General features: G+C 41.4%; 12 protein-coding genes and 3 long non-coding RNA genes across 29 annotated transcripts; 10 read left to right on the forward strand and 5 right to left on the reverse strand.

Moving 5' to 3' along the window:
* Positions 1-7,501: 7,501 nt before the first annotated feature.
* On the reverse strand, positions 7,502-22,580 carry LOC119019243. Its single transcript, XR_005074964.1, has 4 exons — positions 22,486-22,580; positions 9,787-9,896; positions 8,104-8,200; positions 7,502-7,676 (listed from the first exon to the last, which is right to left on the reverse strand). It is a non-coding gene; the product is annotated as an uncharacterized LOC119019243 (long non-coding RNA).
* Positions 22,581-22,783: 203 nt separating this feature from the next.
* nos1 (nitric oxide synthase 1 (neuronal)) lies at positions 22,784-63,768 on the forward strand. 9 transcript variants are annotated; one of them, XM_037097650.1, is made up of 29 exons: positions 22,784-22,972; positions 26,323-27,109; positions 29,608-29,710; positions 34,032-34,169; positions 38,228-38,373; positions 40,013-40,175; positions 40,433-40,524; positions 42,285-42,426; positions 42,522-42,661; positions 43,543-43,717; positions 44,147-44,248; positions 45,038-45,232; positions 45,451-45,536; positions 46,111-46,255; positions 47,200-47,304; positions 47,387-47,445; positions 48,626-48,820; positions 50,272-50,446; positions 51,279-51,417; positions 51,925-52,003; positions 52,216-52,409; positions 53,198-53,367; positions 54,682-54,892; positions 55,851-55,938; positions 57,171-57,292; positions 57,552-57,700; positions 58,060-58,254; positions 58,933-59,051; positions 60,582-63,768. In XM_037097650.1, exons 2-29 carry the CDS (start codon positions 26,385-26,387, stop codon positions 60,595-60,597), a joined length of 4,368 nt encoding a protein of 1,455 aa, XP_036953545.1. In that variant the 5' UTR covers positions 22,784-22,972; positions 26,323-26,384; the 3' UTR covers positions 60,598-63,768. The 9 variants fall into 9 exon arrangements, with proteins under 9 accessions (XP_036953545.1, XP_036953547.1, XP_036953546.1 ...); XM_037097652.1 differs by lacking the exon at positions 22,784-22,972 and adding an exon at positions 23,476-23,725; XM_037097651.1 differs by lacking the exon at positions 22,784-22,972 and adding an exon at positions 23,476-23,675.
* Positions 63,769-64,250: 482 nt separating this feature from the next.
* On the forward strand, positions 64,251-76,426 carry lrrc74b (leucine rich repeat containing 74B). Of its 3 annotated transcripts, none has more exons than XM_037097656.1 (11): positions 64,251-64,688; positions 65,414-65,633; positions 66,273-66,415; positions 68,402-68,534; positions 69,496-69,702; positions 71,821-71,930; positions 73,064-73,179; positions 73,596-73,674; positions 74,768-74,863; positions 74,955-75,045; positions 75,178-76,426. In XM_037097656.1, the coding sequence occupies exons 2-11, from the start codon at positions 65,441-65,443 to the stop codon at positions 75,207-75,209; spliced, it is 1,200 nt and encodes a 399-aa protein (XP_036953551.1). In that variant the 5' UTR covers positions 64,251-64,688; positions 65,414-65,440; the 3' UTR covers positions 75,210-76,426. The 3 variants fall into 3 exon arrangements, with proteins under 3 accessions (XP_036953551.1, XP_036953550.1, XP_036953552.1); XM_037097655.1 differs by having other exon boundaries at positions 64,251-64,626; XM_037097657.1 differs by lacking the exons at positions 73,064-73,179; positions 73,596-73,674 and having other exon boundaries at positions 64,251-64,626.
* A 158-nt stretch (positions 76,427-76,584) lies between these two features.
* Positions 76,585-84,273, forward strand: nipsnap1 (nipsnap homolog 1 (C. elegans)). The gene is made up of 10 exons (XM_037097659.1): positions 76,585-76,800; positions 79,072-79,199; positions 79,901-79,946; positions 80,630-80,724; positions 81,103-81,173; positions 81,354-81,494; positions 81,988-82,019; positions 82,149-82,243; positions 82,958-83,041; positions 83,541-84,273. Exons 1-10 carry the CDS (start codon positions 76,724-76,726, stop codon positions 83,603-83,605), a joined length of 834 nt encoding a protein of 277 aa, XP_036953554.1. The 5' UTR covers positions 76,585-76,723; the 3' UTR covers positions 83,606-84,273.
* A 1,925-nt stretch (positions 84,274-86,198) lies between these two features.
* On the forward strand, positions 86,199-105,431 carry castor1 (cytosolic arginine sensor for mTORC1 subunit 1). The gene is made up of 9 exons (XM_037099330.1): positions 86,199-86,558; positions 92,589-92,659; positions 96,170-96,363; positions 96,919-97,054; positions 98,940-99,063; positions 99,558-99,674; positions 100,042-100,124; positions 101,815-101,909; positions 104,401-105,431. Exons 1-9 carry the CDS (start codon positions 86,446-86,448, stop codon positions 104,470-104,472), a joined length of 1,005 nt encoding a protein of 334 aa, XP_036955225.1. The 5' UTR covers positions 86,199-86,445; the 3' UTR covers positions 104,473-105,431.
* Positions 105,432-106,276: 845 nt separating this feature from the next.
* LOC119019819 lies at positions 106,277-113,171 on the forward strand. 3 transcript variants are annotated; one of them, XM_037098713.1, is made up of 4 exons: positions 106,277-107,010; positions 108,323-108,454; positions 110,925-111,079; positions 111,749-113,171. In XM_037098713.1, the coding sequence occupies exons 3-4, from the start codon at positions 110,951-110,953 to the stop codon at positions 112,220-112,222; spliced, it is 603 nt and encodes a 200-aa protein (XP_036954608.1). In that variant the 5' UTR covers positions 106,277-107,010; positions 108,323-108,454; positions 110,925-110,950; the 3' UTR covers positions 112,223-113,171. The 3 variants fall into 3 exon arrangements, with proteins under 3 accessions (XP_036954608.1, XP_036954609.1, XP_036954607.1); XM_037098714.1 differs by lacking the exon at positions 106,277-107,010 and having other exon boundaries at positions 107,032-108,454; XM_037098712.1 differs by lacking the exons at positions 106,277-107,010; positions 108,323-108,454 and adding an exon at positions 110,771-110,822.
* Positions 113,172-114,078: 907 nt separating this feature from the next.
* Positions 114,079-118,261, reverse strand: spring1 (SREBF pathway regulator in golgi 1). Its single transcript, XM_037098715.1, has 6 exons — positions 117,855-118,261; positions 117,545-117,713; positions 115,944-116,100; positions 115,665-115,816; positions 115,273-115,386; positions 114,079-114,614 (listed from the first exon to the last, which is right to left on the reverse strand). The coding sequence occupies exons 2-6, from the start codon at positions 117,638-117,640 to the stop codon at positions 114,531-114,533; spliced, it is 603 nt and encodes a 200-aa protein (XP_036954610.1). The 5' UTR covers positions 117,641-117,713; positions 117,855-118,261; the 3' UTR covers positions 114,079-114,530.
* Positions 118,262-118,306: 45 nt separating this feature from the next.
* Positions 118,307-129,130, forward strand: rnft2 (ring finger protein, transmembrane 2). The gene is made up of 10 exons (XM_037098711.1): positions 118,307-118,455; positions 118,594-118,671; positions 119,127-119,644; positions 119,749-119,825; positions 120,121-120,221; positions 120,604-120,757; positions 124,318-124,467; positions 126,916-126,981; positions 127,079-127,180; positions 128,022-129,130. The coding sequence occupies exons 2-10, from the start codon at positions 118,625-118,627 to the stop codon at positions 128,154-128,156; spliced, it is 1,350 nt and encodes a 449-aa protein (XP_036954606.1). The 5' UTR covers positions 118,307-118,455; positions 118,594-118,624; the 3' UTR covers positions 128,157-129,130.
* Positions 129,131-129,173: 43 nt separating this feature from the next.
* On the reverse strand, positions 129,174-131,118 carry LOC119018981. The gene is made up of 2 exons (XR_005074914.1): positions 130,982-131,118; positions 129,174-130,070 (listed from the first exon to the last, which is right to left on the reverse strand). It is a non-coding gene; the product is annotated as an uncharacterized LOC119018981 (long non-coding RNA).
* On the forward strand, positions 131,110-152,853 carry fbxw8 (F-box and WD repeat domain containing 8). 2 transcript variants are annotated; one of them, XM_037097095.1, is made up of 12 exons: positions 131,110-131,243; positions 132,251-132,422; positions 132,516-132,620; positions 134,550-134,714; positions 135,083-135,171; positions 139,182-139,339; positions 139,489-139,685; positions 140,320-140,538; positions 147,223-147,350; positions 151,201-151,374; positions 151,829-151,945; positions 152,337-152,853. In XM_037097095.1, exons 2-12 carry the CDS (start codon positions 132,330-132,332, stop codon positions 152,500-152,502), a joined length of 1,611 nt encoding a protein of 536 aa, XP_036952990.1. In that variant the 5' UTR covers positions 131,110-131,243; positions 132,251-132,329; the 3' UTR covers positions 152,503-152,853. The 2 variants fall into 2 exon arrangements, with proteins under 2 accessions (XP_036952990.1, XP_036952989.1); XM_037097094.1 differs by lacking the exon at positions 131,110-131,243 and having other exon boundaries at positions 131,917-132,422.
* A 585-nt stretch (positions 152,854-153,438) lies between these two features.
* tesca (tescalcin a) lies at positions 153,439-161,242 on the reverse strand. Its single transcript, XM_037097099.1, has 8 exons — positions 161,084-161,242; positions 159,553-159,622; positions 158,958-159,038; positions 157,716-157,855; positions 155,313-155,374; positions 154,012-154,119; positions 153,872-153,919; positions 153,439-153,762 (listed from the first exon to the last, which is right to left on the reverse strand). Exons 1-8 carry the CDS (start codon positions 161,142-161,144, stop codon positions 153,670-153,672), a joined length of 663 nt encoding a protein of 220 aa, XP_036952994.1. The 5' UTR covers positions 161,145-161,242; the 3' UTR covers positions 153,439-153,669.
* A 212-nt stretch (positions 161,243-161,454) lies between these two features.
* fbxo21 (F-box protein 21) lies at positions 161,455-169,185 on the reverse strand. The gene is made up of 12 exons (XM_037097096.1): positions 168,900-169,185; positions 168,160-168,295; positions 167,942-168,051; positions 167,631-167,752; positions 166,390-166,536; positions 165,960-166,096; positions 165,718-165,854; positions 164,738-164,917; positions 164,463-164,595; positions 164,160-164,350; positions 163,898-164,055; positions 161,455-162,556 (listed from the first exon to the last, which is right to left on the reverse strand). The coding sequence occupies exons 1-12, from the start codon at positions 169,121-169,123 to the stop codon at positions 162,315-162,317; spliced, it is 1,917 nt and encodes a 638-aa protein (XP_036952991.1). The 5' UTR covers positions 169,124-169,185; the 3' UTR covers positions 161,455-162,314.
* On the forward strand, positions 168,302-168,766 carry LOC119018985. The gene is made up of 2 exons (XR_005074915.1): positions 168,302-168,548; positions 168,643-168,766. It is a non-coding gene; the product is annotated as an uncharacterized LOC119018985 (long non-coding RNA).
* A 782-nt stretch (positions 169,186-169,967) lies between the features above and the next one.
* On the forward strand, positions 169,968-197,997 carry nf2a (neurofibromin 2a (merlin)). Its single transcript, XM_037097098.1, has 16 exons — positions 169,968-170,710; positions 171,996-172,121; positions 172,245-172,367; positions 175,467-175,550; positions 181,956-182,024; positions 182,199-182,281; positions 184,447-184,522; positions 185,121-185,255; positions 185,958-186,032; positions 186,189-186,302; positions 186,556-186,678; positions 186,986-187,203; positions 188,624-188,729; positions 190,142-190,260; positions 191,315-191,474; positions 196,476-197,997. Exons 1-16 carry the CDS (start codon positions 170,597-170,599, stop codon positions 196,524-196,526), a joined length of 1,776 nt encoding a protein of 591 aa, XP_036952993.1. The 5' UTR covers positions 169,968-170,596; the 3' UTR covers positions 196,527-197,997.
* Positions 197,998-240,654: 42,657 nt separating this feature from the next.
* LOC119018913 (calcium-binding protein 7) lies at positions 240,655-266,469 on the forward strand. 2 transcript variants are annotated; one of them, XM_037096939.1, is made up of 5 exons: positions 240,655-241,597; positions 259,007-259,150; positions 259,303-259,415; positions 261,155-261,305; positions 263,611-266,469. In XM_037096939.1, the coding sequence occupies exons 1-5, from the start codon at positions 241,489-241,491 to the stop codon at positions 263,739-263,741; spliced, it is 648 nt and encodes a 215-aa protein (XP_036952834.1). In that variant the 5' UTR covers positions 240,655-241,488; the 3' UTR covers positions 263,742-266,469. The 2 variants fall into 2 exon arrangements, with proteins under 2 accessions (XP_036952834.1, XP_036952835.1); XM_037096940.1 differs by having other exon boundaries at positions 261,167-261,305.
* Positions 266,470-276,866: the final 10,397 nt, after the last annotated feature.

The raw sequence follows: 276,866 nt of genomic DNA on the forward strand, positions 1-276,866 counted from the left end.
GACGAATGTTAAAACACCTCCACTGATATGCGCATCCAGTGGAATGATTGTGGGTGTCCTTTTTCCATTGTGGATCACAGTGCGAATCCTGTTTGAGAAATCTGCACAAGCACTAAAACACAGACAATTGGACATATACATATTTATATGTATTTATGAGAGAGCTAAACTGTTACCCCACATATGCAGGTGACTAATGACCTGAAGGCTATGCAATTAAAACTTAAGACAAATATACAGTTCAATATTTTAAAAAGGTCAATATTTTGCTAAAGTGCAGATTTATTAGACTTCACTACTCGTTGTTGACAGTTTTGAGGGTGCATTTGACATTTTTCTAGTGGTAATCAAAGAAAAACGTTTTGTCTTTCAACACACCTGTAACTTTTACACGCAGTCTTTTTTTTTGTTAAGCAAACACATCTTCCAATAAGGTCTGATTCTGATACACTGATCAAGATGAGGCACTTCATATCAAAACTCCCTGTACAGTGTTGAGGCCTCGCTCCTGTAAATCTGACGACGTTCTACAGAGGCAGCCTGAAAATAACGCGTTTGTAATTCGGGGTCAGTCTGCACAGCTCATTTGACAGTCATAGTTGCTACATAATGCTGTGCGCTGCACCTGCGCCATGCTAGAAGTGCTCGTGCTTGGACAGAGTGAGTTGGAAAAGCTCTTACAATTACATGCACATGATTATGCAGCTCTCCCCAAAAGTTTTCCACTCAAAGTGAACATTACTCAGTCACCACCTGGAGTGGCAGGTCAGGTTTTCTGGTATGTTTAATGCTCCAGGCAGAGCAGAGATGTTTGCGGTCTGCCTGCAGCCTTAAAGGTGCACTGTATAGTTTTCAAAAAGAGATTCAGAAACTCAGAAAAATAAAATTTACAATATTGATCAGGTTATTATACAAACTGATGACTAATCCATAACTGAACATGCCTTCCTCAAAGGAAAATAAGGTCCCCAGAATTCAGTTTGAGGCGAGGAAGGTGGCAGGGTCCGGCAAATATAAACAGCTGCTTCCCCATACAAGAGAACTGATTGTCATTAACTTCAGGTAACACACTAGTGATAAGTACCTCATCCAACCCCACATCACTGTCACTTAAGTCAGTTTGTGTGCTCACATTATTCGATCATGAAAACAAAGACGGTAAGTTTGTTTTAGCACGAAAATCAGTGATGATCCTTCTCTTCTGATTTAAAATTTCTTCCCAAAAACTTCACAGTGCACCTTTAAAGACTTCTGCTGTGTATTGCCTTGGTTTTAAACCCACAACTTAAGGAAACTACAATTATATTTCTCATGGTTGCTGGTGATAGTCTTTTCCATGAAAAGGCTGAAAACTATAATGAGTCAATCTGTCCCCTCAGTATTTTTTTCACTTCCCTGTCTGTGGCACTCGGCCATATGTTCAAAGATTTCCTGCGGAGTCTTTGACAACTATTAGCACAAAAAGGGTAACTCCACTAATTTTACATATAAAAGGATTTATCCTACTTTTTTTGCATATGCTGTAGTACTCCCCTAACACCTGTAAATACACTTTAATTTGGCAAATTGACGGAACTACCCTTTAAGCTTTTCGTTGTTTTGTCTCTATCATGCACGCGCACAAGCACATGGACGACACAATAAATATTCCAGCCCCCAGTTTCACAGTTTTCCACTGATCGAAAGTTTGCGGTGATAACATGCAAAGAAACATAGCAGTGCACCAGTGCATAATATTTTATTTTTCAAATGCAATCAACAGGCTTGTTAGACCTCACGGATACACTCAAGGTGGATCCATGATTTTGTCTGGTTTAAGAAAAATTCACAGGGCATTTTTAAAAACAGGTTATGAAAGTGCACTTTCAAAAAGGTTTCCTGAAACAGCTGGACACTGATGATTTTAGCAAAAGTAGTTGTCCATTTGCAGGACTATTTTCAGCTGAGGATTTGGTGCTTGGTATCAACAGCAGGAAGGGGACATGTGGGATTGACTAAAAATTAACTAATCTGCTCATGGTCATATAATGAAGGATCTCAGTAGCTCACCAAGATTTTAATACATTTTAAGACAACAATGGATGTCTGTGGCACAGAGGAATCAGATATATTAATACTCGTTAAAAGACTAAAGTCATTGATAGTTTTGGGTCCTTTCACTTGATTTGGATTTCATGGTGTTGGGTTACAATATGTGGTATTTCCATGAACCTAGCCCTGCTAACGTAAGTGTCCGATTCATATTTTTAATGTGCACATAAAAGTGTCCACTATGCTTGTGGTGGAGCGGAAAAAAAGGAAAACTAACTTTGTCCAAGCGGATTGATAGTTTTGATCGCAAGACAAATATGAATTGAAATTGGCGCCAGCTCCGGTTAACACTTTGAAAGTCCATTCTGAGTGCCATTCCTGCTGGTTTTCAACAGTTGTCGTTGGACAATGAAGCTCTGCATCCTGTTTGAGTGCACACAATGTGGGCAGAGGACGAACCCGTCAGACCTATTTCTCTGCAACTCCTCTTAACCTTCCTACATGCACTTGGCTAATAGGGCCCTGTTGAGATCAAACACCATGGCAGGACATCAAAAAGTGGAATGCGAAAAAAACAAACAAAAAAAACCAACAACACATAATTCGCAGAAGAAGAAAGGCAGCCTGCAAGACTGCAAATTGAGCTGTCCTCAGGTTCCTCGCTCACATCATGTGAGTGTCATGCCACACGGTCGTTCGTGGGAAATCGGCTTTCCATGACAAATGCAGATGAGTCCATGCAGACGACTTAATGCAAAGATGTTTATTTTCCTACTTAGAATTGCTTACAGTTCAATGACGTCAAGCGTGACAGGCTGCAGGAACTCTACAGATTCATACGTTTATGTGAATTATCCCAAAGTCTGTCATTTTATTTTTAAAGAATCACCACTTTTTCTTATGTAACTTACTTCAAACAAGTTCATTATAAAACAACAAGATGTGTTAAATGATATAAGTTAAGAATAATGCATTTTTTTCTAGCTTTAATGGTCTGACATTTTGGGAAATACTGTTAAGAGCTTTTCTGCTATGGGTAAGGTGAGAAGAAAGATACCACTCACACCTGTACGGTAAATGCATAAATATGGAAACAGGAGAAACAGCTGGCCTGGTCCTGTTGACAGACTGTAAGATGCATATACACGAGGATACAAGTGCGGTCATCTTGTATTGGTGGTATTTGCTGTCAGAGTCTTTGCAGTGGTGTTGGTCCCATCCATACACACACTGTCCACTCAACCCTGAGCCGGGTTCAGCTGTCAATCATGATGTTACAGAGATACAGACACCTGAACATACATGAGCGTGATAACAACTTAGAAAGAAGTGTGCAAAGGCCTACGTCATATCACATCCTAGTCTGCCGAGCCAGTGACAGCAGTTAGAGACTGCGTTTCAACATTTATGAGCATAACGCTACTGGATATTTTTAAGGAGTCCTCTGGACAAATTCCAGCAGAATTTGTGCTGACAGAAGCTGGTGTTTTTGAGGAGATCTTCAATAATCTCCAGCCGGGTTATTGCCGAACAGATGTTTTAAACCAAAACACAATCTTTTCCTATGATAAACACGTGGTATATAACATATACCACGTATTTGTTTGTGCCCAAACCTAAAACCAGACATGGTTTGCAGAAATGCTCATTGCCAACAGATATTCTGGCAGCTAATTTGAAAGAAATACCTTTACCTTTTAGGGTTTTGACAGTGGCCTGCTAATAAGCTGTTTCCTAGCTAACTGCTGTCTCCATACTTAACTGCACAGACACGAGTGGTATCAATCTTCCAATCTCACGCTTGACGAGAAAAAGAATTAGCACATATTCCAAAAGGTGGATACCTTTAAAGCCAGACCTTAAATCCAGAGATTCAGCAAGAAGGACAGTGACGTCTGTTGTGCCTTTTGGCATCAAAAAATAGGAAATTGTTCTCAGTGTGACTGTTATAAGCTAAAAGGGAACTCACTGAAAGGGCTGCTCACAAGAAGTCTGTCCGTGTCCTTTTTTTTTTTTTTCCTGCTTTCGTTTGGAAAGTTTAAAAGGTCGACTGTAATGTCGTCATTTAATCACAGTTATGAAAACTTGAGAATGTACAGGATGATGTCAATCACAAACAGCTTTTCCAAGAGAGGAAAAGTTGATACAACGTGAACAGATTAGCCTAAATATACATTACATCCTCCTTATTGAGGACAACCGCTCACAACTGGTCTATATTTTGACTCACAGTTATATTGCTGATTCAAATGTGCTCTGAATCTGCTGTCATCCTTTGAATAGATACTGTGTGCTGTAAAAGAGAAGTATTTTTGTTCGGGGCTCATCCCCCTGTAAACCGTGTCAGATTTCCCCCCTTTGTTGTCATTTTGTAGCCACAGTGCTTTGCTGCAACACGGTCACAATGATGCTTCTTCCCCTCCAGGCTCCTGACTTTGATTCCCCCCCCCCACATCATCGAACTCATGACCATCAGCATCGTCATCCTCATGATTGCATCAACAACAACACACATAGTGCTGTCCTTACTCGAAAAGAGCATATCTATCATTCAAGCTTGTAATGGCTCATTTGTATAATTTGTACAGTAAAGTTTATAAAAGTTTTCTACCCTTCCAGAAATTATTTAGTTTCTGCTGGTCAACTGAATGTCAATGAATTACAATTTGCAGGCCTTGTTATAAAATTTGTGTTTTTTTTGTGCAACATTTGGGTTTGTTCTACTGTCCAGAGGAGAAGAAGAATTGTCAATAAAAAAAACTTTAACTGATAATCTCATGTTGTCGGAGGCTGTTATTTTGTTTGCACACTCCAAACGGTCACACCGAGCGGTGAAACTTAAGAGGTAAAAGAAGACACGTCGTCTCCAGAAAGCATCAGACTGAAGACAAATCCTTCATGTGCTACGACTCCGTCTCTGTTCCGTGAGACAAGATTGATGTTGTTTTTGTTTTTTTTAAATGCAAACAGTCTGACTCATATTTTGCCCGGAGACATCATTAATGTTGCTATTAATGCAGTTCATATTGCCCTGACATTAAATTTAGAAAGCTAATTTATTATTCTCTTGATATTGACCAAGGAAGGCCGACCAAACTCATTTGATGCTTTTCTATTATAGCTCATGGCAGTAATTTGAAGGATAGCACACACACACAGACACACACAGACACACATTCGGGCACACTGCATCACAAATCTGAAAACAGGGCATCCTGCAGTTGAACCATTTGTAGATGGGCTTGGTAATTATGTTTATCACTCGTTAAACTTTTCCAGTTTTAAAGGTTCATTTCCAAATGCCCATCCACTAATCCAGTGCAGGGTCAGTTTACAGTGGGAGAAAGGTAATATACATCCTGCACAGGTTGCCGGGCCATCACACAGGCTTGCAAACTGTATGTCAACAAGACAACAATTACAGGATACATGCAGGTCATTGAAAGTCTCTACTTAACCTACTGTAACCGGTCTTTCAAACTACAAAAGCAGGCAGCGGTAGCAGTAGTGAACCCACAATCTCACTCGCTGTGCCCAAAACAAACAGACCCAGCCACTGAAGGCAACCAATCAGAGGATGAGTAGGACGGGTCTTGCCAAGAAAATCTGGGGCATGAAGGAGAACCTACAGTGGTCACCAAAAACACACACACACAAAATCATTATGAGGTCACAAAAAAAATCTTAGTTAGAGGTGATTGAACACTTGTGAAAACATATTTCTGAATATTATATTCCATTTCTTCCTGTGGAGCCCAAGAAATCCTACACACTCAGCCTTTAAAAAAACATCTTGTGTGGATCCGAAACAAACTGGAAACAGGTAATATTTAACAGGTTTAGCTAAGTTTTGTGAGCATGCTAATGTTGGTGTTGTTCATCAGTATTAGAAGTGGAGAAAAAAAATATTTTAAACTTCATTTTGGGGTAAAAGGGACAATTCACCACCTTTTTTTGCCCCTTAGATTCGACTGGTGATTCTATACATGCCGTTTTTACATCCATGTGACCATTGAAAGTGAATTTATGGCTCTCTCCCCATTCAATTTAATTGAAACCTGGTCTTCTTCTGATTCCTACTCACTTACACAGACCACTGAACAGACATAATTTAGTGCTGAGAGGAAAACAATAACCACCTCTGCAGGGGAACGGATATCAGCCTCCTCGTTTGGACTCTGATTCCCTGAGGTCTGGTGCAAAAGACCCTGCAGGAATCAGCTGGACTATGGCTTGCGTAATGTGATATGGTGAATTTCACCTTGGTCATAAACTGGAGCCCCGGTAAATCACGTATGCAATCATACTCGACTCGAACTATGTCAGCTGGAGATGTGCATGGCTGATGGACCTCCTTCTTGGATACAATCAGTGTCATTTCAGATGTCAGATGGCGGATGTAAATCATTGGACTTAAAAGAAAGAAAAAAAGATCTACTTCCTGGCCTCCATGCACTCCTATCTCAATCTACCATAAATACACATCAATTTGCCTGCGACCACCAACAACTGATGGTTCAGCTTGCTTTCATGTGCAGACAAGTACATTGTTCCTGTAATAAGAACCTTTCATCTGGTTTGTACTTGAGTAGAAAAGAAGCAGACAGTACTACATAGAATATATATCATGTAAGTGCACTTAACTGATCATTGCTTTTCTTTTTAAGAGACGATGAGTGCTCAGTGTAAAACGTAAGATTAGCAGACAATGATATCAGTCAGGCATATGATCTTAAGACATGTGGCCACTTTCCATTTGGCAAAAGTTGTCCCTTCATTTCCTTTACTTGTGTCTCTTCTTTGAATCTCAGTGCCTCCCAGTGGAGACATGAGATGGCGATGCGAGGATGAGAGGCAATGATGGAGGAATTTAATTCCCCAACCGGGACATCCTCGCTCCCCCCAGCAGAATTTTGAGGAGCCTGCAATTACTCGTGATGAACAGCATCCCAAGTATCCAATATTTAGAGATAATGAAGCAACAGTTTAAAAGAAACACTCCTGGGACCTGCTTACGGCTGCCTCAGGACTGATTGTAGATAGCTGTGACAGGTCATCGTAGAGTGTGACTGATGGAAACAACACAGTAAAATGTGTTGGTTTTTTTTTTGTTTTTTTTACTGAGAAAACAGACAGACGAGAGTAGTCCGACCTCCACTTCAGGCGTCAGGCTGATATTATAAGTGTGACTGTGCTGTTCTCATAGATTGCCTTTGAGTAATGAAAGAATAATGCAATAATATCGATTTCACAATTATGGTGTTCCTTTCACTGTCTTGTCCAATCAGCAGATTGATCAATTGACAGACTCCAATTAAAGGGGTGTTGCCCTCTGAAAAAGAAAAACAAAAAAACAAAACAAAGCTTACAAATCTGACATGTTTTCATGTCAGATGCATTCGCTGTTGAGTTGTAGTCACATTCAGACAGTGAATTCTTATAGAAACAAAAATGAGGCACAACATTTATTTTTGCTCTACTTTTCTTTCTTATCATTTGTTTGCAGCAAATGTGTTTATAATACATAGCGTTTGGTGTCTTGCAACCCAAAAGACATGTCAACAAAAAGCAAGTACAAGAACATGTTGGTGGTTGGTTTCAGCTCAGGTGTGTCCAGTGCAATGCTCGATGCTTCCTTCAGGTCCCTGCAGACAGAGAAGAATGAGTCATTAGTTACTCCACTCCTCCGCATGCTGTTAATTACCGGTTGAGCCCAAATCTTGTATTTTGCTGTCTGTATTACCACCAGGACTTCTGAACTAAAATGTTTCTGTTTCATTATGCAAACAATGAAGGAATCAATATTGATATAGTCCCATCCCACACGTCTCATGATTGAAACAGGAGCGCAGCAAAGTCGGATGAAAAATCAATCTGGGGGAGTTGAGGTGGATCTGCTTTGATCAAAATACACAGAAATGTTGGATAAACTGTGCTATTGTTATTAAAATTCAAGGAGGAGAAACCAGCAGCTCGTAGTCCTGCCCGTGATGACTGCTGTTTTTCTATCCTACCACTTAATTACAGCTAATTACCGTTAATTACAGTTATTCGGGATCACCTTGCATTCACCTTGTGTACATTACTCCCTGATGAGATGGCTCGTGTGAAAACCAGCAGGTCTCCTGAGTCGGATCAGACTTTCAACCCACTTCTTTGACAACTGATGCTGAAAAAAAACAGACATTATATTCTACAGTGCATGGACAAAATGCATGAATTCAAACATTGTTGAACTTAGATTCATATATAAATATGTGTATTTTTGGTATGTGAAGTATTAGTATTAGTAAATATATCATGTTTGATTATATATGTATTGCAGAAAGAGAGCTATGATTTACATTGTTTAATGAAAGGTCAAATCTTCTTGCAACATGTTTAAAACACAAAATGCATAGAAGACATTGTGCTCCATGACACTACATAGCTCACAGAGTCTGAGGTGAACTCCTACAGCAATTATGTCGCAGAGGGCCTCTGAATTATGTGAGAAGAAGCAGTGAGGAGCCACATGGCTAATGACTGGATTGACCTTTCAGGGGGACCAGAGTCGTCGTTCTTCCTGGCAGATATTCAGAAGCAAGGCAGCGGCAGATGGGAACATACTAAATAACAAAGGCACAAAAAAGCCTGTATATAACTTTAATTATCATTAAGATTAAAAGGACGGGGCCGCTGCTGGGAGCTGTCTGTTTTTTGTGAGGTTGTTGGCAGGATGAAAATGGCCACACACACCATCAAGAGGTTAAGCATTTAAAATATGATGATAATGTGAAGCAGTCACTGGATAATAGTATTACCCAGCTCACACTGTCAAGATAATTTGGATTGCTGGTGTTTCCCACAGAGATTCAGACATATCTATAGATGTTTGCAGAAGCTGTTATGGTTGTTTGCCATGACCACATCAATTGTTTAAGACCACTGCAGCACAAAACGGAAATCAGGCCCACACTCGTTTGGTGGAAGTTTTTGCAAAACTAATTTAAAGTTCTATAGACCAATAGCACCTTTGGGCCCATCCTGACTTATAGTTCATGAATTTGAAATTGTTTGCCCCTCCCATTGAGCCCATTATTGTGCTTCATTGGAATTTGGGGAAAGTCATTGCAACGCCTAATGCCGTTAAGTTTGAAACCTCTAATGGGTCAAAGTGACCTCGCATGGACTGTAAAATATCTGGTCATATTGTGGTCATAGTCTCAGAGCGATGATTTGAGGGAACATTTAGAACCAGGCGAGCGCTTCGATCTCGGCGGTCGTCAGGGACAACGGTGAGAAACGGTTTCCTGCCGCAATTTTCATCATGTCCAGTGATTTCAAATGCAAGAGGATTTCACGGTCTTTGCTCAGACTATTGCTTTTGCATTTGTAAAGAAACACTTTGAAGGGCTCAGGAGACCAATGAGCCGCACAAAGGCTCCTTCACTTTTCTTTTAATACAACATAGTTCTTTGAAAGGTCACACAAGATGCTGTTGATTCTTGCTGTGCAGATATTAAATCAAAAGTTTTTTACCAAGCTTTTTTTTTTTCTTTTTTTTTTTTATTAGATGTGGTTGTCACAACCAAGAAAACATTATGCACAATAGACAAGAGCCTGACTGATGTGTATACATGGTTGTGTTTAAGTTTGAGGACCTTGTTTCCAATGTCACATATTTTTTGTTACACCATCTGGACAATACAGTATCTGTGTGAAACATGCCATCATAACTCTCAAGAAGGAAAACCTGCTTAGGCCAGTGATTACCAAAGGGTGTGCCTGTGTGCCTTTTGATGCACACTGAAGACTTCAGCTGAGGTGTGGTGAACCGTCAGAGTCAGGCTGCTAGACCATGGCTGCCTCATGCCCAGACACACCTGAGGATGCAAGGACCCATTAATTACTGCTCGGAACAAGTGATCAAAACATTTAAGGTGATGAATTAAATAACTATTTATGAGAGTCATCTGAATGAGCACAAGTGTCAATAAAGAACAGAAAGCTAATGCCGAGAAACTTGGAAGGAACACGATAAACAAACCCTGGGCAATAATCGGAGATGCTTTAATTTTTTGAAATGTATTTACAACAAGCAAGTTAGTATAATGCAAAGTGGTGGGTATGCCGAATATGTATAGCATCGATGTGTGGAGTGGATAGCCATTTAAAACACTCAAATACTCATGAAACATTCCACAACAGTCAGTCAGGGGTGAAATGTACCAGTTCTAAGCGAGGTGATAGGCTTTTTTAGTGCTGCCATCCACTAGCACAGACTAGTGATTCATTTAGCAATCAAAAGGTGAATCACACTAACTGCCTCCCCCTCCCCCTCCCCCCACCCCACCATTTATCTGCCATCTCCACAGCATACATTGTCACATGTCAAATTTAAAAACAGGGAAAGGTGTTAATAATAAAAATAATGAAGACTAAAATTCACTAGCTGTTTCACGTTCAGGGTGCTGGTCGTGCACGTCGGCTCACTGTCACACTTGAATTTCGTAGTACCATACTTCACTACCAAGGAGCCATTGTTAATGGTAGTAGTGACGCGTATGCTTCCATAACAAAATGTCTGCCGTAAAAAAGACAGACAAGTGTGTCAAGGCTGATACGCCTGTTGATTGCTGACTGAGTCCCACCTGTGCCGGGGGATTCGGAAATGTGTCACTTGCTCAAAGTGAAGTCTGAGGGAGGTTAATGGGAATAAACTGGTGCTGTGAATAAAAGACGCTCCAAAAATAAGCAAGCCTCTTCCAGTCCATTGCACTGTGCTATGTGCAAGTGCAATGCAAGTTTATGGGATTCCTTGCTGGGTGTAGCACCATAAAACAAAGCAAAACCTCCTGCAAAGAGATTTAGAGTCAAAGTGAATATAAGGAAATATTCAAAACAGTCAAGAGGCGTACAGTAGATATTATATGGTTTGGATAAAAGACTTCCCACATCTAAAACACTGCAAGCTCTTGCATACCACCCACGGGTATTTGGGGGCTGACACCACACAAGCTACTGTTATCGTCTTCAACAGTCTGCTGTGAAGCTAAGAGCCAAGAAACGAGGACTCATCTGTGTCGATAATGATTTTGCCCGATGACCTTGACAAAGTGCAAACAGCACATTTCCATGTGCAGCGTTGCTCTGAGCTCTTTTAAGTCCTCTGTCTCTGTCTCTGCAGCGTTGACCCTTTTAGCTTTGCTCAATTTGTAGGCTACAAGACAATCTCAATGCCAACAAAGAGTGGGTGTTCTCTTTTCAAGTGAGAGATTTTGCATCAAAATGCCCCGGCAGTGTTCCCGCCTCGCGCTGGCCCACTGGTCTTTACAGATTTTCAGTCTCACCCAGGAGCAACAGGGAAGCAACACCAATGTTATGTTTTGGATCACATCAAAAGAAATGATTTCTGCGCAGCATAGCTGGTGTGAAACTGCTGGCCCCATCTTGTATACATTCAGACCTTCTGTTTTTTATCATCATTTTGCCAGCACTGCCCACTTCATTTTGAATTCTACTAATTCTACTGTTTCATTACAGATCATTTATTTGATAAACAACCATGAATAATGATGTGACCGGTGATGTCAAACGTTTTCATTGATGTTTCTTTGCTAAAATTGGTCTGTGGGGTATTCTTGCGAACAACTAAAATGTATGTTTGTTCTCTGTTGGAGATTAAAACTTTTTGGGTGACGACCGATGCTAATCTTAGAACACGCTCAAATAATTGTGAAACTTTCCGCAAATGTCAATCATGGTGGAAATGTTCTTATTTCAAACAAGGAATTTACAGTGAAAATCTGAAACTGCTTTTAAGGCAGAGCCCCACTGCTCAGTGGTGCATGAAGCCAAAAAAATATCCGGATCTTCCGCGCTTTAGAGCCCATACAGCAGGTGCACTGAGGAGTTCTGCTGAGGTCTGGTCAAAACACTTAAGGAAACAAATTCAAGGAACATTTACGGGAGGCGTCTGAATGACTACAATGGTTAAATAAGAACAGGTAGTTAACACAGTGAACTTGGAATAATCATGATAAACAATCCAGGACGAGTTTGAGAGGAGCAGCAGTCACTGGCTGGGTGTGACTGATGATTAATTCATTTTTCTATGATGCTGCCTTCAGGTGCAGACAGAAGAAATATATCAGCAAACAGGGAAAACAAAGCAGAGAGACTAATGCAGTGGTCACGTTAAAATGTTTCTTGACAAATTATTTATTTGATAAACAACTATGAATAATTATGTGACCAGTCATGTTAAAAGTTTTCAACAATGTTTCTTTGTTAAAGTTGGTCTGTGGAGTATTCTTGCTAACAAATTAAATGTACGTTTGTTCTCTGCTGGGGATTGAAACCTCATGCTTCAGGAACTAGTTTTAGGAAACCTGGTAGACACGAGACGACACAGGCGCCTTTTTTTGAGGATGCTGAATGACAACTGTTGCTAATCATTGATCATGCTCAAATAGTCATGAAACTTTCCGAAAATGTCAATCATGGTGGAAATGTTCTTATTTCAAACAAGGAATTTACAGTGAAAGTATGAAACAGCTTTTAAGGCAGAGCCCCATTGCTTGTATGAAAATAACCATTAATTACTGCTTGGAACAAGTGATCCAAAGCTTTATGTTGACGAATTCAAGGAATATTTATGAAAGTCACCTGAGTGACGACAAGCGTCAAATAAAGAACAGAAAGCTAACACAGTGAAACTTGGAATGAACATGATAAATATGTGGCAAGAACCTGAGACACTTTCATTTGCTGAAATGTATTTACAACGAGCATGTCAGTATAATGCAAAGCAGTGGGTCTGCTGGATATGTATTGAAGTTTAATTAGCGCCAACTTCCGCATTTCTATAAATAACCACCTGACCCTCTGCTCTGCTTCGCTCTTGTATTCTGCACCCCTCCCCCCCACGCCATTTCTCTCTCCCTGTTTCTTCTTTCGCTCCTCTGCTTTGTAGGTCCATGAGGGGAGCGGCGGCGGATTCTCTACAAGAATCCCCACAACGCACTCAAAGAACTCAAAAGAACCAAGCTCTTCGACGCTTTCTTTTCCTTTGTCAATAATAAATCCTTCAACGCATCTCGTTGACGGTGTGGTCCTTGCTAGCGAATCAACGTGTGGAGTGGATAACCATTTAAACATGCTCAAATACTCATGAAACTCAATCAGGGTGGACGTTTACTTACTCTAAACAACAAATTTGCAGTTAAAATCTGAACACAGCATTACTCAGTGGTGCATGAGGCCAAAAGAGCTTAAGTTACACAGAAATACCCAGATCTTCTGCGCTGTGGGTCCCATACGGACAGTCATGCTGGGTCGAACATGTTTTACAGATATTCTAGAGTTGGAAGCACCAAAACAAATGTTATACCTGTTTCTCAGGTTTATCAGGAGGTGAGACACAACCAAATGGAATTATTTGTTCATCAAGCCAGGCAAGAGTTTTTTAAATGTTCTACATACGTGGAGCCTCAGGGAACATTTCCTCAGGGGCTCAGCCTTGACAAATTACTTTTTAGAACTCAACAAAGTGTTCACTCTTTGATTTGTCTGCACATTAGCCTTTGTCAGAAGAATCTATGTATCACAGCTGAGACTCAATCAAACACCAAATTGGCTATGGAACACTACCTGGACTTCAGTAATGTAACCGACAAACAAAGCCTAGTTCAAAAAGTCAAAAAGGGCAGTTTCACACAATGATCTTTTTGGGATTTAAGATTGATGCACAGCATTAGGAAACACACTAGTTTTACACTATTCCTGGTCACATTCTGCAGTTGAATCGCAGCTTGAGGCGAGTCATGGAACTGGTTAAAAAAGCAGATATACAATAAAGGGGCCATCTGTTGTTCCGGTCTCTTTGATTTGTAATACCATTTAACATTGATAAGCAAAGACAACGTAAAGCACATGGGAGAGTGAGGTACATCTGCCTCAAGCAATACACCTGGCAAGTCCGGAAAAAATGTAATTGATTCAGGAGCTCTGCTACATTTACAAGAGGATGGGTAGACTTATATCACAAATTGACAGATGCAAAACTGTCTTCAGTAGCAATCCGTGTCCAATCTGTTGTCATATAAACTTGTCGTAAGAAAACTACTGGAATAAATGTCTGAACATTTTGTAAATAAACTAAACTAAACTGACTTTTTGTCACTGGAAGGACACCAGGTGCACACCCGCCAACATGTTCACGATCCAACTGTCATCACTATATTACTATATAAGTACACTGCACCCATCTTCAAACTCTGACTTTCTATCTCCACCACACACTTGTTACGGGTGGGGGGGGCAGCACCCCTACTTCAAGCCCCCTCGCTCAGACCACAACCATCTTTGAACTCGGCCTGCATTTTGTTCACAACGAAAATAATTTGCAGATTTTGGTGACTGCCATTTGCACGGATGTGACAGTATCGCGATGACAAAATCCGACCACACACAGACACATATGCATAAACAACAACACAAAACTGTGTCTGTGCTAGTTCCCGCTACAAATGGTGGACGACAGGAACACATGTTGCCCCGATAAAGCGCACACAACACACACAGACTCACAAGGTGAAAACACTTGTAGCTGGTTCTGTCGTGATTGTTAACAAGACATCAAAATAATGAGATGAGAGGGAGGAGAAGAAACACAAATAGAATAGGAGAGGCACAAGTGTAGAGAAGATAATGAGTTGAAGAAGAAGATGAGCAAAACTAGAAGATGGAAGAAGCACGAGAAGGCAAAGAAGCATGGTATTGTCTTTTCAGATCTGTGGCTCCGAACTGTTGTTAGGAAAAACCTCTGGGCCCTTGCTGGCTCACCGGTCACTGGCACATTATCATTTCGGGTACTGTAGCTACTGGCTCAAGACCTTCATGCATCTGGCTGCGTAAGCTGCATGCATGCTCAGGCAGCCATGACTGTTGCAAACTCTGGCTTGCACTCCATAAGTAGGCTTCACAGGCTGTAGCATACGAGGTGTTAAAAAGTGGACATGGCTTACTGAGGGAATGTTACTTGGGCTGCAGCAAAGACTCATATGGAGTGACATGGTCAAGTAGCTAACAGAGAACAGAAGTTTGAGTTAGGTTTCTTTATGTAGCAGTCACACTTTGGTTGATGAGAAACTATGAACTCACCATCTGGTGCTTTTTCACTGTTTTGCCGGTGTCACAAGGGAATCGACAGGCGCTGAGGGCGGTGGGGTGAGCAGCGCCAGTGTTGATTTTGTGGCTGTTGTTTCACATGGGGCTAATGTTGGAAGAAGTGAGAAAAGGGGCTGCCAACTTTTCAATACTTTTTGAACAAAACTGGGTGGTGCTAACATTTGGGGTTAGTACCTTGACATGATCCTTAGTTCCAGCATTAGTGCTGTCCCATAACATGAAGATTTTCTCACTTTTTCCACTGCAAAGTTTTTGTTTTTTTTTCTCTTGTTGTTCACCATCTCTAACAGTATTTTGCATGCTAACGATAGCTCATCTCAGCACAAAGAGGAGCTGAGGCTGGTTGAAATGTAATGACAATGCCGAAGTATTTCATCATAAACCGACGACACCAAAGTTAGTCAATAGTTGTTGAAGTATTACAGTCAGGAACAAAGTGGTGGTACCTTTAAGGATGCGACCAACATGGCTAAAATAGGGAGGAAAGGAGCAGTTCTTGTGGTACGTTAAAAGACACTGTGTATTTACAGCCTGGACACAGCGGATCCATATACACACATAATGAAATGTAATAATTGTTTTATTTAATAAGCTCATGAGGAGCCTATGCAATCAGTCATAATCCACCCAGGCCTTCATGAAATCGCTTCACACAACTATCTCAACCAAGTGTTGTTGAGCGTGTTTTTAACCATACATCCTCCACCTGTTCACGTTGGCAAATTGATTCTCCAAGTGACATCATCAAGTGTACAGTGTACAATTAGACTATGCAAAAATTGGCTGTAAACACAATTATTTTTAATTTGTAACACATTCATTGAGCAGACAGTTTTTAACAATGCTTATCAAATGGTGTCAATTGATTCACCAAGGAGCGGGAACATGATGGAAAAATACTTAATTAAAAGTTGCCATAGAAACAGAAGACAGAAAACCCCCCAAACATGACTAATTAGATGTCTTTAAAATGCTGGGGAAAGGTGTAGTGCCCGGATCAGTCGTACCACCTGTACCGATAGCGTGTCCCGATGTGCATGCATATCCAAAAGTGAGTCACCTTACTACATATTGACCATGCAGTCACAGGTATGCCTGCACCACTGCTGCAACAATTCTACTCATTTCTCCAAATATACAGGAAACACAAATCTTGTGGACTAGCTGAGGTCAACATATGGGAATGACTGAATTGAAATCCAAGAGATGTAAATTATGGCCTTTCTGGATGACTTGTGTCGAGGGAATCACTGACACAAGTACTCATGCAGGTCTGTAGTCATGCAAAGAGAACGTCTCCTATAGCTTCAGATGGACACACGCATACAAGATGACACTGGCTCTGTCCCTAAATGCAACTAAAAATGGAGAAAGGGGAAGATATTTTAAAAGATTTTATAAAAGGAAACTGTAATTTTAACCCGGGAGTCTTAACTCTGGGCAATGTGCGATGTAACTGGGCTAAGCAGGGGCTTTGCACAGTGTTCCACATGGTGTGTGGCTTTATGAGAGGGCAGATGGTACCACTCAAGCAGGAAGTGATTGACATAATGACATGGCTGACCGTGGAATGCGAGTGTATGCGTGTGTTGAATGTGTGCGTGTGCGCCTGCATGTGTCAAAAGATACATCTTTGAAGTGGATTCGGGGAAATCGCATTCCATTAAAAATGTCCACGAATTGCACTCTGTTTTGACTGCATGTCGGCACATCAAGTGATAGATGAGGCAAGGCAGAGGACAGTCTCATCTCACTGTTCACGCATGGATGACTGCGCACACTTTGAACTCTCCCAGGTTACATCTCGCCGTACAGCTTAATAACTCCAGCGCTTCCGTTCGAGCTGTGCTTCATCTGTAAGATAATAGAGGAAACACAAGGGGGGGGGACTCCACTTACATCCGGTTATGACGACTGGAGGTATTGTCTCCTATTCTGGGGAGAATCTAAAGACATGCTGGGGGGGGGGGGGGGGGGGCACAAACATTCATAACGTAAAGAGGGAGGGTTACAAGGACGTAGGTTTGGTTTTGATATTGGTGGGGACAGAGGACATCACAGATATTGAAATGCAATGATTTGCAAAGAGCACCCTGTCGAGAGGTTTCTAGTAGCCTGCTGGCACCAGAGGGGCAGAGAGAGAGAGAAGCGAGAGAGGAGGGTTAGGGTTTTTAAAAAAAATTTTATCAAGCTTCCCGGACCTTTGTTGTATGCTCGCACTTTGGTTAGGTTTGGGCAGGAAAACTACTTGGAACAGTATGGGCCCCTATTTTAACGCTCTGTAGCATTTACCCTAAAGAGAAATGGTGCAAATGCATCAAGGGCTTGTCCAAAGAGGTTGTGTTTCGATGATATTTGTATATTTGTTACAGTGACATTACTGCACATGGAAATGTTTGAAATAACTAAAAGCAGCAAGTTCAACAATCAACAATCACCATCGACATTTTGTTTCACACCAAACAATGGCAGCAGTCAGCAATTTTCCTCGTAAGTAGAGCTGATAAATGTGTTATGACTACATGACTTGGGAATGGGTGCCTGTCCCATCTCTCAGTGAAGAGAAAAGCCAGATGTTAGCAGGTTTTGTCCAGCGTGAAATGGGTACAAGTGCCCTTAAGCACACCACACAATCCCTTGGTAAGTGTAGTTCCAACCGTGAAATTTCATAAACAAAGAAAAGATATTACAGAAAAAAAAAATGTGACACTTGGCTGAGATGAAAATGTTGGTGTATGTATAAAAATGGAAGTGAAATAGAAGCATTTTTCCCCAAATAAACCATGCAACTTGAACATGAAACCAATATACATGTTTATTTTCATTTTGTTTTCTGACTGGCACCCTCTTCTTACTGTGTTACTGCATCTCCACGAGCCGCTAATGTCAATGTGTCCAACTCCAAACAGTCACATAACAGTAGTGTATGGAAAACACACAATGTAATGCACGTTTTTCTCAAGATGCAGTCAAAATTTGCACCACATTTTGAGGGAAACTTGACTATGGTGGGCCATTCCGGATGACAGCTTTCTTTAGTTACTTAAAATAAAAGATTGAAAGCGCAATAGTTGCTTTGCATTTTGCAAAAGAATCATAATCATGTGTCTGTTGGATATACCATGATTATATCCGAGTTAAAGGTCATGACTAATCAAACAGAGATCAGTATTTTCCAATTAGGAGGGTGAAAATGTTTTACTGTAAACCATCAGTGTCTTGTGTTTATCATTTTCGTTTTATATTTTTATTTTAAGCTTTAACCAATTAATTTGAATATAATTCAGTTACTTCTCTGGTTAGGGTAAAGATTTCAAAGATTGATAAGAGCTTGGGTTGTAATTATATACAATTGACGGAGCACTGTAACGAATTGCCGTATATTTACAGTGGATTTAAAACAGTATCATAATGTATTTAATAATAATTGTCAAATACTGTTAAATATTCATCCCTCACATGTAAATTAACAGTCAAATCAGTCATTTAACAATTACAGTAGATAACTGTAACAGCATAAAACAGTATTTGTAATGCATTGCTGTAAATTTAAGGTGGCTTACAACAGTATCTTAGTATATTTTAAAATAATTGTAAAATACTGTTAAATATTCATCCCTCACATGTAAATTAACAGTTAAATCAGACATTTAACAATTACATTAGATAACTGTAATTTAACAGCATAAAACAGCATTTGTAATGCATTGCTGTAAATTTAAGATGGCTTACAACAGTATCTTACTATATTTTAAAATAATTGTAAAATACTGTTAAATATTCATCCCTCACATGTAAATTAACAGTTAAATCAGTCATTTAACGATTACAGTAGATAACTGTAATTTAACAGCATAAAACAGCATTTGTAATGCATTTCTGTAAATTTACGTTGGATTACAACAGTATCTTACTGTATTTTAAAATAGTTGTAAAATACTGTTAAATATTCATGCTTGCATGTAAATTAGCAGTTAATGCTCAGTTAACAATAAGAAACTGTAATTTAACAGCATAAAACAGTATTTTTTGTCAAGCAGTGGAGACATGTGCTAACTCTGTAGTCTGGTGGTACAGCAGTGGATACATCTGTATCTCTTGGCGGGTGTCAGCAGAGTGACCAGACTATAGCTGAAGTGGTTATATATCAACCTACTGTAAGAGATGACAAAAACACGTATTATTCTTTAATCCCTTCTCAAGTCCAGTCATCATCCATCAGCATCTTACTGATGATTGCAGGCTAATGTTTCTGTTTTGATGATAACACTTTTTTACTGATCAAACTCCTCAAACTACTAATTTTTGAGTGACAACATGTAACCTAACTGGCTATTCCTGAACATGACTTTGGAGAGCACAGCTCCGTCATATCATTCCAGCCAGAGAAGTGCATGTGGAGTTCAACAGAGCAGGTAAAGTTATGCTTATCTCCCGAAATTGTGTCTAGTGTTGTTTTGTCAGTGTTATTATGGAACTGTTGACATTTCAGATGTTTCATTAGTTCAGGCTGCTGAATAGGGCTAAGTGAAGCAAACTCCGTAGCTAGCTTGAGATCAGTTAGCCATAGGTGTTGCTGACCTTAAAGTTTTTTCTTTATTGTAAAATGTATGTGTCAGTATCTTATCAGTTATTAATTTAATGTCATTAACTCCATTGTGCATTAGTTTTCCAGAGGTAACTCTCCCTAAACTATAACTAACCACCCTCTCTCCTTTCTGTCTCTTGCTTTTCTCTTCTTTGCACTTTTTGTCCTGTCTTTAACCATTTCCTTTTTATGTTTCTTTTTTCTTCTTTCTCCATGTCCACTTTCTATTGTTCACATGCACAAAACTTGTTTTCAAGCTAGACTGTTACACTGTTTTTGATGGTATTTTAAATCAATGTTACACTGTTCTTGATGCTTTTTTTAAATCAGTGTTACACTGTTCTTGATGCTATTTTAATTCAGTGTCTGAGGTTATGCTCATGAGTTCAGTAAAGCCTGTCACTAATGATTTTACTGGACACAGTTTCTTCCAAATGTGGTAATGCAATACCTTGTCATTTTTGTAATACAAATGTTCTCAATGTTACTAATCTTACAAAGTCTGCTGTACAAATGAGCACTTTGTAATAAACTACAGCAATGTTATGGAATGTATGTTCACTTGTGTTCTATACTAGGGTTCTTGCACTTATTACTCTATTACTAAGGTTTGCATCTGATTTTTATTCAAGGTCAGAGGTTAGGAATGATTGGCAATAGCAACAAAATTTAATCAATTCAGTTATGATTATGTCTCTTCATTGAGCCAGCATGCATAGAAACCCTATGTTGATGATAGCAACTGAGGCAGACACAGCTCAGACAGTTTGGTAGACGTTATTAACTTAAATAAGTGAAATTAGCTAATAAGTTTAACGGTGTTAGAGCGCTCTGCTCTTGACTTCTGGTTCTTGGTTCTTGAAAACAGCGTCAGAGTGAAAGCTCGTTGTACTGTCCACTCTTTGCTACTCTCCTGCTCCGTGTCCTCTGCTAGATTATCCTGCTACTTTTCTTTAGCTGAGCACAGATAGATAAACAGTGATGAATGCATGTTGTTGCTGAATGTGTTTCTGGTCTGCTCTGAGCACTAGAAGGCAAGACATTAGTAAAAATACAAGTAAAGCTGTGTGTTTATTGTAGGACTTTTGGATGTTGACTGGCTGTTGGGATGAATGTGGTAGGCTAGGGCTGTTTTGAAATTGGTGAGGATTTATACGAAAATAACTATAACCCATTTATCCTACCGTCATATACTGTAATCCAAAAAAACACAAAAAAACAAAAAAAACGTAATATACTGTTAAAATAAATAACAGTAGTTGCATTGTAAAATAACAGCAAAATACTGGCTTCCCTGCTGCCAGTATTTTACTGTTTTTTTGTTTTTTTTTTACAGTGAAATTCTTTACAGTGCATTTATATAATGTGCCATGATGGTAAAATAATAATGAAATATTCCTGCACACAATGGCAGCTGGAGGCTTCATGCTCACTCATTGGGGAAATGTTGGGCCTCGGTAAATAAATTAATTAGTATGTCCCAGGCCTGCTGCAGTTGTCTCTATGAGATTTTGTCGCGAGTTGGCACTGTACAAATAAAGATACTCATCACAACGGGCCAAAATTTGGCTGGTCCTCTCTCCCTGTAAGTTCTTGTTATTTTCCAACCTTTCTCCCATCTTTTTTATTGTGATTACATTTGACTTGTTTGTGTGACTTGTGCACACAGAATAATATACATGAGTTAAGCAGCTATTTACTACCTCCTTCACTCTTTTCTTGTAGCTCACTGCATAATGATTCGGAAACGGGATCACCTGAAGTCCGGTAAAGACACGTTTAAGAGGAAAGGAAACTGTTAATGAATAATTTGCTCTTTTCAGGCAGTTAGTTTTCTCTGGTGGGCTTTTTGATGAAGGATTTTAATCCCTTTTATAGATGAAGGCTAAATAAAAACATTGAATGCAAACCAAAAAAGAAAAGCCCGGCAGTTTGATTACATTTGTGGTTTGTCTCTGTGCATTCTTGGTTCAAGGTCTTCGGTTGCTCATATCTACGGGCTGTCTGCTTGCTGAGCAACAGGGGTTTTGGACCAGTAATGGATTCTTCACATGAAAAGGATGCAAAACCATGATTGAAAGAAAAAAATTTTTTGGTATGCATTACAATACATGTGAAATACATAAAGGTCTGTTCTTCAGCTTGTCTTCGTTTAATGAAAACCAGTGGTGAAATCAGTGACAGTAATATAGTGTAATTTTACAACATTAACGGTGAAATTACACAATGCCTCTTTGGGGAGTTATGACGCTGAAATATAAATATTTTTTTTCATCACCTCTAAAGTCCCAACTGAATGAAATAGGACATGCAGAATGTGTACAGAGGGGCCTTGGTTAGTCCTACTGCATATGTGAAAAAAAGGTAATACAAAGAATTTTGTGGCTCTAGAGGAGGATGCATGTAATCTGATGAATTACCTCCAGTGATGTCACTCAGTGGTTACGTTGCATTATGGGTAATGTAAAGGTTCTGAAAAGGGGGGGAAATAAAGCGTGGAACAAAAAAGGGCGATATCTTCTGGTTCTGCTGGATCCATTTTGTTTTGAAAAGTATCCATAACGAGACCAACAAGTGAAACCACCAGGCTGCTGAGAGACAGAGAGCAGAACTACACCACAAATAACCAGGGCCAGGTTACTTAGTTTAATAGCGACTTCGGTGCTTGATCCTCACAATGTCCAGGGCCTTACCTCGGCTACAGTGACAGGTGTCAGTCACACTCGGTACACTGGCTGATCCGACTTTCCTGCAGGTTGAACAGGATCCAAAGTGTCGCGGCACTGACACACCTTTCCCCTTGCCTCCATCTGGGGCCCCACCGTAGGCTCTAGTAGGAGTGAGGAGAGTCGGCAGTTGCATGCTGAGTGATGACGATAGCCGACATAACTAAACCCACCCACAGTTCATTTAAATGCCCGCGCACGGCTCCCTCGAAACTCGTCACCGTGTCTCCCGCTGCTCAGTATTTATAAAGCGCCCCGGTGCGCGGAACGGCACAAGCGTGCCTCGTCTCTAGAGAGGCAGAGCGCGGCGCTGCGACTTGGAGACGCTTTTTTTTTAAGTCTATGTGTGTGTTGTATGTTGTGGATGAGAGAGCTGTGCAGCCGCCGCTGAGGAAGAGACGCGGGGACGCAGGAGTTTTATCCCAAGTTCGCCGCAGCTCAATCTGAAACGGGGGTGAGTTGTTCTCCGTTGTTTCCGACGCGCCGTTGCTTGTCTTCATTTCCTCTTTTGTTTAGGCTGCGCATTTCCCCGCTGGATGACGGAGCTGACGGAGCGCTCCTGAACTAATTGTGCAAACCTGTGGCCAACGGCAGGATGTGTATCATTTGAAAATTCTCTCTGTCTCCGTTTTTTCCCCCCTTCTGTCTGTCTTTCTTTTTCTTTTTTTAACCAAAAAAAAGTGTCGCCAAAACTTGTTGCGTTGGGAAATAGCAATTCAATTCAAGCTCGGTGGGAACATGTTGTGCATTTCTGCCGTCCGCGTTAAAGAGAGCAGTGGAAATGAAGCCAAATTGCAGACATCATAGTCACTTGTCTTGGCATTCAATCATAAAAAAAAAGGTTTATGTTCTTCCTTCTTTTCTTTGTTTTCTTTTTTTTTTTTTTTATTCAAAAAATGCATTCATATGAGGTTTTGCATTTTGTGGCAGCTTTGTTTTTAAGTGGTCACTGATTTGTCTCTTAGTAACACGCAATTCTGCAGCTGCGTACTTACTGTGTTTGGTCTTCTCTGGACAAACAGAAAGGCAGCTATTGCCGAAATGTGTCACCATCTGGCTGATCTGTGTGGCGTGTGTGTTTGCCATTGTGGTGGTGGATGTGATTCCTGTACTCCAAGTTTGTTTTTAAAGCCGTTCCCTGGCCTGAGGTGAGTGAGGTGAGGACGGCAGCCGAGACCTCCATGGCCGCGTTAACATTCTAACACAGGTCAGACCCATACTGAAGGCGGCCGTGCGGTCCAGCCGGTTGGAAGAATAAGTCGTTGATAAGCCATCAGTGGTTGTATGGCAGAATAAGAATGTCACTGTTGTGTCCAGGTCACCAGTGCTTAAAATCACAAAGGTGCGGGAGATATTTGCCCCCAAGGCTCATTTCAAATTCCAAGTTTCGAGCACAAACAGGAGAAAACTGAAAAAACTCGTTTTTGCACGTAGAGGCAGTCCCGAGGGCGGGGAGGGAGCGGAGAAACAAAACCCCGAATCTCCATCTCAACGAAAGCACGGATTCACTCCTGATTCAAGGTGCGAAGTGACTAATCGCCATGTGAGAGAATCGTCCTATACCGGAGCCAGACTGCAGCACTGTCCGGCGTGATTCGGTTGTTTCGCATTCAGAGCGACACTTCCGTCAGCGTTCACTTCTGTCGTTGGACGTTTTCTCATTTTAGTCGGGGTGCAGCTAAAGTGACTGGGGATTAAAGGGCCGCCTATATAAGTTATTCCTGTGCCCCCCGGGAGAGTTCGGTCTATATTCATGACAGCGCGACGATGCCTGACTCCTTCGATGTGCCATTTCCCCATTACGCAGCGCGTCAGAGTGGATGTAGGATCGAATCGGCTGAAGTGTGAGTGTGAGTTTGATACTTGTTGGCCGGTGCTAACAATAAGTCAAGAGAAGTTGTTGTTTTTTTGTGTGTGTGTGTGTTTTTTTTTTTTTTGTTTTTTTTTACATCACCATTCATCCAAGGGCATTCCCTCTTTATGTCTTGCTTTTCAGAAAAAAACAAATCTATCTATCTATCTATCTATCTATCTATCTATCTATCTATCTATCTATCTATCTATCTATCTATCTATCTATCTATCTCATACATACATCTAAACAACTTACTGAGCTGTTATAGAGGGGCGGAGATATAAGAAGTGCAATGTGAGAGCGGGCGGCATGCAGAGCGCTGACCTTGGTGCTGATATTCCAGCTGAACGCCAGACGCACAGAACAGCTTCACCTCTCTCTCTCTCTCTCTCTCTCTCTCTCTCTCTCTCTCTCTCTCTCTCTCTCTCTCTCTCTCTGTATGTGTTGTGCGTGCGCACACGCGTGCATGTTTTGTTTTTTGCATTAAACGGAGGTGAAAAGCGTCCGGTGAACGTGTGCGTGTTTCCACTCGTGAAGTTCAGTCCGAGCGCAGAAACCACGCAGTGGCTGGGTTTTGCGTGCCTCACTCTCGCAAAACTCGTAAAACGGGTCCAAGCTGCTCGAGAGCTGCGCAAAAGACTCACGATTTGCATATGGCGCTCCAAAAAGCTAACTGTTGACTGTAATAACGGTTCATGGTCATTCTTTGCAGACATTCCTGTGTTTACACACATAATTTACACTTGGGGCCCCTCAAATGCCAATGTTCAGACTCTGAGGTAGCAGCTGTGCTCAAAATGCCAAGCAGTCCTTTCTTTCTACACACCACAAATTAAGTTAAGTGATTTAAGAGGCCTTGCGACCTAAAGTAGCGGACGATTGTGGAAAGATTCCCGTTCTCCTGGAGAAAACCAGAGGTGGAACAGATGCCCAGGAGTAAAAGTAGCAATCTTACATACCCCTGTGATGTTAGGCTGTGCTAATGGCTCAGTGTGTTTCTTTTTTCTCTGTTTAAAGGGGCATTATGTCGTTTTAGGGAAAGACATTTTAGTCAGAGGAATGACTGTTTTTTTTTATTTTTATTTTCTTTGCCTAAACAAACTTGATAAATAAACTGTTTGTTTTTATGACTGAATACAACTGACCTTAACGAACAACACATACTGTTTCATATTGTTTTACTTTCTATATATTTGGTCTTTTCAGCTTCCAGCACTGTTCTGGGGACCTTATTTTCCTCTTAGACCTTCTTGTTTATCAGTTATAGAGAAAAATAAATGTTTCTGTTTTTGTACCCTACCTCATGAAAACTTACCTCAGTCGGTAGAGTGGGCGTCTCATCCTCTTTCCCGTCATCTCTTCAGCTGTTCTGTCAATAAAGGCCAAAAAATATATAATTTGAAAAAAAATAACTCAGAGTTTGAACTTCTTCTCCAAAACTTCATGGCACCCCTTTAAAATGATTATCTGCTGTAACTTACCACAGTACAGTCTAAAGTACAATATTACTCTTTGAAATATACTGTAACTCAACAAAAGGATTAAAATAGCTTGATTAGTGAAACCACTAAATTATCCTGGAGAAACCAGGAAACGTTTTCCATGTTGGTCTTCTTGTCTCATGTACTGTAGCCAAGGTAGTATTTGCCCTCGAGGCGTTAAAGTTTGATACAGTGTTTAGTCAGTCATGATGCTCATATTGAGGATCACAGAGGTACGAGCAAGTCTGATTAGCTGGATAATGGATTTTTCATGTCCGTGACAACATTATGCATAATTTAATTATCTGTGCAATATTACATTTCTGAAAACACTTAATGACTCATATACCCTCTTTGACTTATGTTGAATCAACACACTGTAAACACGTTGTGCAGTCAAGGTAATTTCCTCCAAAGCTAATAGAACTGCTGTTTTCCCCTCCTCCCTCTTCTTCTGTTGCTTTTCAGACACATCCCTGGGGACACATATTCTCACAAGCAAGCACACGCACGACCACACAACAGGCACCATGCAGGAGTCAGAGCCCACAGTGTGCCAGCTGCAGCCCAACATCATCTCAGTGCGCCTTTTCAAGAGGAAGGTCGGTGGTCTGGGCTTCCTGGTGAAGCAGAGGGTGTCCAAGCCCCCCGTCATCGTGTCGGACCTCATCCGTGGGGGCGCCGCAGAGGAGTGCGGCCTGGTGCAGGTCGGCGACATCGTCTTGGCTGTCAACAACAAGCCTCTGGTGGACCTGTCGTACGAACGGGCCTTGGAGACGCTGAAGAATGTGTCGCCTGAGAGCCACGCCGTGCTGATCCTCCGTGGGCCCGAGGGCTTCACCACCCACCTGGAGACCACCCTGTCTGGCGATGGCCGCCAACGCACAGTGAGGGTCACGCGCCCCGCCTTCCCACCCTCAAAGTCCTACGAGCACTGCTCCCCTCTCAGCCCATTTGGCCCTGGGCAGCCCCAGCAGCAGGTCAACAAAGAGCCTCAACTCAGGGCCATCGAGAACCTGTCCTCTCCGTCCATCACCCAGTCCCTCCTGCAGAGGGGAGGCGTGCAGGCCCAGGACCCCCTGCTGATAAGGGACGGGGGCCGCGGGGCTCTCCTGTGCAACGGACTGGAGGAGAACAACGAGCTGCTGAAGGAGATCGAACCAGTGCTGCGCCTCATCAAAAACAGCAAAAAGGAGATCAATGGAGAAGGCCAGAGGAATGTGGGGAGAAGGGACGCCGAGATTCAAGTGGCCTGGTAATTTGCCCCGTGATACTACCTCATTGATCCCTCAGTGGAAGTGTCTTTGTGCTTGTTCGTCTCCACAGCGCATGGCTGGTGAGTTAGAGCCCAGTAAAATTAGAATCAGGATTTAGGTCAAGAACTCCTCAACACGGTGGCTATTAGCTGGCACAAGAGCCTACACCTGGTCCGCTGGTTGAAACAAAGTCTCCCCGCTCACTCTGTCACCCTACAGTCCCCAAACTACCTGAACCAGCTGCGTTGCATTAGCCACCACTGCTCTCATTCATCTATTATGAGTCAGTGTACAGAGCCAAGTAATTACTGTCTGCACACTCTTCTCCAGCACACCCCAATTAAAATGACATTGCTCACAACATTACTGAGACAAAATGCTGTCTGCATGTTCTTGTTAACTTTGTAACTATACTTAACCTAAAAATAACAGCTACAAAATCATGTTGACGGCACAGTGTCTTGTAACGGGGTGAATGGTGTCTCTTTCTCACCCACGCCGCCCCCGTCACTTGTTTCTGCACTATGTAACTACAGTGTAATTGATTTGTGGAGGTTTTGCAGCAGTTCACCTTTAAATACTTTAGGATAGACCATTCCGTCATCAGATTTGATGTCAGTTGCCATAATAATGAGACATAGTCGGCCCCAATTACCATATTGCAATACAACGTCTGTCACAAACTGTCACTAGAAAGGTTCTCATTAGCTTGCGAAAGAATGAAACTTCTTCCGAACTCCATGGAGGTAGGGTGCAGTAGTGCAAGCTGAATTTTTGACCCATCGGTATAATTAACATGTTTCCTTTTTAATAATACGACTTGAATGTAGGGCTTAGATTGCTTGTTTTGCTTGCTCGTTCTGGACCGGCTTTTCATGGCACTTCACAGTTCCAGCCAATATTCCATCCACGACTTTTCGTCTAAATAGTCTGCCATCCATGTGTTCTGTTGATATTGGCGTCTCAGTTATCTGCTATTATACTCCCACAACCAATTGAAATCAAATTGAGGCTGCAGTCTCCATGAATCAATATCTCATTCTTGACCAATCCATGCACATCCTCCTCACTTTAATAAATACACTTTGAGTCATTCACTGCACTCCGGAGAGATGTGTTTAGAAGGGGGAAGAAAAAAATTCAATGCATGAACGGTGAAATCTTGCTGAAAATGGCTTTTCTTAAAGGGACCATCTTAAAATCATGCACCAGCTAGTTTTCATTCATTTAGCTCTAGAAGGAGCGAAATGGCAATAAAGAGATACAGTGTGACAGGGAGTGCGAAGGAGGATTTCAGTGAGGATTTACAATTAGCATGGACGCGTGCACATGAGGAAGACGGGAGGGGGGGTGTTGAGTGTGAAAAACAGTGAGGGGCGACATGCGCGTGGGCGTTTTATATTGGAGGAATGCAAACTTGAAATCACACGCTTATGAGTTTTCCGTATTTATTCATGGCTCATGTGGTTTGCCATGAGGATGTCCCCTCCCCCCCTGCTCTTTTGGTCTCTTAGGATCGTAGGGATACAGCTCAGAGTGAGATCCCTCACTGTTAATATCGTGTTTTTTTTCTAGCCCTGGGCAGTGTATGGCAGCTGTTGGTCTTGAAATGAAAGACAAAAATCCAATCAGTCAGTCTTTATTCGTCATCTGCCTGTGCCATATATTTGCTTTAATAACGGGGCAAACCTGGATCAGTCAGTCCAGGAGCATGTATGTGTGCTCAGAATTGACTTTCAAGTGTCTTTCTCCTCCTTCACACTCGTAACAGGTGTTTTGAGTTTCTGTGGTTTACACCCACATGCTGTCAGAATAAAGTTAGAGCAAAGCTGTGGCGACAAATTGCAGAGGACACACAGGAACAAGTTGTCCCATTGCAGCTCTGCAACAGGTGCACGTAAGGACCACAGGGGAGCCTGAGAGACGGCAGCCAAGCTCCGTCTAAACCCTGAGCAGAGAAAACACCTATGTGGGTGTGCAGAGCCTTTAGAATCTGTGCAGGGATTTCTGCGCAAACCTGTGTTGTTTATGTACTTGTGCAAGATGGAAGAGAGGTTTGCGCTTGCAGGGCTGCAATAAATTGTCCGAATACTCTGGGTAGACTTTCTTTAGGGGATCCACACACGAACATCTTGATATTTAGTAAAAAAAATTAAAAAAAAAAAAAAACAAAAAACTACCTCAATGCCACAGGATTGTTATTGTGATTAACGTATCAGTTACACATTTTGGTTTTCATATGAAATTGGTAAGTCATAAACGAAGAGTACAGCAAATGTTGTGTTATGTCTAAAAATAATAACATTAATATAACATAAACTTCAGGATAAAGTTTCAGACCAGAAGATTTTTTAAAATATTTTAATTTTGAATATGTATTTTAAATAAGTGTGTTAAACATTATTACAGCCCCGGGCATGTGCCTGGAGTGTCTACGACTTGATCCTGCTGATTGTGTGGCGCGCACACCTGATAGAAATGTGTGTATGATTTCTAGGGACCATGGCGTGGGAAATGGCACGGCTCCCCAGCTGGCGTCAGATAACAACAGAATGCTGGAAAACACACCGGTGGTGCTCAACAATGCTGACACTGACAAGGTAAAGTGAAAGAGACGCACAACTTTTTGCTTGTCTTTAACTTGAAACTAACTCTGCTCTACTTCAACCAAAAACCTGGAGGTCTTTTGACCTTTAATCTGCATGAGCATGCGTTCGTAACATGAGCAAAGTGAAACCCTGCAGCTGTATAATGCGTGTGCATGCATGGCTCCCGTTGCCCGTCTAGCTCTTTAGCCTTGTACAATAATCCACAATATTGGCACTTTCCATGCTTTCAGAAACGGAGCACGCACATCTGTATTGCGTCTTTGCACATAGTAGTAAAGCCTTTGCTTAAGATCCCATCACCTCCGCATTAGATCTTTCCGGGGGGAAAGCTGGTGCGGCATTAAATCCAGCTTATGCCTTCCACACAGAAGGGTCTGGTCACAGGTCTGAGTGTCTGTGATAGGGATAGTGTCGTAATCTGCACATGGTTACACCATGTTATACACCCACTTGTGACGTCGCTCGAGCCCCATCAATGGGACCGGATGGGGCGAAATGATTCTAGGAGGCATAATGAATGCGTGCAGCTGCTGATCCATCTCTCTCCATAAAATGTGGCCCCTGTTGAAATGATCCAGCCCCTCAGACCTGCAGAGACGAGAATGCTAATGTGCATGGCTGTGAGAAAAATTCATGTGAGGGTATTGGAAAGAGGAGAGGCAGGGTGGGGGGGTAGGTTGTGCGGATGATGCATGCTTTGACGGCAGTTAGAGAGGATATATATGTATGGAGTGATAAGTGGCCATATGTCTTTCCTGGTTGTGCGTGCTCAGACGGAGGAAACCTATGCGACTGGGAGAGGGTGGGTCGCAAGCAGCAAGCAGTGCCACTGCAGGTGGTTTATCTAGACACTGGCGCTAACTTTGACAACTCATTGCCGTGTGTTTTATTAGGTAGACTCAAGTCAGTAAAGCATGAGTGAAATGGTCTGGGAAAATTTGAGTCAAACTTTCGTGTGATTAAATACGAGGATTTCGGGCGACACGTCGATGCCCTGCAAATTACTTTCTCTCATTTTGGTGAAGGATTGCCCATGCGCCTCCAGCTTGAGCTTCTGCTTCTGCATAGTTTAATGTTTAATAAGCCTGCTGCAAGCGAAAGGTGGCAGAAATTCCACCAGCTAGTGACGTCTTGAGACACCACCTCTGATGATCCACTGAAAGCAGAGATTATGCCTCCGTGCCTCCTTTTTTTAACGGCTGAATCATCACTGAATAAGACACCAATTGTCGTACCATAAATGTACTTGGCTAAACCGTATAAATATTTAACGAGTATCGTGTGCCTTTTTTCATTTCTCGCAGTGTCAGCCTCAGTTTCTTCTTTTTTCTCTTTTCCCATCCACCCCCTGTCTCGCGCTTGTCATCTTCATTTCCCATCAGATGTTTTAACTGATGAGTGAATGGGGAACTTTCACTGCGTAACTGCATTTACCAGAAAGACTTTGGTCATTAGGCCCCATTATGAAATTATCTTCATCAGATTAGTTTTAATTAGGCTCCATTGATGCTCCCTTCTGTTGCATCCACACCTTATTCTTGACATTGAGGCCTGCTGATTTTGAGGCGTGATGGGATCTACACGATACGTAAGTGTATATACTCAGGCAATGTGCTGAATAAAATGGAATGCATGGGGAAGAACTGTGTCATTAAGGCTGGAAAAAGACTCTAGCCTTTAAGCGTTAGCTTTTTGACTCTTTTAATTGACTGTTTACTAAGCCACATAACTGCTACCAAGCTTTCTGTTGCACATCATATATGTAGTCAACAATACCAACTGTGGCAGATTTACACTTAAAATTCTTACAAATTCTTCAAACCATGGTTTCTTGATTTCAGTCAGAGATAGACAAAAGTCAGCAAGGATTTTCTAGCCACTGACCACGAGTTGCTAAGTGAAATACCATCTGTTGCTGGCAGATTTTATAAGCCAACGCGCTAATTAAGCTGATGGTAGCAATTCTATGAGTTGGTTGGATAAGCAGTTTCCAGCTAACTTTCTTCTAGCAAAGAGCAAAAGGCTCTAACATCAGCCTGAACTCTTAATGTCAGCATGCAGGACTGACTTTGACTGACTTTTAAATAATACTGGCATTAAAAGTCTTTAAATGCTAGGCACTTACAGCAGCCTTGCCCCTTTAGAGTGTGGAGAGTTCCAAAACTTGACTGTGATCAAAATGACTCCCTAGTGACTACGGTATATAGTGCGTAACACTGAGCGTGTGTTAATCTAATCTACAGTCAAAATGGAGTGGAAAAAGTACTCTTTACACTTAATGACACATGTGACAATTACCAAGGAGTGCCTACAGCTTGGCAATCATGCAAAACGATGCTGATAAGTAGGTGTTCAAAATCTCAATTTAAGGCTCATTTCTAAGCAAACCATTGATGCCTCATTTCCACCTTTCATTCTGTATTTTCATTATAGTGCCCTTAATATCCTGCTCATATCCTGCTATAGTACTGGTAGTAACTTTGTCTAAACCATACATCTGTTTTGAGTTTCCACTGAAGAGACCTTACTGTAAACTAGAGCAAGCAATGACACACAACAATGGTGTGTGTACCTGTGTGGTTAAATTCAAGATGACTCTTGATGAATTCAGTAGTCTACTTACCAGATACTGTGATGTTTTTCATGAAGTCAGCATTCATGATACTCAGCATTAAAGTACATTAACACCTGAAAATGATGGTCAGCTCCGTGGACCGTTGCTGTAGTCAGGTTAATAAACAGGAGTGAAGATAAATCAAATTTTTTATCTGAAAGAATAAGGTAATCTTTGAGGTTTCCTCTTGTCAGTTAACGGTCTCTAGCTGGCAGCTGACCAGCGGCTCTTGGCTCTTTGTTCGTAAACACCTTTTTTTTTGTATTGATAGAGACTTCCCTCGCGACAGAAGTTACATATTGTGTCTATTACATGAGGAGTAGTGAATACGTAAACCAGGGAGTGATTTTGTACACAGCCCTTGGTCAGGCCTGCCATGCCTGGATTGATTGGACAATAACTGGGGGAGGGGTTTTAGCAATAATTCAATTTGAGAACAATCATATTTGAAGGAGTATAATTCTCCCTTTTCTCGCTCTTGATCTTGTCTGTCCTGCCCAAATATTTCATTGGTGACCATTTAATAACTGACCTCGCTTCCTCCCACAGTGACATTTATAATTGACGTCAATACACATGTATAAATAAAGAAAAAAATTACCTGACATTTAAAAGTTGTTCATATGAGCGGGCTTCTCTGAAACCTGCACGTGGCATTCACAGAAAAGTATTTTTCTTGAATTTAAATGCCAAAGCTCTAGCTTCTGGACAGTGAGTGACAAGCCCAATGTTCATATTCAAATACACGACCGCTCAGATTTTCTTTTATGTTCACTGTTGACAGAGTTTTAAAGCTTGTTGACAGTCAACAAGCCTTGAAACCCTGCATCTGATTTTCTCTGCCCGCTCGACTGAGAGTCTCTTTATGGTACAGTGATCTCGCTTCCTGTCCGCAACCTTGGTGATAACAATGAGTCGTATCAGAGCTGCACAGCGGGGGTTACTGCTGTTGGAGCATGAGCGCACAGAAACTGAGCTCTTTACTCTCCGTGTGCGCAAAATCAAATTCAATTCAATACCCCTCATGCCTCTCTGCTGTTTGAGAAGACACAAAGTGACAATGAGACTCAGACTGGCATGACTCTGTTGGTATTCATCTTCCCAGCGAGCATGATGATTGTGTCACTGTTGTTCAGAAGCCGCTCCACTGTGCGATTGACAATGCTCGGGGAGATGACAAGAGAGCTTCCAAGGTGTGGGATTGATTACCCTGATCTTAGGCAATCACTCGGTGCCTTTCTCTCGGAACGCTTACCGTTGGCTTTGGGGTTAAATTGCAGGCATTCATCAGTCAATAGCTGCAGTACTGGAAAACCCAGTGAGACAGGAGTTATCTTGCCATCAACCTGCTGTTAACTGCTGATTGCCCTCATCCTGGAGTGAGAAATAAAACAGAAATGAAAGAAGGAGAGAATTTAAGTGGATAAGTGCGTAGGTTTGAGTGAGAGAGACTTAAGCACAATGACAAACTGATTTTCCTTGAGAGTAAAGAGCAGGAAGTCAACAGAGAAAGCTCTTTGCCATACAGCGGTTGTAAAAGTTCCATTTGCAACGCTTGCAGATATTACTCATCTTATTCCAGTCTGAAATGTTGCCAGTCAATGTCCAACTTGCACCAATGGTGTCTTAGAGGCGACAACCTTTTAGCCTAACACAGTACAAAGGCATAAAGTAATGACTCATGTGTGCTCTTTCCAGCCTCCGGCCCAGGACAGGCACTCGCCCACCAAGTCACTGCAGAACGGCAGCCCCTCCAAATGCCCTCGCTTCCTAAAGATCAAAAACTGGGAGACTGGCACAGTCTACAGCGACACGCTCCACCACAGCTCCAGCAAGGTAAGGCATATGGAAATTAGTTACACTAATGGCTGGATAAAGCGGCCTTACAACACAATTGATGTTTTGAAGCCATGAGTCATCCTACTAGAGCTGGGGGTTCAATGCCAGTTGTGAATTTGAATAAAGGCTGTGAGGTGCTATTGTATCCTCATACCCTGTCACCCTTCAATATATTAGATTGGTTTAAAGTTACCGAAAAAAAGAAAAACCTGCATAAATCAGTTGTTATTCAATGAAATATAATACAACACTTAGTTGTTCGAGTATTGACTGTAGGGCTGCTGCTAATGATTTCTTTAAGTCAAACAACAGTGAAACATCACAATTGCCTTAATCAACTTAATTAACTTTCTGACATTCTAACAGTGAAATCTTTCCATTATTTGTTTGTTGTTGGCCAACATTCCACAAATCTAAGATTTATCAGTTTGTTATCCATCCATTTGTAACCGCTTTATCCCTTTTATGGGGTCACAGGGGGTTTTGCTGGAGCCAATCCCAGGTGTCTCTGGGCGAGGGCAGGGTACTCCCTGGATAAGTCGCCAGCTCATCGCATAAAGTAGATAATGATGAGTTACTAGATATCAGAGTCAGAGATACTATATTTAGTTTATTAATTAATCATTAGGCAATGATTAGTTTCCAAGTAGACACATTAATTACCAATTATTTAACCATTAGTTACTTTTTTGTACACCTTCAAGTAAAGTGTACCTGGTATACAATACTCAGTATTATATATCACTTTACTTGGAGATGTCCAAAAAAAGTGTATTGATTAAGTTATTATTAATGAATGAGTATGTTGCAGTCTGTTCTCCAGTAACTCATCATGTCATGTCATGTCATTGTCCGAACCGCTCATCCCTTTCCATGGGGTTGCGGGGTGTTGCTGCTGGAGCCAATCCCAGCCTTGTCTCAGGGCTGGATAAGTCGCCAGCTCATCGCAGGGCCCTCACTAGTGAGCAACGTGGGGTTCAGTATCTCGCTCAAGAACACTTCGACATGCAGCTCAGCACTGCCCGGAGCTGGGATTTGAACCAGTGACCTTCCGATCAGTAGGCGACCTGCTCTACCCGCTGAGCTACAGCCGCCCTCCAGTAACTCCTCATTAGCTATTATGAAGCTCCAATAACGGTACTCCAGAAGTACTTATTAATGGTTAATTATCAAGTCGTTCAACATTCATTCCTTAGTCCCTCCCTGGTAACTAATCACATGTTTGTATACTTTACTGTAAGGTGTTAGCAATGTCACAGCTCTCGGCCTCATTTGAATTATTATATGTGATAATCATTATGGTGATAAAATGTAATTCAATCAAACAAGTTCAAAAACGACAGCCTCCAAAATGACCTCAGAGTTTCACCAGTGGGTTAAATACACTGCTGAACAGCAAACACGGTGAACTGGTGTACTGGAAAAAAAACATTTAGCCTGCAGATTTACTAAAACATAATTTGCAAGTCAAGTAGATTGAAGAATAATAGCACAGCGTGGTGTGCCTTTAGATGCTTCTCACTAAGTATTCATACATTAGAGAGCTCTTGCCTGAAATGTTGATGATTTAGCTTCTATTTAGCCAGAAAGCAGAACACAGAGGGGGTGTGTAAATCTAGGTGAAGCTTATGAAACAATAAATCCTTCAGAAAGAAAAAAAACAAAAACGTGATTGATATCGGCAGAGGTGGGAAGAGTAGCCAAAAAAATTGTACTCAAGTGAAAGTGCTGTTACATTTTAAAAGCGTAAACTTAAGAGGTGAACACGTACCTGTATTTGTCATCACTTCGTGACTTCGACAAGCAAGTAAGGTCATTTGCAAAAACTTTGTTTGAGGGTAAAGCTCCAAAATGCAAGGACTTTGGTGAAAAAAATTGATTTCTCGTTCCCATTCATCTATCAACCGCTCTGTCCATAAATTGTTTTCCCTATTTTATCATGCAGCCAAAGTTTCCTCCTCTAGTTAGTAAGCCAGTCTAGCAGGCACAAGGTGAACCCCACTGTTTAAGCATTCACCCCCCAAAACACTGCAGCCATTTGTAAACAACAAACAACAGCCTAATTACTTTGGTGACTTATTGAACAGGCTGCACATCCTAATGAATAGCCTGTAGTGTGAGATATATATATATATATATATATATATATATCTATATATATATATATATATATATATATATATATATATATATCACATACTCTGCTGTATTCAAGGATGATCCGTCTTTTTCGAAAAGGACAGCTGGCTGGCATGAATGCCCAGAGCGGTACGATGAGCGGACGTGCTGGAGCACAAGTGATTCCTTTGTTTTATTTTTAACACTCCCAGCTCTACTCATCCATTTCCCCTTTTTACTCTGTCACCTCTCACTGTTCATGTTTTTCCGCCTCAGCCTTGCTGTTGTCTGTTATGTTTTCTTAGCTCCCTCTTATATATTTAAAAGTCCCTTTATTTTTGTCCATGTTTTCTTGAGCACTTCAGATTGTCAACTCAATTTCCTTTCCATTGTCTTTTGTTTTGACTGGCCGGGATGGCGTGTATGTTGTCTTGTTCAAAAGATTTTCTTTTTTTTCTGGATTTGCCGAGCGATGGGTTGGACTAGTTGGAGGTGATGTGGGGGAGGGGAGTTTATTTTGGACGGACTGGACGCTTCTGAGTGTTTGGACAGTGCAAGTGTGTGGTTCAGCGTAACAGGCCAATTTTAGCAGCAGGGTCATTGTCAAATTTCCTCTTTGACTGCACGCCTGCGCTATCGTTCCTGTCATGCGCTCCTCTTGCTCACTCATTCGATCGCTCCCTGAACTGGTGAAGGCATTTAGGCAAACCAAAGTGACAGCTGACTTCAGCTCTAATCATATTAAAACTGACCACACAGGGTTGCTCTCAGCTATGAGCAATTTTGTCTCTGCATCTGTCTGTTTTCTTATTTTCTGTCTTTCCTCCCCGCTCTCTCTGTCTTCCTGTCTCTGCCTAATGGAAGGATACCAACCCATGACTCACTGACTTACTCATTCATTAACGTGCGTGCCAGCCATGTGTGAGCGATATGATGAAAGAAACTGTAAAAACGTTATGATCTCTTGTATGCATTCAGAGTCCGGAACTCACAATAAAAACTGACCTTACTTAGGATGAAAATTGACCTTTTATTGAACCAAGCGTAGCATAATGATAAATAGTAAGCATATTAAGTAATGCATTGGTAAATCTGGACATTTTTCAGTGCTGCAGTGCTGTGATCTACCAATCCTCTGCTGGCTTTGAATAATGAAACACAGGTGCCACCTAGTTTATTTCACATTGACAACTTTTTGCCTTTTATCCTTGGAAAAAGTTGAAATGGAGTTTTTCCCATCGAGAAATGTCTCAGTCAGGGGTTGAGAGCAGCCCTTAACTTGATGTTTAATTGGGTTTTCTAGCAAGAACATATGAGATAAATATGTTTTACTCAGCACTGATAAGTGAGCACCTTCTTCCATAGGTCAAAATTTGTGCTGTGATTATGTTTTCACATAGCCATTGAAGTTAAAATGTTTGAGAAACTGTTTCCTTTTCTTTTGAATGGTTCCATCTGCTTGAATTAAAACATTTCCTGTCTCTGTTTCACATTAGGCAGAACTGAGATTTAGCCGGTAAATCTTAAATGAATAGAGCAGGAAGATAATCTGAAAGCTCTGTCTTTTGTAAATTAAGAGGATGCCATGCTCGTCTCAAGATGCGTTCAATCACAATCCAAAGATGGAGGCAGAAACAGTCTCTTGCGAGTGGACAGGAATCCTGAATGCCCCAGGAGTATTGTTTGTCCAGTAAACCAATTAGCACAGCTGGTTCGTGCGCCATGGAGTACGAACATCGCATCTTCTGTCAGGATTGTGCTTTGCTGGAAGGAACATTTAAAATGCATGTACATTTAAAATGCCACGGAATTCTGCCATATGATCATGATCACACAGTTCTTCAGCTATTTTTTTATTTTCATGTTTTTGCACTGAAAAAGTAACCAGAATTCATCCCTGAAAGAGCCTACATCTGTCACGTTGTTTGTATTTTCAGATGCCGGTCTGCACAGAAAACGTGTGCATCGGGTCTGTAATGATGCCGAATCAGCAAGTCCACAAACCAGATGAGGTCAGGAGCAAAGAGGAGCTTCTCCGACTGGCCACTGACTTCATAGACCAGTACTACACCTCCATCAAAAGGTGAGTACAGCCCGTAGCAGCTGCAGAGTTAAAGGGTAACTCCACCAATTGTACACATCAAAGTGTGTTCACAGGTCTTGGGGAGTACTTCTGCATATGTAAAAAAAAAAAATTAAAAAATTAATATAAAGCCTTTTGTGGCTACAGAAGAAACAGTGTAATCTGATAAAGTCTTGTCGTTCAGTGGCACGTTGCATTGTGGGTAATGTAGGCACCAGGTTTTGAAAAGGAAGAAGAATACCTGGAATAAAAAAGGCGAGCTACTGAAGTCATATAACTTGATTACTTTTCATTGCTTTTGAATTACTTAAGCTCCAAACACATGAAGACTAGAGGCGATAGATATCAATAAGATGACATTTACTTAATCTTAATAAGAAGTTGGGATTTTTTTAAGAATGCACACTTTTGTATTTGATTTTCACTAAGGACAAGACTTACGTTGCGTGAGAGTCATCAAATGTTTTCATGCGAGTGCATATGCGACGTTACAGACTAGCATCGTTATCTACCATAAAAGTGTTACAAATCCTGCAAGTAATCCCCTTTTTTACAGAATGTATCTAATGCATCCTTCTAATCTAAAATGACATCTTTTTGTTTTTGATTACATAACCCTGTTACATGTATTCATTTACAAGTGTGATAAAGTGTATTAACATGTCAACATACTGTACATCACAGTGACAAGTCAGTCAAGGAGCCTGAAGGGTAAGATACATCAAACAGCACAGCCTGGGGTAAACTTGGGCTGGAGGCTGTAAACAACAACCCCTTTTGGTGGCGGGGAAGGTGAAGTGAACTAACTGATGTGAAGAATACAATCTGGCAGTGACAAAGTGATGGGCTAAATATTTTTGGAGCACATCTATGTTCTAAGGGTCCTTTGGTTCCCCAGATCGGTATTCTGTTCACACAAATTAACCCTCTTGTTGTGTTTGGATCAAACAACACTAACCACCTAAACTTAAACCTCCTGTTTGTTAGGTGAGTGGATTTTTGAGTCTTGCCCTCAACGGATGCTTTGGGATTGGCAGCTGAACCAGCACACAATCCCAAAGCATCAGTATTTGATAAGTTGGGAGAATCAACGGGTCAGTAATACTTTCTTAACACTCAAATCTTTAACCTAACCCTAACTTTATATGGTAACACAGGAGTAACTGCTATTATTTGCAGGGATCTTGCTTATGGAACAAGGCGCAGGTGGTGGAGCACACACACACACACACATACACACATTTGGGAGACCATCATAAATATTCACTCGCCTACAAGATTGCAGCTTCACTAGAAATAACCAAACTCAGACCATTAAACAAAATTAGCCAGTGGTAAATAAAAAGTGACACCGCGGCAGGTGCAACAAGCTATTAGGAGACTACATGAATTAAGTAGCCTGACATATGAATAAATTTCCAAGGCAGACAGCACGAACAAGTATAATCCAACAACACAGTAGCTGCAGTCACTGAAACACTTATTAAAGCAAAAAGACAGAGTTTATGCACAAGTCGTAGTTCATACACACAAAGTTAAGTACTCTGGAGGAACAGCACATCACTTGTGCTGTGCCATAGGTGTGTATGCACATGTTTTCCTGTCGTATGGTGCCATTGGACCTGTCCTGTCCTTAAAGGTTTGGCTCAAAGGCTCACGTGGACAGGCTGGAGGAGGTGACCAAGGAGATCGAAGCTTCAGGAACTTACCAGCTGAAAGACACGGAACTGATTTATGGAGCCAAGCACGCCTGGAGGAACGCTGCCCGATGTGTAGGGAGGATCCAGTGGTCAAAACTACAGGTGATATACAGTTTAGCTGAAATGATGGCGTGGAGCTGGTGCTGCTTTAACTCTTCCCATGTTGTTTTTGACAGTGCAACAAGTAATGCGATTTGTTTTCAAGATGCTCTTACAGACATTTGGTTCTGTCACTTATTTGGCTTTAGAACAAAAAATATCCATACTTTATTTATTTAAATGGTATATTTACTTGACCGTAACAACTGTGTAATGACTGTGCATAAATCTGGCTCAGAGTGTTTATTTCCACTCTCCAGGTTTTTGATGCCAGAGACTGCACAACAGCCCATGGAATGTACAACTACATCTGTAACCACATCAAGTACGCCACCAACAAAGGCAACCTGAGGTAAACAACACACACACGCGCGCACAGAACACTGCTCAACTATTTAGTCTTGTTTCCTTTGTTCAATTCTGCATGCCTTTCTCCAACTACACCCGTTCCTCTACCCATCTGTCACTCCGTGTTTCTGATCACCCTCTCTGTCTGTCTGACTACTCTGACTTGACCCACTGTCCCATCTGTCAGTGTGTGCTCTGTCTCTTAATGCTGTCCATGACACTCTCTGCCGCCCGTCTATCCATCAGTGTCTCGGCACAGATCATTGCCCGGTCGGTTAGGCGGCAGACCTTGCTAACAAGCAGTCATTTGTCAGACCTGTGCAGCGCTCGCTCACTTTTTCTGCCAAGTCCTAATCACATGTGACACCTCATATTTACTTGTTGGATGATGGATAGCTCCTGACTCATTACTACGCTTAGCCCAGCCCCTCAGAAGGACAGCCTGGATACACATGTTGATAAGAGCCAGCGCAACGTCCTGGCTGCGGCTCCCTCAGCCTGGCTCTCTTTAACCTAAATAAACGCAGACACATAGATAAACAAAGTGCACAATGAGCGCTATTGCAACACGTTGCAGTAGTTTGGGAAATATTCTGTCAATGTTACAAAAACAGAAATGATTCTGAGAGATGGTCTTAAAATGATGCAACAAACAAGATTGTGAGACTGTTTTTTGGGGTTTTTTTTTCGATCAGTGGATATCATGGTAAATATGATAATGTGCCTGCAGTGCAGTAAATATTTCTGAAAAAGATACATCATGAGCAAAAAGCTGTGAAAATATTAGGTACTTCTTTTAAATGGGTTGTCAATTAATTAAAAGACAATAATAACCACAAAGAATCCTTTTATAATGGGTTTATTATTCAGAATAAATGGCTTCAGCCATTATTAGTACTTATTAAGAACAGATGTCGGGATGCCAAGTTGCAAAGAAATCTATTGGCTGGTGTTTATCCTTTCTATTTAGTAATAATGCTGTTATTAATAATTTTGTGTGTGCACATTAGTTTCTCATCTGAATATAAGCCATCAGATCTGAAGTTGAACTCCTTTATAAAATCAATATCAAACTGTTGCTGTACATGAATATGATTATTGCTGTTATACCCATTGGATCAATCTGGAACTCATGATTCAGTATAAATATTAGCCTATCAATATTCAGTTAGGTAATAAAAGACATTATTTATTCTTCATTCTGACATTATTTTGTTTACAAGAGGACAAAGAATGCTGAGGTGTGACTGACTATTGGTTTCACCATTAACGCCAGTTTCCAGAGCCAAGCTGAGAGACTGTCTCCTGCAGATGTGGACTGCTAGCACCACTGGCCCAGATTCACACCAGCTGCTCTCCCTCTTCAGCGACTTACAACGGGCTTAGCAGCATTAACACTTTTAGCCGGTCATGGCATTAAAACGCAACAGGGATGTAGAACAGAACAAAGGTAGTTAAGCTGCGAGCCCTTTGACATAACCTAATCAAAAATGCTGTCGGGCATGGATTACATGCACAATGCCAACCATCTGTAAGCAATGACCATTAATCTGCTTTTTGTTCATCTTGACCATTTAAGGCTTTGTTGAGCTGTGATCAACATGCTACTGCTCTAAGATATTACTGTGGCATAGTTCAGGAATCGGATTGTTTTGTTATACATGTTTCTCAAGCTAGTAATAAGATAGTTTATGTTAATATTTCAAATGTATATACATATTACTGACATACTTTTTTTTATCTTTTCATATTTTTTTTGTACAGGTCAGCAATCACCATATTTCCTCAGAGGACAGATGGCAAACATGACTACAGAGTGTGGAACAGCCAGCTCATTCGTTACGCAGGCTACAAACAGCCCGATGGACGGATCGTGGGAGACCCTGCTAACGTTGAATTTACCGAGGTACACAAGAGGAGGTGTGCATTTTAGAGGTCGACGAGGTGGCGCTGCAAAAATTCCCTTTTGAGGTTAGCTCACATGTTGCTTTTGGTCGCTAGATCTGCATGCAGCTGGGATGGAAAGCGCCAAAGGGGCGTTTCGATGTCCTCCCGCTCCTGCTGCAAGCCAACGGAAACGACCCTGAGCTGTTCGAGATCCCAGAGGACCTCATCCTGGAGGTGCCAATCACACACCCAAAGTGAGTGGTGCCTTCCCGCTTGATAGTGCATGAAGAACAGAGGGAACTGCACAAAAAGACATCCACCCCCACACGCATCTCTTAACAACACTTCTTAAACAATGGCGTACTTTTTTGCCAAGAAGTCTGATTGGGTTATTGTCACAATCCAACTGTGCTGAATATTCCCAGAAAGCGCAGCTACCCATACTTTATCTGTTGCTATGCCGGTTTTTGTGGTAACCAAGGGGCTTGTTAGTGAGGTTTCAAGCTTCCTCCGTTTTCATTCTTCTAATGTGTTTACTTTTGGTTCATGAAAACATCTCTGACATTGGTAGGTATTGCTCAAACGCCACAATGCCTTTGAGATCTCAAGCGTTAGGCTGCTGTATCTAAAACCCACGATCACGGTCAAGAAATTGCTATTACCACTACACTGGTTTTCACACATGCAGACACAAATGCAGACAGAGCTATCATTACATCGCTTCACGCCACAGAGAGCATTTCAGAATCCCTTGACACACTGATCTCCCTGCCAGACTCCCCCCAAAATTGGCATCTCCCCCTCGATGCCCTGCATCAACTGGCCCTCAGCTCTGGCAGCAGCTTGGCACAGGCTTGCGACCACCAACAGCGTCTCATCATTATACGAGATTAGAAACCCAGCACTGCAAATAACACACTGAAAGCAATGTTATCAATCCCCCTAGAGGGTGCTAGGAGTGAGTGGGTGGGAGGTAGATTGAGGTCCTGCCTGCTCAGTCCAGCACTGAAAAGCTGTCAAAAATGGTTCCATTGTGTTAATGTTGATTTTGGCCGCTATCCTTTTGTTCAATGACACATGTCTCAAAAAGACAAGAGCTGCAGCTAACAGTCCTTCTCTGGTTTGCTCCGGCTAGGTACGAGTGGTTCAAGGACCTGGACCTGAAGTGGTACGGCCTCCCGGCGGTCTCCAACATGCTGATGGAGATCGGCGGCCTGGAGTTCACTTGCTGCCCCTTCAGTGGCTGGTACATGGGCACGGAGATCGGCGTGAGGGACTTCTGCGACAGCTCACGTTACAACATTCTGGAGGTAGTGCTTTGTGCCAAAAACGCACACAGAGCCATGCTCCGATGAAGGAATCAGAGGCACAGACTGACTGAAGCCTCGTGCAGAGAGGAGCATGTGTTGTGTCACCAAATGGCCCAATCAGAACGCCATCCTTCTTCTAATTGGGCACACTGAGGAGAAAGCTCAGTGACAGGATTGTCATGAAGTCTTTGTGCTTGTTACAAACTCTCTTGACATAAATTATCCAGTTTTCATTTCAATATTCTGCAATATGTGTATTCATTCATTTATATATCTATTTATGTATTCATGCATTTACATAGTGTATGTTTATGCGTATTTGGACAGGTAGTAAATCTCCAAATTATAGTTGAACATAACACTTTGTCAGAACATTTAATAAGAAAAGGACGTGACAAATGTTGACTTTGTAATTGTTGTCATATTTAGGAGGTTGCTACCAAGATGGCCTTAGACACCAGGAAGACGTCCTCCCTCTGGAAAGACCAGGCACTGGTGGAGATCAACATTGCTGTTCTTTACAGCTTCCAGGTAGATACAGTCATCTCGAACTGACAGCACTTACAAGTGACCGTGTTTCGTGGAGAAAAACATAAAAACATTCATTTAACACCTCAAATGACTCCTGCAGCCTAATATACTACTCCTCTGTACATTTTTAAACTCGTTTAAACATGTTCTGCCAAGCTCTGACTAAATGTGTCTGTCTCTAGTTCAGATTGCTATTTATGTTTGTCACTCATGAGTCGCATTCAACGTAAGCAGGCCTGAAACATTTTCACAGGAGTAAGCTGGAAATCACACATCAAGCACAGTTTGATCAGGAAAATTCAACTTTTGTGATACAACTGCTGTAATAACTGAAGAATCAGAGAAGATGCCATCAACACACGTGCTATAGAAAGGTCTCCTGATATGTGACATCAGTGCCAAACTGATTTAAACCTGCATTTTGCCATTTTGACTCCACTGGTTTCAAAAAGAGGTCAGATTCTATGTAAGCGTATGAGAAAATTACAGTGCTTCTCACTTCATTTATTACTTCTGTAAGCACTTTCCTCCTGAGTTTATGGTTTTGAACACTAGTTCAGGTCTTTTTCAATACAGCATGATGATTACTTCGCAGGTTATGGTCCCATTTAGAGTAAAATTGACAATAAATCAGGGTACATTTGAGGGCATGGCTATGGGATTGAAAAGCCGCTACCATGGCGTTTCCTTGGGTTCTCAGTCAGCCATATGGCCAAACTCAAGACTGACAATGGGTTTACACTGGAAAAATACATAAATGAGTTCATTGTGTGTGTCCCTTATTTTTAGACATGCAAAGTGACCATAGTGGACCATCACTCAGCCACAGAGTCCTTCATGAAGCACATGGAGAACGAGTACCGGGTGCGAGGTGGCTGTCCTGGAGACTGGGTGTGGATTGTGCCTCCCATGTCAGGAAGTATCACACCGGTGTTCCACCAAGAAATGCTCAACTACCGCCTCACCCCTTCCTTCGAGTACCAGGTGACCACCGCCGCAATCATAGTCATGCACTCATGTTTACAAACTGGGAGTCATGTAGAGTACCACTTCATCTGGCACATTAGAGAAAAATAGTGCACAGCAAATTGTGAATTGCTTCTTTTTTATAACGAAAACCCTGAATATCGCAGAAGATGTCTGAGCATCTTGGAACCTTAAACAAAGACTGAACTCTAATTTTTTTTTTCCATATGCGAAAGCCTGATCCCTGGAATACCCACGTGTGGAAAGGAGTCAATGGGACGCCCACAAAGAAAAGAGCCATCGGATTCAAGAAGCTTGCCAAGTGAGTGTGCGGTCGTACAGAAATATTAGAAGAAAGCCATGCTTGGTTTTATTGAGTGAGTGTTTTCTTTCTTTTCTCCCTCCAGCATTTATATACTCAAGGTTGAATTGCAGCCCTAAATGTCAAACATAATGTACTTTAAGATGTGTGTTATGATAATCTAGAGCCAAACAAGTAATCATGACAAAAGTTAGACACATGGGAAGGAAGCTGGAGTACTCAGCGGTGAAATTCATCCAATCAACCCCTCGGGGAGTAATCAAAGCTTTGTCAGTGGTTTGTTGGTGTACGCATGCACTGCTGCACGCATATGTTCTGCTATTAATATAATTGCCTCGAGGATATGATAAGCTAGGTAATCACAATTGTCATCCATCCGCTACCCCGGCATAATGTCTGCTGCCTGCTGAAGTGAACCACATTACCCTCAATAACACATGTTTTACCAGATGTGAGGGAAATCTTCTGGTTATGACAGAGGATTAAAGGTTGCAAACTGTGTCACCGGTCCTTGATTGAATGATTTGATTCCATTGTCTGCTGTTTTTAACCCCCCCCCCCCTCATCTCCGCAGGGCTGTGAAGTTTTCGGCCAAGCTCATGGGCCAGGCCATGGCCAAGAGGGTGAAGGCCACCATACTGTTTGCCACAGAGACGGGCAAGTCGCAAGATTATGCCAAAACCCTCTGTCAAATCTTCAAGCACGCTTTCGACGCAAAGGTAAGCTTGCTCCCACCTTGCATCATCTTATCTGAGAGCTCCCAACATGACCTGACCGGTAAATGTGCGGACACCTAATAGAAAAAAAAAAAAAATTCAAAGAGATCATTCCTACATCCCTCGCCCCACACTGCTCTCGCTCTCTGGCTGACGAAGTCGAGCAGATGCCAGCTGAGCACAGGCGACGAGAGGGTTGAGGAAGAAAGTGTGCCTTTTGTCACATTCTCTTCTTCTCTCATGCAGCAGAGTGCCGCGGGTCGGAAGCGAGATTTAACCAGCGAAGCGTTGAGCGGAGCGGTAGTTTAAGACGAGATGCTGAAGCACCCCTGGCGGTGCAAATCTGTTTAGAAAAAAAAAAGGGGGGGGGGGGCTACAAATGCTCAACGTGCTGCTTTCAATCACACACTGTGTGCTTTTCCTTCAGGTCATATCTTATTTTCCCTTCCTGTTTTCCCCGTGTGATCAATCATATAAGAAGAGATCTGTGCATGCAAGTGTGCGAATGTGTGTGTCACTGAGAGTGGGTGTCAGGGCAGATGTGAGCGCCCCGGGGCAAATCCTCGTTGTTGTGGGGCCAAAGCCTGTTTCCTCTTCACGCCTTGATGTTCCGTGTGTCCTTATGTGTATGTGAAAATGCCAGCGCGTTCCGTGGCTGACAAACCGTCCCGATGAGTGGTGTGCATCATGGATGCTCGTCGTGCGGCAGCAGCATATTATCATCTCGTTAGAGGCGAGGACAGAGTGGTCATTACAACCTCCTCCTCTGCCAGTGGCTGTGTGTTCAGCCTTAATTTACACGCTCAAGTCATCCGTCGTGTGGAGTGCGTGTGTGTGTGTGTGTGTGTGTGTGTGCGTGCGTGTGTGTGTGTGTGTGTATGTGTGTAGGAGATGAAAGCAAGACAAACACCATGTGAGCGGAGGCTGAAGCTGTTTTCTTTCCCCAGGTCATGTCCATGGATGAATATGATGTGGTGGACCTGGAGCACGAGACGCTGGTGTTAGTGGTCACCAGCACCTTCGGCAACGGTGATCCACCTGAAAATGGAGAGGTACGCACATTACATAACAACTCTGAGCTAATGAAAGCCAAGATGTACGGGTGGCTCACTGCCTTTTGTTTGGTCACTATAGAAATTTGGAGCTGCCTTAATGGAGATGCGCCACCCAACATCCAACACAGAAGACAGAAAGTGAGTGAAGTCCCTCAGCCTGCATATGGTTGTAGTCATGCTTCCCTCGCAATATACTGTACGTCTGTGTGTCTCATCAAACGTGACAAAAAATTTGGGAGGACAGAAGGAAAACCCACCGACAGCACCGTGTTGTTGTACAGTAGTTGGCTATTTACTGCTGCTTTTTTTATTCTCAACGAAATACTACAAAGTAAAACAGTGTCTTTAAGGATTCCTCAAAAACCTAAAGCACAAGATAGTGTGTTTATAAATCGTCCTGTAGCGTCTTTTCTTTCTAAAGTGTTTCCACTCTAGTTTCTGGATCCCGGATCAGTGCCCCAGGCGAGACTGAAGATAAACCCTTTTTTACTCCCAAACAAACTCTGTACTCTCCTCATCTCACGGTGTTTTCCTCCAGATTCTGTAGGAACTTCTGGATACTGACATTCCAGACTCCGGACTGCCCGTGGCTGTCTCGTCGCGAGCGCCAGCAGCTGTCTGCCGTTTAGCGCTAACAGATCCAAAACACAGTCCCTCCGTTCTGCCTGTAGTCCAATTAACCAGACATTAACTGCACATCACGTGTCCAGTATCTGAATCAAAATTCTCCAAAAGGCATCGACACCGTAAACACAGCTGAGAGATCAAATTCAGTGACCGCAATTAGCTGAGGTGAAGCCGAGCTGCCAGCTTATGGGTACCTGTCACTCAAAGTGGTCACGCACCTCATTATGTGTGACTTAATATAATTTAAATGAGTGACTCATGTAATGAAGGAATAAATGAGGTATAGAAACCAAAAGGTTTTTTTTGTACCAGGCTGAAAGCAAGTTTATTTCTGCTCTAAAGTTCAGCGTTTTTAAAACAGGCTCTTATGGGAATTGAGTCACTTTTGGAGCAAGCCTTGAGTGGCCATTAGAGGAACTGCAGTTTTTGGTGCGTCAGCATAGGACTTACTTGTAACAGCCAGAGGCTGCCGCTTGGTCCCACCCCATGGACGACAGAGGGAGCCCGTCCTCCTCTGCCCGTCCTGGTCTGCAGGCGTCGCTGTTCAGGTCTTTTTTATTAGAATTTTGATAATGGATTTTTTAAAAGAAAGAGAAACTCATTTGATAAATATTTCAGAGTTTTAGTAATGCTTTGTTCTAACCAATTCCTCTTTTATACTTTTACGCTTTTCCCCCTTGCCTCTCAAAAGTAGAGGAGGAGAAACCTCCTCTGCTTCTATGAGCCAGCCTCCACTGGTCTCACATCTTTCTCTTCACCACCTGTACAGGAGCTACAAGGTCCGTTTCAACAGCGTGTCCTCCTACTCTGACACTCGCAAGTCATCCAGCGACGAGCCAGAAGCCAAGATTAACTTTGAGAGCACCGGACCTCTCGCCAACGTTAGGTAAACAAAACCAAACCAGGTCAAAAACAGTCTGCAATGGCACACAGTACAGCTAACACCTCTGCTGAGGCCCCACAGTGTCCTTTTTGTACTCATATTCATTGACCACAACCACCTAAACACACCAGATTAAATCAATTCCATGTTTTATTCCCTGAAAAATTAGCGAAAAATCGTGCAAAAATCTTGCAATGTTAAAGACAGTGAGAAACATATTTCTAGGACGGTCCCTTTAACTGGATTCACACCAAAGGTTAATGGGGTCTGTTCTTGGCGGAGACTTATCTTCCCCAGTAAGTAATGATGTGGTGATTTGCAGGTTAAAAGACGTCTAGACGTCGGGCTAAGAGTGGCGATATTGAAATTAGATTTGTTATGCTCTTTGACATGTTGCAGTTCGTGGTCACATACTGCACATTAAGTCTCCATTAAACCCAGTTTAAAACTGAGAGTTGTGTTGATCTTTTAACCTGCAAATCACAAAATCAATGATTACTGTGACAAAATTAGTCACGGTCTCATTTCAGTAATGTTGAACGGGATAATGACTAAGGGTTATTCATTTTACATGGCACAGAAAAAAATGATTCAAGTGTCAGGTATCCTATTCTGTATCCTCTAAGTATCCTAAGGATGCTCTCAGATTACATTTTTGTGCTAACCAGCAGCTATAAGACCGTTATTTGCATGTTTCTTCCGTCTTGTTACTTGCAAAGAGAAAAATAAGTCTGATGGATAAAAATGAAATTGTTTTGGAGAAACAGAGCCACAGCCTCGCCTTGAATTTGGAAACAGATATCGACAAAACACTTGGCAGCACAGGCCATATTTCAACAGTTTTGTACGTGGGTAACACAAGTAAGTGAAGTGAAGCTGTTGGTTTGGCTAGCTTTGTGAAGTTAGGCAACAAATCCGGAAGTTATTTTGGCGACAGTATTTATCATAGCAATGATATAGAAACACAGGATAAAAGGACTATAAACACTCAAACACAATAAACACAATACAAAAGTTAAAGGTGTTTTCATAACATAATGATTAACTACAGAAAGACTCTATCCTACTCGGTTCATATAGATTCCTTTGCTTGTAAAACATATTCGGGATGACACGTCTTATACCAGTGGACAGTTTGCTGATCTGTTAGAGGAGAGAAGACATGTTGCTCAAACTTGAACCTGATGTGGGTTGACTGCTTCACAGTGAGGCAGCGGAAGGATAACTTGTCCGTTTGCAGAGAAGTGATCTATTTCATGTTTACATCTATCCCAAGCCAGACAGCGCAAGTGTTTGTAAATATACGTCAGCTGTTTCGGCGCCTTTCTAGAGGGGAAGAAAGTTTTCTAACGTGGGCTCCGTGTATTCGAGTGTCTTATGATTGTGTTTTTGACGCTACAGTACCTGCCTCGCTGTCTCTTTTTTCATGTGTGTGTATGTGTGTTTCTGTTTAGGTTCTCAGTGTTTGGCCTTGGCTCCAGGGCCTACCCACACTTCTGCGCCTTTGCCCACGCTGTGGACACGCTGTTTGAAGAGCTGGGGGGGGAGCGCATCCTACGCATGGGAGAAGGAGATGAGCTGTGTGGCCAGGAGGAGTCATTCAGAACCTGGGCCAAGAAGGTTTTTAAGGTTGGTTTCATGGGCTGAAACCCTTTGGGCTCAGTTTAGTTCAAAGGTTTTTCAAAGTGGGAGGTAAGCCTCGCCGGGGGGAGTTCTGAGGAGGCTCGGTGAATGTAATATTACATTAGTTTTTACATTACTTATCAAAAACACATCATATAGATTAGCCTTGTGTGATTTTGTTAAAGAGAGTTCAGAGATACTGTCGTCTGGGGGAATGTTGATGTTTTTCCCACAGTTAGGGAGTCACAACTCACCTTTTGTTATGTATTTAGTCTTGTCCAAAGTTATGGCAAACAGCAATATTTATATAGAGAAAAAGCAATCAAAATCAAAAGCAGGATGGTAGATTCTGACAATGTTTTTTGTTTCCAGTCATGCAAAAGTGTGTGCATCCGCTTCAAAACTTCAGAAACGATATGCTTACCGGTAGCCTTCATTTACATTAAACTTCCAGGTATTTATCCTGTGTGCACAAAGACAGTCAACTGAGGTAACTCCGACAGCGGCCGAGATGTTGGGTCTGGTTTGGTTTGACCTTAAGATAAAAAGTCGAATACTGTCATGCATTTGGAAATCTTTGGCACCACTTAATATGGTTCCCTGTTTCTGTGCAACCACAACAACATAAATAAAATAAGAAAACCTTCTCACTCTCCAGACAACCTTCAGTGGTAAAGGTATAATTTTCAAGGTGTTTGTCCAAACATCACCTTGAGCTGCTGACGGCGGTCCTGCTTAGAGTGCAAGAGATCATATTCCAAATCCTTTGCAATTCCTGTGGAGGTGTGATGGGAATCTGTAAACAATGGCTGTTCTCTCCCGTTGTTTGCACGTCAAGGCTGCCTGTGACGTGTTCTGTGTTGGCGATGATGTGAACATCGAGAAGGCCAACGACTCGTTGATCAGCAACGACCGCAGCTGGAAGAAGAGCAAGTTCCGCCTGACGTACACAGCCGAGGCCCCGGCGCTCACAGAAGGTACATAATAATCCCGCGGGACGCAAGTGATGAACTGTCGGTGGCGTCTTGATATTAGAGGGGCGATAAGTGCTCATAAGCACTGAAGCACAAAATTACCATAATACATCTATAGAGGGACGGTGATGTTATTGATTAGGACCAGCGACTCCATTATACTGCCTGGAGGTGAGATCTGTGGCTCTGTCATGGATTGAAAAATGATAATGCAGTGGGATTTCACGCCCTTTGTAGCTGAGAGGTCTTAGTGTCCAGCATTTTGGACCAAGTCTGAAATAGATCAGTGGCTCTGCTGCCTAATGAACACAGATTAATTAGCAAATTGCTGCATTTTAAATGGGATAAAGACTGTGAAGTAGGCCCAACTACTATGACAATAACATTAAATTTACACTGCTTACAAGAGATTCAACTTTATTATCAATTTAGCGTCTGCTGTTTGGAAAAGGTATATCATATAAAATGGTAAATGAAATGTTTGCGGTGTGGTTTTGTTTCTGCCAACAGCACTGTACAACATTCACAAGAAGAAGGTTTATGGAGCAAAGATGCTGGAATCTCAAAACTTACAAAGTCCCAAATCCAAGTATGTACCAACACATGAGCACACACTGACAGGAAATGAATTAGCCTCGTATTTGTCTGTTTTGGTTAACATGTGAAGCAGTGTGTAATTGATCTAAGGCACTCATCTGCTGTCCTACTCCCTCATTTGGTCCACTGTGGCGTTTAAGCTAAACGGAACAGACCGGAAATGGTGCCAGGTTATTCCCCAAATCTCTGATCTTCTTTTTGCAGTCGCTCCACCATATTCGTGCGGCTCCACACAAACAACCACGTCAGCCTGAAATACCAGCCCGGCGACCATCTGGGCATCTTCCCTGGCAACCACGAGGACCTGGTGACGGCTCTCATAGATAAACTGGAGGATGCTCCGCCTGTCAATCAAATAGTCAAAGTGGAGTTCCTGGAGGAGAGGAACACTGCCCTGGGTGGGTGATGCTGCAGCAGCGTCACGCTACTTTTTTACGCACACAGTGGGCGAGCAATCAGGAGGGTCGCGGCCTGAAATCTGGGCAGAATGTCAAAAACAAAACATGAATAAGAAAGAGTCTCTCAGTCACACTTTGGTGAGGTATCTATGCCCAGAAAGCTTTTCAGTGAAGCTGCATGCTGGCAGGCAGTTGTGTGGAAAACTGGGTGACTTAAGTGCGATTTTCACTGTGACTGTGAAGCAAGGTGTTTCTTATACACAGTGTGCATGTCTGTGTGTGTGTGTGTGTGTGTGTGTGTGTGTGTGTGTGTGTGTGTGTGTGTGTGTGTGTGTGTGTGTGACCTATTAGAACTTCCACTTTTAAACACTTTCTATTAGCTTACTAGACAGCATCTTCTGTTTGGATCATTTGTGATGTCAAGTCTTTGAACGTGGCTCAAGCACCATCATTTTAAAAACAACTCTTTGTTTTAACCTCTTTTAACACTGAAAAAAACAGTTTATTTAAAGTCCCAAAGATAAAGCACCTACATATGCTAACAGAGAAAGTTTAAAGATGTTTGAAAATGCCACCAAAAGTCATGAAGATATAGCATTAGATAACAGATTCTTTATATAAGAAATTTAGAAATGTCTAATATCTGTTTACAACTAAGTTATACAGTGTTATAGCACAATATATACCATTCATTGTGTTACATGATGATTCTCATTCATGTTACACATTATCATATGATCCACTGCTGATATTAATAAACGCGACTGTAACATTTGTCTTTTCTGCAGGTGTAATCAGTAACTGGACAAATGAGACTCGTATCCCTCCCTGCACCATCTACCAAGCCTTCCAGTACTTCCTGGACATCACCACCCCGCCGAGTCCTGTGCTGTTGCAGCAGTTTGCCGCTCTGGCGACCAATGACAAGCAGAAAAAGAAACTAGAGATCCTCAGTAAGGTAAATTCACTTAGTCTCTGGTGTTACCATTAACACTGACCTTTTGAATTATTGAGCTGCTGCTGTGCTGAGTGCTCAGCCTGGTTCGTGCCCAGACACATAAGGGATTTGCGATGTATGTGCGTGGGCTACATCCAAAAATACGCTCTCTCGCTTTTTTTCCCATGTCAGAGGCAAATGTATGCAGACATTTGCTCATTTTTTTATTAGAGCGTGGTTGTACGGAAAAGTCACAGCGTGTTCAAGGCACAATGGTAACCAACACATTTATCATGTTGGCTATCAAAATATGGGAGACAGTTTTCTGTGTCGGAAAGCCGATTTGATGCACTTTGCACCGATGGAAATACGTACAGTAGGAGTGAGCTGGCGCCAAATTAAAGCGGCTGATCGTTCTAACCCAGAGCCATCCCCCCCCCTTGCAGTGCCTCCCACAATTCACTCTCCATTTTTGTCAATGTGTGGAAAAGGCTGGCTGAGGCCAAGCAGTGACTCATATGCTCATACATCGAATCATTGTCACCAAAGCAAGAGGGAGAGATGGAAGGCTTTCTGAATTCAGAAAAAGAAACAGTACAGTAGAATCAGCACTGCGGATATTTTTATTTTCATTTTTGCATGTGCTAAATCTCAAGATCATTTCAGGACTAATGCAGGGTTTGGACACATCTGATCCTCTAGTTTTATATAGATTCTAATAACAAACGCTAGAGAGCAGTCAAGTTGTCACTGAAGCTTTATTGTTGCATTGCATGAAAGGATGATATATCAACAATAAATAAGTGAGACTAACTGTATCCATCTCTAAGATGTCCCACAGCCCCGTCTGTGGATCAAGGTTGAAGAGCCCCAGGCCCAAACGTACTTTAGCTGTTGAAATTTTGCTAATTGTACATACGGTGCTTCAAACAGGGCTTCAGGCTCAGAATGGAGTCCACACTAGGATCCTTAATGGGCACTGCGTCGCTCATTAGCAGCTCAAGAACAAAGCAAAAGATGGGAAGATATCAAAGTTTTTTTTTCCAGCCTGGTGGTAGTGATCTATATTCATCACAGCCAAATGTCAGCAATGACACACAAACACAGGCGGGCAAGTGAATGTTGAGCGGCTCTGCTGGTGGCTGCCTCCGTCTCTCTAATCAAAAACGTTTACAGATCTAAAAGAGGAATCCATCCTTTATTTTTTGCTGTTGTTGTTGTAGTTATAAGTAATTGGAGCAGCAGCAATTCAAAGACTGAAGTGGACAGAAACAATTTAATGAATACCCACCTGTACCTTTTATACCACCTTGTCTTTTCCCATCAACATCCCAGGGCTTGCAGGAGTACGAAGAGTGGAAGTGGTACAATAATCCGACGCTGGTGGAGGTGCTGGAGGAGTTCCCATCCATCCAGATGCCCTCCACCCTGCTGCTCACCCAGCTGCCTCTGCTGCAGCCGCGCTACTACTCTATCAGCTCCTCTCCAGACCTGCACCCAGGAGAGATCCACCTCACCGTCGCCGTGGTCTCTTACCGTGCCCGAGGTAAGGACATACAACCTTGTAAACGCTCCTTTCACCAAGCTGAGCGTCTGCGAACATCCCTCCGAGGATTTCTGTGTGGGTGTAAAGGCAGGTGCTGTGGTCTTTTCTGCTGACTAGGAAGATGAACTTTAATGCTCCCATCAGGGCTTTTGAGGTTCTAAAATTGGTGTCTTGTTTCTTTTCTGGCCTTTTATACGGCCAATTGCTTGACATTTCTGTAAAAAAGTGCAAAGCGAACTCAATCATACCCTGTGATTTTTTAGTAAAAATGTATTTACCATGAAATTATTGCTTGAAAAAGTGCACACCCTGTATATATATTTTGCATCAGTTCGGTTTATGTCATGGATAAAAGGCAGAGTGCTGTGGTGCTTTCAAGGTTGCTGCAAAGACTTGAAAAGTCGAATGACTCAGCCTCCCCGAAAAACCCTCGGATGGCTCAAAGAGCATTGATTGCAAGTTATCTTGGAAAGCCAGTCTGCTTCATAGGGCAGCCGGACCACCACTGTAATTACAAGAAATGTTGTGGAAACACCTCAGGAAGATTTTCTATCTGCAAACTGATTATATTTAAAGATTTGGACGCAAATGCAAACCAGATGAAACACAGCAGGTGTACCAGCCTGTGTGATGGTATATACAACTCGAGTGCGCAGCATATCAGAAAGCTTTTACAGCTTCACCTTTTGCAATTAGCGTCTGCAAACACAACCATATTCCATCAGCTGTTTTGCCTCACATGTGTAATGTGCACTTGTGCATGCATGTTACTGTGATTGTATAGGTAGCGGTTGAATTACAGCAACCCCCCCTCAGAGAGAGGGAGAGAAGAATCGCCCTAGCCTTGGGAAATGTGTTAGAGCCACTCTCTTCCCATTGTGTGTGTCCGCTCACAGAGAGTGGGAGGTGGAGGGAAGAGAAACAGGTAAAGTGCTTGTTTGGTTATCATCCCTTTCAGATGGAGAGGGACCTATCCACCATGGAGTGTGTTCGTCGTGGCTCAACAGGATAGAGAAGGGGGAGATGGTGCCATGTTTTGTCCGAGGGTAAATATCACAATGCATTTCAAATGACCCAATATTGTGGCATGTTAAAGGGAACATTTGACATTCTGGGAAATCAGTTGATTGTCTTTCTTGCTGAGCTAGCCTGAAGCAGCTATAATGAGCTGACATTTGTCGATTCTGGCAGCTCCTGTGGACAAGAAGCGGTCAAATAAAGCCAGTGAAAGAAAGATGCAACAAACCTTGTAACCTTACCTTTCTGTTCATATACCAAATCCTGTAATCCTACAGCTAACATATTTGCTTGGTTACCGTTGTTCTGCTGCCCTCTGGAAATACAGCTGCCCTACCACCAGACTACAGAGCAGCTTCTCTCCTCAGACAGTCACATCTGCAGCGCTCTGCCTTAAAAAAATGGGCTTTAATTTTCAGACTCACTTTTGCTGGAAAGCCGACCTGGTATTTCTAACAGGCACTAAGAATAGCTACATAAAAACTGCTAATCTCCTTGCTGATCTTGTTTTCTTATGTAGAGGAAGGAGACACAGTATCAAGCTAAGTCATATTTAGCACACAAACATCAGAGTTAGTTAGAAAGAACCAAGCTAAGTTAGCCAAATAAATTAGCACGATATAGCTACTTCCTCTTGTTTCGATGGCCCATTATTTTGAAACCCTGTTTGTCCCAAAAATGTTCCATGGGACTGCAAGTCCATTTGCCTGACAGCGTGTTGTAACAAAAAAAAAAAAAAAAAGAAAAGGCCACTACTCAAATGCACGTTGCTTCGAAAATACAAGCTCTCACTGAGTTTTTGGCTCTTATTATTATACTATTTGGTCAGGGAAAGGGTAGCGTTTGTTAGGGCCATTAAAGGCAAGACCCCTTCCAAGTCAGCCAAAGGATGGGGCTCGCAGTCACCGCTTTAACAACTGCTATGTGAGTGTCTATTTCAGTAGCAAGAAACAGGACATTTGTAGGATTTTGGGGGATTCGGAATAGTAGGGCATGGTGAACCCTAATATTAAGCACACAGACACGAGTGATCTCAAGCTTACTATCGGCAAGAAAGGAAAGCTGAGAGAGATTTTCCAATATTTAAGTTTAATTTAAGTTACCATTTGAGAGACGTGACAGTGCCATTAATATTTTCATGTAGCTCTTTGCAAAGAAAGCAATCAAGTATAGCTCCCAGCAACTTTTATTTGAATGTCAGAAGCTTGCAATATTTTTGAATATATTTCTTAATTTTTACATTTTTATTTTATTGCTGTAGTGCACCATCCTTCCAACTACCCAAGGACAACCAAGCACCTTGTATCCTGGTGGGCCCAGGAACAGGCATCGCCCCGTTCAGAAGCTTCTGGCAACAGAGACTATATGACCTCGAACACAAAGGTTGGTTCTTCTCCCATTCCTTCGTATGTGTAACCTCTTTTTACAGTGGATTTTCACTGCTGAACATGAAACTGTAGTCTGCAGTTTGACGGTTGATTATAAGAATATCCAGGACAGGCTTATAATCTTCCAGGTAAAATGCTGTGACACGCAACACTGAGGTAATTCTGAGCAAAGTCCCAAGTCAGAGGCAGTAATAGGCCACAAAACAGCAGACCATCGTGTCTACAGTGAAACAACTTGTGCTTGTCACCTTTAGGAATCGAGTCGTGCCCCATGATCCTGGTGTTTGGTTGTCGTCAGAGCGAGGTCGACCACATCTACAAAGAGGAGACTATCCAGGCCAAGAACAAAGATGTGTTCAAGGAGCTCTACACGGCCTATTCCAGAGAACCCGGCAAACCAAAGGTACAAGTACAAAACTGTCTGTAGCTTTAAATGAGTCAGCATGTCGAAATCCAGAGTGGAGAAAGAGTTTTTTTTTTTTTTAACTCTGCCTTCTTTGCTTTTATGAGTATTTCTTATTGTCTTTTAAGAGGAACACAAAATGAAGAGTCTGGAAAAAAAAAATATATATTCTGCACTCTGTTCTTTATTAAGTCCCTGGACCCCCACCAGCAGTCCTCAGCTTTCAGTTTACAAATTCCACTTCATGTTACTTTATTCTCTCTCCGTCAGTGGTCTCCTGACTCTGCTTTTCACTTTGCCTCCTCTCACACTTGACTTCCTCATGCACACTCATCATTCCTCCTGTGCCCCTCTGTCAGAAATATGTACAGGACGCACTGCGCGAGCAGCTGTCAGAGACGGTGTACCAGTGCCTGAGGGAGGAGGGAGGACACATCTACGTGTGTGGGGATGTTACCATGGCCGGGGATGTTCTCAAGACTGTCCAGCAAATCATCAAGCAGCAGGGCAACATGAGCTTGGAGGATGCTGGCTTCTTCATCAGCAAGCTCCGGGTAAGAGAGCGAGAGAGAGAAGGTGACGGCGTAGTTATTTTATGCAACTTCGTGACCGCAATGTTCGCCATCAAACTCCGCTGAGCAACTTGGACTGATGGTAGCGTGCTGTGATTTTCAGCATTGAAGTGGTCCTGAAAGTAAAGTTTAACAACTCCCGCTGGCTTATTTTTATTTGTGAACTCAGGGCTAAAAAAAGGACACTAAAGAATCATGACATGTGTCACCAAGCCTGCAAGTAAAACACGTCCCAGTGTAGAATACAAATGGACTGAAGACTTTTTTTTCAGTACTTTTCGGTGAATCTGTAAAATGCTGTGAGTGCAGGTCAGTCACTATGCTTCTGTCAATCAACAGCTATTTTGGTGTAAGAGCAGATAAAGACACAAACCTAATAGAAATACTGTCATGCTGTTTATAACTCCAAAAAAAGCTTTATGCAAGAAGGAAATAATCCACATGCAGTTTAGAGTTCATACATTTCTAAATGGTATCCAGCAAAACCTCTGTAACCTAAGTCAAATTTTGAAACCACTTACAGGAGAGCGCCATTCTGGCTGTTTCTAAGATCTGGCTTTATATTCTCATATTTCTTTGTGTTTCTTTTGAAATGAGCACTGTGATTCATTCTCTTCCTCTTCCTCTCTCCGCTCTCTTTCATCATCCCACTATATCCAGGACGAGAACCGCTACCATGAGGACATCTTTGGTGTCACCCTGCGCACGTACGAGGTCACCAACCGCATTCGCTCGGAGTCCATCGCCTACATTGAGGAGAGCAAAAAGGACTCAGATGAGTGAGTAGTTCGTGTCTTTAATTTCCGGCGTTTCCTAATGAAAAAATCTCGGTATAAAAGCACACATTGAATCGAGCAGGCAGTAAAGGGAGGAAAAAGTTGTTAAAAGCAGGTTTTTTATCTTAACGTCACCATGAATGCGGTCTGTCGACGGCCTAGCTGCACCACTTTTCATTGTGCTATTGAGGAAACAAATGCCCTGCGCTCTTTGCATTTCTTGAAACCAATCACGATTGTTTTAGGAGGCACTAAACCCAATGGAGTGATGGTACCTCTGCAAAATAGTGCCAGGAGAAGCTTGTTTTGCATGTTGGGAGATGAGTCCTGGAATTAAAATGTATAAAAATCCCTGCAAAAGAAACAAGGTGAGCTGCTAGTTTGTTCAGGCGACCAGGTTAGGGTCGGGGTAACTTGCCATTTTCAGCATGTAGGTTACTCAGAGTTTTATTTTTTTGTCTGTTTCGGGTTTGTTTTTTTTCCCAATATTTTATTTTGTTTTAATTTTGTTGGAAGGCTGACTAATCAGAGCATGAAAATCGGCTCTTTATTTCGCATTAAACATTGAGCAAGCTGTGCGGCATTAATATTCCGGCTATTGTGTTTCAACAGCGCTTTAGGAGACAGTCCAGCGTTTGTTCCAGTGCTCTTATGGGCTTTTCAGTTCTCAATAACGTGCATTCAAACAAGATTGCCTGTCTTACTCCATGTAGTTTTAATATTTCAGCTGTTAATAGAATCCCTCACTGAGCATTCCAGATGCAACCTTACCACAGGCCTATAAACTTTAAGTGGGTTTACTAGACTTTCGCCAACTTTTTCTTTGTTTGTGCTTTGTTTTTTGTTTTTTAAAGTAAGCCCCTGATTCACCAAATGAAATAAGCGAATACATTCACATTCATTTATTTCATCTGTATTTATCTTTTTTACCCAACAACCTTCTTTGCTATGTCAAATTTACCAGCTGGTTAGCTCTTTTTTTATTTATTTATTTTTTGCACAGCCCATTGAGATTTATCTTAGCCTGTAAAATGACCAGAGCAGCTCTGTTTCTGAGAGACATACCTATAACTGTAATCTGCAGCCTGTAGTTGTTTGGCGACAATACCAGTGTCTTACCATCCCTCGTTTCAGATGGAGCAGAGTGGATAACCATAGAAACCCGCGGAAAAGGGCCTTTAAACTAACAGGATTAGAGTGAAAGCGAGTGTGTCTGTTCCAGTTCTGTTTTTGTTTCCGCCGTTATTTGTGCATATTCAAGATTAGACACTTCATATACCCTTGCCATGAGAGCAAAACAAGGGCTCTACATAGCCACTATGGCTCATTAAGCACCAACATAATGCATCACAGACGATGGTTCCTGTGTGGATTGTCACTTGAATTTCACATTTGGCCATCAAAGCCCCTGCTCACTGGATGAGTAATGACTGTAACATCTCTATTTCTATGTCTCTGCTGCGCTCTCTTTCTGTCTCTCTGTCTGTCTTCTTTCTCTCTCTCTCTCTCTCTCTCTCTCTCTCTCTCTCTCAGGGTTTTCTGCTCATAAAGTCTATGAATCAGGAGGCGTTCTGACGACAACCGGTTCAGAAGACACGGCAACGCTGGTTAAAGAATACTGTGCCAATTTTTGTACTGTAAAAAAAAAAATGGATTTCTTTCTTTTTTTTTTATACCACTTAAATGTTTCTGTTGGGCTCTGCAATTCTGTCTGTAGCAAGTTGGAAATGTTCTGTTCTCTGAGAATCTGTTTTGCTTGTTAATGATACTTCCAAAAATGATAAAATTGATCATTTGATTCATAATGTGTGCACCTAGTGTAATGACCTGCCTCATTGTGAATGCATGACCAAGACAAAAATATACTCAAGAAATATAATATAGTCTGTGTTATTGTTACAGTTAAAAGGCTTTTATTGAGGTTTTATATCTACGAGAAAATGTGTGGCGTTTAACGACGACGTTTCCTGAAGTATGAATTAATTCGACTTTTGAGTTTTCAGGAGAGAATCAGGGCTGGTCAACTCTGTTTTTATCAAAAGGCTGTAAACTCAACAGAGAGAGACAAGTGAAAGCTGTACAGGCATGCAGATAGAAAATACTGAAGGACAATTTTGGCGCGTTGACAGGTCGTCCTGAATTATGAAAACAGCGATACTGTCACAGCCTCAACAAACATATTATCTAGCTCTTCACTTGCAGTCCATTAAAATGCATCAGCCTCTGTGCCAGCTGTCTGTTTGGTGGCCTGTCCGTTCTCTCGTAACATCATTACGTTGCGCGTCCCAGCTGGTGCTCGCCCAGCTCCACAGCAGCTGCACAGGAATGTGCAGGGCAGCCACTAAAGAAGAAGTCTGAACCCGAGTTACTACATTTTAAAAGAAACTAAAATGATCAACAAATAAAAGTCTTTTTTTAAATATCGAAGAAGTGATGTGTTGACTGTATTAAAATTAAAATTAAGCTGTTTTTTGCCAAATCATATAATCATGTTGGTGGGAAATTGTTTTGAAAAAAAGAAAAAACGTAATTCTTGATTTATGCATTGTTATTCAATGATCTAATCTGGGGTTGTTCGACATTTTGGGAGTTATGCTTATTGTCATTATTGTTGAGAGTTGATGAGAATATTGACACCACTCTCATGTCTGTAGCCTATGTGTCCTTTCTCACAGGGTTAAAGTAAGGCTGAGCAGGACTTAGGTTAGCATCAAAACTGGTCACAGGGAAATATACAATATGTCTCTATCAGCATCAATATCAATATGAACACCTTAATAATAATAATTTATTAAGGTGTAAAAACAACAGATTGTGCTTTTACAGGATGTTAGGCTATGTGCTGGACATTTTTTTGTTTTGGCTGAAACCAGGAAGTCACGCCTTGGGTCAAAGCTAGCTGTTTCACCTGTTACCACTCTTTAAACCTGCAATTTGACGTTATTACGGTTTTAAATTTAACTAACAAGATATCAGAGTCTGCTAGGCTAACCTAAACAAGACAAACAGTAAGGCAGGTGCCTGGGCGAAGAAGTTTCCAGTCTCTGTGCTAGGCTTAGCGAGGCTAAGCTAACCAGCTCCTGGCTGTGACGTCATATTTACCGTCCAAATGTCAGAGTGGTATCAATTTTCTCATCTTACTCTCAGAAGATCGCAAACAAATATTTTTATCCCCCCAAAACCTTAAAGTATCGCTTCAAAAGTGGACGTATCTCTATATCAAAGCATTGCTAATGGAAGCAAACAGATCTGTTTTCGCACCGTGCGCTGCCCGGATCATATCAGACAGCTGTCAACTTGGCGCCAACTGAGCATTCAAAATCTGCATTCATCAGCATCATGACTCCTCTGCCTCTTGCCTTACATTAACTCTCTGCCTCTGCCGACATGCAACACACTCATTATTTATTCTTTTCTCTTTCTGCATGATATTGCGCAACCCTGCGGCTCACATGCCACTCTTTCACTGTGACCTGACACCTGCTCAGTAGCATCAACATACTTGTGTGTGTGTTTGTGTGTTTGTTTGTTTTTTTGTTTGTTTGTTTGCCTGTGTGTGTGCGTGTGTGTGTGTGTATGTGCCATTGAAATCATCAAGTGTCGTCATAATTCATCTCTATACGAGTGGGTGTAAAACATGCATGTGCTCAGGTGTGTATTTTTACAGGATTATTCTGCTTGTTACCTTGTCAAACTGGTCAGATTTTAAAATAAGCATGAATTTGTTGCTCTGTGAGTCACACAAGCCTGCAAATCTAATCTTACAGATGGTGTTTTGGTGACAAGAAACTGCCCACGTGGCTTTTTTTTTGTTTTGTTTTGATCTCAGCAGTTCACTTCTATTCTTTTAAGTTGCAGTGAAGTATTCATTCAGGGACAAGAGGCAATCGCACTGCCGCTGTGGTCATTTGCTGCTTTCCAATGAGTCAGGGGTTGTAATTTGAATATATTTGTGCAGAGGGCCACATTGTTTTTTGAGAACCCACTCTGCAGTAACCTGTGGTTTTCTTGTCAGCTTCTGAGTCTTGAGTGTTTCCTTTCTTTGTCTTTGATTCAAATTAAAGATAGCTGTCAGCATGATTATCGGATTTCTATGTGATTATCAAATGTCCCTCACAGCTGCTGAGAATATATTTGTTCTTTTGCTGTTTTTGTTTTTGTTTTTTGGGTTTTTTTTTCCTGGTGTCGACTATTTTTACTGCCGGGAGAAAATGGGTGATTCCGATTGTCGCCATTGTTGTGCATTCTGGAAGAATGTCTCCTGTGTATAATTTGTTGAAACAGATTTAGCTGAATTGGAATGAGAGCCGTCAGGAAAATGTCTGTGATGTAAAATGTGCAACGAGAAAACAATTGATACAAGACATAGCTTCTATATATAGCTTCTATATATATATATATTCAAAGACAAAGTATAAGATATAAAGAGTACCACTTCGACCTTTTCTAAGAATGTATTTTGATTATGTAAATGAGCACTATGATTCTGCTTGATTTAAAAAGAACAAAAAAAAAGGCATATTCTATGGTGTCTCTCATATCCTTTAGGTATGGGACTAAAACAGCAGCATTAAATAAATGCATGTCTCCTGTTAATATTTAAAGATGCTCTGTCTATTTACCAGCACTGTGTCAGTCAGTGAGACTGTATTGTGAAGTTATCCGGCCTTTCTAACAGGGCTTTTGGATGGTCAAAAAAAAGAAAAAAAGAAAAAAAAAATCTCGAGGGGGGTTCTTCTTCTGTGTTTGCATATCGCTGCTGCTATGAACAACTCTGATCCAATCAGCCTCTGCTATAATGACCTTTGTTGTGTAATTGATTGAGGGTATTCCATTTTAATGCATCAACTGCGAGGACTTTGCATTTACTTACAAATAAAGAGAAACATTTACAGAATATGTCAACACATGAGCTGGGGTTTGTTTTTTCTTGTTTATCTAAGAAAGACGCCACACTGGAAAGGTTTATTCCTGCAGCAGGACTTGTTTAAGGTCGAAGCGTTTCAGTTTGAAGGTCAGATTTGGATGGTCGATAAGAGTTTTTCCCTGAAAAACAGAGTTGCAGCAAACAAGTCATTTGCTTCCCTTCCTCCTCCTGCCTTCTGTAAGTGCTGGTCGTCATGGCTCAGAGTGTCGGCACTCAGAATACAGCGATGCTTCTCGGCACCATGGCAACTCGTCAACACAACAAGCCGTCCAAACTTTACACACTGACTCTGATTGGTGACCGGCCGTCATGCACAGCAGTACTGGCCTTTCTAATTAGCCCAGGGATGTTTGACCCTCCCATTGAGCAAGATGGGCTGTGCAAACACACCCTGCACTACCTGCTGGTCATATGCAGTGCAGTGATTACACTGAGAGCATAAATATTTTTACGCCACATTGAGTCTTAACACAAACAAGCAAAATTTGAAATTTGCGGCCGCTAAATATATCTTTCTCAGTATCAGTATCACCGTTACTCAGTGTCGTGCTCATGGTTCATGGGAGGAAATTGGCCAAGGAGACGCTGCTGCCTTCTGTGCTGGAACATGGTGATGCAGACACAGAAAGTGAGAAGCCACAGCTGGGGGAGGTAGGACGCTAACATCCAGCCAAGTGTGCAAACTGTTGAGAGAGGAGAGTGTGAACAACCAGGTAGGCAAGTGAAGCACTGTTCAGATGCAGATTTTTATGAAGCTTGCTGAGATTAAATAGGAAACAGGAAAGGGACTTTAAGTGGCAGTATATTCTGTAGGGGTACAAAAAGAGGTCTTGACCAGAGTTCCACCTCTTGGCACATCTAAGCACTTTCCTTCCCCGAGGCAAGGAAATAAAGTCTGAAAAACAGACACTAAAGATCTGTTATTTCCTCTTTATGGTTCATTCATCCGACCTGTGTATTGACATGAATTAATTGAACAGAGGTGACTCGGAGTTTCACGCCGAAAGTCCGTTTTAATTACACCTTGATGTAGTCTAATTACAGGGCGGTATGCGCCACAGTGAGTGCCCTCGGACATGTGCAGTACCGCACAAATGCCAAATAATGATATTTATAAGTGGCCTATTTAGTCCTGATAATAACAATATACGGCATGGCTGACTGAGATATGTAGTGAGTGTTTCCGTAGGACGAGAAATAAAGGGAGTGAAATACAGCAGAAACAGCCTCTGGTGCAAGCAACTGAATGGATTTAGTGCTGCAAACAGTTTGAAATGGTCCTTCGACATTGATGGACTCAGTAGTTCAAAGGTATCAGTATCGTAGGCCTCAGTTTTATTCTCCTGACGGCAAATCTGTCAAATCTCCTCACTCAAGCTGTCAACATCTGGCCGCTTTGAGGGAATCACAGTGTCTTACTTTGTCATCCTCCGCCCAGCGAGGAGTGATCCGGACTGAGGTCAACATGCAGGGGCCAAACAGCCAAAACTCCAGCCCCGACAGGAATATGCTTATTGGAGGTGAAAGAGAGGGTGAAGAGGAAGAGCAGGAGGAGGAGGAGGAGGAGGAAGAAGAAGAAGACATTAAACAAGAGCAGCTGGGAGGAGAGGATCGTGTGAACTCTGATGATGACTATGACACAGATCTGGAGCTCAGAGGTATAGAGATAAGTGATTTTGGATAGAAAAAGGGAGACAAATAGGGTGGGAGAGCTATGCCATTTTAAAGTGATGATGGGTGTGATGTTTTCTATTATAAAAAAAAAAAAAAAAAAGAAAATAGGAAATTGCTTGATGGTGTGAGGCGTATGTTTAACAATGACCTAAAATAATATTCTATCCAACTGTGCAAAGGACTTTGATGGTGAGTTTTGATTAAATATTCATCTGAACTTGCTCTGATAAGACAAAGGCTTCCTGTCACCCCGTCTGTTAATCTTGTCCCTTCTGGTTTTCCATCTTCTCAATCTCGACATGATTTCAGAGAAGAAAGAAAAAAAAAGAAAAAAAAACAGAAACTCCTACACACGCCCGCCCACACATGTTGAGCCCTGTTCTGCATCTTAATGATTTCATCTCAGTCTTTGTGTCAGGCTTCCTTTTAACCAGAAGTGAAAACCATCTGGTATGAATGAGCTCCCCTGACAGGGCGAAATCAGCCATGAGGGACTTTTCAATATCACACTCAAAAGGTCCTCCGGAGGAGGAGAAGTGCCACATCTCTTCTTTCAAAAGAGGTATTGATAGCTAACAATTGAGACAGACGCTAAACCTCTACAGTCTTTGTTCACGTTGCAGATCAGGAGGATGCATATGACCCGACGGGCCAGACGAGCTACATGGAGGCGTGTGAGAAGTTACAGGTGGCACCTGCCTCTAACTTCCTGCAGCAAATGAAAAATAGCGAGCTGTCCATGATGCATCGTGGTCTGGGGCCTAAGGTACTTCATCTATTTATATATAATTTTACTTCTATGACTTTATTCCATGGTTTCTATAATTTGGAATCCTGGTGTAAGCCAACAACATTTCATCAGCAGCCACTGAGCAGCCATCTGTGTCCAATTTATTCTTTTAGTGACAGTAACAGCTGTTTGTTTAAAAAAAACAAAAACAAAAAAAAAACAAAAAACGTTTTATTCAAAAGTATTATAGGCAGTAATATTCAAAATATTCTTACGAGTACTGAGGTGAAAGTCCAGTGAAAGTTTAGTTCATAAAAATTTTAAAGTTTTAGTTGTGTTACACAATCTTACATTTATTTATGCTTTGTCTCTTCAAATTGAAATGGATTGAACCCAGTTTCATGTTTTTGAAGTGTGACATGTGAAAGCAGCAAAGGGCAGATAGACACAGTTAGTGACTAGTTTGTGAACATACTGGAGCATTTAGCAACTAAATAGCCAGATATTTCCCAGTGGAGTTGGCAGAGAATAAAACACGTCTCCAAATTAATGAAAGTGTTGCTCTGTACTGGAGAAGAACTTCTGTTTTTTGATGAAGTGAGCCGTTAGGTGAAGCCCCCTCCATGCATCATTTCCATACAGTTCCTTTGACTGTCTGTCTTAGCTCCATAACATTCTTGAGGGTCATTTTTTTTGCTCATCACATCAGTTTCACCAGGAGGAAGGAAGGTACATGAACTGAACCTGCCTTCTCAGTGCAGACCTACACATATTTGAGCTTTTTTGTCTCACTTACGCTATTTCACATCATCCCAGACCTTTGGTCAGAAAAAAAAACTAATTAATTCAAAGTCACATTCCCCTCCAGGGGCACCGCAGTGATCATCACTAGAGAGCACTGTGTTAAGCGTTTCCCAGGAAATAGATCTCTACAGTACACTTTACATTGAAAATTGCATAAACCTTGTCCTTCATATGGATCTTGAGAACACGACAACATAAATAATCTTTTGCCTCTTTGAAGGAGGAGAGAGAGATCACTGAGTAGATCTAAATCCGAGTTTGCCTCTGGAGAAATATTCTTATTTTTTTATTATCTTCTCATAAAACACAAAAATGTATGACAGATACAGACGTCAGGTTTAAAACAAACGTTACCAAAACCAAATGTATGATCTAATGAACATGCTGAGTTGCTTTTTACCATAAAGGCTACTCTGAAAAACACAATTCAATATGTCTATCTCGTGATTTGTTGTGCCTTGCTTTAGCCCTCAAGTCAATAACAATTAGTTGTCTTTCTCATGATTAATCAATGTAAAATTGCTCCGTGGTTGTACATCCTCTGAAATGTGAAAATACGTTGCCTGGAGCTCTTAGCAACACAGCTTGACATTTTTACAGGTTTCCACTGGTTCACAGTGCTGTAAATGAAAGTTGTAGGAGTAAATCCATTTCCCAACAAGCCATTTCCTGAGCTTTCAGCTTCAGTGACATCAGTCAGACAGATTGAATCGGAGTTTTAAAAAGTCCTCTCCTGTCAATCACGCAGAATAGAAGTTAAGCAAAGGTCGTCTATCTAATGTCCTGCAGACTGACTGGCTTGCATGGAGGGAGTCCACGACGCGCATTCAAACGTGCTGTGCTCTGACGGGGCTGTTTTCTGCTCTGCTGTTCTCAGATCAAGTTAACATAAGGCTTCACACGCTCAACTTTCTCATTAGCCGTGCTAGAAACTATAATTTTCATGTTCTGCGAGCTTCATTTCTGACCCACGCCTCCACACAGCTCCCTTCTGCTTCATTTGTCTCACGCAGGTTTAATATCCCTCTCTCTCTCCTCCTCCTCCTCTCTCTCCACGTCTCTCTTTCTCTCTCTCTGCCCACCTGCATCAGCACATGTACTCTTTTAACTGGAATACAGATAAGAAAATACACTGCTGCAGTGAACAAACAGAAGAATTTCACTTTGGGGTGGTGGGGGGGGTGGTAATGGTGGTGGTGGTTGGTTGTGTGTTTGCAGGGCACCGAAGCACTGGCGGTTCCCCTGGTAACCAACACTTCAATACTGAGGCTGAACCTGCGAGATAATTGGATGGAGGGAATGGGCGGAGCTGCTATCGCCGAGATGTTAAAGGAAAATTGTTACATTACAGGTGGTTTTACTTGGCACTCAGGCACAGTCTCCCCTCCTTCTCCCTCAATCTGTCTTCTCCAGCAAAAAGTGCGACCCTCACTCCCACTCATACGCCACTCTCACCCCAATTATATGCCACGGCACACCATTTAACATCTGGGGTCCCTGTCTCATATTTGTTAAATGTCAGTCCTGTGTGCAGATCAGGAACCTATGGGGGGGATCTATGGAGAATAACTCCTGTGAGTCATGCAGGCTCTTTGGGCTGCTGTCGTTATTTTTAACAGTCTTTATCATACACCACTATTCAACTTTCAGGGGCAATCCAGTCCAAATATTACAGATTAGTTGCCAGTGGATATGTTTCTGACGCTGCAGCAGACATTAGCCAACCCAGAATTCAAATGACTCACAATGTAAAATTGGCTTAAGGGTTCAGGAGGAAGATCATTCCCAGGTTGTCAAATATTGACGCTTCGGGCTAGAATTTTGGGCTGAACACCAACCCCAGGAGTCGGTACTTGATGGCCTGGCAATAACACACAGCGGTCCAAAAACATAAGATTGTTGCACTGCCTTGGTTTCCAGTAGCCTGGAATTGAAAAATTAAACACTGGCTCTAGAGATGACCTTTGGTAAAGGGGGGTCCAGTCACCATTTAACACACTGGTCCTCTAAAAAATTCGGACCTGATGGACTTCAGACTGAAAAAAAGGAAGGGAGGGAGTTACCAATAACTATTTTTCCGAAACTAACTTCAGCAGTAGTCAGGATACCAAATCGAACTGTAATAAAGACACTCAAATGGATGCACAGAAGAGCACAAAACTTGAAAAAAATATCTTTTGAACCAGCAAAGACTCTCCTGTACTTGTTCTCTCTGCATACCTCTTTGTGATTCAGTTTTCTCCCTCCACGTATTGGTCTTTTCACCTCTTTCCATCACACCTGACCTCTTACCCATGTGTGTGCCAATCCAGAGGTGGATCTATCCGACAACAGTCTTGGGGACTATGGAGCCAGAGCCATGGCTGGTATGCTTAAAGAGAACAGCACCCTGGTGAACCTTAATCTATCAGGAAACAATTTCACGGACCGGTCTGTGGAACACCTTGGCTCAGCGATCATCACCAACACCAAGCTGCAGCACCTCGACCTCAGCCACAACTCTCTGGGAGAGCATGCAGGTAGCATAGCAATAAGGCTTGTAAAGGTCTCATATTTTTATTGTCGTCTCTCAAAGAAAGGAGCCAATGTCTCACATTTTTATCAAGTTAATATTAAAGATTTATAATGGAGATACATAATTGTGCATGTTTTCACAGCACATGATAGTATGTGGCAAAGTTAGAAGAGGATATTAAATAGGTATAAGATGTACATGAGTCTGAGGCTTTTACAACAGGGATCTGCTCTGAAGTTTGAAGGCCCACTTTGTAAATTTGGAACAAGACTCAAAAGTCAACTTTTGTATGTAGTGAACCTTTAAATCTGGCCTTTTCAAAAAATCGGTGGTTGCACCACAAAGCATGTGACAGTCAAACATTGATTGTTAAATATGAATATGCTGCTAAAAACAGCCTCCACTAACAGGATCTCTTGCTTTGCATCAGATTTTGGAATCTGGCTGCAGGGATCTGTTCCCATTCAGCCACACGAGCAGTAGTGAGATCCAACACAACCGGCAGTGCTCCAATTCCTCCAAAAGTGTTAGATGGGGTCAGGATAGGGGTTTTAAGTTTAAAGTGGCAATTTGTAATGGTCAGAATTATAATTCAAACATTCGAAACATTTACTGTGATGATATCAATAGAATGTGAAGAAACAACAGTGTGCAAGAACTTTCAGAGAAATCTAATGAAGGTAGCTGATTAACTAATGGTACACATTAGGATGGCTAGCAACGAGCAGCAGTTGTTGTTTACTCTTTAAATGTTGCCCCCTGTATTATTGGAGGAAAACTAATTCTGGCAATATATTACAAACTACACTTAACTTAAGCTTCAGACAGCTGCGGCAAGATTATAACCAGTCTATAACAGTCAGAATAGCTGATCATGCTGCAGCAGTGACATTTTGTTTCATTTCTCTTTAAGTAGTCCAACCCATGAAAAACAACACCAGAACAAGAGTGCAGAAATAACACGTGGGCAGATGAGCAAACAATAGCTACTGAAAAAGTTCACATCTAGTGTGAGTTGAATTCGAAATGAAGCCATTTTGATGACTTTATTATTTGAAACCAAAACGTATCCATATGTGTTCTTTTGTTTACGTGTTAATGAATGACCAGTTTAAAATCAAGTGCCTGAGATTACACTAAGGCCCTTTAAATTAACCAATTACAATGAAGAGTGCAGAATTATCTGAAATTATGACCATGTGCAATCAGACTTTTGGAAAACCATTCTCATGAACGCAGCATGAGTTTGGCATAATGGTGCAGCCTTATCTCTAAGCAGTCATAAGACAGCAGGCAGCAGCAGACTGTGGCATTCAAAGGTCAAGTACATTTTGCCTTCATTAAAACCTCTTTCAATTATGATGTGGATGAGCTTTGTGACAGGCACCTTGAGGAGAAAGCATCTGATGAAGGTGATAGAAAATAAATCTGTCTCTCGGAAGGGGGACACATCGCCCTGTCTCATTGCCATGTGCGTCGCTATGATTCATTCCCGCATATTCAATTCTATTTTCTCCAGTGCTGAAATATCAAAGAACATCCTCATTCGTTTTTTGAGTGCACTCTTCCATATAGTAGGTTCCTGAGAGAAAGTATACCAATCAAACACTCTGACAGTCATGCTATGGTGTTATTGCTTTTTCAACCGAGCACAGTAAGTATGTCTTTTTCTATGATTATGAACTGCTGAGTGCCATGCACTTTCCTATCCCTATAATAAAGAGGGTGAGATGATGATGGGGGAGCTTTTGTGTTTGAGCTCTCTGCCTCTGCAGCCCTCACTTACCAGGCCATGAAACACACAATCACACCATCTCACTGGAATTTACTGGAGATGAGATAAGTTACCTCCAAAGAGTGAAGAAATGTGTGTGCTTCATTTTAATAAGGACTTCTGACTTTGCTTTCTTGCCAGATATCTGTCATCTTTTCCTGGATGCGAATAATTTTCCAGTATCAGAGCTCCACTTTCCAGATACAGACTATTACAGATCGTCTGATAACTATGATTTATGTTTGGTTTGAAGAATGCATTGTAACACTGAGGATATTAGACATGTTCTTAAATAGTGTAGCATTTTATTTTGTCAGACTGCCGTTATTTTTCTTTTCCTATCTAAAGGGCGAATCCTGGGAGACTCTCTGTCAGAGAACACAGGGTTGAGATGGCTAAGTCTTGCCTGGAACTGCATCCGTGGGAGAGGAGCTGTGATGTTGGCCAACGGCCTCGGGGTAATGCACCTAGTGATCAATGTTTGAACTCTCGCTTTTGAAAACAACATCCACAGGTGATACAGTGACTGGTTGGGACAGTACAATTTTTTGAGCTCATACCATATGAAACATCACATTAAGTTTAGAACAAAATCAGCCCATTCACCATATATACACATTCAGAAATAGACCATATCAACATTCCTACAGTACACATGTATATATGAGCTGACTTGGAGGTGGTGTTATAGCAAGCAAGAATGCTGCCAAGTGATAAACCACTGTTCAAGATGGCGTTTCAACATTTGTAAGCACTAAGCTATTGAAAATGGATGTCTTTAACAGGACATAATGATGTTCGCCAGAATTTAAGAAGAGTAGGTTTATCATTCATAATGCAGACCATTATTGTCAGATTTAAGTGCTCTGTCCCAGATGGTATTTTTCCAATGTAACCTATAACAACTCTGAATTGTGTTTTGCACAAACCTTGTCTCTTGTCAAGGAAGCTAGATGACAAAATAAATGAACACTTTATTTGGTTTTCCATCAGGGTTTTTGAACTCTAAAGAAAAGATTCTTACATCTTTCCCACTCTTCGATGCAGACGCTCACTCTTGCTGAACTATTGTTATAAGGTTTAGCAAATGTTAGTCAAATTTAGGGCAAGCAAAGACTAGAATAGGGAGTTAGTAGAGTGACTGTGTAATGAGAACCCAGCTGATTAAGTTTAAACTAAACTTGTATATTAAGTTTAATGTTATGATTGAGTTGTGCAGGTTGTTATTTGCTACAAGAGGAGGATACTATATATCATAACCTGGCTAACCCATTTTATCCTGCTTGTGAAGCAGCCCTCTGGTCACGTATCCATTAAGCTTCTCACAGCAGGAGAGGCAGAGACACTTTTTCCCTCCCTATCTTAATGACCAAGATGGTCAAGGGTACCCTGATCAGTAAGCTGCACTGACAGCTTTGATTGATTCAGGTCCTGAGAGGCTTATTACTGATACTGCTGTTCTCTAGCTTTGAATTAAGATGTTTCTTTGTTCCTCTGCTTAGCTTGTTAGAGAACTTGTTCCAGTTTCACTCATTATTGCATTTGAAGTCTTACTCTACCAGAGATTTTTTTTTTCTGTTCTGATTTTTAGGGAAACATTTTCCTTAAATCCGTTGATCTTTCTTTCAATGGTTTTGGTAAAGAAGGAGCCATTGCTTTAGGACAGGCTCTGAAGGAGAACAGTGTTTTGGAGGAGTTGAATGTGAGGTAGGAGCCGTTGTTATGTCCGTTATCTGATAATCACATTATCCTATAGTAAAAGTTAAATGGGGCAGCTTGGATTGTTCTGTCATAAATCCCAAATGAGAGCACAGGATATGTTGTCCCTTGTATGGTATTAAGTGCAATATACAAACTAATACAATAATCCACCTCTGAGAGTTTTTCTGAGGTTTGGCAATAAATCTTTTCATATTTCTGAAAGTGAAAACCCTAAACAAAAGTTCAGTTTCCTCTGCTTCTCGTTTTAATTCAAGCAAAACAAAGCTTGCCTCACAAATTTTCCAGACATTGTGCCACATGGATGAATAATGCCATTTAAAAAATAACACTTCATGATTGCTTTCCCTCACACTCCAACACACTTTTTTTCCCATTTGTTTTCTACCTACTACTCTCCACAGCAACAACCGCATACCCCCTGAAGGAGCCATTCGCCTAGCCATGGGCCTCAAAGTAAACAAGACAATCAAATCCCTGAATGTAAGCTGTTGAAAAGAGATTGCTTGTAGCCTGAAAAGCAATGGGGGGCATCAGTGGATAAAATGGGATAAAGTAAATGGATCACTGTACTTTGTTTTAATGTCAATGCCCAAGCAGAGTTCAGTTAGTCAAAAGTTTAGAAAGACACAATTCAATTTGCATTTGCATAACTGAAATAGTTGTCACCTGTTTTCTTAGGCAAGACAAGTGGCTAAACTTTATCACTTGAGCATCTTTGTCAGTTCTTAAAGTAAGTTCAAGTTTAGTTTGACCTCATGCTTCGCTTTCTGACTGTAAGGCTATACTTACTTGCCTGCATTTCAATAAAAAGGGCATTACCATTCATATAGTATGTCTGTAAATATGAAGCTGGAATTTGCAGCCTGTGCAAAAGTTAGCTTAGCATAAATATTTGAAACAAGAGGAAACAGTACCAGTGTACTGTGATTAGCTTGTACAAGTAGGCTTTCGTGGAAGTCAGGAGACATATACGAGCAGCATAGTCCGCATAGGGACAATGTCACAGTGATGAATGGGCCAAACACAGGACTTTCACTGGGGTTCACGTCATAAGCAATGACTTTATTATAGACTTACTGGTAGTGAACTTAACATCGAGGTAATGAGTTAATACTTAGCACAGTTTGGTAGGACTACGAGGAACAGTGTTTGGTAACAAAAAATAAGTGAAGCAGTTAACCTGGCTCAGTTCAGTGCTGACAAAGTCCGCCTATCAGCAGCTCTTAAGCTCTCTAATGAATTATTGCCTGGCTCTGACCAAAGTAAAGACTCCTGGAAGTAACTGGTCCCAGCCAAGAAATGGGCCGGCATATAATTCCCAATGTAAGGGGTGGAAATCTTTTAAATGTGTATAAGTTTAAGGGGGATTTAGAGGAGCAGAGTCTGCCAGGTGGCCCAGATTGGTCATGTTAAACACTGGCTCTAGCGCCAGGGCAGGGTGAGGCGAGGGGTGTTCAGTTGGTCTGTAAGGCTTTTAGTTGTCTTAACTTATTTTGTCACTTTTAGAACGAAACCCACAGTAAAGACATCTGTGCATTATTTACTTACTTTTATAATATTTGTCTTTGGCCAGATGGGGAGGAATCCCATCCAGAATGCAGGGTGCTTCGGCATCCTGAAGTCTGTGAAGGATAACCCAGATTCAGCCATGGAGGCATTAGACTTTTCGGTAACTCACACATATCCCACCACTATGAGACCTTCTGCATAGCTCATTTTTAAACATATTCACTTGCTTCTCTGTGTTCCCCTCTCTTTAGGACATCACAGTGAACCAGGATTTTGAAGACATGTATACGGCACTGAAAGAAAATTTCCCTGCGCTTACTGTGATTCACGGGGGCAGAATTGGTACATTCAGCATAGCAAAAGCTTGAAAAATGTTTTTGTGTGTATTGTGTTAAAACGCGTGATTGCTGTACTTTTATGCCAGAAAAGATAGTTGAAGTCTTGTCAAAGCTCTGTGGACGTTTGCATTGACAGATGAACCAAAGGACGGATGCATGAAAGGATAAAATCTTTTATGTTAAAGAGCCATGGGAGAATATTCGTCTGAAAGAAATGCATTTAGATGAAATAAAACGTGTTAAATACCCAATCAATTCAAGATAAAGATGATTCTGTGTGCGTGTGAGCGTGTGTGTGCTTATGTGTGCTTGTAACACAGTGTTGTTCAAGTCATTGAACACAGGCATACAATACAGGTATTGAGTATGATTCTTTTTAGGTATGATCTGATTTGATGTTATATAATGTCAGTGGGTAGAATGATGGAAAGGATCAGAGAGCACCGCATTGTGTATGAAAAGAAGCGAAAGTGGGTTGCACAAAAAGGATTTAAGTACTGCATGACTAGTCTAATAGAGAAACCAGCTTTAAAAGAACAGTCCACCATTAGATAAGAGTCCTGTTTACTGCAGCAGGACAACTCAAACAGTGATAGATACAGTAAGCTGTCATTTGGAGACATTTATCTCTCCCACGCTCCAGCCAAAATGATCTCATTGTATTTTGATAATGTAATAATTAATAATAACACCAAAACTATACTGGAATTTGTCTAAAATCTTACATTGCATGTTGTCAGTTAGACCTTTTTTTATAATCTTTAGATGCAGGAATGGAAAGCAGACATTTATCTCAGTGCTGTTTTGTAACAGGCTACAGTGTCCAGGGACTTTACCTGAATTTCAGATTTTGTACACTTGCTCAAAGGAAAGGGAAAATAAAATAGTACTTCTTGCTCAGCTGCCTTTAGGACATCAAATGACTTCAGCTGTTGATCCTCAGCAGAGAAAACACTGGATAAGCAGCAAAACTCAAGTTACAATATATTGGATAATAAATTTGATTATTCCGTTTAACTTTCCAGAAGGGGTCATAATGAGTAGGTAATTTAAGTTCTGATAATATATGCCTGCATTTTGTTTTCACACTTAACTCGTGGAGGAGGAAGAATTCAAGTCATTCAGTCAAGTGTCTCTGACCTATTTTACCTCTTAGTCCCTGGCCTTTAAAATTCTTCTTCTTCATCATCTTCTTCTTTTATGATTATTATCCTTGTTTTTGTTGTTGTTTTGTATCATTTATTATGTTTTAACCTGTCATGAGAATAAAACAGACTACATAAAAATACATAAAGCATAACTCAGATTTCCAAAGCATGCTGCCTATGAGCCAAACAGAATCAAAATGAGATAAAATAAAATGATAGAAAATAAAATAAAATGAAACAAACATATGAACTCGGGCATTTGTTGATTAAAGAAGAGGGATACGTCTATCAGCAACGTTTCTAATTAACATTGAAAGGCACTCACTCAACTAATCACGTCTGATCGATTGTGCGCAGCCTAATGATCACTGCGTACTGCGTCACACAGAGTCACGCGTGTTTTTAAATCTCCGGCGGGCAAACCCGGTTGGCAAAACAGAGATTACCTCAGAGAGAGGGGAGCTAAACATTAACCAGAGCGCTGTGTGTTTGCGTGTCAGGAGAAGTTTTTTTTTTTTTACTCAACAGGAGAACATGGCGACGGCTGGTCCTGTGCTGTCGAAAGGACAGGTGTTGTACAGGTATTTTGTGCCCCTGCACCACGCGACCAGGTAAGCTAACGTGTAATGTGTTAGCTAAAGAAGACTTATTTTTCATGCAGCATTAGCTAAATGTTTATTAAAAAGAGCCGTTAAAGGTGGATGTTTGGACTCCACTTGTTGTCATTTATTACACGGCGTTAGGTCGCTGTCTAATATGAGTTCAGCTAAAACAATTAAACAGACGCTTTTGTGTCAAACTGTAAACTAGTATAACTAATTTAAAAGCATTTTTTCCCCATCCACATGTGTTAATTGCGTGACTCCATATGTTGTGTTTCTTCTTCCCTCAAGTGCAACAGATTGTATAGTCCAAATGCTAATGGTGAATCACTGTGTACATGTAATGCATTATGCTCTCGGAGGCTAATAGCCTTCATGTAACACACCAGGGACATTATTCACAAAACAACCAGGCAGATTTCCAAAACCTGCTTTAATCATTTGCTGGACATCTGACCTTTGTCCTGTAAAGCTGTATTATAGGTAACCACAACTTGTCAGCAGCTCATCTTTGCCTCCACGCTGCTTTGGTTTTACTCTGTGGCTGCCTGTATTCATAAACAAGTTATTGGCTTCAATACTACTTTGTTGTTATTGAGAGGGAGCCACGGAAATTTGTATCTAATTATAGCTCCCAATTAAAGCCACTGGCCCATACAGTTATTAAAAAGAGAGCCTCACTGACCTTGAAAGTTTATGGATTTTCGAATGTGGAGTAAAGCCTTCGAAAGTGTTTGTGAATTAACAGACGGCCTTGAAAGTGCTAAGTGCAAGTCAACACATGCACAATATAGCTCCTTAATCCATAAGTGGGCATAAATCAGCTGTTCTCTTCGGGCTATTATTGGTACAGCACTTGAAGTCCTGTGAGAAATCCTGAAATTGAGGTTAATGTTGACATTTAAGCAGCTTTATGACGGTTACAGAATTATTATAAAATTGATAGTGTAGGGAAAGCTATGAAAGTCACTAAAATGCCCTTGGATTTGGTGTCCAGCTGAGTGTGGGAGCTCAGTTTAACACTGCATATGAGTAGACATATTCTGCGTGAAGCCGCTGAAGCAGCTGACAATTTTTCTCCTTGTTCCATTGACACATTTTATCAATCAGTGCTTGCTTTCAAATTTTAGTTTATGCCTTTACAAAAGGTGACGAGGTTTTCTGAGTTTTTTGACATAGCTTCAGCCTCACGTTTTTAAAACACAAGCTATATGTAAATTATAGAACAAGCCTATCCTGTTTGTTATTATGTACTTACAAGTGCTTTAAATGTAGATGTATTACTAGTTGGAATTACTGCCACAACTGATGATTATTTTCATTGTCAATGAATCTATTATTTTCTTGATTAGTTAGTTGAGAGAATGAGAATGAAAATTGTGGAAAAAGCCCTAGATGACATCTGCAGATTGATTGTCTGTAATGTATTTATTGTATTGTATTGTATTTATTAAGTGGTCTTTTATATTATGCTAATTATGTGTGCACTTTTACGGAGCTGCTTTTTAAATCTCATTGTACTGTGTATAATGACAATAAAGGCTTTCAATTCAATAAATTTTATTCAGTTCAATTGATTAATAACATTTACTTGCTTTACAAATTATTTTGCATCTCGTGTTAAACAAAACATGCTGCCTCCTCAGAAAATCTGCCACAAAAAAAGTTCTCCTCCTGAGGCATAGCTCAAGTTTTTCATACCAACCAAAAGAAATCAGCATAAATGGAGGACATTTTAGTAAAAATTATGTCCTCCTCTGGAATGGCCCTAAACTAAACTAGACTAAATTCTGATGTCTTGCTCTGTCCACAATCAAAAGATATTTCTAGAGGAGTAAAGAAACCAGAAAATATTCACATTTAAGACGCTAGAATCAAAGAACCTTTTTCTTTTTGTTTTAATGCCATATCCATAGCCCTATACCTGTTCACTTTCTTTGAAACAGTCTGAACACATGACATATTCAAGGCTGTCTGGTTTTGAAAGACAGTCATTCTTACAGATCGATGCCTGTTTGATTTTAACAGTACTTCTGAAAGTGAATCATGTTTCAGTCTCTTCAGAAGGGGTAAGAATAATTTTAAATCTGAAGACCCAAGCTGGCCACTCACTCATACAGTATGCATGTTTATCATATCAAAGGATATAAGCATGACTATCTTTTAGCCCGTATCTCCATGTTCCTTTTTAAGTTTGTCTTTCTTATATCAGTAAACTTCTCTGTTTTATGTTGTTGCTCCAAGCCTTTGTGAAACTTCTTTCATCTTGTTTCTGTGTAGGAGGTTTTCAGAGAGCGGCGACAAAGGCTGGTTCCGTTCCTTGTTCGTGCACAAAGTCGATGCCAGAAAAGATGCCCACTCCAACCTGCTGTCAAAGAAAGAGACCAGCAACCTGTATAAAATTCAGTGTAGGCACAAGCTCTTTTACCTACTCACAAGCAAAGGTTAATTTCCTCAAAGCAGAAGGCCAAATGCAAGTGAAAGTTATGCTGCTATATTATGCTATATTATGATTATGATATTATAATGAAATGGGCTCCGGTTTGACTTTCATCATGCTATCATCTGTAGTCTTTGCAGAAAAGAACTAAATAAATCATATTCATTCAATTCAGTCCACACTGGCCTCAGTGACCTCAGAAAAAAACTGAAAGCAACACGAGACAAGCACAGGACTCCACTGTAGTGTAACAAGTTATTTGTTATTGTATTGTACATAATGCAACATAGAGGCAGCAACAAGTGGTACAGAAAAAGCGTGATGTGTCTAGGCTGTACAGTGTGAAGATTTGTATGCGACATCAAAACAATTTGTCTGGTTTTTGTTTGAGTCTGTGGTAATAACTGTGTCTGTCTCATGAAGAGAAATCTATCACTCTCCCCAGGCTTTGATCTTTTTTGTGTGCCGTACATCTCACCATGTAGGGATTTCAATTTGAACACTCTATCAGCCATAGCCTATAACCCATTGAAAGCGAAACTGTTTTGTATATAGAAGACTTTGCTGAATTGGAGTGTGAAATTACTTTGTTGAAAGAATTCGATTGTTGCTTGTATTCTAAAAAAAAAACCCGCCCATTTCTGATAAGTCTGCCTCTCTTTTTTTCAGTTCACAATGTCAAACCAGAGTGCCTAGAAGCATACAACAGTCTAGAGTGAGTACATTCACTGCTTGTTCAATTAGGTTTCTGTCAAAAGTAAATTTTGAAAGGTTATATTTGTAAAATATATTTCTGTAAAATGTGGTAGACAAATTAGGGAAGCTATGCTTTGAGCCAAGGAGCAGGTAAGGAGATTTTGTTAATGGCACAATTTTAGAGTTTTCCACCTTCACAATAATTGAAGTAATAGAATTAATGCAAGGCTACAGAGTGTGACTATGTGCTGTCACACATGTGCCCTGAAATCTGTCAAGTGCGACTAAACATCTTCATTAGTCGCACAGGTGTGCCTGATATTCAGCAGTTCCGATTGAAGACTCTACGAAAGTTTTTTTTTAACCCCTACTGAGATGTGATTTGAGTGTGATTTAAATGCTCAAAATGATCTGTACCTTCCTGTTTACAATAATTTACATCATGTGTTAAATATGTGCTGATGTGCACCTAAATTATGTGCTTGTAAACCTAAATTACAAAGTTAGGTGCACTAAGGCAGCCAGTGTACAGTGTTCATCCCGAGCCGTGTAATTTTTTAGGTATAAAAACAACTTGAACAATGTGGGCTTAATGTTCTCTGAGTGCCCTCTAGTTGTACATTGTCATGAAATGACAGTATTTTATAACTGTTTGTGCATTCACATAAAATACTCTGTGTTTTCTTTTAATATTGACTGTAGGGCTGAGGTGCAGTACAGGCTCCATCAGGACCAGGAGTACCCTTGTGAAGTGGTGGGAAGCTGGAACACCTGGTACGGAGAGCAAGACCAAGCTGGTAAGCAGCAGTAACAGAGGACATGATGAGAAGCTGATAAAGTGTCACCTCATATTGATCACAGTCACGGTTTGCACCAGGTTTTTTTTTTCTGTTTCAAGGCCTTATGAACAACAACACTTACTTTGAGTAGCTACTGTTTGTCTGTAGATTGTTTGGCAGAGCATCACAGAGAAATGTACAGACACAGTGACTCACTGCCAACACCTCTCCTTATGATGATTTACAATATGTAGTATACATTAAAAAAAAAAAAAAAACATTTAGCCACAGCAAAACATGCTCACATGGTGATGTAGGTGCTGTATCTCTTAGTTGTGTGGGTGTCATCAGTCCTCTCACAGTGCTGCAGTGACATCTGCTGTTCTGTTTGTGCAGTGCATCTATGGCGATACAGAGGAGGCTACCCAGCTCTGACTGAGTGCCTGACGAAGCTGAACAATAACAAGGTAGGCTATGAAGTCCTTCTTAATTGTTTCCTTTGTTACACCTTTGTAATATGTAATACAAATATTATGTTCAGTCTGTACCGTGCACATTTTCTGTTCTCTATATCTTATATTATTCCTTTTCTTTTTTACTTCTTCCTCTTTTTCTTTATTTTAATGACAATGTTTTACTTTCCTTAGGAGTATTTAGAGTTTCGGAAAGAAAGGGCAAAAATGTTGATTTCAAGGAGAAATCAGCTCCTCTTGGAGTTCAGTTTCTGGAATGAACCCTTGCCCAGACCAGGACCCTGCATCTATGAAATGCGCACCTATCACCTCAAGGTAACATAAATTGCACCTATTTACTGTTATATTATTAATAGATCATATTTGTGATTCTATGACTTAAGGGACTTTTGTTAACATGTATGTTTAACGAAAGTATGTTAAAATAAAATTTGTAATTGTGCACTTTGAGACTGCCTATAATGCAGTTCATCTTTAATGATGAGGCACATTTTAGTACTGGCTCATTGTACTGAGGAGTGAACTGTCCATACATGGAGAGCTGTACCTAACAAAGTGGTTCAGAACATACCTATTGCAGAATGTGTGTGCAACCAGCACCAACTTTCTTCCTCCTTCGGGGCTCATGTGGCAAATACTGTGTTAAATAAACAAGCTATTCATGTGCTGTTAAATTGGCTTGACTGCATCATACCTGATCAGGCTGTGTGTGTACATGTATGCAAACCATAACAATGACGTAACTTAATTTAATGTCATATTTTAGTTTGCACTATGTTAATATGTAACCTCCTCATTTGTGTTCTAGCCAGGAACTATGATAGAATGGGGAAACCACTGGTAAGGCTCAACAAGTTGCTTTAAACAAATTTATGATATCAGTTGCCTGAACTTTTCCCAGGGTAAACATCAAATATTGCAGTAGTCGGGTGATTATTACACCTCTGAGAATAACATGTCTTACAACAGGGCACGGGCAATCAAATACAGACAGGAAAACAACGAAGCAGTGGGTGGCTTCTTCTCACAAATCGGCGACCTGTATGTTGTTCATCATTTGTGGGGTGAGTATGTAACATATGTTCATTACCACAGACATATTGTTTTGAGTGTTTGTAAATGAGGCAAGAGCAAGCTTCAGTAGCTCTCTTGAACGAAATTGCAGGTAAACAAGCTCTGAGTCTGTACGAGCAGATGGCATATGAGTTAAAACTGATGGGAAGTAGAAACACAGCAATTATTTTTCCCTACGGGTCCCAATGTTGCAGTTTATGTTCACAATCCACAAATTTCTTAACCTGGTTTCCATTTATTGCATGTGTGTCCCTGCTGGAAGATGGGTCTCTCCTCAGCTGTTCTGTTCTGTTCTGTTCACAGATAAAGTTTATTGTTATGCAAATAAAAAGACACAAAAAAACATGACTGTCTTGCTTACCTGCAAAGAAAGTCCATGATACACGTCGGCAGTAAGACAGAGGCACTCTGATATAGTTAAAAATCCTTTATTAATTTAACACACAAGCTTACACATCTCGACTAACGAGGGCAAGTTTGTTGTTAATTTGCTTCTACTTTCTCTGCAGATTGCCAGCTGCTGAGGTGTTTAATCCAAGCTATTTGACTATTTCTGCTCAAAATGATCTGTACAGCTAAAACTAATTTTTACCTGAAATCAACCTTCTAAGAATATCAACACCAAAACATTATATATCAAAGATATATACAGTAAATTCAATTACACCTAATGTAATGTATGGTTTGGTTACTTGTATTAACAGCTTATGAAAGCCTCCAGTCCCGGGACGAGACGAGGAACTCTGCTTGGCTGAAGGAGGGATGGGATTCCACTGTGTATTATACAGGTAGGACAGAAATTAATACACATATACTCCCTGAAAAGAAATCTACTATTTAGCCATGGGTGATTAGCTGATCATAAGAAAGCAAAAAGCAAAGCAACCGGGTAAGCACAGAAATATATACAATATGAATTGGCATATTAGGGGGGAAGTGACTAAACATGTATCCAGGAATGGGTTGTTTTGGTGCCACCTGGACATGGCTTTATTGTGTCGTTTCAACAGTATTTGTTCTGTTTCACCTCATAAAAACACATTTATAGCTAGATGGATGTTTGAGCAACAGGAAGGCCTATATATCTTGGACCGTAAAAAGGGTGAACATGATGTGATGGCGGTATTGATGAACTCATTAACTCTACTTTACGAGATATGTGCTGACCTCTTTGAAAATAATGTAGTCATATCATCATAAGTCTCAACTTGAGAAATTCTCCTTAAGTCCACAGTCTTTGAGGTGATGTTGACTCTCTTTAACATGTTTCTTCTGTTCTCTCCTCAGTGCCTTTGATCAGAAGCATGGAGTCTAGAATAATGATTCCCACCAAGAGTTCACCTTTACAATGAGAGTAACTGAAACTCCAAAATCCAAATCCGCCCACTGCCAGAACAATGTTTTTTTTTCTTTTTATCAGATAGATAATCTGTGTTACATTTTAAGTATGTAAACAAAAACATTTTCCAAGAGTATATTTGCACAGAGGCCAACCAGTCATGACATGTAATGATGCAGAGTTTGTGTGCATTTATTTGACAATCCTGAAATGCTGCAATTTAGTTCGAACATGTGAACGAAAGAAGTGACAATGAGCACAATGAAATGCCAGATCATATGTATTACATTACTTGCATCTTTATTACAATATAAAATGACAATTACATGAGCAAGAGCACAGTTGGTGTATATCCTGTTTTTTGTTTTTACCATGAACTACGGTAATGGACCGTGGATTTGTTTTTCACAATGAAGTCTCCACCCAGCATTTTTATGATCACACTTATATGGCTGGAAATGAATCAACCTGAATGAGATCACACTGAGTTTCACAGATGTGACTGTGAAATGCACACAATCAATAAAAAATGTGTCAGACTACCTCAATCATTAAAATTTCTGATCATCATTGTGCTGATTTAAAATTTACAGTAAGGTGTAAAGAGCCTTTCAGGAGCGTCTATGTTACTTCTGATATGAATTTGACAGTATTTTCAAAATAAAAGTTGACCGACACAAAGCAACGTGGTCACTGGTCATTTTAATATACAGAGCCAAGGTTGCAGAGACAAAGAGAGGAAACTGGAGTTTGGGAGCTCTACCCAGTCAGATTTTAAGATATACAGCTGAATGATAAATGTATCTAAAGCCAGGGTTTTTGTCAACACAACACGGCAGGACAGCACACACCCAACTTCAGTCTCTGGGTCCGCAACAAGATTCTCTGGTGGCACGTTACTCTGTTACTCCATCACACTCATATCTGACCCTCCTAAATGATAGGAAGGGACTTGAACTGCAACAAAGTGTTGTGTATGAAAAATATGTAAACAACAGGTAAAATGCCAATACAATAATTATTTCTTTATCAGTTATAACAGTAAACTTAATTATACAAATCCAAAAAATATGCTCTGGAATTATTCCTACTGTGTGTGTGTATATATATATATATATATATATATATATATATATATATATATATATATATATATATATATATATATATATATATATATATATATATATATATGACGGTAAAGTGTCTTCTCCAAACTATTGTTCCAAAATGTAATATACTCAATTTCCTAGCTTGAGAGTCTGCACTCTCTCAATGGTTCAGGAGATGATTCATGGGGGTTGTTCATGGGGGTTGTTCTCTAAAACTTTGTTAAATCCTGAATAGGTTTAGAATATTCTAATGATGAGGAGCCATAAGTGGATGTTTCTTCATATTAAGGGATCACAAGCAACAAGGGTCACTTGTATAGTGTGATGTTGTAGCGTCACAGGAATAGTCTGACATTTTGCAAACTTTGCTTGTTCGCTTTCTTACACAGAGTTAGATGACAAGATCTATACCACGCTTATATCTGTCCGGTTAATGTGAAGCTACAGCCAGCAGCTGGTTAGTTGAGCTTGGCATAAAAGACTGGAACAACGACGTCTCTGTCTTTAGGTTAGTTGTCTACCAGCATCTGAAAGGTCAATAATCACATAATCAGTCGTTTAATTCTTACAAAAAACAAATGTTGAAACAATGCTTCCTGTTTTACAGGGGTTGTGAGCCGGACTATTTCTTTGCCAGGTGCAACAGAGAGCCAAAGGCATGTCCCTTACAATTCGCTTTTTCTATCCCACTTGAATTGTGTCATGAATCACATATATGATATACATATACATACGATGACGCAATTTGTGAGATTGGGAAAATATGTGATTATAAAGACAACACAGCCAACAGTGGCATTGGTGACATCATTGTGTTGAAAGGTCGGCAAAACACGTAACTTGAACCTTTCACATAACTGCGGAATTACTGTGACTTTCATCTTTTTCTGTACCTTTTCTATGCGGAGTTGGCAGCCATGTTGATGCTGGGCGAGATGATGTCGTTCACTGAGTGGTTTCACTCAAACTTGATGGTATTTTTCTGCAACTGCCTTGCCTTGAAAAAACATCCGCTACATTGACAAACATCATATGTGTAGTTCATGGCACAATTCAGGTGGGATCAAATAAATATTTGCCTTTCTCCATTCACTACCATACAATGATTTTCCGAAATAGGGTCCCAGGGGGTCAACCAGTCAGCTCCCTATGATGGGAAACAAGCAGAGACTTTCACACAACTCTCTTGAACCACAGCTTGTCCTTTTTATATTTCAGTTTTTTGTGCATTTTTGATATTTGGTTCCTAAAATGTCACTTAATTTAAGATTTCCCTCAAGCTCAAAACCATGAAAAACATCCTCCGTCCAAATGGACACAGACGTCCACATGCTACTGATACTTTGGACTTTCGATACTTTAATTTTGAGGCCAAAAATCGCTGGGGCGGAACTTGAGTTTTCTTGTCACCCTCTCACACTTGACCACACTCCACACGTGCGAGACGCTTTAAAGCATGTGCCTGTACCTTTAAGAGGAGGGGGCGTGTCTTCGTGGGGCTGTCCCTTTATTTGAATATACAGTAGTTGAGCGGTGGTGGAGTCGGGTTGCGTCGGATGTTTTTCGCCTTGTGTGCCGAACCCAGCGGGACGTGGTGGTTGCGTTCGTCGTCAATGCCCATCACCCAGGCCTGTATTTAACATTTTGAATGATAGCACTCAGCTAGTCCAGGCGTTTTCTCTCGCCGCATGCACACACACACACACACAGACGGGAGACTGCTCTGCTCGCAACCGACAACATGGACTTGCACATACTGGACCACAGGCTCCGGGTCACCAGCATATCCAAGAATGGGCTGGTGAATTTCACACACCCCCTGATTAAACTGATATTCCTCCGGAACAGGACACGGTAAGAAGACCCGCTGATCCGGGTCAGACGGTGTGTGTCGCTCCTGTGTGTGTGTGTGTTTGTGTGAGCCTGGTAATCTAGCACGGATGTGTGTGAGGTAACCTACAGCGCCTTTGCGTTCACTGGGGGTGGCCGTGCCATTGTTAGGGCTATTTTGTCAGTGCATGTCCTGATCTGCCTCTATTCTTTAAAAAAAAAAATGACATACTGCAGTTGCACGTAGCTGTAGGTAATTACAGCAGTGTGTGACAGATATTTAACGTTTGGAAAACATCAGACAGTATAATTAAGTATTTATTCCCACAATGGAGGTAGAGCTCATCCCTTAGGTTCCTTTTTGCAGAGAAATCTGAAGCAGTTTTATCAACACAGTACACTGCAACGTGTTAATGTGTAATTTATTTTCCATGCATGACTTCTGCTTCAAGCCTCTACAATAAATAAATAAATAAATAAACCATGCACTGCCCCACCACTGTATTTTGGTGTGGACCTTGTTTCTCGACCCTTGACCTCCTTTACCCAAACCCAGCATCCAAGCATTGCAAGTTGTCCGGATCTCATATTGGCATTGGCACCAGTTTTCAGTTAATCCCTGGATATCCTCTCATTGTTATGTAATTGTTTATTGCTCGGGCTGCCCCACATATGCACGGCCAGGAGATGAGCTCAGCATCTGCCTCCAAGCTGCCAGTGACATGGGCCGGGGCAGTTTGCTCAGCTAAGTTACAAACAAAGTTGTAGGCAAGTGTCAGGGAAGATTTTCTTCCTCTTACCACCTTTCGTGACATCTGAGGTGTAGATACCACACTGTCCCAGAGGATTTTGCTCATTGAAAGCATCCAGTGATTATCAGCAATAGAACAGTCCTTTTAATAATCAGGTCACAAGGCGACAGGACTAGTATACGCCTGCGTGAGGGATCATGATACTGTAAAAAACCACTTGTTGTCCATTTCTTGTCAACTGGCAGTGAGATGTGTGTATTTGCCAAACACTTCACACACGTCTTTTCACGCCTAGCTGCATCCACTGGCAGTCATTTGTCACAGAGTATCAGGCGATACAGTGGGCTTTGACATGTCCAAACCAGACACACTGTGTCATGGTGAATTGCAAAACATTATGAACTGCTGTAGCGTGCTTAGTTAAGAACTAGTCACTGTGAGTAATACAGACATGCGCTGTTATTGCATCAGTATTCCTAAGCACAACAGGTTTGTGATGAGTTATTCAAAACGTTCAAGAACTGCGTCCAGTCTCAGTCGGGACGTAATTTATTTTCAAAAGTATGAGCCTACATTTTTCAACTCAGCGTGCTCTGTTAAGCATTCGGTGTCGGTTAAAAAACAAAAGCAGCCTGAGCCCAGAATGAGCCAGAAAAAAAAAGCATGCAGGCTGCACTTCCTTGGATTAGCAGGCCTGTCTGCTTTTCAGCATTTTGTTGAGCTTGCTTTGGAGTTATGTCACCGTACTGTGGCGTGGATGTATTTTTTGCCTTGTTTTTCCTGTTATTTTTTTGTTGCAGGGTTGTTTCGACTTTTTTTTTTTTTTTTTTTCTTCCTCTGGTCAAACTATAGACAATGCAGATTGGGGAGTGGTGAAGAACTGAGTTCATGGCAACTCAAAACAATCGTGGAGCAAAAACAAGCCTGATTGCTGCGGTCGGTTTTAGCCATCTCCCTCTTTCAGGCCCCTGCTATTCATTAGAGAAGAACTCCCGGAGAATGCGCACAAAGTGATTTGAAAGCAGTCCTGAGCTGAATTTTAAAGAGGTAATCACTTTTAGGGGCCAGCCATATCCCAAATTGTAAGAGGGCCTTTTCCTCAAACATCATCCAACACAACTGAGTCGTTACGACACCTGTGGTGCACTGGAAGAAAGCAGACAAACACTTTGCCTGTCTTGGAGATCTAACCCGTTATTAATGATTCATGACTTGACGGTGAGGACAGTTAGGACATTTAAAGACAGGAGAATACCACAGTTTTTGGAGTGTGTGTGTGTGTGTGCAACTTCTCCCATTCTTGCAAAACGTGGATGAATGTAAACACAGACAGATGTGAATGAATCCTCTCATGATGGGTGTAAAAATGTGAATCATGGGATTGCAAATGGTGAGGTTTTTTATTTTTTATTCTTACACTGTCCTCGGCTGCCCGGTATCAGCCTAGTGTATCAGCCTTACTGTATCGTGCATGCAGCCCCGCAGGCTCCACACAGTCCTCCTTTCTTCTCTTCGGCGGCTCGCTAACGAGAGCATGGGTTGGGACAATGCCTCAGCTGAGCCAGAAACCCAGTGGGGAGTTTTCCACTTGTCTGCTTCACTGATCTGTCATGGTCGGGGCTCTCGCTCCCCCGTGTTTACACAAGGCGGCCCCCCTCCAATAACAAGAAGGGATTTCTATGAAAAAAAAACATCCCCATTGTTCTGCAAAAAGAGGAGCTCGTGAGAAAGCTGTAGATCAGTTTTTTTTTTTTTGTTGTTTTTTTTAAGGAAGCAACGATCGTAGCAGATCACTTTGGTTGTCCACTGGCGATGAGGCTGAGATAGCTCAAGGCTAGCTCCTCCCACGTCAACAACATCCAGTTTGCTTCACTCTTATCATGTTTCCTCAGCTGGAGCGTCAGATGCAGAGACCCCACCACCCGTCGGTTTGTGCAGCTGGATCAAAGTCTGGGCTCTTGTGTGCTTGGTTTTCATCTTCCCCACTTGGCCGCTCCCTCGCTACCTGTTGCTTCCTCTTCTCATTGGTTTATTTTACCTCTCCTTTTCGTGTGACTTCATGCTTCACTAAAAGGAGCTTGTTTTTGTCATTACCACCGTTGATCATACACAGACTATGTGGCCCTAATACAGAGTGCTGGGCAAACATGTTTGATTAGTTGATTAATCATGGAGTCCATGCAATGTGCAAAGGAGGGGCAGTTGCCCGTCTCACGTTCCAGCAGTCCAAAACTGAAGGAGAAGAATAGATACAGCTTAATTTCATATTAGTGAAGCTAAAACTTCCAAATGTTCAGCGGTGCATTGATAAATGACTCATCCTTAATCTATCAGACTTTTTGTGAGATCAATTTATGTGTTGAGTCATTGTCATTTAAAGGGGAGTGCTGGTGGACGTCTGTTTTTTTTTTTTTCTTGATAATTACACTTTTTCAGAGTAATGGGAGGGTTAAGAGGAAGAAATGTTATGGTTTTTCCATTGCTGGTCGGATGCCTGGCCGCTCCTCCCAACATCAGTGGGTTGTGTTACGACCATTTCTATACCTTTTTATAAAACAAGCAATCCGACTTTCAGCATTCTCAGTCTGTGGCCAGATCTGTGGAGGGAAAAACTGGAGTCAGTGTTTGAACTTAAAGCGTCATTAGTTAGGAGTGAAACTCAAAAATCAACTTTCTACAAATTGCACGTTTTGTGTAACGTTGGTAGCTTTCCCTCCTGTGCTTGGCTTCGCCGCATATAACCCATCCTCCCAAGCCCACACAGTTTTCTGTTATTCCTCTTTCGCCGATTGAAACGTAACAGCTTATCCACTTGTTCTTTCAACTTTGCTTATTCGCTTTCATCTGTGCTCTCTGAGTTGAGTCTGACCTCTGCTCTCTGACACTTCACCTCCTGAGCAGTGGCACTCGTTTGGACAGGTTAACTTGCACTACCTTGCGTCCACAGTTGCACTTTGTAGTTTGCTTGTAGTTGCTGATGAAAAGGCACTTTCATCATGATCAGCCCTGTCTGACCACGAATGATTAATGCCAGAGTCGGACAACACTACACACTACCTATTCCTGTTGAAACTTTGTGCATCCTTTGGGCTCTACTTGTCCTCAGCCTTTATTTCCTCAGTTATGTGTTGATGTTGAAGGTAGATCGAGGAAGGGCAGTATGCTTTTCACTGATAAATAACAATACTTATTGTAGGTAAAAGCAACCTCACTTAGACTGAGTGATTTCCCAGAGTGCTTGCCAGTGGGCTGTAATGGAGCTTAGGTGAGACATCTCATCCTTCTTAGCTGTACCTCACAAACAGGAAACCAAACGAGCACAGTTGTCACACAGATGGACTGGCCTTGAGCTGCTGGACAACTCACAACCAGTACGTTGCTGGGGTTTAGCTGCCTTACAGGTGTAATATCAGAGCCTTCATTATCTTCTCTAAAAGCACATCACATGTGATAAAGCCCGACACTCGGATCATTTCTCGCTTGCAGGATGGATGCTTGGCTCACGCAACCTGCAGGAAACTGCGAGATGGGGAAGGTAAAGGGTCAACAGGAAATAAGGGGGTTATTATAACACAATGGGCTGGCTCAGCTCTCTAGCACAGCTGATAGTTAGTGTTACAGTGTTCTCTTTTTGTCTCTCTGTGGGGTGATTGTCCCATCTCATTGCAGGGATTACTTTTTGCTGACGCGGGAGTTTGGCTGTCTCACTCAGGCCTCTACTGTAATAGCCTCAGCTGACTGATATGCATAGGAAGAGGAAGGTGTATCTCAGTGAGATGTTTAAAGAAAACAGGAATATGTAGCACTTCCTTTTTTTCCAGGATTCAAAAAATAAAATTGGTAAGAACATAGTAACAAAGGGATTGATTTGTTTTGGTGTATGTCTAGCGCAGCTTGTGGTCTGTATGTTAAGCTAAGCCAGCAAGAGCAGAACAGAAGTTTTTTTTTTTTTATGTTGCAACTTTACCCTCACTTTAGTTCATTTTTAAAAATTCTTCACTTGACATGACGCTTCGGGTGAGGTTAACGCCCAAAAAACACTCATTAGTGTTAGGAAATCGTCTTGGTTTGGCCTAAACCACCTGTTTCAGTAAAGACAGCTGGAGATGGTCTGCCTTCCCATGAAAAACAGTTTATGTGGGCACAAAAAACATGGACATGACTTTCCATTGAAAATATCTGGTTTTGGTATATCCTGGTGACTAAACTGCTTTTCAGCACCAGTCTTGACACTGGTAGAAAATCTTCCCGAGAAAGTCAGAAAATCCAAAACAGGAGTTTGAGTTTAGAGTGTATAGAAAGCCTATAGTCTGGACTGTCAAGGTTGCCATTAATATCCAACTGAACTAGAGGCTACAAAGCAAGTCCAACTCCTCAGTTATGCAGTAATCAGTTCTCTCCTGCCTACAATTTGACCACAGTCTCCCTTTTTTTGCGGTTACACATAGCAATGATATTTGTTGGGATGTAGAACTGGATCTATTTGCCTTTTTTTTTTTAGTTTTTCTTTCTTTCATAAAGGCAACATTGAGTAAAACTGAACACTGAGGCCAGACCAAGCAACAAACCTTTGCAAGCAAATGCTTTTGGCCCAGAGCCTGATGAAGACCCAAAGACCAGAACTGGAGAGATAAAAGCCAACTGTTATCAAAGAATTTAAACATTCAGTCTTGTGTGCAAGCAGTTATGAGATCCAAAACAACAACACCTTTATGCAAGCTGTTTTTTTTTTTCTGTCTTCTCTTTGTAAATGTTTTACCCCAGTGCGCTGTATCAGTTAGCACAGTGGCACAATCTTTTCAAATATTTAACCAAAGTGTATCTTTTTATAGAAGAGGAGAAGGCAGCGAGAGAAACTTTCAAAGATTGAGAATTGGTGGCAGAGACATTTCAGCAAGTTATAAACTTGACTTTTACAGCAGATGCATATACAAGAACGTTAATTCTGAAACTCGCATATGATCACATTCAGAGTGTGTTGCCTGGTCTTTCCTTGAACGCAGCAGTTGCTAACTAAAGCAGTGGCCCAGTTTGGTTTGTTCCCCATCATTTGCTGAAGACAAAGGAGTGAGGCAGGCATAATACTGAGCTCGGGCTAGCACTAATAGAGTGACAGCCACTCCTGGAATCGATGTGAATTTCGGAGAACCCCATCCGACTGTCATCCTGAGAACCTGAAACTTTTGTTGGGTACAAATAAGCAAGACTGTTTTCTAACGCCCATTCTCCTTCTTCTCTCCTTTGTTTTCCTCACTTTCCAACCACTTGTCGGTCTCCATCTGCGCTTCCTATCTCATTTCAGGTGTAAGTTTTTCAGTCTGACGGAGACGCCAGAGAACTACACAGTTGTCCTCGACGAGGAAGGATTCAAAGGTAAAGCACCCTTGTGCACACTTATCTCAGATTTGTCCTCCCACTCTCTGACCGCTCTTGTCCCGGTTGTATACGACACCATGGAGTACACAACATTTCTGAAGTATCATGTTTGGCAGCTAGGATACATGAAATGAATGTGCCACGTACGGACAGAAGATGACGCAGAATATGTTCTGATGAACGTCAACCCAACAGACATTTAGGGAAGCTACTTCCAACTTTGAGTTTGGAAACTTAAAGGGGGAGCTCCACCAATTTTGCATCCACAAGTGACTCTAATAATTTCACCAATGTTACCTCGGCGTGGGCATCGCATAAGACATGTAGGATCAATCTTTTCTTTCTGCATCAATTTGCAGTATTTTTTCACTAGTGCCCCAACTATATTGAAATTGCTGCACTGCCCTTTTAACAGAGAAAAGGCAAATGTTTATCCTAAGATTCAGTATTTTTTATTTTTTTTGTCTTCTACGCCAACAAATTGTGTCACTCTCTGTATTAATGCGCCAGTAATCTTAAAACATGGTAGCTCATAAATAATATCTGGGCTTGAATTGTGCTGCAGCATGGCACTTTTTGTTTTAACAGTCTAATGTTACTTCCTTCCTTCTTTGTTTCCCTCACACAGTCCTCTCGAGGTAGGATGGGTGTATACGGCCACACAATCTAGGCAAACAGAGCTGTACATGACCCAAATTCTCTGCAAAAATAAGTCTTGACAGCTTAAAAAAGTTTTAAGATGCACTGTTTGGGGTCATAAGTTAAAGCTGCACTTGAAGTAAATACCTTAATTAAATAATTTGTCACAACTTCAACGCATTTGAACGGAAAAGTATAGTTGAATTTCTCAGATTAAAGTCAAATTTTGAACAAAAAAGAATAACTCCTACCAGTTTTGGGTTGTTCTTTTTTACAATAAGTGTATTACCTTTGCCAAGGCGGTTAGGTTTTCACCCGTGTCTGTATATTGGTTGTTTGGTTGTTTGGTTTATATGTCATCAGGTTTACATGAGAGACTGCTGAACAGATTTCCACAAAACTTGGATGGAGGATTGCAGGTCTCAGCCCAGAATTGAGCCTGTTAACTTTTGATGGATCCAGAAATCCTTTGTCACCATCGTTTGGTGTTTTTTTTAACACTGTGGGATAGGGCCTTTTCCAACATTTTCATTAACTTCTCAGGGAATACTTAATGGATCTTGCTGACATCTGACTTAAAGTGGTACATTTGCATGTTGTCTGACAGCAGGTCAGGCAGTTTTAGCAATTTCCTAAGCAGACTAATCAAAAGATAATGGATAGAGTCACAGTAAAGTGTCTCTCAGTGTTTTGCAACCTCCTCTCTCACCACTCCCTTAAGACATAGTCAACAGTATAACTTTCTGTCAGGCTGCCATTTTTTGTGTCTGGTCCTTTTACACAGATGTATTCGTTAAAGGCATATATCGCCTCCGGGTGCTCTGTTTCTCTCCTTGTCTCCTTTGCTCTCCTTCTAAGTGCCTATTTTAAGAGGGGAAAGCTGGTGTAGTGAAGCCACAAGGGGCCGCCTGTGACAAATTACGCCAACCAGAACAGTGGCTCTTTGAAGGGGAGTAAAGAAGAAGGGAAAAGCAGTGTTAAGTGCAGGAGGTAGACAGACATTTGGTTATGTTTTTTAGTCCGATGAATGTGTGCCACATCTGAAGGTTTTTAGGGCTTTCAATAAAGTTGCATTTCAAGCATACAAAGCATTCAGAAGTTCTTCACTCTCTTAAACAATTTGGCAGTGCATGAAGAGTGAGAACCCTTTTAGTGATTGATAGTTAAGACCTGTTATTCAAGTGGCACTTGTTAAAGGTTGCTGTGCACATCTCCAGTATCCCTTTCTTTTAGCCTCTTGTTCACTTCCTGGATAGACACCTGTTTCCCATGTAGCCTCCAGCTTTCACTCAAGTCTTGTTTCAGAACGAAGATTGAAATATCCTGCTTTTCCATTTAGGCTCAGAGTCTTGATTTGTCACAGCCTGAGGGTTAACCCTGTTCAACTCTTCCGTGGATCTGTGCGCCCAAGAGCATTAATGGTTGGTATCAGATGACACTTTATAGCCAAGTATGTTGCGGTGTTATAGGTGTTGTTGGTCTCTCTTGGCTAAAAGTTGTACTTGTGTCAACATGTGGTTTAAATAGTAGGGGTGAAGGAAGAGAGAAGAGGTGGGGGAGAGGAAGTGTGTGTGCATTAGACTGAGCAGCAAAACAAGCGGAAGTTGTTACTTAAAGCTGCCACAGAGTTCACACGTTCACGAACATAAAGATGCATGAGCGCTGGCAAATTTGTGATGTTGTTGCAGGCGTTGAAAACTTAGCAAATGACTGTTGTTATCATTGTAGCAATGTGACTGCTGTTCCTCTTCACTGGTGCAGTTTAGAATAGTTTTCAGTCATTTTTTCTTTTCTTTTTTTTGTGTTTTTTTGTGTTTTTTTTTTAAATATACATGAAACTGTACTCCTGGTGCTGCTGGTTAGGCTCCTTTCAAGCTATGATGTTTAACAGTTTCAGAAGTACTCAATACTGTGTGAATCACACAATTTGGGGAGGTTTGCATCTGCAGCGTGAGCCTTACCTCAGGGGAGCTTGTATTTGATATTGGAATTCTTTTCATTTGTGTTGCAGTTACACCCTTATTTTTGTGGTTTGTTTTCCCAAGTATGTTAAAACCAGTGTTGCAAAGTAAAGGAGATGGTGTTAATCTGTCTTGTTACCTCAGGTTCAGTCGAATTGCGAGATTTGGGGACCTGCAAGAGACCGATTGAAAAAATAATTGTCAAAAAGGGCGGCACAAAGGCCGAGACATTTTTAGTCCCTCCTATGGGTCAAGTTCCAAAAATAATGCATCCTACATTTCTCACTGAGCAACTCGGTCGCTGTTTCATCAACCCTCCCCTGTATTACAAATGCTGTCCTCTTTGAAACTGCACGACCCCAGTTTAAGATGCACGTGTTCTCTCAAATATTTGACAGGTCTGATCTGAAGTCAAACACGCAACTATGGGGTGGAATGCCCCTTTAAAACAGCATCGGCGGCATCTAAATGATTGTATAGGCAAGCATTGTAAGGTGCAATATGTGCAATTTTATTTGAAAACATTCAAAAGTGTACTTAAATTATCAATAGAATGAGAAGAAGTTAAAGTTATTGTGTTGCAGAGATATTAACTAAGGTACATACAGCTACATATAGCAGGAATTAGCGTTTACTCTACTAATATGCTGCCCCCTGTTTGTTTTAAGTATTCGACAGGTAGCTAAATTTAACATATTGCACCCTTTTTTTTAACGTGTCTTTCGGCCATGCTGCACAGTGAAATGAAGTCACTGAAAAGCTGTCAAAAGAGTTACTGTGATGTCTAAAAACAAAAAAGCTTTTGCAGTTCACTCCTAACTGGGAATGTTCACTATAATACCCTCATCATAAAGTCATGCAGAGTGTTCTTATGCCCACTGACTCAGTGATTCTTGACCTCACTCAGAGCTCCAGCCCTCAGAGCATCTCAAGGTAGAGGGCTCCATCTGGCTGCCGCTCAATGTGGTCTCCAACGGCAACGCCTCCAGCAGCTCTCAAGCAGTGGGTGTGACCAAGATCGCCAAGTCGGTCATCGCCCCTCTGGCCCAGCAGCACGTCTCCGTCTTCATGCTATCCACTTATCAGACCGATTTTATCCTGGTGAGTCCTATCTAGTTTAGCCTCTTTTTTTCTTTTTGGGCGGGGGGGTATTTTTGCTCCACTTTATTCCACATAGAGAAAGAGGCTGTCTCTGCTGTTCACTGTTTCATTCAGAGACGCCTGGGGCAATTTTTCAAACTCTCTCAATGTGTAAGAACTCCTCACCTCTTATCTGGCAGTGCAGCCTTTCCCCCCACTGAGCTCTGCCAGACAAAAGGAGCCACGGTGTCTGCTTTTTGTCCACTCGCCAGTTTTGCAGTCAAGGAAGAACTGGCTCCCGACAGAGCTGAGCGCACTGGAAAGTTAGTTGATGTATTACATGCGAAAGTGTTAAGTGGGCAAAAATAGATAACACCTTGACAGACGTTTAGTCAGCAAGTATATTAATGGTTGACACGCTGGGTGAGCTTGAGTATCCCCTCAAAGTGAGTCACTGCTGTACCCTGAAATGACACCACATATACAGATATCCTGCTAATGAACTCTTTGTAGCCTGTAATCAAACGATGAGCTCTAAAACCATCGATATTTCTCTTTCAAATCTGTGTTGTGTAGGTGAAAGAGAAAGACCTGTCTGTAGTCATCAGCACTCTGGAGGAGGAGTTCAATATTTACAAGGAGGTGGGAGGAGAGTCTGTCCCCATGCATTGTCTGGATGTGTCCAACGGCCTCCAGAAGAACGGCAAAGAAGGTAAAGGTCACGGTCCTGTCTAGGATGAATTACCTCACCTCCCGGGTATAAACTGAGCTCATCCCGGAGGACTGAGTGCAGATCCTCTAGCACCACCCTCAGGTTCTCTGTGCAAAGTGTAATTACTTCAAATGCATATGAGGTGATCTTAAAGCATGGTCACAGATCACTGGAGAGACATGTGAGTGAACAATACATCATTGGTTTTTCTCTTGGACTGAAGGAGTAACTCAAGTAGAGACGTTGTAGTAATTACTAATAAAAAAAGTAAGAGTATGAGTGTAAAAACAGCTTGTTAGAAGACCAGTCTTGAGAAACTTGTCACACACAGATGATGAAACCTCTGTGCGCTACACCGGTATGTTGATGTCATGACTGAGAAAGGGTGTGAGTCACATTTCAGTAGAAGTCAATTTGGTACTCTCCCTGCTGAGGTCAGAGTAACATTTCTGCACGTCTGTAATTGAACTAAAGGAAGTTATATTTGCACTTTTATGGTTCAAACACGAACGTGCTGTAAAATGAAAGCTGTTTGATAAACCCCTTTACAAACAAATAACTGTGCATAAGCCAATTTAAACGTTTAAATAGGCATCAGGTAAGCTTCTCCTTTCCTTTTAGAAATCCAGTTCAACACACAGAGCATCTACATTTTCTAAAATAGACATTGATGTCCGATCAAGCTGTGGACATTGCTTGAAGTAGTAAACGGTCAAGCTTGAATTGCTAATGGGTCAACCGTAGCCCAAAAGGAATAAATACGCAAAAAAATTATTCATGGGATATTAAAGCAATTTTCTGGAGAGAGATTGTTGATTGTTGAGTCTCATTCCATCCATCCATCCATCCATCCATCCCTCCGTCCATCCGTTATCTGGAGCCAATTGCAGTACACCAGCTCATCAGAGGGCTGAGTCTCATTTCCAGCTTGTCGAATACTAGCACTTGGGTAAACGTCATGGTTCGGTTTGCTTTTAAGTTGCAGAATCAAGAGTGCCGAACAAAGTCATGTTTGACTTGAACAGACATCCCAGTATATGACATTATATAACGAAACAATGCAAACAGGCTGGGTCGAACATAAAGGAACTGCATTGAGTTACTGTTCCCTTTACAGGAAGGACCATAAATTACAGGACATGCTGTGCAGTGAGGGTAGAACACAGAAAAAAATGTGTCAACCCTCTCACAATCTTTCATATCTTTGCATCTCTAAGATGTCGTCTTTGTCTCAAAATATAAGAAGAACGTGTGTTTTGTTCGACAAGCTGTTAGACTGGATTGGAATCTTTTCAGCCACAACTGTTTTGTTTTGTAGAATGCAGAATGTCCTGACAAACTGTAGGCACAGTAGTGACCTAATTGCATCTTGGCAGACATGAGCAGAGATGGAGGCGAGTTATTGGTTTCTCACCACTAAATCGGTCTTTAATGTGATCACTATGGTAAGGACAGATCAAATCATGTAACATATTTCATAAAGTAAATACATCTAAACACACATCCACTCAGAGTACATTATATTATACAAACATTTTTTTTACATTTCTTCTGTATCAAACTAGTCAAGTGAAACAGGAAATTCTAATTCACTTTTAATGGTGCCAGAATGTTAACAAATGTGGACCAAACAAACACTGAAGTCATGATTTTATGTCTATCTAGGAGAAGAACTCAAAATGCTCCCCCCAAAGCTTTTTAAAACTAGGAATTTGTGGAACTGTTTGATGGGTTAAAATGTCAGGAAATGGCAAGATATTTTAAAACAAAAATGTGATTTTTTTTTTTTTTATGTGATGGCAAATATAAGAAAGATGTGGTATTACAGAAAGTGCACAGTACCTCTGTTGGAGACTGCAAACTAACACTGTCCAATCTTTTCCAGCCATCCAGCCCACAGTCCACCCGGTGCTGATCCCACAGAACCAATTCTGTGTCATGTCTCTTGACCCGGACACACTGCCGTCCATCGCCACCACGCTCATCGACGTCCTCTTTTACTCCAACAGGTGCAATTCACTGCAATTCCTCTTAACAGCACAAGGTGGCACCACATGATTCAAACTAGACAGCAGCTCACAGGCTAATGGTTTATGCAACTTTGACATTAAACATGGCAGTTAAGACATGCAGTTATTTCACATCAGTTCAGTGAGCGCTGATATGATTTCTGCAAACTTTGAAATGAGACGCATTTGATAAATGAGATATAGTAAATACAGAGGATTATTGTGCAGGCACAATTTCATACAATGCTTTTTTTTGTTTGTCTCTTAAGTTTTAGAATATATATATATATATATATATATAGATATAGATATAGATATAGATATAGATAGATATAGATATAGATATAGATATATATAGATATATAGATATATATATTTATCTATTTATAGATATATATATTTATCTATTTATAGATATATAGATATAGATATATATAATATAATATATATATAAAAGAATGTTTGTCTCATCGAGTGTTTCTCCTCCTCTCTAGTCCTAAAGAGGACGCACAGTCGTCCCCCAGCCAGGACTTGGACTGTATCAAGTTCTTCTCCTTCTCCCTCATTGATGGCTACATCTCACTGGTGATGGACACCGAGGCTCAGAGACAGTAAGGCCACTCCACCTTTGCATCCAGCTGTTTTAGTGGCATGATTTGCACGCTGTCAGCAAATTAAGTGAAAGTTGCATCGGGGTTAATAAAGGTAGTAAAATACTTGTCAAGTACAGCTGACCCCAGTCCTGATCATTTCTGAACCATAGAAGTTCTATAATGACACTTTTTAATACAGTTCTTAATTTACTCCACTTCATGTTGCCCTGTTTTTTCATTGTTTTGTAGGGGTTGTGATGTCACAGTATCAGTCTTTGCAAGCATTTATCTGGCATTTGCTAGAGGAGGGTTTTCCCCCGTCCATCTTTGAAATGGCTTTGAAATACGTGGAATACAAAATACGTCCCTTATCTTTGTGCTCTAGGTTTCCCGCTGATCTTCTCTTCACCAGTTCCTCTGGGGAGCTGTGGAGGATGGTTCGTATAGGGGGACAGCCGCTGGGCTTTGGTAAGGCAACTCCCTTTTTGATATATCATACAAAAAATATTAATTTACTCTATAACCATTGCTTCTGGTACTGCTTCCCCTGTCAGGATTAATCAAGTTAATTTGGTGTCTGACTGGTGCCATGACTCAGATTCCAAATCTTTAGGTTGTACAAGTGGTCCAAATCCGACCAAATGTTTGAATAATCTAAACAACGTCTGCATACCTATCACACAGAGCAAGTTAATGATGTCCATTCCATGGTCTCTCAGTGCATATAGAATTATCTCAGGCCCAATCCCAATATGCACACTCACAGACTTTGTGGCGCATTCCCGGTAACTTTACAAGGGTTTCGGGCTGTCCCGCTGTCAAACTGTGAGGCGATTGAGGGCTCTCTCAGGGACATTCTGAGCCTTTCTGGCCGCTCTCTCGCATTTCTGCGGACTTTGCCTGAGGGAATTACCCACAGTTACCAGCTAACACAGGGTTACCGTGGGTTACCAGGGGACAACCAAAAATGTTTTTAATTCACAGATGGAATCTTTCAAAACACAACATCTGACATTTTCTCCAAGAACTAATTCTGTTTTAAATCACTAACAACAAAACCCACAACAACATAAAAGTAATCTGTTTTGAAACATTATGGAACTTCTCGCCCTGAAACCTCTGGTTTTGTTTCTATTCGTGTTGCTGTTGTCTCCCTGTTTTTGTTTTTATTAGAAGGCTGTGTATTTAAAACATAATATAAAAAAATGCCACAAAGTGCTGTCCTGTTCCTATTGTACCATTTTAGCCCCTTGCAGACTCTCTCAGTGAAAGTCTTTCTGAGTGATGTCATGTTCGTCCCAAAGGGCTCAGGGCTTAAGGCCCGAGGGGGGGACATTGGGATTGGGCTGAACTAATTGGCACCACCATGAATCCACAGTTACAACATCTTTATCATTTTGGATGCAAAGAAAAATAGTTTCTTTCAATAGGAGATTAAAATGGCTAGCTTTTATCACTGTTTTATGTGACTCACATGGTATATGTATGAATTTGTCAGTGTGTCACCTTAGTAATTGTGGGCAGCGTAGATGATGAAAATGTGATTTTAAATGTGTGTGTGTATGTGTGTGTGTGTGTGTGTATGCACGTACATCCTGTGACTAATAAATTAATTATTATTTTGTTTGTTGCATTGTATATGCAATGATATGTAATTATATGTAATGATATGTAAGGGACTGGGAAGTTTTTGTTAAACATACGTGAATGTGACCACCGTGAGTTATGTTGTCATGTTATTCAGTGACCTTATTTCCTACTTGCAGTGTGTAGTAAATCTTGACAGAATGATTAAAATAATACAGAATACTCGAAGTGGTAACAATTGTAAAAAAATAATAATGATGATGATGATAATAATAATAATAATATTTTTTATGCAATTAAGGATCTTAAATCTGGCTTGATAAGACTTTTTCCCAGGATAAACTCTGTGATGTATCAAATTGCTTTCAAGGTGGTCTCAAACATACACTCACATGTCACATATGGAAAAGAGATTATTACAAGACACAAAGATATAACACAACAATGACACAAACAACAAACAGCCAACAAAAAACCACACAAAACCATCAACTCCCTATTCCAGTCAGAAATCATGTTTGTGACACTAATACAATTGTCTTTCTGCTTCACTCTCTCCATGTTCTTTCAGATGAGTGTGGTATAGTTGCCCAGATTTCTCAGCCTCTGGCTGACAGCGACATCTCTGCCTATTACATAAGCACCTTCAGCTTTGACCACGCTCTGGTGAGTCCAGCATCTTCACGTCATTAGTTAGGACTCCACCGTTGCTGTCATAGAAGCCAAAACCTAAAACTGAATACATTTGTGACGCAAGTGATGATTACTTTTAGCTCAGATATTTGAGGATTTCAGGTTTGGTGGGTGTTTTTAGATGTGGGAGATGTAGGTAGATAAAGAACAAGCATATGTAACATTAAACAGCATTCCTGTGAGGTTGTATCAAGAGGTATGCTCAAGGCAGGTGGTTCAAAATTAGTTTGAGGGTGTTTTTTCTAACGATCTAAGTTTGTCTGTCAGGTTTGAAAAATTATATTTTTGGATCTGCATTTTTTTCATTGACAGTTAAGAAATAAAAAGCTTTTATCTACCTAAGTCATTTTGACCCTTTCTACCTGTCTGGAGTCTGAACTTGACTGAACCAGTACAGAAAGAGATACATTTGTCCTCAATATTAAAACATTTTGAGAGTTTTTAATGCATAGCATAATGCTGAAATCTTTTTCAGCAAGAAACACTTAAACTAACCCCTAGTATGTCCTGTAAATTTATTCTGAAACTCCGTACAGTTGATGCATGGTTTCCTCAATATTGCTTTTGTCTTCCCTTTTATCACACAGCGGTTGCGTTGGCCACATCTGTCTGTCTTAGTCAGCATCTCCTGCTAACTGAATTATCTAGATTGAGTCGGTGATTTATCTAAAACTTACAAGAAAAAGTTTATCAGGGTCATTACTCAGAAACTTATCACAGAAAATCAGACAGCGAGTCAATCAGCAAAATTAAAATTCCCTCCCACATCAATGAGAGAGAGATGGATGCATTATTTATAATCATCCTTCCGCAGTCAATTAACAGTGGAGAAGGCCGATGCTTTCTTTCAAACGATAACACTGTGTGCAACTGTGTTGTGGTTTCTGTTTTGCCGTTTCTGTACATTTGTGGGTCAGCGTGAAGACTTTTCTTCAGTTTTGTTGGAGTAGAGTCAATTATAAAATCTTGGCGCACCAATGATGAATTGCATTATGTGTCTTCTGTTGCTGCATTAGTGGAAATCCTGTATCTTTCTGCTCTTCTGCTCCCACCGGTTTGCATCACTATGCAGAGTATTCACACAAGCGTCTGGTCTTGGATAGTCAAGCTTTTTAATTGGTCAAAGGTGAATAAAGGGTGGGCCTTGTGATGATGTTGAATCTTTGGGTATTCCGGGTGTATTCACTGGCTCCTCAGAATGTTTTCAAAATGAATGCTAAAGACACGTTTATAGCTGTATTACACAATCTGACATGTCATTGAGCTTAACCATAAGGTGTCTTAGTAAGAGGAAGTTGTCATCACTCTTTGTCACTGACATGAAACTCTATACTTACCGGAACTTTGTAAACAGGAGGTGGAATTAGTGTTAACCACAGTCCAACCTAATAATAACTAATTCCATTGATAAAAACTGAACTAGCTGTGACATCAGAGTGTCTGCCACTCATCCACTTCGGAGAAATCACTTGTAAATAAATGCAATCAGGGGGATAATTTCTGCATTGCCTTAGCAATTAGACTTTGACACTTTGGTAGATATAGTTCAAATCTTCAACACTATAGAGAAAACTGTCAAACACTTTAAGAACATTGAAATACGACTTTCAGATTTGAAAGTCCACTGTTTGCAGGGTGTTGTGGTGTTAAAGTAATATTTTTTTTTAGGCTGTACCGCAATATATTTAATACACCTCGATATTTTTTGACGATATTGGAGGGATTGCTAGTGGTACTTTCACAAAAAAAGTAACACAATGACATTTTCCAGCGTCTTGTTATCAGAAGGTAGCTGGTTTGATTCTCATGATCTGCATGTGGAAGTGTCCTTGAGCAAGATACTGAACCCCAAACTGCTCCTGATGTTTCTCATGTTGTCTCATATCATAACTATGTTTATCCTATGCAACCGTCTTCTTATAAAGTCCTTTAGAAAGCTCTGGACTTAGTAGTTAGAATAACAGAAATGGTTTTCTGCCTGTAGAGCGAAGCCACGTCACTAGAACATGTGAAAGAACATGTGCATATGGGGTGACAGGGAGGTCACATTTTGTCTCATATTTCAGTGAATTAGTCAGAATAGTTTTATCTTGAACAAAGTCTAGGGGAGATTCCAGTTAATACCAATGTATTTCAGTGGAAGCACTGCATGTGATAGATCCAAAAAGTGTAATGACATTCATGTGACAATTCGGTCCCTAATCACAATCAAATCACAGGGTTTCAAAGACCCAGATTTGACAAGGGAAAAAAAATCCTGAAAAAACATTTCGACTGGGAAATGAAAAATGAAAGAAACCTTGGTTGGGATCTTGAAATGCGAAGCCTTGTCTCAGTCTATTCATCTAAGTTTACACATCTTTTTCCACTTGTTTATAATAAGGATTCTTTGTATATATTTTGGCATTTGAAAAGTTCCATGCACAATTTTCTCACTGCAAAACTTTGCTCTAATATTTTCTAGGTCCCTGAGGAGGACATAGTTAGTGTGACGGACATGCTCCAGCATCAGAGGAAAGAACCAGCCACGAGTTGATTCCTGAAGCCCTGTCTGAGCTGGATGATCCTGGATCAATGTGCCACCCCTCACTCCAGCTTCGGTAGCCAGGGGTGGCAGGCCAGCAGGAAGAGAGGCTAACCCCGTGCCTAGACTAGCACTGCATCGCCAGCAGTATTAACTCCTACGAACTTGCCATGACCACCAGAAGCGCTTCTCTACGGTGTGCACATGCAGTTTGTCTGTGAGGCCTCCTGTCTTTCCTCTTCTAAGGCAGGATGCACTGAACCGCAGGAGGCTTACAGGCTCACACATGCACATCAAAATGCACAGTCAGTCCTAAACACAGACACACACATTTGCACAAGCACAAAATCAGACAGATGAACATACATGAACTCTCAAGGTTTGGTCTGAAGTTGAGCTGTTCAGATGAAACATGCATTTTACACAACTTAAACACAAAACTTAGTCTTCCGGCAAAGTTCATATCATAATGCCATGAGTCTAAAACATTTTTTTTTTTTTTTTTAAATCAAAGGCCATTTGCAAGAATAGCAGTTTCCCTTTTTTGTGAAACTAAAAGAGTGAAGCTTGAAATGAAGGGCAGTTCGGAGAATGTCGATCTTATTTTCATGCAAAAGTGAAATGAGAATTTCTGTTTTTTTGACAATGGGGCTCACTCGTTTTTGGTTTGAAATAAATGCGCTGGTAGTACTTATATATTTAAACTACTACAAATGCTGTCAAGCAGGACAGTAGGCTTGGTGAGTGTTGTTTTTAAGAGGTCATTATTTCTTAACCATAGTATTACCCAAGGTCAATAACACTATGTCTTACTTTTTTGTTATTTGCACAATAAACTTTTACTTTAGGTAACGTCACTTAGATGTTTTCTTTGGTACAACTACATTTTGTAAAATTTGAAGTAAAAAATTATTCTGTAAACGTTTGTAATTTTTGCTGCTTCATTCAATAAAGACCACTGAGAATAGGTACTCTCTGTTGACTTCTTGGCACAAGTTAAATTCATCAGCAATGAATGAAGGCTCATGGCACAAACACACGTTCCATTAAACGTAAATGACTTAGAGCAAGAGTTATTCACTCATCATGTATGAGTCATAAATGTACAAAGCCAGGCTGTTATTTGTAGTTTTACCAGAAATTAATCAAGGGGGGGGGACTTTGGAGGATGGATTCATACTTGCCATCATCTCATAAAGTGTTGGAGAGAAACTGAGGAACGCTGCATGGCTCTCGCTTCAGACTGAGCAACAAGTGGAAATTGTTACATTCATGGTTTCGGAGGGGGGGGAAAGTAGTGTAGCTGATGTGGGAGTGTAACTAATGGCATGATAAAGAAATTCGAGATCAGTTTACCTGAGGTGTGCAGACAATTAGTTCAGCAACACATTGAGACCTCAATAGTTTTTGGACTCGCTCGGAGTGTCAGGCAAAGCAATATTTTTTCAGATTGTTTTGAATTACTCTTAAAGGCCTAAATGAATGGAACATTCACAAAAAGAAAAAAAAAAAGACACTTAAGGGGAAAAGTTCGCCTAGCAGTTTTTCTTTCCATGCATCATTATTAATCACCTCATGACCACCACATTGGGGGTTAATATGCTAATAATGTACGTACTGAGGCTAAGTAAGTATTCGGGGACGCCTTCAAGATCTTATCTGAGGAGCGCGTGAAGTGGTGATGCCACACCTCTGAGGTTGAGGCAAGCGACGCGCTGTCACAAAGAAGTGTCATCATGGAATTTTGTCATTCCTAATAGTGTGAGATGTCAGCGGGGGTGGGTGGGTGGGTGTAGTCAGACAGTGTGTATATAAACCACTGACCCGTGAAAAGAAGTTACACCTGGCTGCTTTCAAGAGATTTGTCTATCAAGAATTGCCACTCATTAAGCAAATCACAACTTCTGTCGCTATGAATTGTAGACTTGGTGGACCTCTGGGCTCCTATGGTAAATATGTTTTTTATTATTTTAGAGAGCATTTGAATATGTACATGTACCTAAAATAATGACATAGTAACAGTTTGGTTTTGTTTGCATTATGGGACAGTCTTGCTCAGAGATACATGTGCTGTGTTAAATATTTGGGACTGATTATATATACATATTTTATGGTTTCTTGAAATTCATCCAGCATACTTTTTACACTGCGAATTAGCTGGGACTGAACTACCGCTTAAACGGAAGCTGCATCCTAAAAAGTTTTCAACAGAATTCTGTTGAATTTGTGGAAGTGATGATGCCCTTTCCTGATTTTATATGCTTTATTTCAAGCACCAGTTCTCGATTCCATTTTTGGCTTAAAGTGAATGTTTATCTGCTTCCTAATTTGCCCATAAAAAGAAACTACCTTGAAAAACCAAAATGATTTCTCACCGGGTGCTCTCATAATCTTTTCTTAGCGCTTGTCCTGGTGCTCCTGGGAGTCCAGTGGAGGCCGGGGTTTTCTTATCCGACTACCATGAAATCCAGCTGTGATCATGTTATAGAAAAGATTATGGACCTTACAAGATTACTGAAACTTGAAGCAAACAATCTGCACGATGAATATGTAAGTACTACTATGCATGACACACAGTATTTCCTGTACAATTTGTTGCATCATTTGTTGTAACTGTCTGCGACACTGAGGCCTCCGAGGACATTTTTCTGCCAAGTGCAACCTTGTAGCTGGTGAATGCACTGCTGAATCGGCAAAATGTGGACATCCCTTTTTACAGATGCAAAGAGGTTTGCCCTCACATCTACCCACAGAGACAGTCAGTTCAAAGCCGCACTAAAGCTGTGATCCTTTCGATTTCTGTACTAAGTGACAGGCTGCGACCTCTGCTGTGAGAGAGTGCAGTTTGATAGGACAGGAAACACCCCTTAAGCAGCTGCTTCATCAGAAATATGGATGTGAGGGGCACATGGTTGAGGTTGAATGGAATGCGGCCTATTAAGTTCATTCTGCAGGATTGAGTAGAGTGTGCTTCTGGTCGGTTTACCACATTGCAAGAGAATGGTTTCCTGTTCCAAATGTTTGCAGTGTTTTAGTGCAGATCTTTGGTTACTGGCTGTTTTTACAAAGTCTTACAAAGTCAGCTTCTGTTCAATTCAGTTCAGGGGCCTGTACTCAGTGTGAGATGATACCATTTCACACGGTGACAGGAGGAGCTGCACCAGCATCCTTAGTTTAAAAAATGACATGTATACTTAAACTTTTCTTTACTCGTGACTGATTGATCAGCTCCCACAGGCCAGAGCAGGTACTCCCCCCCATGTTTCTGCATCAAACGTGCCAGTGTTTTTTGCAACCTTAACTGTGCTGGAGGCATTGCATCAAGCTATAACAGCTCATTTAAGGCACAGTTTCTCTGTGGATTTTGATATTTTTACAGCATTTGTAGTCATTAGAAACGCTTTATATATATTTAAAAAAAGACATCGACATGGAAGTCCCACTTTCTAAAATATGGGACCTGTATTTATGTTTTATTATTAACACACAGGGCTCTGACATCTGGTGCAGAGCGCAGTGCATGCGTCATTGCAAGTGCATTGTGCTTCTTGGCATGTTAGTCTTTAAGCGAGTTGTGGTCTTCATTGAGTAAGAAAACATTAATAACGTGTGGATTTGATGCAAAGGCTTTTCTAATCCAGCATGGGAATGGCAGACTCCGCCACTCACAATCTAAAAGTACTTGATACAGAGAGATGCTGAATTGAGTTCAGTTGCTATTTCTATACTTTCACTTGTTTCGTCAGTATCTGTATCACCATTCGCTCTGAACTGCCAGCTGATTTTCTCCCCTTTATGTAAAAAAAATGTTATTTTACAAGGTTCAGTCCACACTTACGAGGAATTAACTTATCTCTTACAGGTAAAATTTCATAACTTCAGTCATGCAGAGATGGATGATGTCCCTAATTCCACAATATCTGGTAACACCATCCCTGAGAAGCTGCAGGACATCTACATCAAAACTGTGCTTTTTGAAATGCACATGTCAAAGGTAATAGAATATCAGAGGCAACATTCTCTCAAAGATGAAACTGTTGATGGCCTCCTGGCAAAGGTCAGGCGCAGACTCAGTGACATTCCACACATGTTAGAGGTCTTATTCAGGAATACTGACCCGAAAATCCCTCCGCCGAATAAGCCAGCCCCACCAAAACTGTCCCACGGTGACGACTTCCAAAAAAAGGCATACGGATTGGGTGTCATCATCAGAGTGAAGGAGTGGGCTGGAGCGCTACAGTCACTGAACGCAGGGGAGGTCTGTAACATGAACCACGAAGGCCGCCCATGAGAGCACAGGCAGTAAATCCTTTCAAATCTGATGAGCATCTTTTAATCTATTTATTTATATGTATTGTAATTTATTGATATTTATTTGTTTTGGAAGTGAATTAATGTAAATTAAACGTATGGGCAGCCGACTGAGATGTAGCTGAAATTATAATCACATATTGAAAGTGTATCTATTTTCTTAAAAAGGCTTTTTGAAAACAATCCAAATCTAAATATTCTTATTATTCACTATTAACCTTTTTGTACAATAACACTTTACTTATACAATGTAGCAATTATCTTCAGTGCTCATGTCAGGAAGGAATAAAGGTGAATACAGTTAAGTACTATATGTGAAGAAGGGGCTACATTACAATCTCATGTGAAGCCTCCCATCCTTTTAAACAACAAACAGTTGGTGTGTGTCATGTTATTTATTGAGTGTGGGTGTGCATGATTGAGTTATTGCGTACTGACACATTTTGGAAGGAAACGTGTGACCATTGTGCAGGAAATGATACTTTGATTAAGCTGGTGCACCAGAAAAATCTTAAATGAATGTTTTATTTATTATTTTGAGTGGAATGATTTGTGTTTAGTTCAGAAAATGTTCACCTGAGCAGGTGGTACCTTCCAGTTAGGCGAGGCTGCGTAGTCAGTAATGGGAAGATGTACGGCAACTGTTCTGTTTCTCTTTTCGTCAGTATTTATTTGTATTTATTTATTTATATCATTTTTGAAAAGTGCAGTGTTCATTTTGTTATTTATCTCTGCTCTGTTCATGACTATGATTTTGTTACAAAAATAAAATCATTTTGCCCTGACTCCTGCCTTTTCTATCAATGAGTGTGTCTGTGGGGCCAGGGGCAAGACGAAGTGACATGATGCATTCACGGAGAAACAGTTTTCTCACTAAACCGCTTTCTGGCATTTAGGGCCTATATGGAGCTGCATCCTCTCATTTTCTAGAAGAGCACCCTTACGTTTTCTCCAGGGGTTTTTAGAGGCCATGTTTTAATTTTTTTATCCAACATGAAGGCATCCAAGAGAGCTTCCTGAGTCCACCACTGTATCAAGGTATATCAGAGTAAATCTAAAGTAACTGCAGCCATAACCTTCGCCTGTGCTGTTAAATTTGTGATATTGTGATATTTCTGACAACTTATTCTAGCTAAACCTAATAAAGCTGTTCAGATGATGTAATATTCTGTATCATTTTTTTTGTTTGTGAAAAATGAACCAAAAATATTTCACTCCACTTTCAGGCTAAGGATCGGGCAACTTACTGTCAGACTACAGTATATGATATCAAACCAGTCGTGTAGAAGATGCAGTCGGATGGTTCAACAGAACTGAACCAGGTCAACATGAAAGGATATTGTTGGGTCTGTGGTTGGCGTCACATCTACGCAGAGGAAGTAATGTGTGAGGGGAATCAGAGGAGGAATGAATCAATCATTGCGCAAAAACATGCCATCACAACCTGTGTGATGAGCAAATGACGTGCGACAAAGATGGCTGTTTGTCTGAAAAAAGTGTTTAATCTGAACGGATGTAAAGATGAAATGGTTGTTGATCTTCGGTGTCGGATGCTTCTACAGACTGCAGGTTCACTGTTGTGTGTAGCCTGTGCAAAGTGAATGAAAGCTAGCAATAAAATGATCTCTGTTTTTCTCTGGGTACACACCAAATCATCTCCCCAGAGCAAAGACTGGACCCAAGGTTTTTCTTTTTATGAACATCTCTGCACTGGAAATGAATAAAACTTTCACAAGAGTTCTGTTCCACATATAGTTCTTTATCTTCAGTCAGCATTTCCTTCAGTGGAAGTGACAAAAAGTACTGCGTAAGGTGTTGACCTGTCAAATAAACCCTATCTTGATCGGTTTGCCAATTTTACTTTTCTCTTCAAAGGATATGGCCAAGTTAGAGATAGTAGATATTTATCTCCAGCACCTCTTTCACACGCCTCTTTTCGGAGTTGTGCAAGTATAAAAATGATCTTGGGTGGCTGAGTGTGCATAAGTTCAGGAATCAAGTCCTTGTCATATTTGAAAAGTTGAGCAGAGTCAGAATGAAACACAGAGCAGGTAACAGTATGCCATGTCACCCACTTTTTCCTCATTCATTCCTTCATCAGTGTTTCACATAAACTTTTTTTGTTTTTGAATGTGTGTGATGTGTATTTGCAGGTTTTCTTAAAGTGCTGTGTGCCTGCATGATGGTTCTGATGCAGAGCTTGGATGCAAGACATGTGCCGAAGAAATACCCTGCTGGAGTTTCATGCAGGGCGAGAAAGCTGACGGCCCTCACCGAGAGTCTGGTTATCGGGAGTCTGACAAGTTTTGTAAGTAACACAATCCTGCGTGTCTCTGAAGTAGATCTGAGGGAAGAGTAGTCTCTGTCTTCATCACACTGGTTTTCTAATTCTAGTTCAGGCATTTTCAGTTTCAGCAGCAGAAGTGACAGACATGAAGAGATTGTCTTTTTTGTGCAGGCAGCAGTGGAGAGGATATTTAGATTGAGTGATTTTGGAAAAACAAGCAAAAGTTGCAGAATCACAATGTACATTTGTTTTTTTACTTAAGCACATAAAAATTAGTGGCAATAGTGACTCAGTCCTAAAATAGGTTTAGCAGTGCAATGATTACAGTTAAACTGATGCATTGCAATGTAAGCAGCAGTTTAATGTCGTGTTCAGTTGAGGTGAATAAAATTTTATCCTCTATATGTTTTTAGATCTTAGATCTCATAGTGAAACATTGCTTTAGATTAAACTCTCCAAAAGTTTCAATTTGTAAAAATGCATCTCTTCATGCTCTATAAGGCTGGGATTTAGGAAAACATTTTAATTTGAAAAGTAACTGATAGCTATAGCTGCAAAGATAAATGTGGTGAATGTGAGTAAATTAAGTGAGGAGCTGAAGAAATCTTAGAATTAAAGGTTTACTTTGTGTGAAAGTTGAAAAGTCTCAAAAATCATCTTTCTTAACTCAGTGCTGGTCTTCTCTTCCAGGATGAAGCCAATGGGAAGAACCTCGGCACTTGGCCCCCGGGATTCCCTGAGCTGGAGGTGAATCAGAACTCTTCTTTGGACGGGTCAAAAGTTCAGTGCAGCTTCCTCTTCATGGTTCAAGGCCTGGAGAAAGTTCTGGAGGACCAAAAGAATAACCTGAACCCCTTAGACGTTTCACTTCACGCGAAGCTCAGGGAAACCATCTCCAGGGTCAAAATGCTCGCAGTGTGTTTGAAAGAAATCCTCGGAGGGGACTGCTCCCCGACGCCACCTCCACCGAAAATGCCTAAGCCTGCGTTTGACAGGAAACAGTGGAGTCACACGCTGTTGAAGATGGCCAGGGACTATCTGCACTGGCTGGAGTCTAAGCTGCCAGTCCAAATTTCAAAGGTCATAGGGAAAAACAAGGTGAAACATGGAGTTAATGAGGCAAACCATCAGAGCTACTTTGAGGGGAGTGGATACCTCTTGTAAAGTTTTTTTTTTTTTTTTTTTTAACACGAGCAGATCTCAGTTTGTGAGGCAGAGAGGGTTACAGATTATGGCAGCTGTACTTTAATGGTAACAAGCTTTTTAACTATTGTTTTTGATTTGAAATGTGGCCTAGAGAACATTTAAAGAATGTTATGTTTTTAAGTGCATTTAAAAACCGCACCTCAATTTTCATAGTGATCATAAGTGATCAGGTTTAACAGAATTAGTGTTGGTGTAGCCTCGAGTATAGCTTATAAAATAGTTGTTTGTTCTTTTTTTAAAAAAACATTTACAGGAATACAATGACTTTTTGGGAAACAGCCAGGCTGATCTATCAATTTTTGTGGGCAATATTTAGGACCTAAAGAATGTGAAAGCTCCCAGGTCAGTCCTTGTAAATGTTTAAAATAACTGTTGAAAAATCTTATCATTGATTATTATTAAGGTTATCCTCTAATTAAGGCTTCGCCTTTGTTATTATTAGAGTACAAGACAGGCAGATATTTCTTTTTTATACTTGTTTATATCATTTTCTTATTGTTTATCAGTATTTATTTATTTTTATTTTTTCAATTTTTTATGTCAGCCTTGTAATCAGTAGTTTTTATTTGATTCATATCATAAAAGGCTCTGACCTGATGACAAGCCTCTGAGGCTTATGGCCTCCCTTCCATATTCTGTTATCATATGTCTTTGTTAATATTCTCTGTTATGTGGTGTTCAATAAATCAAATCAAACATTAACTTTCTTGCCAAGAGTTTGTTGAGAATATCAATGTCACTCTCATGTGTCGAGTTAATGTGCGCCTGACGATAGCAGCTGGTCAGCTCGATCTAGCATAAAGACTGGAAATAACTATCCTTGCATAGCTAAGCCGACAGTAACAAAGTAACCTACAGGGACCTCTAACTTATCAACATATTATATCTTGTTTGTTTTCATTTTTTCACCTAATCCTTACCCTAAACTTAAATAAATAAATAAAACAAAGAAATCTTGCCATCAATCTTCTTATCAGACTACTGGCATGACCACACTTGTATTTCCCCAAAACATGTTTAACTATTTGTCTAAAAGCTGTATCAGAAAATGGCTTTGTTCAAATAAACTCAATACTGTACAGCAAATGACATCGTTCCCATGTGACAGTCATTAATCAACGCGCCAAAGAGGCAAACGAACACGGGCTCTAATACATTTCTTAATTACGGCAGTTTGTTTTCTCAGCCTTCATAATGATTAATTGTTTTGCTCCGACCATCTATCCCCTGTGAGCGGGGCTATGTTGCCTGAGGTAGAAAGAGGGGCTGATAAGAATCACCTTCAGAGAGCCACCGGGTGGGACTCCAATCACCGAGCTCCACGGTGAAATCTGTGGACAGATGGACCCGAGCACGGTGAGGCAGATAAGTCTGTCAAAACTCCCATCAAAGCAATGCGAGAGAACAACACTGAAACAAAGATTAATGTGGGCCTCGTCCTCCACAAATTAAAACTTCCCTGCGCATTTGAGACTGCCATAGAAAATCTACATGAAACTGTCTTCTGCCACTTCTTTTTTTTTCTTTTTTACGAAACAGCTAACTATACCTTCCTATTCTGCATGATTTCTATTCAGATAATGCCAATTTGTGATTTCAAATTCACATGGCACTGCTTGACCATAAATTACTTTTTCCTTTTGTCTAGCACATTATTTCCTTTGGCAAGTTTTAAAATACATGATTATATTTTGGGCTTTGGTAGCTTTAAAATATCCAGCCTGCCTTTAGACTACACACATACTCCATTGATAAATCAAAGCGGCTATTGAAGAAATTCCGAATGTCGCCATTGATAAAAAGCTATAACCCAATCCACTTCACAGTCACTTTTATTAAATACCAGTTTCATATGCATGCACTATACACAGAAAAAAATGACACATTCTTGGCTGTTTTTTAACATATTAAACAGAACATGAAACGGCGGTTACCTTCTTTTAAAATGAAGCCGATTTTATGAAATTAACTGGTTGGAAGTGGATTCTGATGGATGAGCTGCCTGCTATGTAGACCTGATGATCATCACGGATGAATGTATGAAGCGTTCTATGCACTTATGAAGTGTAAATAATCAAATCACATAGAGAATTTGTCCATTTTGAGGTTGGTCTTGGATGTCTTCATCTCCTTGACACTGTTGAACGCAAAACTATCCAAGACAGCAGTTCATTTGCAGAGAGTTTCTTATTTTCCAAGTGCTGCCAGGTGTCCAAACAAGGACGCTTTACTGGTTTCCCTCCTGTACATCCTAACCTCAAGAGGTTCATACAGGAAGGAGCTCTGGAGGACTCTCTCCGTAGCAGTACTTTGCTTGAGGGTTTCGGTAGGTGTTTTCATGTTGGACACTCTGCATCAGATGAAAAAAGAAGAAAAGATTATAAATTCAAGTATTTATTTATTAAGATAGAACTTTAATTTAATAAACATTTAATGAATTTACAAAGAACACAAGTGCATTTAAATGTCCATGACAGGTTCATTTTTGAAAGTAAACTAGGCCTGTAATAAAATAAAACTTTTATTCAGCTCCAGGAATCATAAAACACTGATTTGAGGGATGTGGTAGGTGCTGTTATGGAGAGCAACTGACAATACAATTGAAGTCCAACTTCTGAGTTTTGAAAGCAACTGATATTGGAGAGAGTGAATGTCAAAGAAAGTACAGAATGAATGTCAAAAGACATTCTAATCTCCGGAGAATCTCTGTATGACATAAAACTAACATAGAGAACAGCCCAAAAGCGTTGTCTCTCCAGTTCGGCAACGACTGCAATGAGTCATGGTGATGCATTATAGAAAGTTTCTCAGATCCTTTGTCTAACCCTGACAGCTGAGTGACATTGTCAAAAAACAGGCAGGAGGTGTGGATGGGTGTCTGTGAGTCAACCGTTTTGACTAATCAAGCAAACAGATCAGATTGAAAGTGTTTCAGCCTGTGTTTCGAAAGTTATGATCGCAGTCTATCAGCGTCGATCGTTTACACTTTCATTTATCTCATAACATACTTGGGAGGAGGTCCTGCACTTGGCCAGGCACAGCTCAAAATGATCCTCCACAGCAGTGAAGAGGTTCTGGAAACCCTCAGCGGCGCGATTCAGGAAGCGCTCAAGTAGAGGTTGCTGAAAAAGTGTACACAGATAAGAAGTTGAGCATGTGTAAAACACACAAGTGCAGATTGTAATCTGTTACCTGCTCTTTTTCATCTCTAATTGTCATTGCTGTACACAAAAATTAAAAATAAATACCAGACTTTGAGACATACAGCATCTGTAGTCTTGCTTTTTCGAATCTTCTGTTTAAATGTGTGCATGTAGAATCATACAGGCTTCATGTGGGCAGCATTTTCTGACGAAGGCAATAACCCAATTCCCTGAACATCCTTGATAAAACAGATTACCTTATCAGGCTGGAGGCAACAAGACACGCAATACTCGTAGATGCTACAGCAGCCATTGGCGAGGCAACTTTTGCAGATGTACTGTCTGCTGCTGGGAGCATTCACATTACAGCAGCCGTTAACCAGCAGGTCTTTTCTCTCGCAGACGTAACCTGTAAAACATTAACACAGATAAAAAATAAACACTGATTAAAAGTGATAAAAAGTCCCCAAAACGTTCCCATGGAGCTGCTGTGTTATCATCACTGTATGGCGGTGAGTAACGGCTGCATTACTCACCGAGTTCGTCTGTGAGCAGCGTCTTGCCCTGGATGGAGTTTCTGCACTGAGTGATCTGTCGGCTGCTGTTTCCCAGGTTGAAACGGACTTTCCAGGGGATGCGATGGTCTGAATCTCTAACCTCTAAGAGCGTGCGGTCCCGTATGGTCCGCTCCTCCTGCAAAGTTCATACATAGTGCTGATACGATACCCAAATATTAGACATGGTTTCTTCTTCTCACACTGCCTTCCCTGATTTCATCTTACTCTAGTTTTTTACTCTGTTGTGAGTCACTGATTTCATTCTTTTACTGCTGTGCTTTTAAGTGTTTCAGTGGTATGCATTATGTGTTCTTTGCTTGCTATGAGAAATACTTTGTAACACAAGCACTTTGTTTTGATAAGTGATACATAAATACAGATATCATTATTTGTATTATCAAAATTAAAATATAATGTAATGGACGCCATTTTCATTGTTAGAGAGGACATGTCACATGTTAAACAGTCTCTTAACAAAGCATCGGTTGGATCCTTGCCTAATAAATACAACCAAAATGTTGCAAAGATCAAATTTTAATTAGATCTGAGCCAATAAGAAGATTAATAATCAAGTAAAAAAAAAAGCAAATGAAGAATTTTAGCCACCCATTAAAGTAAACTGAATATATTTAGGTTTTAAATTGTTGATATGTAAAAAACAAATGTAATATGTAATTGTGGAGGCAATTTTGAAGAGAAAAAATACTTTTTTCTAAGATATGTCAGCTGAGGCTCTCCACATGTTGAAGTATTCTTGTGTCCTGAAGACAATGAAGCCTATATTTGCTTCCGATTGTGGTGAGCATGTGTGTGATGAGAGGCATATTGTAAAAAGGCACTGTATAAAATTGTAGCGATTTAACAGTTGTACCTAACAGTTATTTTCATCATAGATTAGTGTCTCGTTTCTGTGACTTTTTAAATTGATTAATGTCCGACCAATACTCAATTTCGGGGCAGATGCTGACACTGATTTTAAAAGATCAAACTGAATTTCCTTTGTAGTGGATTAAACATCTCATCTCATCAGCAACTAAAAAATTCCAATATCAATATATAGGATGATTACTGATCTTGTTAACAGAGAAAGTAACCCATCGGAGTTTGTTTCCACTGTTTATTAACTAGTCTCCACCAACTCCAAAGACGCTCCATGGTCATTAGCTGCCGCCCTAAAATCAGAATCTATCACATCAAAAATAAAAAATCAGGCCAGCTAATCTACCTGGCCATTTAATGTCAGTAACATTTCAGTCAGTTTAATACAGACCCTTTAAAATAGAGATCAAATCTTTTTTCTATCATTACAATGAAGGTAGCTATCCCTTTAATAGCTCATACATTAAGCCGCTGAAGGCAATATTACAAGTTAGTACGCATGGAGGCTCTGAGGTAATATGGGGTTCGTATGATTTTAGCATCTGTGTGAGGTGGAGCCTTGATTTGTCAGGAGACAGGCTGATCAAGTTATGTCTGGCTGTATATCTGGTTATTTCTCTTCCTATTATTTGCTCAGACTGGCCACCCTGCTGGAACAGACCAGATTACCTTATGCTTCAGTGTGGTGGGAGTTTGTGTACCTGTTTGAGCGTGCTGGTGAGAAAGTAGATGAGAGACAGTCCGAAGACTACTCCCAGCACCCAGCGCTTTCTCAGTAACCGCCGTAGCACCATCATAGCATGGCTTTCTGGGGGAGGTGCCGGTGACAGTGTCCGTCCAAAACATCAAACCTCCATGGGCATCAATTCCCTGAATTACGTTAATGTCAAGAGCGTATAATAATGTGTGCCGACGTCACTCAAAGAATGAAAAAAAACAAAACGAGGTCTGTCAACTGACGTTAGCTAGCTTAATCTGACAGCACACATGAGAAAACAGCCACAAACGTACCAATAAGTGAGTTGGTGTTATTTTCAGAGTAGAGTCAGCCACGTTAGCTAACCCATGCTGCAGGTTTAACTCTCGCAGTTGCGCAAAACGGACAATTACTGTAAATATATAGTGTGAACTGAAGCTCGAAACACGTAACTGCTGGGCACGAAGGCTAACGGCATTTCATCCTAAAAGACAGCTTTGTTAGCCTGCAAGCTAGCTGTGGTTAGCATTAGCTTTCTGTCTCAGATAAGCTATACGCTGATAAATAAAGAAGGAAAAAATATACTATAATGCAGTCTAGTGACGCAGTTTCGTCTCCTTTGAAGAAGACGGTTTTGCAATGCCCCGCATTACGTCTGGCGAGCGGCGATCATGATATTTATCCAGCGACATCTGCCATCCACCGTGAGCAAAACAAATTTCCAACACGGATGTGGTGTGGCCGGAAGGAGGACGCTGATTGGCAGATAGGCGCCCTCGCTGACGTCATACAGGAAGTCTCTCGAGCCGCTGCCGCTGCTGGACCGTCGGTGCATCTCTTGAAGCAACACCAGCCTAGCTAACCCTGGAAGCAAATATGACAAGAGCTGAAGAGCACTTCACTGAACTCATTCAGGTAAAGGAGTCTACATTGTTATGCAGCTCACTGTCTAACGTGTTGAACGTAAACAAGGCCGAGTAGCTGAAGAAACAGGGTGTAAGCAGCCGGGCTGTCTGTCAGTCATACACTGTTGATGTTGTTTTGCACCTGCAGGGCCGGGCCATGTGGTGATGAGCGGTATGCCATGCAGAGGAGACACAGCAGCAACACGGATGGCATGCCCTCTGAAAGGTGGGAAGAAAATCCCGTAAGAGCCTCACAGCTGCTGTTTGAAACCCCTTTCTTTTGTCGATATACGAGCCAAATGTAACGTCTCAGCATGGCCCAGACTGTCCACAAGCAGACAGTTTGGGGCTGTTTCTCACCGATGGGATAAGCTGATTTGGGGCTCAAAGTGCTTCCAACACAAAACCTAAGGGGATTTAGTCAAACTTTTTTTTTTTTTTTTTTTAACCTGTCACACTGCAGCAGGTTGTCTTAATAGGTACATGTCCACCTTCTCACTGCAGTTATCAAATGTTCGCCTGGAGCCAAAGCAGTGTTTAAGTGGATCATTAATTTGCCTTCCATTCCCATACACACATATGACAACACAACACAAAATATGCTATATTAAAAGAATATGCAATATATGGTATGAAGAATTAAGCATAGCCACCTTCCTGGCGTTCTCTTTCCCTACGCAGGAGTCGAAGCCAAACTCTTGGATCAGAGAGCAGCCTGGATGAGGGTGGTGTGTTCGACTGCCTGAAACCCGACTCACCCGCTTCACCCCAGCAGATCTTCTCCGGCCTTGTAGGTGTTCCCTCCAGCTCTGTCTCCTCCGCCCAGTTCCAGGCAGCTGGATTAGTCCTGGGCTCTCCCCCTGAAGTTTTTATCCAGATGACTGCATCGTCCAGAGAAGAGGGTGGCCCCCACCGCACAGACGGTGGCCCTTTTCTCCCCCGGCCGCCCCAGCATCACCATCACCACCACCACCACCTACACCACCACCATCCCCTGCAGCACAGGACCTCCTCTCTGCTCCACCAGGCGACCACGGCAGCCGCCTCTGAGAGGCATAGCTCCAGGGAGGAGTCCCAGGAAGACCCATCCACCCCGGCCCCTGCACTGTCTGAGCTGAAGGCAGTAGTCACGTGGCTGCAGAGGGGCTTCCCCTTCATCCTCATTCTGCTGGCCAAAGTCTGCTTTCAGCATAAGCTGGGTACATGGGTTTATGAAGTAATGGTGTTTAACATGCAATACAACATAGAATCATTAGCAGTAATTGGTCCGTTTTAGTGATGATTTTGCACCTCTCTCCTGCAGGTATTGCTGTGTGTGTGGGCATGGCCAGCACATTCGCCTACGCCAATTCCACGTTTAGGCACCAAGTGTCATTACGGGTAAACAACTACCGTACATTTACTTCCAAGCTGGTATAGGTTTTTGGACAGCAAAAGATAAGATATATCAGGCTGTGAATACACAGATGATACTCGTTAGCAGGATGAATTAAATCTTGGTTGCCATCTTTTCATGGGAGTTTTTGTCAATTAGAAAAATATACAATATCACCAGCCTCATTCTTTTAGGTTATTGACAAAAGGCAATGACAAAGATGACAACAAACATTCAAAAAGGTGAAGAAAATGTAAAGAAATGTACTGTAATGTCTGTGTATCTCTCTTATGTTACCAGGAGGAGCGTTCTGTATTTGTTGCTCTGTGGATCGTCATGTTCCTTGCGGGGAATATAGTGTATATCTACTACACATTTAGTCACGAGGAGCTGCACAACAGGTGGGTTTACCAGCAGGTATTTAAATATAAGCTGTGTGTTTCTTTGGCTGCCTTCTTACGTTTTTTATTTTTTAAAATATATATATATATATATATATATATATATATATATATATATATATTTTTTTTTTTTTTTGGTTTTTTTTGTTTTCATTCATTTTGTGTTCAAGCCATTTTATTTTTACCTCCATTTCCTTTAGGGATTGTTCCTGTACTTGTCTGATCTTGTCCTGTGAGTATTTCATGTCTTTCTGTTACTATTATTTTGATTCTTACATTATGTTAAACATTTGCCTTGCTGTTGCTTGTCGCTCTACCAACCCGGGTAAAGACACCAGACCTCCCTGTGACAACTCATCTCATTTTTTTTTTTTTATTCTAGCCTCATATTTGCCAAGCCTAACCTCAACAGCTTCGACTTTTTTGATCTGATCTGGGCGGTGGGCATCACCGATTTTGTCCTCAAATACTTCACGATTGGCTTGAAATGCTTCATCCTATTTTTGCCGAAAATAATCCTGGCCTTCAAAACCAGGGTAAGTAACTCACTTTTAATTCATCTGATCCTTATTACATCTGCAGAAAAAGTGACTTTTATTGATTCATTTGACATATTTTCATGGAACACACTCGCCTCATTATATGAAGGGCTGAAATGATTGATCAAGTGGTCATTAGTTTGTTTTTTTTATAAAACAAAAATGCAAAAAACAAACATTTGTATCCTTCATGTTATTTATTTTACATCATTGTAAACAGAACTTCTGTAGGTTTTGGACAGTTGTAGTTCGCAACTGGACAATACACAGCTGGAGGATTAAACAACTTTAATAATAGTAATTATATTAAGTCATAAAATAATTGTTGTTCGTTATTGTTCTTATGATTAGCATTTGATGTTTGCCCAAACTGCAATTAATCCTCGTAGCCTTTTTCCCAACCAGGTCATGCATGTTTGTGCATTAGATCAGTTGAAAACAAAAAAATCAAAAACAAATGATGACATAGACCAGTTTTTAATTTAGGCCTAAAACCTAAGATCAGTTACATAATGTAATTTTAACTTGTGCAGAGGTGAATTTCAGAGCTAAAGTTTAACACAAACATTTTACAGTTTAACACTAAAACTTATTGTCCAAAATGACAACAAACTGAAATATTTAACTGGAAATTTAATAATTATAAATTACCCCAAGCATCATTTTATGCATTCTGTTCTGTAAAAGAAAAAAATAAATAAATAAATATCTGTGATATCGGACGGTTTCTGATCAACTGACACTGAGTCACAGGAAATTCACAGTTGAAGTTGTGAAACTTGGTTGAGGATTTGAATAAAAAAAATAATTGCCGAACTATGATGAAATACTCCACTGAGTGAAGAAACTGCTGAAGGGTCACAGTGTGAAACTGTTTTGTATTCATAAGGTTTTTAAATGGTACTCCTTAGGTGAGCTTGTGCATGTGGGTGTCTGCGTGCATGGTTAGTCTGGCCCAAGGCAACGGAATATGACTGCAGACACACACAAACACAGATATAGACTTTGATTTCCTTACAGGTTCAGCTCGTATTCCTGGTGTGTGTGTGTTTGTGTGCTGGATGGGAGGAGGAGGAGAGGGTTTACAAAGTATTAGGATTAAATTTTCCACTGATAAACAGACCTGCAGGCCTATCAGAACCTCGGCAGCCAGCAACTGAGCTCATTTGCCCTCAAGGGGGTTTTCACGGGTGAGGTCATCCCTCCCTGGAGCTGGACCATTACCTGTAGCCTCCTCTCACATACACATACACCCCCCCCCCCCCCACACACACACACACACACACACACACACACAGATGTACTACACACAGATACAGATTTTGACAGTTTTGATGGGACACATGTTGAGTCTGAGGGAATTGTTGATTCTATCATCACATTTATTAGTTCATAGGGCCCAAATGGTATTCTTTATTCCGAACACCATGACGTCACATGATCAGCATGTGTGGTTCATTACTGCATCCAACCATGGATACACTAATGATCCTACATAATCGCTGCCGTTAGCGCGAGTCTGCACCAGTGGTGCACGCATACAGAAGTTCCATGATGGCTTTCTTTTAAAGTCTTCTGGGGCTCATATCTACTGCTAATGTATGGGTCCATTTTAATCGTGTAACATCAAGTGTTTTTGTGGATGAAGTATTTTCATTGTTGTTGTGCAAGAGGTTCTTTTCTCAGAGAGTCCTTTGGCACATGCAGTAGTTCCTAAATTTGGTCTCTCTAATATTGATCTTTCGTTTATTTTTTGCTCTGGTAGTGTTGCTCCACATATCCGTTCTGTTGGCTTTGAGCAAGATTTAATGTTGAGGGAAAATGTGCAACAGCAGCATGAGTTGCATGTAAAAATTATTTTAAGCAACTAAATACTAGATTGATTAATAATTGTCTCTAAAATGTCATAAAAGAGTGAAAAAATACGTTCACAAGCTCTGACATTTCAAGGTGACACCTTAAGTTTGTTTGTTAACCCTAAATTATTTATATTTAAAATGGTGTAAAACAGAGCAAGGGAACAAATTGTGGAACCAGTGAATGTGTGGAATCTTGGCTTGTTGAATCACTGAATTGTATCAGCAGTTAAAGCAACATTATGTAATCCTTCCCTCCTTTTCCCTTTCCTTGTATTGTATTGTTGAGTGTGTTCTATGTAGAATCAAGCACTCTTATGTTTACTTTCGTTAAAACTAAAACCAAAAAAGATATCTTTGAAATAATCGATTAGCTGACAGAAGGCTTGCAGCTCTACAGGCGGATGACATGATTCACATCCTGCTGTTGGTTCTTTATGAGGTAGGACAATGCACTTAGCACGAGGCCTCAAGGATGCATACAGTGTGTTGTGATATGAAACAATTAATGTGAATTCAACTTGTGTTTGTTTATAACAAAACTTCACAAGACAACACCTTTTGAAGATAGCCCATAGAAAAAGACGTGACAGTATTGGAGTTTTTTTTTCTGAGTAATGCAGTAGCGAAGATTTTATCCATAAAAAGTTAAAACTAAATAAATCCCCCAACCACTTACCACTAGAGTAAACAAATAAATATAGATGTAATGATAATTTTCTTGCAGATTAGAATGCACAGTAATGTATGTATGTATGTATGTAAGTCTGTCTGTCCGGTTGTGTGTGTGGTTGTGGATTGGATAAACACATTGAAGCGAGTGATGCAACCAAGCAGGAAACAACTCAGACAAGACCCGCAGTGGAGCTTACTCAAACTCTTTGGCTTCTGTCCAAACTTTACATTTGACAGTTTTTTGCGTGGGCGTGATGGGCACTGTGGGATATGGGGCTGAAGGGACAATAAGGAAGATGAATTAGCCACTGACAGAGGTCTTCCTCTCCTACCAACCTGGCTGCTTGTGGCTCTATGCTCACAGTCATCAATCTTTGTCAGATAACATCCAGGAAGTCATTATGCAAGCTGAGATGCCACAGGGGCCATCGGGGAATCAAGTCTGCCTCCATTCTAGTTGCCTCTGTTCTTAACTGTCCCCAGTTCACTTAACACACTTTGTGGCAGTGAGGACTTAGGCAGAAGTTCATTTGTGTGATTATTTAGGAGAGGGGAGGTCCATTTAAAGGCAGCTATCAAGCCCCCGTAGGGCTGGGTTTAATGTGGGCACCGGGTAGCAGGTGGAAAGAGCTGCTGCCAGTTTCCCTTGCAGTGTGGGGAAATTGCCTGTACTGCTGTGAAACTGCGGAGCTCTGGACAGCAGCCATGTTTGGGCTGGAGGCATGCTGTTTTAAGCTTTTAATACCGCACTGCTCTTCACTAGATAGAAGAGTGCCCCGAAGCTGTTGATGTCTTTCTGCTTTTTGGACAGTTTGTGAGAGGATCAAAGAAAGAATACACATTGTCGCAATTCAGTGTTTTTCATTTGGTTAAAACTTGGGCTGAGACTGCTGAAGTCCCTTTTTCTTCAGTTGTTTTGTCTTTTAAAAAACACAATATTAAGTCACCGTCACCTGGTTATGGACACAAAGTTTCACTTAAAAAGGGCTCCTCACCTATTATAGTTTAACATTGTGTGTTTTCCAGGGTAAGTTTTACCTGCTGATCGAGGAGCTGAGCCAGCTGTTTCGGGCCCTGGTGCCCATCCAGCTGTGGTACAAGTACATCATGGGAGAAGACCCCTCCAACAGTTACTTCCTTGGAGCCACGCTCATCATCATCTACAGCCTTTGCAAGGTAACCAGGGCTAAATATGATGACCTAGATCATGATGATATTGTTGCTCGTAGAGATTTAGACATCTAGACAATCACGTTAAAAAAAATAACCTTAGTTTCAGAACATGAATGGTTTCAGTAAGTTTCATAGCGATCTTATTTATGGTTTATATAATAATGTTTGAGATATTGTGTGCACAGTTAGCATTTCACAGTTCAACCTCTGGTGGAGCAGGAATGTAAGCAGAAAGTATAACTGCAATTGTGTTAGTCATGCTAACGGCGGGTCAATAATAATGGCAGTGACGGCCCCTTGGTCCGTCAGTCCACCACTGTGTTTCAGACTGAAAATGTTTGAGAACCGCTATTGGATGGATTGCTAATAGACATTTATGGCGCCCAGAGGATGAATCCTAATGACTATTGTATGCATTGCCATGGCATTTGGTACATGCCCCTCTCAGGGTGAATTAGAATGACTTTTGACAATTTATATGTGCAATATTTTGGTGTATCACAACACAGCTTAACAACCATTCGCACCTGGGCTCACCTAGCCCTAGCAACCAACATGAAGGCCGGTTAGGTCAATGATCAACAAGCTTTGAATCTCAGAGCTAATACATTTCCTTAACAGCTCTGAAAGGACACTCCACTAGAACATTAGCACATTAGCATTGTCAGTGTGAGCATTTTAACAGTTAACATGCTTGCATTCAGCTCAACTTACAATGTAAGTAAATAGGGCTTCACAGAGCTGTTAGCATAGCTATAGACTATTACTCGTGTTCTTGTGTAATGTAAAAAAAAGTGTTTCATCAGAAAAGTTTCAGTTCATCTGTTTGGGACCAGGAGTATCTGCAAGGTTTGGGGCAGTCCTGCTATTAGTTTTTTTCAGATAAGTATCATCACCTTCTCAGCCAATTTTTTTTATAGCTGTTGGAGGTCATTGAGAAAAAAACAATTGAGTCAGTCACTGAGCAGTTAATAAGAGAACTTAAAGACGTCAGAAGAAAGCCATTTTTACAGTCATGAGTCAGTTTGTGCTCAGGAAATCAAATGGGAACCTGAACAAGTGAAACCAAGTTGAACTAAAACTCCCATTAATGCAATGGTGAATTATGTACACAGTGAAGTTGTCATTGTCATGTGTTGTGTAGTGTGTGCTGACAATTATAGTCCAGAGTTCTTTTAATACACTAGTGATTCACCGGATGCAGATTGTAATGTTGGACTTGTCTTAGTGGATTGAGCAATATCTGTTTGTAGAGAAAAGATTTCCACAATACTTGGATGGAGGATGGATCTCAGCCCTTTGAACAATTAGACCACATTAACAATTGTTGAAGATCTGGATAAGAAATGGTCCATTTTGTAACATAGTTGTGGATTTCTTGGAGATAATGCATGGATCTTTATGAAAATCAGGTGTATTTAGGTGTCTCATATCTATGAGTGAGTATAATGAACCCAAAATAAAATGCTGGATTGGGCAGATTCAAACATGCTGAGTGGCATTCTAGTTTTCTTTGGTCATTTATTTTAAGAAGGCATTTTGTCAGGAAGATGAGGGTGTGTGTGCTATGGTGCAGTCTGGGTTTTCCAGGATCACACCACATTAGCAGTGTGACGATATTACTGAGTGCTGATGCCATTGTGTGCATCAGTTGTTGATTCACTCTTGTCATGCTGTAGGTGGAGGAAGTTATACTTTTCCAGTTCTACCTTTAATGTGAACGGTACAGAGTACACCTGAATTCCTAGATATTTGGAATATGTTGCCACTAAAAACTCACAAAACTACATAGACTGGTGGGTGCTATCTTTTTGCTGGTAAGAAACATAAATAAATGCCTTTTTCTATTTGTAGGGATGTCAATGCCAGTCCATCTGTCTGTCTGTCAGTCGTGTGGAGTTGTCCACCTCTCGAAAGTCATGATATTTTATACTGACATTCGTGGTCCCCAGAGTTTGAATCCATACTTACTTTCATTATTCTCTTGAACTGTCCTCTAGCACCACCATCAGGTTGACATTTGTGGTTTCGAACAAAATGTCTCAACAACTTCTGGCTGGATTTCTGTGACATCTGTTAGAGTTGTTGGTCATGTTCCCTGCATCATTCTATACTAAGATGATAGACATAGGAAACATTTCTGTCTGAACAGTAGCAAGTTGGCATTGGAAGTGTGAAGCGAGCATTTTCCCAAAGCATGGCTGTAGACTCTAAGGGTTGTTGACATTTAGTTAAGAGTAAAAGAAAGCCAGACAGTTGGAACAGAGCATATCATATGGTGGCCATCTTCCTCTGACATCACACTCAGGTTGGGAGCTCAAATGCTGTACTGTTACATTGTAGGCCAAAGTCATACAAACATCGACAATCTGATTTGATGAGGTTTATTTCAGTTCTGATTAAATAAACAAATAAAAAAAATAATTGTGCTTCATCTGTATTGTTTTACAGTCCTTTGACATCTGTGGACGTGTGTCTGCCATACGCAAGGCCTTGGTCATGCTCTGCAGCTCCCAGGTCAGACTAACTTTAGTCACAGAAATTGTGTTATGTTGAACTTTGTATTGTGAAATTTCACTCTTTTTTTTTTTGTTTTGTTTTTTGTCTCATCCAGAGTTATGGAGTTAGGGCAGGCAGTCAGCAGTGCAGCGAGGCGGGCGACGTCTGTGCTATTTGTCAGGCTGATTTCAGAGACCCCGTAGCCCTTCTCTGTCAGGTAAGGTTTCAGTAAACTAGTAAGAAGAAGGTCAAGAAATGTATAAATCAAATTTAGCATTTTACTGCCCTCTGTGGTTGAAAGTTCTGTCAACCACAGAGTCACAAGGTTTGCTAAACCTCCGTCCTCAGCCATCATCCCTGATGGGTGTAGTCTGGTGTGGTCAGAAGAGTGTTGAGCTAGACCTATGACCTAACAGTGATGTCACAGTTTGGTCTGACCATCATAACATCGTGATTTAAAAGGCTCCCCACCAGAGTCATGTCAGGAAATCGATAGGATACAGTGGAGAGTTAAAACACAACTATTGCCTTACGTCAACACTGAGGGGATATACTGCCTCACATTCATAAACAATGATGTCATCGTCCATCACAGTGTTCCACTGTAGAGAACGTCATATGCCAATTCAGCAGACATTGCCCAACCCTAGTCACAAAGTTCCTATAACAGCAACACTCCCCTGGTGCTTTGACCTCCCAGTCCAGGCACAGTCACCAATTCGCGATCACTCTGGTGCTATGCTGCCCCCCGTTTGTTTGGAGTATGGATTCCACAGGTGGCCAGTTCTTACATATTGTACTTTTAAGTATAAATGTGAAAGTAAACAAATCATTTAAAGAATTGCATACCTACATTTCCTTTTGTATACCCCCACTATCATTATTTGATAAAGGAAGTGGTGGGTCAAGGGATTCGAATCAGTCACTGAACAGTGCTCATAGCTGCAGGGTGGATCCAAACCTTGTATAATGTGTCTACCACACATTGAAGAAAGACCGGCTGGCTGTACTACTTCTCTCCTATGGAAATTGTACGTGTACATTATCTTCATCCGCAGCACGTCTTCTGCGAGGAGTGCCTGTGTTTGTGGTTCGACCGGGAGAGGACATGCCCGCTGTGCCGCTCTACTGTCATTGAGACCCTGCGATGCTGGAAGGACGGCACCACTTCGGCTCACTTCCAGATCTACTGAGCGCTGACAACATATCACATGCACCCGTGAAGATGTGCCGGTGCTGTAATGCAAGTTAGACAATATCGTGTCATCTTTCTCTGTTTATCTTAGCACCGCACCTCTTTAAATCAGGATAAGCATGATTGCAGTAACACATAAGAATTGTGTGAATCGCATTATCTTCAGTGTGGACTCATGAAGCTGGTGGTAGAGGCCACATGCACAAACAAAATTATCAACATGGTATCATTTAAAAGACATAAAAGCTGGACTGTTATAAGTTTTACACTGGGACTGATGTCATAGTTATGGCAAAAGTCTCATTTTGTGTACATAGATTTAGCCACTGTTGTGAACAACATTTTATTTGACACTGAACACGTTAAAGAATGTTATTTTGATTTAATGTAGTGATAATGCAAGTCATCTCAGCATTGGCACTATTTGGCATCAATTTGGTGCAAAATTATTGTTTGTTGTATTCTTTAGGTTTTGTCATATCTGTATATTTATATCAGTTCAACCAATAACTGATGTTGCTATTTAGTTTTATGATATTTATTTGAAAACGGAATTATTGCCCATATGAATAAAGAAAATGTCTCAGAATGGTTGTAGGAAATCAGTGCAAACATTTGCGCTATCTGTAGGATAATTAAAGTTATTTAGATATTGAGTAATGAACGTTGTGTGTAACATTTAATTAGCCAGAATGTAAACAGTAAATAGTGCAACTGTTTATGGCATCATAACATTTTGTAGATTTGTATCAAGTGTTGTGCATTTAAACAATCAACAGTGGGAGTTCATGTCTGAAAGTCGGCTATGTTGCCAGCTGCAGTTTATTGTTATTTTAGTGACTATCCTTAATATGAATCATTTCCTTTTAATTAATTGTTTGCATAATAGAAGGTGTGACTTGAATGCTGAATGCACTGCAGTGCAGATGATTTCCATTTTAAAAAAATAATAAAGCACTTTAGCTCACCTTATCAAGCGTATTTCTTCTTGTTGCAATGACACAACCACAGAGGATTTATTTCAGAAAGATTTTTTATTACTTTTAACTGCTAAAAATCCATATGAAATATTCAAGTATAAATAGCACACGCTTTATAAAAGGACAGTTTCAGTAATTCTGCTCACATTACACATGACATATGAGAGAAAGCTTATTTCCAGAAATCACAGACAGCATTAACAGCTTCCTATGCACAGGTCCTGTATCTTGTTTTGGATTAAAAAAAAGCCACTGAACACTGCCTGCGAAAGATAATGCTAAAGCACAGGAGAATGTGTAAACATCATCTAAACACTGTAGAAAACATCTATTAAAAAATCATTCATCCCTCTCATTATAGACGTGTACACGTACCATAAAGCTTATATAAATAAATAAATAAAAAAAATACAGTGCATTATGAAGCTCAGAAACAGGTCTTTTTTTCAGTGCATTTTCCAGGATCGCTGCACTATTTGTGGCCCTAGATGCATTTATGAAGGTCTAATCAGTTTAACTCCTTTGCATGCTCTCGCACTGCGGGAGCTGCAAATGCAAAAGGGAGTCCTATTAGTAAGCTTTTCCCTCCGCTCTACCAGGGGAGGATTACATCACCGTTTTGTTACTGGGATGACTGAATCGGAGAGTCACGCAGGGGGCAGGACGTGCAACCGGCGGGCTGCAGGGGCTGCTGGGGTTCAGCGTGTCGGCTCGGTATGAAACTCAGAGTGCATCCACATCGGGCCTGACTGAGTCTTCTTTAAATATTTTTTGTGAGACACAAAGTCCCGACCATAAAACACACATTTAACCCCTCCTCCTCCTCCTCTTCTGTCGGGCTCAACTCCTCCTGGACCGCATCCTCCTGCATCTCTTGCTGCTAGTGCAAATGATGTGGGCCCATTCCTCATGCGGGGTCCTAAAGGCACCATCTGCGCAAGACAGAATATAGATGTGCACTTAAATTACATGAGGTAGCAAAAAATAACTGTCCGTACAATAAAAACTAAAATAAATAAAAAAAAATTAAAAATCAACAACTTTGAGGACTCGTAAGCTACATCTGTTTCTTATTCATCTATTGATTCCCGTGTTGTTATAAATGCACATTGAGTATCTAGAACACTCACTTTTTTTAATCACTTCAACCAGCCAAATTGTAACACTCTGCTCCAACAGGAAACAGGAAAAAGATGACCACACTGACTGGTCGGAAGGACACGCAAATCTAGGATGGTTTGATATACATATAGAATGAACAAATCAAGTATGAAATCCACACGCAAGACAATTTAAATGGTGTCCTTTTACGCATGACATCAGAATCAAACCCATGCAGGTTTTAGATTTAATGTGCGACCAATGCCTCATAGGAGGAGACTGAAAAGTATTTTTGGTTTGTAGTCTAAAAAGGTGTTTAAATGCATATGCATTTAGCGCCTGGTGGTTCGCGCCACGGGCTAATTTATCATCTTTGTGGTGTTCTTTCCTCTTGTGGTTATTAAACTTTCAGTGTTGTGAGGTGGATACATTTAAGAACTTTTAAGGGGAATTGTGTTTATATACATCTTTGGACATTTACACGCAACCAAAACTTGAAGAAGTAGAAGTTTGAATGAAGAGAGAGCTGTCTGAAGGACCTCACAACTTTACCGCCATCAACCTCCTGCAGACAGGTGCTCACATAGACACACACACCAGGCTTCAGACTTTTTGTGTGTGTGTGTCTGTAACAAGTTTCCACGCACATTAACGCCATTACAGAAACGGCTTTTTCCTCGTTACTGCCGTTAACTCAATTTAAAAACCTGCGCAGGTGACGTGACGCAGGCTGTTTACGCACCTGTTGCTGGTGTTGCCGCCTCGCGCCCTACAGGTGTCGCCTCGCGACCGCCAGCACGAGCACGGTGAAGTGTATCGCCGTGCTCAGGAGGCTCTTCAGGTGGCCTCGCCCGCTCACCAGCTCCGTCCCCCTGTCCCCGCAGACGAACCGGCTCTCGGTCTCCCCGGCCGCCCAGCTCTTCTCCAGCTGGTCCCCGATCGTCCGCAGGCGCGACGCGAGCAGCTGAGCCACGGAGCACCGCGAGGGCCGGCGGCCGCTGCAGGTGGAGTCACCGGGCAGGAGCAAAGGCTGGTCTGTCGGCAGCCAGCACATCTTCTTTGACAGAGGCGACCAGTCTTCTCTCTTTAAGTCTCGGAGATAAATGACCCTCTTTCTCCTCTCTCATCAAACCTTTACCGTGTTTGCGCCCCACTTTCTCTCCCCTTTTTCTCTCTCTCTCTCTCTCCCTCTCTCTCTCTACTGTATTATTCATGACAGTGTCACATGGTGAGGGGTTTACATCATCTTTTCCCAAAAGAGCGATGCAGTGGTTAACTCTTGAATCTCTCCTGCCTGGTTCGATCTGAGGAGTCTTTTGTTATTGGTCGTTCTGGGACATTGTGTTCTCTTGTCTTATGTTTCAACTGGAAAAGATGCATTGTGTATTATTTTCAAATATGACCACCCTGTTGCTATTGGGATACGTAATATTTGCATTAATGTTCAGTAGAATTGCCGGTTGTGACCACAGAGACGTATGTTGTTCCCGAGAAACTGCCGCTTCTATAATAAAAATGCGGAATTAAAAAACTCCCGGAACATCTGTGCAGCGGCGCCTTGTCCCTCCTCGGTCTGTTTATAGAGAAGGACATTCGCTTGTTTTGCGTCGGCGACGAGCTGCGACTTCCCTCTACTGATCTTTTAAACCAATTAATCGATACGATAGCGCTCTTTAACACTGCAAAGCATGTTTCGTCAACGATGATAGAGAAACATGGCCGGGGAAGAACTTGCTGCGTTCAGGGAGCGTTGGAAACGAGAATTAACGAGCAAAACAGAGGGACCTGTTTGTGCCCCTTCGCATTCGGGGAATTCCTCTGGCCAGAGAGACTCCTCGAAAAATAGTTATTTTGAAGACTCGAAACAAAATCTAAACGAGGCCTGTAGCCCCTCAAAACCAGAAGAGGGGGCTCACACTGGGGACGAAGCATGTGTTGCTGGAGGAGGAGAAGGAGGCGAGGCTGCAGCAGACTCACAGGATCAGCCTGAGTATGTGTCCATTGCACACAGTTTGCTGGATGGGAGGACCAGCCCCCTGCTGGAGAGGATTCAGGAGGAGAGAACCAGGAGAAAGAGGCAGTACAACAGCATGACCAGTGCCTGCAGTGCATCCCTGCAGCAGCATCCTCAGAGAAAGGTCAAGAAGGACGTGAAGCTGCTGGATCAGCTCATTCATGATCTGGTAAGAGGTCGGCGTGATAACAAAAATGAGGGCTGATGGTGAGGACGGCGGCTGAACAGCATAACAAGTCTGTTTGCGTTCTTTCTTTCACAGAATGAAGTCAATGACATTCCCTTCTTTGATATTGAGTTGCCGTACGAGTTAGCCTTGAAGATATTCCAGTATCTCGGCCTCACAGAGCTGGGCCGATGTGCACAGGTAAGCTGCTGTCGTACAACTGTTCTTGGCAACAGCTTTACGTCATAAAATGACACATAATAAAGCATGATCATGTTGACAAAGTACTTGATCAACATGGCCAGCGAAAGACCATACTAGATACAGGAATTTCCATTTATGCAGACACAGGACAGACAGACCAACATGCTTTATCGATCCCACAAGGGAAATTGTTAGGTCACAGCATCATTTACATTTTAGGGCATTTAGCAGAGGCTTTTGTCCAAAGCAACTTACAGTAATTCATACATACATTCATACGCTGATGGTAGTGCCTGCCAAGCAAGATGCCGACCAGCACATGAGGAGCAGTTTTAGGTTCAGTGTCTTGCCCAAGGACACTTCGGCGTGCAGACCAGGGGAATCAAGCCAGGGACCTTCTATTAACAAGATGCTGGCTCTACCCCTGAGCCACAGCATCATCTACAGATCATTTTTACCAACAAAAGATCTTCAGGAACAACAAAAGATTTTTTTTTTTTTTTTTAAAATGCTAAAACTGTATACAATAAGTGTTTGATAAATACATTACATACAGGTGGTTGTGCAGTGGCATGTTCACTTGACCTGATCGGTGAAAGGTAACAATGATTTCCTAAACCGTTCTCTGTGACAGCTGAACTGAAACAGACTTTTTAAAATTGAGCGTCTATTTGTCTTCTTGGGCAGTTTGCTTCTGTTTCAAACATTAATCCTTTTTCAGTCCAGTTTGCTGTTCCATTTTCAAAGTTTTGCCTCATTAACTTCATTGATTTCTGTAAAAACAACCTTTTTCTAAATTAGATGGTAGCAACATGTTCAGAAAAGAAGTTGGGACGGATACAACTACAGACTGGGAAAGTTATGGAATATTCCAAAAAACACCCGTTTGGAACATTCCACAGGTAAACAGGTTCAGTGGTTACAGGTAGTATCGTGATTGGGTATCACTCAAAAAGTCATTCACAAGCAAGGATGAGGTGAAGTTCACCACTTCATGAAACACATGATTGTATAAAGTGTGTCACAGTATTAATACAGTTGTTTGAAAACGTTTGTGTCCTGTTTTTATTTACGTTTTACCAACTTTTTTGGAATCGGGATTGTATTCATTTTTTGTATATGGACCGTATGAAGAAACTGCAAAGATCTCATTAAAGATAAATCTGACAGCTCATGATATGAAGAATACACTAGAGGCAAAACAAACAAAAATGCAACACTAAGATGAATGTTCTTTGATTTTGGATATAATTAAATATCATTATTATATAATTATCACTATTTTCTTTTGAAATATTGTTTAGTTTCACAATCAACCCTGTAACAATCATTCATACGAAGTCTGGGAGGTGATAATCACAATTTGATTATCAAACATCTAACATAAATTTGTGCAGCCTTTAAGCTGAGGCCACACATATTTAATTTCACTTTGAGGCATCACAAATTAAAATTAAAAAAAAAAAAGAAGTAAAGAACCACATCTTTGGATGTAGCGATTTCAGATTGATGAAGATAGTTTTGGTTGAATTGAGGTAAAGTTTTGGTTTGGGGTAGGGAATGAATGAGCCTACAGTTTGGAGGCGTGGAGCAAAAAACAAAGAATCTCCTTCTGCAGAAAAAACTGCAGGTTAAAATTCATAAAATCCAGCAAACTTGCCCTCTTGTGCCCGTCCTGTAAACTGTGTGGTGGTGAAGAACACTTCTCCCAGTATGCAGGATTGCTTTGGGCAGCTTTAATACCGTATGTGACTCAAATTACTACAAAATAGTAAATGACATCTTCCGTGGCCCGACCCACACCACCTGGTGCACAGGGTCCATCTGGCAGTCAGCCGGGCTCGTTAGGCTCAAATAAATCAAGTGATGCAAGGCTGTAATATATGCTGACTCAATCCACCGTCACGCTGTCCAATCTCCTCCCAGGTGAGCAGGGCATGGAGAGTCCTCGCAGAGGACGACGTCCTGTGGTTCAAGATGTGCATGGGGGAGGGTTACCATCAGGATGCCAGCGTGTCCGACTCCCCCTGCTGGAAGAGCACGCTGCGAGACTGCAGGAACTCGGCCAAAGCGGTGTGCTCCAACTGGAAGGTGGGCTCGGGCTGTTCCACTGTGGTGAATCAGAATCACTGTTTGTTTTTCCACGCAGATTTGACGCCCACACATGAGTTAGTCTGCACAAATCAGTGTGGAAACTCCAGTAGACCCCCGACTATATTGTTTTTGTATTTTGAATATAATAAAATGTAATAAACAACATTCAAAATGGGATTTAACGCAATGGGAAAGTTTTCCTCTGTTTTTTATTTTAGATAAATCAGAACAAAGATTTTGAAAGTCTTCGTCTTCTCTATCCAAGCGATTCATAGTTGAATTACAGTTCTGCTCTTGTAACATATTGTATTGATGTTATGGATGGAACAGTGTGTGTTTTCAGCTCTTTCATATTCTCTCTCTAGAACCGAGTGGGTTCCATCAGCCAGCTGCAGTTCGAGGTGGGGAAGGTGCTGTGTGACGTCAGCTCCTGTGACAGCTTCGTCCTGGCCGGGTGAGTTCAAGGACTCCCGACATGCTTCTGACAGCTGACGTGCGTCAACATTCGCCGCAACTCCCACTGCTTGTATACACTCTGAATTCATCCGCCGTGCTTGTGTACCCTGTCACACTTGGTTATAAATCTTGTGATTTATGACTGGATGTTTAATTAGAAATATATCACATTCAGACAGATTGTGTTTTGTATCACTGGCGGATACATTGTAACTGTGACTGACAACCAAAAGTCATTGCAGCAGGAAGTCAATGGCAAGAAAACAAATTATTCCCCTTTTACATGAACCCCTTTATGGACCCCTGGGGGTTCCTTCACCCCGCCACTGGTTTTGAGAGCTAATATATAGAGGTGTGATGATATAGTGACATCACAGATCATTATGATATGTTATAGTGTTACAATTTGATGAATTCACATTATTTTAAAGGGGCACTATCTAGGTTTTGAAGAAAAAAAATCAAACCCAGAATTTTCATATTTGCTATATATTTGAGGTAATAATACAAACTCAGAAATAATTCTTATTTCCATAACTGAATAAACTAGCTATTCACAGAGGAAAATAAGGTCCCCAGAACACTGTTTGAAGCTCGAATGGTGGCAGGGTCCGCCAAATATAAACAGAGAAAAACAGTATGAAATGGTGTTGTCCTTTCAGGTCAGGTTGTTTATTCAGTTTTCCTTAGGCAGAAGAATCACTCGCTCTTTGGTAATCTAGCAACAACATGGTGAGTGACATGCACAGTAGCACTTTCATGTTTTGCCATCGTGCCTCATACCTGCTTTAATAAAAAGAACCGAGTGAAAGGAGAAAATGAATGCAACTGCGTGAGAGGAAATTGTGGATAAAAGAGGAAAGGTCATGTCACCAGTTTGGCAGTATTTTGGATATTTTAAATCCAGAGTCAGACTGTTGTTGTCTGGAAACTATGCAAGGTCGTCGAACAGTGGCAAAGTCTGGATACAAGAATCTTATTCACGTGCTTAAAACCCATTACATTCTAATTACAAATAGGTAAAAAAAAAAAAATCAATAATTATCGTTATGGACTGATATGAAACACTTATGTCATGATAGATTTTTCATCCATATCGCCCAGCCCTATTATGCATTTAAATGTCTAGAAAATTACCAGACCTTTTTTTTTTTATATTCTGTTGAGTTCTGTACTGGGACATGATCCCAAAAGTTTCTAACATTGTTCAAATGGTGAGGCTGATAAACAGGAGGGAAGTAATCTCCAAGCATCATCTGTGCTTCAGATAGAGTGTCCCCTGGCAGCAGCAGAGTTACATATTGTATATGTAAACCTTTAAACCTCGACAGTGTTAACAAAAATGAGCGCCTTGTGTTAGTCACGATTGATCAGATTTAGTTAACGATGCGGTTCAGTTTTCACCTTGTCATGTTTTTGCGTATCTTCGTACCTCTAGCTTCTTATGCCACATCGTCGGTGAATAAAAGTGTAAATTGCAGCTGAGCCAAACAAACTTTGCCCTGAAACAACTGTGGTGAGCCAGTGATAGATTGTGAGCGCCCACAGGAGCCTGATAGACTGCCCACAAGGAGATGTGTAACATCTACAGGGAGCGGTGTGATTAGATTCCCCTCGGTCCTGCCGTGTCTCATTGGGAGAAGACAGTGTGTTTGTATCTTTACGGATGGGCAGACTCAGGACATGCAGTACCAAAACAGAGTAGTCATGAAATAAATCACTGCAGGCTTGCTCTTAAATCTTTCTCTTGTTGCCCTCTTTATTGACAATTTTACAGCATCGATACTTTCCCCATTATTGGTACTTCAGGGGTCGTTAAACTGAGTGAAAATACCTCTATTTGTTGAGCTAAAAAGAATCAATAATGATTCAACTGCATCCAAGAAAAAATGTTTTCCTTAAAACCAGTGGAATGAGATTTGGCGCTTGAAAGGCAACAGGAGACACTGCCTCATTAACCCAACAACTCTTGGAGTCACACGGTGACACAAAGGCCAAGTCTGTTGATTCCTCCTCGCATGAAGATCGCAGCAATGTGTGCACAAAGTTTCCCCCGCACGTAAAAGTTTCGACAGAAGCACTTGGACGAGATTCAGCATCATCATCCTGGTCTTCGCTGGCACTGAGGTGATGTACCAATTAAGCGAAAGTGTGTATTCCTATTGTTTACTTCCTGCCAAAACCCTGCGATTGCCAGTCACACACACACATACGGACGCACACATGTACACCCTCTGTCACACTCGCTGTCACTGTGTCACTCGCGGTGGCTGCGAGGCGGATACTTGCTCAGACATGATGGTATCTGTGGAGGTGGCAACGCTGGCAGTTTGTCGTCTCCCACGGCGAGAGCTCATCGACTCGGGCGCAGAGCGAACAGAACAGAGGCCTGTTGAGTGGCAGGGGGTGACTGGGTTCTTACTTGAAGGGGGGGGAAAGAAACATACATAGGTTGAGGTGAGATCACATGCCAGTCTGTTTGATCTTGACTTTCACGGGGTGTAATATTTAAGGCACATATGTCATCAACGCGACAAGTTATGAAATGCGTGTAATTGGTGCAGAGCTCTGTTGACCTCGACGCTGCTGCAGTAGTGGCCGTCTCTGTGGCACTATCACGTAGACAGTACTGCTCATATAGATAGAAAAAGAGAAAGCCATAGTTTCTTCAAGAGGATGAAATAAAGTATAGGCTGCAACTAACAAGTATTTTCATTAATGTTTGATCTGCTTACTGTTTAAACTGTTTGTTGAGTAACATAATTCAGAAATGGGCATTTTGCTGAATTTTCGTAAGTACAAATCCCAGGTCTGTTACAGTTTGTCAGATGTAGTGTAGGTGCTGACTAAGAACAAAACTCACAGCATCATAACTATGTTACGTGTATGTTGAAGTAAACATGTAACACTATGATCCGACCCTCTCACTGAAGTTACACAGTGCAATAACAAGTGATAGCAACAGAGAGACACCATCCACCCCGTTACAAGACACTGAACCATCAAAATGATTCTGGAGCTGTAAACAGGTGAAATAGTGTTGCTTTAATTGTTCTGTCTGCCAAAAAAATCAGAAAATACCACACATCTCAGTTTTCTAGAGGCCAAGAAAATAGAATGTCAACAAACAGTGTAAAACTTAAAGATCTTCATGTTACGATCACATATTAAAGAGAAAAGCGACTTATCCTCAAAGTCAAACAATTATCACGTTATCATTAATCATCATTAGATGTCAGTTGTACTCAATTAAATAATAGTTTCAACTCGAAACATGCACCCACCTTATTTTTCAGGAAAGTTTGAAAACACTGGTACATAGTTTATGTGCTGGAAACAGCAAATTGTAGATTAATCAGTTTGTGTTTTGTTGATAGATATTTAACAACATATTTAAAAAGTGATGTCCAAGGGATCGTCCCTTCCCTAATTTGAGAATTTGCGATTCTCTGTGTTACATACTTTTAAATTGCATATCTTTAAGCGGCACCATTCAAAATCAGACTTTTAATATTTACAATATTAATGAGGTAATGATACAAACTCAGAAACATGTTTTTTTTTTCCATAACTTAATAGGAAAGTTGTTATCAGAGGAAAATAATGACATAATTTCTGTAACGGAGTCATTGGGTTCATACATTACGAGTTTTTTCATAACTGCGTAGGAGACTTTCTAGCGAGGGCACCAGTCGGATAAACCAGTAAGGGGTGAAATGTTCAGCATTGTTCCGCCCAAACAACACCCCTGTAATCCTCGAAAGATCATGATGTAACGATTTTCGAAAAACAAAATAACAACAAGTCAGAGTGAGGAAAGTGAGGAGAGCGTGAGAGGGGAAATGATTCAGCGGTGAGAGGGTGACGTCAGGTATCCTCGAAGACACAAACTTCTCAGCCTGGGATGGAAAACGGGTAACAATCCTGCTGTTACATCCATCTGCCTTTTTTGGTACAAACTTAAACATTTGAGCTGTGTGTGATCAGTGCGCTTGTTTTGTGTTGCAGGTACACGTCTGGAGATGTGAGGCTGTGGGATACGCTGCACTGGGACGCGGCGGCCTCGTACCTGAAGACTAACAGCCTGTCAGCTAACTCTGAGCCCAGACCTCATGTTAGTCACGTCCAGGTCAACGGCACAGTGGCTGCTGCTGCTTATGAAGATGGTGAGTGCTGTTGCAGTTCTGTTTAATGCAGCGTGATCCTGTGTTAGACTATGAGCCCTTTTTGGTCACATAGATAAATATTCAAGTACACAGCTTAGCCTCCTTCCTCAGTTGTCAAGGTGCTACATTTCTCACTGTGTTGGCTAAAGGCTGTGTGGACCTGTGGAGCACAGAGACAGGTGGAGAGCCCATCCACCACTACCAGAGCCCAGGGAGGATCCAGGCCCTGGCTCTGAGCCCCGACAGCCCCGTCCTGGGCGCCGCTGCCGGGCCCGACGTTCGACTGAACCGTGCAGACGATCGGGGCTACTGGAGGACAGTGTGCCAGGCTCAGCTACCCAAGAATGTAAGTTAGATTCCCTGCAGATATGAAATGCTCCACGTTGATGTGTGATTGTGTTAATTAATAGGTTGCGCTTCACACATTTTCAGATTCATATCAGTGTAAATTGAATGTCTTTGGTCTTGGGAATAATGTTTCCACAATTGTTTAGACATTCATTAATAGATACTTTTCAGTCGCAACCGTGAATCATACAGTTAATATGTAGCTTCATGATAAACTGAAAACTGAAAAGCAATAGACTTTCATACTTAAAACAAATAGGGGGAAGCTTACCACTAGAGTCACCACTGACTGCTTCTAACTGTTGTTGCTGTTAGCTGGTTAGCTCTGTTAGCCCTGCAGTTTGTAGTCCGGACTGGGAGCTTGAGGCACAGGGTGAGTGTTTGTGTTTACGCCACTAGAAAAGGAGCTTTGGACCTGGACAGGCAAGGGCTAGCTGTTTAGCATGCTAACTTCAGTAGATAAGTAGATTAGTAGATAAATCATTTTAAAAAGACATTTGACATTATTTCTTTCCTTGTGAGTGTTGGCAACACCACAAATGCATGAAAGATATAAAAATGGAGTTAAATCTTAATACTGTATTTATAAACCGCTGCATGAGTAGTGCGTCTCCGTCTTGTGTGTACTTCAGGTGGAGAGCCTGGTTGTAGTGCCCGGCAGGGGGCAGCAGCACCCGCTCGCGGCTCTGACAGCAGGGGAGACCGTTTACTTGTTGGACCCCCGGGAGGAGGAGCCACGGACGCTCCACTTCGTCTACGGTCATCCTGTGACCTGCCTGGATGCCTCCGACTCCCAGGTTGCATTTGGAGTGAAGCGCACGGACTGGCTCATGCATGACGGAGGAAACAAGGTTGGTTTGGCGTCCCTGCACAGATTCAGGGCAATATTAACAAAGAACTGTAGAGCTTGCTGGTATGGTGCTGAAATGGGTCCCATCGGCTTATGTATTGTTCTCTTGGAGAATTTGAAAAGAAAAAAAGGAGCACTATTACTTCTTCTAAAAGTTTCATTTTTAAGCATGTCATGTAACCCAGTGGCACATTTCTCACAGAAAAAAGCAAAAAAACTATGTTAATGAAGGAGTGTTTAAAAAGATAAATCGTATGTCTAGATTTGTGACTCCATCTGCTGCCCATGTTGCTTCATTTACACTTCAAGGCTGATCAGCTCTTACTACAACTATCTGAGAAAATCCAGCTGAATAATTTGTACCATAATATTTTTATCCACCACCCTGTTTGGAGCAGGGAGACCTTGCAATTTGACGATTTTAAACTGATGTAGTGTTTTGCGTGAAGAGCAGAGTAGCTTCACCCAATCGCAGATATGGGTCCAGATCCTTAATCACAAGTCAATGCATCAGACTACTTCAAGCCATGTGAGCTGATGATTTTACAAAAAAAACCCTCAAAGAAAAAGTGAAAGTTAAAATATTACAATGTGTAACTAGTGTAAAAACAATGTTAATGTTAAACACTTAATTGTTGAGTTATGCAGCAACTCAATCAGGAAAAGACTAGCTGTGTTTTGGAACTGACTATATTTGCCAACTACTACCAATTCACACATTGTGATGATGATTGTCTAGTCAATTGTGAGCAGCACTCTAGTATGTGCAGAATGTGGACTGACGATCTTGCGTTTGTATGTTAATGGATTTGATGGAGCTGTATCAAGGCCTCTTTTTGTGGGAAATGGAAAAAGTCTCAGGGTGACAAATAAAGCTAAAAAAAGAAAACCTTGAATGGTGACAAAGTACACTGCAAAGCACTGAACTTGGATTTGTAGCTGGATTTTAAATGTCTTCAAATAAATAAATTCGAAAGACCATACTAATTGAAATGAAAGGTTTCCAATATAGTTAACAAGGTCATTTGTGCTCTCAACAGGTGCATCGTAGAAATATGGGAAGTAAATAATTTACCTCCCCAAATGGACGGACACACATTTTCTTTTAGGAACGCATCTCACTGGGAGGAGAGCAGTGAGGTGAGGCTTTGGCATGAGGCCATCATCAGTTTAGTCACTGCTGTGTAGCTGGAAAAAAATGTCTTCAGGGCTCTCTCTTAAATGAATTGTTCTCTTTTGGAGAAAATGTGCCTTCTAAATGCGGCGCAGACTTTTTTTTTTCTGATCCATACTTTTAGCTGATTTGAAATTTATCTCTCTGAACAAAGTCAGTTCTATAATGTCAGTACAGCTCATCTGTGTAAATGTAAACTAGGTCCCTTGACAATGTGATCATTACTACTCCCCTTAGAAATAAATGTCATGCATCTGTAGGGGGTTTGTTTATAGTAGAAATGTCTATCATAAATAGCGACGAGCCCTCCTTGGGCACTGCTTCTAATTACTACATGGGTACTTTGATAAACTGCTGCTCCCCAAGCTGCATCTGTTTGCTTCTAATAATATTGTGTTTCTAAGGACCTCATGCCACCTAATTGACTCTTAAGCCTTTATTTAGAGAGTACAAAGAGCCACGAGACGAACTATTCTGTTGGGATCAGGAGGCAGCTATGCTGCAGTCATTATGTTTCCAAGTTCACCACATCAAGATATTTCTTTTGTCATTGTTAATGGATAAAACAAATGATAAAGAGCGCAGCTGCATCCAAAGATTATTGTTTAATGTAAAAATCAGATGTTAGTTGCCGTAGAGACTGGACAAGTGGTGGCTTTAAAACGGCAACTACCACTGTGTGTGTGCATCTGTGCATGCGTGCGTGCATCTGTGCGTGCGTACGTACGTGCGTGTGCGCAACACTCTTTGTGATTGACATGTTTTTGGCAAAGCTTCTCGCTGACATCACTGCCTGTTAGTAAAGCACAGCTGACATCCAGCAGCTCTGATTCAGTAGCAACACTAAAGCACCACATAGTGGACCAAGGAGAGAGTAGCAGTGAGGGAAATAACAGCCTCACTTATCATACAACGAAGCTACACTGGCTGATGTAGGGGCAAAAATCTACTGACTACTTTTTGTGAATATTTCAGCTTTATATTCAGGAAGAAACAAGGAGTCAAGATGACACAGGCTCTGAAATTCAGCTGCACAGTGAGGAGAGAAACATACATTTTGTGTGTATCAGGCTGTAGAGTTTTCTTTAAATGGACTTATTTCAGGGGCTGGTGTAGTCCTTCTAAAAACCAAATTAAACATGACGTTTTTTGATGTTGTTGATCAACTTGAGTTGATAAACAAAGCTCAGTGGACCGCCAATGAAATAAAAGTCATTAAACTCCACCAAATTAAGAATTTGGAAGGAAAAAAGTTGCGGTTGCTTTCATACTAACATTTTTTTCTTGCCATACAGACACACACTTAGCCCACACTTCCATCTGAATTACGCCAATTCATGATTTGCATACCTCTCTTACTAATTAAAACATTTCACAAATTTAATTAACCTGTCTGTCGCTCTCGTCACACTTCTGACAGCAATTTCATCCTGCGAGGAAGACAAAGCATAAATTGGCTTCAACAGTTGGCGATGCCAGATATTTTTTACGCAACCTTTAGTAGGAAAACATATGCTTCATTAAAATCTGTCAAAATGCATGGAGCTGGCATCCAAGGAAGTCATCTCACACCTTTCTGCCTGGCAGGAAAGTGAAACATTTTAATTTACAGCATTTTGACTCCGATGAACTCAACCACATTGTCTTGTTTTTTTTGTTATCTTGATTCAGACTCAGCGTTGATCACTGAGTCTGTTGCAGTTTCGTTTCGAATATCTGACGGCTTAAAGCAACAAAGCTGCTTTGTGTCGATGATAGAAGGTTCTTTATCATATTTTGGCATGCGTTTGTCATTTTGCTTGTGGCTTTGGCTTCAAGTCTTCCCAATCTTTATTGGTGTTGTCAGTGGGTGTGTTTAAGTGTGTGTGTGTGTGTGTGTGTGTGTGTGTGTGTGTGTGGTCGGAGCCAGTCTCCAGATCCTCATTACTACTGGCAACCTTCTTGCCAGTGGACTGGGGGGGCACCCAGGCATCTACCCAGCTCGTGGCTGGGCATTCAACACATGCTGGCGTCTCCACTGGCAAGCTATCACTGCAGTGAATCTAACACACAGCACAAGTGCTGTCAGAAACCCTGTCATCCTCTCATTACCTCAAGTTCGGAGGGCTACAGAAGGCTGAACGAGTGGTTTGATGCACAGTATCTATGGACATGGGGTTTATAGATGTATGGACAGCCAGACATTTCAGCCATCCGGCCCATGTGTGAGTGAATCTAATGCGAGTATAGGTTATTTAAAGCCATCACATCAGAGGTTGAGAAATGTGCATCAACTCATGGACGAGGGGCTCGTGATCATGACAGCATGGGATGTAGATCAATTGAAAGAATGGAGTGCCTACGTGAAACTGCGCACGACTCGGTCTGCAGATCACTTTGTGTAACGGGGTCGGGATTTCTGGGAAGAGACACTGCGGTTGGATATGAGAATTTGTTGATCTAGTTCCATTATCTTTGAGAGACATATCTAGAGCTGATGTCACCAAAAGTCGGCAACTCACGCCAAAACAACCTAGATGGATAAACGAGGTGGAAAATAAGCGTTTCTGGGGGTGAACTGTCCATTCTAGGCTAGCCGTTAGGTGCAATCTTGTACTTTTCGTTGCCGCCCTGTGGCCATTACACTGTTTGAGACCACCAGGGATATAATGTCCAGTGAGCACCTTCAGTGTGAAGGTTGGGAATCAAACTCTGGGGGAATATTCTTCTGTTAGACATCTGAGGGGGATATACTGCTGAACTGAGCTGGATACACACCACCTCGCCCTGACTACCTCTGCTGAAACTAGGTGACTACACACACTTACACACCCAACTAAGAACATACCCACACTGCAACACTCTTGTACTTTCTGTATGACCTCACCACGTGTATGGTGCCATTCAGGAAGTTCGTGCCTACAGAATGACACCAGGGTGGCTTCTTCTCTACTTTATTCATCTTGCCTTTGTTTAATTAGTTTGAGAAGCAGCCAATCGCTTCCAACCACAAACCACTAACGAGCCAAAAAGCTCAACTAAACCACTGTTTGGGATTTGGCTTTTTGCATTCTTGTTCCTTTGCTACTGGCCTACTGGTTTGTCCACGGCAAAATCAAAATCAACCGCACACAGGCTTCTCCGCAAACTGTGGCAATATGCTAAATAACACAAAGATTGCTTCCTTAAAAAAAATAACAAGTGCATGTATCCAATGGTGGAATCTGAGCTTCGGAAGAATTTCAGAAATAAGCGACTTACTTAAAGCAGGTTTGAGAGCCTGCACCCAAATGACATGAAGCAGAAGCCTGCCGTTATCGTGCATCTGGTCCACTGTGCTAATCTCTGTTTGTCCACATGTGGTCGAAACCAAGTGTGGCTCTGAATCCATATTTATTCAAGATGTGGGTGTTTGTGCATGACAGGGATGGGCAAAATCCAGGGCCACTGAACACCAGCAGTCTGAAACCTTTCTACTTTTCTCTGTTCTCGATGGAGCATTAAACAGAGCGAATTCAGCTGGTGGAGTCTTCTTTAGCCAGCAGTTAACCCTCCACTCCACATGTTCCTCCTTCCTGCTTTTATGATATTCCACTTAAAATTAATCAAACTCTACTCTTTAGCCAAATTTGTTCAACAACAAAGGCAACGGCAACATTTTCCAAAAGTGCAGCAATAATTGCGGAAGTCTTCATCATTCTAAAAGCAGAGCGAGTAATTGCTTTAGCGTCCCAGTGCAAGCCGCCATTAGACTGTCCTTTTGTCTGCAAGCACCCACAAGGGCTCCAGCAAGTGCATTAACCTAACATCTCCTCTATAGTCATGCTTGTGATTGTTCATCCTCGGGACATAATGCTGTTGTCTCTAAACAGCCCCCGATGTGATCACAAAGCAGCTCCCTCAGCCGCATTTCTTCATTTTCGTGGGCTGATATTTATTTAAGAATATCTTCCAGAGACTGTAATGATTCATCGAGAACAGCAGGCTGAACCTCATTTCGGCACCCTTCCCCCTGCTTCCTCCTCCCTCTTTCTCAACTCATCCCCCTCTCTTCCCCTGTCCAAATTCTATCAAACTGTCATTTCAAAGTCCGGTGTGATTTGTGCCTTGCCCCGGGGTGGTACACAATTAAAGCTCCGCTTGGCCCAAATCAGGGACACACAAAAATTACTGGCACCTCCTGGAGGCTTACATCATGCCTCCCTTCCTTCAAACTTCTTTATCTTTGTCACTGTCCCTCCATCTCTCTCTCTCACTCTCTCTCTCTCTCTCTCTCTCTCTCTCTTTCTTTCTTTTTCTCCTCTACCTTCTGGCTGTCGTTCTCCCTCCATCGCTTGGTTTAATTTCTTTATCGTTTTAATTATTCAAAGTCAATTTTGCCTGGCGGTTATCCTGTTTGTTCTGTCTCATTTGGATGAGGGAACAGCAGCTGCTAATTGACCAATTAGGACAGCTCCAGATGACATCATTGTAAGTTGATAAAGAAAGTTTTGCTGCAGCCGTTCGGGCCAGAGGCGATGGGTTTGCATCCCTGTCCATAACTGATTTACGCCCCCAAGGCTCATTACTTAAGTGCTGCTTTTAGTTTTTAATTAACTTGGAATGTATCACTTCAGTGAGCTGTGTGTTCTGAACGATAAAGACTATAAAGTGGGGAATCGAAGGTAAAAGAAAAGAGGATTTTAATGAGCTAAAAGCTGAGTGTACTAGTTTAAGTTTTTAATATTGTTTTTTTTTTCTTTCCGATTCATGTTTTGATTAGTGTATAATCACCTAAAACTCAATCATTGTGCTTTCCTTACCTAGAACAAGCCATTTATATTTAAAAAGGAGCGTGTCCACTGAGTTCACCATGCTGCACCGTTATCAGTCTAGCTTATTAGACCGCGAAGTAAAAGAGCAGACTTTAAGCTTTGATTTAGGTTTGTATGAATTGTAGCATTTTTTTAATAGTAATCACCCAGTGTTATGAGGCAGAAAAGGAATTGGACAGTTGTCATTGGGTTGAATAATTGTTTTTTTTTTTTTGTACATGCTTGTAAATCCTTTTCAATTACTGTCTTGAACCAATAAACATCTACAGACACGTATTTTATTCCATGATGAACTTTAGTTTCTGTCTTTTTGGCCTTTAGTCTGGTCACATGAATTGGACTGAGTTCAGGCAACTGATATAAACAGTCACAATCATCTTGTGGTTTGGCTCCTAAAACTCACTGGTTGCTTTGGTTGTGCATTTAAAGGTATTATTTGTAAGAAAAGTTCAGAATTGATATTATCTTGTTCCCAATGCATCAGTATCTAAGTTGGGAAAGAGACTGAAAAATCAACTTTGACAACTGATTTTACTGCATTGGTTTTGTTTCTGGAAGATGATAAGTGATGTTGCTCCAGGACCATGCAGCTTGACCAATCATGTTTTTGTGACATTAAAGCTTTGTGACAGGGGTAAACGACTGGAAAATACACACATGAGAGAAGTTATCTTGCTTCGAGTGATTTGATGTTTTACATGGATACTCGCTTCCCCAGGTCCATGTCTATAGCCTAGAGACGGGCAAACCTGTGGCTTGTGTCGGCAGCTCCCCGGGAGATTTCACGTGCATCAACCTGAGAGACGCGCCTCCTCATCTGCTGGTGTGTGGCAACAAAGACAGGAGGTAGGGACACAAAAAACACACACTCTCACACGGATGGAGGTGGAGATCATGCACAAGGGCAGAATCTCCCAATAATGACACTCTTTGATGTATTTAAACATCACAAATTGTTGAAACTGAGCCAAGAACTTAAGCTGAAAGAGGCACCTGTTAATAGTTTTTTTTTTTTTTTATAGTGACACCTAATGAGCTGAGCTGCAGCAGCAGAACAGGTGTTAGGATAGTGTGTGTAAGAAGACAAGGCTCTATTCCAATTTTGCATTATTAATGCGTCTAAAAGCTTGTTGGAAAAAAAAAAAAAATAAGAGAGACGCATTGAAATGCTTGGATGTGAGACGTTTTGTTCTTTTTGTTGAATACAGATGTCTGTGTGTCTGTTCTATTACCTGGGATACTATACAAGGCAAAAATCTGGCCGTCTTCCCGACCGGCAACAACGCACGCATCCATGCATCCAGGCACACACTTGCCACATCACTAACCTGGCTCTCCAGATGAGGAAAAGACGCATAAAAGAGCCATTCTCATCCATTCTGTACTTGTTAGCGGCTGCTGCGGTGCACGAGCTGGCAGGAAAACAAAAATCCCTGGCGCGTCTTGGTCCAAAGCTGCCCCCACTGTTTCTATTCAGCACCAAATCCATCTGGCTGTTAAGTAGTTGGCTTAAAGGGAAGGACAGACCATATCATATTGTTTAGGATCTATGGTTTTGCATCCCTTTTCTTACCAGTTATGACTGTATAGCAAAAATGGCTCCTCTATGCTTCATCGAGTGCCAGAAGAAAACACTGAGCATTGTTGTGATTGTTCTCTGCCTTGCTTTTGGTCTTTGCTTTGTGATAGATGTGTAGTTTTGTTCAGAGAGATTTACACACCAGTCTGGCTCTTCCACTTTGGCCCCAGCTGATGCACAATTGAAGACAAATGGAAATGGTGGAGAGTGAGGGACAGTCGGCAATCTTGGCGCTCTGACAGCGTGGCTGAAGGCCAAGGCCTAATGCATCCCTTCCTTTTGTCCAAATGATTTTTGTCCCTCTGTTTTTTGTACGATCCAGGGAGAAAATGAGGGGTCCTGATAAGGGCTGTTTGGAAGACGGCCACATCTGTGCAAATGAGAAAGATGTGGCCAAAGAGCAAAACTGGGTACAGTAAGAGACGGGGAAGAAATAGTGCATGTTCATACCTGTGGCTGTCACTTATTATGCTGGACTACCCTTTTGGAGTCCAGCCTCAAGAGAATTTTGCTGAACTCTCGGACCTGACTCAACTTTGTCCTGCCAATTTAAAAACTTGAAATGTCCTTGGCGTCATTTTTAGTCCCACCAGCAGCGTGGCTCCAGGGATGGTATTGTTGGTCTGTTGGTCTGGGTCCGCCACATTAATCATGTATTAAACCTCTCAATACGTATCCAGGGAAAATACATGGACAGTTTAATAAGTGGATGGTTTTTAAAAATGAAGCCAGTGTGCCTTGAAGCTACATTCTTAGTAATGGCCAGCACAGGGAAACTTAAGTGGTAGCAACAAGAACTCTGTCTGAATGTAAACGTATTAGAAAATTACTCTACTTCTGATTGTATTTATTACCTCAGTAAAACGTTTCCTAATGAGTTTATTGTCTAAATCACTAGTGTCAGTTCTGTTAAATACAGCGTGATTTTCATTTTGTAAATTATGGTCCAACTTCAAAATGGTGTGATGCCCCTGTTGGTTTACACACACACACACAGACAAAACCAGGGCTGGGTTGTGATTTTAAAAGAAATGTCTTGACAAACATAGCTGCTCATGAAAATCTATGTCTGCTTGAGATGAATTGTAGTCACTTAACTTCTGGTAACATTTTGAATATGACTAGTACTATACTTAAAATACCTAAAAATGTCATTCCCGTCAGCCTCGGTTTTTGTGATGATTATTAACATTATCATGCTAAGCTAAGATGTTGAACATCATACACCTTTCTACCTGATAAAGAGTTTAACTTTGACATTGTGAGCATGTTAGCATGCCGATTTAAGCTCAAAATCAATATACTGTACAGGCTAACAGAGGTGCAAGCACAGAGTCTTTGCCTTGTTTCCCTCCCAGTTTACCTTAGAATATTTGGTTTGTAGAAAAGTCTAAAGAAGTCAAAACTTTGTGTGATGAAATGTGCTGGTCTAACAATTAAGTATATACTACAGGTTTTGCTGTAGTTTTGACTTTTTTCCTTCTCAGTGGACTCTAAAAGAAGTTGAAGAAACCTCTGCTCTGCCCCTATAATATTTAGTTTCAAGAAAAAAAAAAAACACATAATATGTAACACTCTTCAAACTTCTTGACTCCCTCATCTTGAAAGAAAGAAGGATACAGGTGGTCTTAACTCACAGGTTGGAGGAGCTGCTGTCAAATAAGACTACTTGGAATCATCAACTCCCAGGTTTCCATGAAACCTGATCCTCGGCGTATAAAGATGACACGCTGAGTGTAGATGTGTGAGACTAACTGCAGCTATCCGAGCCTCTCCCTCACTTCTCTTATTAGAGAGAGCTCGTCCTGATTAATGAAGAGGAGTCTGGCCACTGACAGCTCACTGAAGACAGAGCCGCCTCCAACATTAGATTTATGGTTCCTTGCGGTCTGCCAGTAATGTTCGGTCCTCATTGTTTAAACGTGCTTCCATCACGTAATGCCTCTAGACAGGCGAAACTATCCACAGACAACAAGTCCGCGGTGCCCATTTAGCCATTTAACTCTGACTCTTTTACAAAGATTTTGGAAGCGGAAATGAAATCTGTCCGAGTCCCCAAAGTGAATCTGATTATGGTAATGAAGTCTTGGAGGAAGGTTGAGTCTGGATGGAGTCATGTGCTGGATGCTTTCAGCTGCAATAAAGCCACAGTGACAACAGATGGAGCTGCAGGTCCCCTGGGCCTGTGTTTGCTCATGAAACCCAGAAATCCTGCTCTTACTGCCAGTTATCCATAATAAACACTAATACAGATATCACTCTAGTAATGACCATAATAATAGTAATTATAATATCATAAAAGAATATATAACACGTATCCAACAGCTGAATGTTTCAGGTTTGTCATAGAAACGACTGAAAAACAGATCAGGGTATTGAAGTTCCATGTATGAGCAATCAAAAATAAAGACAAAGGTATTAAAACAAAACATTTTTTAACTTTAATTAATTTAGATAATAAAGATAATAAAGCAAAGAGCATTTAAAAAAAGATGAATTTTAAAAAAGCTTAAGCTCTCGTTGGTTTCTGTCTGTATGCAGCACTCCCTCTGTAATCACATGAGTGTGTTGTTCTTACTGGTCCCCTTCCCAGTAAAAAAGTGGTAAATATATCCTGATATCACAAGGTTAAATCATGTGATATTTTGGCCAGAGCAAATAAGAGTGGAATTGTATTTGCCTTGGCACATGTGCTTCAGATTGTCTTTGGTCTCTTGGCTGGAAGTTGAAAAGTTCCTTCAAGAGTGAGGATAGTGTCCCTTTGTCTGTAAATGAATGCGCTGTTTGACAAACTGTGCTCTCTCTTGTGCAGCCCTGGACTCCTCCGCCTCCGCTAACAGGAAGTGAAATCTAGAATTACCACGCTTCAATGGAAGTGACTGATACTGTTGTACTCACTTTGCTTGTTTTCCTTTTACTCGACTCACACAACTCGAGTGTTAGAGAAAAAAAACGATGAGACGCAAATACAAAACTTATTTCGTTTCGCGAGATACTGCCGTGTTTCCAGAAATGACCAGCATCAACCTCTGACCCATAACTGACCTACCTAACTGTGAGGACATTTCAAAACTAAGCAGCACTTTCTCAATCTTGTTCATCTGTGCTGTCATTCAGGGTGAGGGTGTTCGACCTACGAGCCGGCTCCTCCGTGGCGTCCCTGTACGCCCACCACCTAGGTGTCACCTCGGTGCAGGCAGACGACTGGAAGATTGTGAGTGGCGGAGGTGAAGGATTGGTGTGCGTGTGGGAGATGAGGATGGGAGCGAAGCTGTGGGAGATGCACAACAGGTGGGATGGGGGGGGGGGACACATGCAGTTAAAGCGTTTTGAAAATGTGACATCTGTTTTTGTAACTGAGCTTCGCTGTTTGTCTCTAACACATTACAGCTGAGGAGTGTGCCTGTGAGATTTGAGTTAAGACATGTACAAAGCCTGGATTTTGTTTTCTTGGTTTTTTGCGCTCTTATTGTTCTCGAAAAATGATTGCCAACTTTCACAAATAAGATATTATTTCTGTTATTTGCCAATTTAGCGCCACATCCACATGATCCAAGTAACAGAAAAAATGTAACTGTGCAGCTTTTTGCTTTTCAACGATCAGAAAACATTAACTGTGCATCATTCAAGTGCTAAAATCCGAATTTAGACATTTTCAGAACCTGTTTGTACAAAAAGACCAACATGTACAAGTAAAAATGTATGTATGTCATGCTGAAGGTGTTGTTTTCTATCTTGGCTGCAGGCATCCTGTAAGGCACGTAAGCTTCAACACCAGCACCTTGGTAACAGCCAACATCCCCGATGACAAGGTGCCGCGGGGGGCCTGCATCACAGACGATGACCTTACAGCTCACCGCAGGTCACTGAACTCACTGAACTCCCTCCCACACTCTTCTTTTTTTTTTTTTTAAAACCAGGATCTTTTCTCTACTTCCACTTGCCATTTCCAGTGAGCTTGTGCAGCCTCTGATTCAGATATTTGGAAAATTGACAGCTGCTCTGTACCTAAACTAATATCAATACATTATCATACATGAGATAGTGATTAAGATGGCTGCTAGCCTTTCTTAATTTAACCGTTCCTCGCATTGGGAGCACATTTCACGGACAACCTGCGGCTCCTGTGTTACAAGTTGTTAGGATAAACATCCCAAAAAAAAGTGGGAGCATTTTTCTGTTCAACAGCCAAGCATCCAGTCTGAACAGTATTCGAACAAATGAAATAAGTAAATTTTGTTTTCTTCCTTCAGACACAGGGGAGTCATCTGCCACTACGACTTCTCCGAGGACGCATTATCACAGGATCACGTCCTGCCCATCTGCAGGTCCGACTTCAACGAATCATACGGTTACAACTACAACATCGGCCTGGCGATGCCTTACGACAGGCTGTCAGGCTCCCATCCATCCCACTGACACGAGGTTCTCCTAACTGCAACCAGGCTCAGTTTTTAACTGAATGGACAAACAGAAACTTTCTACCTTTAACAGTTTAATTCTCCAAACTGTATCATTTTGTGTTCTGACTTTCCTTTTTTAGTACCCTCGTCAAATACTTTTGGAAATGTAACACTTCATTTTTAAAGTATCTCTACATGTGCTGCATTGGTATTTGTAATTTAAAACATGGAATTGTGCTTCCCAGATGTTGCACAGGATCACATCTTTGTACACATGACTGTAAAATTAATTCATTTTTAAATGATGTTTGGATTTGATTCAGTTCTGCTGTGTAACATCACAGCAATAAAAAAAGTTTATATTCTACCTCATTTACCTAATTGATTCTTAAGTTGTGTATTTGTTGTCAGTTCTTTTAAAGAAAAGATCACAAAAGAAGGACATCTTACACCTGCATTTTTATAATAATGTCTCAATTTATTAATTCATTAATACAATTCAGTGCAGATTCTGTAATAATAGAGTTTAACGAAATTTAAGTATTTAACCGACCGATTTGCTTGCTGTCAAGAATAGTTGCTTTTCATGGTAGAACAGCAGTGGCTGGCTACACAGAGTCTCGGAGGAATGGATACATTGAACCTGCAACTATTCTGGAGCTACAGAAGAGAATGGTATGCACCCTGCAATCTCACGCTTGGGATGGTAGCCCCAACTGATGACCCGTGAATGCCAGAGCAGCCACTGAGCACGACTGACTTCATCTGAATTGCGAAACTTTCGACTAAATATAAAGAATCTTTCACATTTACACGCTGGTTACATAAAAGCTAGAGAAAGAGGTAGTGTGTTAGTGTGAAACCTGATTATTAAGAGTGTGGCAAAAGATGGGGAAAATTTGAAATATGTGACGCTTGGTACACAAAAGAGGTCACAATGCTTTAAAATTTAATTAGCAATTTTCTAAAACTGCATCTTTAGTTTTAAAACCTTACTCCGCAGCAGACGGTCTTTATCAAAATGTACTTTTACATAATGTTATCAGCCTGTAATTATTTCCCTTCATACCCCCAAAAAATCTTAGTGCATATAAAAAGTGTTTGGCCTCATTCCATTTAAGGACTGGAGAGATTCTGCTAAAAACAGCAGCAATATTAACATTTCTTTACAAGAAGAATTCCTTCAAGAGGTCGATTTCCCACAACGCATTGTTGTAGTGTCTACATCCAAAAAGCGAATGTGCATCCTCGACTCCATCTCAAGCCCTTTTAGAATCTGTGGACAGAGAAAATGACATCTGTAACCGATACTCAATAAAAAAAGGGGGGGGAGGGGGTTCATATGTTTTGATCAGGTGGAAAATTGAAGTTGTAGAAGTGCAAACCTGTTCAAAATGCTCAAACGTAATTCCCTCATAGAAATCATCTGGGGCCTGAAGTGACAAAGAGACAGACCATTACTTTGCTGCAGATATTCCGCTGTGAGAATTTGTTGTAACACTTTAGTTCTGCTAACTTCCATTACCATGTGGGGCACATTTGTGCTCGCCACTTCCAACATGGCAGCATCTGCTATCGCCTTGGCAGCTTCTTGCCCGATGGCTCCGCTTTTTGACAGAAGCTCCTCTACTACCTTGGACGAGGAGAACATTGTTAGTCTTTAAACCCGCATTGGGGTTGAAACAGCATCAGTCTTCGAGCCACATGGGGCAACACTTGGCATCCGAATAACATCATTAGTAAACTACTGTATGTACAGCGTGCACGAATGTAGCTACTCAGCTGGTTTTGATTAAACAAAGCCAAAGGTTACCGGAGGATTGAATGTTGTCCAGCTCATTAACTGGTGTTTCCAAAATAACTTGAAAGCTTGCTTTAGCCTCGATTTTCATCAGAATCCATACAACCAATGAAATCAAATTCTCGATCATCTCTTCCATCTAAAATGAAAACTGAAATCCTGTTAGTAACTTAACATTTGAATCATCCCTGCTTGTTTCTTAACTGAAAAAAATAACCAAAAAACATCAAATTAAGGAAGCAGTATGCTGTTTTGTTTTGTTTTTTTTTTTACCAAGATTAAAATGCAACCTCATCAGAACACCAAGAGTTAAAGTTTAAAGGGAACTGCTCAACAAGAGTCCTTGATTTAACTGCCACAGACTGAGTCTGACTTCATACATTAAGATAACTTGTTATTGTATTTTGATTGCTTGCTAACTGCTAGCTGTCAACCCACACTTGTTTTGTCTGATTACATCTCATCCATCACTTCTCGGTCTGGGTGTGTATGGACTGCTTGATTCATCATTGTGTTGCACGGCTGTTTTGCACCCGTTTTCGTCGGGACAGCTTCAACCTAATACTTTAGAGTTTATTGACATCATGTAATTGCCAGAATAGCTCATATATATGTCATCCTGGGCAATAATAGTCAGTAAGCAAAAGTGCATGTAGCCTACACCCTTTTAATTACAGTTATTCTCAAAAGATTAAGCATAACAGCTTTTAAATGTTAACAAAAGCAGCAAACAGCTGTATGTAAATACATAGAGGAGTAATGGTATCCTGAACAGAGACTGACATCACTCTCCCTGTGTGTGCGTGTGTGTGTATGTGTGTGTACAATTAACTAAACTTTCGTGTATGCGTGTCCCCCCCCTTGATCCAGCATGGCAGCCTTGCAAGAAACTCTACATCTAATCAGTTCACTAAAACATGTTTCGAGAAACATTGGAAAGACTAGTTTGTAATGTATGGATACACCATACTTTTTTATATGGATAACTGCTTTGTCTAGGCGACTTTAAATCAGTGTTTTCTTACCTTCCTGTATTCCTCCAGAGTGATGGTGCCATCGTTGTCCGTGTCATGCATGTTGAACAGGACTGGGGAGACAGAATGGAAATTGTGGTAGTTAGTCAGATTTCTTAGGAAATTTCCATCATCAGGATCAAAGTAGAAAGGAACTCGAGAGTAGCCCAGATGAAGTTTTAATTACAGGAAAGTTACAGAAGATAAAGAGCTAAGAGCAGAATAACTTCAGGCCATGTCAGAAGAAAAAGAAAAAAAAACAACAACAATAAAAATCACTTCAAAATGTCACTACTTCCCTTACAGTGACATTTACAAGACGCAGTCCCATGACAATACTTCATGTTCAACAGTCATGTGGCACTAACAAGGAAAAATGCCGGTTTTCTTCCTCGGGCCACAACCAAAGACATTTTGACTTTACTGCAGACATCATTTCTGAACAGTCGATAGAATGCCAGATTAAATGTCAAATCGGCTCGTCTTCTTTTGTTTCATAAAGTTCCTGAGGTTAAAATAAATATATCGTCATGACAGCAGGGAGAGCTGTGTTGATTTATGGTCATTCAAGAAAAAAAAAAGGGGGGGGGGCTTGTCATGAACAGACACATTTCTACTATCAATATAGAAAAGTAAACATACTCCATTACAATTAAAATCTTGCATTCAAGATTTTACTCCTGGGGATGCAAAAGGTACTCTTCATATCAAACTTAAAGTAGTCATTCTGCGCCAACTCGTCCCCTCGAGACTGATTAGAATGCTACTGATGCACTGGTGTATGCAGTAGTAAGCAGTATTTCGCTGATGTATTTGTCTGAAGTGGAGCTAGTTTTAACTATGTTATAAAGTTAACAGATTCAGTCCAGTGGCTCCCAAGCTAGGAGTCAGGAGCATCTCCCGGCATCTTATTTTGTGCTTTTCTCTAATCTTTGCTTTTTGTGTGTAAAATAATAGATTGTATTACTCCTTTGCACCTCGAATGCTTATATTTGGGTTGAATAAAACCCTCTGAGAAGCCCAGTGGGGCAGTGGCTCTTTTTTGGAATTGCTGGCATAAATCTAAACCCTCGTTTTTTATTGTATTTTATTTTTTTCACCTTTTAGGAGGAGCTGTATTGGACAAGACAGCTAAGGAGTGACAGGAAACGCCACAAACGCTCTACCAACTGAGCTACAAGGGCTCCCCTAAACCACCCAAGTGAATATAGCTGACAAACTAATGTAATATAATGAGAAGTGATCATCAGTATGGAAAAGTGTGCGGTGGAAAAATTCAGGTGTTGTGCTTGATTAAAACTGACTACTTTTCACTGTCTGCACTACAAATCACCCTTCAGTTAAATGGTAACAGAATTCAGAAGTCTGAGTGATCCAAAACATTACCAGTAAATAGTGGCTGTTGATGTCAGCCGATTAGAGGATTAAAGAAAAAGGGTCATTGCTACAATTAGAGACACACCCCAGTTTACCACATTAGCAGATAACTAGCCATTATACATGGCTGGATTATCCAGCTTGGAGGGCAAAAAATGTGTCATCAGTCACCTAAATCTTCCCCTCCAGCTCCCTGCATTTAGCACCGTCCACTCTGCACGTTTCTATACGTAGCTTGAGTCCCCCATGTCCCCACCAACTACAGCACGACTTTATCGTACTGTGTGGGTTAGGTGAGGCAGTCCAACCTGCATGAACGAGGAACAACTTGAAACAATGTGAGCCCAACCTGTTAATAATTTAAAGGGCTTTTATGGGGCGGGAGTGAGCCGAGGATATAAATGATATCTTGGATAGAACAGTGCAAACAGTGGCTCCACAGAGTGTCAGTAAATTTGCTTTAATTTGAGCAAACACAAACTCGTTCAGGAATGTGCACAGCATCAGTTCAGCCAAAATCTGAGCTTAGTCTAGCTTAGTCTAGCTGCCCGGTTCTGACACTCATGGAGTTTGTTTAAGTTATATTGGGAAGGAGAGGAAGTCACAAATCAAACATGGCAGGTTGAGGAGAGGAAGGCACACCAAATTCAGATCGTTCACCCTGAAATGGATCAACATGTCAAACTGATTATGATAATGGTATAATAATATCTGAGGTTGAATTTGGGGCCTCAAACCAGCGGCTAGAAATTGGATGGGGTTCTACTTTGGTTTGTGAGGCTGCCATTCTGGCCATGAATCTGTACATGGTAGCTACAATGCAGTGAGACACACTTTGTGGTGACTGAAATAAGACATCACTGATTTGTCATCTGCACAGACTGGTGCACTTTTTTCTGCAATTCTGTAATTGTGTTACATGCAAAAAGGGAGACACAGGGGAGAAAGCCGGTCCTAGCCCCAAACATGACCTGCTAGTGTATCTGCTTCACTTGTATCAAATGTTGTATCAAAAAAAGAAGTGCGGTGCAGACTCACAGCGCAGCTTCTCTTTTCTCATGGCTTCCTTCTCCTCATCCGTTGTCTTCAAAGTCGGAGGGCGGAAGTGGGACATGACCATGAGGAACTGCTCGAAGCCAATCTCATCGCAGGAGCCCACCTCATCCTGATGCTGGTTCCTGAGTCACAAACAGAAGAAATCAACATTCAGGCACTGTGCATTGAAATTGAACAAAATGGGCGATTCCGATGTCTGTAAATAGACCAATTATATGAAAATGGCAGATACAAATTACATTTTGATCATCAGACTCTGTGGATGCACTCATACCCAGAAAGATCACACCAAAAGAAAACGTTCATGGATGTGTTTTTGCTTTTGGCCTGATTTAGACTCGTATGCTTGTGAAATACAGTCACATGAGTTTATCACACAGTCTATGTTGCTGTTTGTCCTCTTAAACTAGGGTCAAGTATGAGGAACTGCTGGTTTCCATGTTGTCCTTGTCAAACCTTGTGCTACGCTACACTAACCTACTGCTGGAGGCAGCGTCCTTTAATGTACTGTCGTGAGGGTGGCATCAATCCTCTCATCTAATAATTGGCACAAAAGCAACATTTCCCATGATACCGAACATTTCCTATGAATTATGTTGAACTAATACGAAAATGAATCATGATTCAACACATAAGAAAGCGAGAAATTCATTGCTACTTTTACAGCTTGTGTTATGCAGCTAATGTAGCATCACATCACCAGAGTAACTGCTGACTGCCGGCTAGCCAGGTATTCTCTTCCATGGCAGGACTGTTGCTGTCAGCCAGTTAGCTCAGTTAGCAGTGCAGCTAGCCAGACTAAAAGGGACAGTGTTGGTGTTTACACAGCTTGCTCGGGAGACATGGACTGAGGTTTCCAGGCACAGGGCTAGCTGGTTAGCATGCTACTTCAGTAGATATCTAAGCAGCACAACACAAAGACATCTTTGACATGACATGTTTTCACATTCTGCTGATGGTTTTGCTTCATTTTTGAACTTTTAAAACTCAAGTTCTTCCATATTGCACCTGTAATATTTACCAAGGAAGTAGGTTGGGATATAATGTTGCTTTGACAGACTGACCTTTTGATAATTATGAGTATTAAAAGACTTATTCTTTAAAACATCAAAGTGTTTTGAATATATTTGAAATAGTATAATTATACTGCTAATAATATCTGTTAAAAGGGCTAGTAGCCAGTGGGTGTAGAGACAGAGTTTGGTGTATTTGGACTCTACTCACCTTTTGTCGAAGAATGCATCAATAATTTGCTTTTTGATTGGATTATTGGCGAGGGCTGGTATGCGGTCCAAGTCTTCTTTACTGCAGTGCAACAAGAGAAAGTCGTTACCCATAAAACAGACACCACTGTACCGGCATGTGTTAACAATACTGAGTGTTATTTATGGGGAGTAACTCTATCTGAAGGTAAACTGTCTAACCTGCTATGTGCAACATGTGCTCCCCGTTTCTTTTTAAAATGGAAGGAACCTGTGATCTACTGCGTCGAGCATGCCACTTTGGCAGGTCCGTGTGTGTGTTTATACATGAATGACGGTGTGTGTACAGTATGTGTCAGCTCTGCGTGTGCCTGGTGCATCAACATATTGTATTTGCCCAATGTGTCTGCGTTTGCATTAGATCAGCCTGCGTGTGTCACCATATGTTGCTTGTTTGTGCCTGTGCCAGAGATACCAGATACACCCACAATTCATCACTCCGGCCACTGAGCAGGTGCTACTTCATCTTTAGTGGTGGCTGCAGAGGCTGAATGGCCTCCATGAAAACCACATGCAGCTGAGCACACATGTGCAGGCATTCATCTTGAGCATTTTACCTTATTGTCTCTTCATTTCCGCTCAGCTGCTGGAATCTTTTGTGGAGGTTTTTAATCTGCTCCAGTGAAACTGAGGAGACAACAACAACATGAAGGTATGTCAATTAATCCACACCCATCAGTAGGCCTCACACACTCCTTTGGTTGTTTTCAACATGCATTGACTCCATACTAAACAGATAATTATTTCTGAAAACATACAATCTCTCCCTCTTCTTGGTCTCTTTAAATTGTACTTCACTGAATTATGATTAAATGGTGAGACTTGTTTTTACCGAACTGATCAGGTTCAGCTCTGCCATCAGTTTAACAGCCGAGCAAACACCATTTGCACAGGTGTGATTGTCACTTTTACTCCATCTCAAAGTGCTCCTTGAATCATTAACTCACGTGTGGACTAGTGACTGCACACTGAAAGGCCCAACCGTCATCATCTGACCTGCCTGCTCCCATATCAAGATGGGTTTGGCCTTTTTCAATTGTTTCGGTCAACACTTGCGTTTATTTTGACCCTTTCTACCTTCTCCCAGGAGCTGCGAGGTGGATGTTTGCAGTAGCAGCTGTAGCTGCTGTGTGTCTGGGGAGACGGATACACAGTCTCATGCAGGAACAAGTTTGTTGGTCAGAGTGGACGTGTGACTGTTACAGTAATTGTGCAGGATCAACACATGCAAATGTAACACACAATTAACTGAAATGACATCAGACCAATCAACCAAGCAGAGAAGGAAAACAGCAATAGAATCTGTGGGCAGGTACAGGTCAGTAAATGCAATGAAACATTTCATCAGTGTTGAGAGCAAAATAATCATAAAAATCTCTGCAGGGCCCAGAGACAGGAGGGTCAAAGCCACACCTTCAGGAAACAGATAAGATAATAAAACAGGTCAAAGTCTCACCCTTCAATAAAGTTGGGCTCAATCTAAGACATAACCCTTATCCTCCTTATTCAGACTGCATGCCGCTGCATGAAGAGATCTCCCTACAGGATCCGGCCCGTCCTAAAGATAGATCTACACACTTTCGGCTGTTTGTGTTTAATTTTCTTGGTTGAACTTGTCTGTCCAGACATGGGATGAAGACAACAGATGAGCTGTGTTAAGGCACCTTGGAATCTAGTTGATGGTACTTTCTGTAAAGTAACAAGTGGGATTTCAATATAAAGGATGGATTGTTTGAGTGTTTTACAAAAAAAATGTAGACCTGGCTGCCCCATAACAGCACATAGTTTATTTTTAAGCATACAGAGTGCGCTCATTCACAAATAGTCACATAAACTAAAGCACTGCGTGTTGTTCACCGATCAAAGCAGCATTTAACTTTCCTATTATCAACTTTCGTAAAAACTACTGATCCTGGTTTGCATTTATCTAGTCATCTGCTTATTATCTCTTATTTATCACCGCCACCAGACTTTTGCGCCTTAAAACGGAGCGATTTAACGCCAACACCACCGCGCACTGGATCAGCAGCGCCATAGATTCTAGATGAAATAAAGTTCCGGTTCGATTTTTCTTCTTTTCTTACTTACATCCAGTTTTATCCGCCAGGTGCTGGTGCTCGTGGTCGGAGCGCGTCTGCGAAGCTCCCATCGCCGCTGCTGTTCGACCGGTGCGTCTGGACGCACAATCTGGTTCGACTGGCTCAACTTTTGTGCGCAGCCGAGGCTTGACGCGCTGCTGTGGGCAGGTCACTGCAACTAGTCACTTCTGCTGGTGTCCAGGAAACATGTGGCATCCTCAAGGTCCTAAAACCACACAGCCTCTGGATAAATCCGCCGATTTTATTTTTTCTTATTATTATTTTGTTGAGCCACTAAATCGCGGCGTAGTGCTTTGCAAAAAAAGAAGACGAATGATTATGGTTCAGTAAAATAAGTCAGAAAGAAGCTAGAAAAAAAAACAAAACTTGAAACCCTTTATTTTTTTGTAATTTCGCGAAAGCTCAGAGTCATGTCAGTTTCAAGTCAGTGGTCTCACAATTGTTTTGTGCCCCCCCCCACAACCTCCCAATGAACAGCTCAACAACACTGATGAGCCATGACATCCTACATGTTTCACTTGTAAATATACAGGAACAAAAACGATGATCTAGAAATGTGAAAGTTAAACTTCCATAAGTGCATGAAACTTGATTAAAAGATGGGAGATTTAATAGTCAATGTACAAAGTCTTTCTTTATAGTCTTCTGTGTGGTGCTGTAACTGCAGGTTTGGACTATACTGTATCCGGGGGGCTTGTTTGACTGGTCCTGGGTGCAGGGAGGTGTTGTCAGGGGTAATGGAGCATTCCTTGTTTTTCAGGTAAAAGGGAGATTTACAGCACCTGGACACCCATCCTGAACTTACTCTTCCACTTAACTGTGTGTTCCCCCCCACCCCAAAGGTTTACTTGTCCATTATTTTTACAAACTCAGTCCCCTGCATCCTGGATCATGGACAGCCAACTAGGCCTTATCGCTCCACAGTGAGAGCTTTGTTTTCTCAACAAATACACTGTGGTATTTAGGATGTTTAAATCCGTAGCTATCTTTGCAGCATGCTTCCAGACTTTTTGGTCTTTTCCCAGACCTTTCCAGGAAATGTTTAAAATGCCAGATCTACACAGGAACATTACTGTGGCACAAAGCCACATTTGACACTGAATCATCTGTTTCTGAAAATACTGTATACTGGAGCGGCAGCTAAGTGGATTGTGATTTAAGAATGGGTGACCAGTGATTGGTTAGCCAGAGTCAGCAGGGTGTTGGACACGGCTGCTTTGCTACATAGACATGGCTTGGTGGTTGTTTTGGTCTGTGGCAGGAGCTTGCTCCTGGGTTCCAGAGCCAGGAATCAGTCTGTGGTAAAGCTCCTGCACCGTGCCCAAGGTTTCATTCATGTCCTCTGGGTATCGTGTCTGCAGTTCTTCGTTGGCAGCATAGTGGGTGTCGGCAAACTCGGAGAAGTAGCGCCCCACCTCGGGGTGGCCGATCTCCAGGGGGGCTGAGTGGGGCTCCAGGTTCTCTGAGGAGCAACAATGGAAACGTGTGACACTCTGATCAGAGCGAATGTGCATAAACAGTTGATGTGAGGAATGAAATATGAGGCCAGTCAGACACCTCACATATTGAAATAGTCTGTTTATCAAGAATAAGTCTCATCAGTTACAGCAAAGCAAACTGAGCAGCAGATGAGAGCAGGGAGGCTGATCAACATAAATTCCCCTCAGGGTTCATAGAGAACGGAAGCTCCAGTTGAATGTCAAGGTGGTTTAGAGAACAGAGGTAACACAGACAACTTTAAAGTTGGAACACTGTGTAAGACGTAACTAAAAACAGAACTGTGTCTACTGAGCCCCTGAAGTCATATCATTTATACAATCGTGTGACAAAGTGGTGAACGTTGCCCCCACCCTTGCTTGTGAACGACTGAGCCGCGCAAGGATGCCCTTTCATACCCAATCATGATCCAATCACCTGCCATTGGTTAAACCTGTTTTTTTTTTTAGCAAACCACAACTTTCCCAGTCTTTTACTGCTCATGTCCCAACTTGTTTGAAAAGTGTTGCAGACATTAAAAAGTTACTGGACAAAAAAGGTGATACAGCACCACTGAAGTTATCACCTTGAATCAGCTTGCATGCTTTGGCTGTCAGTGTTTTTAAATAATGGACTGACATATCAACACTTCTGGATCAACAGCTACACTATGAACTTCATGTGACACAGCATTATGAAGGAGGATATTGCAAAATCTGCAAGATCATCTCTACCAGCGCCTACCGATGTGCAAGTACACATAACATTGATTTATTTTTCCAAAGTGCAGTTAGAATAGTTTAAACCACCCACATAACAGTTTGTCTCCATGAGCCGAAAAACTGAAAGCGTCAAGCTTTTATGTTGATGACTTCCATCCATCTTATGAACAAGCAGTTTCCTTTATATCCATTTTTAAATAGATAACATTCCATTTAGATCTATGCTCAATAATGTTATATGCTCTTATCTAATTTCTTCAAATGACCAGTAACACTATGTGTGCTTGCAACATTAGAATGTTAGTTCTCAGCATTTTTAGTCTGTCACTCTCAGAAATGCTTCTTGTTACGCCTTCTTGCAACAGCGAATACACATAATTGGGAATTTTTTTAGCTTCAACAAATCCAGATTTCTCTTCCGGGTTGTTTAACTTGAGTCATTAGAAGTTGCTGCCTGGCTGGTGCGATGATACGTTCCTTCCCAAGATCATTTATCACACTTACACATATTTGCTGTGATTTATTTTTCATCACACAACCTGCAAAGATTCGTTCACCATGAAAAGTTATCTCCCTCATCACCATGTGGTGTATATGATCCGTACCCTGTGCTGCGTAGCGACAGGTTCCGTCCTGTACGAGGACGTTGTAGAAAGGCTGGTTGGCCCCGTTGGACAGCTGGTGGACCCTCATGGTGGTTATCCACTCCTGACTCATGGTACACTTTGGGTCCCAGCCGTAGATCACACAGTTATAACCCGACCTGGTGGGAGAGATCACACAGGACAGATACACTGAAGTGTTAATAAGAGACGTGTTAACAGAGAAGAGGGTTGCTGTGCAACACATTAGGGCAGCTTTTCTCACCTTTTGTGTTTCATGATGAGGCCCACTGAATATCGGACCTCTAGGTGTTCGGGAGCGCTACGCTTCTTCACCTCAGGCGTAACAGGATGTTTCTTGTGCTGGATGTGCTCCAGTGTGTGCTGCACCAGGTAACCCACTGCCCCATGCTGGGAGGGGTCCAACGCCTGAATGTGCTGCAGGATGTCTAGAACCTGGGACGGAGGACAGACATTAGTGGACAATGTTGTGAGGTGAAATACTACTGGCTGAATATGAATTTATACTTTTTACAATTCTAAAATGATCTGGTTTGTGTCTCCTGACCTTTTCTGGCCAGATGCCCAGGTGGAAGTAGAGGCGAGCCTGCAGCAGCAGGTACTGCACATTATCTGGGTTGATAGTGAGGTAGAGATCCAGAGAGTCTCTCAGCAGCTGGTAGGATTTCTCATTACCCTCCCTGAAAGACACCACAGTGCACTGTATTGTAACTCAACCAGAGCATGATATTACATGTATTAATTCAATTCTAGCAACAATTGAATGGTATCAAACAATGTATCCCATTTTTAGACAACAGTCAGGTTTTAAGCTTCTCTTACCCTCTTTTGCCGATGTTCAGCAGGTTTCCCACCATCCTGAGTAGCACCTCAGTGGTGCTGATGGCACTGTAGTAATCTGCCGTCACCTGGTGGCCAATGAGGTACTCACACTCCTTGGCGGTCAGCTGCTTGCCTTTGCCAAAGGCGTCAATGTAGACGAAGTCATAGATGTCTTCACTCCTGAAGAAACAAGTTTAAATAATTTGAAAATATAAATGTATTTAACAAAGATCCATTAGAAATCGTGTCCTCATAAATCAAATGTAGCTTTTTGTTATGACCCAGCTGACATCAAAATGGGAGTGAATCAAGGATGAATAGTAGGATTTTGACTAGGGATGGAACAACAAATACTCAAGAATGACTTAGCTTGCTGACGGGCAGTCCTACAATATCTTTATGTAGTATTTGGAGTTGGGAACAAGTATCAGTTCCAAATAGGTGGATTGCAAACTAAAGAATCACAGGGAGATGATGTGACCACCTTCAAGAGGAAGGTGTCTGTTGAACTAGCGCCTCCATTTTGCAGTCCCTTTTCCGAACAGAGCTGTTTCTTTCTCGTCTAATACTATGTTTACATAAAGAAGATGTGTCCTGTCTGTGATGCAGTAAAGATATTTGTTTGTTCACAAGACGACATGCAAAGTGATTTATTGTATTATGTGTGATGGCCGAATGAAACTACTTAATACTTTGTGCTTGCAAATGTGAATGACTCTTGAATACCTCCACTTCAAGTTTATAGTGTATAGTGCTTCCAAAATCTACTAAAAACTGGTTTCTTTTCTCACTCAGATAACATGACAAATGTAAGAACTAAGGCTTCTAACAGTCATATAACGTGAGTGGTTAATTCCAGATATTAAGGTTCTTCAAGCTCAACTCTCTTTGTGGACTCATTACAGTAAGTATGTCAATGACAGCTCTACTGTACTGACAATATTATGAGGTATTTAGGAGCTATTCATTTCAAACCGCACCCTGTTGGTTTTTGGCACCAGCGCAGCAAGAAGTGATTGGGAAAGTTGACAGGCTCAAGCTGAACACCCAGCTTCCGGGCTAATGTCATGTAGAGAACAGAGAGGCTTATGGGAATGCCTGTATGGCGTAGTAGCACCTACATGAAACACAAGAAGGGCAGGTCAGTTCTGAAATTAATATGATTAAGAAATGATTGAACAGCTTGTGACATACAATACACATAATTTAACAGAGGGTCTACCTGGTGGATGTAAGAGTTGAGAGGGTTGTAGTAGTCAAACTCGTTGCCTTTGTATTGAAGCTGCTCATACAGGACTGAGTTTAGGGCGCACACCACTTGCCTCTGGAGCTCAAAGTCCTCAACCACAAGACAGTCACCTACATCGTACAAAAGAAAAGAAACTTCATAAGAAAGCTGGCAGGAAATGGGAAAATGTGGATGTTATGCAGTTGACACATTTGCCCAAATATACTGGCATTGATTTTTGTTCAGACTGTGCTGGGAATTAAAGCCCATGCCTTCAGGCTTTAAGTATCTAGGACTGATGGATTCTGGAAGGGAAAAAAACCCCAAACAAATGTTGGAGCAAGGATAAAAGGAATAATAACAAAACATGAAAATCCCACAATGTAACTTTTCTTTTGGAGTTTGGCTGGTTTTGAAAACTCACCTTGAGAGACACGCAGGCTGGGGTGAGACGAGTTCTTGATTCTAAGCATCTTCTTCACTTTCTCTGCGATCTCATCCAGCTGGGCTGATATGCTGCTCAGTGTTACATCAGCCAGTGGGTTACAATACTGGTCCACAAGTACGGCACCTAGAGGAAGAGACCAGAAGAGGGAATACATGATGAAGAGTTGAATTTTAAAATGAAAATTAAAAAAAAAACAAAAAAAAAACACAGAAAAAACTAAAATTAACCTTTTAAGCCCCAAGCCAATTTTCTAAAGTTAGGGTTAGGGTGATTCACAAAGTTCGATGTTTAGTTGTTTATTTGAGTAGTCTTCGGGCTGTGTTTGGGTCATATAAACATGTTTTGTTTTTTTTTTACACATTGTAGCCCAGTTTCTGCTGTTTAGTTTGATATAAAATATGACTATATTCTTTCCTAATTAGTGCAGTAGTGGCTCTGTGGTTGTTCTGCATGTCTTAAGGGTTAGGGTTAGGGGTTAGGGTTTAAAACCCTTTAAAGGGTTAAACAGCAGGTTTCTGTCTTGCAAAGTGGTTATACTGCTTCTATAACAACAAACACTTTAATCACAAAAACTAATCAACAAAAAGATACTGTATATACCATTTGCATATTGCTGTCTAGGCTTAACAGGACACAGAGCAACTTGAGTTGTTTCACATGAAGTCTGTATTCATGCTGGAGATCGACTGATTTTTCAGGGCCGGTACTGATGAGACTAATATTAATCAAGGTGACCAATAAAAAAAAATATATATATATATATATATATATATATATATATATATATATATATATATATATATATATATATATATATATATATATATATATATATATATATATATATATATATATATATATATATATATATATATATATATATATTTGCAGTGTGATGGGTTTTTTGTCAACATCCAAAATAACTAGTGATGGAGTGATACTAAGTAGAATTTACTCAAGCAGTGTTGAGATCAATTTTGAGGTAAATGTAATTTCGATTATTTCCATTTTCCCCTACTTCACTACATTTTAAAAAGCAAATATTGCAGTTGCTTACTCCACTACATTAATTTGCTAACTGTATTTACTGGTTACTTTGCAGAGCTTTAATTTATTTTAGCAGCAATCGGACAAACCCCCCCCCCACTACTGTCAGTGACCAGAAAACCGCTGAATATCGGATCCTTTAACCGGTGAAGCCTTAATTCATTCCTCACCCTCTAAAGCAGACTGCTGATCTGCAGGCTGCTCCAGGAAGGTCTTCAAACTCTTCAGGATGTTCTGCTGTCTCAGGAAGTAAAGGATTTTCTTTGCATAGTACTTTAAGGTCAAGCTTTTCCTAATAACAGGAGCAGAACACAAGAGAGAGAATTTAATGGTCCAACAGTGCAGCAACACTAAAGCTTTTACAATCACAGAAGCCTCAGAGAGGATTAACGAGATTAACAAACACCCGAACCCATTAATAACTGTGTGGTAGTGTGTGGCGAGCATTGAGGATTGACTGTGGGCACAGTGTTGCACTCACCTCTTGTCAGAGTTGAGTATGAAGAGGAGCTCATCTTCGCAGAAGTGCTCTGGCATCCCGAGTGACTCGATTTCTGCGAAGCTGTCCCCCAGCACCTGGCCAACGCAAGGCTGCATTACAGATCTCTTGGTTAGTGCGGAACATGGAGAGCGCACATCGTCTTGCACAAAACATACATCCACGCCAGCCATATTCTGGATTGCAAATGGATTACTTACGACTTCTGTGAAGAATCTCTTTGAGATTGATTCCACCGTCCTTCGTATTTGTATTCCAACTCTGTGGCGCGTTCTGTATTCTCTGAGCCAGTCACAGCACTCGTTCTGACGGTAAAACCTCTGCAGTCTTGGCCATCTGTTGATGAAGGCAGCAAAAAAATTATATTGCAGTCACACTTTTGGACATGCACAGAATTAGTTTAGCATCTGATTGTCTGATGTGACACGTTACTGTAGCAGTTTGTCATCCTGCTGCAGATATGGTTTTATCTTTGCACAAACAACAGCAATTAGGAGAGCATCAGCCAAGTCAGTCAGGAGGAGGGCTCAGACTTTGGCAAGAGCTGCACTCTCCTGTACTTCACAGGCGACATGCAACAACATTCAAGGTCACACCAATTCATTTTTGGCTGTTCGGGGGGTAAAATGGAGTATAACATGCAGCTTGTGAAACATTGAAACGCTTTGATTTGCATCCTTCAGAGTGGTCTGCAGAGGAGAAGCCTGCCGCTGGCCCGGCGTGATGATGAATTTGGTGCATCAGCAGAATGTCAGCGGCTGACAGCTGCCTGTGAGTCCGCAATAAACGAAACCACCTTTGAGAAGACGAATGAGCGATTTAAGGCTCCCAACAAGACAAATAAAATATAGACAGAGAGGTTAGTGGTGGCAGATAGTGCTGGAAAACCCACCAGAAGCCAGAACTCCGAAGAAATAACGCACAAAAAAAATCACAGCACCTGAGTTTGTACTGGTGTCCCCAGACCTTCCCCCTTCCATGGCAAACGTCGTGCAGCCGCTTGCAGCAGCAGGAAACGTTACAAATGTCGACATGTTTGAGGACAGGGAAGCACAGGATGTGTTCGAGCAACTCGGTCGGCAGGTCGGTCAGTCTTTTGGTCTGGGGCTCGGAAATAATCCCATTTAGACTTGGTTGCCCCTCTCCGGCTACAGACGTCGCCATCTTTACTGTTTACCCCGATTACCTCATTGCCTAGACCCCGCCCCTTTATGGCGCAGGGGGCAGAGCTGTGGGCGGGGTATATGCGGTACAGTGCATTGCGATTGGTTGTTAGGTCAAGAGGAAGAGAGAAGCTGTGCTACGTTCAGGCAACAAGAATACTGCAGGTGTTCTTTCATTCGGTGTTTTGGCAGGGAAAAAAAAAATCATAATGTGTCCTTGTCAACTACTAGATCTTTCGTCAGTGTTTTTTTTGCAACTAAGTAATCACTTATCACTCTATAAGCTGTCAGTTACATTTTCAGGCTTTAGTTTGGTCTCTAATATGTCTGAAAATGGTGAAAAATACCCGTTGCAATTTAGTTTTCTATAGGATAATCTCATCGGGATCTGATAAGACAACTAAAGGCAGCAGAGTCATGATTGAGAAGATATGATTTATTTTTTACTTTGCTTTTTTGCTTGAAAAATGAACTAAGTATCTGTCTGTTGACATTTGATTTGTTCTGACTTAACATTTTGGATTTAGTTTGCACTGGATAAAAGTGTGTGTGTGTGTGTGTGTGTGTGTGTGTGTGTGTGTGTGTGTGTGTGTGTGTGTGTGTGTGTTTGTGTGTGCGTGTGTGTGTGTGTGTGATACTGTAATAAACAAATAAATAAAATATTAGCAAGCGTTAGTTTTTATCTAGATACAGTATATACATTTCTAAAAGAAATCATGTTCCTTGCCCCAAAGAAGAGGCTCCCCTCTGTCAAAATTTCACTGCGCTCAATGTCCGGTGCAACGATACTCCAACATTCTGAATGGTACTTGAATGCAGCACCTTTTTTCCTTTTCTTTTTTTTTTTTCTCGGATGAGATAGCTAACTAATGATGTGGTTAGCAGCAGTTGCTAGCACTTCTTATCCAGAGTAGTTTAGATGCAATGACCTGAGTGTTTTAAAGTCTCCAGAGGGGCTATATTGGCTTTCGGACGCAGGGATATAAACATTTACGGATTCTACGATACAGAAAACTTTACTTTCAACGCGAGATAAGGACTTGTACTGGATAAGTAATGTTAGTTAGCTAACTTAGTTTCTATTTACGTTATCCTAGCTAACATTAGCTGGAAGGAGTGTTACACTGTAGTTATCGGCTAGATAATGCTAATTAACCATCTCTATGCTGGCTAGCGTGAAATTACAGATATACCAGTAAACACGTAGCTTGATCGTGAGAATAACATTCAAATACAATGTCAGTGACAGCTCTGTGTAAACTTTGATGGAAATTGCTTTGAACGCAACTTTCCTGGTCGAGCTTTTGGGGAGCTAGACAGTAACATGCACATCTGTGATAACTAAGTCTTGCCAAATGACTTACCTGCTGTCTACGCCATAGAGTGCAATAGACACAATGCCTTGACAGGGAATTTAATTTGTAGCGAATAACGATTTCGAATAATCGAGTAGTTAGTTTAAAAGCTATTCGCCATGGCAAGTGCCTTAGCAGCGAAAATGGGATTTAACTCACTGATGAGAAAACAAGCCAGGAACTTCAACGTCAGGATCTGCACAATGGAGTCCGACATGGAGTTCAGCTGTGAGGTGAGTATGTGAGCAGGATTTCATTCAACTTGCATCAAAGACTGTGCACATTTGCACTGGCCCTGACCAAACTTCAAATAGCTACAGTGCTGTTTTCCTAATGACTGGATTGCCAGTTTTCGATGCATGCTTTGCAATACTACATCTGCTTAACCATAACCTGTAATTACAAATGATTTCACCTGTAACGTTAGGTACAGTGTTGGTCAAGGCGTCATAGCAATGATGGTCGCTCACAAACATAAAAACAGTTTCACTTTTCGACACTAGATGGCAGCAAGGAACCACGCAGACAAGTGGGTTTATCCTACAGGAGACTTTATCTGTTGTAATTTATATCTGTTTAATGCAGAAATGGAATCATGAACATTTAAGTCAGTGGCAAACCTCACTGCAGTACATGACTTGAAATGCTGTGGGTATCCCCCTGCAGTGCAAACTTTCAAAAACACCCAGATTTATGCCCCTTTCATGTATATTTCTGGCTTTCTCACAGTCTTTTTGGTTTAGCATGTGACTCGATGATATACCAGAGGTGAAAGGCATCAAAATGACTTGCAGACACCACCTCTATATTTAAAGGGGAGGAACCCCACCAAAGTTTGCAGATGGTAATTACTCACAGAGCAGCATAATTTTAGTTGCAGGTTTCAATTTTCTGTGCAGAGATGATAATTGTATCAATTATGGGTTTTGTAAATAGCATTTAACAGGGATTGGTCATATAGACAAAATGCTCAGTAAGCCTTGCGTGGGAATTTTGGAATTCTTTTTTCTTACTAGTTGGCATTCCCGCTGCATGATGAAGCTGATATCCTACTTTCTACTAGTTTCTAATTTTTTTTTTTCCATGCCAACCTTGAATGCACTTGACAGAAGCTTGCACCCTGAGTTAGCTCAGAGGCTAGAGATGAAAGCTATCTAAATTGGATATGTGCGCCAGATATGCCTCCATCATAACCCTTAGCTGGATGAGGAAAACACGCATAGCTCCCTGCTTCTCACTAGAGACTGAGGCTATGAGGAAAATACAAGTATATGTGGATTCACTAGACACAGCATCTTATGAATGGCTGTAAATATTTAACCTGATAAAGAATTCTCTTGCTAAGGGCCAGTCAATGTATGATGGCCCTTACTGTTGATATTTTGCTTTAACAGGGTTTCTTTGTTTTTTAGATTTTTTTGGGATGCTGCCTCACTCTGTCTCAATTCAAGTAATTGTAGTAATTTAGAATTCTCTGGTTTCTCTTCTGAGAAAATCAAACACTAAAATATGTTTCAGGTCAAGTGGAAAGGAAAAGACCTTTTTGACCTGGTGTGCCGAACTCTGGGACTGAGGGAGACATGGTTTTTTGGGCTCCGGTACAACATCAAGGACACGGCGGCTTGGCTAAAGATGGAAAAGAGGGCAAGTGATTCTCATGTTATTCCGGTTTTGTAACAGTCTCTCCAATAAAGATGTAGCCAGCAATGAAATGCAAATGAATGGCGCTACCGTGCAAATGTTGATTTCTTTGCTTCATTGTTGTAGGTTCTGGACCAGGAGGTACCAAAGGAGGAGCCAATTACGCTTCATTTCCTGGCCAAGTTTTACCCTGAAAATGCTGAGGAGGAGCTAGTGCAAGATATCACACAACATCTCTTCTTCCTACAGGTAATTATATGTAATTCAAACTCAAAAGTTTTTGTTTTGTCCATTTCAAGGTAAACCAAATTGAACCTTATTCAGTATTTTAGCAATGAATGTCTTTTAGTTCTTGAGATATATACGTTCTATACAATATACCTTATTGTCTTCCTCTGTGTTTCATTTGTGCATCATGCAGTTTATAAAAGCCCACCTAGTATTTGGAACAGTAGGTGCTGGGCAGAAGAAAACATATAAAAAGTCTGCTCAGCTTATATGAATCTCACAAGCACCTGGACAGTGGGGTCACCTGACAGGTCATATGATACAAAATACAAGAAATACATTGAATTCTAGCCATAGCCAATTGATATGTACAATGTAAGAAAGTACAGTATAGAATCCACCATTGCAGCATGTCTGTTTTTACCAGATGATGTGGTTGTGGTACATTTAGATGGTTTAGATAACCTCATACATTGTTTATGAGATGTCTAGTATTTAATGTAGGTGCGTCTCTGTGCTAATTTCATGTCTGAGGAAGAGCCTGAGCCTAAAACGTCACATTTGGAGGTGATAAATGTTCATGGGAGCATTATTTAGTGTGCAGACATTATTTTTCTACTTTTGTCATTTGTGCACATGCCATGAGGGCCTAACAACAAGGTTCTTTGTACATTCACACTGACTGTCACACACTGCTTGCTGAGTTGAAATTGCTATGGCCCTACATGTAAACCAGAAATTCAACATGCCTCTGAGAAGAAGCTGTGGATTTTGCCTGGTTAGTGGGCAGACACTTTTTTTTTCAAGATCTCTCTTTCCTTGATCGTAATCTCCACAGAGGGGTGAAGGGAACCTTCTTAGAACTGTCTGTCATCATTCTGTGGTACTAGATTAATCAAAATCAATGCTTGAAAAAAACAGGTGAGTAAGAACATGATGACTGATTTTTAGGGTCTTTAAATGTAAATGTAGGATAATCCATTTCATCTAAGCACTGCAGGCATTTGACTGATGCCCTGTGTCTGCGGCTTCCACACTATTTTGATCCAGTCCCGACAGGGGGCACACGTCCACAGAGTTTCTGATGAGTTGAACCAGAAGAGCACTCTCCAATACACTTTCTGTCCATTGTCCCGGTCTTATTGTGTGCAGCCATGTGGAATCAATGCGCAACATATTACTGCTGCCCTTTCTCGCCACTTAATACTCTCCAGGGAATTCCTGCAGAGCCTGCCACACCATTCCCCTTGCAAGAGATGAGATTTGTAACTGTGCTCCCATCATCCAATGCTACCAGCCACATTTATCAATTACCAATTAGGCTTTAAGGGCTCAGTTATTGGCCCAGTTAATGACATATCCTCCATGGGATTCTTGTCCCCCCACATAGCATTCCTTCTATCATATCCAGCCCATTGTGCTGGTTCAGGCATGAGACGGTGATGCGGTTTATGTTCTTCAACATTAGTATAGAAGCACTTATCTACTTAACACATGTGAAAAAAGTCTCTCTGTGTCCCTAATCCGTTTAGAGGTGGTTGAAGCAATTTATTTATTTCAGAGGGAAACCTTGCTGAAAGAAAAAAGGGAGACTACAGATGACACATTACTGAACAGTTAAAGCGGTACACAGATACAAGGGGAGAAGAATACAAATGTGTAGTGCCTCGCATCGCCTGCCTCCTTATTACTTTGCTCTCATTAATTCCCGTAATGTCAGGAGCAGGCCTCTGTTCAGATAGTGTCACAGGCATGACAGCTGGATTAGTGCTTATCAGAAATGATCACCGACCCGGATACAAACACACACACACACTCCCCGTCACACACTTTTGTCCACTTACACAAACAGACAACACGCACGTCTCCGTCACCTCGGCCCTGCAATCTTAGCAACAACATTGTCTCATTTGTAAACCAGATTGCAGTCTTGGCCTCTTAGCGCTTGCCACGGTTTCGGGCTGACACCTCTGGCTCCATACCTTTGTTAGTTCCAAACAAGAGAAGACGGCATGACTCTGCAAATGATAAGGTTTGAAGCATTGAACCGCACACTTGTATAACTCCTTACAATCTGGTTTTGTGCTCTATACGTAGTAACGCCAGTTTGTATCTCAGTTAAGTTGACAGGTGAAGGAGCTCAGGTAGTGACACCTGGTGAGACACAGCAATTTAAACTAGCAGCCTTGTTAAAGGGGATTGTCACCCATTTTAGGAATTTCTGTTATGACTATAATCCATGACAGTTAAGTCAACACTCTTCTATGAATTGGAGACCTAACCCTTGAATCTGTGTCTCCTAACTGGAGTGAGTTCACACATAGACTCAGCTATCCTGGAATGGGTGGCACTCTCCTCTAACTGTGATTTGGAGCTTTACTTGGACATGTCTGTCATGTTATTATGGTCTGCTGACTAGCAAGCTGATACTCTTGGAGAACTTTAATGATACAATGAAATAATGTTGGCTAGGCTAGATAGTTCCTGGCTTGGTGTCTAATAGGTCCCCATGTGGCTATGATACATAAGTCACACAATATTTATTTGGCACAGTTTTCCTTGCATTGCAGACTTCTTTGATATGTGCAAGCATCACTGTACTGTGGCAGTAGTAGTTTGGAGTTTATTCACCTATTTATTGCAGATATAATACAGTTATTGTGTTGCTTCTGAAGAGTGGTACATGCACTGTGCTTTTCTGTTTGGTTCCCGTATTTGTGGAGTTAAAGCATGTTCTGCATGTCTAAAGTACGGCTGTGAGAAAGTTGTTGTAGGTTTCACCCTGTGCTGTCACCCTTCTCTCTAAGGCATCAAGTCTTTTGTCATTGTGTCTGAGTCGAGATCTGATTCAAGTCCTTGATTCAAGTCTTTAATCTCACAAAAATCATTTTTCTCCCATCATGGAAATCAATATAAAGGAGATGTATTACTCAAACTCAGTGGGAGAAAAAAAATTCCTGATGCAAACTTCATTGATGTTTATACATACAACAAACACTTAAAAGTCATAGACCATACATTACCTGCATGGCTCTTTTTTCTGTGAAAAAGATGGAATAAAGACAGCTTTGCTATTCAGATAGATATGTGCACAGCTGATCATATTTGGTAACTCCTTAGGTGAAGAAGAAGATCCTTGAGGAGGAGATTCACTGTCCACCCGAGGCCTCCGTGCTGCTGGCCTCCTACGCCGTCCACGCCAAGGTAAGTGCTCCTTTTCATAACTTAACTTTGTTTTCTCAGTTACTTTAAATGAAGATAGTAAATTCAGCTGTGTGTGTTTTTCCATGGTTCATCCTCATTTACTTTAAAATGTTCATGACCACATGGAAAAAAAGGTTTTTCTGATGAGGAGCTAACAGCTGTGAATCATTTACTAATATCGGGTGCTTTCTGTAACTGCCTTAAAGAATGCAACAGTTTTTAAAGAGACGTAGTTCAGACCCAGCAATTTTTAATTGTTTTTTGTCATCACAGCAGAAGCCGTGCGAGAAAAGATTGTTATGTCATTATTTTAACTTACTGAGGGATTGAGGGAATATGTACATCTGGAACTGTCCTCAACTGAATTAACCTCCTTCTTTCCTTGTGATTTCTTTGTGGCTGTAGATAGCTGTCTATGCAAAAAAAAAATGTGGATAAACAATTCTTTTGAGAACCTGTGGTTCATTTTGGAGACATTTTGTGAATTTCATTTGTTTGTTTATCATCTGAAAAATCTATTGCTATAGTGTGGTTCTCTCTTTTCTTCTCTCTTAGGACAATGCAGGGAGATTGCATGTTTTATCACTAGGGAGCTTGGTGGACTTATTGTTCTCTTGTCTATTTTCCAAAAGAAAAGACATAAATCATCTACAGTTGACCCTGAGCTCTACCGTCTGAGCCCTAATAGGGACCAGAAGGGCACACATCACACCTTAAATTCAGCTAGTTTTGGTATTGATTTTTAGATATACTTTACTTTTTCATGGAGTGCTTCGGAGGCCTTACGTGAAGTGTCTTTGATGTGACACACAGGGGCTCAGGATAAGTTAATATATATATGTTACTCAAGTTCATAATCTCTGGATAATGTCTGAAATAAGAAAACTGCAGGTAGAAGTGGTTGAAATTAGCTTCAGAAGAAGAAGCATCTCCTGCTCTTAGTATTGAAAGGGGCCAGTTAAGGAATGCCTCTACACACAATATCCCCTGAGGTGAATGCTAAGATAATTTGTAAAGATTTGTAGGGAAGGCCATGTATGTTGACATGAGCAAAGTAGTGGCAGAGAAGTATGAATGGGGGTCCCGCAAAAGTGACAATCTATCTTAAACCTGACCCATTCAGACTGGCTTATTCCAAGACTCTGTTTGTAACTGTCGCTTGTGCTCTATTGGTATTATTTGTTTAGTGTTTTTTTATATCAGCTTATCTATCTGTCCATCCCATTCTCCTTCATTATATCTGGCACCAACGTCTTAGATTAGACTTAGACTCAAGGACTGATTAGAATTCGCCAGTCAAAGATCACAAAACATGTGTTTAGCCATAACCCATAGTCAGTAGTCTCCACTGCTGAAAAATTTGATAGCAGCGGGCACAAATAAGCACCCGAAGTCCCCTGTTTTAAACCTGGGTGGGATGAATGAATTGCCACAAGAGGGTGGAAGAGGATATCCAAGGTGGCTTTGATTTTCCTCTTCATTCTTTTCTCTGCCACAAGCTACCAATGCCATTGCAGAGAGGATGACAAGGGTTATCCAAGATGGATTTGATTAGACCCTTCCACTTCCAAGTTAGAACTTGATCACATAGCAGGCCCTCATTCACAGCTTGTTGAAACAGAAGAGGACTTCAGTGTTGTTCTTGATTTGCACCCCTTGATTCAGTCCTTGTATAAAAGTGTTAAGCGCATATGTATTTAACTAATAGTGAAAATTGTGACTGTGCCAGCCCTGCTAAATGTATGTGTATTATGTGTTCAGTCTAATAGCCAATGCGGTCTGTAGAAGAGAGCATTTATGCACAGGCACAGACATGTATGTAAACTGCATCTTGACTTGTTGGTGAACGAATACGCCTGAGAGGTGGTAATCGTAGTTATCACTTATTTCTATCTCTCTTCCTTTACATATTAGCATTCAGTTAAGCACACATGGAGCTATAGAATCCATTACTTGTATGCAAGATTCTGTATAAAAACCTCCATTGATTTATTGGTTCAGGATCAAATAAGTTACCTGGAGTCCATGGAAATCACTCCACAGGAAAAAGCTCCCTTAATAAACCTTAGGCGATCTGAATCGTTTTGGTTGAAGGATCCCATCTCTCAAATCCCCTTGAAAAAGATAGGGAGAGTGAGGTGCAGCTTTTTGACAGGCGGACAGGGTCTGGTGAGGCTGGAGCTCTACCGCAAAGATTTGGCCAGGAGCCCTCAGAGACTTGCCTTTCCCATGCCAATTTAAATGGCCTAGGTTAAAAGAGCCAGTGTGGATAAAGAAAAATCAGCAAATGAGCTTGAGACCTCTTCTCTCCACTGTCTGCACCCTCGATCGGGAAACAGCAAAAAAATATGGGGCCACAATCTGTTTTCATTTAATCAGCAGTCCGATTCGATTAGAGCCAATGGGAGTAAATTGGCGTTTTAAAAAGGAGACAGGTACTTGTTTAGCAGTGCAGCTGCTGAGAGGTTTTTGGCAAACATTTTCCCTCTCCTTTTCTAGTCATGAGTTGTTTTTGTGTAGTACCACAGTATAACCCGTGAAGGTGAGTATATCACACAGTGGGATACACTTTGGTACTTTTGCTTATCTTAAATCATGATTAAGCCAGCCTGAAGAAGAGAATAAGGAGAAAGTAAAGGCATACTAGGCAAGTAAGCATTAATATTTAAAATATTTTTTTTCCTCTAAACAATGTGAATCATAGCTCTGTTACAGACATGTATATAGACATTTGCACACAGAATCTGTGTTTGTAATATGTTTCTAGTTAGAGGACATATTATTCATTACAAACACAGTCAGGAGCAATAAAAGCTACCATTACCTTGTATGAGTTACAGAGTGCATGAATGGAGGGGATAATAGAAGTTAGGAATAGTAGAGGAATTTGTGTGTGCTCAGATGCTCTGGCTGACTTCTTTTTAAGTGTTTTGCCTGGGAACTTAAACAGAGATACATAACTATGCAGTAGGATCCCACGGTGACAGTCCTCCACAAAAACATCACAGCCTGCACTGGTTTAAAGAAAATCAATAAAATTCCCAACATGTGACAACAGTACTTGGCGAATATATATAAAATGTTCAAATTCACAAGATTTAAAAGCCATACTAATTTTTCTAAGGGTATTTTTCTGCGCTCTGTGAGCCAACAGCTCAGCCTCTGTGGCTCTGCAGAGGTTTCAGTACCTCCTGCTTTGTATGCTGAGCGGGTGCAGTGGTTCAAGGAGATGTCAAAAGGGAATATCAAGAAACCGTTGCTCTGGGAAAAATGCAGAGGGTGTCACTCCGCCAGGGAGGTTTAGTAAGGTGTGAGGTCAACACCACAACAGGGTGTTGCGTGTCAGGCTAACTGGAGAGGGTTATGACAAGCTAATAGGCAAGGATGACAAAGGTGGGACTCACTGAGTTTTTACAGGTGTTTTTCTTACCTCACAGCATGTGAGCCTTAATAGAGTTGCACTTTTCGTTTTCAATCTGGACCGCAATTTATGTTATTTAATACTCATTGGAATTTGTCGGCTTTGCCTTGATGTAAATCCTGCCTCCCTTGCCATGTAGAAACATGAAGTGAAAATTAGCAAAAACATCCAATTTTATCACCAGCTGGTGAGACTCCTTCAATTTCACCCAGATCATTTGTAAGTGTCTGTATAAAAGCAGGTGATTCCTTTGTTCTTGTTTAATGATATTTTCTGTTCTTACATTAACTGTAAATTTGCGGTCCATATAGTCTACATGAAATAGGAATTAACGGCTGTTAAACAAGTTAAACTAGTTTTTTAAGCTAAATGCTAAACTTTGACCAGATGTAATGTTTATCAAGCTCCCCATCGTTGTGTTTTCGCGTGCTGACTTTTAGTAATTAGCAAGAAACATAGAGAACAGCTGAGGCTCATACAAATGCCATTAGTTTTGTAGGTATTTCAATATTGGGCAACTTTGATCTGATGGCTGGGGGAAAAGCAAAGTTGCGGTTCATGAATGCCTGTCCCAAAGTTCATGGCGTTCCAGTTAATATTTACTGAGACACTAAAAACATTTCCGAACCTCGACATGTTGCACAATTTGCAAAGCCTTTAGTTTACTCATAGCCTTCCATGTTGCATGGTTAGTAGCCTAACCAAAGCTAACCAGAAAAAAGTCTAGTGTGCCTGTTACACAACAGTAATGCCCTTTATGGGTGAGAATGTATTTTCTTGGCTAGATATGAGAAACCATTCTCACAGCTGTACTGAAAATTGATTTTCTTCAAACTGACTGGACTGTGAGAAATACATTTCCTAATTTTAGCAACTATTGAACGCAATATGCTGGTATCTATTAGTCAGTGGTCACCATTGTGCAGCTGTTGATAATTGTCAAGTGAAAATAGTGACACATAACTGTTGCTGTCACTTTGGGGTTATCTGAAATGATAGATAAAAGATGTGTAGATAAAAGCATCTGGGACACTTTCACTGTCAGTAATGCCACTCTCTCTCTACCTGAGCTAAACCTCAGTTGGTTCCACAATACCTCAGTAAGTCTATTTGTCATCAATTATGAAGCGGTAACAAATAAACAGGTGAGGAACTCTGGGAGTGGAAACTTTGAAATTGAAGGGAAAGGATCTAATTAAATGGCCTTCGGCTTCTCCACTCTGTTAGCCACTGTTGTTCTCCTCTGTGTGGTGAGCTTATTAAATTCAGGTCGGTTAAGTACTGTTTATAGACTGGTGTGCACAAAAATGAAATCCAATTAATCAACATAATAAAAGTAACACTACACAACAAATCAACGCAGTTATAGAATTTGTTTATTCGAGCCACGAGTTGTCAAAAGCTGCTGATTTGTTGTGTGCAAATGTAAAGCGACAGATGTGCTTAAATTGCAGTTGTGATCTCTTGTCACTGTTTTACCACTTAACGATGTATTTTCCTCACCACCCAATGTCATATAACAGCAAAATATATGATTTGGTTTGTAGTCCATTCCTTTTTCAGTTGTGGTGTTGCTGTATTTTTGTTCTGGAGACACCACAATGATATTTGGAGTGCATTTACAATGACGCTTGAGCAGCACCAGAGAGTTTCTTTTTTTTCTTTTTAAGTTTGTTAAACCTCAGTGGTAATATTATGTGGAATGAGTGTTTTTAGACCACCTATTTTCCATTGGGGTACAAGCAAAGAGGTCGATAGTTATAGAGAGAAAGCCATGTCAAGAAGATAAGGTACCACTTTTTGGTGTCAAAGATGAGAATGCTTCTTCTAAAATTCATCACTCTGAACTAAGGATGGCATTCATACTCTAAATATTCACCAGTAGGGAGTATGTACATCTGTGAGGATATTCTGTGAATCTCACATACACAGTTTGAACCAGATTTAGGAGGGGATATGGCAGTTAGGCTTAAAATGTGAAAAGTTAGATGTGACATGTGTCTAATATTTTTTAACACTTCAATTTCTCATACAATATAGCAAGACAGCATTATAGTATTATCATTAATTGCAATAATAAACAAACAAGCAAAAATATCAGTGAAATGTAGGAGAAAAAAAATTACAGATTGGAATCTGGTCTGAGCATCAGCTCATGTAGAATCACATAACCTTAGACTGCTTAGAAGGATAGTTTATCCACATAATCAATGTGTTATATTTTCAGTGAGCTCTAAAGAGTAGATCTCTTCTGTATTTGTACATTTGTCTAATTTTGACACACATTTGTCTCTGGACCACCTCAGTGCTCCAACAGTACTGTGGAAAATGTGAAAGGGCTTTAATTGTACAAAGATTGCCTACATAATTACCTGTAGTAATTTAAACCGGTAATTTAACAACAAAATAACAATAATCACACTGCAGAGGAATGGTGCAACTGGATATTTACGACTGTATTGGAAAAACATGCACAGCACATACAGCAGTACATGCATATAGGCAAACATTCCATTTAACCTAGTTGGATCAATCTACAGTCATAGCGCACTTTTTAATTTGTAGCTACATGTATAATTCATCTCCTTCCACTAGTTTTACAGCAGCCCAGAGGAAATTCCCCACAGCCACTCAGTCATGCCTAATCCATCCGTATCTCTCTCCAAACATGCATGATATAATTTGTATCCCCGCTCTGTGATGATAAGTGATCAGCCTCGGTTCTCTCAGAGATATCTCTAATAGCATCATTTACTCCGTCTTCCAACAACTGGGCCACTGGGTGTGCGGTGCACGTTAATGACATGGTGGCAGACCAGCCTCCATTCATTCTCCAAGACACTGTTTTCTTACAGGCTGTGTAGTTTCATCAGGAACAGCTCCCAGGAGAGGAATAGTCCAGTCTGTTATTGGAGGGAAGGTGGATATCAGCCATTAGTTTGGAGTGATTTTAATCTTCTTGGCATTTTTGCTCTATTTTACAGTACGGAGACTATGACCCCAATGTCCACAAACCTGGCTTCCTAGCTGAGGAGGAACTGCTGCCAAAGAGAGTGAGTGACACCTGGGTTTACGTAAGAACGAGGCTTCATTGTCATTCATTGCCATTCATGAGGGAAGATGTTTACATATTCCTCTTAACTAAGCCTGTACCTACACTGTGACACGAGGCACTTCAGCGTGTGCTGTATTTTCTCTGTGCATTCATGGATATTTCTCCATTTCAGGTGATTAACTTGTACCAGATGACTGCAGAAATGTGGGAGGAGAGGATCACAGCGTGTTATGCGGAGCACAGGGGCAGGACGAGGTAAACTGAACTGCTGCATTGAACTGTACCACTGTGAAGTTCCACTGTCATCAGCAAATTTCAGTTTTAAGTTCACATAGGATGTGCTTGAAAACTTTGTTCCGCAAGAAATGTTTTATGCAAAGCTGAAGTCCATTTTGGTGGAGAGAGGCAAGAAGAGCCACATAGAAGTTGTTTTCTAGAGTGGAGGTTTTTTAAAGTCGCGTTAATGAGTAAACGTTTCAACATCTTTTTTTGGCCAGGAAAATACACCAGCACCACGACATGCCACAATTAGGTGTAATTACATATATTTTCACAAGAGAAGCACAATTCATGTCGCTATTTTTCAAAATAGGACCATTTAGTGTGCTGCAATATAAGAATTACACTGCTGTAACTGCTTTCATAAATCTAACTCATTCGTTTTGATGTTGCATTTTGTGCCACCACTAAGCTGAGCTAACTTAAAAGTGGATAGGGTGTAACCGTGAGGGAAGTGGAGAGTCTTAAAACTCCCGTGGGTGGGGAGTTCTGGGCTGGAAAGTGAGTGCTAAAAGCCAGCAAACCCTCAGCACTTGTAAAAAGTAATTGAGTCACCGGTGCTGATCAATAACCCTTTGAACCCCAGTGGAGAGTGTGGGGAGTTGGTGGTCCTCACACCTTTAGCATTTCAATTGTTTAGTAAGTGATGCGGTGTAGTGGGTGAACACGAGGGCGGTCACTGGTCCTCTGATGGGACTACAGCTTGGTACCGCTTAGCTAGTTTTGATGCTACTGTAGTGCCAATATTGCACCTGGATTTTGTTATATTGTAGATTGATCATCATGACATTTAGTACTTACTTTCATGGTTTCTTGAAGATACAAATGACAAATTAAAGCAAAAGCCTTTATCCTTTGATGAAGTGTCTCCCTGATAGGAGTGGTCTTCTGCTTCCACCCATGTGATCCACAACTTTTGTGATCCACTTACTTTCCCTCCTTCCCTCATCACAAGGATTGCATTTGTGCTCAAAGAGCAGTGTCTCAATAGCCATTAGATGGATCGCCATGGAATTCTGTATAGTCATTCATGCAGGATTCATTCAAGATGAATTGTAATAACTTTGGTGATCCCAGACTTTCCCAGTGCAAGAATTTAATTTCTCCAGTGCACTGGTTAATGACCACATACCCAAAGAAACTAATGACAATCCCATCAGCCTCAGCTGTACTTTGCATTTTGTGGAAATTAGCAAATGTTAGCAAGTCTGACTAGTTAATTTTGTGCTGGGCCTTGGTATTTTAAAATGTTTGATTCTCCATAATATCAATGAATATTCTCAGTGAACAGTATCGAGATTTGATGTCCAGCCCCAATACAGTTAAAAGTTTATTTCTTCTTTATTTTGGCTCATGTTCTTTTCAAGCCAGATAAGAAATTGATCATTGAAAAACTGATGTTAGCATAAAATCAAAGTAACTGCCTGATTAAACATGTGCATCTTTTATTTATTTTTTATGGAGTGCAACCCCAATGCGTTACACTTCCACAGCATCAATCAAGCATTAACATTTAAAGTCAACCCGCTCTGAAGTCAGAATGTACTCTGCATCCAACCTAGATTAGATTTTGTTTACTTGGCACAATGCTCTCTTGCCTGTTAAAACTTTGATGAAGTTTAAATCATCAATTTCCTAACCACCCATATCAAACAGAAAGTTATTAAAAGTTTAGGCGGAAGCATGCCCTGATTTCTCCTCAGTCATCAAAGTATGCTAATGTACTTTTTTTTGCTGAGTTGACCCTGAAATCACAACTGATCTGCCAACCAGGCTGCAAAGGGGAAGAGAAGAGTTTGATGCATTTGTTTCCTCTCTTTTAAAGTGTTCAGAGACTTGGAGGCATCAGAATAAGTTTTCCTCTCCATCAAGCATGACCTCTAAAGCCTGTTAGCGAATTATCGTTGTGTTTTGTGTCAGTACTGTGCTTGTGTATTCACCCTCGGAAGAGCTCTGTGGCAGAGTTTTTATAGATCACACAATATGACAGATGCTACACACGAAAGCTGAGGAAAACAAGGTCTGATCTCGTTTTTCTCTCCACTTCTGCACCTCCTCTCCTCCTACCCTTCCCTCCCTCTCTTCACCATTCCCTTGGATCCCTCTCAATCTCTTTCTCTCTCTGTCTGCCTTTGAAACAGGGATGAAGCTGAGATGGAGTATTTAAAAATAGCTCAGGACCTGGACATGTATGGCGTCAATTACTTTTTAATCAGGGTGAGCCAATGCTGCTTCGCTATATCTTTACAAAGTAAGCCAATATGAGAGATTAGCAGGCGTGTCAATTTCACTGTGGTGTTATGAAATGAAGTTGGGGAGTAGCAGTCTGGCTCTGTTGTTCTAAATGATCCCTTAGTTGAGTCTGTTATTTGGCTGTTGAACAAATTTTAAGCATATTTTTATGTTTTGGTTAAATCAAGGGCTTCTTTTTGGCACAGGTGATTCATAGCAGAAAATAACCTGTAACAACTCCTACAGTGTCACTTGAGATGACTCTGGCCTTGATCAATGCACTCTCTTAAAGGCTGAGACATTTTTAAAATACCACCAACAAGTCATCCTCAGCTTAAGTAATTCAGTGTAGCATTACTTTTCAAGTAAACAAGCCCAGACTGCATATAAAACCCCTCAACTGGCATTGTTCAGCTCAGCCTGAACAAATTGTTTTGGCAGGCAGAGCCACCACTATGCCACTTCTATGTGAAGCAGGTAGAATTGAATGTTGGCTGCAGGGGTGTTCCCACAGCTGCTAGCTGGTGTCCCTGAACAGACAGCCAGAAAGCAAAGCTTTGTTTACTCTCCCAATGCGTTTTAGAATAAAAAGGGAACCGATCTACTTCTGGGAGTGGACGCCCTGGGTCTGCACATCTACGAGCCCGACAATAGGCTGACACCCAAGTGCTCCTTCCCTTGGAATGAGATCCGCAACATCTCCTATAGCGACAAGGAGGTGGGAGAATCTGCTGTTGAGAAAACCTCAATTCCCTGAAAGTTGTGACGCTGTGTAAAACATAAATAATATTATTATTTATAGATGTGTTGAACCTCGCCCCAGCCTTGTGTGTGAATGGCTGAGCATTTCAAAGATGCCCCTTTCATACCAAGTCATGATACTGCCAGCTGTTACCAATGAAACAGTTATTTTTATTTCACAACGTTTCTAATCTTTTGTTGACCTTGTCCCACCTTGCTTCCAACATGAATACATCATCTTTTTACTTTAATTGAGTAAAATGAATAAGAAAATTATCACAATTGTCTTTTATGTTTTATACAACGTCACAACTTCTTTCGTATTGGGGTTATGCTTCATTTCAAAGTTTAGGGTTGCTACTACAGTGGTACTTTATAGAATTTTATGGGAATCATATTATGTGTTATGTTATAAGTTTTAGGTATTTATATTGTTTGAGAACAAACAATTCAAAAGTAAGACATTTAGCTCTGTTTTAACGTAAAGTTTTATAACATGTTCACTTCTTTAAACTGCAGTTTTTATTATTTTTTGCTTAATTCTTCAGTATTATAAAATATCCTTGTCAGCATTGTCATATAGATTTGCAGGTTATTGCCCAGCCTCTACCTGACAGATGTCTTTTTGTCTTTCATGGTTTAATCAAAACAATCTGGTGTTCCTGTCATCATTCTTCAGTTTACCATCAAACCACTGGACAAGAAAACCAATGTTTTCAAGTTCAACTCCTCACGGCTCAGAGTCAACAAGTTGGTGAGTTCAGCTCAGACTGAAAAACAAGTTAAAATTATGGATTTGAGACTTTTGAAGTGGCTGGCAGAAAGTTAATATGTACTAGCCACAGACAAAACTAATTTTTCTAAGTGAAAGTGAAGAATCATGCTTCTCGGTTTTGTTTCTCTTGTGCAGATCCTCCAGCTGTGTATAGGGAACCATGACCTGTTCATGCGGCGGCGGCGTGTAGATTCGCTTGAAGTGCAGCAGATGAAGGCTCAGGCCAGAGAGGAGAGGGCCAGAAAACAGGTATTGACATTGGCAAAACAAAAAAGATGTCAGAAGTTGTCAGCCAGGTTTCCACCCAAATCTTTCTACTTCTGATATGCCAATATTAGGAGCTGTATGCAGCGAAATAAATCATACTCTTCTATCAGATCCATTTGTCCATAGGATGTTCATCCATATTCCATCTATTGTTTCTTCTGTTTCTTTCATTCATTGACCATATTTCCCACCATATCCTCTTTTTCTCATCCAAACTCTACTCGCGTGTGTTCAGGTAGAGAGGCAGCGCCTGCAGAGGGAGAAGCAGCTGCGAGAGGAGGCAGAGAGAGCCAGGGACGAGCTGGAGAGGAGGTTGATCCAGCTGCAGGATGAGGCTCATATGGCCAACGAGGCACTGGTAAGATTGGGTTGACTCATGTGAAATCCACCATTTAGTTGGCTATGTCACATTCTAAACAAATCATATTCACACCATCTTCACTGCAGCCTCTCCCAGTTTTTTGTCATTTTGTATGCTGTTGATGTTGTTCTTCCCCGTTTCTGGCTCTCACTGTCACCTCATTTATTCTGTATTCATGCACATCTCTTTCTTTGCTCCATTTTCCCGTCTCCTCTGCTGTTTTCAACTTCTTGTGTTTTCTCTTCCTCCTCCTCCACCTCCTCTTCCTCCTCCTCCTCCTCCTCCTCCTACTCCTCCTCTCCAGCTGCGTTCGGAGCAGACGGCGGACCTGCTGGCTGAAAAGGCCCAGATCGCAGAGGAGGAGGCCAAGCTGCTGGCCCAGAAAGCTGCTGAGGCTGAGACGGAGATGCAGCGCATCAAAGTGACTGCCATCCGTGGCCAGGAGGAGCGCCGGCTCATGGAGCAGAAGATGCTGGAGGCAGAGATGCTGGCCCTCAAGATGGCTGAGGAGTCGGAAAGGAGGTAGGGGGGAGGCGGAAGGAGGCATGTGTGGATGAACAAGGAGGGTGAATGTGCCCTTACTGCAGTGAATATGATTTTGATTCAGCTTGTCCTCTATGTGGCTTTGTCTCTGTCAATACTGTCTCACACACATTCACATGCAGAACATGCGCCACTTTTTAGATCCTTAAATAACTTATTCCTACATATTCCTTACTTTCCAAGAGTGCCCCCCTCTTTGTAATGCCAATACCCCGTACTGAGGAAGCTGTCTTACAGGGGCATAATAGGCAAATAACCCTGTCAACCCATGAGCCTCCCAAAATGTTTTCAAGTTGCCATACTGTTTAATGTCAAGGTGCACGAACACACCGCTGCTCTTCAGTGTGCTCAGCAGAAGAGAAGTAAGTCGATACGCTCTGAGCACAGAGCTAAGTAACACAGCATGCATTTAAATTGCCGGATCAAAGAATAAGAACTTCTAACTTGTTTAAAATCATTTAATTTTAAAGGCTTTGTTCTTGCACTGCAGCCGAGAAGCAGGTAGTCGTGTGGTGACGACTACACAGCTCCACTCAGAGGGAAAAGGGGAGGAAGCTTTTGTTCTGCAGCCCTCCTCCTAGGTCTGGGATGCAGCAGTTAATTTGGTGTTGGTTAATTGTAAGCAGCAGTATCAACTGATGGTGACAGACCCTATCAAACGCTTTTGCTACATGCTGCTGAAAATTACTTTGCCATCTGTGTGTTAACTGTGCCTTTAGAAATCTTTTTCGTTTTCATTTTGTTTTTTATACGCCCTAGTTCACATCAAGTAGTTATAATAGCTGTTGACTTTTTATTTCTTTAGAGGTCAGGTGGATAAGGAGATGAGTGATCCTTGATCAGCACTCTGTAAAGCTTGATAGATGCCAGTTTATTGTAGCAAAGAACCTACATAATTTTCACAATAAAACATCATACATGGATACTAAGAATACCACTTCACAGCCTCTACTTCACAATTTATTAGGCAATCATTTCAAATGGACACCATTAACCACTTGCCAGAAACTGCAATTTCTGGATAAGCACTTTCAGCACCAGAGAAATTTAAACCCATGGCACTCAACATGTAAATGACTACGTCCACTCAAACCCTTGAGGCACATAGCTCCCCCACATCAATGAGGAACTGCTGAGTGTTCAGGAACACAATCAAAAAAAATGTAATCACCTGCATATTACGTTCTTGCAAACCCGATGGTGGCATAATGGAGTCTGAAATTATTGTGTGCTGGGGTGATCGATTGATCACCTGCATAATAACAAAATGACATTCCTGGTTCGCTGGGTACCAAAGTACTAATTATCTAAGATCATTTTGGATTCAATCTAGATAATTCTATTTCCTTTGAAGGACTGGGAGGTGAATTAAAACACTTTCTGTCTGTTTGCCTCTCAGGGCTAAGGAAGCTGACCAGCTGAAACAGGACCTGCAGGAGGCCAAGGAGTCAGAGCGAAGGGCAAAGCACAAGCTGCTGGAGATCACCAGCAGGGCTCTCTATACGGTAACACGCCTGGAACATAACCACACACACTTAAAACATGTACATTGTGCACAGTAATTAGTCTATGGCAAGAAGGAAATCGATGGAAATTCTGATAGTATTTGAATAATTTATTTTTAATCTGTAGTCCCTGGATAAATTTTTTCATAGCCCCAAAATGTGTCAATAAATATGAGCAACATTAAGAAAATAATCTTAATTTCTTATTGGTCTGATGTGAGCAATCAAGATGCCATTTTGTTTTCTGGTAAATCATGATCGGCATTTGCATTTTTTAAAGACAAAGATAAATCAGTGTTGTAGTATAACAGTATTACAGCTAAAAGTAATAGTCTAAATACAGCATTCCATAAAACAAATATGCTAAATACATAAATTAAACAGTACATGGATATACTCGAACTGTACACCCCAGAGAAAAATACTGTGCGTTCCTACTGATAGTATCAGCTCCTATTTGTGGAATGGAAATGACCACGAACATAGAAAATAGTTTCAGATTGACTGCTAAAAGCACACACATATGCTTACGCATGCACGCACACACACATGCAAATGTAGCTCCGCAAAGCCAAACGGAACAGGAGATACTTGCATAAGAACAGGCAGCGCATAAGGCAGCCTACGCAAGAGCCTCCAACATGATAAAAACCCACACAGTACACATTCATCTGCTCACACTCATGTTCATGCACACACATGCACACACAGATACACATCAAGATGGTAGCCATCGATAGAGAACTAATCGCTTGTAAGCTTATGAATGAAGAGCCTCAACACACACATACACACTGATGCACATAAATACAAAAGACATGTTGCTACTGTAACACTTTGGTTATTAAGGGAAAAGTCTCCAGACACACAAACACACAAATACACATGATTTTCCATTCCCATTTCCGTCTGGCCTGGTCAGATTGCCCTCTGTGCAAGTCCAGACTGAATTTGTTTTGACTATATCCACCGTATAGTTTGGATTCGCATTCCAACCAATGGATTTACATTTATATTGTGTGTTAGGTCCACTTAATCTACAGCCGAGGCCTGAGGTGCATGTGGCCGATGCATTTCAGACATTTGATCAGGATTTAAAATCATATATATATTTCACACATGTATTCATGGTCTGTGACCATCAAAGTGGTCATCTTTTTTCCCCCTTTCTCCTGTGCTCCTTTTATCTACATTGTGTCATACTTGATCACATCTCTTTCATGCATTCGTCCTTTTGCCTATTTAAAATGTGACCTTTAAATTTATGTATTTATTTTACCCTTCCCACCATTTCCTCTTCTTCTTTCTCCATCTCTGCCACTTCTTTTTTCTGCCTCATTTTCTGTTATTCCCTGTTAACTGGTCTACATTTTTGTCTTTGCCCTTACCTCTCCTTCCATCTCCCTCCCCAGTCCCCTGGACTACCATCTGACAGCATGCCTCCTGACCTGAGCTTCAGCAGGGAAAACCTCAGCTTTGACTTTAAAGATACTGACATGAAACGCCTCTCCATGGAGATCGAGAAGGAGAAGTGAGTGGCCATGTCCCAACTTTGCTGATGCAACTTAATATTTCTGGGCTCAGCAAGCATGCATTTGACACTTTTGGGTTATTTGGTTGAGCCTAATTGGCGTGATTTAATTTTTAATCAGCCGAAGGGATTTATTAACTGACAAATATCTACATGGAATAATTTTGAATGCACTTAAAATGTGTTAAGACCTACACAGTGCAGGATTATACATGGAGGAACACCGTCCCTTTTAATATGCACATTTTCATTCAGGAGTTCAGGTAAGTAATTGACCCTTTGCAATACCTGTCACTGGTGTCATGAGTAGCTTTCAGTATTTTGTTTCTCTAGCTCTTGGTGTCAGTGATTGCAGGCAGGAGAAATTACGCTGAGACAAGTATGACCCTGGCTGTGCAGTGGAATATATTACTCAGGTCTTTGTTGTCATGTAATTAGGTAATTAGGTTTTTAAGATAAAAGCCATTCAGGAGAGAGGTTACAGGTTCAGAATCGGTTGGCAACTGCTCATTTACTACTTGAAGACAGACCGCAATGGAGTTTAAGTTTGCATAAAAAATAGAATTAATTGTAGAACTATAAATAGTTGACCACTGATATTTTCCCCAGAAGTATGGAAAGTGTTTCCCACTTTTTCTTACTTATTTTGGAAAAACATATCTTTCGCAAACTTACTATTTTATATACCCATGTAACTGTACATTTCTCAGAATTTGGTTTCAATCAGAAAACCATGGACAGAGTTCCTTTGATCAAAGCTTGCAAAAAAAACAGATTATTTGCCATGTTTTTTGTGTTTAATTTTTACTGCTGTCTTGGTGGAGGCCTTTGAGTTCACTTAGCTTTTATTTTCAAAAGTTACTAGTCTAATTGATTTTGACAAATCCTTTGAACAATTGGGTAAGAATATTATTTAATAGTATGCTGTTTGGAGTTATGCATGATAATTTGGTGTACCAAACTGTTCAACAAAGTTAACATTTGTCTCAAGAAACAGCATTGTCAAGCAAAATCAAATAAAGTGTCTTCTAACATGCACTTTGATTATGTTCAGGGTAGAGTACATGGAGAAGAGCAAGCACCTGCAGGAGCAGCTCAATGAGCTGAAGACGGAGATTGAAAGTCTAAAGATGAAGGAGAGGGAGACTCCTCTAGACATCATTCACAACCAAAACACTGAGCAGGGGACCAGCAAGCACAGCAACTTCAAAAAGGTATCTACCAGCTCACCTGCTTGCATAGTGGACACATACATTGTAACACATGCCACAAAATACTCTTCATGTGTTCCTTCAACATACACAGTCAAGCATTTGTAGTTCTTTTGGTGCCTTGTACGCACAACATTTGTCTATTAGTCCTTTGTTGCCAAACAGAAATCTGATTACATCTACTCTTAGAGGTTATTTGAGAAATCCAGCTGTAAAGAGTAACTGCTACATATGAGAAAACCAATTCAAGAGCCAGATATTCGACTACATCAATAAACAAACACAGACCTGACCCAAATTCTGCTGGAATAAAAAAAATAAACATGGCAGCTGTCAAAAATGATTTTTACAAGCAACATTCTCCCTTTTTTCCCTCTTCCAGTATGGGTTCAACCCGTCTCTCCCCCGTTAGATTGCTTCACTCCCTGAACACAAACCTAACTAAATCCATCCACAACATCAAAACATTGAAAGAAATGTTGCATCCACTCTGTATAATGCTACCTGAAATCTCTACATTAGATTCCCCTGTCTTCACATGCATAAAGGGAGTCATAAATAATGCAAACCCCAGAACCCTTGAATAAGAAAATCATGTTTGAATAAAGTTAGCGAGAGGAATAAGGAATTCTTGTTTTAGCAGTTTTTATTTAGAGGGTCATGTGCTAAAACTTCCACCAATAAATGACTAAATTCTGAAAAATAACATGTATGCTGGAGTTAAAGGTGCAGTTTTCTTGCCAACAAAAGTTTAATATTCACTCACCTGTCTTGTCAACAAATGTTGAATTTCTTGCCTTATTACAAATTAGCAAGTATTTTGATTTCAACAATTTTTACTCGCCAACAGTCTTTTTCTTCCCTGCTCTACTAATGTGCTCTTACATTACAGCACATTTTGGCATGTTACCAGACTAATCAAATGACTAAGTGATCATGAGGAGAGGATAATTGAAGAATCTGCACACTTATGTGTGTGTACTAAAACATACCTGCTCCCCCAAGATTATTCTGCTTGTAATGAATATACTGATGGTGTGTGAAGGCATGCAGCGCTGTTGATACATCTTGTAATGAAACGAAAAGCAGGTTCGATTAGAGTTTGAAACTGCCCATGATGGACAAAAAAAGCTGTCCTATCACCGGATGTATTTCTGATTCAGTATTTGAGATACGAGTTGAGTAAGTAAGTGATTAATTTAAGTCTAAGTGCTGTATGGGCAACTGGACTTGTTTCAGTATAGTTGCCTATGAATACAGCACTTGAAATTACCTGGATGACTGAGAACCTTCATCAACACTGACACTTTTATTTTGAAAAAACAAAGTAAATATATCAAATACTGATCACAACTGAATTATACCAAATCTGCTTTGAATTGCGCTGTATCATATCTTTGCAAATTGTCTCTATCAGATTGTGGTCTGTGTGTGAAGATGCCTTTTAAATCATCTTCAGACGGATAAAACACACCCGTGTCTATCAGATGCATCTTGGCTGCATTTACAAGTTGCTTCTTCGCTATTCAACAGCTGTCCGATCAGCTGGAGACATGAGCTGGTGAAATGTAAATGTGTTCTTAATACTCATCTTATATCATCTTCCATGGATAACTGTCTCAAAAAAATTGATAGTCCTCCCTCATACAACACCCACGCGTACCCATCATATTATTTCAAGGCGGGGTATTGATTCACAGTGCATCACTTAATAGCAGTGGTCTCCACTTGGCCCGGGGTTCATTTTTCAGCCTCAAGTTTCTTGTTTGATGGAGTCTGCTGGGGGAGGTGGAGCAATCATTCCTTTTTATACTATAACCTCTGACAGCGCACAGAGATTACCAGTCTTAAATGTATTTTTAAAGAAAATCATAGATTAGAACTTGAAGGGAAATCTGTGTTTTTGTATGCATCTTATGTCGGCTCCATCTGTAAGAAAAGCGGTTTTGTCTTACTCTAGAATGTGCCTGGTGTGGATATTGCAAGTCTTGACAAAAAAAGTGACGGACTCCTTCAGCTTGAGGGATATTCTTAAATTGATTGGTCAGAGGCGAAGTAATTGTTATAAAAAAAGTAGAATGTATTTTCACTGTCCTCTGATGAACTGGCAGATTAGACTCTTTGTCCTTTATCTTTGCACACCAGCATCTCCCCGTGATGTTAATGAAAGTATTGAATGAAAATTTTAGCCATTTTCTCAGCACATTGTGTCTACCCCTCCTCCTTTTTTGTCTGCCAGTGTAAAATACACTTGTTAAGGGAGCGCTAATTGATTTTCGCTTGGTGATTAGTCATTTGGATGGATGGGGGCACCTCTGGCATGCGGTGGGGGAAAAAGAGCTAAGTTAAAAGTGTTGGTTTAATTGAACCAGAGGCGGTCGGCATTCATCTTGTTATCGAGGGTGGGGGCGGGGGCACATGGCTTCGCAGGGAGAAGGGATGAGGAGTCGAAAGTGAGTGAGGAAGCTAAATCAGCTTTGCCTAAAGAGTCAAGAAGTTTAGGGGAGGCTGAGGTTTATAGCAGAAATGTTCCTAGGATAAGGAGTTTGTGGGAGGCTGAGCCACATTGAAGTGCTAAGAATGCGCTATGAGGTTGGCGACCGAAGGAGGACAGGATGAGGGGGATACGGTGGGGAATGAGGAGCAGAGGGAATGTGAAGGGACAGATCTCTGAGCCAAAAGCATCAGGACCTGCTGCATCCCCGGGCACAGCTTTCTCCATCCAGACGCCTTCTCCCCTCTGGATGATTAATGAATGGCCCCTTAACATGGCCCAGCGCCTTTGCACCAGGCAACCAGACCCCAGGTTCTGCTCTGTTAGCATTGGGCTGCCAGGAGAGCTTGTTCTCAACAACTGAATCACAAAATTAGAGCTGCAGTGATTCTGTGTGAAGTTTCACTCTGGATGGACAGCCAAATATAAAAACTCCTCAGACTGTGTTACATATAAAGGAGGCCAACCAGCACGATTTACCTTCATTGTGTCCTATTGCATATTGAAACAACGGACAGAAGGATTTGTTTTCCGGAAACACCTTGATTTCATTTTATTCACAACATCAATACTGTATCTGTAACATTGAATAAAGACTTCTTGATTTTCCAGCACAGACCGTTCTGTATGTACAAAGATGGAATGAGGGGTCACTGGAGGTAGAAATTAAACTATTTGTGCGATCCACAATTGGGAGATTAAAAAAGCATTAGCAGCAGTTAGCAGCTAACTAAAAGAAGAACAGCAACCACAAACGTCTGCAAATTAGGGGGATAACCAAGTTATGTAGTGGGTGCTGCTTACGGTCTGAGCAGAAGATGATCAACCACCAGATAACAGTTAATGTGTTGTCAATGCCGTGTTATAACATTGTCAATGTTTAGAAAGCGCTAATGGTCTCAAACCTAAAACCTAATACTAGATGCAGATGCTGTCGCGTTACACATCACTCCTCTTTTGCTTGTGAAACACTGGCATGCTATAAAAAGCAAAGCCGGCATTAACAAGATTTTGTTTTGGCAGTAATATGTGATCTCTGTGTGAACAAAAAACTAATCAATAAAAATAGGGCGAGGGCTCACATGTAGTTCAGGCTGCCTGTCAGCAGGGACAATGGAAGTCTGATCCATAACCATCATGCGGCAAATCCATCCCTCTCCCACACATTCTCTGTGTGGATTTGCTTAAGTCCCTCCATCTACGCATTCCTCAGAAATAACCTGGATGTCCCAAACTGTCCTCCCACCCCCGGTCTAATATTTACTTTGGCAGCTGCTTTAATTGCCTTTACCCGACAGATGTTGGACAGAGGAAAAGTTTGCCCAGCCAATTTGAGTAGTGCTCGCTTATGCAGTGTTAGATGAGCTGATAGTTAGCTGTGCTGAAGGGGTTACAGCCCGGCCAGTAGTCTGGATTAATCCATCAGCAGCTCATTTAAACCTGGAGAGAAAAACAATTAACAGTGCTCTCTCTGACTGGCATTGATCTTCTACTCATCTTACCCTCCCTGTACCTTTGATTGTCTCTGCAGTAGCCGAGAGTCTTGAAACCCTACAGCTTTTTTTGTCTATCAGGGACGGTTTCAAACTCTAATCGAACCTGCTTTGTGTTTCATTATAAGATGTATAAAGAGCGCTGCATGCCTTCACATACCATCAGTATATTCATTACAAGCAGAATAAGCTTGGGGGAGCAGGTATGTTTTTAGTAAACACACGCAAGTCTTCAGACTCTTCAATTATCCTCTCCTCATGATCACTTAGTCATTTGATTAGTCAAGGGAAACAAGTCAAATCACGTGTTTTGCTGGAATGTGCTATTCATCAGAAGCATAACTGGATTAAATATGCATGTCTGTACATCTAAGGTGCAATTTAGGAGAGATTAATTGAAATAAACTCCCGTGCTGATTCGAATGCCAACAATCAGCCTGACTAATCAATGTTTAATTCTCAGAGAATCATTTAATATCACATGGAAATATTTTTTTGTGATGATAATACTTCTCAAATTCTTCTCAACCGACATTCTCCAGTATATCTCTTTAACATCAAATATTCATTCAATAAACATTCAAAGTTGAAAAATATGGTTAGAATCATCTTCCAACCGAGTACTGCCCACTTCAGAACAGTTTGAACGACGGGTTGCAACAGTCCCTTGGTGCTTTTCTGTGTAAGAGGCTGATTGCAAGAAATGTGTATTTCAGTTCAGCCATTTTATGCATATCTATTATTTGTTTGCTTTCTCACTATGTGCAATAATACAGTCTTACGAACATGGAATAGACAATAGACACTGCTTAACCCTGGCACAAGAGAAGGCTCTCAAAAAACAGTCCATGATTTTAGGGAAACTTAAAATGCAACCAGCTCCTCAGAGACCCATCCAAGCTTCTCTGTTGGATTTCAATTCGGTTCCCTATTTTGCTTGCTGCAGCATATTCTGTTCTTGTTTACCGCCGCCACAGATAAACAACCTTATCAGATCTTTGGTTATCTTCTCCACAGCTGACACTACAGAGCACCAAGTCCAGGGTGGCCTTCTTTGAGGAGCTCTAAGCATCACACCTGTGAAGGTGGGGATGCACAACTGCCAAGAAACCTCATCATTCTACATTCCTGGTCAGTTCAAATGATTGGCCACACTACAAAGCCTTATGCTTCGCTTCCTGGGAATCCACCATGAAAAACTACAGACAGAAAAAAAATAGACTACTGCCTTGATCTGCGTCGACTCCAGGGGCCTCGTGTTACGCACAAACAACGGCGCATGTGTAACATTCCTGCACTAAATCTGGGATTCATGAAAAATGTGTACGTGTTTACAATAAGAGTGTGTCGACTACAGCACATTCTCCTTGTGTGTTTTGACGCAAATTTGGGTGTGGGTTAAGAAGAAGAGTTGGGCTTGGACTGCTCTGGTTCCACTCTGTTTTTTTTATTTGTGGAGTTAAGAATGGTTATGATATCATGTTTGGATAGGGTGACCTACATAATGGGATTGCCTAACTGTTACGCGCACACATAGAAAATAAGCCACTAAGGGATAAAGTTGAACAGGAGAATGAGGTGATTACATTGCTGATATGCTGCTCTTATCCCGACCCAAATACCTGATATTTAGTAGTTACACAGCAAGCTACTGTGTTGTCCTAGAATGCCTTCTACTTAACGCTGAACAATTTCTCCATGTCACTTAATGACTTCATGCTGCCTTAGTTTTGTTGTTTCACTTAAATAGTTACAAGAAAAAATGACCACTCAAGCAGCAAAAACAGGGCATTTCTTGGCTATACTACATTTAAACAGCCATTTATCGCTAATAGTGTGAATAGATGGGCTGTGGTGGATATTAAGCTCAACACAACATAAAAATCTGATCTCTTACAGTTACTTTGTATTGTCTTTTTTTGTTTTGTTTTTGTTTTTTTAATCTCTATTTGTGCATTTTTTTGAAACTTTTTTATGGTGAATGAAGTTGACGTGTTGAACTTGGGGCCTTAGTATTTGTGTTTACATCTGGTATACACTAGAAGTCATGTAACAGTCTGTATCTCTGGCTGCCTTAGGCTGTTGAACCCTTTAGGCGTCTTTACACAAGACACCAAGTGCACTATGCTCTGCTCTCAGAAGTGCAGCGATGGCCATTTGTACAAGGGGCTGCCTAGAATTTGAACTGGATGAAGGAAATGTGATTTTCAGATGTGAGCTTGTGTCACATCCATCATCTCTCTTTTTTTTGGTGAAGACAACCACTTTTTCGAAACATGAATTTGCATCTATTTTGAATTAATGTGTCTTTTTGAATTAATGTGCTCTTTCCCTCTGAAAGCAATTTATTTTTGGGAATTATAATGTGAAGAAAATATAGTCATTTTTCTTCCTTGTCTGCGTTTAACATGGACAGTGAACAGTATTTCAAGTGAAACTTTGGGTGAAGTTACAGTATCTATATCACCAGATATACATTGTCATAGGAACGTTGCAACATATGTTATTTTCATGTAAAATAAATGAATATCACGTCATATTTTTTCTGATTTTTTTTTTCCCCATCCAGAAATAACATCATGTTAGTTATTTTGGCAGACTTTGATGAATGTCAGCTTTGATATTGCCACTGCCAAGAGCCTTCTTCACCCGACCCAAACAGACATCCAATTACACCTTTGAAAAAAAATCAAGTGTTACATAAGCACCCTCCATCTTGTGTCAGATCACATACCCCGTTTGCTTGAGTGACGAGGTTTGTATGTGTGTGTGTGTGCGTGTGTGCTTATGGATGTGTGGGCGAGCGCGGTGTGTTGCCTTCCTCGTGCGCACATATTTTGTTTTGTGCCTGGTGTGTGTTGTGTGTCACCGCGTTAACCCATTAATGTGAATCCCTTCTGGTGCTGTCGGGGGCCCCGAGACTGACAGCTCTCTGACAGAGTGAGTGGCGCTGAGGTCAGGGGGGCTTCTTCACTGCTCTGTCACCCCTGGGTTGTGTTGGAGAATGGCCACCATGGCTTGTCAGTGTTGTGACAGAGAGGCGTCAGCAGGAGCCATCTCTCCCTTGGGGGCTCGGAGGAAACGGGTGGAGGGTCTGCAGGGGCATCAGGGAAGCCGACAGAGAGATTCTCCGTCATTGCAACCTCTGTCTCAACACTGGAGAGGAAAGGGGATGAGATAGGAAGAATCGCATCTTTTGTCATTTATCCGCTCTCGAGGGATCGCAGGTGACGTCACGCCTGCACACGCTCGTCTTGCAGCAAATTGGAAAAGGTTCACAGCGGTGTGAAGGGAGTTGACGTGGACTGCACAGCACCTGCCAGAGGCTTGAATACAGAACAAGCACACAAACCCTCTTGTTATAATCCAGGGCCTCCATGCAGACACTCAATTTGTGCATCAAAGGAATGATGCAGTAACACATGTGTTATTGGCTTAGTACAGTAGCCAATAGGATCTCCTGACCACATTTTTACTTTTGACTTTGCAGAGGTATGGAAACGGTACCTTTTTAACCACAAAATTGAAGGCACTAGGACTCTGTATGGTTGCCACTGAGCAATATCTGGCAAGGTGCAACAGTGGCCAAATACAGACAGGTGTGCATTCCTGGTAGAATAGTTGGTAACATGAACACAGTATGACTATGACTTTGTAGCCACCTAATAATAAATGATGACTGTTTCTTTAAATTATGAATTCAAACATTATTCAAATATCTTAATTTTCTGCCGGGATGGCAGCTTTTCAATTGATTTGCTTGAAGAAAAAAAATCCATCAGATACGTACACCATAGATTTGCCTGGTTTGCTTCTAACAGTGCTCCTCTGATCATCAAGCTGCTAGATCAGTCACATGACTTTGTCACTGGTAATTCTAGGCTAACTTGTTTGAGGGTTAGGGTTAGGTCAAAAGTAACTTTGCCACGAACTCTTAGCGACCAGCCTCCACTTTATCACACCCTAACTTTCCAACCCCGGCGCAGCATATCTAACACCTCCTTGTACTTCGTTTCACATGCCTCATCCGCTGTGTCCTGCCACGACACTGTTAGCTCCTCCGACTAAACCACCCATTGTGTGTGTTATCTGCACCGGCTATGATGGAGCTCGCTATTTCCTGTGGGCTTATCGACTGCTCCTCAAATCTACTCCCATGTGCTAATCTCTTCCCACCATACCTGTCCTAAAATATGCCAGCGCAGAAATCCTTTAGCCCTTTTCTTCTTAAGACTCCAGTCAAATGCGCCAATATATTCACATCTGATGACACATGAATTGCCCTCCATCAGCTCACGAGTTCTGTTCCTTGATAAACTGCCTGGCTTATGATGCTCGGACGAAATGTAGAATTAAACAAAGAGGAACGAAAGAGACCTCTCCTATGTATACGCTGACATTTCAGTGGAGTGATGTCACGGGGACTGTTTCGCCTGAGGAACTACTGTAACCCACGCTGCCGTTTCCTCCACAACCAGCCTGCTTTTCCCTGAGGGGGTTTTGCTCCAAGAGGGTCGCCCTTTGTGTGACCCCCTGTTCTCTCACTGTGTCTTGTTGCACCTGCCCCATAAAGTCCCTGCACCTGAGTGCTAACTCCACCTGTTGAGCTTCCTTAAATACTTCGAGCCTTATCTGTAACCTCGCCCGCATGGATTTAAAATACTTCCCCTTGGATAGATTTGTAGATAGTGTCCAGAATCTGCTGCAATGCCTCTTTGATGTTCAGTCTCTGACATAAGAGCCACTCATAAATCAAAGTGTGAGCATCAGCACCTCATAATCCTGACCTTTCTGTGCACCCAGTCTCTCGAAATTTCACTCTTACGATGAGATTGTCCTCATCAGAAAAAAATAGGTTTCTCTGTTAAACATTAAAAATGATCAGTGTTCACATTTTCTTGAGAAGAAACCTCTTTTGGAAAGAATGACTGCCCTCTTAAAACCTGGCAACGGGCAAGTTGTAACGTATCGTTGTGGGGTAAATGTTGATCACACAGTGTAATGGCTATAGAAAAAATGACACCATTAGGTTCCCTATAAAGCTCACTTTCACTATGCTACTTTGTCTGCCACCAGGTATGAAATCTCCCAGGAATGTTAAGGCTTCATTGGCTCCGTTTCTATCCGCATTCACATCCCTGTTACAGACTAACTTAATGAATAAACCAATGTTTTGTCCCACGTCGTTGATAAGTGTGACTGAGGAAACCGGAAAGCGATCCAGTTGTCTTTGCAGCAGCGGCGCCAACAGTAATACCGCTTTAAGAGGAAGAGGAAGGTTGATGGGCAAATACAAAGCATTCAAATTTGACACCAGAGGCTGCAGTTAGCATCCCATTATCTGGTAGGCACTGACAAGCAACCTGTTTTGCTGTGGAGACCTGTTGTGCCTCACCTCCTTAGTCTGCCGAATACTACTCTCTAAAATGGTTGGCTTCTCCAAAGCTGGGCTGACTGACTCTCGTGTATCCATTGGTACAGTCTGGCTGCCACACGTGCTCTGGCCAAAACAATGCAGGGTCACAACTAAGCATTAACTGGTAAAGTCCAAGGTGAGGCTAGGTGATGACTTGATCTGCTTTTAGGTGGTTTGGACTAAAACACTTGTTAAAACTGGACTACAGTTTGCTGAAAATACAAAGTTTTTTTGCCCAGTTTCAACCCAGACATCTTTTGAACTCACGAAAACCATGCCTTCCGGAAGAACATTGCTCATATGTAACCTGATGGATCTGTTCCCCTGCTTCACCTACCACTAACCTTTATTTTTGAATGATCACCAGTCATACAATTATATTCCCGTGATCCAGCACACTCTGCTTTGTGAGTCATCTCTGAAAACCTAGAAAATACAGAACGCCTGGAACTGCAAATCAAAACCAATCCACAATAGTTGATGTGGTTTACCGCCAAAGGCGTTAGTGAGGTCTAAAAATACCGTATGGAGATCTTAGCTCTCCAGCTTTGCCGACTGAATTTGGTGCCAAGTCATGCCTGTATTCTCTGAAACGTCTGAAAGCGGCTGATACACCAGGTTGTTGTTCATTTGTGTGAATTAACTTACTCCAAGTAACTGGACTGTCTCCACCGCAGTGAAGAAAACCTTTCTTATACTATGAGTATACACATAAGTACAAAGTGAATAGTGAACATACTTTCATTCACAGAAGGCTCTGCAGCTCTACGCCCTCAAGTAGGAGTAAACTTCTTTTTTTTTCCCCAGGATGAGTGTTTTTGCCTACACAAGAATCTCAGTATGGTCTGAAAAAGGTGGGTTTCCGTAAGCACGTTAGAATTCTGGCACATGAACAGGAAGACAGCGCATAGAAACAGAGTCTAAATGTGCACATGAACACAGTAACTGCACGCTCTGTGAGTACGTTTATCAGTGTGTTGTGCAGAGTTGTCCTGCCAGGAGGATCCATTGACTCTTTTCTTACGAAACACCTCCTCAAAGAGGTGAAATCCCACCACTTGCCTGGATGCGTGGGGGTTGCGGCGCAGCAGCACGCCTGCTCCCGTGGGAACGCGTCTCATTCACCAGATCTTCAGTACAAATCCTCATGACATGACTCTTTCCTGCTCCTCTTCACGCTGCCATTCATTTGACAGTGTGTCACCTTACCTTTTACATATGTTAAGTGTGATTAAAATTTCTTCCAGTCTCCGGGGCCTCGGCGCGGTGGCAGGGGGTGTATAGGATTTTGAAAAACTTGGAAGCGTTGTGCTGCACCAGGTTGCTGTCGTATGTGTGTTTGACTCGAATTCATGCACCCACACTCTTGACAGTCATAACCCCCCCTCCACACACACACACACACACGCACACACACACACACACACACACACAGAATCACAAAATCCTCCTTGGTCCTTCCAGCCAAATTAGTATCTCCTTTCATTCCAGGATGCAGATGTCTCTGAGTGAAATACCTGTGGAAAATCGCCATGATTGGGTTCATTATGTTGCCTGCAGTTAGCAAAGATGGAAATGAGTTTGGTATTTTAGGCTGTAAAAGGAAAAAAAAAGATCTCCTTTTTCAAAATATCAGCTTGTTAGACGCTGCTTGCCTGTTGTGGTATGTCTCTGCACTGCTTGATGAGCGGCTATGAATACATTTTTTTTCCTGACCCTGAGATAAGGATGAGCTCTGTTTTAATTGTCTCGCTCTGTTAAAATTTACAATATGAATACTTGCTCGACCCTCCCTACCATGATGTGGATCGCTCTTCGGTATTACCCGTTCTTTTCTGCTTGTCTGCGTCACTTATTTCCTTCTTTGTCTGCCTTTACTCCGGCTCTCCCTGCTGGTCTTCGGGGACCCGTGCTGCAGAGGGAGTCGACGGTCATCGTGATCATCCCTCTGCGTCTGCCGAGGAGCGTTGTATAGTTCCTCAGTGCAGCGAGAATATTAATGAGACTTTGACATTGTCGCACATGATGATAAAACCTCCTTCCAATTATAAACGAGCAGGCAAAGTATTTGTGGATATTTAGGGCTGATGAGGCTGTGAAAGTCCCCCCCCCCCTCCGTGCGCTCGATTGCAAAGAACTTGTTAAGCATGCTCATACCCTGGGGCGCTGTTCAGTGCACCTTTACCTTGCAATTTCTCTCTTGTTATATACAAATTAGTTTCTCTTTACATCGCCTCCATTCTAATCTCCTCATCTGGTGGCGTGACAGATGGGTCTCAGCCTTTTTCCCTTGTCGCTCAGACTAATGGTCTGGCCGCCGCCGGGCCGCTGGTGGCTTGTTTGGTGGCGTCCGTGTGGCTTCAAAACCCAAACACTAGCAGACGGGCGGGAAAAAAATAGCTCAGGAAAGGTCTTGGAGGTATTAATTAGATTGTACGAAGAATAAGTTTCCCTCGTTCATCCGCCCTGACCTGTTTAACTGACCCACTTCTGCGGCTACCTACCTGTCGGCTGCGGTGTTGTGGATCTTGCATCAGAGGTGCGCGGGGGGGGGGTGAGGGGGGAGGGGGGATCTGCATGAAGGATTTTTTTTTGTTTTCCTGCTTAGAGGCCTTCTTCGCTGCCTTCTCCAGCCTCTCTGTGCGCTCTGTTGGTTAAAGAACCTCGCCTCAACTCGCGGTGAGTTTCCATCGGAGACTCGTTTTGGGGGAAAATATGGCTCACTTTGAGTCTCCCTCGTTTGCACATTATTTCCAACTCCGAGGAAGAAAAGGGGGTCAATAAGTCACGGAGCCAGTAGACCAACAAGGCACATGCAGACGCTGCAAATATGACGCGGGCACCTTGTGGACTGTCATTTCCTCTCTGTGGCTGCACTCCAGCCCTTTTATTTTACTCTAAGCTTCACATAAACTGAACAACTCCAGGATAAATCGATGGATGGCAGTACGTTGAGGAGGTGGAGAGGCAGCGGCCCAGTGGTAGCTCTGTAATTGGCTGCTCTATTTATGATTCCTGCACTGGTGCGGCAGCAACGTAGAATTGTCTGGGGGGACGATGGTGCAATGTGCACATCTCTCCCCTTCTCCGCTGGATACCTCTGTATTGATTACATCTCCTGAGATAAGACTGTACTCGTCGTAATGGCACACCGAGACTTTGAAGGCAGGCTTCAAGAAAATAACTGGCAGAGATCCCGAAGCACAGAGTTTCTCTGTCTCTGGTGTCCAATGTGTTGCTATCTTTGTGTTGTTTGTGCAGCCAAAGTCTCTTATAGCTCATACCCCTGCCCCTTAGGCCACCTGTGTTGAATAAAAACTATTCACAACACATCACAAAAGGGGAACTTTTTGGTCATTAACATGAATGTGGGCACTGTTGTTTGTTTTGAAGAAATGATAACATCAGTACCACACCAGAAAAAAACATTCCTAACGAATGTTCAAGGTGCAGTATGTAAGAAATTTTAGTTTCAAACATTAAAATCCTGAGTGATATTTTCATAACAGTTTTGCTGTTACGTCAAATGCATCTACTCTATATGATGCAGGGATATCCATTGGAGTTAGCACACTAACCAGCTAGCCCCAAGACAGATTGCACCTCAGGGGGTGATAGTTGGATAATAACAACAACACAAACACTCCCCCCTGGTGCACCAAACTCCCAGTCCAGCCTGAGGAAGCTAATATGACCACTGGCTGCACGGTTAACTGAGCCAACTAATAGAGAGCACAAGTCACAGCCCTGGTCCGGTCGACCACCATGGGACCTTATTTTGGAAAAAATATATATATCGTAGTGAATGGAGAAAAACACAACGTTTGTCAACGTTGGTGACGTCGCCAGAACAACTTAAACAGTGTACAGTTGGTCCCATATATTAGTTTGCTCGCACAACTGACAAACTACCCTTTCACATAACAATCAGGGCAGTTTTTAGATGATGTTACAACAAAACAGCAACTTTATTCATGTTTTGTTGCAATATCTTTATAATGAAAAATTGTTATCTTTTCATATTCCAGCAAAAACTGTTTTTCTTTTATGTCATGCCATTTTACATTTTTAATTTTTAACTATCTTTTATACATTTTAGTTGTTGCATTACTACCAGAGGCGTCCATGAATGGGTAAAAAATGACCCACGTGCATTTCCTGTAAAAACTCATAAGAACCTTTGATTATAATCAACTGTGGCCGACAAGAATATGTTTATTGTGAATCAAACACACATACACACCTTCTTTTACTTTAGATAAAATGTTTAACAAAATACTTACCCTTGCATTTGCGTGTGTCTGTGTGTGTCATGACTATTGTGTGAACGAGTGTGTTATAACGTATCAACAAATTTGCAAATTTTATATAAATTTTATAAAAAAAACAATGTTAAAAAGTGAAAAATAGAAGTAACTCAAATGACTCGAACTCGAATGAAGTCATTCTTGTGTTGACCTAAATAAAAAAAAAAAACATATATAAATACAATGTAATATAAATGATTATTCTTAACAAAACTGGCATAAAAACACATGCATACATCATTTTGACCCACTTGTACACAGAGTGTATGGTCCGATCACTCATGCAACTGAGGGTTAACGATAAAGGCTTTTTCTAAATCAAGAGGGAACGAAAATAAGGAATTGTTTCTGAATCCAAGTATGCCAGCTTGTTGTGTTTGTACTCTGAGGATGTAATACAGAGTTATGTAACCGGCGGAGATTGGGGCATAATGCAGCACAGAAGGCTGTCTTGCTGTGGAGTGATGTCAGTAGCATTGTTCATTCATGTGCCTCTCTTTCTCTCCAAGCTGCTTTCCTTTCAACGTCCTGGTGGCAGGCGTCCCAGTATCCCTGGTTAGAGCGTAAGGGATTCACACACACACACTTGGCAGAGGCTTCCACTCTCTCCCTGTCCCTCTTTCTGTGTTTCTTAACAGCTAAAGAAACAAAACTCAGAACACTGTCTCGTCTGGAAAGATCTCCTGCCTGCCTCCTATTTTGGGGGGGGGGGGGGGAGCTGGCGTTAAAATAGCACATTTCACTTCAGCTTTATTCATTTTTCCCTTTCAGTCGAAAAAAATCTATACTCGTGCGAGGAATCTTTTTTTTTTTTTGCACCGTCCTCGCTCATTTCATCTCTATCTCGCTGTGATTTCCCTCCTCTCTGCTGCGTTATTTCTGCTCGTCTTTGCCTCATTTTCCCAGACCACCAAAACAGTTAATTTATCCACACGCTAAAAGGAACAAAAATCGCTGAACGTTGTTGTGTGACTCACTTGGGCGCAGCAAAACATACAACTTTAACTCCCGATATTGTGAAGCGCCATAAATCTGTCTGGAGCTGTATAATTAGGATCTCCTCGTCGCCATTACTCGCCTCAGCGGTGTCTGTCCTATATTTCATGCTTTATTTTTCTCTCCGTCTGCCCCTTCCTGATTCACATCATCCAACTTCCTCTCCTCCTTGTTGGATTGTGGCTCGGTGACCTATTTGTTGGCGCATTCGGAGGGGGAGCAACATTTTCTGGCTTGTCACCTCTTCCCTTCTCACAGGCGTCATTGATTTGCATAGATGTCTACTTGCTGCCACCACAGTCTCAGAACAAAAGGACACCTTATTATTCAGTCTGTGTGTTTCTACACGACACTGTATCCAGATTTAACTGTTGGCGAGAGTTTATAAGCACTGATATTTGATCATTGTTAAAGTGAAAATACAGTATTTTAATGCAAACATGTTCATTAGCCCTAATTATGCTGCTACACCTGTCAAACCATGCTGAAGCTAGATCCTGTTGGTTAAATTTTTTTTTTTCTAACTTGACTTTATAATGGGAGTCGATGGTGTCACCTTTGTTATGGGGAATATATATATATTACAAAAAATCGCTATAGGGTGTGAAATGGGGAAATTTTGGTATACTTGTTTTCTTTTTCTGTTTTTTAGCGTTCCCCAACAATACAATAAGAATATCTGATTTTCTATATAATCTATCTTAGAAATCATTCAGTCATTTAAAACTGGCCTTGCGCTGAGATAACAAGGCAGACAAGTGTAAGTAAGCCCGCTGTCATTTCCATGCAGGGCAATTCATTTTTGCTTGGGAGAATTGCATGTAAAGTTCGCCTGTTTGTCTGTTCAACATTTCCAGATAAGAGCATTTTTCGCTGTTCAAGCATATCCCGCACAACACCCATAATAATAAAGTCTTTTGTCGCTGGAGGAGCTCATTCTGTTGTTACCACAGCCCTTAACAGCACAGTGGTTTAGATTCATGCTGGAGATATATAGGCCTGATTCAGCTGATTTAAGAGGCAGATTGTCGATCCCAAGAATATCGGAAATTGCAAGAGCCACCCATGACTTATTGCTGCTTTTTTACTTGTCATTTTCAAAAAAAAAATGGTTAGAAAAAAGGTCAGCAAGCTAGTTCAGCTGCCAAGTAGGAAACAGGAACAGGGTGGACAGTGGACTTGCCATGGCCTTTCTTCAAAGACCTTCAGGAAATAGGACAAAGGAAGTGGAGTGAGACTAACACCAGTAAGCCCAGTAGTTTATCATAATTTCTCGCGTGTACATTTTCATCTAAGTCATTTATGTCATGTGTTTGTAAACAGACACATTAACAAAAGTGACAAAACTGGTGCTACTTTTATGCCATCATGCCTGGGGATACAGTTCTGACATGGCCATAGCAATATTCTAAGTGCGACTGTATAATGATAATGATGAGGGAGTTAATCATAGTGATATGAATGTATTGTTCAGAAATTCATTAACCCCCTGGCTCGTATTTATAATCTTTCAAAGAAGCTAAAAAGAGAGAGCGGAGCGTCATTCCAGCTCCTAAGCGCTGGAGCAGCACCGTGGTGTGATTAATAAGGAGGTCGTTCACTGATGGAGGGGGCTCCTCTGGCTGTTCATATTGGACACACATAAGAGACCAAAGAAATTAGATAAGCTACTGATATTTGAACGGCGAAATGGAGCATGAAGTGAAAGATTGACTGAATTTACATCTCTCACTCAGCCCTGATTTGGAATTCTAGTTAAATCTGCGGATGTTTTGGTCTTTTCAGGACTTCACTTGTGCCAATGTGAACAGAGCTGAAGAGTACAGGTGGCTGATGGGTAGTAGCAGAATCTGATTTGTTAGGAGTGCTGTGTTTGTAAGACAAGAAAAAGACAAACTTTTACAACTTTTCTTCACGTATAAACCCTTTAATCCCCTACCTGAAATTCTAGTCAACATCCCAGACTTTTACAGGGCCACCACACATGACAGACAGTATTTATAACTCTTTTATTAAAAGAAGCAAGAGTTTATTAGCATGTTTAAAAGGCCCTAAATCAAACTGCCGTCCAGGGATGTGAGGGCAGTTTGTGAGGGCGTTTTCTCAATAAAGACAATTGAGTTAGGTAAGAAGGAGGTGCAGACAGTGCACAGTCTCGGGTGTTGAGCATTGAAGACAACATGCAAACTCTTTTGCTTATTACATTATGTATCTGCTTAAAAGAAAAGTTTGAAATTCGGGGCAATACATATATTTGCTTTTTCCAGGTTGGAAGAAAACTTAAATACCACTCTCACGTCTGTATGATTAATATGAAGCTGGAGCTCTTTGTTTCAATGGCCCATCATTCCAAAACCCCAATAGTCCAAAAAAACGTCTCATTGGACCGACAGACCGTTGTGTCAAATGCAGACTCCGACTGCTCTGAAGGCCTGTTACTCTGAAATAATACCCCTCCTCCCTGTAGTTGTTATTCTGGCCCTGTCCGTGGTACTGAATCTGCACTGGTTTTGTCCTTAATAGGCCATCGTTCCGTCTTTCGATCTCTCTGGCCATTGACCACTTGATTTTTCAAGTGATTTTTCCGTTGCAGACAAATTTCCAATGTGCAGGGAGACAACGTATTTTCAAAGCAGTGGCCCTTTTGAGCAAAGTGCTTTGTTGGCCTGACAAAGGTGCTTTCAATCCAGTCGCACTTTTTCGCACAATTGGGGTTTCAGAATAGAGGGCGGTCGGAAAACAGTGGCGTGCTACGCTCGAGCTGGCAAGCAAATTAGCCTGGCTAAACGTTAGGATCGGACGCAGGGGAAAGCGGGTAGGCCAATGGATTTACCTAACAACCCAAACCCAAACAAAACCCTAACCCTAATCCTAGAAAATTGGCTTGGGGCTTAAAAGGTTAAGTGGTATTCTTGCCTAAGCCAAATGAAGCACGCTCTCAACAGTCGCATTGTTTTGGCAAAGGTGACCTACTGTATGACGTTTCAGGCATCACAGCCTATGCAGTTGTTAAAGTATGTTTGCAGTTTTCTGTAGTAGTGTGTTTCAATATGCATCAGGACTGAACACATCTGCAAATAGCCGTTCAATTGCATCTGTAATAAATGTTTTCTGTCCACCTAGAGGCTTTAAAACATAATTGACCTGCTGTTTACTAAAGGCAAATGTACTACAAGAGGTCTAATGAGGTGGGCACATATCACAGTATAAAACCCGGGAATAAACGGACCGCTTTATTTCTTTTTTGGCTTGAGAACGAGGCTTGTTAGCCCTCGTGGTCCAAATGCGCCCTGACACCTGCTGTGACTCGTACTGCTGTCCTCCATCTCTGAGTGGTTGAAAGTGGGAGCAGGTGGAGCAGACTGGGAGTGTGTTGAAATGCCAGTAGATGGGGGAGTATTTGTTCCAAAACGGAGCAGAGGCCAGAAGATGAGTTCTGAAAGCCAGTCAGGCACCCCAGCACCTGGTGAAGCAAGCGCTGAGCCATTTGTATCTATCAAAGTCACAGAAGTTTAGCTAACTAGCTCTCTGGGACGACCCCATACTTTCTCACCCCTCAGCGTGCATTTGTTGCGAGACGCTGGTCTGCAGAGGAGTGGCCCTGCATAGCTGGCCTGTTGTCAAAGTGGAATTCATTCACAGCTACAAGATCATGGAGGCACTACAGACAACACTTGCCAACAACACGGCAGCGATGCACGAAGATACCCTGCGTCATCGCCGCTCGATTCAATTTCATGCCCACCGAGCACCGAAAGCAGGTGCCGGTGTGTATTTGACTCTCCAGGATTCTGTTTACCTCCTGACTTGTCTGCTAGAGTTTAGCAACACTGCTGGAGACCTCAGTCACCCCCCGGTAGACACACACACCCCAGGGCGAAGAGCTGTCCGCTGACATACAGTCAGCTCCATCACCTTTTATGTGTTTTTTAAATTTTTTTTTGCTTTTGTTTTCGCACATATGTTATTCATGTATGGGTGGATTTCTGGTGTGGAGATATTTGTGTATATATATGTTTCCTGCAGATGTCCTACGGGCTAATTTTTTACGGACAGTCTGTTAATTTTAGAAAGATTAATGTTAGACATCTGCCCCCAGAGAAGATTGCAGATTACAATAATTGTAAATGTTTGCTTTGTGTGTATGTGTTTGACAGATCCATTAGACCCTGCCAGTTTATGCGAATGTATAATAATGAGACTTTTAATGGCTCGAGAATAAACCACTTTATTTTTTTAATCCTTACGCTCATATTTGAGGCTGAGACAGTTTTCTATTTGATATTTGTTTTGGCTTTGTGCGTCCATGTGCTGTTGCCACTGTGATTAATGACTTTACAAGCAACATTTACTAATTTGACTAATTTCCCACTAAGATTTCAGTAGATCACTGGTAATACACAACATCAGGAAGTAGCAAGTAGCACATTAACACAGCAAAACTAAATATGTGTTGTCATCATGAGACGTTTGGCTGAAGAGCAATTGATGTAATTTGCAAAAAAAAACAAAACACAAGATATAATATCTGGAAGGCATTTCTCTCCTCTCCAAACATATTAAGACACACGGTATCTCTATGGAAGCACAGTACAATGCATGCAGAGGAGGTGCAGCCAAAGGCCAATCACGCCGTCATTTAATAGAAAACTGGCTGCAAACATAAATTACATCACAAACTGCATTTTTTAAAAGGGCAGATTTCGCACAATTGATGCCACTTTAATTGCATCATTAATACACATTACACATTTTGTTTAATGTGTCCTCTGTTTCTGTCCCCTGGAAATAGCTTCTCCTCATCACACTTGTTTGCCACAGATGCCAAAAAGGCAATTATTTCACCAGGCCTTTCATTAAAAACAAAATCCAAAAAACAACAACAGAAAAAACACGAAACAGTGAATAGTGTGAAACTGCCACCCCCCCTCCCTGTAGGCCTTTGCGAGGCAGCCAAAAGGGACGGTATTAGCTCCCATTTAGTTTTTTTAAACACAAGTGAATTTAATTGGGAGGCAGTTTCATCTGGGGGGCTATCAATACCCACGGCCCGGTCGGCTCGGGAGCCGATGCGCCGCCTCGCTCTGCGGGGGTAATTTCATCGGGATCGTCTACAATTGGCTCTCCTGCCTGTTTCCATTACCCTCAGAACTAGTGGAAAAATAAACAATTTGGAATGAACGAGAAAGTGTGGTGAAAGAAAAAAAAGCCGGGGGGGCGACAAGGAGTTCCTGCTGTCCAGCTTTTATGGTTGGTTGAACAGTATTTCAGCACAGAAAATGCGTGAAGTCGCCTTTTTTTTTTTTTTTTTTGAAGGGAGTGAAGTTAGATTTTGTGTCAGAAATGTTCCTTCCTGTTGACATTGAACATATAAACGTGCATGCACTTGTGGATTCGGGAGAATATTTACATTATTTATACATCTGTTTATGCAGATGTCCTCTTTGACCTTGAGATGATTAACATAGATGTATGTACAGAGATGTAATGTTTTCTTCCCTGCAACAATAAAGATGACATCCTGTAGTCACACTCTCAGAATCTTCCCTCCCTGTCATTGATCAAATACACCCCGTGCCATCTGGGAGAATTACATAAGTCGTGTGAAACCCGCCTCTTTCTGCAGCTTCCACCGAAACGTGCAGCCTCCGGCTAACGAAGATCCCTCTCTTCAAAGACTTTTCTGGAAAAGGACTCCGGGCCCGAAGTGTCCTTGTGAGTCCTTCCACACTTCCCGCTCAAAATAAGCAACTGTTGCACGTGAAACGCCGCATGTCTGGCGTCAAAAACAACAGCTTCTGCATGCGTGTGTGTGTGTGTTTTTGAAGGGGAAGGTGTGATTACACTGCACGCGGGAGAAAAAAAAAAAGAAAAAGAAGATTAAATCAAATGGGAATTAAGACGTGCGTGTGTTTATTTCACACTCCAGCTGTTGGCCCGTGTTAAGAAGGATAAGCTAATTAATTCAGCGCAATCATAATGGAGTTTTACTGTCGTAGTTTTCATGCAACACTATCACGCACTTGACAGGCACCGCTGTAAGATCCAGAATATCATACTTGTTTTTGTTCACACTGTTATTCTGTGGAGATGACTGTCAGATTTTCAAAACATAATTAGCCATAATTCAGAATAGCTAACTAGTCTCATAGAAACTTTCCAATCTTGGGACACCCTTCACAAACTTCTCAGCAGTTGTTTCTGTTACCATCTGTTGGAATAATATTCCCCACAATTTGGCTGACTTTCTTGCATCGAGCGGGGCGCAGACTACTGAATGCTCTCAGATCATTAAAAAACAAACAAGTCGAGAACATTCTCACATCTGAGAATGTGCGCAGAAAAGCACAAGGACGCCATTAGAAGACGCTGATGTGTAGATATCACTGAGACAGATGTGGCCTTGATGTGTATTTCACTTTTCATTGACCGCTAACAGGAGGCAGAATGAGAGCAAAAGAGCTTGTTTTTATCTTTATTTCGTGTGGTTACATCCAGTTGAGACAACGCAAATCCGCTGCAATTTAAAGAAGGAATCGAATGGGTCTAATATATTATAAATCAAGTACGTTTTTTTTTCTCTGTGGTGCACACAAGGACAATTAATTGCATGAGTAATTGGTTTTACATTGAAGGTCACCCACTACACAAGAGCTGTCCTTGAATGGATGGTTATCCTTCCCAAAGCTTTAGCTCTTGATTACCGATGACAGATGGATCGGTGTGCGGGAATGGTGGCGAAAAGCACTGTATTGTTTTTCCACGCGGCACAGTGAGACTGATCTCATCAGAAAAAAAGAAAATGGCAGCCCTGCACATTTGTCAAAACACAGCGCTGACACGCTATCACCTCAATAAAGTTGTTAATGAATGTTTGAAAGTCAAGTTGCAGTGAGTCGGGCACTATATTAATCAGACGGTCAGCACCGCAACATTAGCATTCATGAGAGCCGTCTTCTACCGCTCTTTAGGTCTCTGTGAACTCCTGAGGGAAATACCTCGGCCGTTAGCTGAAATCCTTCGCTACGTGCGTCAGATTGTCGCTAACTCTGTCTGCCATTTAGTGAAGGTAGCGGACAGAGTTTGTCGGCTGAAAACAGCCGCCTGTTGCCATCGGAAAGAAAACTGATAAGATGAGAGGTGAAAGTGACCCAAACCTAACTAAAGCAAATCTGCAGAACGTGAAACAAAAACTATTGGCTGTAAAGATGCTAAAACTATGTGTAGAGTCGAGTGATAATTCTCGGTGTGTTCATCACTGAGACTGACCCCTCTCACATAGCACGTAGCCATTTGACCCATTGTTGATATAGAAATTGATTGATTGATGGCATAAATAGCATGGCCTTTTTCTAGAGCTGCAGACCCTCTTGGTTTGGATGGCTGATTGGATCAACGAGCCTGACTTTGACATGACAGTGGGGTGGAAGGGAAGTGGACAACATGTGGTAAAGTGTCCTTTTAAGGTGCTATTGAGAGGAAGACAGTTGATTATGGCCCTTCTAGGATTCAATCCCAGTTGTCAAAACATGCTAACCTGCTCTCCAGGGTGCCCTTCCAGAGGACAAAAGGTGGTGACATGCTGTAGTTACAGTCACGTACCAGGGTTCATCATTATTTCAGGTTAAGTGTATCATGACTTTCTGTGCGCTGGTGCCCCCCTCTTTTTTATTTTTTACTTTACTCTTTTTTTATTTTTTACTTTCCTCTTTCCCCTCAGAAATCCAGAGTCCACCCCTGCCATGACCTCAGTGTTTCTCCAGTGAAACCAGTAGTTTTGGTTACTTAACTGACCAAACCTTGTGAATCATTGTTGTAACTGTTTTGTCATTGATGAGTATTGATACCCTGTTTGAGGTGGAGACACACATACCGGTAGTTTTGGAGAGCATCAATCTACTCTGCCCTCTAGATACGATGACAAATGCCCACAGAGGCCAATAATTTTTTAGATTTTCCCTCCCGATAGTATTTTCATTATAGCACCCCATTCACTCCTTCCCATTTACTTATCCAAACAACTAAACCTTATTTATATCCCTGTGGAAAAATACTCATGACAATGGACTCCTGGGCCCAACAACAGCGCCTCAGCATACAGTGACACAATTATCCTAAACGATTACCCACTAGTACCAATTACGGGCACCCCAGAGAGCTCTGTCTGCCTTTTTTAATGTCATAAATATTTCCCTTCATAAAACTTTATGCAACATGAGGACAGGCCTCTCTTGAAAGGTGCATATCAAAGGAATGTGTCCCTGAGAGTGACGGGGCACCGTTACCCCGTGAGGTAATATATCTTCTGATCGTGATTTTGCCTCTCACACAAGTTTGCGTGAGATGTGTGGTGAGCGGCTGTCGACAACAAGGCAAAGCGGAGATGGCTTTTTTTTTACATGAATATCCGGCATCGTGAAGGGGGGTTGATGCTTGCACGATCAGGTGATACCTTTAAAAACTACTGATCCAGGCCGCATATGGTTTTGTGGTCAAAGTAGCTTAAACAAATCACCCCACTAATGCAAGAGAACTATTGCTAAAATTGAAATTATTTGGGGATTTTTTTTATCCAAAGCATTATAAGACTGCAGACACCCATAAATAAGTGATGAGTGTCGTAGCAGCACTCGGCTGTGATGGGTATTTTCTCTGTGAAATGCAGATGTGTTCATTAGGAGTGTCTTGCAGCAGGATGAGGAGAGTGTGTGATTGATGGCTATTGAGAAACTAAATAATAAGAAGCAATGAAAGTGTTTTTTGAATAATACACACCCATTATTGCTTGTTTTTTTTTCTGCCACTTCTCAGTGACATTAGTCAGAGATACAGACAGACAGACAGACAGACACACACACACAGTTACTTGAGCACTACCAAATCCAATCCCCTATAAAAAGATCCTTTGCTGTGTTTTTAAGGGAATTCTTTAATCACGTATGGCAAATTGTGCTTGTCTGGAATTCAGTGGTTTCATCACACTTCAACAGTGATAGGAGCTGTGGCACTCAGCCAAAAGGTGGAGCTATGCACTTTACTATAAACTGATCAATCTACAAATTGTAAAGTTAGAGCTGGAATGGTTTGCAACCAAGGTCCACCTGTAAAGATGGACTAGTGACCAGGTGAGTGCTAGATGTGTTAGTTAATGGGTAGTTGTTAGCGAGCCCCTGTGACTTAACTGCTAAAGTGCACAAGTTATACTTCTTCCTGCGTTTGATTTCTACCAAACAACTTAAGGTACTTTAATGCCACTCTCTGGACTGAAGCAATATTGATTCTTATTTGCAACCTGAGCAAAAACCAAGACACTTGCCAATGGAGACATCTGAAGATGAAATCTTATCTGGATTCATTCTTGATGTAAGGACCTTGAAATTAAGGATAAATAGGGCTGAAGTGGTCCAGCCATCGTCCTGTCTACCTGCTGTTTTTGGCTCGACTGCCATCTCTGCCTTTGAACTTACTTGCTCTCGCTGGCTGTCTACCTGTTGCTAACTGTGCATTTGACCAAAGACCAAAACTGCCTTTTTTCCACTTTTCCTGCCTTGCCTCTGCATCGTGTTGTGATTTGTCACAGCTATATATTTTCTTGTCAAGGTGACGGTACAGATTTAAGGTGATGTTGTACAATTCTGCAAACTTTGCCACACACGGAAAAAGCTTTTTGTCCATGACGAGTCACTTCCAGCTGATATCACGGGCAGCTGTCGTCTTGTTGGCTGCACATTTTAAAGGTCACCGCAGACAAAGTCAAAGTTGGGACCAAGTGAGCTTTAACTGAAGTGGCGTGGTGTAAAATGTGGGCCCTGTGCAGCAGAAGCGAAGACAGAGCTGCAACAGAACTGATAAATTGCATTTTTGGGCAAAAAAAGAACATTGAAAGTTACTTTCATACCAGCCTCTTTCAGTATGAAACAGAATGGGACAAAGGCAGAGATGGACGTCTTGCATTCTCATCCATCCTTTTCTTCTTCACTGTAGTGTTGTCTTTCTTCTTTTTTTTTTTCCAGCACTGTCAAGCCAGAGATTTTTTTTTTTTGGTGGGGGGCGGTAATGCACTCCTCTCCAGGTGAAGGCTTTTTCTAAGTGGACTCTGCCGCAGTACCATTGCAGCTCAACCGGCAGTCTGGAAACAAGTGTGTCGCAGAGAGAGAAAGAAAAAGAAAAGACAGAGGCAGAGAGATAGATGGTAGGGGTGAATGGTAGAAAAGGTGTAGAAGAGAGATGAAAAGATGATGTGTGTGTTTGTGTGTGTGTGTGTGTGCATGTGCATGCGTGTGAGTGTGTGTGTGTGTGTGTGTGTGTGTGTGTGTACTGAAAGTGTGTCTCATTTGAGTGAGAGAGAAGAGAGAGACTGCAAAGCTAAGAGAGAATACCCCCTCCACCCTCGAGTGAAACCTCAACCGGCGTGTTGTGCAGAATCTTAATGGACTCCACTGTCAGATATGGGGATTTTCCATCCGAATCCCCAGACATAAAGGACATGCATGCGCGTGCACACTCACACACTAACACACACACACACACACGGTAATGAGTTAGTCAGGGAGGGAAAACACCCTGAAGCAGGCGAAGCAGACACTGTGCTCCATCCACAAAGTGTATGTATGTGCACAGAGGATCAAACAGAGTACACACTGATTTTATCAATCAATAACTTATTATCTACCACTGATAGGCCTAATATTACCTTTGCTGTGTGGCTGGCGCAGATAGGGCTCTTATCACGCTTATCAGTCTGCAGTGAAAACAAATTCTACTTTGTACTGTTTACATACACAAACACGAACGCACATTTCTGAGTGAGTCAGTTTGGGAATTGTAGGCATCTGCAATCTGAGATTCAACTCAAATAGTTGCTTTCAGAGGCACCTTTCTAATATTTGCAGCAGCCAAAGGCCGGTACAGTGGGGAAATATACTCTGTTTCACACAAACACGCCGTTTTCATTCTAAATGTTCACCACAGCTCGTGTTTGGTGTCTCGGATATGTTAAAATCGCTGCGAGCCTACGGAGGGACCGAATGAAAACAACGAGGATCTTGCTGCACAAATATGTTTGAGGTTTTCTTATTCATAATACGTTAATCTGGAGTAGTAGTTCAGTTCAGTAGTCCCGAAAATACAAAGTGTGAATGAAGAGATTTTCCCTGCACGATTAATTATAAGAAGACTCACTTGTCTCTGCAACTGTTAGCATTCAGAGCTAATTTGAAACAGGTACTCTATTTTATCCTTCATCCTTCATAACTGAAGTGATTATGTACAAGTCAGGACAGACTTCCTGGACTATTAGAGAGAGCGATGACCAGAGAGGAGGATTGTCTGCAGCATTTAGTCCCCAAACTGCCCAGGAGATATTAGACAACTTCCTCATGTGAATGCATGTGATCATGGAGCAGGGCGTTACTGGAGACCTGGATACACTCACATACAACAGAGGGAGTACAGGGCAAAATTATGCAAGATGGGATTCCATTATTATTTTAATGAGAGGAGACTTAATTAAAAAAGGGGTTATTAAGGAGTAATTCAATTAATTTGTCTGGCATAGTGCACAATGGGAAAGTTGATGAAATATAAGAAGGGTCTTTGGAAGCCATTGGGATGTCATTTTTTAAAGTGTAAAGTGAGGCCATGGGCTGTACAGGAGTATCCATGCTGATGGAGTTAGACCTCTGGTGGTGGTGGGAAGAGCAATTGCTGAGCATCCCGAGGGAAGGGAACAGTTTTAGGATTCTGTCACACATACGCAGGATCAACATTCGCCTCCCATTCGGTTCCATTCCTAGGGGGCAAAAGAAAAAAAAAAAAGAAAAAGAAAATTGCATCAGGATGGCGAAGCAAATCCATATCTTGGCTTTGCATGAAGTTCAACTTTGGTGTGGTTTTACTAGCGAAGCAATGTTCATTCGCCTGCATATGTGTGACTGTGGCCACAAAGTTCGACAACAACGAGCTGATTGGCTCACAGAGGTCGTGACAAAATCTGATTGGTTTAACTGAAAAAGGAAACGCCTGCAGTCAGCTGATTGAGTTCCAAGCAGGAAAAGGAAATAAAAAGAAACCTTTCTCTCTTTCTCTCTCTCTTTCTCTCTTTCTTTCTCTCTCTCTCATTGAAAACCAACCATCCACATTTGGTAATTTAACATGTTTCTAAAGTAGGAAATCTACAACATAAAACAAATCCTCTGGTTTAACCATTTAAAAATTAACTGTCTTTAAGCTGTAAATAGGTCAGTTTTCACAGGACTGCAAAAAAGTTGTTACATTATTTCACTGTCTACTGCATATCAACGAGTATATGAATGAAAATAGCTGCAAGTGCCTACATTGACCTTTTACAGATTTGCAATTTAAAAATCCTCAAAAATGATGCCTATATCACAAATTGCACACTGCAGACAGGCAAAGGCGGCTCTGAATAATGAGTACAAAACAGACTCTGGGAGTGAGGCTGTTGCAGCGCGGGTGATAAAATGTTTACAGACTGGCCCCGATAAAGTGAATGAGTCCGACCTGGCTGCCATTCCCCCACCTCTCTTAAGCCTTCACCAAGAGGGGCGTCATCAAGGAACCAGTCTCCCCAACCTGCGCACAGGTGATCTGAATCTACTGCTATCAATCCAGAGGGATTTTGAAATTCAGCCAAAATAAAAAAGATAGCAAGTTCTACACGATGGGAATGTTACAAGGTAGTCGACCATTACTAAGGTGGAAATGCAGAATGAACTGCTGGAGGCCACATACTTCATTCAGGGATTACTTTCTTGACATATTTGAAGCTTCACTGTATGGGTATTTGGATTTCTGGGAATCCTTATCCATTACACTTTAAATTGATTTGCCTCATTAGTTTAAATTAGACATTTGACCTTATTTGTAATGTTTGTTAATAAATGTATGGTTGCAATATCCATTAATAATGCTGCATGTAGCGGTTGGCTAAGGTTAATAGAGAGCATGTGTATTCATTTTTGAAAGCATTCATTAAAAAAGAAAGTATGCCCCAAACCTACAAACAGAAATTAGTTTATTTTAAGTGGGGACCAACTGGTCAGCATGGGGAGCAGATCCGTTCACATAAATATGAAACTGAACAAACAGCAGTTTTGGTGTGGAGCACTGCGCAATCAATACATGCATTCAGAATCAAGTTTTTCAAAGATTTTCTATGTCAATAGTTGCAAAACTGCCCTACCGTGCCCTCATTAAAACTACAGCCAGAGAGGGATTTAGCTTCCTGTAAATAAGGCAGAACTGTGACGGTGGTATGGAGAGCGCCGCTTCCCCTCGCTCTGAAGTTGAGTGCGACTTCTGCATGTTGATGAATTTGCTGGCATTTCCTTCTTGACTGCAGGAATCCGTGAACTCCTGACACTCTTGCGAGGCAAAAGTCGTTCGTAAGTGCACATTTGCATAATGACATATTATGCTGTTTACGGTGGAAAAGGGAAGCGACAATTAGCGACGAGCTGCAGAGTTAGGGAAGAGCAGGACACCTGTTGAGATGACATTAGAGACAAAACGACAGCTTTTTTCAGGTACACGGCACTTCATACGAGTTAGGAGTGAACACATCCATATCTGAATGTTTCGTATCTTTTCAGAAGTACTTCCTGAAACGAACAACAACACACGGTCCTTAGAATTTTCTGGAGGTTTTCATTGCTTTAATGAAGCGCCACTTGAGCTCACAAACGGCAATGTACAATCTACAATCAGATTCTTTTAAATACAAATTAAGAGCATTTTGCACAATTTGGAGTTTTATCATTGCTTTCTGAGTATAGGACAGAAATAGCAAATTTTCGCTTGAAACGTTTTGTCATCATAATCCTCGGTTGTGCTGCGGCATGTGCCTCTGTGTTGTAAAGCAGCGAACATTTGAACAAGCAAGTCTGTGTTTTCCATTATGTATTTCCCATTGCTTTTTCTTGTGACTCTTATATTACACTGTTTTGATGAGTTAACACAACCACCCAGCATGCACTGATTAGCTGGTAATTGTAAATGAACACAAAAAATGAATAAAATTGCTTCTGAGCCTGCTATCTACCTCGGCGGTGGTGCACCTGTGTGTATGGTTCTTTTTTTTTATTAAGTTCTCTGTTCTGTCTGAAATTAAAGTTGCACAGACATGGAAAGCATTGGGACAGACTCCCGTAATTCTAATTAAATCCACCGGGCAGGTAAATGTTGATTCTGATTGGGTGCACGTTGAGTCACACTGTGTGTTTCTTCACCGACAAACCTCGCTGACAGTCCACACATCATCTAACTCCATTATATGCACTGTTGAATTATTAAATAGTTTTGAATTCTGCTGCATATGCTCCGTGTGTACAGACACCTCACAAACACATACTGCAGAGCAAGAATATGTAAACGCACAAACAAACGCTCGAGCAAACTTGAGCTCATTAACACACTCAAACGCTGCATTACGACTCCAACCCATGCCAAAGCAGGACCAGAGGTTTTTGCCCTTGCATCCAATCCTCCTCCCGAGTGTTGACTGGAATGTTAATCAACACAAACTTTAGACGGAACATCTGCGCACACACTTGCCTACATGTGTGTCCACCGGGCGCCAGTCACGCCACCTGGGCATTGCCCATAATGCTGTGTAGTGGTTGGCTCGGAGCACTGAGAAAGTGAACATCTGTGAAAAAGAAACTTTCTATGCCTCCCTCTCTTTCCCTTTCTCATCCTTCTCCAGCCCGGCAGACTGTGCACGCACACACACACGCACACACACACGCACGCACGCACGCACGCACGCACGCATGCACAAACAAATATACTCCTAATGAGATTTACTTGTCATGGAATGGTAGTTGATTCATGACATGCCACAGCAGCACGATAGAATAAACATGAGGCTGCTAACTCTCAGTGGAACATAACATTCGCCATTTGGTGGATAGGTGGTCCTGTGCCTTAATTTCAGCACATGTGGCCCCGGGGGAAACAATCTCTAACCGTGCTCCACTTTCCAGGACCAAGAATTCAGAGCCCTGACAGTTCAAATTTTCTGGAAGTGCTCGTTTTTCCTCCTGCTGTGAATGCCATAAAACATTAACCGCCAACTTTGTACATCCAGTTGTAGCAGTCAGATACAGCAGCGGCATGCCAAATAGAGATGTGCCGGGAATGCGGAGTGGCAGCGCCAGAGTGTCTTTGCACCATCACGAGACCCAGCGGCGGCTGTCAGCGGCTGTCCGGGAAGTGATTGTTGGTTTTGGAAAGTCCCCAACGGAACAGCTGTCCAATCATAATGAGTTTGGAAGAGGTGTCTTTCTCGTTTGCCTGACTCGAAGTGGACGTGATCCAGCTGGCGAACACTCCCGTGAAAGGAAAGAGTTGCACTAATGTAATGAAGGGTTGCATCCAAGATTGCTGCCGTGTTGTTGGTGAATAAATTGCAACCTGATCAGAGAATGGTGAGGAAAGACCTTTTTAAGTATCTTGGAAGGAGAAATCCTTTGGTTTTATAATGATGCAATGTGCAGAACGTTCATAGCCTGTGTGACGCTCATTCATCCTTGTGTCTGTTGGTGCTTGTAGGGCTTTTTCTTTGGTTTGACATACTAAAAGTAGAGAGGAAGGAAAATATCCGCTGAGAAGCCATCCAACACGTTTTCATCCAAGTTGCTGCATTGCCAGGCCCCTGAGCGTGGTGCGGAAGGTACCTTAGCTTCTGTGTGCAATGAGCAGAAGCCCCTCGCATGGAAAAAACATGTGAACAAGGGGACGACCGCCAAATATTTTGTTCTACTTCCAGCGCTGACAATATGCGTCACTCTCAAGCCAGAGATTACTTGTGACAGAAGGAACATTTGATTCCCCAAAGGGTTCCATCTTATTGACAGATGTTGGTTTGGTGTGATGCCTGGTCTCTCCAACATCAGATGCAGTATCTAACTTGATAACCCTCTCACATCCAGAGAAGTTCGTCACCTGCCTCTACGTCATCTTGTTTGGACTGCTTCTGCCTGTAATACAGAGTACAGAGGAGCACGGCAGGAGGTACTGGCATAACTTCACCAACTTCCAAGGTGCATTGCTAAGGGAAGAAGAAGAGGAAGAAAAGAAGACGTCAAAAAGTGAAAGCTCGAAAAACTTTGCTGTCAGGCGAAGGCTGAGACAATGAAGTCTGACAATGAAGAGTTTGACCTCTTCGTCCTTGCGTATATAAATTCAGTCTCACTGTTTCAGCCGCGTCAAAAGCTGTTAGGATCCCAACTATAAAGCAAAGAACATGCATCCCCAATTTGAGAATCTCTCCACAAGATACGCTTTGGAAGAAAAAGAGGGTTGTGGTTAACTTCTGCTAATGATTTTCTGATTTATAAAACTCCATATACTGCAGTCATAATGAATAGGGCAGAAAAAAAAAACTTCAGAGACTTGTTGGCTAAAGATAATCCATCATTTATACAAAAGGCCAACAGTCTTGTTTCATCAAAATGATCAATGGACCTGATGAAGCTGTTAAATTTTGTACATTTTGACAGAAACACAGTCACAATTTCACTTTTATAAATAAATAAAGTTGAGAGTTGAGTTTTCTGTGTGTGTGTTTTCAGCAGATCATAAAACGCATGCTGATTTTACTACAGAGCTCGACGATTTCATTACAGCTGGATAAACCCCTTGACATGAATGAAAACAGATTGCAGTCCTGCATTTTCTGCTGCTTTTACATGAACTGTGCCTTTAAAACAATCAGTTGAATACTTGCATATTTTCTTTTAGTTAAATGTCTTTGTGTATTTATCTTTCTCCTGATGTTCCCTATTCAGGGGTCTTCAGAACTCTTCACTTGTGTCTCCTTGCAAAAGGACAAAGAACTTATTTTGACTCATGCTTTATGTGAAGCCACAATTTTCTTTATGTTGCAACTTGACATTTGTTGAGGTTGAATTTAGTCTATTTCTCTCTTGTCACAATGCTGTGCTTATGCTCTGCAAGGGGTTTTAGGCACTCTTGATTAGGATTAGGAAAAATATCACAGTTTGGCCCAAAAAATATGTGTTTTGGTCGGCATGATCACGGACGGAGACGTTGCCACACAAAAAAAGTTGAAAATGTCCCCAGGTGTCCACAAAAACATCCAGTGGTGCGACTCAAAGTTACCATGTGAGCGTTAGGTACAAATGTCCACCTCGGATGAACCTGTGGTTTACAGAAATGTTAACTGCGATCATCATATACTGTCAGCTGGGCTGTACCGTTTCATAGTCCCACTTCACCTTGCATATACTGCACAGCAAGTAGTTCGCACGGATCATTTGAGTTGTGTCCAATGACATCTATCCTTCAGTTAAGACCTTGTACATTCAAAATTGTGACCATTCATAACCATAAGCAAACGCACAAGGTCTGGGTCAATGGACTTATATGATAATCAACACAAGCACACACATATTGCTTTTGCTGCGCCTTTCAGATCACATTGACTGTAAGAGCTGTGCGCAGGATGGTAAATATGTCATTAATGCAAGAAATGTCATACTTTCTTTGCAAAGCTATGTGGTGCTTTTATAAGCTCCTTCAATCTGTATGTTAGAGGTCTGTTTTTCATATCCTCTCCTCTCAGTTATTTTTAATAACTTCCTCTCCGACGCGTGCTCATTCCAAAACTTTCCTGCATCACCAGAAGCTTCCTTCGATATCAAAAAAGTGTATTCGCCTCCTCCGACATGTCAACATCATTGCTGTCAACTCTAGACCAGCGATAACCCGTCAAAGATTTTCCCCTCTGTCTCATTCACTTCCCTACAAGGGCTTCATTTACCCCATGATAGCAGACAGTGATGTATTATTGATTTGCGGCACCAAACTTCGCGAAAGGCCTTGTCTCAGGCTTTGATTGACACCACTGCCTCATGCTGGCACTGACGCTGGAACTGAAACATTGACTGTAGGCTAGAAACACAATCAATCAAGATCACTTAGGCATGACCAGCTCAGCCCCGTCTTTCCATAACCATAACTGTCAGGTGACTCGTTAGATGGAGAATTGACTTGACTGCATGATGAATGCCCTTTGTTAACATTGTTGGGGACCGTTGTGTTCCTTCTCAGACTATTGACATGAATTCATCCACTATGACCTCAGTTTCCAGATTTGACATTAACAGCGACCACATATGGGCAGAGTAGCTGGAGGCAGCACAGTCAAAAGAAGACTAGAGTAGAAACATTGAAGCATACCTTTTAAAATCAACTGTTTCTTGAAGTTTGAGGTAAGAAGATTATAAACTGTGATTATAAAATGTGAACTCCATTCATTAGGAGGCAACTTTTTCATAATCCCTTGAAAGGTTTACCATCTTTCTGCCATTGTTATATCACATTTGATAAGAGTGCAGACAGACCTCAAATAAGGACGGCACAACGTTAATGCCCGAGGAAGTAGTGGTTATTCAAACATTAATCATTCAGCTACAGGCAGCATGCCGTAGGAGCATCTCCACTGTTTTGCTCAAAAAGAAACTGCGAAAAGTTCAATACAGTTCGATACAGTAAACTGTTGCACAGCAAAAGCACCAGCATGAGTTTAAACGGTTTGCCCACAACAAAGTTGTTTTTTTAGGATCTGATCACGTCAGAAGGCAAACATGTTTCATAGAGCTGTACTTTGAAGCAGGACAAAAACCTGTTGTTACAGAGAGATGCAAAGTTCTGAGATTACTTCATATCACATTGCCTTAAAGGCATTTTTGTGGTGTTATATTCCTCTTTGTACATTAAAGAGATGAAAGTTGTTGTGTGAGAATGAAAAAAAACAAAAACAACAAATACTTTGGTTGAAGTGCAGTGACGCTGATAATTCAGTGATAAATCTCTGTGGGTTTTATCATTCCACTTGGTTGGTATTCACTTGACGACCCCAAAGCGATGTCATCATGCATGTCTATGAAACAACAACCTTTTCTTGGATGCTGTGATTGAAATATCATGGTGTCCCTGTTGTGCTACCACATAACCTACCACCACCAACAGGGTGAATCATGTCCTCTCTGATATCTTCATGGGCTTACGCTGAATGAAAACGCATCAGATCGATGGAGTCCAATCCTCAGTCTTTCTCTCTTGCTTACTTCAACAAATGTGGTTACATTTCTAATTGGTCACTGAATTGAAACACCACTAAGATGAAAGTATCAACTGAGATTCTGTGTATAGGGAAGTTACTCGTGTGTATACAGGTAAATCCCTTCCTCTCTCATCTTTAATGGGATTTTTTTTTCTGTTACAAAGCTGTCTATAAAACTTCAGAAGGTGCCAGCCTTTAAAAGTCAGGCTTATCAGTTACCTGAATCCACCAGCAATAGAATCTCTAACCTCTGCTCTGGGATGGAGAGGATAGCACATTGCAGATGGTGGTAATGGGAGGGAATGGGGGGGGGGGGGTTTACACTCTAATGAAGGCTCGTCACCCTCCTGCAAGGCGCTCGGTTTGATATCCCCTGACAGGCAGAAATACATTAGCCTCTGACTGTCCATTTCCCATTTGACAGCATTACACAGTCAGGCAGATGTAGGGGGGGGGGCAATCAGGACAGCCTTAGAAAGTCCCCCTTTTCCGACTGACGTTTAAAGCCACCGCTGCCAGGAATTCAAATAAAAGAATCGCATGCTGACAAAAATCCAACGTCAGGAATACATCTAGCAAAATATCAGAATACAAGTTGACCCTTCTTGGTGTAAAACAGTCACGCGATTTGATATGATCAGCAGTGGATCAGGGATGATTTACGATTCATTTTACACCCGGCAGCCGGCACAACATATTGGTATGCGGACCAAGTAATGTTTTTGGTTCACTGGTCGCAATCAAAGCTGGGTTATTATAGTGGTGCAGCTCTGGCAACAGACCGCCAGAAACGAGGGTGAGAGTGCGGAGTGTGTGTGTGTGCGAAGCTGGTGTACACTTGTTTCGCTGTGTGTTGCTCGGGCTTTGAGCTTATCTGGTACTAAAGCATCGACAAGAGCAGGTCCCTCCTCCGCTGTGGAATCGCAGGTCTGACCTTTTCCCCAGTTTATAACTCTCTGCGGTGGGGAGAGAACAACTCTAAAGAATTGGCTAAAGTTCCAGTTAAACATGTATGAAAGTCCAGGAAAAAAAACTCTGGTGTATATCGAGGCAAGACTGTTTGGTCAACATGCGATTACAGATTTTGTTTGCTTTGTCACCCAGTACATTCCTAAATGAATTAAATGTTGTACTAATGATGATAATGAGCGAGCTGTGCAGACAGAAGTGCGGCTATTTTATCCGTGCAGACTCTTCAAAGACAGAGCCGTCTCTCCTAGATTTGCTTTTTCTCTGATCTCCAGCTTGTCTCCGGGAAATGTGACTGTCAGTCAGTTCTTTCGCTGACCTTGCTCATGCTGGCACACTTCCCCTGCTCTCTTATCTTTCCCGCTCATCAAGGCTGCTGTAAAGCTGCTCGAGATAAGGTTCCACGGTCATGAGGACCCTTCATCCCCTCCCACAACGGCCTCTAAATCCATCTCTCCAGAAGAAGGCCGTGTGTTCTGATATAGACAGTGTGTGTGTGTGTATACTATTGCTATTTTAATGAACTTTATGTGATTTCTTTGGGGGGAAATTTTTTTTTATAAATGAATGAATTCTTGAAGAACAATTGAGTAAGCTTACCTACGGCCTGCTGTTCCCATCAGTGCACAAGAAACATCTGAATTGTCCGCTGCCAAAGGTCTTCAATGGAAGTCTGTGCCTCTGCTCAGGCGTGTAGTCGGTTTGGTAATTTAATGATGATAAAAAAAAAAAAAAAAGGTAACAACACAGTGTAAAAACAACTACACTGGTACTGCCTAAAGGTTTAACAGACACTCAAAGATGTTCTTTATCTAAAACATCGATTACATCTAAGCACTCTGGCACTAGAGAAACTGTACTGGCAATGTAAACAACACAGGTTTAGTTAATACAGAAGGACCTTAAAGCTAGCAGTACAAGAAACAGCCACAGTAATAGCATTTTTCTACAGAAATTAGTGTGTATTTGTAGGTTTTTTAAACAGGTTAAACTTGTTGTGCCTTTGTTATTTATTCATTTATTTTTAAAATGTTTGCTGATTTCCTGTTTTATTTTGTAGTTGTATCCTCTTGCGTCTTGTTACTCTCTACTTCCTCCTCACCTGTGTTCCTAGTGTTCTGTTTCCCCGTTGTATTCCTGTGCTGATATTCCCCCCATATCCCTCTCACATCAGCCTTGTTAGCACTGCCCTGCTTTCAGTGTCTCTACGTGCACCCCATCCCCTCACTAGTTAAGTTTGTTCTTAAGCCTGTGTTGTTCCCTCACTCTGCGTTGGTTCGTCTGTTCTGTACCCATGAGTCCCATGCCTGCTGTGCTACTCGTGTTTCTGCCGTGTTCCATGAGCTTATGGTTTGTTCTTTTGGTTTCTGTATTTCTTCGTGGATTTGTCTCCGCCTGTTTCTGTTAGTTAGTGTGACTGTTAGTTTTTGGACCAGAGTGAAAGGGGTTTAAGAAAAAACGTTATCGCTTACATCATCACTGCCCTATCAGAAAAACAATCCCCACTGTACAAGTGGAGAAAAATCTCTTCTTTGTAGTCATGGCATTGACATAATGAATGATTGCAAAGCTTTCCTTTGTGCCAAATGTGTCAGAGTTACACAACATTTTGCTATCTAGCACAGATTGAGTGGACTGCAAGTAGTGGAAGAGGAAATAACGCTGGGTCCATCTGTGTCAACACTTTGCTGTGAACACGCAGTCATAGTGTCACAGGGAAATGGAGTCTTCCACAGCGGGGGAGTATCGACCACAGGCTGTTACCTGGGAGAAATGCATGTTTTTGAGGGGAGGGAGAGGGGAGGAGGGGCAGAATGACTGACAGGACCGATTGAGTGGTTCCATTAAACTACTGCTTTGTAGAAGTCCATCTGTCAACAGTGTGTCTGCACAAGGGGCATCTGAAGGGCTCTCGGAAAATCGGGCAGGAATTAAGGGTGTCACGCCCATCTGTCTGTCACACCTGCTACAATGCTGGAGACACGGAAGAGGGCCTCAGATGAAAACACTGGATTTGTTGGGAAACAACTGGGAGACTGTAACCTTCCTCAGATTACAACCCAGCCACCAGGACGTACTGTTTGCTGTTAACATTCCTGCAAACCACAGATATATCCAGTGTGTGGACAGGAGACCTGTGGATATTTCCACCTGTTCTGATCAGTCAAAAACGAGATCTGCACACATTCCCAGCAGTTTTTGTGGGATTTCACAGGGATTTGGATCATCTCAGTGATCATGGCGACCAAAAGAGATATTTTTTCCAAAACCTGACCAAGTGGTTTTTGCCTAAATCTAACCACAGCGTTGTGACGAGAGAGACATAGAAAATTCATCATAAACAGATGTGAAGCTGCAGCACCAAAGAACGTCCGTGGTTTTGCCAAAACGTACTTGCATTTGGGTTGCAAATTAGTACATCAAATAAACCAAAAGGCAATATTTATATCATATCTATCTATAAATTTCTACTTTTTTCCCCACCATTAAAGATGTGAATGGCCCTCGTCATCCTGCTGCACCCTCTTCTTCTGAATAGAAAGTAAGTGACATACTGGTTATCTCAGTAAACCAACTCCTAATATTTGCATACAAATACATATATTTTCTTTCAAAAAACTGTGAAAAAATGTTGCTATATTTGGATAGAAGTCTAGCTCCAGTTGTCAACACATCCAAGGCTGACAGGGTGCCCTTCATTTGTATCAGGAAAAGCAGTTTGGCACCAGGCTGTTTTTCCTTTGACAGGCTCAGGACTGCTGGAAACCTTTGAGAATGATTTCACCTCTGCACCTTTCAGTCATCGCAAGTTTGGTTCAGCAAAGATAATTCGGGAAGCTGCAGACAGAATCGGGCAGTGACAGCGGTCCCATGACAATTAGAGGCATGGAATATTATGCATGCCTTTATGAATGTGAAAGACATTAAATGAGGTATGTTTCTCATTTACATTTTAAAGCGTCGTTTTCATAATGTATTCATTCGGCACTGCAGGAGTAATCCAAACAGACGTTTTTTGTTTTTTTTTTTTTAATATGGCACAGAATTACAAAGCAGCCCACCATTAACCGTTCATGTGACAAAGAGTTGGACAAATAAAGACCGTGACGTAACAGGTTTTTAAGCATGTTCAGGTACATTTATTCCAACATTATACGATCCTCACAGCTCTAATTAATTTATACAAGCAGGATAAATTTGTCATTTAAAATTACCAAGATGTTTGAAATGAAATGAATTTATCACTTCCGCGATGAATGTCATTAGGCAAGAAATGAGTGGAAAATTGCATTCAGTCAGAAAAGCCACACATTAAAAAATGAATGGTGCAATTAAAATCATGGAATGAGCCCTCTGCTGTTTCACCACATGGTGAGGGTACACTGTACCCGACGGGTTGAACTTCATGCATGTGTAATATGTATCATAACCGTGGCTGCAATTCCTAGACTTTCCCATTTCTTTTGTCATGGTCCGAACACATGTGGGGGGACCATGCGACAAAGGGCTGTTAAAGAAGAATGCGTGGTGCAGGTCTGCATTCAGATACACTTTTCTTCAGATATCCTACTGGTCCACACAGCGACGTAGTAACGCGCTGTCAAGATACTGTCACAGGAAGCTCAAGATGGAGCATCGGTCGCTTGGTATTCAGCGGGGAAACCCGGTGCGGTGGAGTGGAGAGAAGCAGATGACAGCCAACACACACTAGTGAAAATGTGTAGTGATCGGATCTTACTGACTGCTTTGATCAAGCTCAGGTTTAGAGTTTGAACAGTCCTGCACACGTTGTGATTCAGGCTGAGAGCGAAGCAACTTTTTTTTTTTCACTTTACAGCAGGCTAATTGAAATGGATCGTACTGAACATAAATAAATCACAGCTGTCTTTGACCGTGTGTCTTGACCCGAAGACAAGTTTTCTAGGGGGATTAAATGCTTTTTTTCTACTTGCTTGAGTTCAGCAGCAGCAGGTTTTGTAACTTACCAACGATCGGTCAACTTGATTTTGTACATGAAGTTTTAAGACGAGACTGCAGAAGGTGTACATGAAGTAGGCACTGGTAGCACGCTGCCTACAAGCTAATGATATCTCAACCCTGTGAAGCCAAAAGAGGCATAGGACAATTTGCCAGGAGGATATGTTCACAATATGACCAGACTAGTGTAGGTATCGACACAAACAAGAAAACATCAATAGGCAAGTTTGATGAAAAGGCACACACTTTGAAAGAAGCGAGGATAACAAGATTAACACAAAGCACCAAAACAACGTGTCAGGTGAGCGCTCCAACTCGCAACACATTTGATGCAATAAAGAGCCAATGAATCTGATTTCTTCCAATCATCAGAGAGGCGTTACCCTCTCTCAGGTAAACATCACCTTTGTGAAACTCTCAAAAATCCACTTTACCTGTTTTGTGAGTGTAAAATAGCTATGACTCCAAGCAGTCCAGCTGTGATGACAATAAATGAAAATGGATATTGATGACCTGTTGCTGCTGTACATTGCACAGAGAAAAGAAAAAGAAAACCATGAGGATACGAATTCATGAAATTCTTCAAAGATCAGAGAAAGCCGACGTGACCTCGTTCCGATTTGCAATCTGTGGAGAAAAAAGGACAGCTCGCGGACCACTCAATTTTGTATTTGTTGACTTTTTGTGTTAAGTGTTCTTTATTCTCTTTGACTCGAAGTCGCTGAGGAGTCCAACAAGGTCCTCAAGCTTATATGAATAAAATAAGGGATTTTGTTCATGGTCGATCAGAATGAAACTCTGGCAGACAACTTCCAAACAGCACTATAATGCAGAAAGAATAGATGCCAGATGAAGTTTCTTTCATAACAGGTGTTTGAATACATTGTTTTTTTTAAATTGGATTGAATTTACCTTCTTGGCATATCTCCTGCTCCTGTGGTGTCGATATAATAAGCAGTAACCTCTGCCTTTAGTTTTATGCTGTTTCAGGATAGACAGCTCATCAATGAGGGTCATGACCAGCAAACACTTGGCTGACTCATACCGGAGAGTAATATCTTAGCTCTGAATTAACAATATATAAATATATATTTTTTGTCTCTGAAAGTGATGCCAATAGTTGTGTCAAAAAAGGCAACTAGACTTAAAATGATCAGCAAATTGCATTGTGGGGATATTTAGACATGCTGAAACAGTGTATGACATATTTTTACCTCAAAGATGTTGAATTAATTAACAAATTAAATTGGAAAATGTTTTAAGGACAGTTTCCCCGGTATCTCTAAACAGATATATTTATTGTGTATATGTTTCTTTTGCATTGCCTTTGTCTTAGTTTGAATACTACTGATCTACTGATGTTGTTTTTAATTAGGTGACTAGTTTCATGACAAATGTAAAAAACAGCAAGTTAATATGTAAGAATTTTACTTTAAATCACCAGCAGAATGAAAAGAAATAACAGTTTTGACCTTATGATGAATACAATTGGCAAGTTTTTCCTCCATCTAAGTGAGGGTCTAACGACAGAGGATGTGTACAGATTGTGAAGCCCACTGAGACAATGTGAATAGGATTTGGGGCAATGTAAATAAAACTGATTTGATTTGATTAACATCTAGGTATTGTGATGCAGAGACTGAAGTTAGCATGCCAACCAACTAGCCTGATGCAATTGTAATCTGGATATGGTGTTGGAAAGAGCCTCGCTCACTCCTGTAAAGCCAGCTAATTTCTGATTAGTCGTGCGTCTCATGTAGACTTTCCAAATGTTATCCAGCCGAGCAACTCAAATCATGATCGTGAAACGAGTCATTTTGCAAAGTGTGCCCTATGGACATAATTTAATAATTACGATATTGGACATGATCTCCTCTTCACCTGGAAGGCTGTTCGGTAAGTTCTAACAATTCCTGTCATGGGCACAGATTATAAATAAGGTAGAATTAAAAGAGAAAATGGAGATACAAAAGTCGCCAGGAGAACAGTGCATCCTCTTTCTTTATAAAACATTCACAGTTTCTCAGCAGTGGGATAGCCAGTAAGACTCTACACCAAAGAGACACTGTAACCTTTTTCCTATCTGCCCTTGCAGACCTGTCTGAGAGGCCCATTTTCTCAGCGGGAAAGAGGAGACGGCAGGGGCAGGGAGGGTTTGCCCGGACACAGTCCTCATCCCGGATGTTGCTCACATTATGCTAAAGGGTTTAACTCCAACTTTCACATGCTCAAAGACACACACACACACACACACACACACACACACACACACACACACACACACACACACACACACACACACACACACACACACACAAAGTTAGAATCATCTTACGAAACTGCCAGGGCCTGCACATCCCTAGAGATGACTGTGAATAATTGATTCTAACCAGGGAGACGTTTGCATTTTCCCCCATTTCCATATAGAGGAGAGTCTTGAGGAGGTGATTCAATAGTTGACTGATACTTGCAACACTTTGGAAAAGTTAGAGAATGTATAATTTGTAGGTCTAGCATGTGTTAGGAAATAATGTTTTATTGAGAAATGGGAGCAAAATTGTATGATTTTTTCCACCCCCCAACAGGTTGACAGGTTGGATGCAGCTATTCAAAGTAACATGTCTCTACAAGTATGCATGCAAAATGCTGGCGCAGATGATACACTCCTTGAAGAATCTGGAGCGTCTTCATGTTTAAGGACTTCCGTCGGGATGTTCTCTGCCCTGAGGAACACTTTTGCCACTGTCACGGTTATCTAATCAAATTTCACCTCACTCGAAGTGCGCTCGGAGTTTGCTTAACTTTTTTCAAAAAGCCAAAATTCCCTCGTGGTTTCCCTTTCCACTGCCTTCAGTGTTGTCTTTCATTTCTGGGTCATGGGAGGGGAAACAGACTCAGGCGTTTTTGATGTGTCGAAACGGTTCCTGCAGAAAAGGTGTGCAAACACTCCGCAGCTCACAGGAGGTAAACATGACGCAGCTTTCTTACCCTAGTTTCCACAACTTTGATGTTTGGGAGATGGCATTAACATTATTGAGGGAGAGCTAGCTCGTGCTTGTGCTCATCTGATATCCCCCAGACTAGGAGCTTAGGGCCGAAAAGTCTACCAAGAATTTTCCTGCTCGAAGTCTTGAGTACTTCTCAGATTATTCGGTTGCCAATCACTCGCCTCAGGCTGTCAACAACGCGGTCAGTCAGACATCACAGGGGTTTGTGGGAGAACGCTGGGGGGGCGAATGTGTTGTAGCCTTTTCAAAAGATGATGTCTCCTGCTTCTGTTCAATATCATTACATCGGGAGTGGTCTCAGTGCTGTGGCTCTGCAAGGACTAATGGGCATCCAAATCATTTAAAATCTGATTGATGCAATCTTAATGGAACATTAAGTTTCATAAAACGGCTGGGGGATAGCCCTGCACTGGCCGGCAGCGCAGGTTCTCTGGTTTTAATGAGCAGCAGCCTGGGTGATGTATGCACAGTGTTATCTTTGCATTTAAAACCACTCTCATGGCACTGGTGGAGTTAGCTTGGCCTCATTTACCCTCGACAGAGCTGCAGTGCTCATTTGGCCCATTTGTCCAGCCAATTACTAATAAAAGGCTGATAAAATACTCCAAACTTTATCCATATTTATTTTAAAGTCAGCAAGATTACAGTTAAACTGCTGAAACAGTGCAGGGCAGTGAAATGATTGGACCTCCTTGGATCAGACCAGGGAATAGCAGTGAGTATTGCACACCCAGGTTATTTTATTTCCCAACCATACCGTCAAGAACAAGAACATCAGCACTGAGCAGCTACTGCAAGTGTGACGTTTTTAGAATGCAGAAAAAAATAGATACCAGATACTGTCCAGTGCTGCAGCACCGTATTCTGTATCTGTTTTAGCTCCTGTCTCTTGAAGGCCCGCCTTCTAAATACCCAGTCTACTCTGATTGGTCAGCTCACACACGCCTGACTCAGCGTGGTTAAACGCAACAAAGCAGCTGTGCTCAATCAATTCTAGTGTGCCAAAATAGCTGCAGCAAAGAGAAATGTACAATACCGACCTTTTATTCTTGCGAGACAGCTAATGTTAAGGAAAGATTATCAACATCAACAAGCTTTTATTGTGTCCTTTATGTGCGATTCTTATTGTGTTTCCACTGCGACTGAAGATTTTGGACCTAAACTGAGAGCATCATTTCTCACGTCAAGAGTTCCTGAGATCTTTAAATGGTTCCAGAGACCTTTGACAAGTCCCTGCAACGGAAACTGGCTGTCCATTAGAGACATTTTGCAGTCACAGAGAAGGTAAATGATATTTGCTGTGATGTGACACAAACTCCAGTCTCTTTCGCTGAAGTCAGACACTTCATTTCGCCGCCTGACAAATTCCATGCATACTGCTGTTATTTCCTCTTTCTGTTTTGAACTTTTCATTCATTGCTTGTGTGATTTCTTAATTCTTTAATTGTGGCAAATTTATGCTTTTATGTGCCAAGTTTTTTTTTTTTTTTTCCCAGTCCTCCTGTCTGGCCCCGTCAGGTCTGCCAGAGTTGTCCGTGTGCTTTGTTAAATCCCTGCGGTGACTTTCATCATCAATCAGAACAATGGGGGTTCATCTTTTCAACAAAGATAAGCATCAATCCCGGATGTGGTTCAGGTGTATCATAGACTGTACGCCCCAATAGGAGGATATGAAACTAGAATTAATGGCAAAAACAAACATGTACTTTCAGATATTTTGAATGTCTTTCTGTTCAGACTTCACCTCTCTTTTTCCTTCCCTCACAACAGGACCTAGACTACCCTCAAAGTGTCACGCTCAGACGTAGACTTTCATGATTTTTTCAGTTGGAAGATCAAGAGCCTGTTACGACAGGGAGGAAACAGCATGCATCTGTTTGCCACCAGGGGTTGCTGTTTCCTTTCTTCCCCAAATAAAGAGTTGTTTTTTTTTTGTTTTTTTTGTTTTGCTTCCGAATCCAATCTTTTTATTTTCCTCCTACTCCTTCTCCCGGCGGAAGCTCCCCAAATAGCAAAGCAGCACTTCAAACAGGCTCCGACATCCTCTGAAAACCATGAGCGGGGTCCAGCTTGGGGCTGCCCGGCGAGGGAAAGGAGGAAGGAGAGAGAGAGAGAGAGAGGAGCGCGTATCGTCCTTATAAACACAAGCCAAAACACCGGGGGAATACATGTTTGGGCCTGCAGTGCAGCTTATGTTGATCCTGCAGCTTCGTTCAGTGGCGGATTCAGCGAAGACGCCCACTGACATATCCGTAATTCCCCCCATAGGCTGGGACTCCTCCTCGCACAGTCAGAAACTTTTAAGAATGGCAGCATCAGGCCAGATACGCATTTGTAGAGGCATAATCTGAAAAGAGGGATGATGCCAGTTCTCCCAGCAGAGGATCGCCTGGCTGTGTAATGGGACTGCGGGATGGCGGAGTGATCCAAGGTAGCGCTTAGTCGGTAATGGCAGACTTTTGTCGGCATTTCTGACTTTCCCATCCCTCTTGTCAGGCAGACGTTCTGTAAATGCATTTCCTAACTACATTAACTAGTTGTAATGCAGAGCTGTAATGACACAAGTCTGTTTAGGGGTTTGTGGAACGACCGCATTTGTCTTTTCCTGTTCCTCCCAAGCGGAGAGGAAGAGCTTTTTCCACCATCTATCCCCCTTCAGTCTCCAGCTCTCTTTTGGCTCCATGTGTATAATCCTCGAGCAGCTCGATGGACTCACAGTATGGCCCATTATTCACTCCAATACTTTTTCTCTGTGCTGGTCAATAGCCAGGGACGTAGTCAGAATTGAAAAGGTTTATTTGTTCCACGGGGGCAGACACATGTGATCACAGGAGCAGCTCCGCGACCGGCCCCCTCGTCTTATGGACTCTACAGCTTTCCATCCAGAGAAATCACAAAGAGAATGCCTGCATGTTTTCTTTTTTTTTTTTTCACACACGGCTTTGTTTATTCATTTTCCCCGTCATCCCGGCAATTTGGAGTTGTTTATTTGTTTTGAAATATGGCAAATCCCGAGAGGTAATAACTCCTGGCAGGTAGTCTCACATGAAATTGAAGCATTTTTCTTCCCATTCTCTTTAATCAGCGACAGTAAGATCAGGCATCGTGTGTGGGTACCTGGGCCTCTTCTCTGTGCTTTGTCCTTGTCACAGTCTCATCAAGACTTCCTCATCGCCTATCGGAGGATGAGATGCGAGTAAATGAAGTGAGACAGTGAGGATTTCAGGTTTTTCCGATTACTGTCAGATGAGCGGTTTTGAAATCAGCCTAGCCAGGTTGTCATTAGAAAGCGCAAGGGTGTGAAGCTACTGTATGTCCCTGTAACATACTGCTGATTCAATTCAGCCAGCGTTCATGTTGCGAGTAATAAAATAAAACACGCAACGGCTGCTCATTGTTTGCATTTGGTTGTGTATATGTATATGTGTGCATGCTTGTGTGTGTGTGTGTGCGCATGCAGGCCTAGGATGTATATGGCTTTCCAATGGAAAATAGGTGGTAATGTGCCCTCTCTTCAGTCCCCACAGTCCTAACACATGATTACATTTGTCAAAGATGAAAAAAAAGAAAAATTAAAAAAGAGAACAGCTCTCTTCAGTTGTGTTCCTCGTTAGGAAGGGAGAAAGATGATGAGAGGCAAGTCAGGCAAGACAGTCTTGGTCTTAATGCCTCGCTCGTGCAACAAAATACACACTCATATTGAAATCACTGACAAAAGGATTCAAATGATTCATTTGGCAGCACAAGTAGGTCTGCACTTCTCAGTCAGTAATAAATGCAGAAGTAGCTTTTCAGTGATTATTCCCGAGACTATAAGCACTTGACTACACAATGAGTTTTTAGGGTTCCCATTTACAACTTTATGTCCCGGAAAGAGGAACTTATGAGCAGACGAAGGCAAGCCGATGTGAGGTGATGCACGGTGAGTGAGAGAAATCTGGGGACTTAACTGGGAAAATATTGGACTCCTGTATCCACAGTGTAATCATTTGGCTTCAGAACACTTGGATCGTGCTGATGAGCTGTTTGGACTAATTTACTGCCCATTGCTGGAACTCAGAGGGACCATGTTCACATTCACGTCCACTCCTTCAGAGTTGCACCTGCGAAGTTAATGTGGAAATTAAAATTTGATTTATGGATTTACTTGAGGCACAGTGTTCATCGATGGTTTTAGTTTTTCTCATATCATTACAAACTGAAACATAATTTGAATGTTGAATTCTGTTTTCAGGTGGATGTCCCTTAGACTCCAGACACTTCCTTTTTCCTGCGGCCAAAGCCGCATTTAGTGACCATCGGTGTGAGGAGGCCGAGGCGCGGGTGGATCAGCTGCCATCTAGCGCCAGCCTTAACACCAGCTTACCTCGCACAAACACAGACTGTGTATAACCTGACTCTAAGAGACCTTAACCTGGCAGGGGCATTCATTAAACATTTTCAGTGACAAAAGAGCGCCGTGACGCATTGGTGTCTGAACACTGCAGCCACTGGATTCCGAAAGTGGTCTGACCTTCAGAGTGTCCTCCTGTTGAGAAGGCTTTAGGTAGACTGTTTTTGCGGAAATAAAAGGTGCCACATGTCACCCGAGGATACAAAGTTGCTGGTGCCCTTTTGTGTCCAGCCAGCGGTCGTTGGACACTGCTGACACTGTCAGACTGACCGATGGTCTGTTGAGCATTAGCAAAATGCCAGCCAGCACAGTGGATGTGTTCATGTGTGGAGAATGTTGCAACTCAGTGACCGAGCAAAGGTGGAATATTGGATACATTTTTTTTTTTTTTTTGGTGGTTATATAACCACAGCCCCCAACCAGACAGTGCAGATTCTAAGCGATCAGGAGATAACTGAGCCAAGTTTCTTTCTATTCCCGTATACTAAGATTTTTGCACTCAAACGTTTTTCAGAGATGCCGTCTATTAAACCTAATGCACTGTTTGAGATCCTTTTGATGCTGTCGTTAACCCTCAAGCTTCACTTCTTGAAGCACCCCTCTTGTGCAATATTATAAAAAGGGGGAGTTGGATGGGGTCATATACTGGTCTGTAACTCATCAGACCAAGGTGGCATCCCAAGAGTCCAGACTGATTTGAAGTTATGTTACTTAAGTAAGTTACCTTAGCGATGCAACGAAAAAAAAAGTTATGTAGTGACGTTACTAAATGTACCTATTTCAACCCAAAGTTTGAGCTTTCCTAAACTGAGTCAGGTGGTTGTTACAAAGTTGTGTCTTGTGTCTAAACCTAACCAAACGGTGATTGTTTCACAACTTTAAAAACTTATAATACGCCAAATGCAAGCTTTTATTTTGAAACATTTGAGATGTTGCACATGTACCATTGCTTAGCTGACTGTGGAGCAATTGATGGAAAAGCTTTTTGTTTTAAGTGTGACGCTTGAAGCCACTGACCAAGCTGCCATATTTGATGAGTTGGGACTGAGAACGTGTCGTAATTTGTGAACGCAACAGTGACAAATCGTCTCCTTTTAAGATGATATGAGGAAGCAAAGAGTTTCCCTCTGGCTGCTGATACAGACAACCAACCTTTAAAAAAAACAGACCCTTTTGGAGGAGTCGGCTACACGGACTCTGAATGACCTGAACACACTGCAGTAGACTTGTTCGTTTGAAACTTTTCTGTTTGTTTTTTGTTTGTGGCTTGTTCTGGATGTCCTTTGTGCGTACAGACTGTAAAAAACAAATGCCCTCTACAGAGGACAATAAAGAGTGAATCTGAATCTGAACATGCCGCAGTCACAGGGCAATGCTCTCATTCATTTGGAGTCATTTGTCCAACCACCTGGTAAGCTAAGTCCAATATTCACCCTCCTTTAATCTCTGCTTACCCCAGAAGAAGATATCTGGCTCCAAATGGTCCACTGTGTTCATCGGCTACTAACTGTGTCTCTCTATTGTTTAGTGCTGAGCAGATCGACTACAGTGGATTTTTAGAGCGTTTTCACTGAGACCAGCTGCGTACTGCAGCATACAACGTAGATGTGAGAGCAGCGAGAGTGACTCAAAACATAAAACATGCGGGCCAGACAGCTAAACAATGAGCCGAGGGGAGCTGCAGATTCAGGTGATAATTCTCTGTATGGTGCCCGAACGATGAAGTAAAGCTGTATAAAAAGAAGAAGCGCTTTACTATGGAAGAGTACATCCATTTTCTGAATGTGTCCATGACGACTTTGCATAATAATAACTCACCTTCATTGCTCAGTTCTTCAAAACATTCCGCATAGGCCTTTCAAATAACAAGATATAGGTAGGACCACCGTGGTTTATGGTAAACTACCGTTTTTATCTCTGACACAGTATTGTTGTAGACATCATAAAAGAGACACAGACCCAGCGGACGGAGGCATCCAGACAGAGAATCTCCACCCCATTCGCCAGGATGTTGTTTGGTGACGGCCCCACAAACCATGGATACTGTCGCACACGTCACTGGCGACGTAACATTACATGTTAGTTACCTGACTTTAAATGTCAGGAGGTGGAGGGGCGACAAAGGCTCACAAGCTGGTGACCACTGCCGAGTCTGTGCTCTGACACCTGAAAGCGTGAAACCACAGACTATACTTAAGGAGACATTAGGAAATGTTTCAGCCGCGTTCATTGCGACACAATCATCCAATCCTAACCCTAACCAAGTGGGTAAAATGAAAAGAAAATTTACAGCTTTTATTTAATTGTGGTTTGGCAGAAATTTGCTTTGTCACCATTAATTCTGGCAATTGGGTCGGAATCTCCCCCTGGAGCTCCCCCAGAAAGGTGGTGGCTGAACGTGTTAATCGCAATGAAATAAAAGAAACCAAAAAACATGCAGACCAAGACCAGTGCATTTTATAAAAACAGGTCTCCAAAAAAAAATAAAAAAAAATCAAATGGCTTCATCCAACTTCAACCACTGGGGTCGGATGATGAGGGGTGATGATTCTCCGTCACATCTGTCTCCACTACTAAATCAGCAGATGTTTTATCTGCGCCATTGCAAAACTTCCAAATGTATAATGGTCATCAGCCTTATAATGGCTGGCAATTAAAAGCCAATGCCACTCCATTCACCTCCCGTACGTGTTCATCAATCACACTTTAGGGGTTTCAGTCCTACATCGGTGAGTAACCCGAATACGCACGTGGGAGAGTAATCGAATAAAAAAAAAGAAAAGAAAAGAAAGAGCGACAGACAGACAGACGGAGGGGGGTGTTATGTGTTGTCTTGCCCACACCCATTTAAGTGTGTGTGTGTGTGTGTGTGTGTGTGTGTGTGTGTGTGTGTGTGTGTGTGTGTTCGCAGACGTATCCATAAGAGAGAGAGACGGGGTGTGAGACAGGAGAGAGAGAGAGAGAGAGAGAGAGAGAGAGAGAGAGAGAGAGAGAGAGGACTACGTATCAGATTCACACTGAGCTTTCTTTCACACACACACACACACACACAAAAAAAGAGAAAGAAAACCCCTGCTCCTTCACTCCACTGAAGATGGAACCGCTGGATCGCAATGCGTCCTCACTAGCCACGACCAATTAACAGCGAGAGCCGGCAGTTATTGTCTCTGAGGACCCGGACGCGCGCTCACCTGTCACATTTTTTAACGCTTTTCAAGAGATTTCTCTTTTTGAAAGGGGGTCTCTTCTCCGTTAGTGTCAGGGTTTCTTTTTAAGTGTAAAACGCGTCGTTCCGGTGGATTATATGCAGGTGGCAGGATCTCGAGGTGCGTCAAAGTGAGCGCATGCAATCCAACAAGTGGATGCATGAATCCGCTCGCGGCGAGGCAAAGAGGCAATCAGCGGACTGACAGCCCCTGCGAAGCAATTGGCCTATCGATTGTTTTTTTTTTTTGTTCAAGGGACAACCTGCACTAATCAGCTCAGATGTGGAGCTCCCTCCTGCTTGATGGTGATGCATTCGTGTGCGCATCGTCTCCCTCTGAGGTAGTTTTGTAATATCTACTGACTTTGTGTGAATAATCAGGATCGATTTGGGCTTTTCTTTTCTTTTCTTTTTTTTTTCTTCTCCCCCAAATAAGGTAAGACACCCCCAGTCAGTCATTGTTGCTGCTCTTCCGTCGTTGACCAGAAAATTGAAGGAAAAAAAAAAAAAAAAAAAAAAAAAAAAGCGAGATTTCGGCGGACACGCTGCGGAATCCACCTTCTCCCGCCGGGGGGAAGTTGGGGTTCCTCTCCGTAGACACGTTTTCTGTATGACGAGGGCGCAGGTGGCAGCCAAAGGTCGCAGTCATGCCGATGCACCCAGTCACCTCCACGTTGATGTACCGGGGGATCTGCACCATCCCCGACATCCTCTCCTACAGCGCCCCGGTGAACCTGCCCGAAGACGAAGTTGAAGGTGAGGTGTTACCCGTTTTTTGTGTGTAGCCTACCTGAGGGGTGTTTAAGGAGCCGGTGAGCCACACACACACACACACACACACACACACACACACACACACACACACACACACACACACACACACACACGCAAGGGGTTGTTTATTCATGTGCATGTGGCTGTGATCTACTCCAGGCACTCAAACAGGCGCCTGTCAGCACCTTGGACAGCGCTCATGAGAGAGAGCGATTTGGTCGGATTGAAAAGAGAGGGCCTGTTTGAGGGGTCTGGAGGTTTATTTTTATTTTATTTTGTTTTAAAAAGTCCCTCTCCTTCTCTGGTTTTCATATCACACGCCTTGTTATCAGTTTTAGTCAGAGATCAGATATCTCTTCTCGCATTTCTTTCCTTGACCTCAAAAGGAGGGTTTGATCTCAGTGTGGAGCCTTGAAGACTTGTTGTATCCGTGCACCAGTTGTGCCATAAAGTGTTGCTTCTCGGGGACAACGCTGATGCATTGGCTCTAACTAGAAGCAGGAGCTGCTGGGTGGAAATTTGGCTCAAATTTGGTCTTGTCGCAGAGACTTTCTGATGGTGTTTCACAGGATTTTTCCCCAAGAGGCTGTGAAATCCTCAGCCATGAAGTGATGCAGACAACACCCAGGGTAAATCCTCTCGTGATTTAGAAATGTATCAAAAAAAAAACAAAAAAACAAAACAAAAAAACCCCCAACATCAACCAAAAACACAGCAAAAACCAGTCCACCAACAAGCATGCTGACAGATGACAACTGTTTTGAGCAATTAGTCTCAGTATCCAAAGAATATTCACGCCTCGGAGCACTTCTGCTGTGAACCTGCGACATCTGCACATTATCATGCAGCAGCCCCTGGGACACTGTTCAAGTCCCAAAGGGTTTGTGATGACAGTGAGTTCTTGCATTTTTTGCCATGTATCCAGTGCAGTGACGCTGGAAGACAGTCGGCGTATCCCTCCTGAGTGATTTGTCCAGCGCATCTGTCATCCATGTTGGTTTTTTTTTGGACATTTCTTTGCTTTGCTGGACAGATTGTGATGCATCAGAGTTCTCAAATTGTCTTTAAGACCGATGTGTTTCAGATAAGGTGACGACTGAAATACGCGTTCCACAACTACAGACAAGCTGGGTGTCTTGTGAGAAATCTCATGCCTGTGCAGGAATCTCAGAAATGAACCGATAATTGCACCTGCACGGATTTGAAATCACACAGCCACTCACTCCTTCTTTGTCCCTCTTGCACACAAACACACACACGCACACACACACACAGAGCTTTGTATCTACAACAGGTGCAAAGACACACATATGATAAGGTTGGCGTGGGATTGGATTCGACTCTCAGAAGGGGTTCAGTGAAGTTCCTCTGCACCAGTTCCAGAACAGGAACTACCAGCGAAGATAGAAAAGGCTGTTCTGAGGTTCTACATTTTATCCACCATTTCTGTTTTGCTCTGACACCCAACAAAGTGCGCCTGTGATAAAAGAGAAGCGTCAACATGTCAGCGCCGAGTGTGATCTCTGCACAATGTCATGCCTCTGATTACAGCGTTGCGTCACTCAGCGCTTTATTGTCAAACTTGATTTCCAGTGTACAGAGATTTCACATGACAGAAATATATTTTGCCCACAGCAGCAGCAGCAGCAGCAGCAGCAGCACAGGAAAAAAAAAAAAAAAAGATAAGTGTCTCATATTTCAATATTTAAATTTTTTTTATCGACTCCAGTCGAAGCTTTATGGTTGTTGAGATTGAGGAATCTGCGTTTCCGTCTCACCCTCGCTTCAATTTACAGTCCAGCTTTGTGTGCGATAAACAGACCTCACTTCATTTTGACTTGAATTAGACTGATCCACTCTTGCTGCCCCGCTGCAGTCACTCTGGTGCAGGACTAAGTGAGCCGTTTTCGAGCTCACCTCATAGTGGCAGTTTGACTTGAGAGGCATTGGGGATGTTAGAGAACAGGAGAGCCCTGGGTAATGCACAGTTAACAGCAGTGACAGAGCCTCTTTCAGCTGCTGCAGAGCATTAGTGATCCCGTGTGAGGGATGTCTTACACGTTGTGGAAGAGGAAGACTTTAAAGGCGGTGTCGCCGCGGAGGCTGAGTGATGTTGTTGTTGCTGTCAAGGGTGTAACTGAGATTAGCGGCTTTTGCTGCCAGATAGCACAAAATGGGAGTGATATTAATGTGGCGTGGTCGATTGATAGCTCCGAAAAAGTGGCTACATTCATACTGCCTGCCAACATGTGTCTTTTAAAAACTTGTGTTTTTTAGCTTTTGGAAACAATCCTCCCCCTGTCATCAGTGTCTCAGGAGAGTGCAAACAAGAAGCTGGGATCATAATGCTTAACTCTTCCCAAGCAGTATTGTGTTCTCCATGTGCTCCTATTTGGATTTCTGTATAGTAACTTTGGGATCCAGGGCCTCTTTAAAAACATACTTATTTTATTAGTTTGATATTTAATACATCTAAGTAATTTGATGAGAATTGTATATTAACATGATTACCTGAATCTACCTGAAATCCCACACTGTTGTGTGGAGTTTCATAACAGGGTGTCTCACTGGTAAGAACGTGAGTGATGTGACACACTGTACACTTCTTTGTCCATGACTGAACAAATATATATATTATTTTTGACACATATTGTCATGTGTCATGTGCCAAAGGGAAGGGTTACCGTTTTAAACCAGTATATTTGGTTTTATACAGGTCAGAAGCAAATATAAATGATATTTAAAGCAACATTATGTAGACATTGGCCTTTTGTGTGATTTGGAGTGCAACACCACAGATTTAATACAAGGTCTGTAACACTGTGTCAGACATAATGTAGGCGCTGACTGCGAAAAAACCCCATTACATCATAACAGCGTTGCGTGTTGGAAACATGTATGTTGGAGTATCTGAAGCCACTTTCAACAAAACAAAAGGGCTAAAGTTATTGTGGTTCTGGGATTTGCAGACGCTGTCACGGTCTGCAAGTTCTAAATTACAATATGCATTGAACAATCTCAAGTTTGTGCCGATCAGACAAGAGACGTGCCGCTCAAGCGTCAGCCACCGTGTCTCGTCTCATCTCCTGAGAGATGGACGCGAATTGGTTGGAAGTCTGAAGTGTCACATGCATCAGCTGAGCCGTCAGGGAGATGGGGCTTTGTCACGAAAACGAAATTGCACATTAGTGACTATGTGTGTGCCAGTGCATGTATAGGGACAGGGGGTTCAGGCCCTTTTGGCACGTATAGCCGTAGACCTGATTTTCAATTACTGGCTTGGACACCCCAGGGATCGGACCAATGCCACCATACTTTGCGGCCGTGAAGCCTGTCAGAGCTATAATTGGAACAAAATGCTATTTTTCTGACGCTTCTCTGATAATCCTGCGTGTGCATGTGTGGTAGAACAAGGTGGGGGGTTGGTTGCAAGTACCTTAATGTACAATGATGCGGGCATAAATTGAATTGGACTCCCATTTTCTCCATTTCCCCTCCCACACAAGAGGGCCGAAAAATAGTTGGTCATATTACAGGAGCTCAATATAGACCTCCTCCACCGCGAACAGAAACACACACATGCACTCACACGTGTACACACACAAAGCTCAGTGTCAATATCACTGCAGGTGGAATTAAGTGGGTAGCCCATTTCCACACTGCCTAACAACAGCTCTATTGGAGGCTGCTTCAGAATAGTCCCTGGGCTGAGCTTATAGCGTTTGTAACAGGTCCCAGAGTGAAGCTCATATAAACAGACGCCCGTAGTTTCCTGTAGCCACAAGTCGTAGATAAAATGGAGCAGAACATTTGGATCTCTCTGACAAGGCTGTAAATGGTGCACTTCATTTAACATTTCACTTCAAAACTGCACCGGCCTTCTGTTTATGGTTTGGCAGTTTTGTTAATTTCAGAGTTGTAGACTCGCCCATAAAACTTCAAATTTACTAAAACTCTAATGGCTTTTTGTTCGTTCACTGACTTATGTGCATAGAAATAAACTGTGACGATTACTTGAAGGGAGTTAGAGTTAATCATTTCATGACTTATTCCTAAATTATGTTTGTAACTGACATATTCTCAAGAGAGTTGTCCCAAAACACTTTTATTCAATTGGGACCAAGTGTAATAACAGCATTTATTCATAAATAGTCAGAACATTCAGACATTAAGGGAGACCTATTATGCTTTTGCCTTTTGTTCCTTTCCTTCAGTGATTCTCAGGTTCTTGTGCATGTAAAAGATCTTGAAAGTTAAAATGGTCAGCATCCGCACCAACAGGAGCTCCTTTCTCCCACATAAAACACTGCTCCTGAAACGCCTCGTCAGTAGTCCTGCTTTTAACTTTGTGACTTTGTGACATCACACTACGTCACTGTGTCACACATTTGCATAATGTATGCCTAGGGACTAGTTTGGTACATGGGAATTGATTTAGCACAGCTGCTCTGTTGTTGTTAGTGGATCTGAGACAGGCATGTGTGAGCTGACCAATCAGAGGAGACTGGGTATAAGCAAGGCAAGACCTTAAAGAGACAGAAGCTAAAACTGAGCGTTTCAGACAGAGAGGGAATACTGCGCTGCTGCACTGGACAGTATGGGAAAATTGATGTATTTTTTGAGCAATAAAACATTTAAACCTGTTTTGGTGGTAGCCTCCAAAAAATTAGGAGCCTGAAAATATGCATAATATGACTCCTTTAAGGAAAGTTAATCCACTGGACATCCATGAGCAAACTGCTATAAAATGTAAAAAAAAAAAAGAAAAAAAAAAGAGGATAATTCATCTGGTGTCTAATATGCTTAACAACAGGTAAACAATAGGTGCAGTTTATTAGGGAATAATAAATAGATATATGTCCAGAACATTTTATTTACATGCCATCCATATTTAATTGGCATCACATCTGCTACAGGAACCCTATTTTTTCCGCAGATGGAAGCAGAATGTCAAATATTGCTCAAATTGAAATGTCAGTATACACCGAAATTATAGTATCATATCCCAGGACATGTTTATTGATTCTTGTATTTACCTCACACAGTTTCAGCGTGGTTGGTTCGACATGAAAGCCTTCTCTTAATCACTGTCAGAGAAAAAGGGAAAATGTACCCCGAGCCAAAACCTGTCACAGAGCCCCAGCAGGGACATATTTTTCAAGGAGTGTTTTATAAGCCCACCAAGTAACCGTCAGTGGTAATCGGAATCAACACAGCCTGCAAAAAGTTATCTCTCCATTTGTTCTACCTCGTGGCAGAGCGAGGGAGGGCTTTCCTTGTTTTCAGATCAAACAGGGCTTGGGCTGTCAGTCCCCCTCTCCCCAAGAGATAGGAAGCAGAGATGTAGCAAACAGGAAGTGAACAGAATAAAGGGACCAAACTCAGTGAGGCTTCAAGCTGGATTTATTGTAGCCGTCTTTTACATACTGTTATTTACCTTGTGAATAAAAGCGAAGGAGGGAAGGTCTGTCTCATCTTATCGATGAATTAGACACTATTGGCATTCAATCAGCGTGCTTATGGTATTTTATTCACTCTGACAGGGAGCTTTGCAGTGGTGATGGCTTTGTGTTTCTGAAAAGGAGATTACTGAGACTTTCTTGACATTGCTTAATTCCAGCAGCTTTGTCTCTGTCAGTCTGTCAGTCAACCACCAGCCTTAGAAACACTCAATAACTTTAGGATAAACTGCCATTAAAATTTGAAACAGACTTTGACATCCCTGTCAGAATGAACATCATCTAGCAATTCAAAATCTTAATTTAGTTTACTTTTATTTACAACCAAATAGTGTCATGGTTATTTGAAACAGGAGCCAAACACATGCCACAGAGCAGGCAGGTAGAAACTCACCAGCATTGGTAAGAGCTGATGTTCAAGCCCAAAATCCAATAATCCAAAAGCAAAAAGGTTGGCAACAAAACTGATGTAATCCAAAAACAAAATACCTAACTAATTGTAGCTACAAACCAGAATAACACGAGGACACAGACAGCAAAATGCAGGTAAGACATTACGGGAAGAATACAAACTAAACCTCAAGGGGAGGAGGCGCAGGTGGACAGAAGCGCAAGAACACAAGAGGAAAACAGAACACTGGGAACACAGGCGGGCAGAAAGAAGGTGGGAAAACAGACAAAGACAGGAAGGGAAACATAACATAACATAACAAGACACATCAGAATATAACTACAAAATAAAATCAAAAACCCAAACTGAGATAAATACCTTCAAAATAATTGATACGTGTGAATGTGTGTGAATACCAGCATGCTAATACAATGGTGAACATTTTACCTGCCGATGATCAGCCTGTAAGCAGTGTTGCTTGAGCATGTTAGCATGCTGACATTAGCGCCGAGCTCAAAGCACCATCGCGCCTCTAAGTGTGGCTAATGTGGCATTTAGTCTTGTTTCAGTTCTTGAGGAGGTTGAGTATCTTTTGGTTAGACAATTTATCACAACAACATGCTGACCTCCTGGTTATACCTCGATCTCAGCTCAAGGTTAGTTTGATATGTGTCAGAGAAAAGCCAAAAAACAACCACCGACACTTAAAGAGGGGGAATCTATATATCTGGTTGATGAAAGTCGGTGCTTTGGGCTTGTCAACAGGATTGACTGGAGAATTTTTTTATCCACATGCATCTCCTAGAGTCATAAATATGCATTTAAGAATATTTTGTCAAAATATTCTGACTTCCCCACTCCGTTTTGTTTTTGAAACTGCTTTGCTCTCAGTAGTAAAAATTTAACACATGCTACTGGGGCGTCTTTTTCAATATTTTTAGTCATTCCTTTTGGCAGAGTTCTGGGACTTTGTATTTGACTGACAGCTGCTCCAAAAAAATTCAAGTTCCTAATGGTATAAACTGCCTGTGAGGCGATCTTGATGTTTTCTGCTCGACTCCTACTGTAGCTGCAGCAGAAAAACATTGACTCACTGCTTCGCCCTGAGGTGGAGGGTTGACTTCCATTCCTTTGGAAATACTTACATGAATACAAATGAAGATATTTAAAGACACTGGCATCTGCTTGGCAAGACAGAAAATTATGCACACAACGTATTGCTGGTGCAGAAATCAGTGGGCGTTGTGGGGGTGTACTTCCAAGGGGTCAGCTGAGACCATATTATAGCATATGCTGCTGAAGAAGACGTGGACAGCAAAACAGAACAAAATGACCCGTGATGTTCGTAGTGGATGTGCTGGCTCATTTTCAGGAGTGTGCAAACGATCCAGATGTGTTTACCCAAAACCAAACGCTTATTTTTCTCTCCTCTTCACTTCAGCTATTGACTGTTACTGGCGGGGCTCTCTCAGGAAGAATTAGTTCAATTATTGTTCTCTTACAGAGCAAAACAACCCTTAAATTGGCTCACCAAACAAACTCTTTGTTTCCTGTTTGCACGGAAAAGAGCTTTTCGTACCTACTGACTGGAACAACACATGGTTTTCTCATCAAAGCTTTCTTCCGTGTGAAACAGTATTGAAACAAAAAACTGAATCAAACTAATAAATCAAGTGTTTTCCCAGTCTGCCAAAACCATTAGTTTCCCACTTTCTGCCTTTCAAGTCCTCTTCACAATGTTAGAAGTCTGGCAAACGCCACTTTAGAGCTCCGACGGCTTTTGTTAATGATTTACAAAGAAGAAAGAACTACGGCATCACCAGCACTGACTGCTGCAATTGTTAAATGACTCCAGATTAAAATGCCCATAAAGCTAGGGCCATGTTAAGTGTCGGAATGACTTTGGAAGGTTTGTCACTTTTTATTAAATAAAACACTGATGCAGGATGGTGAGATAATGTTGCAGGGAAGGTTTCCCCTCCTCCATTCAGGTGTGACAGAGGCTGTCCTGATTATCATGAAAAAACACCAGAGCAAAGAAGGCAAACATGTCAGTGAGGAAAAGGGAAACAAAAGCAGGACAGGAAGATTAACCTCGTCCAACGCGCATGGCATTACAGACGCGCAGCGCCCATGAAAGCATCCTGTGTGTGTATGATCAGGCTGAAAACAATAAATCTCACTTTGTACATTTTCCCATCACCAGCTCCATCCTGAACCGTTCCCGCTCTACCTGCGTGATGGACGGTCGTCTTATGCAGTCAGTTTGACAGACAGGCAGGCAGGCAGACAGACAGGAATGGGTTTCAAAATGGCTCTCTCGCTCGTGTCACCTGGCAGGATGAGACAGGCGGTATATGAAAAAGCTCTACTTGACATGGATGGTGATAAAGACGTGAGCACAAATGAGCCATTTTTCTGAGGTTGAAATGACCCAGCACCACTGCGCGGTGGTGTCTTATCTGTTTAGTATAACTGCATTTAGAGAAATGTGTGATTTTGTAGAAATGTTGTGGGATTTGATGATAGTAATGGATAATATTTTTATATAAACTTAATGGTTTTCTGAAAATAACCACTGAAACGAAAAGTAGATTTTTGAGTCTCACTGAAGTACCTATTGGCGAGTGAGACCAATTTTTTTTTTTGTTTACAAATTGGATCTTTAAACTAAACAGAACATTTTTGAAATATTCTTATTTTCTGTCTAGAGGTTAAAAAGTAAAGGGTTCAGGTATGTCTGTAAGTCAATATGAAGCTATCGCCAGTCGCTGGTTAGCTTAGCATAAAGACGGGAAACAGGGAAGTTAGCTAGCTATGCTCTGTCGTAACGTGCCACAGGTGCCAAAACTTTTCTGACCAGCACTTTTGAAGCTCACTGATTAACATGACATACTTTGTTTAAAGGTGCAGCGTGTTCTAGTCCCAACAAAAAGGGGCAGCATATAAACAGAGTAACCCTGCTGCCTTCTGTCCATACATCCATCACTGTAGCTATTTTTAGCCTGTTAGCTCAGGTTCAGGCCTGGGGCTAGCTGGTTAGCATACTCAGTTAAGTAGATACATCTTCAACACAGCACATAGGCATCTTTGACATGACGTTACTGTTATTTCTTCAATTCAGTTGATCATTTTAGTTAACTTTTGGATTACTTACATATTGCACCTTTAATGTCAAAAGTCAAAGTGTCTCGATCAAAACAAAAGATGTTAGAAGTATGATACTTATAATGAGTTGTTTTTAATTTTTCACACTGGTTAGGGGAACCACCACATAACTTAGATGATTTAGATACATTTTAACTGAATTTCTTATGTAAAAATTGTAATAAGTACAAACTTTCATTTAAGTCACATGCAATAAGAAATTGCGCTAATCTCAATTGTTTTAAAAAATACACTGCTACATCTCAGCAACCAATGAAAATGTCACTCAAACATATGTCCGAATGTCAAACTATTTTTTTAAATGCACAACATGAAACAGAGAATCAGCCAAAAAATTTAACATGGCATTTGATATATTTCCCTGTGCTTTAAGAAATTTCTGAGAATTTTTGTGTGATTTCTCAGATGATTGGTTGCTGTAAGCTGCCAAGATGGGTTTGAAATGACAACGTGGTGCAGATTAGCAGATAGCATCATCAAAGGTTGCGACTGTCGATGGGGTTAAAGCTAGATCATTTATTCTCTTTTTGATCGATTGCCACCGCGGAGTGAATCCAGCAGACTTTATTACCTGTGAAATTAACTGTGATGAGTTCTGGAAGGTGAAGCGCTTTTTCCTTCAGGTAATATTTCTCCCCTTTGATGAGCAATACTGCAAAGTCTACACCCGACAATGTCCAAATCCAATGGTAGAAAAAGCTGATCCACAGGCGAGCCGCGTACCGTTAACGTGGTGGAACTGATGTGTTGGATAAGCTGTAATGCATAGCGGAGGCTTTTGTTTGCTCATGCTTGACCTTTGTTTGAGGCGCTTCTCACAGGTTTTCCCCTCATTGATGCCGGCTGCGGCTCAGCTTGGTTTTTCGGCCGTGAGGATGAAAAAGTTGCAGCTTTGAGAAAACATAAGCGGGAGGGAGGGAAAAAATGGAGGCAGACCAATGATTGCCCTCTCCGTGCCAGAAAAGAAAAACCCAGAGAAGCAACAGAGATGGGCTAAGATTTCAGGGCCTTTTCACCGACGTCAATCATTCGAGGTCAAGTGGGGTTTAGGAAGTTGGCCTGGGGATTTTTTTCTTATTGAGAATGAAGCACCTTGACATTTCCAACTTTCCTTTTCCGTAGTCTAGTTTCTCCCTGTGGTCGCGTCAGTGTTGCATTGGTGAGGCGAAAGCTCTTCAGAATTTCATAATGGAGGGAGTACTTTCTATCCAAACAGAGATGGGATTTTTCCCTAAGACACAGACCTTAGTCTCTGCCATATACCCCTTAATACCCCAGAGCCTTATTAGAAGCCTGTTATGGTAATATTCAAATCTTCTGGGTGCCCGAGTCAGCCCGTATCCAGCTAAAGATGGATTAAGGTTGCTATGGGTGTTTAAAAATAGTCGCTTGAGGTTCACACACACACAAAGCAAAGCTGTGTTTTTCTCACACTGATAAGGTCTTACATAAAGAGTGGGTGTGCTGCAATTACCGATCCAAAGCAGCCCTAAGCAGATGCAGGTCTGGCTGAGGCGAAGAGGATCTCTGGCTCTGTAAAACATGCCCTGGATTACATTCACGGACGCTTCACGGCTACAAAAGCCCCGGCATCAGCCTGTTCTGCTCAAAGTGCACTGGTAATTAGGAAAAGTTTTTCGCTGGCGTTAAATTTAGTCTGAAAAGGGGCAAAGCTTTGCTCCAGGGGTGGCTCAGAAATCCAAGTAAATATTTCCTTTTCAATGCCTTTCTGGACGAGGAGATTTAATTCCACTCATTTCATTGTGATTAAGTTCTTCTTTGTCATCCGTGCACAGGCAGAGATGATGACATTCATAAAATCTTGTTCACTTTATCACTATGTTGTCTAGAGAGAGTGCACGCCATCCCTCTTTTCATTCATGTTTCGGCCTCACCATGAATCCAAGTCTTTTGTCCGCATGAATCAGCTCCATTTCCGAGTGATCTCCGGTGTTGTCTGGCGCTGCTTGCAGTTCAGCGTCTCCGTGCTACAGCAAGGATCCGGTGCACTTCATTGATATACAGCGGCGCACGGGGGAGAGCAGTGCGACAGGAGTGCACTGCACCTCTCGCTCGTGGGAGTTCGGCTTCAGATGCTCGGCTCTCGGAGCCCACGATCTTAACTTGGGCTTTTCATCCTCTGTCAGATCACACCACAGGGGACCGCATGGCATCGCGTCTTTGAAGGCCAACAAGCACCTCTCTACATCAAAGTAAATACCACATGTGTTCAACAACAAAAAAAAAAAAAAAAAAAGAAAAGAAGAAAGTCACGCCTCCCTGTCGGAGCCGCAGTGCCAGAGTGCATACGGAAGTGCAAACAGAAAGGGAGAGACTTTCAAGAGGGCAGAAGCTGTGATAAAATGTGCGGCACTGCAGGAAAACTGAAAACGGTGACTAGAAATTAAAAAAGAAATTGCAGGTTCATTACGTGTTCTACTTTTATTCCAGTTCAAACAGTTCAAAAGAATGAAAATTTGACAAACATGGACAATGACTAGCCAGCAGGACGGAAGTTGGGTTTGAACACCCAAAAGTGAAATGTGAGCCGCTGCCAGTCATATAGCCGTTATATAACCATTTATAATGGCAGTCATTCCACTATTACCGGTTGGTTTCTCGTTTGGCAACTACTCAAGATACAAAGCGCTGATAGCTGGCTGCTTTAATCAATATTTTCATATAACAGGGACGTAGTAACAGTGGTAGGTCATAATCGCAAACCCACAGATGATTATGACCCTACTCTGCAATTCTACTCAGCTGTTACTGTTTAGGGTCATTCTTCCTGATCTCATCAATCCAGTTTACCAGCTGCAGCAGGCAGCTGTTTGGAACCCTGAAAGCCCCCTGCATGCTACCAGCAAGTTAGAAATAGTAGTGCATTGTCAAACACAGTCAGATGATTTACCAAAGGAGAAACCTAAACTGAGCAAAAACAGCAGTGGAATGCTCGGCCAGTGGTTGTCAGGTGGCCAAAAAAATGCAACTGCACATGAGCGATAACGATGCTCCATGTCTGTTAGATGTTTAAATGGGGAACTGTTGCCATCACGTTTATCATAAAAGACTTTATGAGGTGGTATGAGAGTGTTTTGTTTCGGGGCGTGTTGTGCAGCACAACAAGTTTCTTGCAGCTTTAAATGTAGCAGCATTCAAATAAAGAGAAATCTCACAAAACCTGATGCTGAAACAACTAGTCAATAAAGAAATTACAAGCCAATGCACTAAAAATATAAAAACAACAATCATTTAACAAGTCATTGATCATTTACAAATGCCACACATTATTTGATCTCAGCCTCTCAAATGCGACGTGTGGATTCTCTGTAATATTGTATCACACTTGAACTGATTATCCTTTGGTTTTCAAACCATAATTCCTTTTTTTTTTTAACCTTCAGATGGGTATTTTTCTCGATTGTTACAATATATACGAAAAAAGGACCCAAATGGAGACACAGAGGCAGGCAGGTTGAACAACAAAAGGAGAGCTTTAACATTGAGCTTATATTACACCCTTAATGACACAGGAATAAGTAACTAATTGAACACGGGTGATTAGGCGAAATGGTGGGAAAGCCGACATGACAATAGGGCAACATGAACACAGGCATTTGAGTCTAAATTGAATTCAAGTCACATCCCAAGTCTTTAACTTCCAAGTCCAACTATGATCTATCATGTCAAGTAACAAGTCATCAAAACAGTGACTCGAGTCCAAGTCTGTGTGATGGTTAAACATGTGGAAAAGCAACCCAATCGGCACAATAAATGTTGGCAATGTACATTTCTGCAAACAATACAAATCTGTAGGTTCAGTTTTCTATGTTATGTTGTAACGACTGGGTTTAAAATACCTGTTTTGGTTGCAAAGAACACAGCTGGAGATGTCCTTGAGGTCTTACAGATGTTTAAGGACAGTGTTGAACTGTAGTCTGGTTTGCAATGTGAAGGTCAAGTCATAAACATGTAATATGTGTACGATGTAGTAGAAATTGTAGAAACTATCAATATGGTAAAACAAACTCCAAACAAATCATATGTCATGTTTTACCTCTGTGATTTGGGAGCCTGACCCACTGTTGTTTTAATTATGTGTGCCTCATATTTAGATCCATTCACTTCAAGGCTACAGGACTAAGCAGTGGCTCATTGTGCCAACTGCCTCTCTTTGATTGGGCAGGACAATTCAGGTCATCTGTGCAAAGCGCACGCTAATATCAGAACTATTCCTTTCTCATTGTTTATTTATTTATTTATTTATTTTTTCTTGTCAGAGCATTTAATCACAGTCGGAGTGAGAACAACTTCTGACGGGGGGCACTTTCTCAATTACAGTAGAGTCACCGTGGCATACGTCGTGAGAATTTGGTCTCAGTGAGTAAAGTGAAAATGTGAGAACATAGTTGTCTCTTCGGAGGACAGTTACGCTAGATAACTCTCAAAGAGATAGCACTCTATCTGGATGTGTTCAGAAAGAGAAATTAATTATTTCAGAGGACGATTAGTCCATCCCTTTTGATAAATCACAGTGAGGATTATGTACGGCCTCCTTTACTTTAGAGTAATATTAGTTAATTCTGGTAGCACTCTGTCCTGATTTCAAGCAGAGCCAAGTGGTTCTGATGATATATATGTAATGCCTATTCATATTTCAGTTTAACAGTTGTATATCTCTCTGGACATGATAAACCACCCTTTACATTTCTGGTCCCAGCAGTACTGAGGCATTTGTATCCTGTAAACGTTTTGCGACAAAGTAGAAAATCCTCCGAAGGCAAGCTGTGCCCGTATTTCATTACACAATACAAACTTTTACACATCTAATATACCATACGCTACTCACCGGTCGTGATGTTTTGCTCACCTTGGCCTTCGATCAATAAATAAAGCTTTCAGGGGGAGACGGAGGATTCGCTAAAACGGTTTTGGCACCTTATTTAAGAGTGAGTATGCCTCCTGGGTGGCTGCAGCATGCTGGTTTTTAGCCAGTGTGTGGTGGAAAAGCCCCTTTTTCTGAGTAAACAGATGGAGCGGGGACCTCAGGTGGATACTGAGCTATTGTTATTCTGTAAACAATAGGATCACACCCAGGGAAACGGGGGGAAGAAACACAGCTGGAGGCTCTCAATGATTCAGACTATACCTCTGGTAAGATATTTTGTCGGGAAAGATATGTGAAGAATAGCTGCAGCGAATGTCACCCTGCTGTCTTGTTTATAGATTGCATGCCCAGATGCAATTCATTGTAATACACCATTGCTGAGTACCCTTGTTCCTGTGGCGGGGTTTCGATTCTGTGGACATGCACTCAAATTTGCAACAAACTATTTCCTTGAAGCCGCGCTGCCACATTATACACAGAATGACACACACTGTTTCCTGCCATCATCGATATTTCATGTTTTGTTTTTCGTGCTGAAACATTTGTCACCGACTGTCACGCTGTGGATTTTGGCCGGAGGCTCGGCCATTCATCGCCTTTCTGACACAAATCACTGGAGCCGCGATTCCCATTTACAAGACTTTGCAGCGGATTGATAAAGTTTGTTTTCATTATTGCACTCGAGCAACTTGACAAGCGGTAATTGGCTGTAATACTGAGAAGGGAAAGTCATTTGAATCTGCCTACCTGGCAGGCTGTTATTGTCACTCAGTTGTGTAACAAGCAACACATTATTTGGCAGCTTCATTCAGGTTTTGTTTTCACAACTCATTCAAAACTCCGCTCTGCACTTCATTTACAACCTCTGACCTGATCTGTAATGCTCGTAAAATGTCCCTGAACCCTCATTACAAAGACTGAATATAACTCTTCTGCGATTCATTTTTCAAGCTTCCGATTCCACCAGATGCCAAATGCCAGATTAGAGAGATTGCAAATATTTCATGTGGTTTTCTGACGATTTCCATCAGCCTTATCTTAAGATTCATCCCCTGCTCTGCTCTTTTGTGTGCTAATCAGTCGTGTGACACGAACATGGGATGGGTGTAATATTGTAGGTGACTTTCTCTTGCATATAAATGATAGGAATCAATCCTTCAAGAAGAGTAAACATGCTGCGAGTGAGGGGGGGATGTGCAGTGTGCCTGAACTGAGGAATTAACAGCTTTAAGATTTCCTTTAGTGATTGTGGCTCTACATTAGCAGCAGGGCACATCTTCTACACAGTGTTCAAGTACTGTGACGTCTTTTCATTGGATTTTATTTTACTATCTGGTTTGAGTTTCTGTTGAAGATACAGATCTTTTTGCTCCCCCTTTTTCTGTTGATCACAAACTAACTTCGGTAATGTCTGCTTTAACCAAAAGTAGGGGAGGCAATTCTTGATAAAGATAGTTGATCATTGGCGCTTACTCCCAGGTTGATGTATTTGATGACCTGGAAACGAGTCGAGGCTCAACAATCGACCATCTTTAATAAGAATTGCCTTCACTCCCGTTAAGGCACAGAACTCTAGGTTTTCCATGTCGACTTCTCCCAGTGGTTTCATATTGGACTTCCAAAAAAGTCTGATGAGTCAGCCCAGAGAGATAACGAATGGGCAACAATGGTCGCATTACGTGTTAATGACCTGACTTATATCGGGAGAAGGATGGTGGTGGAGAAGAATATTTCTGGTGGGAAGTCATGATATTTCCAGCTGTATTGAAGGCAACCAAAACAGATGTTTTAAAGAAGACCAAGATCCCTAACCCTACTAACCCATAACCAAGCGTTTTGTTTTGTTTTTTTTTGTTCCTAAACCAGACCCTAAGTACAACATTGCCATTAGATAACACTGAAAATTAAACCCAAATAAATGCAGTGTATCAACATATGGTTGTTTGTAGATGCGTACATTTTTTCTGGCTGTTGGGGTGAATATGGTGCTGTGACTGTCACATGAACTGGACAATGGAAGTATGATTCAACATGACAGCGTTTTAGAGCAGCAGCTTCTCAAACAAAACACACTCTCTGGATGAAAACTTAAGCAGCCCAACACCTACAGTTCATCTGCTGCTCTCAACCAGAAAAGAATAATCTCACAAAGACTTGGAAGCCTCCTTTAACCACTATTAATTCTGGCAACACAATGTGCAATCCAAATGCATCACAAGTACACCAAAATCATCCAAAAACTGGAAATGGACGAGGCATGAATCTTCCACGGACCTCCTGCAGAAAAGCTTCAGAACGGAAGCGCAGAAAGTTTAGTCTCATGGTTAGTATCAATGAAACAACAGGACCACGTATTATGTAGACAATTACGTATTAAATCACTTACTGAAAGGCCGAAAAGATTTAGTAAGAAAATAAACTGATTAACGTAATACTTCTGGACCTGAGATGACCTTCTCTCCTTTGGTTTGACTAAAAAATCACATTCAATTACTAATCTAATCAAACACTTAAAGTTGCAATTTGTAAGAATTCAAAACTTGTCTAAAATGACATTTTCAACAGAAGACGAAGGAACAGTTCTGACATTCTGACTTCTGTGTGTTTGAAAAACATGCCTGCATGCTACCCAGCGAGCTCTTGTGCTGGCAGTGTGAATGGCGATGTAGAAATTACATCTACATCTAAGACTTGACTATTAGCCTACTCTTGCCTAAATTTGTTCTGAGCAGGAATTCAACAGGTGGCCAATTCTTACATTTTTTACGAAAAACATCTTAACGAGTACGCAAAATTAAACATTCTTGATCTACAATAAGAATTTTGACCACGAGAGAGACTCTAAAAACAGAGACTCCAACAGATATTTTTTGCAGTGGATCCATTCCAGTCCATTTATCAGTGGATGATAGTACGAGCAATCCTTCTACATTGTTATTTGATTTACACACTTACACATCAGAGTTCAGTAGTAATTTTCAGGTGTCGGTAATTGATTCAAATTCTGGGTATCTTATTCAAACCTTTTTTTCATTTCCATGAAATAATTGAACCGAAGGGAACTTAGGAAATGCAACCACCGGGTAGATTTTTCCACCTAGTCTAGGAGCAGAATATATTCCAGTTTGATTATTTTTGGCATTAAAGCTCTGTAGATTTTGTCAGCCTGGAGAGCTTCACTTCATAGGTTTGATTCATCCTCATGAAATTTTAAATACAAGAGAAGTACAGGGAATACTGCCCTTTAAAATGTTGACAATTTGTTCTGATCTCAGCTCTTTGTTCAAGGGTATTTTTTCTTATTTCACTGGTGGAATTTGTTCTCCTGAGCTGCCAACCCCCATATAACTATGACTCAAGCATTGATGCGGCATAACAAATGTGTCTTTGGTGCGTGGAACATTTCCCACTTTCATATCCTGCTCTACCGCAAGACTTCAGCTCCTCTGTGTGTGTGTGCGTGTGTGCGTGTGCGTTCTCTGCAGAGATCCGCGAGGCCTTCAAAGTGTTTGACCGCGATGGGAATGGGTTCATCTCAAAGCAAGAGCTGGGGATGGCCATGCGCTCCCTGGGCTACATGCCAAACGAGGTGGAGCTGGAGGTCATCATCCAGAGACTGGACATGGACGGTGAGGCAACACAGACACGGAGTGGATTACGTTCTCTTGAATCACAAATCCCAGAGGCCGTTCGCTCTCTGTTTGCCCACAAAAACTGGACTGTGGGCAGGAAAAACCAGCGGTAATAAACACCGACTGTTTCTCCTTTTTTCTCCCCGCAGGCGATGGCCAGGTGGACTTTGAGGAGTTTGTCACTCTTCTGGGCCCAAAGCTGACGGCAGCTGGGATGCCAGATAAGTTCCACGGCACCGACTTTGACTCCGTTTTTTGGAAGGTGCCCATTATTCAGTCACTCATCCCTTCCCCTATTAGAGAAGATAGACAGCAGAATCACAGCGGTAGCAAACCTCCAAGTGCAGAAACATTTAGACTGTGCCACTGTATGACTTTAAAGGAAACCCGGTTTTAATTGCCACATCCACTGGGTCATTAATGGGGGGGAATTTTAATCTTGGAGAGGTTTGGATTCCCCTGAAGAACTGTTTTCTTTTATCAAGACGTTCTCCGCCTCTTCGTGTGTGGCGTCAGTCTTATTACTTAGAACATTAAAGTCAATTTTTATGTAAAAGAGATATTAATTTATTTACCTCATTAGATAATCAGCCGCTCACTCTGACAGTGGGATGGAAATTAATGGGCAGGAGCTCGTGTCGGAGCTGCCTTTGTTGTAGTTAGGTGATAACAGCGCCGGCGTGGCTGTCAGAAAGAGAGACTGCAAATGGAGTGAGAAAGAGGGGATTTATGGGAATTCTTGGAGCAGCCAGTGTATGAAAAGCGGAATCACAAGCAAAGACACACGCTGGGAGAGTCGAGAGAACCCAAGGGGACTGTTGCGAAGGCCGCATAGCTTCACACAACATTATATGGGAATAGTGGTATCAAGCGTGCGATGCTGGATTGATCACACAGAGCCTCCGGTCCCACTGTGAGCTCGGCTCTGGCTGAGCTGAAAATGACTAACGTGGATGAGCTTTTCAAACAGCCGCCCAGCCTGGATTGGCATTTTTTTTTTTTTTTTTTGCAGGGATATTGTTTGACAGTCTTGGTCTTAGACATTCAAGGATTCTTTATATTGTTCAGTTTAAATTAGATATAAAACCAGTGATTGGACGTCAGCAAGCACATTTACTAAAAAAACAGAATTTTGAGGCAAATATTTACATTGTTTGCAACTTTATATTATGTATTTATGAGACAAATTCTATTCTTCACTCCATTTAATTTATCTGACATCTTTAGTTAATTTGCAGAATAGGATTTTACGGTTTACAAAATACAGTGCATTGGTACTGTACAGGTTAAACTATGTGTAAAGGAGCTAAAATTAAATATCAAAATGTACAGCGGTATGAGATGTTTCATTATGTTTGAGCTCATTATGCTGACTATAACTTGTAATAATGTATTTTGATCGTCGGACGTATTTCATTTGTGCCGTAATGCTGCCTTCAATTCTGTGGAGAACATCTGTCCCAGCGGACCGGGACAATTAGCATAGTGAAAGCAATTTTAACAGGAAACCAATACATATATGTGGTTAGAGTCATTACGCTGCAGTATCAGTATTTACCTCAGAGTGCCATTTTAAATCAAAAAGAGTTGTAAGGTAAATGTGAAGTCATATAAACCTTTGTGACGTCAGCATTACATCATCATAACTGGTGACGTCACAGGTGTGGTAATTTTGACTAAAATAGACTGAATATGAACTCAGTTGTCTGGCAGGCAAACCACGCTGAGTAAACATCTGACAGTTAAATTAGGGGAATTTCAACACGTCAATTCATAGAAACTGAGATTTCCACAATCAAATGTTATATTTTATGTGTTACGTGTGTGCATGTGTAAATGCCCCGTCTCCATATTTGACTGTATATGTGTGTGTGTGTGTGTGTGTGTGTGTGTGTGTGTGTGTGTGTGTGTGTGTGTGTGTGTGTGTGTGTGTGTGTGTTTGCTGTGTTGCATCCGTCAGGCCCTGTCCATGTTAATGTTCAGTTGTGTGTATATCTCCAGTGTGACATGCAGAAGTTAACGGTGGAAGAGCTGAAGAGGCTCCTGTACGACACCTTCTGCGATCACCTTTCCATGAAAGACATCGAGAACATCATCATGACTGAGGAGAACCACATAGAGAACCCGGGGGAATGCCAGGTGGATATAGACAGTAAGGAAGAACCTCCTATACCTCCCACACTTCTTATTCTCATCCCCTGTTTTTGTTGCTGACAACTGGCCAAAACTAGACGGTAACATAATACATATTTAATTTCAACGAGGAGACACTCCATTCTGAGTGAATGACACTGTTTTGGGTGAAGATGAATGGCTAAAGATCTGGATGTGATGAGGAGTAGACTCTGACAACCTCAACCTGGGCACTGGAAGTGATTTTGTACTGAGATGACAGCTGACAGGATGGCAGAGGGGCGACGCCAATTACGGTTTGACAGCCTCAACATGTTTGGCTGATGTAATAATGGCAAAATCCCATTGGTTTAACTGAAAGAGTAAGTGCCCACAGTCAGATGATTAAGGAGTGGGATGAGAGAGAGAGAGAGAGAGAGTTGTGGATGAACAAGCATTGAGACAGGGTGAGGATAACTTAAAACAATCACAAAGCACAATCCGTCAGGTGCGATTCCAAACTGGGTGGTGGCTGGATGGGTCACTGAAGTGTCACTGAATTGGTTTTAGGCTAGATTGCCTTATCAAGTTAACCAAGCAGCATAATTGACTTGACTGAATTATTATCTTAACACAAAGCAGGATGTTTTCCTAAACCGAACCAAATAGTTTTGGTGCCTTAACCTAACAAAATTTTGCCTGTTTCACAATGTTAATAATAGTCCAAAAGAAAGATTATATTATAACAGGTGAAACGTGTGAGACTGTGAGACTGTGTTGTGATATCAGACCGGGCCTACCAGAACGCCCATCCTGCTGAATTTTTCTTCTGAAATACATTTGCTTTACTTTGATCTGTCTGAATATCAGATGTGGATATAAAATGAAACCCTAATTATCTGCATGTTTAGATACCACTCTAGGCGTAGATGAGGGGTTTGCGATGAGGGGGAAAGGATCCTTTAAGATGTAAGCAGCATTTCCATAAAACTACATCACAGTTGATTCTCATGGGGTGTTTGAAATATTACATGTCCATGACAAGACACCATGTATGATACTATTTATGGAAGTGATCTTGACTTTTGAGTTGTCAGGCCTCGCCATTCTTTAGTCGCTGGGTTCTGAGTAGAACGCAACTAATCATTTGTCGTCTGTTGTCTTTTGATACACTCCAGTGACAATATATTAGTAATAATTCTTTTTTTTTAAATGAACTGATTGCAGGTTTCCTCACAGTCAGAACGTCTTTCCTACCTCATTATTTAGCACCAAAGTGCAGCGATTGCACGTGGAGAGCTGTGCTATTGAAATAACAGTGGCACAAGTTTTTCCCATCAGCAGCCTCAACAGATCGTGATGCTCTCCAGCCAGTTATCAGCAGTGTATAAAAAAGCTGTGCCCTCTCAGGGAGCTGTTTCTCTAATTTGAGCAACTGTGCACAGCAAATGACAGTTTTCCTTCTCCCCCTGTCGCTTTTCTCCTCACCTGAAAAAATGACCAAGCTATTTATCGCTAAAGCTCCGTCCGCCTACGTGCGCTGCGTGGAGAAAATGCCGTCCTCTGGAGCTCATTTGAAAGGAAATCCCTACAGAAGCCGAGGCAGAGGCATGTTTTGTGTCCGCAATGAGAAAGCACATTTCACCTTTTCATTAAAGAGTAACTGGGATTTACTGAAGATGGCAAATTGCTGCCTCTGTTTTAATTGTTCGCTTACAGAGGGTCTTTTGTCTAATGTGTAGGTGTAACGATTGTTGGAGCCATTACAAACCCGTTCTGTGTTTTACAATGATTGCAATCCTTTCTTTTTTTGCTGGAAGAACACTTTTTGGATGGGAGGTGTTTTTTTTGTTTGTTTGTTTTTCTCTAGGAACAGCAATGACCTCTCGAGGGGAAAAAAAAGATAAATCATGAGCGAGATCAATTTTAATCATTTTGAGATATATCGTCTGTTCGGACAGAAATAAGGTACGACAGATACTAAGGTTTCTCCGTGAATATTTGTTTTTCCTCGTATGCAGTTGGTTCTCAGTGGGGATGATTCTGCAGGTATACTTTGTCTTTTCCCGTCCTTTTATGATGCCGCTCATGCACCAGTTCGTTTGTTTGTTGTTCCAAAACTCTAATCAACATTTCAATCTAGATGCAGCTACGCAGCGTACAGGTGTGAAAACAAATCTCCTTGGCGACGCTCATCCCTTATAATTGTCTTCATGTAATTGTAAGCTTTTGTGATGAGCTCTTTCATTCATTCGGAAATTACTATCAGATATCTATCAAGCAGTAAATAGCACCTGATTCAATGGGCCCGCTGGTAATCTTTTTCCTATCTCCCTCCTGCCCAGGTTCCAGCCCGACGCAGCAGGTCAAGCAAACTTGTGTGCGCAAGAGCCTGATATGCGCCTTCGCCATCGCTTTCATCATCAGCGTCATGCTCATCGCGGCCAATCAGGTGCTGCGGAGCGGCATGAAATAGGAGCGGCGGCTTTTTTCCCCCCAGCCTTGACCACCACCTAAAGGCTGCCTTGCAGATAAATGACTGAAGAGATGGAGCTGGATTGAAAAACAAACAAACAAAAAGAACAAATGAAAAACAGACAGACAATCACACAACTGTAACGCAGGCCCGCGAACGACTGCAGAAAAACTGGAGTCACCCCGGACACTACATGGGGTCAGATACAGATTTCAAGGACAACAGGACCTCACCTACAAAGATAGAGCGGTGTGTTTGGCGTGGACAGCTGACTATACATATCACTATTCGTAAAAAAAAAAAAAAAAAAAAAAAAAAAGACAACAACATTTAGTATTCAATAGCTATGTGCATTTGTTGCATTCAGTATGGTGGCAGCTATAGAGAGAAGTGTAGTGACTGTCCAGTTTTGTATTTGTCCAGTGTACCATGCGGTTTAGTAGAATTGATTAGAGAGAAATCTGTGAAATATTGTTGGGACAGAAAATATATTCCTGGGGGCTAGAAAGTGTTATGTGCCAGGGTCTGGAAACATTGTGGAGATATTGTAAGTGGTGCAACATTGTTAAAAAAAAAAAAAAAAAAACACTCGGGAATGACAATAGCTTGGTAAGAAAACAGACAAGGGGGTCTTTGAAGGGATGCGCGTGTGATTGCGTGGATAGTTTCATTCATTCACAGGCAGCGGGGCTTCAGTCGGAGGGCAAGGCAGGTTAACAGCTCTTGGGAAGGAAGGCGTGGAGGTCTGAACAGACGGGTAACTGGCTGGAAAAGTGGCTGGACATGCAGTATACACTCGACTCTCTCTGTCTTCACAGCGGGGCTTTGCAGGCCTCCGAAGATGACCATCATCTATGCATGAAATGCATGGATTTAAACAATTGTCTTGACACATTTGTAGAAGTTCTTATCAATGTATTAATCATTATGACTGTGTAACAGAGCTGTTTTTCAACTACTTAATGACAACTGTGAGCAACCGTGTGCGGTGCGGGGTATCAGCAATCACAACAAAAAATTGCATGATATAGAAGGGCTGCATTAGTACATGCTCGTGAAGAAAAAAAAAAAAAAAAGAAATAGTTTCGATTGCTAAGCTAGGGACCTTTCTACCTGGCAGGTACCTGATGATCACCACACTGCCACCAAATAGCAAACAACGTCAAGATGTGCGCCACTCAACCGTTTAAAGAATATGCATCGGATCTGATCTGGTTAGTCGTGCTGATACAAATGTGCAGGAATGTCTCTTGTTCTTTTTTAAACATTTTTAGTTTGTTTTCTGTCTAGATGAATTGCTACGGAGCAATAAATGTGTGTAAAATAGACATCTTACGTTGCTTTAAGACGGACGCGAATCATCAAAAACATGAGCACCAGTGGACCTAGTAACTGTTGAGGTCGGAAAATGTTCTATAGCACTTTTCAAACGGAGGTTTTGGCAATACAAGAGAGTCGTTTGGCTCTGATGTTCAAACAGGGGTGCAGCCCTCTCGTTCAGCGAAATATAGAGATCGGACCGACGAGTGGAAACGTGGCTGACAGAAGCGGCCCAGTGCATTGACGGTCTGACAGGGGGCCAAATGGTGTGAACTGTTGCAATAAAACATTAATATCTGTGAAGCACCCCATGAATTTGATTGGGTGTAGTTTAGATTGTTGTGCATGCGTCGGGGTAAGGTCTGTCACTGTCGATGTGTATTGTACATATAAACCAACTTCAACCAAAGCTTTGGAGGAATCTGTGACAATAGAACTGAGCCCCAAATCAATGAAACTAATGAATTATGTTAATGTGAAAATAGTGGAAGAAAAAATAATGAGTTAGCCAAGATGTGTTTGGAGAGTTAAAAACAAAATAAGCCCTTCAAAATATGCTCAAATACAACACAGAGTGATACATAAATCTAAATAATTAACATCCTTTGAATGTCCCTTTTTCAGGACCGCCGCTGGCAGCCCCCCAAACTTGGGTCGCATACAAGAGCCAAAAAACCCTCACAGAGGCAACAAAATTAGATTACCCTATCGCCCGCAGCCAGGTGGGATGGCGATTATCTGATGCACTCGGGGCAATTTGTCAAAAGTGTCAACTCTGTGGGGAACACAGTCAGAGAAAAAAGCCCAGTTATAAACAAATACCTTTGTTTCCATTTTGCACTTTAAGACGTGCTGCAACGCACAACAACGACTCACCGCCATTGATTGTTCATCCATTTCCACGTATAGTTTTGGCATAAAGAATTACATCACCATAGATGTATCTATTTTGTGATATAAGAGTGCGGTGGACTAGGATATTTACTGATTAGGGGAAATTATACCGATTCATTAGTTTTCTATTATATCATATCTGAGGGAACATTTTCATGGGGAATAAAGTTATAACAATGATTTGTTGCCTTATTCTTTGAGAACACGTTGGCATTTTGCAAACACATAAAAACACACCTATCGAAGGTTTATAATTTATCACCAGAGCAAACTGTACAAAAAAGAAACAATATTTATTTTCTTTTTACAGATGTGAAAAAACAAAAAAGTTGTATGAACATGTTGATAGTCTACTGAATGTTCTATTTCCATTGTTCTGTACTTTGATACTTGTCTGGATCTTGCAAAAATGTTTATTGACCACGTTATATCTGTCCATCGACTCCACCCGATGTTTCTTCTTCTATGTCTGTGGAATGGTATTTCACATGAATAAAATCACATAACGACCGTGTTATGTGTCCGCGACATCATTTTTTCGTTTTATCGAATCCCTCAATTAGGGAGCTCCAGATGAGTCCGTCAGTTTTGCTGTATTGACTGACATTTTGACATTTCAGATTGAAATCCATAGACGGTGATGGACTTGTCAGATCCAAGGATTGCTTGTATTCCATTTTGAGATGCCCTTTGGTTTAGCTGAGTGCTTCTGGCCCCATTTGTCATATCTATCCCAGTAACATCGCCTCTTATGTCGCTTATGTCCACTAGTGACGGTAAGGCTGTTTTTTTTTGACAGTTTAAAAGAAAGAGTGGGAGAGAGTTTTCGCAGCCATCCTTTACGAGAAAAACATCAGCTGTGTATATGCTGCATGAGACCGTCTACCTTGGGCAGGCTCTTAAGAAATCAAGGACTGAAGCATTTCCAATCGTCATGCCATTCCCTGGAGCTACGGTGGTCCGTAATGGTCAGGCTTAAATCCAAGAGAAACATCTTTTGAGGCAGCCACACATCAGCACACAAATATTCCCCCCAAAATACTGCATGTACGTTTCCTATTTTAGCCCCAGAAGGACACATTTCCGCCTTTTCCAAATGTTGTCATGATAAACTGGTCCCTTGCCCGCAGCACCATGTTCCGTCTCTGAGCTGCAGAAAATGCAAGTAGGTGGTGAGAAGAGATTAGGAGTGTCTTGAATTGCCAGGAGGCAGACGGTTTGTGTCCCCAAAACTGAGTTCAAAGCAACCGATGGTTACTGAATGCTCGATGTCTGAGCTCCCTTTACTGTAATTGTAGAATGACTGATAGAGATTTGATCATTTTGTGGAATAGGGTGCCACTAATTATATCTTTTGGGAAGAAACGACAGTTGACAAAAGGCATTTTTGGCGGTCTTCACATGTTCAACCATTTTACCCTTTAATCCTCAATGGTCACACCATGAAAAGTGATGAGACTCTGCCAACGAGTTACCACGTCTATTCGAAGTAAAAGTGCACTTGAACAACCTGAACAGGTATTGTGCTATTAAAGGAAAGCAAATAAATACAACCTTTAGTAAACAAACATGTGACCTTTTAAAGAACGATTAGTTAAATATAATCATAATTCTAACCAATGGATAATTGAAAGACATCAGATATATCATATTGATGTGGTTTTCTGAAAATGTGCTACTGCAATACAGTACAATGCTTGCCTCATTTAAAACGTTATTATAAATCATATAAATGAATGTTTCCTACATCTATTCCTATCCAGCTAGATTGCACAGCTTCTGCATATTTGCATTCTGATCTATTTTTCCATCTTTGCCAAACAAACATTCAAATCTCACAAGTGTCAGTTCTGCAGACTAAATTAAAAAAACGAGATTTCAGTTTGAGAGAGTCAGCAATTATAACATTCCTGCGGAAACAGACAGCAGCTCGATGATTGATGCTGCCGGTTATTGATGCCTCAAATAGAAAGAGCCAAAAAGGAAAACAAATCTGAGCACCTCTGAAACATGTTGAGATACACACATCACATATTTACCGAAATAGAAACAACTAAAGCACCCCCGCCCTCGAGGAAGTTATACAGAAATAAATGACCTAGATTGGACGTATTCAAGAGGAAACTTTATGTAAAAAATAAATGAGCTGATACGGTATTTGCAAATAAAAACTGGAAATGCAGGAGAGAGTGTTTCAAGCATTTCATTGTAAGGACATCTCTACTGGGCAACAGTGAACTAATCCATCCATCCATCATCTGTACACATTATATGTACGCCGCTTAATCCTCTGCAGGGTCGCGGGGACAGTGAACTAATAATGATAATTTTTTTTTTCTCTGTCACATTCTGTTTTATTTTTTTTCCAGCTTGATATGCTCGACAAGGCTCCAAATGGCAGCGCAAGCCCTTGCCAGAATGAGTAACGGTTTTGTCATTCCCAGAGAGGAAATGGGAAAAGTATTTCATTTCTTTTGTCTCAACATTAATCAGTTGCCAAATGCCTCAAGGTGAACACTGGTAATCAAAAGGAAATAACTGGCATGACATTCATCTTTCGTGTGCGCTGCGGGGAAAAAAAAAAAAAAAAAAAACAAACAAAAAACCTTGGAGACACACAAAAAGAAATAAACACTCAGTGAGTCGCCTACGACCCCGCGAACCATTACGGTGACCCGAGGATCAATGGAGGTCAGAAAATAAAGTTCTGCATGTACACATAAATAATATTGGAAGAAGAAGAAGAAGAAGAAGAAGAAGAAGAAGAAGAAGAAGAAGAAGAAGAAGAAGAAGAAGAAGAAGAAGAAGAAGAAGAAGAAGAAGAGGCGCTCGTCAATTTCTACATGGTGGTGGAAGCCTTGTTTTTCAGGAGAGAAAGCCAGATTTATCCCAGATTCCTCTGTGGGTTCAGTGACTCACAGTAACTTTATTACTCAACTGCAGGGTTCAGAGAGAGCTCTATTGCATCAGTCCTCAAAGAGCTTTCACTGAAGTTCTGCCCATCACCAGTGCCCCCCTGCACCTGGGGACCATCTCCCTGCTTAGTAAAGCTTAGAGGCTTTTCATTAAGAAAAAGACGAAGAAGGAAAACGGTATATATATATATATATATATATATATATATATATATATATATATATATATATATATATATATATATATATATATATATATATATATATATATATATATATATATATATATATATATATATATATATATATATATATATATATATAAAAGACGAAGACATATATATATATATAAACATATATATATACCTTCAGCAGTTGATGCTGCTGAAAGACCAAGCCAAGTCTGGACATGGTTGCTAATAAGACTTGAAATCCAGAGATGACATTAACCCAGTGGATGGTAGTGAAAATATGTCTCAGAATTGCTCAAGATAACACCTTAGAGCTGTGTAAACCCTTGGAGGAAGTTTTGTTAATCTCATCACAGCTGTACAAACAAAAACGGGCAAATTGAGCATGTTTTCCTCCCCACCATACCTAAATGAGCACTTGAGCTAAGCCGATATGGCTGCAGCACCAGTGGTAATCAAATTTATTTATAGAAGGCAGCAAATTAGAGAGCATATAAAAGTTTGTTCTGGGGAATCTCTGCATCCATAAAAAGCATATTAAGTCGGATAAGCAAAGAAGGGGCAACAATATTCGTGCAGGAGAAACACTGAATGTTGAATAGCTAATTGCTTGATTCCTTGCGAGTCAGGTGCACGGTGTGTGTTTGTGTGCAGACGGTGAATGTGCATGCAAGAAATGGAGCTTATTCTGCGTATTAAAGGCTGCACACTCGCCTTTCAACCAGTTCTTTTCAATTGTTCTGGCTCTCCTGGGCACTCCTCGTCTGAGCACAACAGATCATTATCAATTCCCAATAAGGGGCTAAATGCATTTGCACTATCCGACTGAGTTAATTGTCAAGGGACTAACTGTAGTGTTTGCCAATCACCATCAATTTTTGGCTGCCCAGGCTGCATACAAATTACTGGTTTGTGAAATGTGCCAGCGAGCTCTCCGGAACAGCGGCACTGTCGCTCGTATCGGTGCATACTGTATCATCAGATCACATCGGTTCCGACGGATGCATTAGCAGTCACATCAGGCCACGCAACGATTTCCCACGGAGAGTGTGTGATTAAAAGGACTGGTTCCCACAGAGGCGGCAGAAAAAATGGAGACATTTCTCATCCGGTACTGATGAGCCTGTTTGGCCTCCATAGATGAAAACACGGAGCTTCTTAATGATTCATTCTTTCAATCTCAGATTTCAGCGAGTTAAATTTGTTTAAATGAGCTTATTTGAGTCTTTATAAAATCCACGGTAATTAATGGTAAACAAATGTGCAGAAAGTCAAACAATTCAGGGAAGTTTGGAGAAATCAATTGCATCGATTAAAGTTATAATGGGCCACAAATGAGTACGCATCTCTGTAAAATTGATCCACTTTTCATTTTCTCAGTTCTGAAAAACACAAAGTCACAGAGCTGCTCTAATATCAGCCAGAAGACAGAAAGAGAGGAACATGACATGTCGTTCAGCTGTCATTTCAGCATCGCATAGACATCACAACCCACCGCTTCCCCTTCACCACCTCAACCGTGGATGTCTGACCATCTCCAGTTAGAAGCTGGCAAAGCTCCATTCCTCACTAGGCAAGGACGTGGGTCTGGATTTGATATTGGTGGGGACAGAGGACATCACAGATGAAAACAATAGTTCTGTCATCACGCTTTTACAAGCGACAACATTTCATTCATCATCTGAATATGGTGACAATATCAAAACCTAATATTATGTCAGACTGCTTCCCATGGTAACCCACTTCTTGCCAAAGTATATTCCTTCTGTTCAAACAAAAAATTGATCACACTTGATATCCTGTCACTCAGTGTTTTGAGGGGCAGGGGCAAAAAAATAAAAAAGGGCACCAGCTGTATGCAGTGGAGAGTCCTGACATATTTCTATTGAACTGGAAGGGCAGTTAAACACAAAAGACTATCCTCCCAGGAATTATAAGAACATCAGCCTTTTCAGCAACACAACTAACACTGTGTGTTAATAAGCAGTTTTGTGATAGCAGCCCCAGCCACTTAGAAATCACTGGAATGACGTGTCCGTGCAGTTCAGGCTGCCACTGCTTCACACCCTATGCCCCGCCCCCCCCACATGTCTAGCATGTTCACAGCTCAGGAGATGAAGAGTAGTCCTGTGACTTCCAGGAAATCAAACAGTGTTATATTTCCTGCCAGGAAGAGACGTCATTCAAGTCGACCCCGGGGTCAAGGCCAGTTTGCTTCTGTGAGCGGAGATCTGGGGACCTATTTGATGTCATCAGCGCCGGATCTGATGGGAGCAGATGGAGCACTCGCTGCTGATGTCGGGCCAGCTGCAGCTGCCAGAAGCTTTATGTTCACCGTTCATTGTTTATATAGTAGTTAGTACTTGTGACGTGGAAGACTTCAATCAAGAGTTTGCATGGCTATGTGATGAAGATTTGACAAATTTTCCAATTAAGAAAAAATCCAAGCTAATTGAATTGTTGGACGCCGTCATTTGTTGTACTACCGAATGTTATAAGTTATAAACTCCTGCACACTTTCTCTACATTTGCAGTGCTGCTAATATGCTGCGAATCAGGCCCCTCCCTTCTGTTATAGACACTTAACATACTGAGTAATCTGGCTTTAACATGAATATTGTACTGCATATTTCATCTGGAAAGTGCAAACAAATAATTTGATTTAACTATGGGAGAGTTTTTTTTTTTTTTCAAAACATAAAACAATAATTCATGATTGCTCAAAAGTTTAATTAAAACTAAATCTGGGTTTACAGTGTAGCTGCGGCATGTTTTGGACCACGTTCCGCCATACTTTGGCTTCAGCAGTGAAACAGTTTGGCTGACTTTGTGCCGTCTAGCCTCCACATTGTTAATGGAATTTGGAAAACTAGTCTTTTTGGGAAGCCATTGCGTCCACAAGCAAAACGATATTGCGGGAAATTACCAAAGAGACCAATCTGGCGAGAGGAAATTGAGACGTGGCAAAAAAGGTTTTGAGGTACTGTTTATGAACTTGTCTAGCTTCAACTGAGAACAGCCTGTACACACCCTAATATCCTAATAATAATAATAATAATAATAATAATAATAATAATAATAATAATAAGACACCTGTGTGGTGTTTTCTGTGTCAATGCTTGAACAAAAACTGGAAATATATGTATTACCGGCCTGTTAAAAGGATTTTAAGAACCATTCCTCTGCATGAGGTACTGTAACTTTTCTTTCAGACAAAAGGCTGAAAGATGTTATTTTCATGGTCATTTCACCTCAACAATCCTCTTCATTAAAAGCTTAAGGACACAGAAAGTCCATGATCATGAGCAGGTTGTAATGCCTCAAACGCAGGGAGGCGGGCTCTCAGCATTTACAGACGTGACCCTCTGCCTGCCCGCGGCCATCAACCCAGTCCAGTCCCTCTGCAGGGATGGATAATACCCAACAACTGCAGAATCAGAGGCTCAGTGGCTCTGTGCTGCATGCAGTGGTGCTGCAGGAGGCGGTCACATAAGGTACTGGAGGATTACGGAGTGACCGCATACACAAGTCTTCGAGTGTACCAACATAAAATAATGGCAGTTCATGGAAAAGTGATGAAATTTAGTTTCTGGCTTTCCTATATATGGGTGCAATTTGTTTATTTTTCAAAATTTTACATGGAAATATAGTGTTTGTGTACGTGAATCCTAAAGATTGTCACTGTTTCACAATCTGATGTTGAAAATATATCCTGAATCATAATCTTTCTCTAATTTCAAGCAAAAGGGAATATAGATTAAATCTCAGAACTGTTCTATACACTGAAAACATCAGTAATAACCTAATAACATAAGTGCTTTTCTTGCCTGAACCTAACAACAGACTGGAAGTGAATACTGGGTTCTGGTGCGACAGGCCTGGACAGGAGTTCACCTCCCTGAGACTCCAGCGTAGTTCATGAATGCAGTATTTAATGGCTAACCATCACACTAGACCTGACAACAGCAACCCCGGCCCAGAACAACATCCCGTCACAGGCAGTCACACGTTATTGATGGATTTCGCGGAGCTTGTATTGATCTGCAATTAACCTTATTTCCTGTTGTGTTGTGCCTTTTTTTCCCCTCACCATTTTCACATCATTCAAACGATGAAAGCTAAACTGTCCATCAGATTTTTCTTTGTGCTGTCAGTTAATGTTGCGTTTCTTCCCTCCGACAGCCTGACGGAGCAGTGCGGCACACAGGGCAGCGGTGCGGTGGGGAAAGCTCTTTTCCTTGTCAACCTTTCCTTCTGGCCTTAAAAGGGAAACATCATCATTGTGGTCTCTAGACATCTGGCAATCATGCCGCAACGACTTATAGACATACTCTTGCTCTCACCGGTTTTAATTCATCTCAGTAAAGCCATAAAGTTTCCATCACGGTCCCGCCCGCCCGACTCCAGCGTGCCGTGTCTCTGTCCCTCTCCACGATTGTCTTCAGTGGCATTATCATTCATGCCGTGGTCATGGACCGGAGCCAAGAGCTTGATTGGATCAGGAGTCACCGAACTTCCAGTTTTAATTGAATTGAAGCCGCTCTACCCCTAGGAGTCTACCAGTGGCCCGTGGGTAGATAATGAGAAGCAGAGCATTAAGAATATGTATGAGATGATTAGGGTGCATTAACTGGAGGCTTTAAGAGGTTAATAGTCAGTGGATACTGATACATATTTTCTATTTTATTTGACATTTGTGGTCAGAATACACAAGGCTTCATTTCAGACTAAGACAATAAAGACAAACCATTACTTTGGGATCAATGCAGCAACTTAAATGCATATTTCATGACCAATGTGAAACGCAGCTGTATGAGATGGATGTAGCGCCCTTTTCTGATCATACATTTTTTATCTCTATATCCTGATTGTCAAATACTTTCTGCTTTTGATGTATTTTATGTGCCGGGCTTCACATGAGGAACTGTCGGACTGGAGAGGAGTTATTAGATTGTTTTTCAAAACGCTGGCATCACTCACAGTCATGTTTTTCCTGGCCCAGAGGCAGCTCGATCATCCAGCTAACTATCACAGTTAAAACATGTTTTCCCATAAGCGCCTGTGGAGAATTCTCAGAAGCTCGGTGGCTTCTGCTTCCGCTGCCGCTGTCCCAGACAAAAACAAAGCACAACCTGCATTAAATAGAGTTCATATGAGAATACTTGGTGGGGTGCTGTGGGTGATTATTTTCTGAATAAATGATTATTCATGACATTAGTTTTGATTTTTGCACACGCTCACATCCCACCGATTGATTAGCGTAACAGCTCTTATCCTCCTGGATCCCACAGACCAAAGGCTTTAATACTTTTTGTCAGAAGACCCCTCAAATGAAATCGCAGTCCGGACTGAATCAAACCGTTGGCGTCCCTGCGACTGCTTCATCCCAGCTTGGAAGTGGAGCTCTGTTGTTTAACAGAAGGGCCTTAAAGAGCCTTCATATTCATATTCACAGTCACATAATCAAAACTTATTTTAAGAACAGAGAAAGCTTTCATCAAAAGCCACAAATGGCAGGAGATTTAGCTGAAGACTTCAAACTTCATACAGAATATGCAAGACAAATGGGAAGCTGGAGGTCTTCGATTCACAATGAGGTGCAAAAATGTGATAATGATTTTGGACCTCTTGGTTTCCATAGTCATGGATTAAAAGCTGGTGCCAGAAATATGTGGAAACAAATGGAAATACGATGATGTGATGTGGTACCAGATCATTTGAGTTTCATGCATTTCATTTCAAGTGTGCCAATAACTGTATACTCTTGATGAAGGAAACTTCTCATGGGGTAACTGTGTGTATATTCAGTCAACTTTAAGAAAGATTCTGTGAATAATTTTTTTCCTTTTCTGATCAAAAACATTGATCTGAAGCTGGTCTGTAAGTAGTTTTCAAATGAGCGACAAAAATAGCAAGTTCTGATCAATCCACATTCTGGTCAGTCCAACTCACTATAGGTTAAGCCCCACCCACCCTTAGTACAAATACGGCTACAGCGATCTTGTTTGAACTGAGATTGACACAAAATGGTGTACTATTGCTGTCATAAGTCTGATAAACGACACATGTGACCTTCTTTCTTCTAATAGCAAGCAAACATTTCAATTTCCAAAGTGACCTGAGGTGTGATACCCCACAATCAGGTTCATCCCACCTGTTAGCAATGTCCACACAAAACATGGGAGATGTTCCTTGTTTTTCAATCCAGTCAAACTTTAAAGTTATAAGAGGTAACACTGGCTGAACGGGACTCAACACGGAGCAATTCAACCTGTAAAGCAAGGGTCAAAACGCCGACTGTGGCAATCAGAGGCGTCAGTGGGGCACTTTATGGTAGCCGCGCTGGCTCTTCAGCTTTTAGTGGTAAACAGTCAAGAAGCAAGCACAAAAGTTTCCTTTTTTCCTTTATGTATCAATCTACCATTACATTTTTTTTTAACTTCATGCACAGTAGGCTCCTTCAACTTCAGTCTATAACAAAAAAAAAAAAAAAGTTTTCAGAGAGCCAGAAAGAAAACTGGCAGCACACACGTCAGCTATGAACCTGATAGTCATGCTGCTAGTTCAGCGACCTCCTTCAGGCATATGACCCTCACACTGCAGGTCATGACTTGTCTGTCTCAGGAAAACTAAAATTATTGAAATGTTTCTATGACACGCTGACATGTTACATTGTGCAGACTCTGACAGTCAGCAAACTAACTTAGTTGCCGACAATATCCACCTAAAGATTCCTAACATTAGCTATATGTTAGTCACCACAGACTCCTTTTAAAACCTGTGCTTTCCTTCGGCTGCCTCTCTCCGGCATGTCTCTGTGTCTTTATGAGCACCCGTCTGACGCACGGTGATATTTCTAAGGTGATGAAAGAAAGGTGCCTCATGTGCTCAGCCCCTTCAACAGTCAAGGTTTCTGCAGATCCATCAAGTGCCAAGACGGAGGGTCCTTGAGAGGGATGGTTAACCCCCTGCTGCTCGCTCAGTGACAGACCCTTTGATCACCAGATACTGCACATGGTTAGGCCTTAATTCGACCTGCTGAAGCACGATTGTTTTATTCCTTTGTTCGTCCATAGCAAGGGTGTCAAACTTAATTCTGCATGTGCTTTCTCCCCGCCAGTGTCAAATAAAGATATTCACATTTCCACAAAGTACATCAAAAGAGGCTACAAGGACTTAGGGCTGTTATATACGGCAACAACACACCGGAGAATCTGAAGGAAAGCTCAAGATTCCTGTAGGTAATGGCAGAGAAACGGTTTTAAATTCTGTGCCGAGATATCATGCATTGTAATGTGAGTAAATTCACCACTTCGCGTTTGTGTTAACAAAACCTGGCTAGTCCGGGGATGATTTTAACACCAAGACAGCCAAAAGGGACAAAAGCCAAGGTTTCTTTGGACAAAATGCTTGGTAACAGATTTCCAGACAGTATTTCACTTTTCATTCAACAGTTATGCGGCCGGCAACCATGAGAACGGGGCAAACAGATCTTGTTTAACAGAGATGGGATGCTTTTTTCCCCCTTGTGCATGTCATGCACTTACCTTCTGTAATTTATCTCACTTTGGTAAACACGTTGTTGTGATTGTCCTCTAAGTGGAGGGTCACAGGCTTAACATGCACCACAGCCAAGCCGGCACATATCAGATTCCCTATTGTATTCAGTGTCCTTCGATTTGACTGCGTTTCGGATAGGCCCAGTTTCCCCACACATTAAGCGTTACAGTAATAACTGCGACTTGTACAATTCAACAAGGCCGGCAGATTTGACAGGCAGATGGATGGCTTTTATGGTGTAGTTA

The sequence above is a fragment of the Acanthopagrus latus genome, chromosome 5 (genome assembly GCF_904848185.1).
Source record: "Acanthopagrus latus isolate v.2019 chromosome 5, fAcaLat1.1, whole genome shotgun sequence".
Lineage (NCBI taxonomy): Eukaryota > Metazoa > Chordata > Actinopteri > Spariformes > Sparidae > Acanthopagrus > Acanthopagrus latus.

Excerpts from the sequence above, each read along its gene's own strand:
- nos1 (XM_037097645.1), top strand. The coding sequence starts at position 24,272 with ATGACAGCGCGACGATGCCTGACTCCTTCGATGTGCCATTTCCCCATT. Across the intron at positions 42,662-43,542 it reads GTGCCAATCACACACCCAAA|GTACGAGTGGTTCAAGGACC; the intron begins GTGAGTGGTGCC and ends TGCTCCGGCTAG. Across the intron at positions 52,410-53,197 it reads GGAGAGGAACACTGCCCTGG|GTGTAATCAGTAACTGGACA; the intron begins GTGGGTGATGCT and ends TCTTTTCTGCAG.
- lrrc74b (XM_037097655.1), top strand. The coding sequence starts at position 64,528 with ATGGTTCATGGGAGGAAATTGGCCAAGGAGACGCTGCTGCCTTCTGTG. Across the intron at positions 68,535-69,495 it reads GGAAAATTGTTACATTACAG|AGGTGGATCTATCCGACAAC; the intron begins GTGGTTTTACTT and ends GTGCCAATCCAG. Across the intron at positions 73,180-73,595 it reads TTGGAGGAGTTGAATGTGAG|CAACAACCGCATACCCCCTG; the intron begins GTAGGAGCCGTT and ends TACTCTCCACAG.
- nipsnap1 (XM_037097659.1), top strand. The coding sequence starts at position 76,724 with ATGGCGACGGCTGGTCCTGTGCTGTCGAAAGGACAGGTGTTGTACAGG. Across the intron at positions 79,947-80,629 it reads GAAGCATACAACAGTCTAGA|GGCTGAGGTGCAGTACAGGC; the intron begins GTGAGTACATTC and ends TATTGACTGTAG. Across the intron at positions 80,725-81,102 it reads CGGAGAGCAAGACCAAGCTG|TGCATCTATGGCGATACAGA; the intron begins GTAAGCAGCAGT and ends CTGTTTGTGCAG.
- castor1 (XM_037099330.1), top strand. The coding sequence starts at position 86,446 with ATGGACTTGCACATACTGGACCACAGGCTCCGGGTCACCAGCATATCC. Across the intron at positions 96,364-96,918 it reads ATCAGACCGATTTTATCCTG|GTGAAAGAGAAAGACCTGTC; the intron begins GTGAGTCCTATC and ends TGTGTTGTGTAG. Across the intron at positions 100,125-101,814 it reads GGGACAGCCGCTGGGCTTTG|ATGAGTGTGGTATAGTTGCC; the intron begins GTAAGGCAACTC and ends ATGTTCTTTCAG.
- LOC119019819 (XM_037098712.1), top strand. Across the intron at positions 111,080-111,748 it reads TCGGGAGTCTGACAAGTTTT|GATGAAGCCAATGGGAAGAA; the intron begins GTAAGTAACACA and ends CTTCTCTTCCAG.
- spring1 (XM_037098715.1), bottom strand. The coding sequence starts at position 117,640 with ATGATGGTGCTACGGCGGTTACTGAGAAAGCGCTGGGTGCTGGGAGTA. Across the intron at positions 116,101-117,544 it reads TCACCAGCACGCTCAAACAG|GAGGAGCGGACCATACGGGA; the intron begins GTACACAAACTC and ends TGAACTTTGCAG. Across the intron at positions 115,387-115,664 it reads GTTGCCTCCAGCCTGATAAG|CAACCTCTACTTGAGCGCTT; the intron begins GTAATCTGTTTT and ends ACACTTTTTCAG.
- rnft2 (XM_037098711.1), top strand. The coding sequence starts at position 118,625 with ATGCAGAGGAGACACAGCAGCAACACGGATGGCATGCCCTCTGAAAG. Across the intron at positions 119,645-119,748 it reads CTGCTTTCAGCATAAGCTGG|GTATTGCTGTGTGTGTGGGC; the intron begins GTACATGGGTTT and ends TCTCTCCTGCAG. Across the intron at positions 126,982-127,078 it reads TCATGCTCTGCAGCTCCCAG|AGTTATGGAGTTAGGGCAGG; the intron begins GTCAGACTAACT and ends TGTCTCATCCAG.
- fbxw8 (XM_037097094.1), top strand. The coding sequence starts at position 131,955 with ATGGCCGGGGAAGAACTTGCTGCGTTCAGGGAGCGTTGGAAACGAGAA. Across the intron at positions 132,621-134,549 it reads AGCTGGGCCGATGTGCACAG|GTGAGCAGGGCATGGAGAGT; the intron begins GTAAGCTGCTGT and ends ATCTCCTCCCAG. Across the intron at positions 140,539-147,222 it reads TGCATGACGGAGGAAACAAG|GTCCATGTCTATAGCCTAGA; the intron begins GTTGGTTTGGCG and ends TCGCTTCCCCAG.
- tesca (XM_037097099.1), bottom strand. The coding sequence starts at position 161,144 with ATGGGAGCTTCGCAGACGCGCTCCGACCACGAGCACCAGCACCTGGCG. Across the intron at positions 159,623-161,083 it reads CCTGGCGGATAAAACTGGAT|TTTCACTGGAGCAGATTAAA; the intron begins GTAAGTAAGAAA and ends TTGTCTCCTCAG. Across the intron at positions 155,375-157,715 it reads GAGAAAAGAGAAGCTGCGCT|TCCTGTTCAACATGCATGAC; the intron begins GTGAGTCTGCAC and ends CTGTCTCCCCAG.
- fbxo21 (XM_037097096.1), bottom strand. The coding sequence starts at position 169,123 with ATGGCGACGTCTGTAGCCGGAGAGGGGCAACCAAGTCTAAATGGGATT. Across the intron at positions 165,855-165,959 it reads TCAACTCTTACATCCACCAG|GTGCTACTACGCCATACAGG; the intron begins GTAGACCCTCTG and ends TGTTTCATGTAG. Across the intron at positions 164,596-164,737 it reads CTGAACATCGGCAAAAGAGG|GGAGGGTAATGAGAAATCCT; the intron begins GTAAGAGAAGCT and ends GGTGTCTTTCAG.
- nf2a (XM_037097098.1), top strand. The coding sequence starts at position 170,597 with ATGGCAAGTGCCTTAGCAGCGAAAATGGGATTTAACTCACTGATGAGA. Across the intron at positions 188,730-190,141 it reads CCAGCAGGGCTCTCTATACG|TCCCCTGGACTACCATCTGA; the intron begins GTAACACGCCTG and ends CTCCCTCCCCAG. Across the intron at positions 190,261-191,314 it reads ATGGAGATCGAGAAGGAGAA|GGTAGAGTACATGGAGAAGA; the intron begins GTGAGTGGCCAT and ends GATTATGTTCAG.
- LOC119018913 (XM_037096939.1), top strand. The coding sequence starts at position 241,489 with ATGCCGATGCACCCAGTCACCTCCACGTTGATGTACCGGGGGATCTGC. Across the intron at positions 259,151-259,302 it reads CCAGAGACTGGACATGGACG|GCGATGGCCAGGTGGACTTT; the intron begins GTGAGGCAACAC and ends TTCTCCCCGCAG. Across the intron at positions 259,416-261,154 it reads TTGACTCCGTTTTTTGGAAG|TGTGACATGCAGAAGTTAAC; the intron begins GTGCCCATTATT and ends GTATATCTCCAG.